Source organism: Sorex araneus, chromosome 3, assembly GCF_027595985.1.
Source record: "Sorex araneus isolate mSorAra2 chromosome 3, mSorAra2.pri, whole genome shotgun sequence".
Taxonomy (NCBI): domain Eukaryota; kingdom Metazoa; phylum Chordata; class Mammalia; order Eulipotyphla; family Soricidae; genus Sorex; species Sorex araneus.
In genome coordinates, this window is record NC_073304.1 from 47,082,412 (window position 1) to 47,370,769 (window position 288,358).

The window sequence follows — 288,358 nt, forward strand, 5'->3', positions numbered from 1 at the left end:
CTGGTTGAGGTTTATTTCAGCACTGTTCTCCCCAACTGTCCAGGGCAATTTTAATTTCTTCTGAATTATGTTTTTCAGAAAGTAATGTCGGTTGCCTTCATTTATTTATTTATTGGGGTGGGGGGCTAAAAGGTGCATCTATCTACCGAGTAGTGTTCAGAGGATCTGGGGGCCACTTCCAGTGATTCTCAGACAACCAGTTCAGTGATTCTGAGATGTGGCACTGGGATCTGAGGATGTGGCACTGCTTGGGCTTGCAGTGCAGAGGATCACGGGGCTACCTGAGCAGTGCTTAGAGACCTCCAGGACCACAATCAGTGATGCTAATCTAGTGCTAAGGCTCAACCCTGGATGGGGCACATGCTAGGCATATGCACTAATCTCTCTCCAGCTCCTCCACTTCTATATTTTACTAAGTGTGTTCCATCTGGATTTTTCTATCTCTATAATGTGGGCTCTCTGGGTCTGATGTTAAACTCTTGCCTAGAAATCTTTGTGCTGTCTTTTCTCCTGACTGCAATGTCTCTCACTTGTTCTTCACTCTTTTTAATTGCTTGAATCATATCCTCTCAGTAATTTTCTGAGAAAAATATTTAAAGATGTTTGATATTGTACAAATCTAAAGATATTTTAATGCTAATGTCATCCTTGGTGAATAACTTCACTGGCGATCTCAGTCTCAGAATTGTGACAATCTTGCTCCATTGTCTTGAGCTTCTAGTGAGTCTGCAGCACCCTTCTGATTCTCAATTCTTTGAAGAGCAGCAGGTTTTTGGTTTTTGTTTCTGAAAGCTTTTTTTTTAAGTTTTTTTTTAATCTCCTGAACTGGACAAGTGGTGCACCTGATCAAGTCAGATAGCCATTCTTCTGTCTGGCCTATTTTCTTTGGTTACTTTAATATTGTTTCCTCTCTTTTGTTCATATATATAAATGTATATATTCATATATATAAATACATTTGGATTTTGGGCCATACCTGACAATGTTCAGGGCTTACTCCTGGTTGTGCACACAGGAATTTTCCTGGTGGGGCTCAAAGGACCAAAGAAAGCACCCTTCTCTCTGTACTATCTCTCTGACCCCTGTTATCATGTATTCTTTATTAGTGCTCTTATTAGTCAGACTTGTTCTCTTTAATTTTTTAAGTTTAACTTTATACCACCTATTTTTATCTCTTAGTTTTTTATTCTACTATATAGGAGATTTTCTAAATATTTCTTTGAATGTTTTTGTTGAAAGTTTTTACTTTGGTGATCATACATGTCATTTCCTAGAACTCCTTGTTCTCTGCTCTTTTTTTTTTATAGAATCCTATTTTTATGTCTTTGATAATATTGTTTCTATCTTTTTGCTTGTTTGTTTTTTATTTTTGCTTGCTTCTTTCCTTTTAAGCATTCTATTCTACTCCATGTTGGAAGCTTCCCTTAACCATATGGTAAACCTTAATTTTTGATCATAATGTTAGAGAGGCATCAAAATATAAAAACAGTGGAATTCTGAGCATATGAATGAAAAGACCAGCTGTTTTGATGTCTTCAGTCCCATGGTTTATTCCTAAAACAGTTTATTCTCCAATTCCTTTTTAGTCTTAGAGAGAGTTAAGGGAGTCAGACAAAATGGGATAAGTGAAAAGCAGATGTATATATGATCTGCAGTTTGGAAGCTGAGAGGAACAATTGAGTTTCTGGAGTGAAGGGGAAAGTTTTTTTTTTTTTAATTTTTAAATGAATCACTGTGAGGTACTGTTACGGACTCACAAACTTTCATGTTTACGTTTCAGTCATACTATGATCAAGTACCCATCCCTCCACCAGTGCCCATTCTCCACTACCAATGATTCCAGTATCCCTCCCAGTGAAGGGGAAAGTTTTACACTTAAATTAATTCACCTTTTTTGTTTCAGAACTCTCTTCCCCCTCCTTTTGGAATTATGTGAGTCAAGGCTCCTGTTTCTTGATGAGATCATCCTGAACTTGAAGTGTTTTCTAGTCATTTCACATCACTCTTTTCATTTTTATCTACTGGTAGTTAACACCCCTACTTAGTCAATTTTCCCACATTCTTATCTTCTATTAATTTTCTCATGTCATTGCCAGTTGACCTGTCCTCTCACCTATCCAAAATTCCTTCTGGACCAAGGAGTCACTTTGTCTCTATAACCTATGTTTAAAACGTAATCATACACTGTCCTGTGACATCTCATATGGCCATTATCCTTTCAAGTTTGGTAATTAGTTAATTTCTTTCGTCATTTATTAATTCACTCAGAAGGCATTTTGTGAAATGTGCAATGCTAAGTCCTAGAGAGCCAAAGAAAGACATTCCAGGCAAAGTTGCTTACTTATCTGTGGAAAACCTATAAGTCGTCATAATATTTGTGGCTCCCTAGAAAACAGACACATTTGACCTATAGAACCAAAGAAGAAGAAACCAAATTTTATCATAAAATAGAGGTTAGGGAAGACGTTATGGAGGTAGTAGGGCCTAAACTTATATAGGAGTTATCTAGGTGAAATGAGAGTAATGAGAATGGGACAGGGGAACAAAACAATTTAAGAGTGGGAAACGGCGTGAACAGAGACAAAAGGGGGAAAGGGATACATGTGGGATATTTTTCAACCATTCACTTACAATAAGGCAGAGAAATGAAACCAAAGGAATCAGATAGTTGTGGGGATAGTGAATAATATACTGGGACACTTTCATTTATTTCTCTGATCAGGAACATTAAAGATTTAAAAACAGATAAGTGATGTGGCTAGATCTATATTTCTGAGAAACAAGGCTAGTGTAGTTCTATTTTTTGAGGGGTGCAAGCCTAGAGGTTCGGTGACCACATATAGGGCAATAAATAGTAAAATACAGTAAAGGCTGTACACATAGATTGTGGGTGGGGGGGTAAGTTGAAGATATGTATTAAGGAAAACTGTGGCAGGAGTTGTCTTACCAATAGGTATGGAAGAGAAACAGGGTGAAATTGAGGATGGCTTCCTGCTTTCCAGATATTTTGACATAGATGGTGGTGGACACAAATGTTTGTGAGAAAATCCAATTGGAAGCTCAAGGAAGAGCTCTGAATTTGAGTAATATATTTGGAAATTATTGATATAGAGAAGGTATTTAAAATTATGATGATTTGGGTTGCAGAGATAATACAGGGCTAAGGCACTTCCATGGTATGCAACTGACCGTAGTTTAATACCTGGTATATGTATGGTCCCCTGAACCCTGCCAAGAGTGACCTCTGAGCAGAGAGCCATGAGTAAACCCTGAGCACCACTGGGTGTGGCTCAAAAACCAAAGTAAAATAGAATAGTAAAGGTAATTAGAAAATTGGCCATGGACATGGTTGGTATTAAAAATTGAAGAGGTGTGACATTATGGTATGCTCCTAAAACTTACACAGTATGGCAAATTTAGGTTACCTTCAATTGAGCAGAAAGATTTTTTTTTTAATTAAAAAAAGTGAAAATGGATCTGAGTGATAGTATAGCAGGTAGGTGTTTTCCTTGCAAGAGACCGACCCAGGTTCTATCCCCAGCATCCCATACAGTCCTCTGGGCACCACCAGGAGTAATTCCTTAGCACAGAACCAGGAGTACTCCTGAGCATTGCTGTGACCCAAAAATTAAAAAAGTGAAAATATTGAAATTGGTTGTTTTTCCAGGGAGAAGATAACAAAAAAAGTACACTCAATCATTTAACAAAGAATGAACTTTTAAGACACATTCCACAGGTGATCTGGGGGAAAAAAAGAGCCAGTTAATTAATAGTAGAGACCTGTAAGGAGAATTCAACATGCTTGGTTTTTAAGAAATTGAATGGATAAAGCTTGAGAGATAATAAAAGAGGTAAGGTGCTTGTCCCCTTGCATTCGATTGACCCCACTTCCACCCCCTGCACTGCAAATGGTCTCCCAAGTCCTGCCCAGGTAACTTTTGAACACAGATCCAGTGCTCCCTGAGCACAGTCAGATATAATTTGGACCTTTCCCCACTTCCCTTCTCCCAAAAGAAGAAAATTAAAAGAGGAAGTAACCAATATTGTCAAAATGCAGCAGGTATTTTATGATTTACGGGGAAACGGTCATTGAATTTGGCAATAAGAACGTTAGGTACTGGGGCTGGAGCGATAGCACAGCGGGTAGGGCGTTTGTCTTGCACGCGGCCCACCCGGGTTCGATTCCCAGCATCCTATATGATCCTTTGAGCACCGTCAGGGGTAATTCCTGAGTGCAGAGCCAGGAGTAACCCTTGTGCATTGCCATGTGTGACCCAAAAAGCAAAAAAAAAACCAAAAACCAAAAAACAAAAAACCAAAAAAACCAAAACAAAAACATTAGGTAAAGCAATAATGAGTTAATTACTCAGTTTCCCTGGATCTCTCTGAGGTGTATTTGAGGCATATGTGTTATCATTAAAGTTTCTCATCTAGGATTTATTTTCTCATGTTAAAAATAGAGTGAGAAAAATAGGAATCTCAGGAAGGCAGAATTGGAAAGTGACTGCACAATTGGTTTAGACACAAATCAGGAACTAAGAAGTGAAGTCAGGGCCAGAGAAGTAGTACAGTGGGTAGGTAACTTGCCTTGCAAGCAGCTGACCCAGGTTCCATTCCTGGCACTAGATATGGCACTCTGAGTACCTCCGGAAGTAATTCCTGAGAAGAGAGACAAGAGTAATCCCTGAGTACCACCAAGTATGCCTCTCACCACAAAACCAAAAAAAAAAAAAACTCAATAAAAGTAAAGTCAGTTACTGTATACATCTTTCTTAGCAGCAGTTATGAGTACCTAGGTGGAGAACACAACATGACGAATGACCTGGCACCTGAGCTGCACAGGAGGAAGAGAGTGGCGTGGAACGCCTTCAAGAGCGTCGAAGAAGTGGTTAAGAGGACCAAGAGCCTCTGGCTCTGGGTACATCTTTTCGACTCCCCATTCTTCCTGCACTAATATACACCTCAGGAATCTTGGCCCTACGAAAACAGGATGGATGAGAACGCTATTCGGGTATCCCAAAGAGGAATCGAAAGAGCTATGCTTGGAATATCACACTTCACTCAAGTGAGAAAGAATCTGGAGTTCTGACCTCTGTCAACAATCGAGAATCAGGGACACTGTCTCGTTTGCCAAGGTGTCGAAAATCAGATTGGCTGGACACGTAGTGCGATTTGGAGATGACTGCTGGACTAGAGCTATTAGGACTGGTTTTCACGGGATGTCAAAAGATCATGTGGCCGCCCACCTACAAGATGGTCAGACTTCTTCGTCAAGACCCTGAATGAACGGTTTGAGGCTCTTCCTGTTCCTGGAGTGAGCAGACGCCGTTAGGCTACACTAGCATGCAACAGGGACAAATGGAGATGATACTGGCACCCACTTGAGCAAATCGATGAGCAACAGGATGACAAGTGATACAAGTGATCAGTTACTACAGTAAAAAAAGGTGAAGAAAGATCTTAGTAGGCATGATCACCAGCATCTTGAAAGAAAGGTATAGCAATACCCTATAAATATCCAGAAAAGTGGCTAAAACCAGATATTAGCACCGGATCTTTATGCTCTGTCTTGTATTATATTTCTTTACAATGTGTCTTAATATTCCTTTTCCTTGACCAAAGTTCTTTACTTTTTTTCCTCCAGGTTATTCAGTGCCAGAAAATGTTTAGGTATCCAGGAGCTTCTCACAGAAATCTCCATGCCCCATTTTGAGAAACTGACTTCAAGTGTTTCCTGCTTTGCTCATTAAAAAATTAATAATAGCTGTTATTTGCACAGTAATCAGAATTCCATAAAAAGTGCCTGAACATTAGATCTAAGTCTTGTTATTTTGAGACTCATTAGGATTAGAATAACAAGATTGTGACTTTGTTCAGCTTTAAAAACTTAATGTTGTTTAGCAAAGGTATAATGGATGGGGTGCTGAAATTCTAAAAAATCAGAGGTTGAACTATATGCCCTGTGGGTGCTCCTGAAATAATTATTGAATGACTACTCAGTACTTCATACGCACTAACATAGGTGCGCTAATTACCAGAGTAGGCAGAGTTAACAAAATAAATTCACGAAAGGAATAAATGGAAGAACTCTCAGTAAACATCAGTGATATTTACACATGTATAGCACTATATCATATACATTTTGGAATTCCTTAAATTTTAGCAATTCCACTTCTAGCATAATGCCAATAAAACCACAAACTTTTATCTTGGAAATGATATTTGTACTTCTTTGTTCATTGCAGCATTATTCACCATTGCCAAAGTATGAAAACTACCTAATGTCTGTTGACAGTAACTGGATAAAGGGTATGTGGTATACATATAAAATGTAATACTAGTCTGCTAAGAGAAAGAAAGGAATCCTGCCACTTGCTATAGCATGGGTGACTTTGAGGGCGTTATTTTGGAAAAATAAATCAGACAGATAAATATTGCATGGAATCACATAATAAATTAGTTAGAAAAATCTTGAATTCAGAGAAATTAACAGTATACAAGTGGCTGCCAGAGGTTAGGGTGTGGGAAGTAGATAGAAGAACTTGGTAAAGGGATATAAAGGTTTATTTACAGCATGAGTAATAAGATATAAACATGGTAGGCTGGAGAGCTAGTACAATGGGTAGGTTGTTTGCCTTGCACGCAGCCAACCTGGGTTCGATTTCTGGCATCTTATATGGTCCCCCAAGCACTGCCAGAAGTAAATCCTGAGTGAGACATGAGTAAACCCTGAACATCACTGTGTATGTCCTTCCCAAAACAAACAAACAAACAAAGATATAAACATGGTAATTGTTGATACCATTATATTACATAAATGCAATTTATTGAGTGAGTAGAACTTAGAATTATTTAAAAAAAAGAACTTAGAATTATCATTGAGGCAGAAAGTGTAAATATGTAAAAACATGGGTGTATTAATTAACATATTGAGGGGGATGCATTTTCAACGTATTGTATCATAAATCACCATGATAAGCTGCTCAAATACCTTACAATTTTGTGTTACCTCAATAAAATTGAAAAAAAAGACAAAAGAGTAACAAAATTACCATATAGAATAATTGTTTCTTATGATAAATTTGCTAGAAATTTATTCTGGACAAGACTTTAGGTCTTATGCAATGGAGTTTCATCCTTGGAACACTGAGTTTCTTAAGCTCTTCTCAGTTACAGGCTATTGCATCTGGGTGAAATCCAGAATGATGATTCATGTTCAGATTCCTTCCCTTTGCTTTATTCTTTTTAGTTTCTCCCTTTCTTCATCTTTCTATTCTTTTTTTTTTTCAGTAGTATATATTTTATTCTAGTGTTTGGCTTTGGGGCCACATCGAAGCAGTACTTCAGGGGGCTACTTCTGACTCTGTGCTCAGAGTTGCTCCCCTCTTCCTGAATGCAAATATGCTCCCAGCATACTGTGAGAGTTCCCTCGTTTTTGATGGCCTAATCTTTAGCTATCAGTAATGTAGCCATAAAAATATTTTCATTCATTGTACAAACATGCTGAAGAGAAGTTCCTTGGTATGATTTTTGGGATCCACAGGTAAGACAGAGATATGCTCCCTACTTAGGGAGTTTAAAGAGATTTTGTTTAATGGTAGAAATAAGAAGTATAAAATGCCATAATAGATTCTGTATTGTTTTATGGACTCTCTTCATGCGTAGACCTTTATACATCAGTGACAAGCATAGTGGGTAGGGCGATTGTCTTACACACGGCCGACCTGGGTCCGATTCCTCTGCCCCTCTCAGAGAGCCTGGCAAGCTACGGAAAGTATCCCGTCCCCATGGTAGAGCTTGGAAGCTACCCGTGGCATATTCGATATGCCAAAAACAGTAACAAGTCTTACAATGGAGACAGTACTGGTGCCCACTTGAGCAAATCGATGAGCAATGGGATGACAGTGACAGTGACAGTAACAGTTTATGTTGGGAGTCAAGCTCAGCTTGGCACGGAATTTTGTTACTGAACTGAAATTCACATAAAGACTGGAAGAGGATGAGGAGAAAACCAGGACCACCACCTAGAATAGGGGGCATGGGTCCATGCAAAGGTATAATGAAAACCCACTTGCCATGAGAAGAGAGAGATGGTATTAATATGTATGTGGACATTTTGTAGATATTATAAGCAAAACTTCTCAGGTTCCTGGGGATCTCAGATGGGTCAATAACTTATATATCAGTCCCCTTGGCAGTGATGGACAAGACATAGCCTATACATTAAAGGAAGAAATATGTTCATTTGAGTCTCCCCTTAAGATATTGTGTGTTTTCGATCTACATATGAATGTTCTACACCTGTTTTGTCTTAGCTAGATAATAGAAGTCACACCTATTAAGGGCCTACCATAACCAAAGCTATTTCTAGTGGCTTTAAAGATTAAATTATAAAGGGAGAAGGGGTATTTGCAAAATTAGATCTTAATTGTGCAAGATGCTGACAACTGTTCCAGTTCCAGCTTGAAGATTTCTCCATAAACAAACAAGGGGACAGGCTAGTCCCACCGTAGGAGTCAGACCAGGCTCTATGCGAACTTGCTCCTGTCTGGGGCCTCATCATCCCTCCTTTGGGTTCCCTCCACCTGCGCGGCCCAATACAAGCACCTACTTGCCCCCCTTTCACCAGGTCTGGCGGTAGATTTGTAAAACGCACACACTAGATTTCAATGCTCACAAGAAAAAAAAAACACTTTAAAATTAATTTTGAATATAGTTTAAAATAATTTGCCTATATTGAGCTAAATAAGATATTAAAACGAGCCCCCCTCCCCATTTCTCTTTCTTTCTTTCTTTCTTTCTTTCTTTCTTTCTTTCTTTCTTTCTTTCTTTCTTTCTTTCTTTCTTTCTTTCTTTCTTTCTTTCTTTCTTTCTTTCTTTCTTTCTTTCTTTCTTTCTTTCTTTCTTTCTTTCTTTCTTTTTCTCTTTTGCTGTGACTCTCAGAAGATCTACGTGACACGCAACCCTGGTCCAGATGATTTCAGCTTTAAGACTCGGCCAGGGGCACGGTGGACACGTAATTTCACAGGCCCTGATTTCCTTGCATTGCGATACCGAAGGATTGGCCCGCAAAGAGCGCGCTGGGGCGGAGCAGGCAGGAAGATACAAACCCACCCCTCCCGCTTTCGCCAGCGCCCCAGCGGCTGGGGAGGCCCCCGACTCCCTGCACCCGGGACTCGGCGGGTGGAGAGGAGTCTGCAGGCCTCGGGGCGTCCGGGCGCCGAGGGCGGGTGCGCGGCCGGGCGGAGCCGAGCGGGGAAAGGGCTGGTGCGTCAGTTTCACGCGCGGGGAAGGAAGCCGGCCCGAGGCCTCGGGGACAGCGGGCGCGGGCGCCCGGGCACGTCCGCAGGCTCGGCCGGGAGGTGGCAGCCGCTGAGAGGCGGGAGAGCCGAGGGCGGGCCTGGGAGGCGGCCCGGAGGTGGAGCCGTCGGGGGCCGGCCCGCGCGGGCTACATCTGCGGACGCACGGCCTGCGCCCTGCCGCTGGGGACTAGCCGGCGCTGGCTTAGCTACGGCCGGAGCGGCTATGGGCTGTGGCTGGGGCTTCCTGATCGGCCTTCTGGGCGCCGGGTGGCTGCTGGCCACCGGCCACAGCGGGCAGCAGCCCCCGGAGACGGCGGCGCAGAGGTGCTTCTGCCAGGTGAGAGGTGTGCGCGGGTTTGGTGCTCGGAGCCTTGGGCTGCGCGCTCAGCCCCGCGCGCCCGGACCGGGGAGAGGCTGGGGAAGAGCTGGGGCAGGACTGGGGGTGTGTCTTTGCAGCTTCCACTCGGCGCCTCGACTGAGCCCCCCACCCCCACCCCCGAGCTTCTGCTCGTTGTCCCGGCCGGCCGAGACCGCTGCTGCTGGTCTGTGTCGGGGTGGATGTCGGGGTGGCGGGTTTTCTCCGCTGCAGCCCCGACCTCGGTACGCCCGCCCGCGCTTCCGATCAGGCGTTGGCGAGAGGTGTGGGTGCATGCTGTTTCCCACCCCGTGGGTTTCTGCAGGGAGTGTGCTGGGTGCTCTCGTGCCGAAGGCTCCGTTCGCAGAGCCTGGGGCTTTTCAACTTGATCTGGGGCTGTGTAACCGTGGTAACCTGTGCCGGGTGCCTTAGCTTACACTTCTGGCCCCGGCTGAGCGAGCTTTAGGCTGGAGATGGACTTTTTTGTGGCTAATCCCAACTACCTGGTGTCTTTGGGGCCCTGATTACCTTGTAACTTCACGCCCTTATGGCCTTACTTTTCCTTGGATGTAATGAGATTCTCTTACCGTATGGTCCTTAGAGCTGATTGGAATTGGGAAGATGACCCTTCATCCCCCTCCCCCCCCCAAAAAAAAATAAAAGGAAAGAAAGAAGACAGAGAAAGTTTGAACACAAACTTGTAATCATTTCTTCTGTTAGAAGTGGGTTCCTAGAACAACCGCCCCCCCAGCAAGAATCTTCAGTATTGACTTTTTAATATCTTCCTCATAGTCACCTGTTGGCTTCTATTGATAAAAGATAACATTTTACACAAAGTTAAGGGGCGGGCATCGAATGATTTCTTTTAACTGAATGTATTTAAGGATCAGAAATAACGGTTTTCTTTGGGGGACCACACCCAGCTGTGCCAAGGGTTTACTCTGTACTCAGGGACCACTGCTGGTGGGCTCCTGAGACTAAATGTGTGCCAGGGACCGAACCCAGGTGGGCTGTAAATCTAGGCAAAGGCCCACCACCTGTCCTACCGCTCTGGCTCAGAAATAATGTTTTATTTATGTTTTATATATTCTATTTTAAAGAGAAAAGAGCATCTTAAGTAGGAGAAAAAGAGTTATCTCTTTCAGTGTTTGGAAACTCTAGGATTTCGCTGTTTTGCTGAGTGATTGGGTGTTGAGACGATTGTAATCGAAGATAGTATAGCACTGCACTGTAGCACTGGCCTCCCGTTGTTCATTGATTTGCTACAGCGGGCACCAGAAATGTCTCCATTCTGCTGTGCCGGCGCCATACTCTTGGTAGCTTGCGAGGCTCTCCAAGAGGACAGAGGAATCAAACCCCGGTCATCTGGGTGCAAGGCAAATGCCCTACCTGCTGTGCTATCGCTCCAGTCCACAGAAGATAGTATAAGAGAAGAGAAGTTTAAGGAAAATTACTGCTTTACAGTTGAGCCTCATGAAACTTCCTTATGTTTAGTCATCAGTCATCACTTAAACTGTGTCTAGATAGAAATATTTTCCTAATACAAAAAATCATTTAGATCCCCTTTACCTTTTATAGTAAGAAGGGACTATACTAATATTCTGAGTGAACCAAAAAAAAGAAAAAGATCAATTTAAGTGACTTTAAAGGTAATGTACTTAAAACAGAGACTGTCAATTCCAATATAATCAGTGACACATCAGTATTCTTTAGTTTTTGGAAGGTAGGGGGATAAGAGAGGAGAGGACACAGTGAAGAATAGACATGAAGAAGAAAATGGAGACAGACATTTGGGTATGCACACAAACAACACAAAAAAGAGAAAAGAAAAAATCAAAAAAAGGATAAGGGGAGACAAATTGTGCAAATTATTAATTCAGCAAACATTTTTCAGCATAGTTTACACTGATCTGAGTATTTGGAATACAGAAATAATTATGGCACAATCTTTTTAGTTTATTGAATAGTGAATATTCTGTGGGGGAGATGTGGTGATTCAAGGCATTGAGAGAAAAACTAGTTTGTAAATATTGCTAGAAATTAAGTCAAATTTTCATCTAAAGTTTGAAAGTGTGTGTTATCATTGCTTCTGGCTCTACTGCAGTATTCAATTGGTGCAAATTCTTATGAGTCTGTTTATAGTCATATTCCATCCCTTTCTATTGTGACCCTTTTACCACTTCTGCCTTGAGTTCCCACTTTATCACTCCTTACTCCTCACACTGTGACTGGTTTGCTATTGGGGCTCACTTTACAGAATATCTGAGACAGTGCTCTGATTTGGGCCAGAGTAGCATGTGGTTATTTGAACTTAAATTCAAAGAACTGAAAATTTAAATAGTCTTAAGTAAAATATTCAGAGTCCTGCAAATAGTCAGATTAAATTGAGAAAATATTTATTGTGACCTAGTGAGAACAAGTTTTGAGAGATCAAAAAAGAATGAAAAACATAATAATAATAATAATAACTGTTATTATTATTATTTGGCTTTTTTGGGTCATACCGGCGAGGCACAGGAGTTATACCTGGCTCATGCACTCAGGAATTATTTATTATTTTTATTTAAAAAAATTTAAGTTTAATTTCAATCGTCAACACTGCAAAGAACTGAACTGTGTACATAATTGAGGCTCAGAAAGTGGGAAATCTGAAATGGAAGCCCTGTGTTAAGAGAGGTATAAACTTTTAATCATATTGATTACAGGACACTTGAATATTTTTCTGGAATTGATTTTTCAGATGGGTTGAGAATTTCAAGTGAATCATTAGACTAAGTTACCATATGCCTGATAGATGTACTAAGAGCATTTTTACATGTGCTTAAACTTCATAACAGTGCTACGGTGTTGCTGAAAATACTACCAGGCCAATGAAATAGGAATAGTTCATATAATTCAAAATGGCTACTTAAAAAAAATGGGTTATTTGGGGGCTGGAGAGATAGTACAGTGGGTAGGGCACTTGCCTTGCGTGCATCCTAACTATGCTTGATCTCTAGCTCCTCATTTGGTGCCCCAAGTCCCCAGCGGGAGTGATCCTTGCATGCAGAGCCAGGAATAAACTCTGAGAACCACTGGGTATGGCCCCAAAGAAAAAGTAAAAACACTACCCCAAAGCCCCCAAACCAAAAAATGGATTATTTTTTAAAAATTTTGGAGTGCATTGCAGGTATACAATGTATACGTATATTTTAGCAGATCCACCTGTCTCATGTCTTGTTTGCATTGGTCAGAATGGCTGGTCCATGGAAGACATACTTGGTAACATATTGGGATGTGGGTGGGGATAAGCACAGGATTAAAATTTGGTCAGAAACCAAAATATAGGAACTTTGATGTTTGCACTTTATACACACCGTGTTTTTTCTTTTTTTCTTTTTGGATCACATCCAGCAATGCACAGGGGTTACTCCTGGCTCTGCACTCAGGAATTACTCCTGGCGGTGCTCAGGGGACCATATGGGATGCTGGGAATCGAACCTGGGTCCGCCACGTGCAAGGCAAACACCCTACCCACTGTGCTATTGCTCCAGCCCCAAACCACCATGTTTTTATAAAGTGTAAGGGGAAAATTGAAAAATATAAATAAGTAAATTAAATGGAATAAAAAAGAAACTTTGATATTTGAAATGTATCTGGTAACAGGGATGTTTCCATTAACCATTGAATGAACTGTTATATATGTTTGGTGGTAATCACAAAACACAATAAAATTAAATACAATAAGATTTCTTTGCTAAATGAGTTCACTCTGATAACCTTTTATTTTGGCAGGCTGGGGGCACTTTGAAAGCACCCAGGGGCTACTCCTGGCTCTGTGCTGGTTGGAGTTTTGGTGGTGCTCAGGGAATCATGCTTTTTCAGGGCTCAGACTAGACCTCCTGTATGCAAAGCTAGGTCGCAGCCTCTTGAGCACTCTCTCTCTCTGGGCCAGTAAAATGTGTTTTGTGCTTCAGTCAAATCTGAAGAATACATTTTTACAGTGCTTCGGAAAAATTAAAATCTATGGAAGGACTAGAATACAAGGCAATTATGGAGAATGTGGTTTTTTTGTTGTTGTTTTGTCTGTCACCACAGGCTAAAAAATACCTCTAATCAGAGAATAGTAAACAAGTAGGCCAGTATTATTTTCCTTTCTCTTGCATTCTGTATTTGGCCAAAACCAGTCAGAACCATGAGGAAGCACTAGAGCCTCCCTCCACTGCTGATTTTTTTGTAAATTAGTTCTATATTCTTTTGGGGCTGCAGATGTTTGGAAAATTTAAGTTGCAAACTTAAATCCCCTTCTCCTCCCCACTCCCTTTCACATCCCCCCTCCCCCAGCCATTTGGTGAAACATCTTGTGAATTGCTTTAGGGAGCAGTAAAAACCCTGTCCCTGAAAGGAAGCATTTATGGAATTATTAAGATCTTTAGGGAATTATTTTATATAAGCTTTATACTGGTATCTACTCTTTGACCTGGCAACTCTTGTTTCTGATTTGTATTCATTTAGGAAAGGTAATGTGAAGGGGTTAAAAAAAACAACAACCCAGCTACCAACTTGGGTCTCCCTCCAACGGATGAGGAGCTTGACAGGATCCCTCTGTTAGTCCTGACCCCAGGGCCAGCACAGTGACTGACCATTGTCTTATCTGCCTCCTCCTGGAGGGTGAGTAGGTGGCAATTGCTTTATTGCTTTAAAATAAAAGGCCTTCAAAGGCTTTCCAAACTCTAAAACAGGGGAGACATTTTAGCTGCTCCTTTCTTCTGTTAAGGGCACTGGGGCACCTTTCCAAGGCTGAAGATCCCCAGAGGCCTAGAGCCACAAGCTTCGAGACTTAATTTTTAATAATTTTTGTGTGTGTTTGGAGGGGGTGGGGAGTGAGGAGGTTTGAACACACTGGCTGTACTCAGGGTTACTCCTGTCTTTAGGTTCAGCGGTCACTCCCAGCTGTCCTGGGGGATTATATACGTTGCCTGACCCAGGCTTCCAATCTCAACAATCTTCCAATCCCTCTGTCTCTGTGTAATGTCTGTGTGTCTGAGAAAGGGAGTTTGAGGAGGATGGATCTGAAAAATTTCAATTGTTTCACTTAGGGATGCTGCATGAAATTATTTATTTCTCTTAAGCAGCAGAAAAGTTTATTGAAAAGTAGCAGAGAAATAAATGTGCCAGATGGGAAACTTCCCAGCAGAGCCTGGTGCAGCCTCGATCAGCCCCTGGCCTTTGAGTTTGTTTAGATCCTGGTATGTTTCCAAGATTGTGCCCTGGGTCTGTTAACTGCATTTTTCACTTAGTCCTTTTCTGAAACTCTATTCTGGTAACATGCCTGGTTTTCTAGTTTCTAGAATTGGGCCTGGCATCAGACCCACCAGAATTCCCGCCAGAGATCAGGTTCAACTTCCTGTTGGCAGGCTTAGGGCAATGGGCAGAGGGCTGGAATTTTTAAGTTTCTTCTTACTGCTCCTTTGCTGAGCTCTCTCCATCTCTAGAAACTCCTGCCACCTCTGCTCTGCCTTCTTGGCTGCCCTGCCACCTGGCATTGCAGTGGGTACTGCTCCCCCAAGTTCTTTCTCAGGCCAGAGGAAAACGATTTTCAAACCTATAGTTGTCCTGCTGTTCCTGTCTTTAAGGTCTTGAGGCAGTGAAGCCATCTGCTCTCGGGGGCTCTTGCCTCCTCAGTGTTATTTTATAGGGCTCTTAGAGGAGATAGAGCTGTAGGATGGAGAGCTGGAGGGATGCTTTTACCGTGTGGGAATGTGTTTACACTGCCACCGGTGCTCCTATGCTGGGGCACTGAGCACCCTAGGTGTGAAAATACCTAGTGGTAATTAGATGGTGGTTACTGTGACAGCTGAGTGGCAGTGGACAGAATTCATTCATTCCTCACCTACCTGCGTCCCAAATAATTCCCCAGCACATGCTTTCCAAAGTAGAATACTAAGCATTAAGAATACAAATTATTATTATTATTATTATTTTGCTTTTTGGGTCACACCTGGCGATGCAAAGGGATTACTCCTGGCTTTGCACTCAGGAATTACTCCTGGCAGTGCTCAGGGGACCATATGGGATGCTGGGAATTGAACCGGGGTCCGCCACGTGCAAGGCAAATGACCTACCCGCTGTGCTATCACTCCAGCCCCCAAGAATACAAATATTTTTAAACACTCATAGTTTGGCTCTAAACTTTTGGGGGGCCTGGGAGAGCCACACCTGGTGGTGCCTAGGGTTGACTCCTGACTGCCCTCAGGGATCATTCCTGGCACAACTCAGGGACCATATGTGGTGACAGGGCTCAAATGAGGGCCGGCCACTTGAAAGGTGAGTGCTTTGCCAGCTGTCCTAACTTTCTGGTCTAAGGCTCTACATTTTTAAAAACTCTGGTGGGCAGAGTGAACTAGGTCATTTCAGTGCAGTGAGGGGATCCTTACAGAGTTGGAGGTTCGTGGGAGTCTGTGGGAGAGACACACCCCACAATGGCGAGTGTTCCCAGCAGGCAGTGTTCCCAGGAGGCTGGGCGACATCTGAATTCCCAAGATTGGTTATTTTTGGATATTGTTATTTTGGGGGCCATAAAGCGGGTAGGTCATTTCCCTTGCACGCGGCCGACCCAGGTTCGATTCCTCCATCCCTCTCGGAGAGCCCGGCAAGCTACCGAGAGTATTCCGCACGCCAGAGCCTGGCAAGCTACCAGTGGCGTATTCAATATGCCAAAAACAGTAACAACAAGTCTCACAATGGAGACGTTACTGGTGCCCGCTCGAGCAAATCGATGAACAATGGGACGACAGTGCTACAGTGCTACCCTGCAATGCACAGGAATCACTCTGAAGGTGCTTAGAGAGCCACATGGGGTGTCCGGGGTTGAACCTGGGTCCACTGTGTGCAAGGCCCTACCTGCCATTTTATCTGTCCAGCCCCACAGATTTCTCAAGTTGGAAAGTGGAGCGCTTCACGGCCTTCCTCTCAAGTGTTTGTTTTACTATTGCTTTTTGGCATGTGTCCATTTGGCTTTCTTCATCTTTGTGCCTGCTAGTCTTTGTATAATTTGTACCCATCAGAAATTGCAGTACTGACTTTTTGGTTTATGTTTTGGGTCACATCCTGCTGTGCTCAAGGCATACTCTTGGCTGTGTGCTCAGGGGTCACTCCTGGCTGGGCTTTGGGGACCATGGGCAGGGCTAGGGATTGAATTGTTCAGCTGCATGCAAGGCAAATGTCCTACCTACTGTACTTCAATGCAGTAGCTGCTTTTTTCTATTTGTTTGGATGTTGGGGCCACATCTGGCAACGCATTACTTTGAGCTCTGCACTCAGGGATCATTCCTGACAGAACCTGGCTGGTGGGTGGGTGTGGGGAGGGGAGGGTAGGCTATGGTGTTCTTGGGATTGAACCCAGGTCAGCCATATGCAAGATTGGTGTCCTTCCTACTCACTGTACTATCTCTCCAGTCCAAAGCAGTAGCTGTGTTAGGAGCTGCCAGACCCTGCTCTTGTTGATCCCCTCTGCTCCTTCTGCTTTTGTTGTTATTCGTTTGCTTGCATACTTGGTTGTTGCACTTTGCAAAGACTGCACATATAGTTGAGGTGCTCCTTCATACGTGCTTATGGGGCTCCCCAGGGATTGCCTATCGGTTGTGGTGCTTGGACACACTTGGCTTTGGTGCATTAGAGGTTAAACCCTTGCTTTGGTGCTGGGGGAACCCTATCAAAAGTACCATTGGGGTTGAACACTGGGATTGAACACAGTGATGTGGGGGATGCCAGGGACTGAATTCATGGCCCCAGACCTGCAAGGCAGGCGGTTGGTTTGCCCTTGACACAGGTCCCTGGGACCCAGAGGCTCTGCTTTTCAGGCTCAAATAAAATAAGTATTTTTTAAAAATTAGATTATCGAGGCCTTAAGCCACAAGCACTTTTGTTTGTTGCTACCAAAATTAGGACTCTAAGATTCTTGTATACTCAGAATTTTTAGTAGGAAACAAGGACAAATTAGCATATGAAATGAAAATAGCTGTTACAGTGACAAAATATGTGGATCAGATTTCTAGAAACTGAATTAGTGAGTCTCAAACAACATTAGGCAAAGTGATGAAAAAAAAAAGACATAGCAGTTGAATAATGCTCTCCTTATCCAAAATGTTCCATTGTTTAGGTGAAAAATTTTCATTACTGCCTTATTTTATTCTAAGGTTAAAATGTATTATAATATTTTTACATATTCATATATTCCACAAGGAAAACATCTAAATTCAGAATTTTAAGTATAGTTTATAGTAATTTAGTATTATTTGATCTAACTGCTAACTATTCAGACCGATATTTGATAATATTTTCTATGGCATACCATATATCTGAAATATTTTTTCTAGTTACTTTTCCTGTGTCATGATATATTTGTTACTCAAAACAATGTATAATTTTGATAGATATTTGCTTAGCCCCAAGTAAACATCCCAGGACTTTAGCTTTAGCACTGGTGATATTGTCCTGTTATATGATCTCCACTGCATCCTAGTATCTGACAGTTTGATTTAGTGAACACAGTTAAGACGTTCATTTCAGGCATTGAAAGGTCAGGGTTGGCTTTGTGGTTAATTTGCTATCTGAGCACTATTAATGATAAGTAATTTCTAAGCACCATTTAAAAGCTACTAAGATTATTATCACCCTATTTTTAGGATTATTACATCTTTATAATGAATTATAATCTCTTTTACAAATGTATCACTTCTTTTTTTTATATATCAACTGAGCTTTGTCTCTGGCCTACATAGCCTGCAGGAAACTTAAAGGGAAGACAGCGACAACTAGAAGAATAGAGAGTCAGGAACCCCAGACATTTAAGTAGGCTTGGAAAGATGAGTGCAAGTGGGAACTGGAAACTCCCATGGAATCCAGATCGCAAATGTTCTCTATCTCCTGTCTCTTCTCCTTCAAAAATATTAACTCTCTGCTAACTGGCTTATTTGCTCCTCAGTTCACATGATAGAGTGAGGTTGGGGTTTTTATTTATTTATTTATTTATTTTTTATTACTAACTACAGGGACTAACAACTCTCCCTTGCTTTTTCAATTCCAGATTTCTGGAAGGAGGAAAATTGGGTTAGATATCCATTCCTGGTTAACTTGAAAGGCATGGTCACAGAATGGCTAAAGGGAACTCTGTGTGTGTGTGTGTGTGTGTGTGTGTGTGTGTGTGTGTGTGTGTGTGTGTGACAGAGAGAGAGAGAGAGAGAGAGAGAGAGAGAGAGAGAGAGAGAGAGAGAAGCTCAATGTATCCTACAAAAGGTATGCACTGTATTCCTTTAGATATGTATTAAAACTAATAGCATCATTAGATTTTCATACTCCAGCTAAGAACATTAGGGGGAGAAGGAAGAATAGGGCTGATTTAGTAGAGGAGTCTTTTATCATTATCATGTGGAGAAAAATAATTCTGTTGCACTAAGACATTTGAATTTAATATTTTATTTTCTTTCTGACAGGTTAGTGGTTACTTGGATGACTGTACCTGTGATGTTGAAACCATTGATAGATTTAATAACTACAGGCTCTTCCCAAGACTTCAAAAACTTCTTGAAAGTGACTACTTCAGATATTACAAGGTATTTTTATTTCTTCTTTTCCCCCTGCCACCCCAGTACCAAAGGCCTTTATTGGTTGCAATAAGATATACCAGTTAGGTCTGGATATGATTGTTCCAGTTTCTTGGCGGATTTCAAAGGCTATGTAGCTGCTCCCCAAAGCTATTTCTATTTTACTTTTTATAGGGACTTGTAAAGTTTAGGGTCTGGGGTGATAGTATAGCAGATAGGGAGCTTGCCTTGCACATGGTGCCACATATGGTATCCGGAGTCTACCAGATTAATCTCTGAGCACAGCCAGGAGTAAGCCCTGAGCACTGCTGGGTGTGGCTCAAAACACCAAAACCCAAAACACCAACCAAGCAAATAGGAAAACATAAAGTTTAAGTCAATATCTTAGGAGTTCAAAATTTATATTCAAAATTTGATTATTATTTAAATTTGATCAAATTTATATTAAGAAAATTCAGTTTACAAGAATGAACCATGTAGTTCTAAAACCACCCAGTGGGTAATTTTGTGTATTTATTGGGGTTTTGGACCCACACCTGATAGTGTTTGGGGATTATTCGTAGCTCTATGCTGGAAACTTTGAGCTTTAATAACAGAGTTTTGGGATTTTTTGTTTGTTTGTTTGATTTTGGTCTTTGCCCACCACTGCTCAGGGCTTACTCCTGGCTCTGTGCTTAGGCATCACACCTGGAAGGTGGGGGTACCATGTGTGGGTCCAAGGATCAAACCTGAGTGGGCCATCTGAAAAGCAAACACCTTAATTGCTATGCTATTGCTCAGGCCCCAAGTTTGTTTTATTTTATTTTATTTTATTTTTAATTATTTTAATTGAATCACCATGAGATACACAGTTACAAAACTTTTCTGATTGGGTTTTGGTCATACAATGTTCCAACACCCATCCCTTTACCAGTGTACATTTCCCACCACCAATGTCCCCAGTATCCCTCTCGCTACCTTTCCAACCCCCCCCAACACCCCCCCACCTGCTCTCTGAGAGGGACGGAGGAATTGAACCCGGGTTGGCTGTGTGTAAGGCAAACGCTCTACCTGCTGTGCTATCGCTCCAGTCCAGATTGATGCTAGTTAGATAAAATAATTAAATATATCAGTGGATCATGGTTTTATTCTCACTTCTATTATTTAGTAAGTCACTGATATTTTATCTAGGGATATCACCAAAGTTTAGGAAACTTGATCATAGGTATATGCTCACAATAGTTTAACTTTCTCCCTGTTAACTGTTGCTTGCTGGAATAATATGAGTTGAGCAGATGACCTGAGATAGGAGTACTGTGACTCCTAGTTGCTCGGGTGTGTTTCACAGCTATTGATGACTTTCTCACAAATTCACATATCAATTTACTTATACCAGTTACATATTTATAAAGTTACCAGCACTTGATGACTGGTAAGTGGAAGAAATAGAATGGATGCAACTGATGACATGTCAAGCTCATAGCATCATAATCAGTATTAGTCAGCTATAATATCAAGATTCACACTTTAATAACTTTCTCTTCTATTATTTTATAGGTTAACCTGAAAAGGCCATGTCCTTTTTGGAATGATATTAGTCAGTGTGGAAGAAGGGATTGTGCTGTCAAGCCTTGCCATTCGGTAAGAACTATGTGTGTGTGTGTGTGTGTGTGTGTATGTGTGTATATACATATATGTATATATGTATACACATATATATTAGTTATATATATACATATATAAAACTAATGGTGTTGGGGTCTGTCCTGACTTTTTACTTGGGAAATTACCCTCGTGGTGCTGGGAGTTGAACTCAGGACTCCTTTACTCATAGCATGCACTCCAGCCTGTTGAGCTATCAGCCTGGCCTCAGTTTTGGGGGGTTTCTATACTGTTTTGAACAGTGACTATGCACTGTAGCACTGTCATCCCATTGTTCATCGATTTGCTCAAGCGGGCACCAGTAATGTCTCTATTGTGAGACTTATTACTGTTTTTGGCATATCTAATACGCCACAAGTAGCTTGCCAGGCTCTGCCGTGTGGGCGGGATACTCTTGGTAGCTTGCCAGGCTCTCCAAGAGGGATGGCGGAATCGAACCTGGGCCGGCCACATGCAAGGCAAGCACCCTACCCGCTTTATTTATTTATTTATTTATTTATTAGCAAAAGGCAAAAGACCTATACGATCTGAAGAGAAACCAGAGTATAGCATCTTTATTTTTATTTATTTATTTACTTTTGCTTTTTTTGAGGGGTGGTCACACCTGGTGATGCACAGGGGTAATGCACTCAAGAATTACTCCTGGCGGTGCTCGGGGGACCATATGGGATGCTGGGAATCAAACCTGGGTCGGTCGCGTGCAAGGCAAACACCCTACCCGCTGTGCTTATCGCTCCAGCCCCAGCATCTTTATTTTTAAGAAAATTAATAAATTAATTATAGGTTATAGACTGATAGATGAGGCCCATTTTATAGTATCTAGGAGCAAATACCACCAATTTAAACACTTGGGAAGTTCTAAAAGAAAGGTGTATATTTGACCATTTGACCTGAACACCTAGATATGTGGAAAAAGAAGCCACTGTTTAAGGTTAGCAATTGGTATTGAGAAACTGAGATAAAATCTAGTTATTTCACCTTCTGCAGAACGGAAGCAGATTGCCTTTCATGGCATTCTCTTTTTTTCTTGAACTGGTTTTGTGATGGAGAGAAAGCTTTTCCTTGATAAGTCTGCATTACTTTTAAAAAGGAAAAATATAATATGTTTATCTACTACAAAAATGCTCTTAGTTTATAAACATTTATTAGTGTAGCAGAGAAGTACTATGGTTACACCTAAGATTTTACTATGATTACACCTAAGATTTACAAAGATAACTAGAAATGTCATGGAGAATGGAAGAAAGGGTGATGAAAAATAGATTGGCAATGGCAGGTGAATTAATGATTGAATGTAATTTGGTTCCACTCTTAGTACTTTTGGGGGCCAAAGAGAAAGTACAAAGGGTAAGGTGCTTGCCTTGCAGGTGGCCAACTTTGCTTCTATTTTTGGCACTGTGTATGGTCTCCCAAGTACTACCAGGTGTGATCCCTGAGCACAGAGACAGGAGTAAGCCCTGAGTACCACTGGTTGTGGCCCAACCCCAGCCCCCAACTGATAAGTACTTTTTTGTTTGTTTGTTTTTTGGGCCACACTTGGCGATACTCATGGCTTTCACTGAGGAATTATTCCTGGTGGTACTCAGGAGATGATGGAGATTAAATCTGAGTTGACTGCGAGCAAGGCAAGCACCCTAACCACTGTACTATTGCTCTGACCCATAAGTACATTTTGAAGGCCTACCATGTGCCATGATATGGACATATAAATGAATTTTATCTTGAAGAGCTTAAGGGAAAATTTTAGGACTCATTTCAATAGAAATGTGACAGCTTGAAAATAGATGTATGGAAGGTTATCCACAGGGGTGAAGAGGAAGAGAGAGCAAAGGAGGGCGATGTGGAGAAACTCTGAGTAAGACTGTGGGAATGAGCCCTTGTCATTCCTCTATGACAGTCCTGGATGCTGTTCTCATAGTTCATACAGAGGGCAGTCTGTCAGAACCCAGGAGGTGATGAAAGGCCATTTTAATTATTTGGAAATACAGCGTAACCGCCTTCATCGCTGGTATTTAAGCAATGCACTTCTGGTATCTTGACATCTCAGTATTATATACGGCAGTATGCATCGGCAGTATGCATCTTTAAAAGAGGACACCAAAAGCATTATTGCATCAAATAGAATAATAATTACTATACCTGAAATAATAATACTAGTTATTATAATTTTTTGCAGTGCCAGGGATTGAACCTTGGGTCTGACACATATGACACACATGTGCTGTACCTCTGCGCCACACCCCAACCCAACAATTCTTTTCTTTTTCTTTCTTTCTTCTTTCTTTCTTTCTTTCTTTCTTTCTTTCTTTCTTTCTTTCTTTCTTTCTTTCTTTCTTTCTTTCTTTCTTTCTTTCTTTCTTTCTTTCTTTCTTTCTCTTTTACTCCCTCCCTCCCTCTCTTTCTTTCTTCTTTTTCTCACTTTCCTTTTTCGTTCCCTCCCTCCCTCCTTCCTTCCTCCCTCCTCCTTTCCTCCCTCCCTCACTCCCTTCCTCCCTCACTCCCTTCCTCTCTCCCTTTCCTTCTTTCCTTCCTTCCTCCCTCCTCCTTTCCTCCCTCCCTCACTCCCTTCCTCCCTCACTCCTTTCCTCTCTCCCTTTCCTTCTTTCCTTTCTTCCTTCCTTCCTTCCTTCCTTCCTTCCTTCCTTCCTTCCTTCCTTCCTTCCTTCCTTCCTTCCTTCCTTCCTTCCCCCTTCCTTCCTTCCTTCCTTCCTTCCTTCCTTCCTTCCTTCCTTCCTTCCTTCCTTCCTTCCTTCCTTCCTTCCTTCCTTCCTTCCTTCCCCTTCCTTCCTTCCTTCCTTCCTTCCTTCCTTCCTTCCTTCCTTCCTTCCTTCCTTCCTTCCTTCCTTCCTTCCTTCCTTCCTTCCCTCCCTCCCTCCCTCCTTCCCTTCCCCTTCCCTTCCCTCCCCTCCCCTCCCCTCCCCTCCCCTCCCCTCCCCTCCCCTCCCCTTCCCTTCCCTTCTTTTTTTTGGAGGGTAGAGAGCACAGCCATCAATGCTCAGGGGTTACTTCTGGCTCTGTATTCAGGAATTATTTCTGGCAGTGCTCAGGGTACCATATGGGCTGCTGAGGATGAAACCTAGGTTGGTTGCATGCAGGGCAAGCCCCATACCTGTTTACTATCTCTCTGGCCCTAAATAATTCTTTCTTTTTTTCTTTTATTTTCTTATTTTCTTTTTTTCCTTTATTTCACACGTGTATTAGCTAAAATAGTTACCTCCTTACTTCAGATGGTTTGCCTCTGTTTTGTTAATATCTCTAAGACTGAAAAGGCAACCAAGAACAGTTTCCTTTGTGTCGGTACTTTTTTTTTTGTGTGTGTGTGTGTCGGTACTTTGATGTCACTTTTCAGCTCATTTTTATCCCTGGTTCAGGTTATATCCTGAAACCCAGAAGGACACAGAAAATATTAAGATCGAAATTCTCTTCCACATATTTGGCAATTTAAGATTCAATCCTTTGATTTTACATCTGATTCCTGAAAATATTTGAGTTAGGAAGATGGTTTGCACAGTAAGATTGGAATCTATAAGCTAAAAGGCCAATTATTCTTTTCACAATGATTGAAAATTTTCACTTTCAATTACGAGTTGGCCACTGTGAAAAAAAGAATAACAATATTGGTAGTTTAGGTGTAATAAATAAACATCCTGATGGGAAATCTCTTTGTAGATCAATGTGGCAAATTTATTAAAGATATTTCAAAGTCCTTCTGCTTTGACTTTATGATTCTGCTTGAAATTACAATGTCAGGGCTGAAGCGATAGCACAGTGGGTAGGGCATTTGCCTTGCATGTGGCCAACCAGGGTTCGATTCCCAGCATACTCTATGGTCCCCTGAGCACCGCCAGGACTAATTCCTGAGTGCAAAGCCAGGATTAACCCCTGTGCATTGCTGGGTGTGACCCAAAAAGCCAAAAAAAAAAAAAAGAAAAGAAAAGAAAGAAAGTGTAAAAGTTGGACACATGTTTTTATATATATTTTTTCTTTTTGGGTCATACCTAGAGGACATATGTCCCAAGATTACCCTAGCACAGTAGTAAATCTTGCAAATATGTCAGTTCTCTTGAAATTCATTGGTAAATTTTGCTTGATTTATTGTGTGATAAAATTAGAAACCATCTATTTGTTTGGCAAACAAAGAAAGGACATACACTCACCTAGTTCAAAGTTAGGAAGGGAATATAACAAAATGATTGCCTTTGTGTAGTTTCTTACTTTGGGGCAGAAGTGATCTATTTCATACATAGCATTGGAAGAAGACATTTCAGTTTACAGTACTCTCTGATACATCTTTTTTGTTTGGGGGGATGATGGGGGAACATCTGGCTCTGAGCTCAGGGAATCACTCCTGGTGAGGTTCAGGGGACCGTATGTGGTGATGGGTATTGAACCTGGGTTGTCCACATGCAAGGCAAACTCCCTACCCTCTGTACTATCTCAATGACCCCTTCTGTACATCATTATCTCAATGCATAGCATCAGTCAGAGGATAAGCAGATAGGACCTGTAGTTAGTAGGTATCCAGTATACAACTAAAAGCCAGGGCTCATGGATATGACTCAAGTAGTAGAGGACATGGCCTTGCATGAGTGAGGGCTTTGAATCAATCCCTGACACTTTATCACCTCCTCCACCACCTCCACACTCCCTGAGCACCACCGGGAGTGACTCCAATAATAATAAATAACAGATAAAAAAAAAACCCACAATATGTTGAAAGTAAACATACCAGTTCCATTTTCCCCTGAGAAGAACTAGGGCTTTTAAAAAAGTGATTGATTCCAGGACCAGAGCCAGAGTCAGGGGTAACCCCTGAGCACACCAGGTGTGGCCCCCAAATCAATCAGTCAGTCAATCAGTCAGTCCTGTCCTTTGAAAAAAAAGTGATTGATTCCTAGACTAGAGCAAGAAATATGCTGGGTGGTGAGCTTGGAGTCTCTTAACATAGCAGAAAATGAAAAGATGCTGCTAAAAAGGGTGCAAGGTGCAAATATCAAGTTAATTCTAAGTGGCCAAATGTGGGATAATTTGAGCATCAAAAGGAACAATGGCTATGTAACTAATTTTATGTTTGTATTCTGTAATATGTGATCAGCAATCTATAGGAGAATTTGAATTTACTTCTAATAATATAAAAGCTAATTATTCTGATTAAAATAACTTAATTTCTATAATTTTGATAAAAACCATAAATTTAAGATGTTTTCTCAAAAGACAGAATAAAGGGCAAATAAAATCATGTTTTTCTTTTTAAACTAGGATGAAGTACCAGATGGCATTAAATCTGCAAGCTACAAGGTATAAATATATACTTTTTCTTTCTTCCTCCCTTCCTTCCTCACTTCTTACCTTCCAATTAAACCCAGATTTCCATGCACGAAGGCATGTGTTTTACTGCTGATCGACATCCCAAGTCCTACATATACTAATGAATATGTCTAGTACTTCAACAGCGAAAACTCAAAAGACTCATTTCCCCTATCAGCTCCTATTTATTGGTCTGCTCCCCTTGACAGTGCACCCCTTGAGATTTATTTGTTTTCAAAGGCGTTTTCCCTTTGGTTTAGCCTTCTGTTATAGGAAGCATAAAAGTAGAAAACCAGCGCATAGACTCACCTGCTAGCTTGAACAGTGATTATTGTATGGCCACTCTTGTGTCACTAGTACTTCCCACATCACTCTCGTTATTTTTCCATCCAGTCTTAAGTCACTTTGTTTACAAATGCTTCATCTTCATCTCTAAGACCAAGAAGGTACTTAAGAAAATATGGTTGTCATCAGGGTTCAGATACCTGCAGTTGTTTCCTAAATGCCATCTTAGTCATGATTTTTTGTTTATAAACACTGTTAGAACATTTCTTACACATTGAATTAGTTTGCTCTGTCTCATAGCAATCTCTCTCTCTTGGTTTTGTTTTCGGGCCACACCTGGCTGTCCTCAGGGCTTTAATCTGTCTCTGTGCTTAGGACTTATTCCTGGCAGGGCTTAAGGGACCGTCTGGGTGTCAGGGATCAAACCTTAGTCAACTGCATGCAAGTGAAGCATTTCTAATCCACTGTAGTATCTCTCCAGCCCCTTATGCCTCTCTCTAGGTTCCTTTTTTATTTTATACTTTTCGATTTACAGAAAAAGTTTTGATGATAGTATGGAATTCTCATATGCTTCACATCCAATTTTATCTATAATTAACATCTTAACTATGGTAAATTCTTTCCAATTAATAACCCAGTATTGGTGCAATCACTAACCAAAGTGCATATTTTGTTAAGATCTCTGGAATTTTCAGATCCCTTCCATGAATTCCACATTACATTTAGTAATTGTATCTTCTCAGCTCCCATTTTGACAGTGACTCAGTGTTTCATATGGTGTTTTGGTTTTAATTTGTTTTGGCCACACCTGAAAGTGCTCAGGGCTTACTTCTGCTTCTGTACTCAGAGATCACTCCTGCTGGGTCTTCGGGAGCCCTATGTGGTGCTGGGGATGTCTGGATTGACTGTGTGTAACACCCTACCTGCTGTACTGTCACTCTTGTCTCTGATAAGATATTTTTGGGGAGTACTTGTGAGGTATTTACAAAGTTCCTTCCATGGGATTTGTCTGATGATTTTCTCATCAGGCTGGAATGGTGTGTTTTTGGAAAGAAGACCACGTTTTCCTTGTGGTCAAAAACAAGGAAGACCATGTTTTTGAAAAAGACAAGGTCATTTCCCCCACACCACATCAAGAGCATGTGTGACTGACATGACTCATTACTGCTGATGTTATATTGATCATCTGACAAAGGATGTTCTTACCGGGTTTGTCTGCTGTAGATTTACTATTTCTCCCCTTTTTAATACTTTATTCTCTGGAAGAAAGTAAGCACAGTGCATACCTCAGGGGTGCTTTTTCTCCTTAACAATAGTAATTGGAATTCTTTAGTATTGAGAGCTATATATTTTTCCTCCATTTCCCATTCTGCCACTTATTTATATTATGCATATTTCTTTTATACTTTAGATTATTATGCTACAGTACAACTGTAGTTTATTGCTCTGATCATTCTGTTCTGGTGAGCTTTTCTTAGCACTTCCTTCTTTTCTTATTTATTTATTTATTTTTAAATGATGTTCCCTGCAGTGTGGGGGTAGCCACAGCCTGTGGCAATTCTCCTCTCAGGGCGGGGAGCTTGCTCTGCCCTTCCCTGACAGCTCCCCTGAGCACTTCCTTTCTGAGACTCATTTGTATGTTGTATTCATAAATATCTTAGTAATTCATATATCCCTTCTCTAGTTTCTTTCTTTGCCTCATCTGTGTTAAATGGAATGAGTCATTATTCTGTAGAATTTCCCACATGTTGATTGCATCTTTGTTGTGTAACTTAACATATTGCTCTCTTTATTTTCTATAAACTGATGACTAGTTGAAAATTTATCAGAGGACCCGGAGAGAGAGCTCAGTGGGCTGATTGCGTGCTACATTTGCTGGAGGACTAGGTTCCATTCTTGGACTGCATAGTTCCACAAGCCCTTCCAGGTGTGGCCCCCAAATCATAAACAAGGTTTATCAGACTGAGATACTAAGCATTATTTTTGGCTTTAGTCAGGTGTAATCAATAAAATTGTGAGATATTTAAATTGTACTTCATGGTGATTTGATAATTATAATATTGAAAGTATTCATCCCAGCTAGTTAACACATTTGTCATCTCAGATAGATTATCTTTTTTTAAATCTCTTTTTTGGGGGCCATACCCAGCGATGCTCAGGGATTTTTAAAAAAAAATATTTAAATTGTATTGAATCATCGTGAGATCATTACAAGCTTTCATGTTTGGGTTACAATCTCACAGTGATCAAACACCCATCCCTCCACCAGTTCACATTCCCCACCACCAATATCCTGGGTATACCCCCACTTTCCCACCCTCCTCCTGCCTCCATGGCAGACAATATTCCCCATACTCTCTCTCTACTTTTGAGCATTATAGCTTGCAACACAGACCCTGAGAGGTCATCATGTTTGGTCCGTTATCTACTTTCGGCATGATGCTCAGGGATTACTCCTGGCTCTGTACTCAAGAATCACTCCTGGCAGTGCTTGGGGAGTGATTGGCATGCTGAAGATTGTTGGCCACATGCAAGGCAAGCGCCTCACCTGCTGTACTATCACTTAGGTCCCTATAATTATCGTGGCAACATTTAAGTCCTGCATTCCCACAGCAAATTTTAATTATGTAATATAGCTCTGTCAATTCCAGCTGCATTAGCTTCTCAGACCTTGTGGTCGTAAAGCTAAAAGTTTGTACCCTTTTACCAGTCTCCCTTTTTCCAATCCTTGCCCAGCCCCCTGGTTACCACTTTCTTTCTCTGCTTCTTTGAGTTGGACTTTTTTCAGTTCACTTATGAATGAGACCATGCTTTGTCCTTTCTCTCTCTGGTCTTTTCATTTCGTTGTGGGCCAGTCAGCATCAAGCCCCCATGATTTCTCCATTTTGGCACAGAGTGGGCTTCCTTATGCCTTGACAATTTTCTAGTAGACATTTTAGTAATGAGTTCTCAGAATTAGAATTCATTCTATTATTTTTCCTTTTTTTAAAAATTAGGTTTTGGGCTACCCTTGGTGGTGCTCAGGGCTAACTCCTGGCTCTCCTGGAGGGGTCAGGGGACCATATGGGGTTCTGGGGATTGAACCTGGGTCAGCTGCATAGAGGGCAAGCACCTTATTCTTGTACTATCTCTTTGGCCCAATTTATTTTTTGTTCAATTAACAGTATATGTTAATCTGTGTGGGATATAAAGAAACATAGTATGGATATAACAAATACCCAAAGGCAACAGAAACAGAAAACTGGTTTTCAGTGGAATCTTACCACTGGGGAGGAAAGGGGGCATTAAAGTGAAGTGTTGGGGGCCAGAGCGATGGTACAGTGGGTAGGACGTTTGCCTTGCACGCTGTGACCCGGGTTCGATCTCCAGGATCCCATATGATCCCCAAAGTACCTCCAGGAGTAATTCCTGAGTGCAGAACCAGGAGTAACCCCTGACCCCTGAGCATTGGTGGGTGTGGCCCAAAAAGCAAAAAGCAAAAAAAAGATATATATATATATATGTGTGTGTGTGTGTGTGTGTGTGTGTGTGTGTGTATAGTGAAGTGTGGGAGGGTAGATACTACGAAAATGGTGGGAGGAGGTGGTCACTCTGGGGGAGGGGGTGGTGTGGGAGCGTGTTATGCATGAAATCTTACCATTAATAGTATTGTCAAGGATCGCCTAAAATAAAATTGAAAAAGTGTATGTTTTTCAATAAAAACAAGGAGCAAAACTTTTTATTTACTTTTTGAGTTTTAGGAGGAATGTAAGGAAGACTTTTTTTTTAAAAAAAGTTTTGAAGCCATAGAGATGATTCTATGCTTAAAAAAACCTCAAATAACTGTTTAAAGGTTACATAAAATGCAATTAAGTTGTGTTCAAATTATTCCTTCTTTCATTTTAGTATTCTGAAGAAGCCAATAGTTTCATTGAAGAATGTGAACAAGCCGAAAGACTTGGAGCTGTGGATGAATCTCTGAGGTTTGATTATTTTTTTCTGTTTTAGTTGTGTTTTCCCAATAAAACATTAACTTAAAAAACAGTGTTTATTTTTTTTATTTGAAGTGAGGAGACACAAAAAGCTGTTCTTCAGTGGACCAAGCATGATGATTCTTCAGACAACTTCTGTGAAGCTGATGGTATAATTCTTTTTTTAATAGTATGCATTTGTTTAGCATTGCACCTCAAGGGGGAACATTCTTTTAAAATGGTTTTTTTTAAAAAAAAAACAACAAAAAACGAAAGAGTTTCTAATAGTTTGGTAATTCCCGAAAAAGTTAAGTGTAGAATTATCACATGACCTGGCAAAACATTGAAGCTATGAAAATAGGACATAGACATCAATATTCATAGCAGGTCTTCAAAATAACCAAAAGACAGGTGATTTCATTACTATTAGTATTTTTCATACTTATAATGAAATATTATTCAACTGTAAATAGAAATGATGCTCTAATAGATGCTACAATATGGATGAACTGTGAAAAATATTCTGCTAAATTAATCAAGCCACATATAAAAGGACAAATAGGATTGCACATATATAAAATATCAAGAACAGGTAGAGACAATGAATAGATTTGCTGTTACTAGGTTTTGGGGGAATTCAGGATGGGGAATTATTGCTTAAGGTTACAGTTTCTGTTTGGGATTTTAGGGGAAATTTGGAAACAGTGGCGATGATGGTATAACATTGTACATATAATTAATATCAATAGATTGTACATTTAAGAATGTACAATACTATGTAAATGGTAAATTTTATCTTACATATATTTTAGCACAGTAAACAAAATATATATAAAGAAAACTCAATTCTTGGAAAAAAATGGCCCCTTGAGTTTTGTGTTTCTGGACCACACCTGGTAGTTCTTAGGAGCTAACTTTCAGTTCTGTGCTTAGCAGACCGTGTAGTATAATTATCAAACTCCCTGCATGCAATATTGAGTGTTAGCCCACTGAGCTGTCTCCCTGGCCCCAAGGTTTATTTTCCTTATTTCCCCTTTTTGGCCACACCTGGTGGTGATCATGCATTACTCCCGGCCTGCACTGAGAAATTACTGTTGGTGGTGTTCAGGGGAACATATGAGATGCTGGGGATCAAATCTGGGCCAGCTTCCTGCAGGTCAAGCGCTCTACCTGCTGGACTACCTCTCTGGCCCTAAATTTCTTACATATAATTATGAATATATTTTTATGCAGGCATTTATGTAAATGCCTGTATAATAATAGTTAAAGAGTAGGGAGTGTAAAACCCTGCTTTTGTTACATTGGTATCGAATTGTTAAATATTTTTCATACTGATATTTCACATTCCTTTTGAAAAAGAGACTTTTGAGCCATTAGTTGTTCTGTGGCATTTAAAGCTAATCCAGAATGCCGATGCTATTAAAACCAGGAACCCTAGATAGAGCTCATTAGAACCAGTAATCAAAATGTACATATTCTTCTTATCTCCTTTTAACTTTTCTATAATGCTTATCTTTTCATTTTGTTTGACAGCGTTTGTAATTAATAGTGGAGAGATTGTATAGGGGTTAAGGCACTCACCTTGATGCTGCTGACCGTGGTTCAATCCCTGGCACCACATATGGTTCACCAAGCACCATCAGGTGACCTCTGAGCACAGAAAGAGCCAGGAGTAGCCCCTATGTGCCGCCAAATATGGGCCAACCCCCCACACCCCAAGTTACGTGGTCTATTAAGCTGTATCATCACACCATAGCTTTATGCTTATTGTTCCTAGCATTCTGCACATATAAACTTATTCACGTCTCGGGGTATCCACATTTTACAAATCATGTCCTCAAGGCATTGAGAATTCATGAACTTGCCCAGGGTTACACTTGAATAGTAGTGGGACTTGGGTTCTCTTTTTGTGTTTGAATTAGTTTTGGGCCACAGCTGGTGATACTTAGGATTTATTCCTGGCTCTCTGCTCTCGGCTCACTCTTTTACTCCTACTTGGGCTATGGGTACCATATGTGGTACCAGGGATCAAAATTGAGTCAGCTGTATGCAGGGCATGTGATACTGCTGTAGTATCTATTTTTCCCATGGGATCTGGATTCTGATTGACATACTCTGGGGTCCAGTACTCTTGCTTAAGAAGGAGAGTTAAATTGCTCAGCGAACTTGGGGTAGTTCAGTGGTAGAGTGCAATCTTTGCAGACATGAGGACTTGGGTTTGACCCCTGGCATAACAAACATCAAAACTGCTCTTCTCTCTTGGGCACTTAGGTTCTTTCACTTTCCCCTGTTTCATATGATATATGATGCTAGCACAAATGCCATCCTGTAGAACTTTTTGCATATTGAGGATGTGTATTTGGGTTTAATGATTCACATTTAGGAGGAAGTATTAGAGAATTGCGTGTGGTACTAATATTTATTTACCCCAGTCACCAATAAACTCTTGTGGAGAGATACATAGTATTTTCTTTGACAAGATAGCCTGTAAGAATTGAATCACAGTGTTTCTTTCTCTCAAAATTCATGTTGTTTTTGGGTCAAAGTCCTCAGGGGCTATTCCTGGCTTTGTACTCAGGAATCATTCCTGGTGGGGTTCAGGAGACCATATAGGATGCCAGGGATCATGGTCCCCCAGAGATGGAACACAGGCAGGCCATGGCCAAGGCAAGCAAGGCAAGTGCCTTAAGTGGGTACTATCTCTCCAGCCCCACAACTTTTTACTGTGTAACCATTTCTAACAGCAAGAAGCCTTTTAGCCATTGTGTGCATTGTTTGAGCTGGGGTCTGTTCTTCCTTCTTTTCTTTCCTTGAAAAGTTGTTTCTTAATCCAATTGTTACATATCAAGTTGAATCATTTGCGGTTCCTTAAGGTAACTGAAGGGCAGAGAATTTAACAAAACATTTTATCTTACAGACATACAGTCTCCTGATGCTGAATATGTTGATTTGCTCCTTAATCCTGAGCGATACACAGGTTACAAGGGACCAGATGCGTGGAAGATATGGAATGTCATCTATGAAGAAAATTGTTTTAAGTATGTTGGTTTAATTTAATTTACTTTTTAATTTAATTTACTTTTGGAAACTATATATGCTTTATAAACAAACACAATCACAGTGCTTTAAAAGTGTAAATCAGGGGTCAGTGAGAAAGAGTATAGGGCTTAAGGTGCTTATCTTGCATGAGCTGGCCTGGATTTGATTCCCGGGTACCGTTTATGGCCACAGGAGCCCTGCCGGAGCACAGAGCCTAGAGTAAGCCCTGGGGTCACACACACAGCCAAGTGTGACCACAAACCCCACCCCCAAAAAAGGTAAAGTATAAATCAGGACTGGGGAAATAGCTCAAGAGCATCCCAAGGTCACCCCACTGGCACCAGTGGTACTACTCCTAAGCTCCAGGCCAGGAGTGCCCCTGAGCACCACTTGGTGTGACCCCCAAACAACAACAACAACAGAAAATTAAGGACAAATGAAATTTACCATTGATATATTAGACTGGAGCAATAGCACAGTGGGTAGGGTGGTTGCCTTGCACGCAGCTGACCTGGGTTCAATTCCTCCGTCCCTCTCAGAGAGCCCGGCAAGCTACTAAGAGTATCCTGCTCACATGGTAGAGCCTGGCAAGCTACCCGTGACATATTGGATATGCCAAAAACAGTAACAACAAGTCTCACAATGGAGACATTACTGGTGCCCGCTCAAGCAACTCGATGAGCAACAGGATGACAGTGATACAGTGATACAGTGATACAGTGAAATTTATTAGTAAAATATAGAAATAAGTATGTGTACTAGGGTTTATATACATATAAATCCTAATTCTTTTTTGCCCTATTAACTATGACTAATTATTTTATCTTCTTTGAAGTAAACTTAAACTTCAGAGAATAATTGTAGTAACTAGCATTTTGGAACTCTCACTGTTACCCAGCTTTCTGGTAAGCATGCTGTACATTTTTTCCTTTCATCCCTGCAGAAACCTTGCATTTTAATCTTTACTGTTTCATGTATGGAGAAAGGGAAACTTAGGTTAATTGAGTCATCCATTTTAGAAAGTGATAAAGTTTCTTTGTTCTCTTAATCACTTAATCAGTGAAAGCAGTTAACTTGACCATTTGGTTCAAGTTTGGGGTTCAGTTTTACCCACTTTTATGCTGTTATGCTTCTGAGAAAGTTGCTATTATTTTTGGAAGAAGTGTGTGTGCATGTGTGTGTGTGTGTGTGTGTGTTTGTGCTTGTGTGTTTATCTTAGAGACTTGGGGAATTTGGGGAAGATTTATGGAATTTCCACATCTGCAGATAATACATTCCTTTTTAAAAATATAATTTCAACTTGGGTGATCAGCAGTTTTGTTTCTATAATCTAATATCAGACTTTGTCTTTTTTGATTTAAAAAAAGTTCAGTTTGGGAAGTGGAGATCTTTCGTTACCTACTCATTTCTAATACGTGTTTATTTATTTATTTATTTATTTTTTCTTTTTTGGTCACACCCAGCAATGCCCAGGGGTCATTCCTGGCTCTGCACTCAGGAATTACCCCTGGCAGTGCTGAGGGGACCATATGGGATGCTGGGAATCGAACCCGGGTCGGCTGCCTGCAAGGCAAATGCCCTGCCTGCTGTGCTATCACTCCAGCCCATCTAATATGTGTTTAATTTTATTTTTCTGGACACTTATTAGGACTGTTTAGTTTACTTACCTTTCTGGCTCTCTTTTGAGGTCTTTTTTCTCTCATTTCTTCTTGTGGTTTGGGCCCTCCAAGTGGCTTACTTATGGCTCTTTGCTCAGGGGGCACTCCTGACAGTCCTCAGGGAACCAAATGGGGTATCAGAGAGTGATCCCAGGTCAGTTGTGTGCAAGGGTATTACCTTATCTGCTGCATTCCCTCTCTGGCCCTAAAGGTTTCTTTCTTTTAAGCTTTAAATTACTTAATTAGGAATATTTTGAGGGGGTCACACCTGCCAATGTTTGGGGTTCCTTCTGAATCTGCACTCAGTAATTACTCTCAGCGGTGCTTGGAGGACCATATGGGATGACAGGGGTTGAATCCTGGCTGGCCATGTTTAAGGCAAATGTCCAACCCACTGTATTATCGCTCTGGCCCTACAGGTTTTTTTTTTTAAAGTGAACAATTTGTGACATTAATTTTAATTATTATATTATTCCTTTGTTCAGTTCTTTTTAAAAAAATTTATTGAATCACTGTAAGAAAAGGTTTCTTTTTAAGGTGAACTAAAGTAGACCTAATTGAAGCACTTATTAGCATTATAGCTAGTTTATATCATGACTTCCATAAAGTGTCTAAAATATAACTAATGTGGAAGGCACCAAATTGAAAATATTAAATATGGCTTATAATTCTTTTCTCAGAATTTAAGGTGTACAAAGTTTTAAAAGAATGGACTTTAAAACAATTTCTATCCTTTATTAATGACACTAATGGGTATTTATTTTGAGATTCAAAACTACTTTAGAGTATATTAAGATTTTTTCTTATTTAACTGTCTTATTTGAATCATAGCACATTTGATCGTCATGGGGCAAATTTATATACTTAAGTAGAGAATAACTTGCCCGTATTATTTTTCTCCCATTTTATTTTAACATTTGTCTTGGATATTGATATATTTTTCTTTAAATTAGTGAACTTTATGCCATAAGTACACACTTATATGGGCATCTAATATATATCAATATGTGTACACAAATTCATACATATACATATATATATATATATTTGTGATTCTGAGAGAGGAGCTTGATTGATAATTCTTCCTTTGCAGAAGTAATTAGGAAATGTCTTTCTGGAAGCGACCAAGGGGAAAGATCTGAAACTATTATTAAAAACAATTAACATACACCTTCTCTTTAAGCAATTAGAGAAAATGAAATATTTTATTATCTCCATAAAACATTATTTAGATATCATCATTAAGATACTCTCTGAGGTAATTACTTTCAATTAACAGTAACATGATTGCTAATATCTTTATTTTACACTTTTATTCTTTGTTTCTAGACCACAGACAATTAAAAGACCTTTAAATCCTTTGGCTTCCGGTCAAGGTAAGTTATTTATTTGCACTGTCACATCATTTGTCAGTCTGTAAACTTTGGTTAGAAGGAATCAAAGGGCAAATAAGGGTTGGCAGAAAAGTATTCAAGATCAAATATTCCTTGTTTCCTTAGGAATGATGCTTCACCCTTGCAGATGCATTGCGCTTAAAATATTTACAGTTAAGGAGTTTCTTTGTTTGTGTTTTTTGGGTAACATCCAGTAGTGCTCAGGGGTCATTCCTGGTTCTGTATTCAGGAATCATTATTGGTGGGGCTCTGGAAACCCTGTGGAGTGTCAGGGTTCAAGCACGGGTGGGCTGTGTTCAAGGCAAGTGCCCTGCTTCCTGTACAAGCTCCCTGGACCAATAAAGAGTATTTTTATAATAAAGTTCATGACATTAGATTATACTATGATAAGTATTTGATTATATATTTTTAGTCTCTGCATTTATTTTTTCTTTTTGGGTCACACCCAGCAATGCTCAGGGGTTACTCCTGGCTCTGCACTCAGGAATTACTCCTGGCAGTGCTTGGGGGACCATATGGGATGCCGGGGATCGAACCCGGGTCGGCCGCATGCAAGGCAAACGCCCTACCCGCTGTGCTATCGCTCCGGCCCCAGTCTCTGCATTTTTACTTAAGATTGCGTTCTTTTTCATCCTTTTATTTTCTAGTTTATTGGTTCCCATAGTGGGCAATACTGCCCCCTGGGGGAAGCTGAAATAATGGTGGGAGCAGCTGTAGCCTCTGGTGTAGTTGGGGGACACTTTTCATTTGCTTAAAGGAGGTAGAATAGGCTGTGAATAATTTTTAATTTTTCTTTTTTACTGTAAAGGGAAGTTTGGGAACTTTTGTCCTAGATAATGAATATCAAAATTTTTCCAATTTTTTTTTTTTTTTTGCTTTTTGGGTCACATCTGGTGATGCACAGGGGTTACTCCTGGGTCTGCACTCAGAAATTACCCCTGGTGGTGCTCAGGGGACCATATGGGATGCTGGGAATCGAACCCGGGTTGGCCTCGTGCAAGGCAAATGCCCTACCCGCTGTGCTATCGCTCCAGCCCTAAAATTGTACCAAATCTTTCCCCACACTTGCAACTACTGCACATATTGGGACTCTGATGTCAAGCTCTTTTTTTTTTCTCTTTTTGTTTCCATTAATATTTTTTATTTTCTACTTAAAGTCAAGGTCTGACCCTCTTTTTTTCCCCTGCTGTTTTCCCCATGGTTTCCCTAATTTGAAGTAATCTCTCTCTCCTCATAAAGTGATCTAATGTCATGAGGTTTTCCTACTCTTTTATCTCCTTGCACTGTGCAGAGCATGATTTTACCATTATAAATGTATATATTTTGGACATGTGAGCAGAGCTTTTTTGTCATCTCTCTTTTAAAAAAAATGTTTATTATATTAAGTTAATGTGTTCACTGTGGTGTTACCTTTTATGGTTCTTGGTGTCATAGTCACCTCACTTCACCACTGCCAGAGTGGCCAAGAGCCCCCACCCATGGCCCTGTGTCACATCTTGTATATATTGGTCACCTCTTAATGTAACCTGTAATAAATTAACTGGTTTGTTCTATAAGAAATCAGTGAAAACTAAACTTCTTAATTAATGATCTTAAGAGCAAATTATTCAAAGACTTCCTTGAACTCATTCCTTGAACAAATAATTATTTAGGTGAAAACTTAAAATCCACAAATCCTGCCCACACCCTAATAGGCAGATACTTTTTTTTGTTTCTTTGTTCATTTGGTTTTGGGGCCACACCGAGAGCTGTTCAGGGTCTACTCCTTGCAGCTCAGTACTTGGTGGCTACTCCCAGCAGTGCTCATGAGGTGCTGGGGATTGAACCTGGCCTCCTGCATGCCAAGTATACACTCCAGCCTGGTGAGCTAGCTCTCTGGCCCCTGCACTTTTTGTTTGTTTGTTCTGGGCTCATACTTGGAATAAGCTCACACCTGCCCAGTTTCCTCTCCTAGTGTGCTTGGGATCGTGCAGGGAGGAGTCTGGAGCGCTCACGTGTAAAATATGTGCTCCTGGCCTTGGAGACATCTTGCCAGCAACCCATGGTTTGTTAAAGAAATCATTTCAATTTCAGTGTATGATTGCAGACACTTTACTGTTTGTTTGTTTGTTTGTTTTGGGGCCACACCCGGTGATGCTCAGAGGTTACTCCTGACTCTGCACTCAAGAATTATTCCCGGCGAGGGGGACCACAGGGGATACTGGGGATTGAATCTGGGTCAACCATGTGCAAGCCAAGTGCCCTACCTGCTGTACTATCTCTCCAGCCCTGCAGAAACTTTCCTTAGGAAATATATATCATATATCCATGATCTCTGAATTTGTGCTTACTGGCAAAATCTTTGATGTGTTTTTAGGAAATGTGCAAGATTTTCCCTTTTAAAATTTATTTGAAGAACTGCTACTCTCATTTAGTCAATAAACACAAATTTTATTCTAGAAAGCAACAAGATTGCATCATTCTTTAAGTGTTTGGCAGATGAGTCGGAAGCAATTTAAAATCAAAGTGTCACAGGCTGGATCCGTAGTATAGCGGGCCAGGTGCTGGCTTTGCATGCAGCCAACTCTGGTTCGATCCCTGCCATTGTGGATGGTCCCCTGAGCACTATTAGGAGTGATTCCTGAGCACAGAGCTAGGAGTAAACCCTGAGCAGTGCCATCTATGGCCCCAAAAGCAAAGGGGGAAAGGGAACAGTGACAACTTCTTTTGGGGTGGAGAGATAACTCAAGAGACTGACTCAGAGCTTGCTTTGTGTATAGGAGACTCAGGTTCTGTCCTTGAACTCTGCAAGTTCCCTTAGCACAAGGTCCTGGGAGTGCTCCCCTTAGTTCCTCCCCTACCAAGCACAGAGTTGGAGATAGCTCCTGAGCACTGCTAGGTGTGCACCCTTTCCAAATAAAAACTAGAAATATCAATTTTAAACCAGGATTTGAGGATTATATAATCATATATAGTAACTCAGAATCATACATAGTAACTCAGTAGAAGCTGTTGATACTGTAAAATTCCTAGACAAGAGGTGACCTTCACTATAAACTCACGTTATGATCTTATAAATTAAAGAACTAATCCTGGGGCTGGAGCGATAGCACAGCGGGTAGGGCGTTTGCCTTGCACGCGGCCGACCCGGGTTCGAATCCCAGCATCCCATATGGTCCCCTGAGCACCGCCAGGGGTAATTCCTGAGTGAAGAGCCAGGAGTAACCCCTGTGCATCGCCGGGTGTGACCCAAAAACCAAAAAAAAAAAAAAAAAAATAAATAAAGAACTAATCCTCACTTACGTTAATAATAAATGGGAACCATTTAAATATCATTAGGATCTGGTTGAATGGTTTATGGCATATTCACATGGAATAAATTGTTATAAATGTGGTTAAAATTCACATACTGTATTACCGTATCAAACAGCACATGTTACATGCTTTTTCTAAAAGCATCATATCTAGGTTTGCTCTTCAAGACCGTGTTCTCCCTTGAACAAATATCTCTCTTGCTTGTCTTTCTGTCTTTTCACATATTTGCCTGTTTCTACTCTGGAGAAGCCTGTGTTCTGTCTCAAACACATACTTCTCTCTTTCTCTCACCTTATGTCTTTCTAAATAAGTTTCAGTAAAAACTATCTTGCTTCGCTAAAAAAACAAACAAGCAAACAAATAAAACATACTATCTAAGAATAGGAGAGCTAGCTCAAAGGACTGGAATGCTTACTCTGCATACAGAAGCCTTAGGGTTGATCCCTGACCTGGGTCCTCCTCTGAGCATTACAGGGAGTGTCCCTGAGCACTATGCCAGGAGTAGCACCCTACTCCCACCCCAACACTGCTAGGTCTGGCCCCAAAACTTAATATCTTACTATCTATAGTCTACTAAAGGAACATTTGCTATCATGTATGTGGTATTTATCTTTGGAAAAGAGGGAGTTGTAGATGATTCTTTTGTTTTTTACCTTTATTGGTTTGGGGCCATAGTTTGTGGTGCTCAGGCTACTCCCAGCTTTGTGTTTTGGGGTCCATGTAGTGCCAGGGCCTCCCATACTTCCAGGCACTCACCCTGTTGAGCTGTCGTTCCAGCACCCAGATTATATTTTAAATTTTATCTGTGTTTTCACTTTTAAAAAGCACATATTTGCAATCTGCAGCATGTTACTTTAATCTGGGTGTGGGAAACACTGGGTCCATAGCCCCTGAAGGTCCATGAAATCCTATGCTGTGGCCTTGGATTACATATCTGTCCCTGTGGTGGGACAGACATGTATACTTCTCGCCAGCCGCCTGCAGCCCATCTGCCTGAATTGTGTGGCCCAGGAATGATGTTATAGATACTCAAATAGATCTTGGCAGAAAAAAGGTTCCCCACCCCTGCTTAATCAAACAATGGCAACTCGAAATAGAAGTGGGCAAAATCAAGGTAGGAAAGCAAAACCAAGGTAGGAAAGCAAAATCAGCTTCATACTAATTGCCATATTGTTCATAATCTGACCTTAGCAAAATAGTCTGTAGAGTATTCCTTGTGGCAAAGTTTGTAACATCAGTCTGGAATTTTCCGAAACAATAGCACGAATCTTAAACAGAAATTGTTTTTTAGCTTTAAGATCAATAAATGTGGGGAAAAGTTCTCTTAACCAAACAGCACAAAGTCCTTAATGTATATTTGAGTGTTGCTGCAGATGACTGATGAAATGTTGCTGTCCTGTCAGCCCACATTTCATCAGGTGTGAGATGACAGTGCTCTCAGCTGTACTCAGGCGTATTTCCTGCTGTACTCCAGCACATTTCATGAGTGTGAACTTCTCCCTTTCAGATTTTGCTTTTGTGGGTAAACTGATGGGCTATCAGAGTAATCATTATTAAAAAGCCTTTTTTTTCTTTTATAGACATATAACATTTTGCAGGAGTTTATAACAATAAACATTTTTGTTTTGTTTTTCAGGGAAAAGCAAAGGTAAGTTTCCTTTCTTATCATTGACATGAATTTGCTCTGTATGCACTTGTTTATTATGGAGGACCTTTTTGTTTTGTTTCTTTTTTTTTTCACGCCCTGTCTAAGGCTCAGGAGCAGCTACTTTTTATTTCTTTCTTTAATATTTGGAGGTGAAAGTCTAGGTTAGGAGAAAAGGACTGTGCTAACTCTGGCAGCAGAAAATGCCTGCCTTCTCCTCTGAAAATTCACCTTTCACTGCTGCAAGGGAATGCAAAGCTCCCTCAGCCTGCTCAGAACAGGCTTGCACAAGTACTGGGCATGGTCAGAGTGTGTATCTTTTACTTTATTTCGTACTTTGACTTTGAGCCACATGCAGTGGTGTTGGGGTGTGGAGGAGGCTGGGGGAGGGACCAGAGGTAAATGTAGCACCCAAGAGTTGAACTGGGGTTTGCATCATGCAAAGCAACTGCCTTTTATTTATTATCTTTTTTGGGGTCACAGCCAGAAATGCTCATACTCAGGGGTTACTCCTGGCTCTGCACTCAGGAATTACTCCTGGCAGTGCTCAGGGGACCATACTGGATGTTGGGGATCAAGCACAGGTTAACTGCATGCAAGTCAAGTGTCCTACCTGCTTCACTATCGCTCTGGCCCCTGTTCCAGTTTTTCAATACTGTTCAAATATCCTTCTCTATTGATTGCTGATAGATTGTTAAGCTTGTGGTGACTCTCTTTACAGAGATATTTTTATTTATGAGCATATTTATTAAATATGCATGTGGTCAAACATGAAAGGGTTGTCCCTGATGTTTGTCATTGTAGTTGATAGCTGACTGGATCACAGGCAGGCCAAATTGAAAATAGCTACCTCAGGATGATAAAACCGAGCTAAACGTTTTATGGAAAATCTAGGTTCAAGCCACAGGACATCCCTGTTCTCCCCGGTACATGGTCTAATGGTAATTACTATTAACTGGTAATGGGATTGGCTAATACTACATTCAAGTACTTGTCTGGGCAGGCAATTTATAAACGTGATTTTATTTCTGACAATCCTAAGAGGTATTCTTGTCATCATTTTATAGACTATGAAAATGAGTATGAGAGGTTTGTATGACTTATTGGTAGCAGTGTTAGAACTGAAACCAAGACAGTTTGACAGTTTACTCGTGTAGTTATTGCCTCATACTGCTCCTTTGTTTGCATTTTGATACTTGTTATTATTATGTGGATATGTAGGATTTTATGGTAGAAAAATTATATTTATAGTTTCTTATTTTATTTTGGTGTTACTTTCCTGCCCTCTGTCTTTATAAGCTCAACTGCTCTAATAAAATGCCATCGTTTGGGTAGCTGAAACAAAGAACAATTATTTTCTCACAATTCTAGACCCTAGGAAGTTAAAGCTGTCAGCCAATTTGTTTTTTGGCAGGACCTTTTCTTTTTCTTTTTTTTTTGGTCTTAGAGAGAGCTGGTTTTCTTGCTCTATTTTCACAGAGAGAAAAAGCCAGATCTAGACTCAGATCATCCACTTAAAACACAAATCTTATCCCGAGGCCCCTTCACTCTGGTCTACTACTTTAACCTACTTTCCTCCCAAAGGCCCCACCTCAGAATCATCACAATGGAGTTTCACGCTTAAACTTTGGAATTTTAAGGGAGGCAAAAACACTTATCTTTATAAAACAGGCTAGAAATGGACTTAACTGGTTCTTAATTTTAAGTTTTTGATATGTAATGACTGGATTGCTTTTTGTCATTGGAAGGTTGTACTAATTTATGCCCCTTCCAGTCAAAGCTCCCATTCATTTTACCTGACCTAAATACCTGTCAGTATTAAATATTCTATTTTAAATTTTACTGTTAAAGTGATAATTGTCATCTTATAATTGGCATTTTTTACAGACTGAACAAATTTTATTTGTTATCATATGTGCTTTTTTATTTGTGAATTTTTTTGCCATTTTATAAGACACTAGCAAATTTCACTCAGCTTATGAGCTTCTTGTGTTATTAGGATACTATATCATTGTTATATCTGTGAATACATACATTTTGTGACCACATACAGTTTATAGTTTTTGTATTTGCTTTTGATTATAAAGTCTGTCTATAAGAATTTAAAGTTCTTATATAATTACTTATTTTATTTTGATTTTATATTTTTCATCATTGCAGTTAATAATTTTAGTCAAAATAATTACATGTGTTTGTATCTATAGTAAATGCATACACAAGCATAGTTATAATTATATTCTTTTTAATAGATTATTTCACATAAATATTTTCATGTCTTGTCTTCTTGTTTTAATGTTTTATATAATTTTACCATCACAGCTATTTGTATAATATGTAGGAATTTGTTTTTGGTGATGGTCAAGGTTTATTCCTGGCTCTGCACTCAGGGATCACTCCTGAAGGGCTTGGGGAACCATGTGGGGTGCTGGGGATTGAACCCATGTCAGTTATATTCAAAGCAAATGCTTTACTCACTGTACCATCACTCCAGCTCCTGATATATAATATCATACTAACTTAGGAAATACTGGACGTTTTGATCATTTCAGTTTTTTTTTTTCCCCCATTCCCAGTGCTCAGGAGCTATTCCTGGCGTTGTTCTCAGGGGACCAGGAGGTATTGGGGATCAGCCCAGGCATTCCACATGCAAACATGTGTTTAGATTTTTGAGCTATCCATCTTCTGATAATTTCATGTTTAAAGAATAATTATCAAAGTCATCTTTATACAAATATCCCAGTCCCATTTTCAGTTATTTTTTTAGAGCAGAATTGCAGGGTTCATATATAGTCAGTGATATTAGTAGCTCAAAAAAAAATCCAAGACTTGGATTTTATAATATTTACTTGAGTTCTTCTTTTGCAATACAGAATGCATAGAATACAAGTATATAAACAATGCAGTTCTAATACTGTTCTATAAATTGTGCTCACTTTTCTAATTTAAAAAACATACAGTGAGGCTTGAATTTTCATTACATGAATAGTTACTAAGGATATGTATTCTTCCATGTTGTCATTTACTATTTGAATTATGCTTTTTGACCTCATGTGAAACCCTTCATGTTGCTGAAAGTTATGAGGTGGGTACTTCCTATGGCAAGATTAACATCTCTCTAGGCTAAGTGGAAGGATGGGATTTAACTGAATTCATACAGAAAACTTCTCTCCTTCCTTTGGAGAAATTGAAAATAATTTTTCTGACTTGGTCTATAGGTGATCTTTAAATTTCTTCCTGGGAAGCCTGAGGTATAACATAGGGATTAATTGCCTGTGAGCAGGGTAGCCCCCTAGTACTGCTGGTCCATGGTATCAAGCCCCCCAAAACAAGAAGACAGATTACTGCTTGGTACAAATTTTCTATAATATTGTAAAACTTTTGAAAAACTTAAATTTTGGTATTTTTATAATCTTGTGACTTATTTTTCTTTGACTTTCAGAGAACACTTTTTACAGTTGGCTTGAAGGTAATTGGAAACTTAAATGATAATTTTTTTAATGTTTAAAGACATGAAATTTTATTTCTTTGTTTTACATGTGAAAATTCTATTTCCATATTATTTCTATTTAGGCCTCTGTGTAGAAAAAAGAGCATTCTACAGACTTATATCTGGGCTACATGCAAGTATTAATGTACATTTGAGTGCACGATATCTGCTTCAAGGTATGTGACATTCAGTTTTATTCAATTTTACCATATTATTCCCCAATGATATTATTAAAATAGCTTCTGTATGTACCTAAATGGAGAAAGATTGACTTGTTTGAATATTCAGTCATAAAAATCTGTTATTAAGTGATATTAGGAATATAGTAACTGTCGATGATATAAGGCATGGTTCAGTGTGTTCTGAGCTTGATTCTCCTTTAAGAAGCTGTTCATCATTTAACATATTACTCTGGAAATGTTCTTTTTGAGAATTAAAACAGCTTCTAGGAGCACAGTTGTCATTCAATTAGATATTACTGTATAAGAACATTTTTATTGGTGTGCCAGCATCAGGTCTGGGGCTTAATGGGTCAAGCATTGACTGCTGCTCATTATGCTCCAGGAATGTTGACAAATGTGACTAAAGATGGTTTTCATCTTTAACTTATTTCTTACCTCTTAGAAGCAAAATCACAGTAACTTTAATTTTGTGGGAAATGTAGACTGGTGGAGGGATGGGTTTTGGAACATTGTATGACTGCAACCCAACAATGAACAGCTTCATAACTGGACCTCATGGTGATTTGTGTAAACACAAAAAAGGGGCAGCGGCGTTTTATCTCTCTCCCGCTGCATGCCGCCTGCATTTGTAGTCTCACACCGCTTCCCTCACCCCGGGGAGGTGGATGGCGATGGGCAGGCGAAGGAAGGAACGAGGGCCAGGCTGGTTGGTCTCAGTTGCAGTTTATTCCATTCCCATCTCCATTCTCCTCTGATTCTCCTCCTGCTTCTTCCTCCCCCATGCTACTTCATTCTTCTCACTCTGGATCTGGATCTGGATCTGGAACCCCCCAGCCCACACTTACAGCATAGTTAAATCCCCAAGCATGAGAGGTTGGGGCTTACACCTAAGTGTGGTCATAATTCTTTCCCTCAGGGGATGCTGCTTCTAGGACAGATTCTCATACAGCAAGATGACCTGCCTAAGGGCGAAATACCATCTAGGGGTGCGTTTCTCCTTTCCTTAGTCCAACAAGCATACATTCATGATATTAATCATTTTGTATGGACACAGTAAGAGATACATTAAACTTACAGAATTACTCTCCTGGGGTCATCTCAATCTCAGACTACAGTGCTCAGGCTAGATTAGTCTTTCCTATCCCTAGCAGGGTCCTAGTCTCATCGTTATCTTTGGATCATAACAGCATTACAGTTAAGAATCCTGGCACTTTGGCCTGGCCCATATCGATGCCAGGGTTGCTCACAGCTTGCCCTGGGTCTTTTCAGTCCCTCATCGGGACCCTGCTTTTGGGGTGCTAGGAACTAAGGGCAACTGAGGCTTAAGTTGAGAGCAGATGCCCAGGAGTGAACAGTATTCAAAGTCAATTAAATCCCAAGTTGTAAAGCATAATACTGACTGTCTTCCTTTGTTCATACAAAAAGGACATTGCTTTAAACTAAATCATTAAAAAAACATAAGGAGAGGAGAAAGGTAATATTTCACTTACACATATAAAATCATAGATTTCTGAGGAATTTGACCTTACAAGTTAACAGAGTCTGATTAGGGAGAAAAGGTGATAGACTGGTTGGGGAAGAAAGCATAGAGAGGAGTTTACAGATAAACGCGGTGGAATGGAAGTGTCTCAGGAGCATTGTGATAAACCTAAGCTTCCTATGCCAAGGAGGACAGGACATACCAATGTTGTCTTAAAATGTTTAGAGCTACATTCCAATAAACACAGAGGAATGGAGGTGCTTCAGGAGCACTGTGAGGGGTATTACCAGATAAACCTAAACTCTTTGTGGCAAGGGAGAAAGGACAAACCAATGATATCCTACAGTGATTACAATAAAAAAGTACTTCAACTTAATAATTCTAGAGAGACTTTTTGGGCGAAGGTTGGTCTCTCAAGCAATGCTTGGGGTTCTGGGAGTCTCTTTCTTCAATTCTTGGTATTTGGTTGAACTTGATACTTGGTAGAGGGGGTACTGATGATGGTTCAGTGTTTGAGCCCTGAGATGCTGCGGATCAAACTCAGCTCCTCACCAATGCAGGCCATGCAGTCCATCCCTTTGAACTATTTGCCAACCTCGCAGATAGTTATTTTTAAAAATGCTGTATCTGTGGTGCTGGAGAGATAGCACAGTGGGCACGTGGTTGCCTTGCACGTGGTTGATCCAGGTTCAATTTGTGGCACTTCGTGTGTTCCCTTGAGCCCTGCCGTGAGTGATCCCTTAGCGCTGACCCAGAAGTAAACTCTGAGCACCATCGGATATGGCCCCTGAACCAAAAATATAATGAAGAGATAAACTTGTATATTTTGGTTTTGTGCATATATTAATATTGAGATAGTCAATCTTTAAATTAAACTTGATCTCAATAAAGCTTTAACTTTATTACCTTTTTTAAGAATGGGTTCTTGGGGGCTGGAGGATTAGTACAGTAGGTAGAGCATTTATCCTGCATGCTACTGACTTGGGTTCAATTCCCAGCACTCCATATGGTCCTGCTAGCAGTGATTCCTGAGTGCAGAGCCAAAAGTAAGCTCCAAGCACAGCCAACTATGGCCCCCAAACAAACAATTAACCAAAAAAAGAATGTGTTTTAGAAATAAAAAATTGATATAGAACTTTTTTGGCCTGAGAGAGATCACAGCAGGCTAAGCATGTGATTTTCATGTAGGATACCCAAATTCTATCCCCAGCATTCATGGTCTCTGAGCATTGCCAGGAGTGAGCTCTGACCACAGAGCTGGGAGTAGCCCCGAGACTGTCAAGAGTGACCCAAAAGCTAAAAGTAAATACACAAAAGGCTAAATTGTGAGAAAGTTTCATGGTAATTTATATATTTTAAAATATAAGTGACATTAATAACTCTAAAAATAATTCCATAAAGGAAAGCTGAAACTTAATCTTAAAATTAAAATTTTAATATTAAATTCTTCTTTCTTATCAGATACCTGGTTGGAACAAAAATGGGGACACAACATTACAGAATTTCAGCAAAGGTTTGATGGAATTTTGACCGAAGGAGAAGGTCCAAGAAGACTTAAGAACTTATATTTTCTCTACTTAATAGAATTACGAGCTTTATCTAAGGTGTTACCATTCTTTGAGCGCCCGGATTTTCAACTCTTCACTGGAAATAAAGTTCAGGATACTGAAAACAAAATATTACTTCTGGAACTACTTCACGAAATCAAGTAATTTAAACATTAGACCTATAATCTGTAGAAGAGTGATGAGAAGTGGTATCTACATATATATTTTTTCAAGTTAAAAAATTTATTTGGGGAGTAAAGGAAGTAAAAGAGATAAATACTTTCTCAAGAAAGCAAGGTATCTACAATTTTCAGGGCTGGAGAAAGACTTCAAGGGACCAATGCATTCTTTGCATCCAGGAGTCCTAGTTTTTGTTTTGTTTTATTTTTGGGTCACACCCAGTGATGCTCAGGGATTACTCCTGGTTCTGCATTCATACTCCTGACAGTGCTCTGGATAGAACCCAGGTCACACAGGTGCAAGGCAAGCACCTTACCTGCTGCACTCTATAGCCTCCGGCCCAGGCTTGAGAACTGGCACCAGATGGTCTCCACCAAGCATGACCCCGAGCCTGATGACCCTGAGCATGACCGTTTAAGAACCCAAGCTCCCCAGCTTCCAAATTCAAAAAGTTTTAGTATTCATTTAGAGAGTTGAGAGATAGTACGAGGGTAAGGCACTTGCCTTGCATGCAGCTGAACCTGGTTTGATACTGGACAGTTGACAGAACCTCAATACGATCAGGAGTAACAGCACAGCTGGGTGTGGCCGGACTTCCCTGCAGATATTCATCTAGAGAAAGGGGAATTATTCAAAACATATTAATTTTGCTCTTTCAGAATTAAATTTTGGTTTAGTTTTGACTTGGGCACCAAAAGGCACATATATTTCATTTTAAAGGTCATTTTTTTTGTTTTTATTTTTGGGCCACTCCTGGTTCTGAACTCAGGAATAGTTCCTGGTCATCCTCAGGAGGTCTCCTGGGATGCTGGGGATTGAATCCAGGTTGGCTGGGTGCAAAGCAAATCCTTATCTATTGTACTATCATTCTGGCCCCATAAAGGTCATTCTTGGGGCTGGAGAGATAGCACAGCGGGTAGGGCGTTTGCCTTACACGCGGCCGGCCCGGGTTCAAATCCCAGCATCCCATATGGTCCCCTGAGCACGGCCAGAGGTAATTCCTTAGTGCAGAGCCAGGAGTAACCCCTGTGCATCGCCAGGTGTGACCCAAAAAGCAAAAAAAAAAAAAAAAAAAAAAAAAATTAGTACTTTATACTGCATTGTTTTTATATTATTGAACATACTGGATTTGGAGGAAAACTTCTACTTTTAGCTTTAAGATTTGAGGATAAGAGCTTGTTTGAGGACATCAGAGTGTTGATTATATTGATTTTCTACTATCTTTATATTATTTATCACTGTCCAACAAAATGTTCTTTTAATATTTAAAAACAAGACTTTTGACATTTAAGATACATAAAAATGATTTTTTTCTTTTAAAATGCAGGTCATTTTCTTTGCATTTAAGATATATAAAAATGATTTTTTTCTTTTAAAATGCAGGTCATTTCCTTTGCATTTTGATGAAAATTCTTTTTTTGCTGGAGACAAAAAAGAAGCAAATAAACTAAAGGTAATTATTTTATTCACTAACTTAGACTTTAGATCTTTTCCTCAAAACAAAATAAAACAGATATGATGTTCAAAAGCAGATCCAACTTAGTTTTTGTACACTGCTCAGAATAGCAGCTTTTTGGGATTATGTGCATGGGAAACCAACAATAACAAGACTATATTACAGAACCTCAAAACGAAACAAAAGCAACTGAAATCTATGTGTCACCCTATAGGTGGTTTTCATGTTGAGGGTTTCATATAATAAATAAAGGTGACAAATAAAAGGGAAGGACTCGAGCACAAGTACTATATCAGTCGGTCTTTCGCTGAGGACAATTCTGAAAATGGTTTTGGTCAAAGGATGCTTTTTAGGGGAGAGGGTGCCAGGTTTTGTTGTTCATCTATTCACTGGAAATAAAAGGCATTTAGGAGGGGCTAGAACAATAGTACAGTGGGTAGGGCATTTGTCTTGCACGTGGTTGACCCGGGTTCAATTCCCAGCATCTCATTTGGTTCCCCAAGCACTGCCAGGAGTGATTCCTGAGTGCAGAGCCAGGAGTAACCCCTGAGCATCGCCAGGTGTGACCCAAAAAGAGATAGGAAAAAAAAAAAAGGCATTTAGGGACCCAGCATGCAGTCACAGCGAGAGCAGAAAACTGGATACCCTGTGCAACAGGGTTTGATCTTTGTCTTGTTCTCTTAATAGAGGTGGCATTGTGGGCAAAGCCAACTTTGTGGAACTTTGCCTCAGTATACTACAAACATCAAATATCAACTGGGTTTCTTAAGCCATAATGTGCAGAGCATGATCTTGTCATGAGGGAGAGACCTCTTGAAGGTATTTCTAGTATTTCTGAGGACTTAAGTGAAATGACACAAGTTTTCTGTTACAAATATCCAGGTAGATAAAGGCAGATTGCTCTCAGCAGCACTGGACTTCATCTGATTTTAACTGAATATTTGTTAGAATCTTTTTTCTGTTTCTTATTTGCTTCTTCCTAATCAGGAAATAACTTTATTTTATGTATCTTGCAAAATGGAATACTTTTTTTTAACAAAGCAATTTTATTGATTTGTCATTGTTTTGCCAGTCTATACAATTTGGTGAGTACAGCTTCACTCCTCCATATGAGTATAAGCCTACTGCAACCACCTTCAAGTTCCAATGTCACCACACTATCAAAATCACCTCCCTTTGCCCATTCCTCCCACTTCTTTCTCTTGGTAACCACCATGGGTCCACAGTGTCTGAAAGTTATTTTCAAATAAAATAATTTTTGCACTCAGTTTTTTGCAGTTAGATAATAGTTATTTTTGACCTGCTATGTACCTCCTACTCAAAGCATTCTTGCTAGAAATATATAACCCCAGTGCTTATATAACCTCCCAAACAGTTCAAACAGTTTTCAGGAGTGTGAAGTGAGGGGGAGGATGCTATAATAAGATTTTCCCCCCTACTATTTTCAATATTCTTATTTTTAATACACTTGCTGGTTTATTGAAGAGTGCTGTGGTATCCATCCTTTCTGTATTGTGCAGGTTAGCAGATTAGAATTATTTTTCGGAATGTTTTTACTTTTATCAAAACCCTGAAACACTGTGTGTGTGTGTGTGTGTGTGTGTGTGTGTGTGTGTGTGTGTGTGTGTGTGTGTGTGTGTGTGTGTGTGTGTGTGCGCGCAAGCCCTGGCCCCTGAAAAACTCAGCTTTAGTGTCCTCTGATGTTTAACAGATAATTTTTCTGAATCCTATTATAAGGAAAAGGTAAAATATACCTGGTTAATATCATATATACTTTAAAAATAATTTATGGTGTACATCATGGAATTAATGTCATATTTATTTTTATTTATTTTATTTGAGTCACTGTGACTTACAATACTGGTCATGACAGGGTTTTGTGCATCAACATTCCAGTACCACACTCACCCCAAAGTCCCTCTGCCCCCAAGATCCCACCATCGTTAGCTCAACTTTGTAGACAAACTCCCAAGTTCTGTTGCGTTTGGCCATTTTTTATTCCCTTGCTATGTTTCTTCATATCCCACATATGAGAGAGATCATTCTGTATCTGTTTCTCTCCTTCTTGTGTCACTTTTATATATTTATTTAAAAATCTCCTCTTGTTTCCTGGTTAGAAATAGTGAACTTGCATGAAAAAGAACTGATTAACATTCAGTTCAAAGTATAATAGAATCTCATTTGAAGGCTTATGTTTGAGAATAAGCGAGAATTGCTTTCAGCCAGATGGTTTCACCGAGTACACATCACAGCACCGACCAGGGCATTTGATTCTTCTAGCCACTCCCTGTCATTATCTATTTGTTTGTTTTTGGGCCATACCCTGGTGTGCTCAGAGCTTACCTGGCTCTGTGCTTAGGGATGGGGTGGGTGGGGACCATCTAGGGTGCTGGGAGTCAAACAGGGTTTGCCTTGTGCCAAGTCAGTACCTTATCCAATATACTCTCTTGTTTATATTTTTATATTATTTTAGGCACTGTGGCTTATATACTGTTAATGGTAGGTTTCTTGCATACATCATTCCAGCACGACATCCTCCATCAAAATGTCTTCTTCCCTCCACCACTGCCCCACTGTCATCTGTTCCCTTCCCCTGACTCCCCTCCTTGGTAAGCTTCCTACTGAGGACCAGTTCTCAGTTTCTGTTGCCTTTGGGTATTTGTTATTCCCCTACTATGTTTCTTTATACCCCATATGTGAGAGAGATTCTGTTTCTGTCCCTCTCCATGTGACTAACTTCACTCAGCATGATGGGCTCCAGATCCATCCATGTACTGGCAAATTGCATGATTTCATCTTTTCTTACATCTAAGTAGTATTCCACTTTATATATGTATCACAGTTTCTTTATCCAGCCATCTAATTTTGGACACTTGGGTTATTTCCAGATTTTTGCTATTCCCAGTAGTGCTGTAAAGAACATAGGAGTACAAATGTCTTTTCTGAATAGAGTTGTTGGGCATGGGAGGTAGATGCCAAGAAGTGAAATTGCTGGGGCTTCTGGACCCTCAATAGTGTTTTAAGAAGTGTCCATGTTGTTTTTCAAAATACCCACTAGCAGTGAATGAGGATCCTTTTTCCACCATACAGGCCAGCACTGGTTGTGTTAGTTCCTTGTGATGTGTGCTCCCTATCATTTTAAATGTTGACCTAAAAACTGTAGATACAAATAAGGATACTTGTAAGTGATTTAGTGTAAGTGATATACAGATTGTGAAATTTCTTATCTGACATAACTTTGAAATATATCTAGGTTATTGGACATTGTTATTTGCGGAAATTGTATTGGTTTTCTCTTGTTCTGATTTTGTCAGTTTCTAGTTTATAATTTGTAATTAAAGTTCTTTTTTTTTTTTTAAGTCACCCCCAGTGATGCACAGGGGTTACTCCTAGCTTTGCACTCAGGAATTACTCCTGGCAGTGCTCGGGGGACCATATGGGATGCTGGGAATCAAACCTGGGTCAACCATTTGCAAGGCAAATGCCCTACCCGCTGTGCTATCGCTCCAGCCTCGTAACTGAAGTTCTTATATATATGTCATATCAACATTTACTCAAGAGATACCCCTTTAAATTATTTGAATGAACAAATGCAGATACAAATAGTCACTGTCACTGTCATCCTGTTGTTCATCGATTTGTTTAAGCGGGCACCAGTAACATCTCTCTCATTGTGAGACTTATTGTTACTGGTTTTGGCATATCCAATATGCCACGGGTAGCTTGCCAAGTAAGAGCAAGCACAATGCTTTAGAACAGAGGCTTCAACTTTTGCATGTATGAGTATTGTAAAGGTCTCTCCCACAGTATTTTTATATTTAGTATCTATTGATTGTCAAAATGTAATTGCCAAAAAACCACTATGCAGTTAGTAATATTTTAAAGTTGTTTTAAAAAAGTTGTTTTGTTTTAAAAAAAAACTTAGTTTTTAAAGTTGTTTTGATCATGACTTTTATGTTGTGACTTGTGCAATCTATTCTGCTTTTAGAGAGGGGGGATGGGGGGAGAAAGAAGAGAGAGACAGAGAGAGAGAGAGAGAAGGTGGAGGAGAGAAAGAGATTGAGATTATATGACTTCCATATTATGGTCAGTTGAGATTCCTCACTAAGTCAGAAGGGATCACTTGGAAGATTAATGAATATTTCCATTGCTGTAAAAGAAGAATGTGTTTTTAGTTCCCTTCTCTTTCCTTTAAAGACATGCACTACTTTTGGGCAGGCTTAATGCTTGTTGCCCTATTATAAAAAAAAGTAAAATACCCTAGTGTTCATGTATGTATATATTAACATATATATATATACACACTTTTTTAAATGAAAAGGGAATAATAGCAATGTTAGAATAGTTCTAGAAGGTAGAATATAAAATTTGGGAGGAATATATAGAAAGCTTCCTTTGTACTTGTAATTTTTTTTCTTTAACTTGGAGTGTACACGGATGCTAACCATATTCTGTAAATATCTGTATGTTAACAATACAATTATTATAAAATAAAATCTGATTATTTTACTCAGTATCAGGGGAAAAATGGACTTTCTTTATTTTGATTTTTAGGCTACAGCAGGCATTGCTCAGGGCTTACTTTGGGTCTGTGCTTAGAGGATTACAGAACATATGTGGTGTCAGGGATTGAACCTGGGTTAGCTGCATGCAAGGCAAGCGGCCTACCCTCTGTACTATCGTACTGGGCCCTCAACTTAATTACTTTAAAATTTATTTGCAAAGAGTTTAGGTTTGAAATCAAGCAGTCTTAGGTTATACATTTGCTATTTACTGGCTATAAGAATTTGGGGAGGGTGGGAGCAATAGTACAGCAGGTACTTGCCTTGCATGTGGTCAACCCAAGTTCAATCCCTAGCTCCCCACATGGTCTCTTGAGCATGCCAGGAGTAAGCCTTGAGCACACTGAGGGTGGCCCCAAAACAAAAACAATGACAAAAAAGAATGTGGGGATGTTATTTAGTCATTCTGGACCTTGATTTTGTTGTTCTGTTTTTATTTATTTATTTATTTATTTATTTGGGTCACACCCTAGATGATGCTCAGGGCTTACTCCTGGTTGTCTGCTCAGGGATCATTCCTAGTTCTGTGCTCATGGATCCTCAGACATATGCAATTTCAGGAATTGAACTGGGATTCAAGATAAGCACCTTAATCCCTATATTATCTCGCCCATGGATCCTGTTTCTTAAATTCATTAGAGGTCTATTATAACATCTTTTGGATTTGTGGTGAAGAGGAAATAAAATTTGTATTAGATTCTAGTGTTTAGGAGGTGCTCAGTGAATGCTGGTTTTAATCCCACCCCTCCTTACTGACACCCTATATTACATTGCACAGTATTGGTATACAGAAGGCACTTTGAAAATATTAATATTTGACTATTGTATCTTAATAATTTTTTTGTTAAATTGTGTTCAGGAGGATTTTCGGCTGCATTTTAGAAATATTTCAAGAATCATGGATTGCGTTGGTTGTTTTAAATGTCGACTGTGGGGAAAGCTTCAGGTAAATATATCTTGTTAAGTCCTATTTTTAAATTCATTTTTCACAAATAATTTTCTAATATTTTTTCTTATTTTTATTGTAGACTCAGGGTTTGGGCACTGCTCTGAAGATCTTGTTTTCTGAGAAACTAATAGCAAATATGCCAGAAAGTGGGCCCAGTTATGAATTTCAACTCACCAGACAAGAAATAGTATCATTATTTAATGCATTTGGAAGGTTAGTTTGAATGTTCTAAAACTTTTTCTAAAACTTAATCAGTAAGTCTGATGCAACAGGCATGCTTTTAGATCAAACAGTGTAAGGAATAACCTTTTTAGTGAAATAGTCTACTGCAGAGGTCTATGATCTTGTGAAATATAAGTATTTAGCTGTCTAATTTGATGGTATTCTTTATTTTCATTTACTGACTTTTATGATAATTGACTGAATTTCGATAGCCATCCTATTAAATTTGTATTTTTTTCAAATTTAGAATTTTCTGTGCTTCCCAAATATTATTTTGAAGGTCCTTGAAAAATTAGGTTTATTATTTTTTTTGCTTTTTGGGTCACACCCAGCGATGCTCAGGGGTTACTCCTGGCTTTTGCACTCAGGAATTACTCCTGGCAGAGCTTGGGGGACCATATGGGATGCCGGGGATCGAACCCGGGTCGGCCACGTGCAAGGCAAACGCCCTAACCGCTATGCTATCACTCCGGCCCCTAGGTTTATTTTTTGTACATACTATTTGTTGTCATATGTATATAAGAGTTAATAATTCTTTCAAAAATGATTAATTTTCATCAAAGTGATCGGAGGATAAACTTTAGATTAGGTAACATTACAAAATTTAAATAGAGATTCATTTCTTTATACGCATTTTTGGGGCCAGAGAGATAGTATAGTGGGTAGGGCACTTGCCTTGCACGTGGCCAACCTGGGTTGTATCCCTCGCTTCCTATTTTTTCCTCTGAGCCCTGCTAGGAATAAGCTCTGAACACTGCTAGACATGGTCCAAAAGCCAAAAAAAAAAAAAAAAATTGCTTCTGACCAGTGAGGTGTAAAGAATGTAGAACTTTATAAAAATCAGTATAGTCTAAAGACTTCACTCGTTTACTTTTAAAGTTTGTGATTTAGTAGTTTATATTAGAACTAATTGAAATTTAAAGTCATTTTTCTATGAAAAAATAAAAATAATAAAATCATTTTTTCTAGTACTTTGAAGTTTACCAGTTTAATTTCACTGGGTACTCGGCTTCATTTTTTTTTTTTTTTTTTTTACGGTGGAGAGAAAAGCTAAAGAACACTGAATTAACAAATATTTTATTTAAAAATTAGTGAAACAACTTTGGTCATGTATTTTTACTTTTTGTTGTTCAAGAGCTTTTATTCTTTTTACATGTATTTAAATATGATATATTTATTAATTTTGGGGTTTTGAGGCCACACACAAGTGCTCCAGGCTACTCCTAGCTTTGAAAGCCCTGAGCATAGCCAGGTGTGGCCCCAAAACAAAACAAAACAAAAAAAAGTTAGGTTGCTGGGGGGAGAAGGTTCAAAGGGCTAAGCATGCACAGTGCATGCTGGAGGTCTGTGGTTGGTACTTGAGACCACATTGTCCACCAGCCACTTCCACCTGGTAGGACCTGAGATTTATACTGGGCATAGCTTCTGGCTACTAGGTGCACCCCAAAACAGCAATAGCATTCTGAGCAATATTATGTTAGTTTCACCATGTCAAATTAAGAACTAAAATACATAAGGACTAAAATAGATTAAACTGGGCATGCGCCTTTACATTTGTTGAAATAAATCACACATTTTTCTGTGTTCTAAAATTACAAGATGAATTAAATTGAGGAAAAATGTTTTTGGTTACAGAATTTCTACAAGTGTGAGAGAATTGGAAAACTTCAGGAACTTGTTGCAAAATATCCATTAAAGGACATCAGTTGAAATGTACGTATGTGCCTGTTTCTGGACACTGGAGGCCAAAGAGTGGAATTTCATTCAAAGGCATCACAGAAATGACAGTCTTAAGCCAAACATTTTATAAAGCTGCTTTTGTAAAGGAGAATTATATTGTTTTAAGTAAGCCATTTTTAATTGTGTTGTCATATATAATATTATTGTGAGTAAAAGTGATGCTTTGATAATGAACTATAAATTTTAAAGTTTAATATGGAATAAAATCAGGATTATCTAATTCCTATATGGGAAAACTAAGCAAATGATGTTTTACATCTCTCAAACTAGATTTTTGTGTTAGCTGTCATACAAATAAAATCATGACCAATGTGACAACCATTTAATGGAAAAATGCTAGGAGATAGCTTAATATTTTTCAAAGTTTTTTAGGTTACCAGACTTAGCAAATAAAAATACAAAATGCCCAGTGACACTTGAATTTTAGATAAATAACAAAAATTTTCTTAAATTTAAATGTTATAAATAATATTTGGGATAAACATACTAAAATTATTTCTTATTTAAAATTCAAATTTAGCTGGGAGGCTTTGTTTTAACTGGCAAAACTAAAATACATTGGTATAAAATAAATAAACTTTTAGAATTATATTGCTATTTTCATTGGGTTGTTTTGTTGTGTAGAAAGACACAAAGACAACTCAAAGGCATATGTGATTTCTTAATGTTATAAAAAGATGAATAGATTTATATACTTATTCTCATAAATAAGTCCCTAATTTGAATAAAATTTTGGGGAAATGTTTTATTTTTATATAATTTAAAATTTACAGAAAAGTTTTCAGGATAGCACAAAGAACACACTTTACCCAGATCTACTAATTGTTCATATAGTGTTATTGTTCATACTTTCTAGTTTTCCTTTGTCATTTGAAAGTCAATTATAGGCATTATACCCTTGAACCCTAAATTTTGCCATGTGTATAATAAGTGGTTTTAAATGAATTTTTTTCAGAAGAGATCTGGAACTATAATACTATGAACCTAGAATAAGGAATCATTTTGAGTTTCAATCTTAAGTTTTTCTCTTTTTTGAGCTTTGTTACCCCTTTCATACGTGATTTATAATTAAGGGCATGTATATTTTAGTTTTTGTACATAAAGTTTTTTTTTTCCTTCCTAAAACTAAACTGTAATCTTGGATGGTTCTCAGTAATAGAATAATGAAAATAATCCTCAGTGGTAAAAAATTTTTAAAGTGTTTCAGCATTTCTTTCACATGGTAATTGTAGGTGAAAAGAAACAAAGAAACTGTTTACCTCAAAATTGTGTGCTCTTTTTATGTCTAAGCAGGTATACCATATGAAATGCCTCATTATTGATAAAGCAGAGTTTATATAATGGATTAGCGATGTCATTTTACACTGCTGTATACTTTTTTTTCTGTGTTCCTAAGAACGTAGTGCCAAAAAGAATAGTGGGTAATAAGACATATTTGTTGAATGAATCTATGAATATGTATTCAGTGTACTTGAAAGAAATAGTTACAGAACCAAGATTAACAGTGTGTGTCCTATTTTCCTTTCAATTTTTCTGAGTAGGGGAGAAAAGGAAAAATAGTAACCTACTAATTAGGTAAAAATTACCAGAGACTCAAATAATTCTTGAGTGAGCATAAGATATAAAAGCTTTATTGAGGTCATTTGTAATATTCTGAAAATATTGTAGATGGTTTTAAGTGGTAATTTTGTCTACAACTCTCTAATGCCTTACCTTTTTTTTTTTTAAAAAAAAAATAGCCATTTAAAAGAATAATTTTTCTGTCTTCCACTTGGTCACCTTCCATATGCCCCTTAACTACAATCTATTTCCAGCATTCTTTCTTTGAAATAAAAATCCCCAATCAAAATCCACAGTTCAGTACATAAGCCCGTTTATTTGTTTCTTTTTAGGCCACACCCTGTGATGCTCAGGGGTTATTCCTGAGCACACTCAGAAATTACTCCTGACAGGGCTAGGGGGTTGGGGTACACATGGGATGCTTGGGATGGAACACAGGTCAGCCTTGTGCAAGGCAAGTGCCCTACCTGCTGTACTATTGCTCCAGCTCCCACAAACCCATTTTGTATTTGACTTTTTTGTTGTTTATTGATATGACTTCCTTTCCCCTATATTTGACAGTGTGTATGACCCCTTTAAAAAAATCTTTTCCCTCTGGTTCTTTGACTTTCCCCTGTGCTCTCTTTATCTGTGGGAAGGGCTCGTCCCCCTGTGATTCTTGATCAACCAGACTGGAGTTTCAATACTAGGGCCTGAAGATGACCATCAGGGTCACACTCAGTAGGGCTCAGGGGACCACCAGCGCTATACATGATGATACTTGTAGGACCCTGTACTGTTCATGTACTGCTAGGGATAGAACCAGGATCAGGTGTACAATAACCCCCGTACTTTCCCCACTCCCCCACAGCCTCCTTTTACTTTTGCTCTCTTAGTGACCATCACTTCTCACTCTTGGGTAACTCTAATTCAATGATTTCTAAGTCTTTATCACTACTGCATACTTACCAATTCATCTGCCTATGTATATCTTCCCTTTGTTGTCCCAAAGACGCCTGTGCATCTCATAAAATAGTCATTTTCCCCAAAGTCTACTACTATGCCTATGATCCTTAATTTAAGAACTATGGTCATGAATAAATTCTTCAGAATTACTATACCTTTCTATCTTCCTTCCTATTAATATCTTATCAATATATCAATATATTGATATCTTAATATCAATAAGATCTATTGATATTATTGATCAATAGATAATTGATCAATATAGATCTAAAGATTTGTCTATATGAATCCAATTCATTGTCATTGCTCTAAAAGTACCACATGAACTTATCTCCTTATACCTAGCTTGTTTTTCTCGGCTCCTGAATTGGCCTTCTGGAAATATAACAATGTTGTATCCTACTTAATGTCCTTCAGTACTTCATGAACCTTTAGGAGAAAGCAGAATCCCTTTGCTTGGTGTGCTAGGCCCTCTGAGGTGTATCTATTCTCACTTTCCACCTTGTTCTGATAAAACAGACATAGAGCTCTTTGGATGCACTGTGAGCAGGCCTCAACACATTGATGCATTGTATTTCTTTTGTCCCAAGTGCCCTAACCATCTTTCCCCACTGGAATATGTCTCTTGTGTCCTTGCAAGCCGGCATCAAACATCTTTTGTGTGAAATCTTCCTTGCTCCATTCAAGGAAGATCAGCTAACTTTCTTTTGTGTCACCACTGTAATTACAGCCTACCTCTATTGTGTCACTTATGTACTGTATTGGTTTTTTTCTTTTTTAAAGATTCCTTTATTAGAATGTGAGCTCCTTAAGGGCAGGAAAAGGAACGTTATCCATTTTTGCATCTTCATAGCACATTTTCTGGCATATGAGCACTTAATAAATTGCTTTTAAATGATAACTGTATTAATTATCATATAATAGGTCATAGTCCACTCCAAATATTCTTTACAGGAAGAGTAAGTAGATTCCAAGGATTTGTGGACTTGATGGTGGTGGTGGAGGTGCCAATAAAGTTCCTAAAATTATATTGAACATTTGGTGTGGCTTTGGTACATTATAAAAGGGGTCTTTGGTGGAAAAAAATGGTGAGAATCCTTTCAGGGCAAAAGGCAACAAAAATAGATGCTCAGTAAATAGGTTAGGTAAACTTATTCCTGTTTAAGATTCTATGGAGAAGTCAGAGGGTATTATAAGTTATTTCATACATGGATCTTCTTAGCTTAATATTGGTACTTTAAAATGTATATTAATTACACTTTTTAATAAAGTAAATTTCTCATATTAATATGTTGATGAGCAATGGGACAACAGTGATACAGTGATACAATGACAGTGATTAATATGTCACATGAGGGACATAATGTCCAGATAAAAGTAATTATAAGCTTACTAGAGGCAAACATTTGTAACTTTTAATTTTTTCTTAGTGGTAGTACTAGAGTTCTTATATGACAGAAACTCAATTAGTGCAGTCCATTAAGAGATATTAAGGAAACCAGATATCCAAATAAAAGCACAAACACTTTTATTTTTAACAGTAGTGTTTTGTTACAATTTAGGGAAACAACAAATAAATACATTCATTGGCCACAGCTATACTTTCAAAACCGGTTTGAAACTGGTTTTTGTAGCTGAGAAACACTTTTAAACAATAAAAAAGGCAGCTATGCATATAAAAGCCACTTTAGCTATAAATTACATCTTTCATAAAACTACAACCAGCTATAATGGATGGTAACTGTTTCAAAACTAATAGCCACCCCAATGATACAAGAAAACAAATACTGCTAACCACTGTAGAATTACACACTTAAGCAATGAAATTCACTTTAAATTAATGAACCAAAAATGAAGGTTTGACATGATCATCATGTGCTTCAGTGCAGGATGAAGAGGGAGCTGGTAGCCCTTTGATTTCATAAACAATTACTTCTTTCAAGGACCAAACTTAAAGTGCTCCTAGTGCTTTGGAATTTTTAAGCAAAATTTGGGCCAGAAGCTTACCTTTTTTTTTTTTTTTGTCTTTGGTGATGTTTTGTGGCAAATATGCATAATGAGACAAATGCAAGATTCTGGGTACCCTTGTCAGTGATGAGAATAAAATTACAAATCTCAAATTTGTAATAATCATTTAATGAAGATGAAATAGCAAGTTATTTTATCTGAACTATATTTTGAAAGTACTCTTTGCTTATATAGTCACACAGAAACATTATCTAGGGAAGCCTTGCCAGAAAATACATCACTTTGAACTCCAACAATTAACAAAGACAACACATCTTTTCAGATAATGCTAGATAATTAGGCAACATTATTAGGAAAATGAATATTCTGAAAAGAAATGTAATAACTGAAGTTGTAATAAAAATATCAGTTAAATACATTACATTTTTAATACTAAGATTAACTTCTGTACCATAAACTTTAATTTGGTTACAATATGAGAATTTATATAAAGTAGTATAAGTTTGTACTTCTGATTGAATTCAAAGTAATTTTGTACAGTAAAAAGTTTTTTGCTGTGTACATTTTCCAAAAGATCAATAACATTTAAAATTTCATTTATCACTTGGGAAGTCACCTACTGTTTGTACTTTTGTGAAGTTACTGTATCAATTTTTAAACAGTTGAAAGACTTTTGGAGTAAGAGTAGAAATAAAACAATTCTAATCAAAGTAGAAGACAAAAAGTAGATGACAGAAAGGACAGTTGTACTTTTTCCTGTCTTGAAGACACAGATGAGCAAATAACTGTACATGGTCAGTCATCTGTAAGCATTCTGTGGCGACATTCCATGTTGCCTGTTCCCTTGGCATATTGAGGTATTCAGCATCTACTTCTTTCCACATAGACACTGGTAGAAAGTGCATTTAAAAATTCTCTATTACCTTAGCCTGGCATAACTATTTTTTAGCTTGGGGATAGAACATTTAAGATAGTTTTAATGTAATTCTAAAAAGTATTCTAATATTAACCCCCCAGTTTTATACCTTTATACAAGATCATTTAGTCTAGTACTGAAATTAATATGTATTAAATTCAATTTGGCTTTAATAATAAACAAGATATAAAATGGTAAAACCAATGGGGGAATTAGGTTTTATAAAGTATTGCACTTGAGTTAACTGCAATAATGTATCATGATTAAATTTACCTGAGGACAATCCTGATTCAATGGGTAAGATCAGTTATCTTGTGAAAGCTAAATCAAATACTTCTGAAAATGCATTCATATTTTAACTTAGGATTGTACATTTTAGGTATTCTTAAATGCATCTGTAAACTTGTTTAGTCCCAAGAAGTTTCTACCAAAATCTCCCTATGCAAAAATCACTATTGCTTTCTTGAATAATCATGCTTAAACTACTACATATATCTGAATCATACAAAATAATCACGACCAATTCTATTCCAAGTAGCCATATCATTTTCATGGGTGTACTTTTAAAGAAATATCTGTGGTTAAATATCCAAAGAACACTGCTGGTAATCTTTGTAAAGGATCACTACTATGATTCATTTAAAATGATTGTTTAATTTTCATTGGTACTTTACAAACATGCTTAAAAAACTACCTTCAACAATGAACTGTTTTAGTAGACCTTTTTAAAAGAAAGATACACTTTTAGGCTTTAATTTTGTGCACGGTTCACACTATAAAATTTTCATTGGATAAGAATCCCACATAAAGCACACTATTAAACATACAGACTTTAATATATGTTTAGGGGGCCACCATCAGGATATCTGGAGGGAGGCTTCTCTCAATGATTCTTGGCCAACAGGCAGGTGATTCAATCTGAGGACCCATAGATGCAGTGCTGCTCTGGGCCTGTGGTGCTGGGGATTAACCTGGTCACCCTGGTGGTGCCTGGGGAGCCCTGACTTTCATTTAACAAGAAAACTGCCTCCTAATTTGGTGTATACTATAAATGTCCAATGTGAGCTCTGGAGTGTGACTCAGGGGCCTGCAGTGTACTCTTTCAAATCAAAGATAAAAGTGCAAATATGCATTGCATGTTCCAAAGTCAGGATGTTTGAAGGTCATCAAGTACCTTAAGATCTAACCCTGCTTTTCTTGTCAACTTTTCCATTTCACTTCATTTTATTATGAAGAGGTCAAAAAGTCACAGCTGTGTCCTCTGCTGAACAGGTTTCCAGGCTTTGTTTTCAGTAACAACAGAGAGGAATGTTTATGTAGATGGAATTTAAACACGTTGCATAAACACATCCATGAAAAACAATCAGAGAATCACAACTCAGTAATGTCAGTTTTGTGGTGTTACATATAAGCTATGGTGATTGTTCATATCTAAATTACTACAAGTAAAGAGCAAAGGAGCAGTATCTGTCATAGGTCCATTTAGGTGAGGAGAGACTGTATAACTGTTGCTGCCACATCCGGTGATGGTGCCATACCAGCCCAAACCTTGTGAATTTGTTAAACTACAACCAAAAATAAAAGAAAAATTGCTATCAAACTATGATCAGACTACAAGAAGTCACACTGACATTTTTCGTTTTTAATAATTTTCAAGATACAGTTAGTATCAGATACACTGAAACACAGTCCTTGTCAAGTGACAGGACTTTCTACTTTCTTTGTGTCTGTGAACAAATAATTGGAAGCATATGAAGACTTACTTTTAACTGAAAAATGAAGGTGGGATGTATACTGCTTTTTAGTTTTAAACTTTGTCAAAAAACCAGATTTTCATCTAATATCTTTGGCTCTATTGCATGCCAAAAAAGTGAGTAAATGCCACACATTTATAAGTGGCATTGAATTTGAAAATAATAGTAGTAATGTACTTATGTACTAGGTGCTGTTCCAAAACACTGCATGTACATATAATGCTCTATGTAAATATATGTATATACACACCCATTTAATTTTATTAAGTCCTATGAAACCAGTTCTATTATCATACTGCTTTTTCACAGGTAAAAAACAGTCTCAAAAACCGGATGCTAAATAACCTGTTTAGAGGAAGTTAGGATTACATAAAATGCTATAAGTTTGTCACTTTGCCTGATGCATGGCTAATAGTAAAAATTTGCAATGTTTGGAACAAAGAATATAGCATGCCCAATGACATCTCAGCAACTCAGGATTGTTAACAGGGTTTCTCTTATTTTGAATTGCATTAGAGATACGAAACACATAATTCCTATGATATTTTTCCTTCCTGGCTCACCAAACCCTATCCATCTGAACCAATAAGGGATCCTGAAATAAATGATACTACTTCATCACCAAAGATACTTCTCAAATAAAGGTAATATATGTGCTTAGACTCAGGTTGGAGTCGTTATTGGTGCCCACTTGAGCAAATCGATGAACAACGAGACAGTGCTACAGTACTAAGCTCCAATATTAAATATTTCTTATTGATGTATGTCACCAAGCTACACACTGCATATTTGGGTTAAACTTAAGATTTGTTGTTTTCAATATATTTCACTAGTAATTCTGTACCTTCCTTCTCTTGAACTTCCCAGTCTTGGCAAGTCATCATCACTATCATATCGTCTTGGATTGTCAAAAAAGTAAGCTCTGGAACTATAACTGTGACTATTTATCATGCCAGCTGGTGCCTGTGAACAAAGAATTGGAAGCATATAAAGACTTTTAACTGAAAGAGGCTGGGATGTATAATGCTTTTAGTCTTAAACTTTGTCAAAAATAAAAAATCAACATAAATGTTCCATTCTTTTTAAAAATGAGAAGAATATAGGGCTGGCGAGATAGTACAGTGAGTAAAGTGCTTGCCTTGCATGCAGCTGACCTGGGTTCACTCCCTGGCACCCCATATTTTCCTTCAAATCCTGCCAGGAATGATCCCTGAGTGCAGAGCCAGGAGTAAGCACTGAGCATGGCCGAGTATGCCTCCCCCCTGCCCAAGTAGGAAGAACAGGTATTAGGAATATTACAATATCATACCAAATTCTGATTTAATCTCTGTGCCCGAAAAAACAGTACTATCGACCATGCTGGTACATGTTCCCACAGAAAGAGAACCATTCCAAATACTATATACTCTTCTCCGCTTATGTCTTCTATATGAGCCTGTAAACAGAATATAGCAGAACAAGTTTTAAATTAGTTTTATGCGTAAGTTATCATCCTCCTCAATTAACTTGCTTCAGGTCGGGTAAGTTAGAACATACCAACTATAAATACATAAAATTCTGAATTAAATTTCCATATATTGTGGTTTATAATGCAATATGTTACTGGTGCCCACTCGAACAAATCGATGAGCAATGGGATGACAGTGATGATGACAGTGATGTATACTTTAAAGATTATAAAGTACTTTGGTACTCAGTAGAATATAGAAATCTGTTCTTTTCTTTTTTCTTCTTGGGCCACACCCGGTGATGCTCAAGGGTTACTCCTGGCTCTGCACTCAGGAATTACTCTTGGCAGTGCCTGAGGGACCATATGGGATGCTGGAGATTGAACCCAGGTCAGCCGCATGCAAGGCACTCTATTTGATGTACTATCACTCCAGTCCCAAAATGTCTCTTTTAACACATCAATTTATGGAAAAATTGTGGGGGAGGCTTCAAGCAGTGTTCAGGAAACCTGGGGGCTGCTTCTGGCAACTCTCAGTGAACTAAGCTTGCAGTTCAATGCTAGGGTCTGAAGATGCAGTGCTACTTGGCCCTGTACTGCTGGGGATTAAATGCACCACCACTGTGCTGCTTGGGGGCCTCCAGGGCTGCATCCAGCAATGCTCAGGGGACAGGTACTGTCAGTAACTGAGCCAGCTTTTGCTGCTGCATCTACCTTAACCCTTGTACTACCACTTTACCCCATATTAAGTATTTTTATTATATGGATAATGTTGAGTGATGTCATTTTTAGATTTCATAGGGAATTCAAGACATTTCTGGTGAAAGATTTAGTATTTTCAGCTCTGCTGTTATTTAAAAATATGTCTTGTGGTCTAAACTTGATGTTAAATTTCTTTCCCTTTCTAATTTTTTTTAAAAATTTTTTTGCTTTTGGGCCACACCCAGCAGTGCTCAGGGCTTACTTCTGGGCTCTGCACTCAAGGATCATTTCTGGCGGTGTACAGGGAACGATTGGTGGTGCTGAGATTGAAACCCAGTCAGTCGACTGCAAGGCAAGTGCCCTACCAGATGTTGCAAGAGGGAAATGGATAAGGAACGAAGGCAAGGTGTCACATGGTGAAAAATCTTCCTCTTTACAAAAGTAACTAAAATGGTTATAAAATGGGATGCCAGGAAATCTTAAATTCAAGACGAAGATAAATGAAGATATAACAGAGTTATGTTAAACTATACTTCCTGAAAGTGAATGGAAGTATATATTCATCTCCTTACATCAATTATGGATAAGTCGCTGGGTTTTTTGTTGTTAGGTTTTATTTTTTTTTGAGTGCTTTACAAATCTTTATCGATTTGTAAATCTTTACAAATCTTTACAAATCTATCAATGATGTGTTGTGTGCAAATATTTTCTCCCATTCAGCAGGGAGAAAATATTTTTGTCTTTTTATTAGAGCTTAAGTCATCTGTTGATAGGTATGGTATTGGAATTATGAGAATGAGAAATAACTGTTAATAGGATTGTAAACCACAGAATCACAATAATTTTTTTGTTAAAGTTGACGAAAAATGATGGGAAGTTAAATATGCCCAGCTAGAATGTTAGTAAATAAAATAACAAATGTATGAACACTCAAGAACTATGAATGCTTTCCTGTCATCAAAACTGATGTGGGCTGGGGAAAAATAATTCTGGGAGTAACTTTATAAACACTGATGGGAAGACCCTATCTCCAAAACAGATTGGCCATGTCATATTTTCATGATAGTTGTCACGGAAAATCTAAAATTAAACAAAATAATTAGGTCATGTAATTGACTAGTCATATTCAGTAGATAATAAATAGGCAATCAATTTACCTACAGTTATTTAAGCACCATCATTTAAGATGTTTAGTACAATATGTTTACATGTTATAGAAAGAAAAGCAAATACTCCTTTGTGAGTGCTCCCAAAGAATGGTTTTAGGACTTACCTGTGGTAATTTCTGGGTATGTGACTCAGAGGTAAAGAGTATGCTTTGTACAATGGAATCCCTGGGTTCAATCCCTGATACTGTCCCCCTCATCCCCCGTCCACTCAAAAGTCACATACAAACGAGCACTATTTTGTTGTTAGCAGTGCTTGGGGTGCAAAGGATCAAACCCAGGGATTCATACATATAAGATCTGTGTTCTACTAATTGAGTCACATTCTCAGCCCTCTGAGTACAATTACTGGTAGCTAGAGATGCCATATAATTGCTTACAAGTCAAAAACTTAAAATGATTTCTTAGTTATCATCACTATCATATTAGCATATTGGCAATGTGTGGCATGTACTTACCTTATCTGAAAGATTATCCCAACCATAATTAAATGGACTTTCTAATGTATTCTGAGATATGGTGATAACCACCAAATTATAACATGCTCTTGAAGAATAGAGAAGAATGACTACAGAGCCTACGACGACTGTCTGGCACAGAGACATACCCTAGAAGAAAAAAGCGTCAACATCATGATATACTGAAGTTGTTTTTTTTTTAACGAGCAATTCATCCACACACCTCTTGTAACACACTCCTCAAAAATAATAATTTCAACACCTATTGAAATTAACTGCCAATTATCTAGGATGGGGATATGACTCAGAGGTATGGGATATGCCTCTCATGTATGAAACCTGGGTTCCAACCCCAGCATGACAAAGGAAATTAATAAACTAATGATTAGCTTGTTTTACAATTTCTCATTCCAGAACCACTGATGTTTAAACTATCCAGTTAATAAAAGTAAGATTCCTGACAACTTGCCTACAGGTAGTTAGCAGAAAATCTCATTACGCTGAAGTTGCCTTGCTCCCCTAAGCAATATGTGAATAAAAAAATTGAAAAAAAGAACTGAGTTTTGTTATCAGAGAGGTAGTTTCATTAGAGTGAGAAGTGAATGATAATTAAAAGTTTTAGTCCATTTGATACACTTAATCTCTTTTTTAGAAGTTTTTTTTATTGAATTACTGTGATATAGATCCTTACAAAGCAGTTCATGATTAGGTTTCAGTCATATAGTGTTCTATTACCCATTCCCTCCACCAGGATACACTTAATTTCTAGTAAGATACAAAATTAGAAGAGAAAAAGTCTATGCTATTTGCTTCATTCTATTTGATTCTATTAGAATTTATGTCGCCATATGTTGATGACCAACAATATAAGGTCCCAAACACACTTTCATACACTTAATGATAAAATCAAAGCTTTCACTATTTCCCCCCATATAGAAAGTCTTCAGAAGTTAGGAACTCTCTTTTTGAAAAACATTTATTCAGGGGCCAGAGAGAGAGTGCATCAGGTAGGGCATTTGCCTTGAATGTGGCCGACCCAGGTTGAATTCCTAATATCCCTTCTGGTGCCCTGAGCATCGCCAGGAGTAACTCTTGAGCACAGAGCCAGGAGTAACCCCTAAATATTTCTGGGTGTGGTCCCCACACAAAAATTATTGAATCATCATGAGATACAAAGTTACAAAGTTGTGATGACTGAGTTTCAGTCTTCCAATATCCAAGTACCCATCCCTTCACTACTGTCCACTTCCCTCCACCAGTGTTGCCCAGTTTCCCTCCCAACCCCCAGCCTTCCTTCAGAACTTAGTAACTCTTAACCAAGGCATACGTTGTAAGAGAGTGGTGGTGCTTGCTGGTATTCCTAACCAGAGATTTGTATTTCACCACTAGTGGTTTTATTTGTAATATCTTAAGTTATTAAAATATTTGCTCTGAAAAATTACACCATTACGAAGAGATAATTTTAGTAAAACTTCCAATATGTTGTCTTGGGAGTTTGTGTTTCAGTGTCACAATGATTGAGGAGTAATGGAGGCTTATAGTATACAAGGTCTGGAATGTACAATATCTTGCAAATCATTGAAGTTCATGTAGGACGTTACTTTTGTCCTCTGACCTTTAATTACTTTCCAATATTCTCTTGGACACTCATTATGATAAAAAGTCTCTATAATGGTCTTAGCCAGCATCTGTTTTACATATAAACAAAATAAGTCTTTGATAGACTAAGTAGATATGAAATATTTCCATAAACATATACATATAATAAATCAATCAATGGAAGTTTGTACTTTGTTTTGTTAAAAACTGCATTATAAATTGTAAAAAAAATAAATCAGGGGCTGGAGAGATAGTACAGTGGATAAGGTGCTTGTCTTGTATATGGCCAACCTTGGTTTAATACCTCGGCCAACGCAAGGTTTAATACCTGGGCCAATTAAAGCATATGGTACCCCCAGGAGTGATCTCTGAACCTCCTGAGCACAGAACGAGGAGTAAGAACCTAAATAAATGGATCCAAAACAGAGAATTCCACTCAGGAGCCATCTTAAAGAATGCTGCTGTATCCCTCCCCTTGGCCCCCATCAGAGACATATAGATATGTCTGGGTATGTAGACATACCCCTCTTTATAGAAATCTCACAATTGGGGCTAGATTGAAAAGTAAAGGGTAAGGTGCTTGCTTTGCACGTAGCTGACCCGGATTCGATCTCTGGCACCCTATAGCCCTCATTCTCCAAGCCCCACCAGGAGTGATACCTAAGTGGAGAGCCAAGAGTAATTCCTGAGCAGCACTGGGTATGCCCCCATCCCCCGGCAAAAAAAAATCCCATACATTATAGGTAGAGCTAATTGTCATATTTGTTACCTCACATCACATTGTTACTTATAAATCATTACCACCTGTGCATGTATAACAGTAACTAGAGTTCAAAATTTGTGTACAGGTATTTGTTTTTAATTGAGGTAACATGAGTTTATAACTGCTTCTGCAGGCATGTTTAGAATGCAAATATGCTGAAATTGAACTTATAAATGAGTTTTGACAAGTGAGTACACCTATGTGATCCTACCATTCAAAAGCAGAATATTACCATCACACCAGTTAGCTGCATCTCTTCCAAATCCCAGGACGCAAATACTCTTGTGTTGTTTTTACCACAATTTAGTTCTGCTTATCCTAGAACTTCATATAAATAAAATAACTGAATATGAATTCTTGTATTTTCTTTGTGCCTCATACTAGTTTTGAAATTAATTCACACCAAGCTATTGGATATAAAAGAATGCAGATCTTTGTGTTGCTGAGATGGGTAATTAGGATGATTAACTCATCCTGATTTGCTCAAGGATTTCCTGGTTTAAGCACTAAAAATCCACATTCTGGAAAAATCAATCATAGGAACATCAGAACAATGAATCACATTAATTTCCCCACCATATGATTATAAAAGGTTACTTAAATGACAGTTCTGTCAATCCATCTTTTTTCTGCTTATAGACAATTTCTTTTTTTAAAAAAAAAATTTATTGAATCACTGTGAGATAGTTACAAGCTTTCATGTTTGGGTTACAATCACACAATGATCAAACACCCATCCCTCCATGAGTGCACATTCCCCACCACCAATATCCCCAGTATAACCCCCCTTTCCCACCCTCCCCCTGCCTCCATGGCAGACAATATTCTCCATACTCTCTACTTTTGGGCATTATAGCTTGCAACACAGACACTGAGAGGTCAACATGTTTGGTCCATTATCTACTTTCGGCATGCATCTCCCATCCTGATTGATTCCTCCAGCCATCATTTTCTTAGTGATCCCTTCTCTATTCCATTTGCCTTCTCCCCTCTGCTCATGAAGCAGGCTTCCAGCTATGGGGCAATCCTCCTGGCCCTTGTATCTACCGTTCTTGGGTGTCAGCCTCATGTGATGTTATTCTATACTCCACAAATGAGTGTAATCCTTCTATGTCCCTCTCTTTCTGACTCATTTCACTTAGCATGATACTTTCCATGTCTATCCATTTATAAGCAAATTTCATGACTTCACTTCTCCGAACAGCTGCATAGTATTCCATTGTGTAGATGTACCGAAGTTTCTTTCACCTGTTATCTGTTTTAGGGCACTCGGTTGTTTCCAGATTTTGGCTATTGTGAACACTGCTGCAATGAACATATAGGTACAGATGTCATTTCTACTGTGCTTTTTTGCATCCTTGGGATATATACCCAGAAGTGGTATTGTGGGGTCATATGGAAGTTCAATTTCTAGTTTTTGAAGGACTGTCCATCCATACTGTTTTTCCAGAAAGGCTGGACCAGTTGGCATTCCCATCAATAGTGAATATAGACAATTTCTATGCACATTTGTAAACCAATCTTTTTTTCTGGACATATATTTTCACTTATTTTTGGTAATGACTTAATGTAACTCCTGGGCCATGTTGTAGGTCATCAGTTGAGCTGTATTAAAATCTGCCAGACCTTTTCCCAAATGATTGTACAATCTTACATTTTCTAACAAAATGTGAGAGTTCCACTTGCTCTATCTCCAAGAGAGTCTTTTAAATATTTTCCACATTGATGGATATGTCGTGATATATATCACTGATCACTGTCATCCCGTTGCTCATCAATTTGCTCAAGCAGGCACCAGTAACGTCTCCATTATGAGACTTGTTACTGTTTTTGGCATATCAAATACACCACGGGTAGCTTGCCAGGCTCCACCGTGTGGGCGGGATACTCTCGGTAGCTTGCCGGGCTCTCTAAGAGGGGCAGAGGAATTGAACCCGGGTTGGCTGCATGCAATGCAAATTCCCTACCCGCTGTGCATACCCTCCAGCCCAATATATAACCTCCAGTGATATATAATTTTTCAGAAATTAATGCTTCCCCAATGATTAGTGCTATTATTCTTATTGATCATGATATCTTCTGTGTAAAGTCTATTAAAATATGTTGATCACTTCTCAATTGTGCTGTCTTTTTTAAAGTGAGTTTTAGGAGATTTCAATATATACTGGAAAACTAGTCCCTGTCATGTATATATACTGTAAATGTTTTCAAGTTTATTATCTGCCTTTATACTTTCCTAGTCTTTTATCTTTGTGGTGAAAATTTATCATTTTTAAGTTTACTGATTTATTTTCGCACGGCAGAGCCTTGCAAGCTACCTGTGATGTATTTGATATGCCCAAAACAGTAACAACAATGTGCTCTTCGTGTTCCTGGAGCGAGCAGATACCATTGGGCTACACTAGCACACGACAAGGACAAATGAAGACATTACTGGCACCCGCTCAAGCAAATCGATGAACAACAGGATGACAGTGATATAGTATATAGTGATATAGTACAGTGATACAGTATACAACAACAGGATGACAATGATTTATAATTTAGTAGTGCTGGGAATCAAACTCTGCAGCTCACATATATACACGAGATATGCACTTTAACTCTGAGCCACAACCTAAGCATGCAATTATTATTTTCATTAGTTTCCTAATATCCTAAGAAATCTCCCTGTACTCAAATTGTAAAGTTTCCCTTCTGTTTCCTTTATAAGCTTCAAACTTTTTTCACTTATACTTAAATATATGATCTATTTTGAATTATGTATGTGGTATAGCATGAGTTAGAATTAGAGGTTCATTTTATTCCATATGGTTGTTCAGTTGTTTCAACACCACTAATCAAAATATTTTCCTTTTCCTATCGAACTGGTTTAACAGTTTTGTCAAAATCAAAAGACCACATAAGTGTAGATTGATTTGTAGCCTCTCTGTTGTGTTTCATTGATCTGTTTCTCTAGTTTATGTCAGCAACACTAGCTTAATTATTACAGCTTTATACTAAGTCTCAACATGAATGGGCTTATAGCACCCTTCTTTTTAAGGATAACTTTCTGCATCAGTCAATAAAACAACTAATAGTCATATGCAGGTATTTTCCTTTAAACTAAAAGATCAGTTTCTGTCATATCAGTCACCTTTCATGCTTAGCAGTCTCATACAGCTAGGTACCATGCTGAATAATAAAGAAAGTTCATTATCACAGAAAGTTCTATCAGAAAGCATTAGTTTTTAAATGTTTTAGGTCTTTTGCTTTTCTTTAAAAATTTTACACTCTACTTGTTAATTTATAATTTCTTAAATCTCAGAAAACTGATTATAATTGAGTAACATTAATTATAATGAGTCTATGGATCATTGTGAATCTACAATCACTGTAATCATATATTATGAATCATACAGACAGTGGGGGGAGATTTATCACTATAACAATACTGTATCTTCCAATCCATAAACAATAATTCTCATTGAAATCTTTAATTTCTTTTAATAATATATTTCAGTTTTCAGTATAGACATACTGCTTGTTTTTAAGAAAATTTATTCCTTGGCATGTTTTTGGTCCATAACTTGGAGCACTCAGGGGTCTCTCCTGGTAGTGCTTGGGGACTCACGTGGTGCCAGGGATTAAGCCTGGGGCTTCTGCATATGAAGCATGCATTCAAGTCCTGAGAGCTCTCTCCTCAGCCAATGGAGTTGCAATTTGAACCTTATTTTCTAATTGATTGCTTCTGATACAAATTTATATTTGAAAATATAGTTTTTGTGTTTAGATCCTATAAACCTAAAACTTGCTTAACTCAGTTTTTCAATTCTAATAAGATATTTAATAGGTTCCTTAAGATGTTCTATACAAACCATATTATGTGCAATTAAAGATAATTTTACTTCTTAATTTCCAATTTTAGTCTTTTGGTTCTTTTTATTTTTGGAATACTGAACAGATATGGTGACCGAGGATATCACTGATATGTGTCCAATCTTCAGAGCAGAACATTTGATTCTTGTATGATAATATCTAAGTTTTTAAAAGTTAACTTTTATCAAACTCAACAACATACTTTCTATTCTCTATAAACTTAGAGGTAGGTTGTTGCTTTTATTGTTTGTTTTTTGGGCCACATTCAACAGTGCTCAGAGGTTACTCCTGACTCTGCACTAAGGAATCACTCCTGGCGCGCTCAGGGGACTGAATAGGATCGTGGGGACTGAACTGGGTCAGCTGTGAGACAGCACCCTACCCGCTGTACTATTACCTTGGTCTCTCAGATGATTTTTATGTATGTACTAAAATAGTTATTTTTCTCTTTTGTTCTTGTAATATCTTGAACTATATGAATTTTCAAATGTTAAACCAGTATTGCACTCCTGGAATAAATTGTTCTTGATCATGATGCATTACCCTTGTTTAGTTTTTTAATTTTTGTTCACACCCAGGGGCTACTCCCAGCTCTGTGCTTGGGCACTGCTGACAGCAGTGCTCAGGTGATTATGTGATGTCTGATACTGAACTGGGGCTCCTTCATGCAAAGCATGTGCTCAGCTCATTGAGGTATCTTTCCAATTCTTTTATGCTCTTTATTTCTAAGAAATACTAGTGTGTGTTTTTATTTGTTTTGTAATCTTTGTCAAGTTTTAGTATCACAGTAATTTATGCTGATAAAAAGGAAAATTCCTTCCTCTCTTTTCTAAAAGATCTTAATTGTTAGGATTATTTCTACTTTCAATATCTCACAAAATTAACCAGTAAAACTATATGGACCTAGAGTTTTATTTTTAAGGAAAATTTATGATAACAACTTCAATTTTTAAAATATGTACAGGAATACTTGTCATTTGTATTTTGTTGGTTTTGAGCCACACCAGGAGTAACCGGGGTTACTCCTGGCTCTGCGCTCAGGAATTACTCTTGTCAATGCTCGGGGACCATATGGAATGTTGGGGATCATTTCTGGGTTGGCGTGTGCAAGGCAAATACCTTACCTGCTGTACTATCACTCTGGCCCTGAAGTTTATCTTTTATCTTTGATCACTTTTGTCGTATTTGTTATGAAATTTGTGAAATAGATCTATAAAGAATTGTTTATAGCTTTCTATTTTGTTGTATAATATCTTTATGATATTCTCATCGATTTTACTAGTAATTGGCATTTACTCTATACATCTTTCTATATATAAAATTTGTTGATATATGAAAAGAGTTAACTTTTGGCTTTAATTTTAAAGTATTAATACACGTCCTATAATTCACTGAAGTCTAATTTTGATGAGCTTTTCCATGCTTAGCTGAAAGGAATATGAAAGTTATTACAGATAATTAGTTCAGGATTGTTAAAAGTTCTCTTACAAGGCAAGTGCTGTACTTGCTGTACTACTGCTTAGGCCAGGAATTGAGATTTTACATGCAGGTGTAGCAAACATTTCCAGAGCAAAAATTAAAAAAAATATATTTTCTCAAACTATAAATGAAAGCTTTTCAAGATTCTTCAGGCCAAATTACTATACTGCATTGCTCATAAAGTACACACAATAGCCGACAGGCTAGTAAAGTCTGTCTGGGTAACTGCTTAATGTCTACTGTGGAAAGTTTGTAAAGAAATCATGATATTTTTATTTTTTAAAAATACAGAAAAGTCACCAAATAAAAATTTAACTGAGGGGGTTAAAGGGATAATGCAAGTGGGGAGGGCACTTACACTGTACAAAGCTGACCTGGGTTTGATCCCTGGCACCCCATGATGGCTCCAGCCTAGCTAGGAGTGATTCCTGAATGTAGAGCCAAGATTAAGACCTGAGCACAGCAAAATGTGCCCCCAAACCAAAATAAATTAAAAATTAATAAAATAATTGAAGGGTCAGAGATAGTACAGCAGGTAAGGTGCTTGCTGTGCACAGGGCTGACTCAGGTTCGATCCTTGGCACCATATATGGTCCCCTGAGCACAGCCAGAAGTGATCCCTGAGTACAGAACCATGAGTAAGCCCAGAGCACTGCCAGGAAAAAACCCAAAATAACACAAAAATTTACTTAAAACATAAAGACCAATTTAATAGCTTGTATAGATCCATATTTATAAATTACAGCTAAATTTAGTGGTACAGTTAATTTTACTTGTATTTATCAGATGTCAGTACCAACTAGTTATTCAATAATATACTCTTGTCTGGTGCTGAGCAGCTTCTACAGAGAGCAAGTAGGGCACTTGCCTTGCATGAGACAGACCCAGGTTCAATCTCCAGCACCAGATATGGGTTCCTTAGTATCACCAGGAATGATTCCTGAGTGCAAAATCAGGAGTATGCACTGAGTATTGCTGTGTATGGCCCCAAAATAAATACAGAAGAAAAAAAGGAAAGAAAAGAAGAAAAGAAAGTAAATTACTCACTTCTAAAAAATATAGAAAAGTCACGAATTAAAAATTTAACGGAGGGGGCCAAATTTAACTGAATCCCCCTCCCCCAATGAATGAAATGAAGCTGTCACTTGAAACACACCTGAATATATTGTCAATGCCCAGGAAAAAAACAAAACAAAATAGTACTAAAAATATTCAGTGTTAAAAACTCTTGTTTACTCTGAGTCAACTTTATCCATATTTTAACCAATACTGCAAAGGTAATGGTGTGTAAAACTGCTAGTTCTTAAAATAAATGAAAGCACTGTTATCAAATTTTGTATAATATCCTTTATCACTATACATGCCCAGTTAAAACAGAATGCCAGCCAATTCATTTTGTTTTTGGGCTACACCCAACTGGACTCAGGAATCGCTCCTGGCAGGTTTGGGGGACCTTAGGGGATGCCAGGGATCTAGCTCAGGTCAGCCATGTGCAAGGCAAGCACCCTACCCTCTGTACTATCATTTCAGGCCCACTTCATTTTGATAGTGGGATTTTAGACTACATTTGGTGGTTGCCGTAGAGAGGTTTGTACACATACACATGCAGAAGTGTGAAGTTATCTTCCTGAGATACTATAATATTGAAAGTCAGTGGCCATTCAGTAACATTTTACTTAAGCATATCATTTAAAAAGCTGTGAAAAATATATTAATTATTGACCTTGGACTACCATTTTGTTTTTAAAATTCTATTTATCTTGATTGGACTAGAATTTTAATGTACTGTGTGGGAAAAAAAGTTTGTAAAGAAATCATGATATTTCTATTTTCTAAAAATACAGAAAAGTCACCAATTAAAAATTTAAATTAAAAAAAAAACTTAAAACAATTCCACTATATACTGAAGTACAGAGATTGTTTTGAGGAAAGCACTGATGTCACTGATCTGTAAGCTCAACTAGTCATCTTTCTTTAGAAATATGGAACACCATATTTAACTTGATAAACAACTATGGTAGACAAACAATAGACATTCACTTTTGGCCATTAGGCATAATTCCCAACCCCACCCTCCAATAAATGAAATTAAGCTGTCACTTAAAACACACTTGACTATACTGTCAATGATGAAAAATCAACTTTTAAGAGAAAATTAGAATTTTTAAAAACATGTAAGCATTTGTATATATTTGTATTCACTGATAGACTGGCAGTTTCCCCCAAGGAGACTTTCTGATAAGACTGACTGTGATGTCAGCAAATATGATTTTGGATATTATCTAATAAAAAGTTTTATACTTTTTAAGATCTGTGACCACTATTTTCCAAATAATGCATATTACAAAAATCATTCAAAAGAACAATAACAGACTAAAAAGTTCAGATGTTTAGTACAAGAAGTTCACTAATATGGCTTTAGATTTCACAAGGCAACTAACCTTTAAGAAACCTCCACTTCAGAGTTTTGGTGTAGTATTAAGGAAGAATATCCACAATTATCTGAAAAGGCTATTAAAATTCTCCTTCCATTTTCCAACTACATATATGTGTGAGGATGCATTTTCTTCATACACTTCAACCTAAACAACATATCACAACAGATTGAATGCAAAAGCAGACATGAATATCCAGCTATCTTCTGCTAAGACATTAATGAGATTTGCAAAATGTAAAAATGTAGCTTTTCTAAATTATTTTGGAAACTATTTTCTGTAAGGCGCACTTATTTATGGTAACGTATAGTGGATTTATCATTTATATTTTAAATGAATATGCATTTTTGAATTTATTTTTATTTCTGATATGCTATGTATGGTTAGATATAATCTACATTAATTAAAACTCTTTGGAGTCCCTAATAATCTTAGGAGTTTAATAAGTTCTTGGGACCAAAGTTTTGAGAACCTCTACTCTACTGATTGTAGTATATATCTTTAGATTTTTAAAAGAGCTAATAGTTAATATCATACAACTTAATAAAAATTTAAGAATGTTGCTACTATATGGGTTCATTTACCTGTTCTTTTTATTATAGTGCTATAAAATATATAGAGTTATATATTAAATTTATGTAAGTCTCACATTGTGTTAGTTTTTGCTTTGTATAATAATTTATTTTATAGAAATTAAGAAATTATATTTACCACATAATTACTATATCTTGTATTCTTCATTCCTTCTTGAGTTGAAATTCAAACTGATTTTGCTTTCAGTCTGTAGAATTTTCTTAGCATTTCTTACAGTGCAGGTCTGCAGGTAATGAACCCCTCTTCAATTTTCTTTTATCTGAAAAAGTTTTTCTTTGTTGTTTATTTCTCTGGGTGTTCTCTAGGTAAATTTTACTATATATAGGTACAATAATTGACTTTTTTTAGCATTTAAAACATTGTTTCCATATCTTCTGGGTCCTATTATTTCTAATGAGGAGTGATTATTTGAATCAATGTTCCCTAACATACGTGCCACTTTCAAGATTTTTTCTTTATGCTTTGTGATAAACCTAGGTTTTATTTATTTATATCTATTTTAACAACACTGGAAAATTTAAATCATTCTTCAAATGCTTTTCCAACATCAATTTCTCTATTTTGGGTGGGTGATTCTATTTATAATTCAGTCTAGAGACTCTTCATTTATAATCCTTATAATTTTTCAGCCTTATATTCTCAGTTCTTTAATATCATAAATTTCTATTTAAGTTAATCTATTTTACTTTTAGTCACTTAGGCCCAACTAGTGACTTTTTAATTTTTATTACAAAACTTATTTATATTAATTTAAAAATTTTTCATTGGCTTTTGTTTCACACCTGGCTGTGCTCAGGGTTTACTCCTCGCTTTGTGCCTAGGGATCACTTGTGGCTGTAGAATTAAATTTTAAGTTTTTGTGTCTCTTGAGTTTTTCTTTTTATTTATTCAGATATAATTTATTTTATATTTGAGCATACTATGAAATGTTTTCTAATAAAACTAGTATATCCAATATCAAGTTATCCTAAAGAAACTGTCTCTCTTGATTCTCTTCTGAATTTTTTGTTCTGTTTTTGAATGTTTTTCCTGTTTCTTCCTTTATCTAGTAACTTTGTGATGTGTGTTGGACACTGTCAATGATTAGGTATGTATTCTATTATATTCTTCTGAAAAAGCATTGTTTTTTTTCTCTTTTTTAAAATATAGCAAATGACTCAAAATCCAAACTGTCTTCCATGTCTAAATAGTAGTTGGAATTTCAGTTATCTATATTCCTGCTGCTTGGAGTGTGTCCTGCACATGTTAGTTCATATATCAGAGAAAAATCTGGCAGAATTTATTAGGACTTCTCTCTGGCTCTCTTCTTCCTGAGATTTCTCACTTTTTATGAATTCTGACTTCTTGTTCTTCAAGCAGAAAAAAACAGCTGGTCTATCTTCAAATTTTGACCGACTCATGGATGGGAACTTCTCTCAGGCTAGAAGCTGTAAAAAACAGGAAACTTACTCAGTGTCATTCCTCTCTTCTAAGTGGTTGCTCTTCAGTGCCTTCTGTGATTTTCCTATTTGGTCCAGAATTTATCATTGCTATCTTTGGAAAGCTGATCCAATAGAAGCTACTCCATCAGAAACCGAACACTGTTCATCATTTTTTGAAGTGTCTCACAATGTGATTTCTATTTTGAAATGAAATGCCAAGCTAAGCATTAAAATAATAAACATCAGTCTCAATTAGTAAATTAAAAATTTATTTGGATAATTACAAGGCCTAAAGAGTTTAAAAATGTTTTTATGTTGTCTAAGGCACAGTGAAATCAGATCTAGGGCTGGGGCAGTAGCGCAAAGAGCTGGGGGTGTGCTCAGGGTCCTGTAATAGATCCCAAGCAACACAAGGCCTCCCTAGCAGTGCAGGTGATCTTGGTGGCCTCCCAGCACTGCTTGGGAGCCTTCCCCCCATATAAACCTCAAAACAATTAGATCAAAGTCTCTTTTGATTCTACCAATATTATGGATTGGTAGTAAAAAGGGCTTTTACTGAGTAAAGTTTTTGTCATGCAGAAAAACAGAAATGCTGGTTAATACAACAGAAGAGTCTATAACTACAGGATTAAAAAAAGACAACTAACTACCTGAGTGGTTGGAGAGAGAGAGGAGAGTGAGTAGGGCACTTGACTTGCATGTGGCTGACCTGGGTTTGATTCCTGACAGACCACATAGTTCCAAGTCCTACCAAGACTGATCCTTGAGTGCACAGTCAAGAGTAACCCCTGAGCACTGCCAGATGTGGCTCTCCAAAAAAACGAGAATCAAAACACAAAACTACTTGAGCTTAGAAGTAGATAAGAAATATAAACACTGGGTTGTAAGAAGGGACTTTAAAAAATAGTACAAGTATGTATGTGGTGGGCCAGTTAAGCGAAAGAATAGAAAATAAGATGTGAGGTAAATAAAGTATCAAAGGCAGAAGCATTTGAGCTCAGTATAGATAAAGAAAATCCCTGTAAAACAAGTGAAATTATAACAGAAATATTGGAAAGGTAGAAATCACATTTATTGCAGAGGAAGATGCAGACTTTATTTCTACATTATCATTCTCCCTACATTTTGGCCAAGTCATACGTCAGGGTAGTTGAAGAGATACTAATAGTATTTTAGACTGTTTTATTAATTGTGAACTTGTATGGTCTTTAGTCCTTAGGATGAAATGAGCGCATGAGTTAAATGCAGTTTAGTTAAACGCTACTGCTCAAGATGCTGATGTTCTCTCATAATACAATATAACACTTAATATGCATCAAGGGTTTTATGAACATGGGGCAGGAAGATACACACACAGAAGGTAAAACTGTTAAGAATTGGGGCAGGGGACACACTGAGAAAGAGATGAGAAGGGGGAGAGTGGGAGAAAGGGTGCGTGGAAAGGAGAATGTATTATTTGTGAATGACTAGTTGGTCTTGAGATAAACTGACCTTTTCTCCCCTCTCCCCATGATAAGCTGATCTTAAGTATCACACACTGATTACCTTTGCACTCCTATTTAGACATATAAACATATATCCAGTTATACTACTTCTGTGAATTTATCCCAAGAATACATAGCACTACTTTTAGAGGACATTTGCACACCTTGGATCACTGGTGTGCTACTTATAGCAGCCACAACATGAAAACACAAAGTTCTCATTAATCTGTTTATCCACTCATACATCACACATAAAGGATATAATATATACACACAATGGAACACTACTCAGCTGTGTGTGTATGTATGTGTGTGTATGTGTGTGTGTGTGTATGTGTGAAATCCTGCACTTTGGACAACATGGATGGTCCTTGAGGGAATTAAGCTAAATTAGACAAGACAATCAAAAAAATGAGGATTATGTGATTTCACTCATGTGGAATAAAATCAGAAAAATAAAGATTCTGACAACACATAGTGATTGCCAGAACAGAAGGAGTAAAGGGAGGGTTTAAATCATGTGAAAGGAGTAAAATGTATGGTGGTGAGAACAATGCATATACGTAGGTATAAAAGTATATACTAGAAAACTTATACAATGTTATAAACTAATATGAATACTCAAATATTATATATATACATCTGTAACCAAAGATGTAAGCCTAAATTCTTAGCTTTATTTCTACTCTCCCTTTGAGTGGTCTTTCATAAAGAGATTGCCAAGTTGCCATTGCAGGGACTAAGCATCTGCAATCAATTTAAATCTTTTTAAGCTTTTATTTTGTCCAATAAAAATGACATGTCTTCTATAGTTTTATAAATATTACTTTTCTCTGAAATCAGAAGGAGTATCAAAAAAAGTAATTTTATCAGAATTTTAATATTAAGAACTCTACTTTTCATAATAAATTCAGGTTTACCACAGAAATCATGCATGTGAAAGAAAAGCAAACAAGAATAAAAAGTTCTCCTGGGAGAAAAAGACCAATACTACCAACCACATCAATTAAATAAAAACAACTGGTTATCCCGGAGTTTATTAAAAAGCCAAAATTCTTAATATTTTATATAAGCTAGTAACACATAAAATGTTATCAACAAAGCATTGTTTATCATGCCTGTGCAAATAAAGATTTCTAAAATATATCTCAGTTAAAAAGCCCATTATGTATTTCTATAATATTTTATATTCTTTCCAATAATATAAATTTCCAAGAAAGACCAGAAATGGTACATGAAATAAAATTCATCAGAGATTTCAACCCTTAGCACAATCTGAGTAGAATATGCATAAATATGGTAAAATTATGTCAAGTCAAATGAAATGATATGAGAAATTCTATGGTTTTATAATATTTATTCTATTGTCAGATTAATTAAATTCTTTTAGAGAAATTTATATGGGTCTCTTGCCAACAATTTCAGGTATTCAAAACTTATTAGATTTTCACTGCCTACCACATACGAGGACCTTTATATTCACTTTACTAAGCATTTTATGCATTTTCATTTATTCCTTATAACAATTTTATATGGTAGGGACTATTCTTTATTACTATGAGTGCCATCAATCCATGTTACAGATCAAGAAGAGCAAAGTTTAGAGATGCTATTATTTATTCAGTGTTACATAGTACCAAAGAAGGAGATGAGATTCACATCCATATATCTTTGATTCTAGGCTTCCAGTTTTCACTTTGATATACTTGTCTCTCTAAGATGTTTCCAACATAATGAAAAAATCAAAATCCCTGAAAAGGGGCTGGATCAATAGCAAGTGGGTAGGACATTTGCCTTGCATGCGACCCACTTAGGTTTGATTCCCAGTATCCCAAATGGTCCCTGAGCACTGCCAGGAGTAATTCCCAATGCAGAGCCAAAGTAACCCCTGTGCATTGCTGGGTGTGACCCAAAAAGCAGGAAAAAAAAGACTGAAAAAACTTATAAACATATCCCAAAGTATATCCAGGGTACAGACTGGATAGATACATAATGCAATCCTGGTACAAATGTTGCAATCATCTACACTGGATAGAGGATAAAACAGGATAGTAGGGAAATGGACAGACTATACATTCTTCAGGTTATCTTTCTGGTGACTAAGATTTTTCTCTTCCAGTTTTATTTAAAAAACAACAACTATATGATGTCATCCTGTTTGTTGTACATTAAATCTCTAGTATTTAGTTACCTTCCTAAATTTTTGAATTTAACAATCCAGAGTTTATTTTTGAAGACAAGAACCTGAAGTACATAAGTACTGTGATGTTTCGTAGGCCATTTTGTACATGGATAATCAAACTGAGAGTAAAGTTGATAACTTCTTATGAAAGTTAGGGAACCTGGGCAGAAGTATGAATTTTGGACTTTCCACCAAAGTGCTGAACGAGGATCTATAGATAGAAATAGTATCTGATTCATATTGATGTGTAAATATGCAAAATTTGAGATATGGCTGAAATCCAAGAAGTAAATATTCTTGTTTTTGTTCAGTAAGAATGTTGCCACAATATAATAAGATTATGGAAAGCTGCCAAGGCAAAATTTGAGAAAACATATTGCTCTAAATTCCTTTACTAGTTTATATAATAATAAGCTAAATGTAAGATAAAATAACATGAAACATAAAGTAAGAAACATATATGTAAAACACACAGAAAAGAGAAGAAATAACCTATTCCAATTGTCAATATTTAAAAAACAAAGTTTGTATTTGGAAAAGGAGAACAAAATTACATCACTGTTGTAGTTAATGAAAAAAAAACTGATTAAAAAGAAAAAAGTTAACATTAAAGATACTGAAGTGCTTTATAAACTGAGACTAGGTTAGACAATTATAGCTATATTACTAGTATTCTAAATTCACTCTTAAATTAAAAAAAGTAAACCAAAACTGATTATGAAAATTATATATAATAGACTAGCAGTCTTTTTGAAATCCACCTAATAACCTGCCATTAAGCCCATAGTTAAAATTTGGCATATGCAGTCTTAAAAAGAGTTATTAACAGCATGAGAAATTTATTTATTACTAAAAGGTGGAAAGTGGGATATAGAATTTGTCAACAGTGAGGTTCAAATACAGTAGAGTCAGTGAGAGATAAATAAGACAGGAAAATAAAACCAACCCAAGAAAATTTATCAACCTTCTGCAAAACAGAAAAATTTTCTTAGATTTTCTAATGATAAGCTGTAATATAAGCTATATAATATGGTGAGAAAATAATACTAGGCTTACAAACTTATTTATGGTTTAAAAACGAAGTGGTTTGAGTGACAGAGTTCTGATATAAATCAGAAGACTCTGATGACTCTATATGAATCTACAGTGTAATTATTTCATTGTATTATATAGTGTTAACTTTTCAGTTTAGGAAATAAGTATGTTTATACTCTGGAGCTTAACAAGGAAACCAAACATTTCCTTTCAAGTTTATGTCAAACAAACATTTTAATAATATAATAACAAAAATACAAAATAGTTTAAAAACTTAACCTTAAAAATTCAAGATAAGTTTTAAAAGGTGTAATAATAAGAATGAATTTATGGGATATAGTCAATTTCAGGATGAACATTTGTATTTCCTTTTGAATAATCCATATTTTAAATTTATTTTTCTTTCTGTCTGTATGTGCGTATGTGCGTGTGTGTGTGTGTGTGTGCGTGTGTGTGTGGGTGTGGGTGTGTGGGTGTGTGTCTAAGTGGGGATTGAACCCAAAGCTTCATGCACTCAAGGCATAAACTTTACTATGGAGCAACATCTCTGTCTCTAAATATATGCTTTTTCTCTTGTGCAATTTCTTCTTTCATTAAGGCATATACAAAAATAAATGCTAAGTAAGATTTCTATTGCATTTTCTAAAAATATCAACTTGGTTAATCCTTTGGCAAGCAGTTGCAAGAAGACTGATTTCTAACATTTTGACCCTAACGACATTTTGATATGAAAAAACACTTATTATTTATTATATTTATAGAATAAACAGGAGAACAAACTCATAGCAATATGATTGTTCCTGAAAAGGATATTACACTAAACCTCAATATTTTTTTCTTTTTGGGTCACACACGGCAATTCACAGGGGTTACTCCTGGTTCATGTACACAGGAATTACTCCTGGCAGTGCTCGGGGGACCATATGGGATGCTGGGAATCGAACCTGGGTTGGCCATGTGCTAGGCAAATGCCCTACTCGCTGTGCTATAACTCCAGTCTCTAAACCTCAATTCTTTTTTTGTTTTTTTTTTAATTAATTAATTTTTTTAAATTAGTGAGTCACCGTGAGGGTACAGTTACAAATTTACCCATCTTCGTGCTTGTGTTTCCCTCATACAATGTTCGAGAACCCATCCCTCCACTAGTGTCCATTCTCGACCACCAACGAACCCAGTATCCCTCCCACCCTCCAATCCCATTCCCCCCCCACCCCGCCTCTGTGGCAGGGTATTTCATTTTGTTCTCTCTCTCCTTTTGGGTGTTGTGGTTTGCGATAGGGGTACTGAGTGGCCATCGTGTTCAGTCTCTAGTCTACTTTCAGCATGCATCTCCCTTCCCGTGTGGGATTTCCAACCACATTTTACTTGGTGTTCCCTTCTCTATCCGGGCTGCCTTTCTTTCCCCCAGCATGTGAGGCCAGCTTCCAAGCCATGGAGCAAACCTCCTTGTATTATATACTACTATTCTTGGGTGTTAGTCTCCTACTCTATTATTTTATATTCCACAGATCTAAACCTCAATTCTTAACTAAATATACAGAAGACATATGAGTGACTGTTCTTATAAAAAGTAACTAATTTAATATATGCAACACAGAGGCCAAGTATATGAGATAAATATCTAGATTCTGCTCTAAAAATCAAGAAATATTTTCACTTATAGAGCACTGTATAGGATATCCCTAACAAGGAAATATATATGCATATTAATTAAATTTAAATTTAAATGTTAACAGTATACATCAATGAAAATAACCATTAAATAAAATACTAATGAAGCAGATAAAATGAGATTTCCTTATAAAGGTGTTTTATTCTTTTGGAGGATAATATCTAGTAAGAATATACTAGTGAATGGGACTGGAGCAATAGCACATCGGGAAGGGCATTTGCCTTGCATGCAGCCGACCTGGGTTCGATTCCCAGCATCCCATCATGGTCCCCTGAGCAATGCCAGGGGTGATTCCTGAGTGTAGAGCCAGGAGTAACCCCTATGCATCACCGGGTGTGACCCCCCCCAAAAAAAAGAAAAAAAAGAATATATTAGTGAAAAATTCATTAATATGCATAACAACAAATATTCAGATGTAAATTACTACTACTAAAAATGTACATCTAAAAGGCTAATTATAAAAGGCAATGTATCGGCAAATAGAGTCAATTCATGGTCATTAAGTGGTTTTTTTCTAGCAGAGGCATCTGGTTATATCTGAGTTTGAATGCTGATTTAATTTTGTGATTGTGGGCATGTTTACTGGTTTAATTTGCTACGGACACAACCTAATTGTGAAAACTCATTTGGTTACTAGGGTAAACCTATGTAAGCAAAGATGTATGGAATATATTCAACAAATAATCATTGATTACTTATCAATAATTATGTCAAGTACTATTTTAGACCAAGAGGGATAGACAAGAAAGATTAATAAACTGCTTTTAAAATTTATGCGCTGAAAGGGAACAAAAAATAAATATACAAATATAAAGAGGAAGCATCCTGTGTGCTAATCAGAATGTCTTCCATAAAAAGGTAAGACATAATTGAGATCAATTATGAAGGATGTTATTTTCAAGAATATGTAGAAAGGATAGAAGAATAAGGAGAAAACAGACCAAAGTCTGAGTTTTGAAGAAAAGCACTGAGGGGTAATAAGATACAGTGCTGTTTGTATGTAGAGGAGACAAATTCTCATCATACATTTGTTGACAGAATAAAGGATATGGTCACTACTATATATTAGATAAAAGTAAAAGGACGTAAGAGGTTGGTGATTTTACAAGGAAAACACAAAAGCAATAAAATGTACTCCTTGAAAAACTTACTTAGGAATTTTTATGTTTATTTAAGAATTTAATTAAAGAGATCAAGAACTATATAGTAGTAAAACAACACAAATAATCTATCATTTCATATTTATTTACCTCTAGAGGCTTTTTTTTCTTGGGGAATTCTGAATCTATGCAGGTTTTAAATTTAAGACTTTTTAAAAAATAGTAATACTATGAATATGTATATTTTGATGTTGTTTATAATGAATAAGCAATGAATATTTTCATTGTTTCATATAGAAAATGTTTGAAATAATTCTGGAGGAGTTATATGAATTTTTCTTTAAAAATTTTTTAAAATTTATTTTGTTTATTTTTTGCTTTTTGGATCACACCCAACGATGCTCAGGGGTTACTCTTGGCTCTACACTCAGGAATTACTCCCGGCGGTCCATGGGGGACCATATGGAATGCCAGGGATCGAAACCAGGTCGGTTGTGTACAAGGCAAACATAGCCCTATATGAATTTTTCTTATCAGACTGGCAACTTTACTATACTCAGAGTTCTCTATTTCAAAGTGAAACAAACTTAAAAAGTTGTAAAGTATCAAGAAAAGATGCCTTTAAATTCAGTCATTTCTAATTATACTTTATATTAGATGAGCAAGATGTATGAATATTGTGGCAATTTTATTACACTTGTGAGGATGCTGTTGTTTCACCAAGTATCTATTTACCACAGAAGTGACAATATTTTTTGTAAAAAATAGGGGCCACTTCTATCAGTGTTTGGTAGATTGGGATGTGTCTGGGAGGGCCATGATGGCTACTGGGTGGTGCTCTGATGAGTATTATTATTAACACTTGAACTAAAGTTAGAATTGGCTAAAATATTTAAATTTGGGGAACTAACATTTTATAATAAAAGAAAAAAATGTCAAAGTATGATTAATAGATTTGAAAGCCTTCATTGCTCCCTACATGTATTTATTCTGTATTTTACTGTTTAAAATGTGAAGTTAAAATAAATTTAAAGGATGCAATTACTATCCTAAATTTATAGTGTCTATTTATTAGGACTATATTAAGGAAACAATCCAGAAGACTAAAAATATTTCAAATAGCTTTTTAGGGCTTTATCTTGCTTATTTCCTTCATTTATTCTCTTATAATTTATACATGTCAGTAAATTGAGAATGAATCCAAGACAGAGCAGCTCAAGGGAATAAGCCCACACCACAATATCCACACACTTCTACTCCCCTTCTCCTATGCTGTATACACACTCTGATGATCTGCTCAACCACAGTGCTTAAATCACTGTCAATCAAGAACACCAGATATTTCCACGGTTTCTACCAATGAGATACCATTTGGTTCCTGCTTACTGAAGCGAAGTATAATGAAAGAGAAAAATAAGGCATTTATAAATTTAATTACATGACTTTAAAATATCACAATGACTTTATATTGTGGTATAAGGCAACATCTTCTAAACCCCTTATTCAAATGTCATTTTATCAAATGAATGGCCAAATGAATGTAGGTCAAATCTTATATAATGACAAAATTGCTACCCCTCTCAGATGAAATCTGAAGTTGTGTGCCTTTATATTATTAAACTATTGGATATGTTATGTAAATTCCAGTCCATTTCATTTAATCAGCCTCCAATTCAGAAGCTATAAAGTCAAAGAAAATACAATATGCTTAGTATAACTTATTTAAAGAAAATCATTTAGTATAGCCAGGATTTGAACACTTTTCAAATTTCTAGTAATTAATTCATGGTCAGAAACATATGCAATATTCAGAATACTTTCAAAAATACAAACTTCTAACTAAAATATAGTCCAAATGATAAAGAATTGAACTTAGATTTTCAAGTGTAAATTTAAGAAATAAACCTACCTTTGATTCGAGGTAGACATTTGCTGATGACATTTTTGTTATTTTGCATATGTAACTAACTAGAGAGATGGCACAAAGAATAAATAGGCTATCATTAATTAATGCACGAACAAACACAGTCCATTTCAACTGGTTTTCTGGGACATCTCCATGGACTAGCATTGCACAAGTCAAGTTCACCACTAAAAAGAGGAGGCTGGCCAATATAAAGCCCAAATGCAGAAGAATTCTGAAAGAAAAAATGAGTTTATTAGATATTTATAAAATAAAGAATTAAATTTAATTCTGAACTAATGTTACTTTAGGGAAAATAATGCTTTCTAAAGTATTTTAAATTTCATTAAATGGAAACTTGGTATTTATGCTATTATGAAATTAATATCTTAACCACTTTTTTTTTTTTTGGTTTTTGGGTCACACCCGGCAATGCACAGGGGTTACTCCTGGCTCTGCACTCAGGAGTTACCCCTGGTGGTGCTCAGGGGACCATATGGGATGCTGGGAATCGAACCCGGGTCGGCCGCGTGCAAGGCAGACACCCTACCCGCTGTGCTATTGCTCCAGCCCCATTTTAACCACTTTTAAAAGATATTCTACTTTAAAGCATTAATTAAAAAATAATCTCATGAGGACCATGACTCAGTTACTTTTACTTGGAAAAGCATATGACTCTTAAGGTGTTTGTGTTGTGTGTGTGTGTGTGTGTGTGTGTGTGTGTGTTTGTGAAGGTTTGAGCCACAGCTAGTACTGTTTAGGGACTGATTCTGGTCTTGCTTGGGAGGCCAGTTAGTACTCTTGCATGTAAAACATGAACTTGTTCATTTCAGCGATCTATATCACCCAGTACTACTTTAGCATTATATATGTAATACAAAAGTTTTCATTTCTATAATTGAAGCATACTTTCATTGACATTTTCAGTCTAAGAGTTATTGCATTTCAAATATTTACTAGAAAATTATGGTGCTGAAGAGATAGTATAGAGCATAAGGTTCTTGCATGTGGTCACTTAAGGGTCAATATTCAGCACCTGGTATGGTTCCTGAGCACTACCAGGAGGGATTTTTGAATACAGTGCCAGAAGGAAGCCCTGAGCATCACTGGGTTTGGCCCCCAAACAAACAAACAAAAATATTAGAAAATTAACATATCTGAATAATAGTTGATTGCTAATACTAATTTTAAGAAGTAGTGAAAACAAGTTTGAACAGTGTTAAATATTAAGAACTTCTGCAATCAACAGCAAACTGACTTTCAAGTCTGACTAAAGAAGAACACAGGGACAATATCTGTAGAGTTTCAGGTACTCATCGACAGTTTATCTTCTCATAAAATTGCATATTTACTATATATATGTATATATAGAACAACTCCAAAAATTCTACTTCCATCTAAGCAAAACTATTTCACCTTATAAAAACTATTCTATATCAAATAGCTATCTCTATCAAATAGGTGTAATGGGATCCATTTAAAAGCAAAATGCATTTATACTCTAAATTTATAGAATCCAGGGTATTCACTTGATATCCTCTTCCATTTGGAGTCACTTTTAATAGGGGAAACATAAAATACTGTCTGCCTTTAAAAATAATTTGCGGGGCTGGAGCGATAGCACAGCAGGTAGGGCATTTGCCTTGCACGCGGCCGACCCCGGTTCGATTCCCAGCATCCCATATAGTCCCCTGAGCACCGCCAGGGGTGATTCCTGAGTGCAGAGCCAGGAGTAACCCTTGTGCATCGCCAGGTGTGACCCAAAAAGCAAAAAAAAATATATATAAAAATAAAAATTAAAAAAATAAAAATAATTTGCACGGGCAAACTGTAGGCAATGGGCAAAAAAATGTATAAAAGAAAACTGTGTTTAAGTATAAACATTTCAGTTGAAAAAGTTGAATTTTAGTAGTCTCAGATTAATAAAAAGAGTTACATAGTTTGAAACCCAAATGGACCTTGAAATTGTTTCTATATCTGAGTGGATTATAATAGGCTAGGAAACCAAAGCATAGAAAGGTTTAAATGAGCTCTTGGTGAATTAGAGAGATAATTGATCTGAAAACCAAATCTCATGATTCTCCAGCTTAGCAATTTCATTTGGCAGGTCAGTCAGTACTTAAACATTGTTTATTTCATAAGCTAATAATATATTCTTGGAACATAATATAAATTTAGCATTTGTAGACTCTATGAAGTCACATCTGGAGGGGCACAGGGGAGGAAAAATAGAGAGGTACTAAAGAGCAAATGTGGATTATTCAATTCACTTTCTTTGGAACTAATCTAACTTTTTGATTTTCTGTAATCTTTGAAGAAACACTCTAATACTATATTCTTCTACCTTGAGAAGACTATTGTAAAAAAATTGAGACTTGCTATTTATAACACTTACCTGTGCTTGTCAAGCTCAGTGGCACATCTGACTTTACATATAACCTATAAAGAGAATAAAAATGATTTGAAACCATGTAATATAACATTTTAAAATTTGTTCTCACTTTGTATTTCAGTAGTAGAATGATAAATAGCCAGCAAAAAAGTTTAAATATTAATCTTATTACCATAAGGCAAAAACCAGATAGGTTTCCAAAGCTTAATAGATAAGTTTCTTTGTTGTAGTCATAAATTTAAATTACTACCTTCTAAACTTTTAACACAATTAATTCTGTTAAAGTTAAGCAGGTAAGAAGAATTTGAAATATGGTAGATTCTGAGAGCAAAGTTAGAATTACAAAGTCTTCTACATAAATAATATGAAGATTTAAAATATTTTTTGGTAAATATTTCAAAACACTGAATTTAATCTGGCATCAATGTACAAACTACTATAGAGGAATTACAGACTAGAAGTAGAGAGCATAATCATAAGATTCATACACACACTACATTAAGAAATTGGGTACACTTGAGTCACTGCTAGAGGGAAACTGATAATGAGGTGAGTTTGGAGTTGGAATATGGCATGCCTGAATCTCTATTATTAACACTATTTCAAATAACAGTGCCTAAATAAAAACTGGGGGTAAAAATGAATAGGGTGTACAAAAGTCCATGGCTTTCCTATATACAAATAATGAAAGAGAAGAAAGGGACATTAAAAATACAATCCCGTTCACAATAGTACCTCAGAAAATCAAGTACTTTGGAATCAACCTAACCTATACAAGGAAAATTACAAAACACTACTTCAAAAAATAAAAGAGGACACTAGGAAATGGAGACACATCCCCTGCTCATGAATAGGGAGAAGTAACATGATCAAAATGGCAATAATGCCCAAAGCACTATACAAATTTAATGCAGTCCCTATCAGGATACCCTTGACATTTTTCAAAAAAATAGACAAAACACTCCTGAAATTCATATGGAACAATAATCCCCACGAATAGCTAAAGCAGTCCTTGGGAAAAAGAAGATGGGTGGCATCACCTTCCCCAACTTCAAACTCTACTACAAAGCAGTAGTAATTAAAACAGCATGGTATTGGGCTAGAAACAGACCTGTAGACCAATGGAACAGAATTGAATATACTGTCACAGACCCCAAATATATGGCCACTTAATCTTTGACAAAGGAGCAAGAAATGTGAAGTGGAACAAGAAAGCCTCTTCAACAAGTGGTGCTGGGAAAACTGGATAGCTACCTGCAAAAAAATGAACTCTGACCTCTGTCTAATTCCAGGCACAAAAGTCAGATCAAAGTGTATTAAAGACTTCAATATCAGACATGAATCTATAAGGTACATAGAGGAAAATGTAGGTAGAACTCTCTGTAACATTGAAGCTAAAAGTATCTTTAAAGATGAAACGGCACTGACCATGCAAGTGAAAGCAAATATAAACAAATGGGACTACATCAAACTAAGAAGCTTCTGCGCTTCAAAAGAAACCCTGACCAAAATACAGAAAGAGCCAGAGCCCGCAGAATGGGAAAGTATATTTACCCAATACCCACCTGATAAGGGATTAATATCTATGATATACAAGACACTAGTAGAATTGTATAAGAAAAAAACTCTAACCCCATCAAAAAATGGGGAGAAGAAATGAACAGAAGTTTCCTCAAAAAAGAAATACAAATGGCCAAAAAGCACAAGAAAAAATGCTCCATATTGCTAGTCATCAGGGAGATGCAAATCAAAACAACAATGAGATATCATCTCACACCACAGAGACTGGCACACATTCAAAAGAACAAAAGCAACCAGTGCTGGCGTGGATGTGGGGAAAAAGGGACGCTCCTTCACTGTTGGGGGGAATGTCGACTGGTCCAGCCTTTCTGGAAAACAATATGGACAGTCCTTCATAAACTAGAAATTGAGCTTCCATATGACCCCGTAATACCACTTCTGGGAATATAGCCTGAGGATGCGAAAAAGCACAGTAGAAATGACATCTGTACCTATATGTTCATTGCAGCACTGTTCACAATAGCCAAAATCTGGAAACAACCTGAGTGCCCTAGAACAGATGACTGGTGAAAGAAACTTTGGCTACATAATGGAATACTATGCAGCTGTTAGGAGAGATGAAGTCATGAAATTTGCTTATAAATGGATAGACCTGGAGAATATCATGCTAAGTGAAATGAGTCACAAACAGAGGGACAGACATAGAAGGACTGCACTCACTTGTGGAATATAGAATAACATCACATGAAGCTGACACCCAAGGAAGGTAGATATAAGGGCCAGGGGGATTGCCCCACAGCTGGAAGCCTGCTTCATGAGCAGCGGGGAGAAGGCATATGGAATAGAGAAGGGATCACTAAGAAAATGATGGCTGGAAGAATCAGTCGGGATAGGAGATGCATGCTAAAAGTAAGGTAATGGACCAAACATGATGACCCCTCAGTGTCTGTGTTGCAAGTCATGATGCCCAAAAGTAGAGAGAGAGTATGGGGAATATTGTCTGCCATGGAGGCAGGGGGAGGGTGGGAAAGGGGATATTGGTGGTGGGGAATGTTCGTTGGTGGAGGGATGGGTGTTTGATCATTGTGAGATTGTAACCCAAACATGAAAGCTTGTAACTATCTCACAGTGAATCAATAAAATAAAAAAAAAGGGTGCAAACTTCAGGGGCTTGGAAATGAGTAAAAAAATCAGAAAGAAATAATTTAAGTACTTGATAATTTGCTCATTTCATTCAAACATTCACTAAGAAAACACTTTAAAAGTTTCCATAGATTCATTCATAGATTCATAAACTGTTTTTACTTTCAAGTAATTCAGTGCATGGAAGAAAGAGATAAACCATCTGCTTTTTTAATAATGTGAAAGATAATTGCTCATTTGAGTTTTTTATTCTCATCTCTGTGAACATAGTCATTTTTAAATTGTAATAAAACACATACAGTAAAATTTACTATGCAACCATTTTAATGTATTGTTCAGTTTTATTAAGTACCTTAGCACTGCTGTGCAACCATCACTGTAGGATTACATAGCCTCAGGTAGTTTAGGTTTACTGGGTTACTCCCGTTACAGTGCTCCCATTCCTCTTTGTTTATTTGTAGCTTCTTTATTAGTGTTCTGTTGACTTGTGAATATTGTTTTTCTCTTCTTCTTGAGTCCTTTGCATAGTTTATTCAGAGCGTCCTTTTTGTATGGACACAGGAAGACTTAGCAAATGCTATGCTTTTGTAACCTGGAAGTCATTTGACTCTACATGATATTTTCCTCCTGGGCATCTGTTCTCTGACCTAAGCCTCAGCTGCCCTTACTTCCTAGCACCCCCAAAAGCAGGATCCCGATGAGGGACGAGATGAGTTGTGTGCTACCCTTGCATTGAGATGGGCCTGGCCAAAGTGCCTAATGCTTAACTATAAGTTAAGAGCTTGATCATGGACAAATGTTGTCATGATCCAAACAGTGATAACTAGATTTGGACCCTGCTAGGGTTAGGAGTGATTAATCTGGCCTGAGTGCTGTAGTCTGAGCCTGTTTAAGATGTTGCCAGGAGAGCTGCCTTGCAAGCCTCAATTTATCTCTTGCTAAATCCATACAAAAATAACTAGTATTAAGATGTTAATGAGTGTTTGGACTAAGGAAAGAAAAAAAAAACCTTAAGAATCAGGAAGGGCTTTGGAATGCCCTGCCCTCAGGAAGGGCTTTCTTATGTTGATTTTGCTACCTGGCTGGGTGTAGCCTAGAGGGCAAGGTGGGAGAGACAAGTAGGAGAGAGGAGAGAAGAGAGAGGCTGGAGTTGGGAGTGTGGGAGATGAGAAAGATGGAAGATTGAATAAACGGAACTAATCAGCAACCAGCTTGGTCCTCGTTCTTCCTTCGCCTATCCTTGGCCAACGGCTGTCCCGATCCAGTCCATACACAGAGGTTCCAGAGCACCGAACGCGGGCGGTGAGACACAGCTGCCCGGAGAGCCTGCGAGTGCACATGCCCCTCAGCAAGCCTTAGTTTTTTACACATCACCATCCTTTTCCTCCCCAACTTTACATCTTCCCAAACTGGAGTTCTAACCCACTGAACAAAAAGTCCCAGTTTTTCCCTCCTCCAGTTCCTGGTAATCACCATACTACTTTCTCTCTTAAATATGACTATTCGATCTACCTCACATTTGGGCAGTCATACCATATGTGAGCACATTTTTGACAAGCTTATTTTGCTTAACATGTCTACAAGGTTCAACTATATTGTGGTATGGATCAGAATTTCTTTTAAGTTACTAGTTTGCCTGCTGTAATAAGAATCACGTAAAATTGGTACCAGAGCATTAGTACAGGGCTATGGAGCTTGCCTTGCATGCATCTAACATGAGTTTGATTCCCAGTATCACATATTACTCTGAGCACCCGAGTTACTCTGGTGTCATGAATTACTTCAAGCACTGCCAGGCTTAAGTACTGAGTGCAGAGCGAGGAGTTACCCTTGAGCATCTCCAGGTGTGGCCCCCAGACAAACAAACAAAAAAGAAACATGCAAAGCTATTTGGAGTCTATATAAATATAGGGCTTTTTGGAGGGGAGTACACTAAACTGTGCTCAGGGCTTATTCCTGGCTGTGTGCTCAGGGATTACTCCTGGTAGAGTCTTAGGGCTCAAATGTAGTTCCAGGAATTAAACCTGAATCAAATGACTTGCCCCTGTACTATCTCTCCAGCCCTGATTTTTAAATTAAAAATTTTAATTACGTGGGGCTGGAGCGACAGCACAGCGGGTAGGGCATTTGCCTTGCACGCGGCCTACCCGGGTTCGATTCCCAGCATCCCATATGGTCCCTGAGCACCGCCAGGGGTAATTCCTGAGTGCAGAGCCAGGAGTAACCCCTGTGCATCGCCAGGTGTGACCCAAAAAGCAAAAAAAAAAAAAATTATTTACATATCTCGCTGGAGTGATAGCACAGCGGTTGGGCTTTCGCCTTTCACACGGCCGACCTGAGTTCGATTCCTCTGCCCCTCTCGGAGAGCCCAGCAAGCTACCTAGAGTATCGAGCCCTCCCGGCAGAGTCTGGCAAGATACCCGTGCATACTGGATATGCCAAAAATACTAACAATAGGTCTCTCAATGAGAGACGTTACTGGTACCCACTCGAACAAATCGATGAGCAACGATGAGCAACGGGATGACAGTGACAGAGTGATTTATGTATCAGTTTACAATCGTATTAAAGTTGTTATTTTATAGGTGTAGAGCTACTATGCCAATGTGAATGTCACTACTGTTTTCTCTTCAAACATTCCATCTATTATAGCAACTATAAATTCTTGCCTAAATAATTATTATGGAGCAATTTCTTTTTAATATGTAAACTTGATCACACTATTCCAGGAAAAAATCCCTACTCCTTTGATACATAAAAAAATTTTTTTAATCCTCCAGGCCCATCTTCCCATAATTCCAGTTTTATCTTTAATCTTAAAGTCTGGTCATTATGAATTATTAACAACTTTTCAAATCAGGGGCTCAATTTCACCATCTCCCTGTCTTTATATATTTATTTTTTCTTAAACATGTTATCATGTTCGTATAGGAAATTTCAATACATCCTTTAAAACTTTATTCAAGTGTCTGTTTTTTTTTATATTATTAAGTGTCTTGAAAAGAGCAAAATGCCTGTATCTTTGTATCATACTATGAGATATTTAGTTATATATGCATTTTCCTCTTGAAAGAAACCACAACTTACTCAGATTTATAGCTCCAGTGCTTAGCATAATGGGTGGTTAATAGTAGGACTTCAAAAAAGGGTTTGAACACATAAACAATGAAGTGAGGTTAAAGTAAGTTGGTGTCAGATGGGTGAGTAAAAAGTAATACACCACAAACTGAAGCTAGAGGGACATGCAGTTGTCCGATTATGAAGACTTGTGTAAACATGCTGGAGAGTTAGGTTTTAACTGTCACACAGTCCATATTGTGATTTTATGTTTGAATGACTTCTTAGATGACAGTATGAAAAATGTAATAGAATAGCACAAAGAATTCTAGTTAGAAATCTTTTGAATTTGAACAAGTCCACTAAAGTATGCTTGAATCTCAAAAACTGACAGAATAAGGGCTTCACTGACAAAGGATTTTAAAGTCAGGGGGTGAAACTGATTCTTAGTTTAAAAAATTTAAAAAAAATTAATTAAAGAGTCATGATCTACGGAGTTATTGACAGATGAGTTTTAAGAATACAATACTCCAGGGGCCGGAGCAATAGCACAGCGGGTAGGGCGTTTGCCTTGCACGCGGCCGACCCAGGTTCGATCCCCGGCATCCCATATGGTCCCCCAAGCACTGCCAGGAGTAATTCCTGAGTGCAAAGCCAGGAGTAACCCCTGAGCATCGCTGGGTGTGACCCAAAAAGCAAAAAAAAAAAAAAAAAAAAAAAAGAATACAATACTCCAATACCAATCCCACCACCAGTGTCAACTTCCCTCCTTCAGTATTCCCATACTTCCTCTTTCTCCTTCCCCATCGGCCACCTTGGTAAGCATATTTCTAAGTTCAGTGGTTGTAGTTTAGGTAACATGTTTTCAGTTTTGTTGAGCCCGTGCTTTGGATATATAGCTGCATCAGTCTCCTACATCATTAGTATACCTGAGGCCCTGACAGCTTTCATCCATTACTTCCATTTCTCATTTTCTTCCTCACCCCCTCAAAGGCAATTAAAAAAAAGAGCAGGAGCACTAATTCTTGTAGAAAGATTGCCACTGTGTCGGGGAGGAGAGTAGGTCTTGGAAGGGACCACTACGACACTACGACATGGATAGAGGAAAGCGGTCACTCTGGATGAGGACTGGGTGCTGAAAGGAGGTAAAGTAGTATGCATGATACCTTATCAATAACAGTATTGTAAACCACAGTGCCTAAAAGGAAAAAGGAAAAAGGAAACAGTGCCTGGCATGGAAGCCGGTTGTGGGGTAGGAGGAAAACTTGGGAACTTTGGTGAAATAAAGTTTCATTGGTGAAGGGATCAATGTTGGAACACTGTATTACTGAAACTCAATCATGAATGGTTTTGCAATTTATGATCTTTCAATTTAAAATTTTAAGATATTTTATGGGTTGGAGCGATAGCCCAGCGGGTAGGGCATTTGCCTTGCAAGCAGCTGACCCGGGTTTGATTCCTCCACCCCTCTCGTAGAGCCCAGCAAGCTACCAAGAGTATCTTGCCCACACAGCAGAGCCTGGCAAGCTTCCCGTGGCCCATTCAATATGCCCAAAACAGTAACAAGTCTCACAATGGAGGCGTTACTGGTGCCCGCCCAAGAAAATCGATGAGCAACGAGATGACAGTGATACAGTGAAGATCTTTTATAGTCCCTAACTTAACACTATGGTATCAAGGGAAAAATATAGAAAAAAAAGAAACAAAACAGATGAGCATATAGGTGGAGGAGAGTGGACCAGACAGATATTTTGACGTAGAGAATGGATAAGAGAATTTGGCAGTGGATTAAATTTCTTTTTTCTTAATATAGTAAGGCTCCTTGGAGATGACTGCTGGACTAGAACCATTACCAACTGGATTCCACGGGATGTCAAAAGAACGCCTGGCTGCCCACCTACGAGATGGTCAGACTTCTTTGTCAAGACCCTGAATGAATGGTTTGATGCTCTTCATGTTTCTGGAGCGAGCAGACACCACTGGGCTATACTAGCACTCGATAGGGATGAATGGCGACGTTACTGGCCCCTGCTAGTATAAATCGACAAGCAACAGGATGACAAGTGATACAAGTGATAATATAGTAGAGCTAAGGTCATATTATGGGAAAGAATGTTATATTTTGTACTTGTAATATGAAAAACATTTTTTTGGGGTTGGGGGGAGTTGGTTGTGCCACACCCAGCTATGCTAAGTGTGTTATATATAAGTGTGTTATGTATAATCCTGGTGGTGTATAGGGGACCATACACATAGTGGTGCTGGGTATTGAACTAGGGTTGGTTGTGTGCAAGGCAAGTACCTTACCCCATGTACTATATTCTCTGGATCTGTAATACGTAAAATTAAATAGAAGGGTTTCAAAAATATATCCTGAGAACCAGAGTGGTAGAGTTTAGTTAGGCAATGAAGGCAGTCAGCAAATGTTCCTGATCTAAAAAACATAAACAGACAAAAACGAGATTCCCAAAGTTCAAATAACTTGGTTTCATTTTTTTTATTGAACAATTTACAACCATGACACATGGAGGTGTTGTAAAGAAAGAAAAAGTGAGTAAATCATATTGACACAAGGAAACTTTGAAGGGTGAGAAATCTACTAAACTGATAATAGATTCTTTTGGGGGGGTCACATATGGTGATGTTTAGGGATTACTCTTGGCTCTGTGCTCAAGAATTACTCCTGGCATTGCTCAGGGGACCATATGGGATGCTGGAGATTGAACCTGGGTCAGACACATGCAAAGCGAATACCCTACACACTGTACTATCACTCTGGCTCCTAATTTGATCATAGGTTCTAAGAGCAAACGACATCAGAAGAATGCTAACAGAGTGCAAAAAGTAGGGAAAAAGAGAGCAAAAGTCAAGATGAGGATGGAAAAAAAAGAGGCTGAATCCAAGATGGAAAGGAGAAAAAAAAAGAGGCACTGGCAAGAAAGAATAGCTCCATTTGTAAGAATTGATCTGAGGGATGGCTTTGCTTGTTTGGTGGTACAAACAGAAATTGCATGTTAGAGAAAGCTATTGACTGAACTGAGAAACACTGATGTGTTGTCAATATAGGCTCTGAGAAAGATCTGTATTTTAGGACACCAGGCTAGAAGAACATGCTGATTCATTCAAGAGTGCAAAAGTTTTTATTAGGGCCAATAATGACCCAATCAGGTTGAATACGTTTCAGAGTGATGATGCTCAAACATCACTACGTTGTACTGGGAAACATTAAGTAAGTCTGATTATAGTTTCCACAGATTGATATCTCTCTCCATTTTATTTTCTTTTTGGGTCATATCTGGCGATACTCAGGAGTAACTCCTGGCTCTAAACTCAGGAATTATTCCTGGCAGTGCTCAGGTGACCATAAGGGATACCGGGGATCGAACCCGGGTTGGCTGTGTGCAAGACAAATGCCCTACCTGCTGTGCTATTGCTCCAGTACCAACCGCTCTCAATTTTTAAGACTTGAGGTATCATGTGGAATATGCCAGATTTCACTAAAGGTATTAAAAAGGTACAAATGAAGATGAGAATGGGAATAGAGTGGGAACATATAATGGATGAGATTATAGGGCATAGAATGGGACAAATTAAGTGTGAGAGGTAGCTGAGCTACATAACTTAGTAACATAAAAATATAAAATATGAATACATAGAGGATGATAATCATCAACCCAGATTATCAGAATGTTAACAACATATAATATAAACATAATCAGGCACTTTAATCACAATTATATTATAATGCAGTTTTAAACAATTATCTGATATGAGTAGATTCCAAGGTATTTGTTTTATTTATTTATTTATTTATTTTGTGTGTACAGTGTAATACTGTAGTGGAACCCGGGGACCTCACACATGTTAAGATAAATACTCTACCACTGAGTCACATCTCCAGTCTAATTTTATTTTATGGAGTACAACGAACATGATTCTTAGTACAAAAACTTAGTAACATAAAAATATAAAATATGAATACATAGAGGTTAATAATTACCAAATAGTTTTCACCATATTACTACCTTTATTTAACAAACTATCAACTACTAATTTAGAAAATTACTGGTTTAATTTTTTAATTTAATTTGGTTTAATTTAAAATATTAATTTTAAATTTTAAATATTAAAGTAATGTTACCAGCATAATCTTATTTTACAACATTTAACTTATCTATAAATAAGTTAAAATAACTATCCTACTAAAACATGCAGACTTTTGGACATTCTTCTTGTTTCTTCATCACCCCTGGTGAGACTTGCCTCCAGCTGACGTCACTGGGCCTACCCTGAAATGGGAGGCAGAGCCCCTCCATTCCGGCTGGCTCCCAGCCACCTCCACACCAGACCTGTGTGATACTAAGGACCTGCACCACAGCTCCTGAAAACATGCAGCTACTTACACGGCCCCCACAACAGATCAACTCAACAAGCTACATGTTGCTCAGTTATACTTCCTATCATTGAGTGATGAAGACAGGCAGAGAAGAAAGAGAACTGCCTCCAGCCTAATCACAAAGCATTTTTCAGGGAATATAAATATAAAATTTCACCCCCAGCACAACAAGAACATTAGAAAACCAATAGGAGAAAACATGTAGAAGCCCATCAAGTTCAATGAGCAAAAATAATATCACTGGAGACACAAAAATATCATCCAGCTTGATAAGTATTCAGACAATGACTTTATTTTTTTTTTTATTTATTTTTTTTTTTTAAAATTTTATTGAATCACCATGTGGAGGGTTACATAGTTCTCAGGATTATGTCGGTTATACAGTTCTCAAACACCCTTCACTTCACCAGTGCCCATCTTCCATCACCAACCCCCCCAGTATACCTGCCGCCCCCTCCCACCTCCCCAGTCCCAACCCTTGCACATGATATGTTTCACTTCGTTTACGCCTTATTTCGATTACATTCCATGTTTCAACACACAACTCACTACCGTTGTTGGGGTTTCCCCCCAAAAAGAAAAGCAGTCCTATTGCCAAGGAGGCATTTGATAGTTCTCCATTGCTAAGAATATAGAGATATTAAGTCCCGCTGTTTGTTACATAGTTTTTCTTTTTCCCCCTTGCCCCGCGCCACCGAGTTCACGCCTGTTTTAGTAATCGCCACGCTGCCTGACAAGGGAAAAAAAAAACCGAAAAGGATGGTTATTTCCCGTCATCAGCAGGCGTGGGGCTCTGGCTTAGTTGATAGACTTGTAGAGTATCTGCAAGCAGTCAGACAATGACTTTAGTGACACCATGCTGTGGATGTTTAACAAACTAAAGAAACAATGACACAGGTAGTCAGTAAAGCACAAGAAAATATAAGAGTAGAAATAAAAAAAACTACTATAATCGGAAATGAAGAGCATGGTAGGTGATATTAAAAAAAAAAAAACTCGAAAGAAGCTCTGAATAGCAGAATAACAGCAGCTAATTAAAAAAAAATAAGGAGCTCCAAGATGAGATGAAGGAAACCATTAGAAAATGCAGAGGTAGAAATAGTCTGAAAAAAAAATGAACTATACATCAGTGAACTAAGGGATGAGTTTAAGAGAAACAACAAACAAAATTAGAGTCCCTGCAGAACAAGAAGACAAATGCGATGTAGAAACAATAGTTAAAGAAATCATTGATAAGAATTTCCCAGAGTTATAAAGAAACTATGGGGCATATGCAATGGAATACTGTGCAGCTGTTAGGAAAAATAAAGTCATGAAATTTGCTTATAAATGGATGGACATGGAGAGTGACTGAATTTCAGTGCTGACTGAAATGAGTCAGAAGGAGAGGGACAGATATAGAATGACTGCACTCATTTGTGGGATATAAAAAAAATAGTATGAGACTAACATCCAAGGCCAGGTAAAATAGAGGCCAGAAGGACTTGTCAATGGTTAACAGCTGCTACAAGTATTGGGGTATGGGTGGGCAAAGGGCAGTTAAGATAGAGAAGGGATAAGTATGACAATAATATTTAAAAATGATCACTCTAGACAAGAACTGAGTGTTAAAATTAGGTAAAGGTTAAATGATAACCTTTCAGTATTTGTATTGCAAACCATAAAGCCCAAAAGGAGAGAGAAAGAGAGAAACAGAGAGAGAGAGCACCTTCCATGGAGACAAGTGTATGTGAAAGATAACAGGACACTGGTGCTAGGTAGGAAATGTACACTGGTGAAGAGATGAGTATTGAAACATATAAGTGAAACCCAATCATAAAAAACCTTGTAATTGTGTATCTCACTGTTATTCAATAAAAAAATAAAAAAATTCCCAATATTGAGGAATATAGGCACTAAGATCCAAGAAATCTGAAGGGTCTCAGTGAAATAGACCCACTAGGAAGATTCTGAGACACATTATACTCAACGTGTCTCAAAGTGACAAAATCAAATGATAGAGAATGTTGAAAGCAACAAGAACAAAACAAAAAGAAACTTACATACAAGGGAAAGCCCAGAATATGTATAGCAGATTTATCAAATGAAACTTTATGAGCCAGCAGAGAATGGAGGGATATATTACAAAAACTCAACAAAATGAACACCTCACTAAGAATACTCTACCCAGCTAGATTATCATTCAGACTTGAAAGAAAGATACAGGGATTCAAAAAGAGAGGACAGTATAGGGAATTCATAGTCTTGAAACCAGTTTTGCATGAAACATTAAAAGGCTTTTATATGTCTGCCAAGGGGGCAGGCTTGCAGCATTAGTAGAGGAAAGGGGACACTGGTGATAGTACAGGTTCTGGAATATTGTATGCCTGAAACAAGTCATTATGAGTAGTTTTGTAATCACAGTGGCTTAATAAAATCAAAGAAAAAATGCAGACTTTCATATTTTTTCTTCTCAGTTTCTCAAATAAATGGAAGATGACAGTATATCAAATATTATTTATTTATGGATATTATCATAAGCTTAATAACACCTAGGTATCCCAAAATTTGAGAAAGAGTTACACTGGATCAGTAATTTATTGTCAATGCATGGAACATGATGTTATCTGGAGACAGATACTTAAGTACTAATAAAATGAACACCTTTCTGTAGAATTTCTGTCAAGCAGATTTTCTTCGATTGATTTGAAATAGTCATTAGAGAACATATTTCTATAAGGTTTGGAATTCATGCAAAATTTAATTCTGGTGAACATAATCTCTTTTCCATGATGAGTGGACAAGCATATATATACATACACATATATATTCATCTATGTAGATTATTTTCATAGACATTATCACCTACAGTTTTCATCTTAATTTCAAATTCCTATAGATAGAAGTGTACTATTCCCAAGCTTACCATCACTACTGCCTGCATATAAAAATAAGGCTTAGGGCTGGAGTGTCAGTATATATAGAGGGTGAGGTGTTTGCCATGCACAAGGCCAACCCCTGAGCATCCTCTGAGCTAGAAGAGACAGGAATAAGCCCTGACTGAGCACCACCAGGTGTGGCCCAAGAACCAAAAAAAAAAAAAAAAAAAGAAAGAAAGAAAGGCTTATAAATCAATGCTACTTCAATTAAAAAAAATCATAATTCAATTATAAAAACCAAAACTTTTGCCTATGTTAACTACAATCTGAATAGTCAGAATACCCCGACTTTCTCAGATATCCTCTTTGAATGTTTATCAAGTATTTCATAAATACTGAATAATAAATATTTCATAAATAAAATAATAAGTATTTCATAAAGCCTGGCTGTCTTCACCGGGGCCCGTTGGAGCGGGGTGGGTTGAGTTTCCCTCCCCTCCCTGAGCAGAGCTCTGGCAGTCGAAGACCAGCCACAGCCATGCTCAAGACCCCTCTCCACTTGTTCAAATGAGCCTCATGTATGAAGGAACCAGCAGAGGAACCCAGGTGTGCGGGACCCAGGGCTGGGATCTCCAAGCCTGCTCAGATCAGGACTGGGCCTCCTCCACCCAGATCCCCCATTTCCCAGTAGGTTGGTAGCCCACCACCATGCTGTGTAATCTTATCAATGGCCAACATCCAGAGACTATAAAACCAAACTCCTGTAAGTACATGGGTGTGACATCTTATAGCCTAGTTCTCCTCGGAGAACCTGTTAAGCTACTGAAAGTTTCCTGCTTACACGGGAGAGCCTGGTGAGCTCCCCATGGTGTATTCATATGCCAAAACCAGTTACAATGATGGTTCTCATTCCCTGACCCTGAAAGAGCTTCTAATGCGGCATTGTTGGGAAGGATGAGTAAAAAGAGGCTGCTAAAATCTCAGGGATAGGACAAATGGAGATGTTACTGGGCCCGCTCAAGCAAACCGATGATCAAAAGGATGACAGTGACAGTGATACAGTGATTTAATAAGCTAAAAACTAGTAGCTATTCTTTCTAGAATACATAGAAGACAGCATCTTTTTTTCTCTCTCTTCTAAGATACTAATGTCATTTTTTTCTCCTTAAGTTTATTTTCTGTTTAATTTTCTTTCAACTTGTTTAGAATGATTTTGTGCAATTAAACAGGTATATTTTGATTTACAATAAAATAAAATTCCAGGTTAATACTGAATATGCATGTCTAATTTCTTCACTTGAAACTTCACTGAAACAATAATAAAAGGGTTTAAAAAGAAGACATAAAACTGTGAGTTTGAATATCATAAGAAAGGATACAATAACAAAATTGTAGTAAGCAGGCAATCTATGCATGTATGCAGGGAAGAGTTTTACAAGATATGTCTTATACTGCTTGTCCTTAGTTTGCTCATAAGGTTCCTGACTGGAATTTGTAGAACTTGGACTTTGTGAGGTTCTTTATCTTTATCATCAATATAGTTATTTCTCAAGGTAATTTTTGAGCTTGTTTTGGGCCACACCTGGAAATGCTCAGGGTTATTCCTGGCTTTGCACTCAAAAATCACTCTAGTGGTACTTGATAGACCGTATGGAATGCTGGGGATTGAACCTGTGTTGGCTGCTTGCAAAGCAAATGCCCTACCTGCTGTATGCCTTTCTTCTATAGTAGTTTTATCTTAGGGTAATTCCAAATTGCAAAAGCTTACAAAATTTTCTTCTTACTGAGGAAATATTTCAGTGAAATATTTCACTGAAACTCTTCAGTGCCAGCCTTGAGAACATCATGCGACGACTGGAATGGGAAGGAATGGAAGTGAAGAGAGATGGTCGGCAATCACACCATCTCTGCTTTGCTGATGACATCGTTCTAATAACACCAAACATTAGCCAAGTGGCACAAATGCTGGTCGACTTCAACTGAGAGTGTGGAAAGGCCAGACTGCAGCTGAATTTCAGCAAAGCAATGTTCATGAAAAACAAACTAGTCCCTGACGTTCCATTTGTTCTCAACGGAACGAACATCTCTGAATGCAGCAGCTATGTGTACCTGGGTTGAGAACTCAACGTGAAGAATGACTTGGCGTCAGAACTGCGCTGGAGGAAGAGAGCAGCAGGGAAGGTCTCCAAGAGTGTTGAAGAAGTGGTTAACAGGACAAAGAACCTCTGGCTCTGGGCATATCTTTTTGACTCCACCATTCTTCCTGCACTAACATATGCCTCAGAGACCTGGGCCCTATGAAAACAGGATGAGAACACTATTCGGGTATCCCAAAGAGGAATGAAAAGAGCTATGCATGGAGTGTCACATTTCACTCAAGTGAGAGAAGGAATTTGGAGTTCTGACCTCAGTCGCAAGTCAAGAATCAGGGATGCTGTCTCATTTGCCAAGGCGTTGAAAATCAGATGGGCCGAACATGTAATGCAATCAGAGATGACCGCTGAACTAGAGCTATTATCGACTGGATTCCATGGGACGTCAAAAGACCACGTGGATGCCCACCAATGAGATGGTCAAACTTCTTCGTCAAAACCTTGAATGAACCATTTGAGGCGCTTCCTGTTCCTGGAGTGAACAGATATCATTGGGCTACACTAGCATGTGACAGGGACAAATGGAGATGTTACCGGCACCCGCTCGAGCAAATCGAAGATCAATGGGATGACAAGTGATACAAGTGAGGGAATATTTAATTCCTGAAAAATTTAGTGACTTATAGTTGAAGACAATACTTTTAGCTTTATAAAGGGTAAAGGTACCTGATTGTCAACAAAACAACACAAAACAAAGGTATTAGAGCCTGTGATACAGCACATGTTTTTCATATATGAGCACCTGGGGTCAAGTTCTAGCATATTTGCATGTTCATGCACACACACAAACACACACAAACCCAGAGGTATAAAACTGTATACCTGAAATTTTGTAGAATCAGAAGCAAGGTAAATCAGTATAATTTGTTTTGCATGAAAAATGAAAATGAAGACATATAATTTCTTCGAGGTCATTATATTTTACTAAACAGAGAATTTGATTTCTGGATATATTTTTTGGGGGCCTGTTCTGTAAGTCTTGGACAACTAATCACTAGTTGCCACGACATACAGTTGATATTATTATCAATAAAATAGTACTTATCACCTTAAAAATTAGGGAACTAGGGACTGGAGATAGTACAGCAGACAAGACACTTGCCTTGCATGTGACTGAACCAGTTCAAACCCTAGATTTGCATAGAACAGGATTCCCTGAGCCCTATCAGTGAGAGTGATTGCTGAGCACAGAGGAGTAAGCCTCTAGCAATACCAATAATAGCCTAAAACCAAAAAAGAAAAACAAACTAAAAAAAGTGACTATGGGGCTAGAGAGATAGTCCAGTATGTTGAACACATGCTTTGTATGTGGGGGCCTGGGTTTGACCACCAGTACCACATGCAGCACTTCCAGGAGTAACCCTTGAATACAGCAGAGGAAGTAGACTCTGAGCACTGACAGGTGTAGGCCCACAAACAAATCATTAGGGAATTACTGAACTAGATAACATCAAAAGATCTAAATACATAAATATATCAAATAAATCTAGGTTGTCCATAAGTCTTGAATAGGAAATGAGGATACCTGGATTTTTTTGGGGGGGGGCTTTTTGGGCCATACCTGGTGATGCACAGGGGTTACTCCTAGCTCTGCACTCAGGAATTACCCCTGGTGGTGCTCAGGGGACCATATGGGATGCTGGGTATTGAACCCGGGTCAGCCATGTGCGAGGCAAATGCCCTACCCGTTGTGCTACTGCTCCTGCCCCTGATACCTGAATTTTTATCCTATTCAATTTCCTGTGTTCCAGACAATCCACTTAATCTCAAAGCTCAATCTTGTTATTTGTATAATTAAGTTATTAGATCTCTAATGTTTCTCTTATTTCAGTAGAGACCAGGGAAATCTGCCAAATGTCCTCTCTAGCAGCCTTAATGACAATCTCATTATCTGAGCAACATAACAAGAGCCACAAAATATTGCCAGCCACAGTAACTTAAATGGTGACCAAGATTTCTATTAGGTTCTCAGTTATTTAGGCATGCAGTGATCTCATGACTGACCTGAGTTACACAGTCTCTTCAAAGACATGACTCAAGGCTTCTATCATAAATTAGTCTATACTGTTAGTATAGGCTACTTGCTGTGATTCAAGTTCCTTGGTAAAGAGATAATTTTATCAGGCAGGCTAGTCCAAGAATTAGATGTTGCCATCCAAGATACAAGCAAAGGGAAAATCTTCGGACCACGCAGGATACAGAGTTTTGGCTTGCTGAATTAATCCTTTCCTATATACCTTGTTTTAGTCCTCAGGGGTCTTCTTGAGGAAGAATGTTTGATAATTATTTTTTGAAACTGTTTATGTATAAAATATGGTTATTCTACTGTCATACATGATAAGTATGTATGACAGTAATAGGCAGTCATAGATTGTTGGTGTTTTTCCCCCCTGAGGATTTTTAAAGGTGTTGATCTACTTCCAGAATTGTTATTAAAGTTTGAAAGCCTTCTGGTTTTCTGATCCTTTGTTGTTCTAGAACATACTGGTTCCAGCCCTTTGAAATAATTATTTTACCTAATCTCCACAACTCTAGAAATAGGCTGATATGCTCTGATTTACAAATGGGAGATACTGTGATAAGTCCTTTGCTCTAGGTAAGTTAGCACGGATTTCAAGTTATCCAATACCCAAACCCACTATCCAAGTGTTTTTACTACATCAAGCCTCTCAGTGAATGGTTCAACTTTATCCTTAGACTTCAGTTTACAAATAAAGATGTCCTTCACCATGACTAAAATTATTCTGTTAATTCATTTCAAGAAAAATGCTTATGTACAATGCCCCTGAGCAGGTACTGATGTCACTTTTTCTACTTCAGGCAAAAGGATTATCTGAAGTTCCAAGTATGTATATGCTTTCTTTGCTATCAGTTCTGCTGCTATATGCCCTTGTAAGTCAAATCCCTTCCAGAATAGGTTTTTTAAAGATGCCAGATAGATACTCAACAGCCTCAACCCTTATATTTAACTTTCTCTTTCACAAAAACCCTTGGAAAGTAAAAGAAAGAAAATGAAATTTTCAATGAAAGGAACTAAAATGAAGTTCTGTGGAAATAAAAGTTCCTATCTTCTCTAGAGTCGATGGTATCATGTCAAACTAGCACAAGTGATTGATTGGATCAGCAACTGAATAAAATCTTATAGAGTGGTTGAGGAAACAGCACAAAATTTTAAGAAAATATCATTACAGAGTTTTAAATCCTGGGATGCTAAACTTGAGAAAAATCTAAAGAATTTGATCAGAAGCAAATGAATGGTTAACTGTAACTAATTTTTTTTAAAAGATCAGAATATATAGATTAAAAATATTCAGCTATAACTAATTTTCACTGTATTACTGTCATCCCGTTGCTCATTGATTTGCTCGAGCGGGCACCAGTAACATTTCCATTGTGAGATTTGTTATTTTTTTTTGGCATATCTAATACATCACAGGGAGCTTGCCAGGCTCTGCCTGTGTGGGTGAGATACACTTGGTAGCTTGCCAGACTCTCCGAGAGGGGCAGAGGAATGAACCCAGGTCAGCCGCATGCAAGGCAAATGCCCTATCCGCTGTGAGAACTAATTTTAATAATAAGTATTTATTCTAAATGTTTACCCTATTTATTTAAACATTTATGGTTATTTATATCCTAAATTAAGTTTCGATTAGTTTTAAAATTATATATGTAACTTTTAAAAATTGGCATCCATATCTCAGTGACAGAATTCAGATATTATATCTCAGAGGCATACAATAAAAATGTTTTTAAAGAAAAAAATCTCAACTCCATAATTATTAGTGTCAGGCTATTAGAACTAATGGTGTCTTTGGATATCAGTGATATTAACCACTCTACAAATTTGAACTGAGCCAGGAAAGTATTGTTTTGTTAAATCAATTAGTCTTATAGGACAGAATTTGAACTAGAAGTTGGATTCCTATATTTCCAATTCAGATATAGTCATCAAACTTTATTACCTTAAACAGATGATTTAAAACTGTTAAGAGGATTACACTTAAGTCTTAAAGAGTTGGACTTTATTTAAAGCAAATTAAATAAATTGCATTTTTCTAAGTCAGAGATTTGGATTTTATTTATGGAGATAAAGACAACTCCTCTAAACTCTTTGACTTTACTACTGATTTGCTCAGCCATCTGAATTATTTAGCACTAATAACACCATGTAATTATTATGAGTGTAGAAGAAGATGTAAAGTTCCCTTCAAAATAAATGCTGACATAAAACAATATATGATATAGTAGAGGATGGGAGATACTGATAGTATATCATGTGATATTTGGTACTTTTATATACGTCAATTATAAAGATAACATATTGATTTGTTTTACTTCTTTGAGATAATATAGGAGGAGCAGCACAGAGAGAAAACAGAAATTAGTAGCTCGTGAATTTTGTTTAACCCTAAAACAGTTTGAATAAATTAGTCTATATAATTTAAAAAAAATAACGCTTTAATACCCTGTCATTATTATGAAAGTGGAATATATATCAAAGTCTAAGTTTCTAATTTCTCTTAAAAAAGTCAGATGACTTGGCCATGTCACCTCCCAGTTAAAACTAAATATGTCTGTGGGCTGGAGTGATAGCACAGTGGTAGGGCATTTGCCTTGCATGCGGCCGACCTGGGTTTGATTCCCACCATCCCATATGGTCCCCTGAGCACCACCATCCCTCCACATTAAAAGGAGTAACTCCTGAGTGCAGAGCCAGGAGTAACACCTGTGCATCGCTGGATGTGACCCAAAAAGCAAAAAAGCAAAAAAAAAAAAAAAAACAAAAAAAACCAAACCAAACCAAAACCAAAACCAAAACCAAAACAAACAAACAAAAAAACTAAATATGTCTGTCCTCTATAGTCATGCATTCTCTGGTTTATCATAGTCATCTCTTACCTATGTAATCTTAAATAGTAGCAGTCAGGCACTCTAGACTTTAGTTGGGACTTCTCTTTTTAGGCAAACACTTTATTTTACGGTTATTTTTGGCTCACATCTAGTGGTGGTCGGGGGTTACTCCTTGTTCTGCACTTAGAAATCACTTCTGGCAGGCTCAGGGGAACCATATAGGATGTGGGGAATCAAATTCAGGTTGGCTGAGTGCAAGGCAAGTACCTTACCCTTTGTACTATCACCCCAGTTCCTACAAGCATCCATTTTTTGGAGGGAAGGGATAAATGGTGGGAAAAAAGAAAGGAAAATGTACAGAAATTTTCACTGTGAAATTACATCATCAGAGATTCTACTATCCTAGTGTACTTGGGATGTACTGAATAAGATTTCTAATGAATGGTTATAAATACCTAAGACATGCCAGGTTGCAAACCATAAAGCTCAAAAGGAGAGAGAGAGAGAGAGAGACAGAGAGAGAGAGAGAGAGAGACAGAGAGACAGAGACAGAGACAGAGTGCCTGCCATAGTGGCAGGCAGTGGGATGGGGAGGGGAGAGGGGGGAAGGAAACTGGAATCACTGATAGTGGGAAAAGTACACTGATGAAGGATGGATGTTAGAACATTATATGACTGAAATCCAATCATAAACAACTTGTAAATATGTGTATCAATGTGATTCAATTAAAAATAAATAAAAATTAAAAACGGACAGGCAAAAATAGTCATAAAAAAACCTTCCAATAACCCAAAACTGGAAATGGGGACAGTTAGTTTGGGACTGAGTTGGTATTCTTGGGAATCTGCAGGCACTCCCTTCCCTCCAGGTTTCAGTGCTTTTGAATTAATCAATTAATTCACCAGCAGCAATTGCTGCCTGAATATAGTGAGCTCTGATTGCCAATGACTGAGCTTCTCAGGACAGAAGGTTTAAGTCACACCACCAGGGGAGAAACCAAGGCCTCCAAAAAAAGTTGTTGATGAGGTGGGTTTAGGGTGGAGAGTGAAATAGGAAGAACACAGTGTGAACTTGAAACCAAGAACTTCCTCTTCTAGAGAAAAAGAGAGAGAAGAAAAAACCCTGCTATAGAGTAGGAAGGAGCAGGAATGGGGTGGGAGGGAAACTGGGGAAATTCATGATGGGAAATGTACACTGGTGAAGGGATGGGTGTTGGAACATTTTATGATTGAAATCCAAACATGAACAACTTTGTAACTGTGTATCTCACTGTGATTCAATTTTAAAAATTTAAAAATTAATTAAAAATTAATACATGCCAGGTATTAAGTATCAGGACACAGTAAGACTAAAGTTGATCCCAATTTATAAGCCTTACAGTTCAGAAAGCCAACACAAAGAAATCACACAAACATAAAATTGCAAATGAACAAATGTTATAAAGAGAAGGAACATAAAGTTTTATGAAATTATAATTTTAGAACTTAATCTAGGGTAGATAGTTGAGTGAAGCCTTCTCTGAATAACTGTTGCCCTGGAGCTGATCGTTAACTAAGCAAAAAAAGAAAGAATATGCTAAACAGAGGGGAGAATATATGGAAGCTCTGTGGCAGAAGGAAATGGTAAGTACATAGGACTAAGAAAATGAAAAGTGTGACTGCATGGTGATTAACAAGGAGGAGCATAGAGTGGGACAAAGCTAGAACCATGAAGTGCCTTGCAGTATATACAAAAGTGTTTAGTTTAATTTTTAAATTTTTGGGCCATACCCAGGATGCTCACGGTTAACTCATGATTCTATTATGCTCAGGGAATCACTCCTGGTAGTGCTCGGGGAACCACATACTATATCGGAAATTGAATCTGGGTCAGCTAAGTGCAAGGCAAATGCTGTATCATTTGTATCACCTCTTTTTCCCCCCAAATCCAAATATTTCTTTTTATTTTATGAGTAAAGAGCCAATGGACAAATCTGGGCAGTAGAATTTTTATTTTTTTGTTCTAAAAGGATAACTCAGGCTAGCCAAAATTGCACTGTGAAAAATGAATGGACTTAATACTTAACAGATGTTTGGAGGTTATGGAGTGAATGTGAGATATGACGAAGAGGGAAGCAACAATGACACACAGGTTTCTAGATTATATAAATGAATAGTAAAACCATGTACTAAAATGAACTGGTATTAATATTGATTAAGAGAATCAGTTTTGGGGCTGGGGGATATGAAAGGGTAGGAATGATTATTAGTCTGAGACATACTGAATCTGAGGACTCCATATGTCCTTGAAGAGCTGTTGAATAGGTAAAGAAAATCAGAGCTCAGGGGAGTAGCTTGTGTTAGAATCACAGATTTGTGCAGGCAAAAGTTATCTACTCTGAAGTGATATGCATGAATGTGAATGTGACCACGGGAAAGACAAGGGGTTTAGTCTTTCTTGAGTTACCCAAGTAATGTTACCATGTTGCACATAACTGAAAAGTGCTAGGTTACCTCTGACAGCAAGTGGCAGAGGAGCTTGAAAGTGGAACTAGTAAGGTAGTAAAAGCACAAAACAGGATAGTGTGCTAGTCAATGTACTAGCCAGTTAAAGTGTTAAAAAGGTTAAGACTTGGAATCAATTGGTGCTGAGAGATAATAATTTGGGTGAGGACTGAAAAAAAAAGCCTAATGAACTTATGACATCTGAGGTTACAGCAGGATATAAAGTCATAGGAATCTTAGGTGCTTTTATTTTAGCTATTTCCTCAGTGACAGTGAAAGGCAGATTATAGTAGCTAGAGAAGTGAGAAGATGGTGAACATGCACATGAACACCCCTGTACAAGATTGATTAGAATGCTATGTGTTACATTCTGGCTTGTTGAGGTTCTCCTATAGTAAATAATCTTTTTATTAATTTCTATGTTAATCTCTAGTTTTTTTCCGTTGGATTTATCCTATTTTTCTAACAAATTATATGTTTAGCTTGTTATATTTTCTAATGTAAACATTTATGCTTTTATATTTACTTTTGCAGCCTAAATGCCTTATTCAAATTCTGATGTATATTTTTATTACTATATTTTAAGCATTTTTAAAATTCACTTCCTACTTTAGCCATATATTGTTTAAAACTTTTTATAAATACTTAAAAAATTTTAAATTAGAGCACCATGATTTACAAAGTTATTCATAAATGGAATTTAGATATACAATGCTTCCGCACAAATCCGACCCCCCAGTCTTTTCACCAGAGTTCTCAGGTTCCATTCACCCCATCCCTCCACATTAAAAAAAAGAAAAAAACAAGGAATCACCTTGAACTTCAAAATTACAAAGTTATTTATGACTGAGTTTCAGTCATACAATACTCAACACAATCTATTCACCAGTGGCCACTTCCCTATACCACTGTACCCAATTTCCCTCCCTCTATGTAGGCACTTTATACCTACTTTCAGCTTTCTCCTCCAGAGTGATCAGCTGCCTCCACCAATATCATATTGTACCCTTTCCAGGCCTATCCCCTGCACTTTCCCTGCCTCTCCCCTCCCCTTATGGCAAGCTTCCACTGAAAACTAGTTCTCTTGCTCATTATTTCTATTAACAGGGGCATTTGTTGTTCCCACACTAGTTTCCTGATTTTCTGCATATGAAAGAGATCATTCTGTGTCTGTACCTCTCCACTAACTTCACTCAGCATGATACTTTCCAGATCCATACAATTTGCAGCAAAATTGCATAACTTCTTTTCTTTCTTAAAGGACAGGAACATTTTAAAGTTCGGGTTGCAGAAGTTTGGATTCTTGTTTTCAATGTTTTGGTTTGTATATTTAGTTGTACCACTCCTTTACACCAATGATTTACTCAGATCCCCTTGATCCCTGCTCTCTGTTGCTTCTTGTCTTTTTCTCTTAAACAAGTTTCCACAGATTTTTTTTTTTGTTTTGATACTGAATGAAAACAATGACTGGCAGCTCAGATAGAGAAGGGAACACCAAGTAAAATGTGGTTGAAGACCACGCACAGGAAGGGTGATGTGTGCTGAAAGTAGACTAGAGACTGAACACAATGGCCACTCAACACCCCTATTGTAAACCACAACACCCAATTGGAGAGAGAGAACAAAAGGGAATACCCTGCCACAGAGGCAGGGTAGGGTGGGGGGAGATGGGACTGGGGGGAGGGATACGGGTTTATTGGTGGTGGAGAATGGGCACTGGTGAAGGGATGGACTCTTGAAGGGAAGGGAAACATGAGCATGAAAATGTGTAAATCTGTAACTGTACCCTCATGGTGATTCACTAATTAAAAATAAATAAAAAAATTAAAAAAAAAAAGAAAAGAAAATCCTACAAATAACAAGTCTGTAAATCATGGTGCCCAACATTTAAAATACTAAAAAACACAAAAATGATGGTTAAAAAAAATAAAAATACAAATACATAGCATTAAAAAAAAAGAAAATAATGACCTGAGTGAGAAAAGTCTATAAAATCTAAATTCTTTGAAATTTCACGTTAATAACTAGTAATCAACACTATATGCCAAGTACCATTCTAGAGGCTTTTTATGAATTTATGAAAATAATTTAGTCCCATGATTATTCATGAAATAGGTAGTTCTCTTCTTTTATTGAGAGGGCTATTCTCAGCAGGGCTCAGGCCATATGATACTCAGGATCAAACCAAAGGTCTTGCACATAAAAGGCATGCGCTCTACCACTTTAACCACATCTGTAGTCCCTATTCTCATGTCTGTAAATAGGGAAATAGGCATAGAGGTTAATCAGTTTATTCAGGTAATTTTATCAAGTCAAAGAGTTTATGATAGAGTTAGTGATTACATTTCCCCCATTGTTTTAATGTTTTACTCTTGAAGAAAATTGCTATCAACTCTGTACTGTTTTGTACTTGATCAAGTTCTTTGACATATATTATAATGCATTCATTTTGGGTGCACAGCATGAACCACGTAGGTAACCTGTGAAACCACTCTATCAAAAATTTTCAAACCTACTAAATTTCATCCTGTTCCTTTGTTGTACATTCTTCCTTCTTTTCTGCTTCTTAGGCTGATTTTTTTAGATTCATCCATGTTGTGTCTATCAATAGCTCCTTTCTCTTTTTAAATCAATGAATAGCATCCTTTTGTAGGATATACCTTAAACTATTTCACCATTTTTCCATTTGTTTTTGGGCCATAACCAGTGATGCTTAGGGTTTACTCTTGACTCTACATTCAGGGATCACTCTTGGCAGAGCTCAGGGGACCATATGGGGTGCTGGAGATTGAACCTGGGTTGGCTGTGTGCAAGGCAATAGCCTTTTCAGTTTGGGGATAGTATGAATAAAGCTAGTATAAATATTCATGTGCGAGTTTTCACAGCGACATATGCTTTATTTCTCTTGCTATCTAGGAATATAAATGTTTATGTAAAGGTTTTACTTTTTTTTGGAAACTGACAGATTATTTTCCAAAGTGGTTGACAACTTTACATATTAATAATATCAGTGTATATGCTGCAATTAATCCACATGTTTTTGTAAATACTTGGTAAGATCACTCTTTTAAAGTTTTGTCTTCCTAGTCAGTTTTTACTGGTTTATCTTTACTGTTGTAACTTTTATTTTGTAACTACTTTTATTTGCTTCTTGACCATGTATACATCTTTTGTGAAGTATCTGTTCATTTACTTTGTCCACATTGATTATGGACTTTCTTGTTAATGAGTTGCAAGAGTTCTTTTATAAAATACAATTATGCCCTGCAAACTTGTTCAATAATCACTTACTAGCTATAGACGTGTTTGGAAATGAGGATTTTCTCTCTAAACAATCATATATTCTTTTTTTTTTTTTTTGGTTTTTGGGTCACACCTGGTGATGCACAGGGGTTACTCCTGGCTCTGAACTCAGGAATTACTCCTGGCAGTGCTCAGGGGACCATATAGGATGCTGGGATTTGAACCCGGGTCTGCCGCATGCAAGGCAAATGCCCTACCCGCTTTGCTATTGCTCCAGCCCCAACAATCATATATTCTATATATGAAAATTAAACATCTTTCTTACTTTTGTTTAAAACTCTCCCCTTTATCTTACTGCAATTGCTAAAGGACTCTACTACGAAGGTAAGAAGTGTGGATCTATTTTTGTCCTAGGGAGTAATCTTTCAATCTTCCATGTTTAAGTATAATATCAGACTGTTTCTTGTATATGCCCCTTACTATGCTAAGGAATCTATCTTTTCTAGATTGTTAAATATTTATGTTTTTAAAAAAATGAATGGTGAAGAGATGCCTCTAGACCCTGTACCAGGCTGAGTCTCATATCTGGGGCACTCCGGAGTGGGGTGGGTGAGCCCACTACCTGCCCAAACAGAGCCCCAGCAACTGAAAACTCCACACTCCAATTGCCATCATGCTCATGGCCAGGCTCTACAGGCTAGGACGAGCCTCATCAGGAATGGATCTGTTGAGAAACTCAGGTATGGAGGTTTTGTGATGAAATCTTTAGGCTCTAATGGAGTCAGGGGTCAGGGATGGGCTACCTCACCCACTCCCCTGTTCTTCCAGGAACCTGGCAATCACAGCTATGAACTGCCTCTGAATTGCCATATAAGCTCATTAACCAGACATGATCCAGAGACTCATAAATAAATCTCACAATAGATCAAAAAGTTACAGAGATGCTTCTGTACCCCTCAAATTTAACTCCATTCTGTATCACCCCATTCAAAGTTTTTGAATTTTTGCAGTGACACCTCAAACTCTATTATCACTGATAAACCAGGAGTAGTACACAATATTAGATGGGATGTAAAGTAGAAGGCAACCATCTAGATTAACAAAATATAAACATGCAAGGCTTAACCTGTAACAACATGTTAATAATCTCTTATACAAGGGCTTAATGACTCCAGGGTGAGATACAATAATCTTTACACACTTTCCTCTAAGGAAATGTTTTTTGATCATTTTTAGCGAATTATTCATAACAAGCATTATAAAATTATTTAGGACATGCTCTTGGGGCAGGCTTGGGTGGTGATTAGGAAAACTGGAAATAATGGTGGTGGGACGGTGTAATGGTAGTGGGATTGGTGCTGGAATATTGAATATAACAAATAAAATCATCAAAAACAACTTTAAAAAATAAAGCAATGGTGTTGAATTTTGTTGAAACTTTACTGTATTTATTAATGAATTAACTTTTTTATACATTGAAAATATGGTCTATTACACTGATTTTTGAGTTAAACTGATGTTCCATTCTTCGAATACAATACATTCTCAAAATATACTATATTCTTAAATTTTATTTTTATATTTTATTTATGAAAGAACCTTGATTCCATGGTCATGAGAGATATTTGAAATCATTTCTCACAAATCTTTTTTTTGATTTTAATATTGTCCTCACAATAGTTTTATCAATTAGACATTACCATTCATTTTTGAAAATGGGCCTTAGACACATGGATGTTTAAGAACTTTCCTAAGTCCACACTACTGATTTAGTGTTGAGATAATTTTTAATCACTGTCTCATTACATATAATTGGTTAAACATTGTCTTCATGATCTAAGAGGTGGTCAATAGCTAAAAACAATCCAATTGTTAATAAAAATAATGTGTCTTACTGGAAATAGTATTCAATAAATGGTCATTCTTGGTACTTCTTTACTAGTTTTGTCTTTTTCATCAATGGTATAATTTTTTCAATGATGTATGTTGCAAATTCCCATGGAATAAGTTTATTAGTTTCTCCTTGGTGTTAATATTTTTTTTTTGCTTTTATGTTAGTGTAACATGATTTAAAAATTTTTAAATGCATTTACTCTCTTCTTTTAGTCCTGGTATTAGGAGTGACTCTTGTGAATAACATATAACTGGATTTGTTTTTTTATGGCATATTGAACATTTTCTTTGCGTTAGAATGTAAAATTCAGGACACCCTTGATCCCAAAATATAGGAAGGAGGGACTAAGTAGGGAGGCAGGGAGAAAAGACAGAGGAGAAGCAACAGGGGCATATTGTCATGTCCATCAGTGTTGTTAAGGAATGATAGAGCTAAATATTCAGACCACAGAGTCAGTAACACTGAAATCATGAGACCAAAACTTTAAAAACAAACTTAAAAAGGTATCTGTGGAGATGGCAGGGTGAGGGAATGAGGGTGGGTTGGAATGGGGGGTGGGAGAGGGAGCCTGTGAACATCGGTGGAGGGAAGATGAAACTGGTGGTGGGTAATGAAACAATTACGTCTAGAATCTAACTGTAAAACTTTGCAAATCATGGTGCTTTAATAAAATAAAACTTGGGGAAAATATTAAATAAAAAAGATCCTATGCAGTTTAGCCAGAACAACATTCTAGTTCTTTCTAGTTAAATACTTACAAATATAGGGAATGCTGGATCATATAGCAGTACTTATTTTTCAGGAACTCCTGTTTTCAATAGTAGCTACACTATTCTTTAATTTTCATTTTTGGGTCACATCTGGTGGTGCTCAGGGCTTATTCCTATCTTTGCACTCAGGGATCACTTCTGGTGGTATTTGGGGGACCAGGGATGCTGGGGATAAAACTTAGGTTGGTTGCTGCACCTCTCCTGCCCCAACTATGCTATTTTAGATTCCTACCAAAAATACGCAGGGTTCCTTTTTTTCTACATCTTTTCTTACTACCACTGTCTTGTCATTACATGTTTATAATAGCTATAATGATATGTGACAGATATCTCATTGTGGTTTTGATTTGCACTTACTTGATAATTACCAACATACGGCATTCATCCCACCTCCCAGGTGCTTGACCACTTATGTTTTGTATGTAGAAATATCTGTTTGAGATTTTTGTCTTATTTAATTGGATTATTAGGTTTATTAGGGTATTAGGTTTTTTTGTCCAATTTAATTGAATTAGGTTTATTAGGTTATTTTTATAGTATTATAGAATTTTTTAAAAAAACCTTTGAGATTAACCCCTTAATAAGTATATGATTAGCAGTACTTTCTCCCATTCAGTAAGATGCCCTTTTACTCGTGATTGATTCTTTCGTTGTGTGGGTGTTTTTCTTTGATACAACATCATCTGTTTATATTTTTTTGCTTCTGTTTTTGTTGTTCATGACATTGCCAAGATCAATGCCATCATTTTTCCCCACTAGATTTTCTTCTAGTTTACATAACTTAGAAAACAAGTCCTTTTTTTTTTTTTTATTTCTTTTTGGGTCACACCTGGCGATGCACAGGGGTTACTCCTGGCTTTGCACTCAGGAATTACTCCTGGTGGTGCTCAGCGGACCATATGGGATGCTGGGAATCAAACCCGGGTCGACCACATGCAAGGCAAACTACCCTATCCGCTGTACTATCGCTCCAGCCCCAGAAAACAAGTCTTAATAATTTAAGACTAAATTTAAGATGACTAAAGCAAATATCTGTTCTGTGCACAACTGAATTAGAGATGAACAGAAATAAAATGGGGAAACTCACAAATAAGTGAGAGTCCACACTTGAAAAATTTATTACATCAAAGCAGCAATCAAAAGGGAAATCAGAAAATAGCCAAGACATGACAATTATGTTAGCTTTAGCCTCACATATGCAATTTGTATTACATTCTGGTAATTTCCTTCTGTCCTGTTTGAGTTGTCATGATAGGATGTTAATTTACTCAAATCTTATTTACATGTGTTGAGATGATTATATGAACTTTGTCTTTTATTATTGTGGTATGTTATATAACTAAGTTGTGGTAAATGATTCTTTTAACATGTAGCTTAATTCTGTCTCCTACTATTGCGGTGCTTTATATCTATGATTGTCAAGAATCTTGGCCTATAGTTTTCTTTTCATGTGGTGCCTTTGTCGGAATGTAGTATCAGTATTATGTTGATTCACAGGACAGGTTTGCAAGCATTTCTTCGTTTTCAACTTTTTATAAGATTTTGAGAAGGACTGGTGTTAATTCTTTATATTCTGGTAAAGGCTGGTATGTATGTGTGTGTGGATATTCAAGTGTCAGAATACATGGCTAGCATGTTCAAGATCCAAGTTGGTCCTTGGCACTACATGGCTCTTACCTCAAGGATCCCATTGAGTGTAATTCCAATCACACACACACACACACACACACACACACAAACATTTTTGTAGACTTTTAAAGGAAAGCTGTATGGGTCTGGGCTTTACTTTGTTGGAAGGGTTTTGATTACTGATTCATTCTCTATACAAGTTAGAGGTCTGTTCATTTTCTACATCTTTAAATCTAAGCTGTATGCTTGTAGGAATTCACTCATTTCTTCTAGGTTATCTAAGTTTTTGGTGTATATTGTTCATAGTCAATTGTTCATTTGTGGTGGGCAGGGGATTCTCTAGTGGTGTTTGTTGGACCAAGAGGACATTTCTAGTGATACTAGGCCTCACAGGTGCTCTGGTCTGAACATGTAGAGATACTTGGGTCTGGTGGTATTCAGGGGGTCATGCAATGCTCATAATCAAACTCAGGGCCTTATGCATGCAAAGAGTGCTCTCAATCCCTTTGAACTGCACTACCCAATGTAAAATTCTTCTTACTGTGGCATCTGATATAATGTTGCTTCCATTTATTTTATTTTTCTTCTTAGTCAAGAGTTGGCGGAATTCATCTTTGCTCCCCCTCCAAAACATCCCAAAAACCTTAGCTTCATTTCATCAACTCTTAAAGTTTTCCTATCATTTTCTATTTTATTTTTTTAATGTATGGTAGCACTGTCATCCCATTGTTCATCAATTTGCTCAAGCGGGCACCAGTAACATCTCCATTGTGAAACTTATTGTTACTGTTCTGGGCATATCGAATATGCCACGGGGAGCTTTCCAGGCTCTGCTGTGTGGGTGGGATACTCTTGGTAGCTTGCTGGGCTCTCCGAGAGGGATAGAGGAATCTAACTTGGGTCGGCCATGTGCAAGGCAAACACCCTACCCGCTGTGCTATTGCTCCAGTGCATTTTTTAAGTGCACCTACATTTATTTTATTCTTTTAAATATTCTGTATTTTAAATGTTTATAATCTTCCCTTTCCTTTTCCTCCTTCACTTCTTGTTGATACAGTGATGGGTGGAGGTTGCACAGGTTGCACACACCTGGTTATAGTATTTGCCAGGTTCATACCTCAAATTGCAGTGCTTGCACACTGGGTCATGGTGCTCACCAACATTTGCACTCCTTTAGTTGGAGTGTTTGCATATATATTCTCCAGGGATTTAATTCTTAGTTAAGGTACATAAATAATGGTTGTTGTGCTCTGAGGCAGTGGTATCATGCTTATTGGGAGTCACTTCTCTTTTTGTGGTGTTTACAAAAACCTGGCTGCAGTACAGTAAGCAAGCTCCTTGTAGTGGCTGGGATTATAGACAGTAGAGCTATTAAGAATGCACTTGGTGCATATAGGACACCAGAGATTTGAACTCCTGATGATATGCTGCCAAGGCTGCCAGTTTTAAGCTACTGTGCTATTCCTCCAGGCCCTGTTTATTTTTGCTCTGATCTTCAATGGCTTTCTCTGCTAATTTTGGTTTCAGTTTTTTTCTCTTTCTAACTCCTTGAGGTGTAAATCAGGTTGTTCGTCTTAAGTTTATTTTCATTAGTTATAGCACCTCTGCAACACCTTGCATTGTTCGGAGGCCACTAGGGTAGCCACTTTGGGGGACAGTTTGTGCCAGGGAACATATCCATGGTGTGCATGTGTTCTATCACCTTAATCCACATTCTCAGTCCTCTAAAATCTTTTTTATAAGGGTCATATTTATCACTAAGAACTTTCCTTAGTACTATGACAGTTTCCTATTTCCCCAAAATTTTATGCTGTATTTCTTTAATCTCAAGGAATATTTTAAGTTCCGGGGCTGGAGCAATAGCACAGCAGGTAGGGTGTTTGCCTTGCACGCGGCCAACCCGGGTTCAAACCCCAGCATCCCATGTGGTTCCCTGAGCATCGCTAGCGTAATTCCTGAGTGCAGAGCCAGGACTAGCCCCTGTGCATCGCCGGGTGTGACCCAAAAAGCAAAAAAAAAAAACAAAAAACAAAAACAAAAAACAAACCCCCACACAAAAACAAGAAATATTTTAATTTACTTTTAGATTTCTTCTTAATCCAATGATTGTTCAAGAGTGTTAATTTCCACATAGTTGCAAATTTTTCATTTAACTTACATTTATTTCCAAGTTATTCCACCATGGTCAGAAAAGATACTAGGTATGCTTTTAAGCTTCTTAAATTTGCTAATCTAATTTCAAAGGTTGAGCTCAAGTTCCTTGAAATTTTATCTGCCAGGATTCTGAATATAAAATATAAATATTTCTCAACAGGATGATCTGCATTTTCCTCCGGGTGCTTTAGGTTACTACCAAGTCAAATGATTTAAAATAGTTATTTTTAGGGTTTCGGTTCCCCTTCAAAATGATAGAAGGCTTTAAAACTTATTTGAGAATAAGTTTGTTATGTATTCCCAGGTAATGCTTTTCTTTCTACATTTTGTAACTTCCTTATTCAAGCACATGATATAGATAAGGCACAAGTCCTATCATCAAACACAAATAACCTGTTTAGTTTCCTCCACCTCATCCACTGAAAACGTATATTTGGAGAATTCTTATACTAGCTGGAGAGAGTTAGAATTTCTGATTAGACCTCGACATAGGTAATGCCTCCAATGTGTGCCTTAGACACCTAGCACATGAAATTAAAAGCCAGATTTTAGGCTAGTAGAACACAAATAATAATTATCCCTGATCCAAGACAACTATCAGTGTCTTTTATCATTCTGCATTATCTTTTTCAAGTGCCTTTGTCCAGCAAAGACAAAAGAACGTAATGAGGTGGCTATTCTCAGAGAGCTTTTCATAGCTTCAAAACTACATCAAATCAACTTTTTTCTTAAAAATACCTTTTTACTGACACTGGGACTGGAGTGATAGCTCAGCGGGTAGTGTTTGCCTTGCATGCGGCTGACCCAGGTTTGATTCTTCCATCCCTCTCAGAGAGCCCGGCAAGCTACAAAGAGTATCCCGCCCACACGGCAGAGTCTGGCAAGCTCCCCGTGGCATATTCGATATGCCAAAAACAGTAACAACAAGTCTCACAATGGAGATGTTACTGGTGTCCACTCGAGCAGATTGATGAACAAGGGGATGACAGTGCTACTGACATTGACTCTACTCTCCTCACTGGATAAACTGGTAATGGACACTGTACATAAAGTCCTTTTGAATATACTTCCTAATTGTAAAAAATATTCTTACTAACATTTCACTACTATTTTGTGTACCTATAAAACATGATTATGTTCTTCAACCACATGCTCACTACCCTTCTCATAAACATGCATAGCTTTCACTGGAAATACTCCTAAATGTGGATAGACTATTATGTTAACCTAACTTTACATTAAACCAAGTTCCTTCTCCCCCCTTTTGAAGCTTGTTCTAAAGCCTATGTTCGCTAGATTCATTCCACACTTTATAAGTTGATTTCTATTTCTTTTATTTTTTAATATTCTGGTATTTGGGACACACCCAGATGTGCTCAGGGGTTACACCTGGTAGTGCTCATAAGACATTATGTAATGCTGGCGAGCAGCTGGAGTGGCCTCATTTAAGGTAAGCATCTTACCTCTGTACTATCTTTCTCGTCATAAAGTCCCTTCTCTTCAGTTCTTTCCTCTGTAAATTTTGGATTTTAACAATCTTGTAAAGGACAATGACAGCAACCAAAGATAGGAGAACAATAATGTTCAATTTAATTTTCTTAGCTATTTTTTTTCCTTAGCTATTTTGAATTATGTTTAAGTCACTATATTTTGTCTCAATAATGTACCTTGTACTTTTATTATAAAATTACATGCAAATAGATCAATATGAGCCTCAAACATAAACTCATTGATTTTGTCATGCATCATAATATTCCAAAGATAGTATACTATCAATTCTCATTTTAAGTCCTTCCATTGCTTCAAATGGTACAGAATATTTTATCTGATGATTTGTTTTAAAGATTGAGTCTCTCTATGACAGAAATATAGGTGTGTGAACCTCGCTGATAAAGTACATATTTCAAATGAACTAGGGCGGCAAAAGTATAGTTGGCATATTTAGTGTATAAGTTTTCCCTTTTCTCCAAACTATCTGCATTTAAGAGCTCAGGTATAAGAAAAGTACTTCAGAAAGGGCTATTTCCTCTTATATCAAATTTATTCAAGTAAAGCCAAGAAGAGTGGTTTAAGAAATTTTAACTTACTGAAAACCTAACAAAAGTTTTAGAAGAGCACATATTTGAAATGTGTTCAAAGTAGTAATAATTCTTTTACTAACTTCATTTTTATACTGCTCCAAGGATCTTTCTAGCTTAGTCATTAAAGTCAAGATGTGTTAAATTCATGAAATATTTTTAAGAAGTCAGACAAAAAGTAGGACTGGTATTTGATATGGAAATACCAGAAAAGTTAGTACTTTATTTAAACCACAAAGGCAGAGTGATTTAGTAGCTATACAGTACAAGAATCTAGAGATGTGACTCAGTGGTAGAGTATATATCTTGCATGTTTGAGGTAAGTGGTTTTTATACCCAGCATAAGCAGGGGAGGGGAAGCTCAACTATTCAGAAAAATACAGGGCTTAGGGGTTTAAAAAAATTAAAAATGAAAAAAAACCAAATATTAAGTTTTATATCTGTCACCACACAACTTTCTCTACCACCTTGTTGTAATATTAAAAACTTAAGTTCACAGATCCATCAGTGGAAAGTTTACTTCTTATTACTTGAATAATATATAAAAACCAAAATTCAGTACTTAGTTTTTTAAGAAGAGGTTTTTATTTCACAATGGAGACATTACTAGTGCCCGCTCGAGTAAATCGATGAGTACGAGATGACAGTGGTCATTTATTCTTAATTCTTCTTCTTCTTCTTATTTACTTTTTTGGGTCACACCAGGTGATGCTCAGGGGTTACTCCTGGCTCTGCACTCGAATTACTCTTGGCAGTGCTTGGGGGACCATATGGGATGCCAGGGATCGAACCCAGGTTGGCCGCATGCAAGGATAACACCCTATCCAGTGTACTTCAGCTTAGGCCCTCACTTTTAAATGTAGATGTATTTAGATTTTCTCTAATGAATAGGAAAACAAATTCATGATCAAAATTTTTAATTTTCTTTTTTTGGGTCACACCCTGCAGTACTCAGGGGTTATTCCTGGCTCTGCACTCAGGGATCACTGCTGGTGGGGCTCAGGGGTACCAAATGGAATGTTGTGGATCAAACCTCAGTCCACAGCAAGCCAAGAAACTGCTCTACAACCATTGTGCTATTGGTCTGGCTCCCCATCTTTAAATAGGTTGAAAATATGTTCTTTTAAATAGTTATGTGCTTTAAAATGGCTAGATTATAGACAAATAATCTAAACCCTTTTTGAGAAGACACTGTGAAAGGAAAGAGCTTTAGACACAACTTTGTTTTCTAGGTTACTTGAGTTTTATTGTTTGTTAAAAAAACACTATTACATAAACAAGAGGTTAATTATTTTTTTTTTTCTGTAGGACTATACTGAGATACTATTAAAACAATCTTAAGTGACATAACTTTATTGTCCTTTGAAAACCAATTTCCACTGGCCTGGCAAGGTACCCGTGGCATATTCGACATGTCAAAAATAGTAACAGCAAGTCTCACAATGAGACATTACTGGTGCCCGCTTGAGCAAATCAATGAACAACGAGACATCAGTGCTACAGAGCTTCTTTTGGGGGGTCACAGGTGATACTCAGGGCTTACTCCTGGCTCTGCACTCAGGGATCACGCCTGGCAGTGATGCTGGGCATCAAACCCAGGTCAGCTGCATGCAAGTCAATGCAATGCAGTACCCTATAACTGTACTATGTCTCTGGTCCCAATAAGAGATTCATTTAAAAGGAAGACTTTACATATTGAAATTTTTATGTACTAGCTTGAAATATAACCATAAACAAAAAATTCCAATTTAGAATTTTATGCTGTTGGGGCATGATTTTTTGAATTGAGCTTAAATATAATAGCCAACCCCCACCCATTCCATGATAAGGTCTAGTTTCTGTATTTAGCTCAAAAAGAAGAGAGAAACTGATTGGAAGAGGCACAGGGTGATTTTCTGGGCACTGTAAATGCTCTATGTGTTAATCTGGGTTGTAGTAACTTGTAATGCACAAGGAAAATTTCACTGAGCTGTACAGTGAAGACCTGTAGCACTTGATAGTATATTGTATATCTTTAGAATAAAAGTTAAAGGGTGTTTGGCCACTTTAAGAAATTTCCACCAACTACTTTATAGTGGCTCATTAAAACAATCCTGTGGTCAAATGTAGAGAGGAAAAAAATACTAATATTTATAGCATACAGACTTCATGACATTCTGACAATATTGGGGTTGATATATCTGAACTATATTTGAAGTCAGATATTCAGCAATGATAAGGAAGAAATGATGTCAAGAAGAATGCAAATTAGCAGTTTACTTATAAAGGCCAGAATATTAAGACAGCTTAGACAAAAAGAGAGAAGATGAGAATACAATCAAATAAGTGCATGACTACAGCATGATTATTTATGTTTGTCCATGCTTTTTTTGCTGCCGCTGCTTACTGTTTAGCTATTTGTTATTATATTGCTTGGGCTGCCTCAGGATGGAGAAAGAAAAGAAAGTTAGATTAATGTTGTTACTGATTTTCAACTGTTGTTTTCCAGTGTGCTTTTAAAAAGCTTAAGTTATAACTGTGATTTTCAGTTTGTACATTGTACTTCCTATTTAAAGGAGAGAACTACTGATTTATGTTGGAAATATACACTGACTATAATTCAAATGTTTTTCACCTTTGCTCAGAACTATGTTAATTCTTATCACCTCCAAAAGCTTTTGAGAGGATTAGTTGCACACACCAATATTGTTCTATATTAAGTCAGTATTAAGCATATGATGTCACCTTGTTTCCTCTGCTGCTCAAGCTTTTTTTTTTCCCCGGGGGGCGGGGCGGGGAGACCATTTTTTTGGGCAAGCTTCAAAATTCTGTCGCTTACCTACCACTAGCAGCCACACATGATTGACAACCTCACACTTCCAAACCTGTTTGAAATGGGTCAAATACCTAAGCGCTGCAGAACAATGCGACCCAACCAGCAATTCCTCATCAAGAGAAAGGGGGTGTGATTAGGTTCCAGTTCTAAAGCAAGTTACTGAAAAAAAAAAAACCACCAGAAAACCCCCAAAACAAAACAAAAAAAACCCCCACAAAACCCACCCAACCCCCCCCCCCAAAAAAACCAAACCCCAAATGAAACATAAAACAAAACCAAATCCCCCCAAACAAATAACCCATCCCAAACAGTTTAGGGGGGGGTGTTTCTGTTTTGGGCATTACGTTAAGCGCGTCCTTGCTCGCCCCCTGCCTACCCCCCGCCCCCAACACTAGGCTGGAAAGGGGTAGCCTGAATGGCCAGGGCAAACCTTCAGGGCTTTCTGGAGCTCTTTCTATGCCCCCCCACCCCACTCCCCACCCCCGCGTTGATATTGGACCTGGATGCCTGCGGGGGAACTCTCGGACGTAATGTGCGCCAGACTGAGCGGGCAGCGGGAGAGGAGATGCAGGAGGGAATATCAGCTTCTAATAAAAGAAACGCAGCAACAATAGCGGAGGAGCAGCTCTGCCTGGTGACGTAATGGCTGGCCGCGCGCCAGCCTCCGCCGAGCTGCTGCTACCTCAGCACCCGACCTCTCTGCACAGCCGGGCTCCGGCCCGAGCCGCCGCGGCCACCGCTTCTCGCCCGGCCGGTGCGTCGCCTCAGGGGGCCAGAACCTCCGAAGACAGGGGTGTCCGGCCGCGCTGAAGTTGTCCAAACACCCCCACTCATTCATTCGCCCTCGCCAACCCCCTCAAGAAACCTGGTCCATCCGCGGCTTTTAACTTTCGGGCGAAAACCGCGGCGCCCACTCCGCCCGTGCCTCAGTTTCCCCAGGCTGAGTTCGGCTCCGTCTCGCACCGTCCATCCTCCGCACCCCCACCCGCTACAGACACACACACACACACACACCTCCGCTTCACCCCATCCCGCCTCCCCCCGCCCCCCAGGCCCCCGGCCGGGGCTCCGCAGGAGTTGGTAGCGGCGGCCGCCCCGCACGCCTGTCCTCCCGCCTTACCTCGGCCAGGTAGAGGTTGAGGAGACAGAGCGTGGAGAACTGGAGACAGGAGGGGAAGCAGTAGAGCAGCCAGTGGGGGAAGAAGTGCAGGTGAGCGGGCGGCCGGAGCAGGGGCAGCGAGCCGCTGAGCGAGAAGGCGGCGGAGAAGAGGGTGGTCCTGAGCGCTGCCCACAGGAGACAGAGGAAGAGGCAGAGGCTCTGGTAACTCAGCCGCCGCTCGCGGTACAGGAGCAGCCGCCACAGCTGCAGGTAGGCAAAGGCGAAGAGCGCGGCGTAGAGCAGGGCGTGCAGGACGCTCAGAGCCAACTGCACCGAGCCGGGCATCGCGGCGCCCGAGGCTGCCGCCGCCGCCGCCGCCGCGCCGTCCCCGCCGGGCGTCGAGGGCTCCCGGCCGGCCACGGGGGCCGCGGGGGCGGCCGCCGGACCCGGCACGGACACCCTCATGAGGGGGGCTGAGGGCTGGCGGGGTGGGGGGGAGAGGGGGAAGGAGCGCGGGAAGAAAGACGCCGGATTCGGAGCCGCCGTCGAGGGGTGGGGGAGAAGGCTTTTCCCCTTACCCCCCACCCACCCCAGTCTCCAACCCCAGGAAGTGCCGTGACAGGACCCGGAGCCCCGCGCCGAGCAGTCAAGGCTCCCAGGATCCCGCCTCCTTTCCCCTCCTCCCCTCCTGCCCCCCCCCCCTCCGGGGGGTCTCGGCTCCTCCTGCTGCGGCTCGACTCCGTAAGCTGCAAAAAACAACTCTCCGCTGGAGACAATCAGCTGAGAAACCCGAGCATTTGAGGCGCTCGCTCCGCACCGTGGGCTCGCGCCGATTGGTCCAGCCGGGCACGCCCCCCGCGCGCCGCACTCGGAAGACCACGGGTCGCGGGAGCCGTCGCTCTAGAGCCTCGACCTCTGATAGGACGTTCGCTTTCTCCGCTTTCTCCCGCCTCTTCACTCCCCACCCACGCTGCCGATTGGCTCGGCAACTGCACAGCCCGCTCGCGCCGGCGGGAGGACTCGTTTGTCGCCTGTCACCAGGGGCGGCTCTGGCTCCGCCTTCTGCACTTCTCATTGGTTGGAGAATCCTACGTAAGGAACACGAGGAGTGGGAGGAGCCCCGCGGGCTTTTTTTTTTTTCCCCCCCCTGCGTAAGAGTCAGACTCCTCGGAGCTGGAGGTGGTCTCTAATGCCGAAGGAGGGGGCGCTACTCGCTAGCCGGTGGGCGTAGCTGTACGCGGCGGCCTGGCCTAGACGAGCGTGTCTCCGCCTTCTGTTTCTGTTTCTAGTGGCGGGGACTGTCGGTCGCGCGCCAGGGAATGCCCACAGGTCTCGGGCAGGTAGGTGGCAGCAGCGCGGGACCTTAATTAAGACAAGGGCTGTGGTTTCTGTCTGCAGAGGTTGAGGCTTCAGACTGGTCCCACCCCGCCAGAGCCGAACCTCCAAATTCTGGACTTTGTTGCTTAAGTAGGGCCCTCTCCTGCATCCGTTCGAGGGGCGTTTGGCTCACTGTTTTTTTTTTTTTTTTTTGTCTAGCGTGAGCAGCGAAGTAGGGATGGATGAGGCGAAGGGTGAAGTGATAAAAATCCTCCCGGGGGAAGGTTCTTTAGAGCTGAGCGATGTTCGGAGGGGAGGAGCTGTCTTTAGGGCCAAGGTGGGTCCGTGAACCTTCGAATTTGGGAAGAAACTCCGAGCATGAATTTAAGCTTTAAAAAGGCAGATTCAGTCTTGTAAGTCTTTGATGGATGGAGAAAGAAAAGGCAGAGGAGTCTGGGCTGAAACTGCACGTGTCAGTTCAAACCTTCTTCCTGTGTGTGCTAGTTGATGGCTCAGAGAGGTGCACCACAAATACTGTAGTGAGGAACTGCCAAGGCATATTGCACTGACCCAGAACATTTGTCGATGTGATTGATGACGGCCCCGGGATATTTATTTGGTGATAAAACAAAGTAGTACACAAATTGAAGTAAACTAGTGAACGATACTGCTACATTTGCTGGTGCAGCCGAGAGCCAGACTTTTCTAACCCCCCCAAATCCTAATGTTTCTGCCCAAGAAGAGTGTTGCTACCTTGGTAGCAAAGTCAAAGTCATCCACAGGAAATGACAATATCCGTTTTGTACTTCAGCGTTAGGGGCTAAAAGTTCAGGTACTAGATGTTGGCATATTTTGGATTTCTTGTAGGGTGGCGAAAAACTGTGATAGGTGTTAAGGCAGTGTTCTCTTCCATGGTGATCCCTTATCAGAACACCTTGTGCAATGCTCTATACAGTCGATTGTAACAGCTGTAAAAACTAATCCGTCTCATTCAACAGTTACATTCTAAAGGAGGAGTGCATGTTTAGTAGAATTTAAGAACCTTGCTTTCAGAACTGGAGAGTTGACCTATGGAACTGAGCTGGGTGGGAGGCATTGGGGATAAGAGGGGTCTTGGGATATTGGTGGAGGACAGTGGCACTTCTGGTGGTAGGTGTAGTATTGGAATGTGTATGCATGAAACCGCAGTTGAGTATTATAAATGATGGTACCTCAAGTGGAAAAATTTTAATGCTGACTTATGGATTCTTAGACTAAGGACTCACAAAGCACTAGAGTGCTTGACAGTACTGAGTTAACTACTTTTATAAGCTTAAATGCATGGAATTAAGCATGACCTCTGATTGAATTTAACCAAAATCTTGGGGCAATTCTTTTTCCCTGGCCTGTCTATTTTTGTGTATCCTTAACCAAGAAAGTACAAGTTTCAGGTCAAGAATAGATTTTGACCATGAGGGTTTTTGGTTTTATTTTTTTGTCATTTTCTCCCACATTCTCTATTCAAATTGATAGAAAACCATAGTTAGATAGTAAACCATAGTTAGGCCCATACTATTTTTTTTTTCATTTTTTTCTTAGGTTTTTGTTGTTTGTTTTGGGGCCATACTTGCCTGTGCTTAGGGATTATTCCTGTCTCTGCAGTCAGGGATCACTCCTGGTAGGGCTCAGAGGATCATATGGGGTGTTAGGGATCCAACCTGGGTGAACAGTGTATAAGGCAAGTTCCCTAGTTTTGTTTGTTTGCTCAAGTTCCCTAGTCTTGTTTGTTTTAAATTCTAGTGTTAGAGCAAATACTGATAGCCTCTTCTCCCGTGCCCCCTCCCTTTTTTTTTTTTGTGATGAGGGTGTGGTAAGTCTGGAGAACGAAAAAAGAGGGTTTGATTCTAACTGCTTTAAAGAGACTGAGAGATACTGCATTTCTAATATCTTAAGAGATTATCTCTCATGGGAAGGTACTGGGGGTGCTTGTTCTCCACTAGAGTATTTTACTAAACTAATATTTGGCAGAATTTTTTTTTGAATAGGAACTTTGTAACAAGTTGTTCCCCGTTTGTTGCAAAATAGGAAATGTTTCATTTCCAAAATACTGATGCCCACAGGTTTTGGGATTTGCATAAGGGAAAAAATAGGGATTAACATATTTTTAAATTAACATACACTTAAAAATAGGGATTAACATTTAAAACATAGGGATTAACATTATTTTTATTGTAAAGGAAATGTAGGCTTGAAAAGGAGACATCAAGCAAGTATGTTGCAGACCAACTTGTTACATTTCTTTTGTTTTTTTGCACCTTATCTAGTGGTACTCAGGGGACCATGTGGATTGAGCCAGGATCTGTATACAAGGCAAGCACCTATACTTCTATACTCTTTCTTCTGCTTTTGTTGTTAGATTTCTAAAAATTGAAATATGTCCAAGTGCACAATGATCGAATGTTGTTGTTCTAGCACCTACTTTCTATGTTTTTTTAATAATTTTTTTTATAGACTTACAAACTTCCTTTTTCTTTTTCTTTTCTTTTCTATTTTTTTTCTACTTTTTGGGTCACACCAGGCGATGCTCAGGGATTACTCCTGGTTTTGCAGTCAGGAATCACTACTGGTGGTGCTCAGGGAACCATGTGGGAAGCTGGGAATGGAACGCGGGTTGGCCATGTGCAAGGACTACCCACAGTGCTATCGCTGCAGCCCCAGACTTACAAACTTTCATGATTATGTTTCAGTCATACATTTCTACTATATTTTTTTCATCTCTGGGATATACTCCCAGAAGTGGTATTGCTGGGTCAAATGGGAGCTCAATTTCTAATTTTTTGAGAAACGTTCATACTGTTTTTCAAAAAGGCTGAACCAGTCGGCATTCCCACCAGCAGTGAGAGTCCCTTTTTTCCCACATCCATGCCAACACTGGTTACTTTTGTTCTTTTGGATGTGGGCCAGTCTCTGTAGCACCTACTTTCTTAAACTGTTGGTTGTGACCCTACATAAGGTTGCATATCTTTTTCCTTTTTCTTTTGAGTTTACTTATTTTTTAGAAAAATTTTTATTAGTGAATCACAGTGAGGTACAGTTACAGACTTACAACTTTTCGTGCTTGTGTTTCAGTCATACAATGCTCGAGTACCCATCCTTCCATCAGTGCACATCCTCTACCACCAATGATCCCAGTATCCCTCTCACCCCTCCACCCCATCCCCCCCGACCCAACCTGACCTCTGTGGCAGGGCATTCCCTTTTGTTCTGTCTCCCCTTTTGGGTGTTGTGGTTTGCAACAGAGGTATTGAGCAGCCACCTTGTTTGATCTGTAGTCTGCATTCAGCGTGCATCTCCCTTCCCAAGCGGGTCTTTTAACCACACTTTACTTGGTGTTCCCTTCTCTATCTGAGCTGCTTTTCCTCCAGCATGTAACGCCAGCTTCCAAGCTGTGGAACCAACCTCCTGGTACTAATCTCTACTATTCTACTAATCCTATTCTATTACTTTATATTCCATAGAGGAGTGCAATCTTTCTATGTCTGTCTCTCTCTTTTTGACTCATTTCATTTAGCATGATACTTTCCATATTGATCCACTTATATGCAAGGGTCATGACTTCATCTTTTCTAACAGCTGTATAGTATTCCACTGTGTAGATGTACCAAAGTTTCTTTAACCACTCATCTGTTCTCGGCATTTGGGTTTTTTCCAGATTCTGACTATTGTAAACAGTGCTGCAATGAACGTTCGAGTGCAGATGTCATTTCGACTATATTTTTTTGCCTCTCCGGGATATATTCCCAGGAGTGGTATTGCTGGGTCAAATGGGAGCTCAATTTCTAATTTTTTAGAAGCCTCCATACTGTTTTCTAAAAGGGCTGAACCAGTTGGCATCCCCACCAGCACTGTAGGAGAGTCCCTTTCTCCCCACATCCACACCAACAGCAGTTTCTTTTGTTCTTTTTGATGTGTGCCAGTCTCTGTTGTGTGATGTGATATCTCGTAGTTGTTTTGATCTGCATCTTTCTGATGATTAGTGGTGAAGAGCATTTTTTCCCTTTTTTTAAAAAAAAATTAGATCACTGTGAGATAGTTACAAGCTTTCATGTTTGGGTTACAATCACACAATGATCAAACACCCATCCCTCCACCAGTGCATATTCCCCACCACCAATATCCCCGGTATATACCCCCCTTTCCTTTTCCTACCCTCCCCCTGCCTTCATGGCAGACAATATTCCTCATACTCTTTCTCTACTTTTGGGCATTATGGCTTGCAACATAGACATTGAGAGGTCATCATGTTTGATCCATTATCTACTTTTGGCACTCACCTCTCATCCCGATTGATTTCTCCAGCCATCATTTTCTGAGTGATACCTTCTCTATTCCATCTGCCTTCTCCCCTCCACTCCAGAAGCAGGCTTCCAGCTATGGGGCAATCCTCCTGGCCCTTGTATCTACTGTCCTTGGGTGTCAGCCTCATGTGATGTTATTCTGTACTCCACAAATGAGTACAATCCCTCTATGTCTGTCCCTCTCTGTCTATCCATTTATAAGCAAATTTCATGACTTCAGCTCTCCGAACAGCTGTGTAGTATTCCATTGTATAGATGTACCAAAGTTTCTTTCACCAGTTATCTGTTCTAGGGCACTTGGGTTGTTTCCAGATTTTGGCTATTGTGAGCAGTGCTGCAATGAATATATAGGTACAGATGTCATTTCTACTGTGCTTTTTTGCATCCTTGGGATATTTATCCAGAAGTGGTATTGTGGGGTCATATGGAAGCTCAATTTCTAGTTTATGAAGGACTGTCCATATTGTTTTCCAGAATGGCTGGACCAGTCAGCATTCCCACCAACACTGAAAGAGCATCTCTTTTTTCCCACATCCACACCAGCACTGGTTGTTTTTGTTCTTTTGAATGTGTGCCAGTCTCTGTGGTGTGAGATGATATCTCATTGTTGTTTTGATTTGCATCTCCCTGATGACTAGTGATGTGGAGCATTTTTTCATGTGCCTTTTGGCCATTTGTATTTCTTTTTTGAGGAAACTTCTGTTCATTTCTTCTCCCCATTTTTTGACGGGGTTGGAGTTTTTTTCCTTATACAATTCTATTAGTGTCTTGTACATCCTGGATATTAATCCTTTATCAGATGGCTATTGGATAAATATTCTTTCCCATTCTATGGGCTCTTTCTGTATTTTGGTCACTGTTTCTTTTGAAGTGCAAAAGCTTCTTACTTTGATGTAGTCCCATTTGTTTATGTTTGCTTCCACTTGCATGGTCAGTGCTGTTTCATCCTTAAAGATGTGAAGAGCATTTTTTCATGTGCCTTTTGGCCATTCATATTTCTTCCTTGAGAAAGTGTCTGTTCATTTCATCGACCCATATTTTGATGGGGTTGGATGTTTTCTTCTTGCTGATCCAACCAGTGCCTTGTATATCCTTGATATGAACCCCTTATCAGATGGGTAGTGTGTGAATATTCTTTCCCATTCTGTAGATTGTCTTTGTATTTTGGTCACTGTTTCTTTTGCGGTACAAAAGCTTCTTAGTTAAATATAGTCCCATTTGTTTATCTCTGTTTCCACTTGGTTGATCAGTTCTGTGTCATCTTTGAAGATACCTTTAGCCTCAATATTGTGGAGGGTTTTGCTGACCTTGTCTTCAATGTACCTTATGGATTCTGGTCTGATGTTGAAGTCTTTAATCCATTTTTATCTGACTTTTGTGAATGGTGTTAGGTCAAGGTCTAAGCCCATTTTATTGCATATGGTTGTCCAGAGGGTTGTATAACGTTTAAAAAATATTTTAAAAATAAATTATGACTTGTTTGTAAATATTTTGTGTATCTTTTTTATTTACTTGAATACCCATGGTCACAATAATTTCTTAAGCTGAAAGGGGTCATAGTAAAGCTTCAGAAACCTGGATCCAGAGCAATAGTATAGTGGGCTGGGCATTTACCTTGCTTAGACTGACCTGGGTTCAATCCCCAGCACCCTGAATGGTCTTCTGACTTCTTCAGGAGTGATCCCTGAGCACAGAACCAGGAGTAAGCCCTGGGCACTGTCAGGTGTGGCCCCAAAACAAAACAAAACACCCAAAAGAACAACCACTCCCCTCCAAACAGAGCTTCAGGAACCATATACTATACAATAATATTCAGAAAACAGTTCTGCTTTTAAATTTTTGAAAGGGGGCTAGAAAGATAGTACAAGGGATAGCACTACATGGTCACCAGAGACCTCCAGGAACCACCAGGTGTGGCCCTGGACCTTCCTGAGCACTAGGACCTGTGTGTTACTGGCCTATAGTCTTTGCGTCCTTGCATTGAACTCCTACCCTGGTTGGCCAAGAATTCTCAGGAATGGCCCCTGACTTTCTGAGCACCATTTGGGAGCCACCCCAGGCAAAACATGAAAAATAAATGTTTGAAAGATCAGTGTTAGAGTAATTTCCTCTCTTAGATCAGGGCTTCACAGGGAGTCTTTTAATTTTTATTGGAATTATGTGGTTTACAGTACTATTAATAATGGTTTTTCATACACATAATTTCAACACCACATCCATCACCAGTATGCCCATCTCCCTTCCCCAAGAACCCCAATACCCATCCCTCTCAATTGTGTGTATCAGTTCTCTCAGTATGTTGTCTTTGGACCATTCTTGCTACTTTACTGTGTGTCTGACATTCTTCCACAGAAATTCTTAAACTTTTCCACTCATGACATGATCTCTATTGGCCTTTGTAACCTCGGGTATATAGAACTGGAATACAGATCAAACATTTGCATACAATAAATCATAAATTTATTTAAAAAGAAGATTTAAAAGTTATGTGGTCTCATGTGGAGTGGAGACCTGTAGTTTAAGAAGGCTAGGCTCTAGAGGATCCCAATTCCAAAATGGGATTGCTCTAATTGAAAAGGGCTACCAGCTGCTCCCTTTGCCTAGGGAACAGAGAAAGACAAACCCCCCTTTACACTCGTGGCCCTGGCTGTGGGATCACTATTTTCTTTGGAATCCTTCTCTTTGCTTCCTGGGGACTTTTGCAGCATCTTGGTGCTGAACAAAATCAAACTTTTGTTACCCTTATTTTGCTACCATAGACACGTTTGCTGAGTTGAGCCCTTTTGGTACCATAGTCCTGCTTGTCATCTGTTTCTATTTGTTGTTTGTTAAAAGTTAAGTTGAGGTGAAAATTACATTGTACAGAACAACTCTGCTTAGTGCTGAAAGAAACGTTATACTGATAATTTAGGGCACCTTTCAGGCCCAAAAGGTAAGTTTGCAGAGTTGGGAATTCTGTGTGTAGTATTGTCACACGTTTTTACTGGCACCTGTTATGGTAAAAGTCAATTTCATTATAAAGAATTAAGGTATTGCCCTTGTGAATCTTCTACAATAAAATTCTGTCAATTCCCTGTAAATTCTCTGAAATACACTGTCTTAATGTCCAGAATATGTACTTTTTGTACAAGGTACTCCTGGCTGTTACAAATATCAATAGAATTAGACCAAGTTATAATATTATTACAATCCAAGACATCAGAGGTTTAAAAAATTAATTTATGATTACTCTGGGTAATCTGGGAGCTTTGCCATTTTCTCTGAGACTTGTTTGGGCAGAGAGGGCTTCACCCTGATTATAATCATCATAGCAGGAAGAGGAAGTGCATCTTCATTCATGATACATATGTGTTGATTCTTTAAAACTTTCAGAAGTTGGGGCTAGAACAATAGCACAGCGGATATGGTGTTTGCCTTGCATGCAGCCAACCTGGGTTTAATTCCTGGCATTCCATATTGTCCCCCGAGCACCACCAGAGTGTTTCTAACTGCAAAGCCAGGAGTGACCCCTGAGCACCACTGGGTATGACCCCCCCCCAAAAAAAATCTGAATGTACTAAGGAAAAAATTTAAAAAAAAAGAAGAAAAGCTTCCAGGAAGTTATAATGTGTTACTTTGCACTTTCATTTGCACAAGTAGTCATGGTCATTGTAATTCATGAAAATGGGGAATTATAGAATGTTATAATTGTCACATGTACAGGGAACATGAAATACCTGGACAGTCCAGCCTTCTTGTCAACAGATTCTTTTTTGTAAATGTGTAGGACAGTACCGCAATTCTCCCCCCCCCCCCCACCAATCCATCCAGTCACTGTGAAGCTCACGGTCCCTGTTCTCTTAATAATGATCAGTAGCCAAAATTCCTATCAGTCCACACATGATAAATGATATATTTCCATGTCTTTTGAATATGTAGGGGAGTGTCAGGACACATAACTGTTAGATGTTCTCATTTGGATAGTGGGAGGAGAGAAAACATACAAAACTCTGGATTAGCAATTCTTTTTGGTTTTATGTTTTGGCCATACCCGCAATGCTCAGGGTTTTTCCCTAGGGCTATAAATAAATTCATAGCCACACAGTCATGGGTACATGTTCATTATAAATTCATCAGGCACATGCCACCTCCCAATTGTCACAGTGAGCTTCAATAAATATTTTACCACTTTTTAACATGGATCACGAGTGTAATGCCAGTCAGTCACTGATAAAAACTTTTCTTAATTATACATGGAACATTTTTTTTGTGCTCAGCTTCTGAGCCAGTATTTGGGTTCTTATGAGAGAAATATATCATTCTAATTGGTGTACTATTGGAGACATGGTGTTTCATTTGTTTTATTTTTGCCAGCGGTTGCTCCCAAGTACTGCTCAGGTCTAGTGACTAATCCTGGTATTACTTAACCAACTGAACAAGATGGTCAGTGATTGGGCCTGGCAATGTGATGCTCTTGAACCCAAGAGTAGTGGGGTGTCTCTAGGGTCACACTTAGCTAGAATGTGGGGGTTGGGGGGAAACATGAAGTAGGGTATTTAACTTGGGGCATTGTGCATGCAACACATGCTCTCCTGTGCCATCCCCCATGTCCAAGGTAGCTTAGTTCTTTTCCTGCCAGAGTCTCATTGATTAACTACAGATTCTCTTGTATTGTGCTCCTTGTGGTATCCATGCTGATGCATAATCACTAGTTAAGTGTTTTAGTGGTTGTGACAGAAGAAAAAAGGCTTGACATAACACACTTTGACTTTCAAAATTGTTGCCTTGGCTAAGAGATGTTTATATCAGGTAAGGTTCTTGCCTTGCCAACCCAGATTTGATTCCTAGCACTCATACGGTCCCTTCTGAGCCCACTAAGAATGATCTTTGAGCACCTCTGTGGGTGGCTCCAAAATAAATTAAAAACTACTGCCTGAGAAAGGTATCCACAGTTGCTCCTTTTTAATTACTGAGAATAAGTCACATGGTGGCATAACTAACTTCACCAGAAGTAGCACAGAAGTCAAGGATAATCCTCCCAGAGAACTGCAGCTATTCACATATATTAAGGGACAACAAAGTAACAAGATCTCATTTCTCTCTAAACACATATCACCCTATTTTGATACTTAGATTTTTTTATAATAAATTTATTTATTTTTAATTAATGAATCACCATGAGGGTACAGTTACGGATTTATACACATTTGTGCTTATGTTTCCCTCATACAAAGTTCGAGAACCCATCCCTTCACCAGTGCCCATACTCCACCACCAGTAAACCCAGCATCCCTCCCATCCTCCCCAATCCCATCTCCCCCCACCCCACCCTGTCACTGTGGCAGGGCATTCCCTTCTGTTCTCTCCCTCTAATTAGCTGTTGTGGTTTGCAATAAAGGTGTTGAGTGGCCACTGTGCTCAGTCTCTAGCCCTCATTCAGCCGCAACTCTTTTCTCCCACATGGCCTTCGACTACATTATAGTTGGTGATCCCTTCTCTGAGTTGCCCTTTCACGAGAATGTGAGGCCAGCCTCCAAGCCATGGAGTCAACCTCCTGGTAGTTGTTTCTACAATTCTTGGGTGTTAGTCTCCAACTCTGTTATTCTATATGCCATAGATGAGTGCAATCTTTCTATGTCTGTCTCTCTCTTTCTGACTCATTTCACTTAGCATGAAACTTTTCATGCCGATCCACTTAAATAAAAAAATTGTGACCTCCTTTTTTCTAACAGCTGCATAGTATTCCATTGTATAGATGTACCAAAGTTTCCTCAACCAGTCATCCGTTCTAGGGCATTCGTGTTTTTTCCAGATTCTGGCTATTGTAAACAGTGCTGCGATGAACATACATGTGCAGATGCCATTTCGATTATACTTTTTTGCCTCTCTGGGATATATTCCCAGCAGTGGTATTGCTGGGTCAAATGGGAGTTCAATTTCTAATTTTTTGAGAATCGTCCATATTGTTTTCCAGAAGGGCTGAACCAGTCGGCATTCCCACCAGCAGTGTAGAAGGGTCCCTTTCTCCCCACATCCTCTCCAACAGCGGTTGCTTTTGTTCTTTTGGATGTGCGCTAGTCTCTGTGGTGTGAGGTGGTATCTTGTGGTTGTTTTGATCTGCATCTCTCTGATGATTAGTGATGTTGAGCACTTTTTCATGTGCCTTTTGGCCATTCGTATTTCTTCCTTGGTAAAGTTTCTGTTCCTTTCTTCGCCCCATTTTTTGATGGGGTTGGATGTTTTCTTCTTGTAGAGTTCAACCAGTGCTTTATATACCATTGATATCAACCCCTTATCTGATGGGTATTGTGTAAATATCCTTTCCCATTCTGTGGATAGTCTTTGGATTCTGGTCACTGTATCTTTTTCGGTGCAGAAGCTTTTTAGTTTAATGTAGTCCCATTTGTTGATCTCTGTTTTTACTAGATTGCTTAGTTCTGTGTCACCTTTGAAGATACCTTTATCTTCAATATCGTGGAGGGTTTTGCCGACCTTGTCTTCAATGTACCTTATGATTTGTGGTCTAATGTTGAGGTCTTTAATCCATTTTGATCTGACTTTTGTGCATGGTGTCAGGTCAAGGTCTACACCCATTTTTTTTGCATGTGGTTGTCCAGTTGTGCCAGCACCATTTGTTAAAGAGGCTTTCCTTGCTCCACTTCACATCTCTTGCTCCCTTATCAAAGATTAGATGATCATACATTTGGGGTTGTGTGTAAGGGTATTCCACCCTGTTCCATTGGTCTACGGCTCTGCCTTTGTTCCAGTACCATGCTGTTTTAATTGTTACTGCTTTGTAGTAAAGTTTGAGGTTGGGGAGGGTGATGCCTCCCATCGTCTTTTTCCCAAGAATTGTTTTAGCTATCCTTGGACGTTTGTTGTTCCATATGAATTTTAAGATTGCTTGATCCATTTCTTTGAAGAATGTCATGGGTATACTTATAGGGATCGCGTTGAATCTGTATAATGCTTTGGGGAGTATTGCCATTTTGACAACATTGATTCTCCCTATCCACGAGCAGGGTATATGTTTCCATTTCCTCATGTCCTCTTTGATTTCATGGAGTAGAGTTTTGTAGTTTTCTTTGTAGAGGTCTTTTACTTCCTTGGTTAAGCTGATTCCGAGGTACTTGATTTTCTGGGCACGATTGTGAATGGGATTGCTTTTTTCATGTCCCTTTCCTCTGCCTCATTGTTTGCATATATGAAGGCCATGGATTTTTGGGTATTGATTTTATAGCCTGCAACTTTACTGTATAAGTCTATTGTTTCTAAGAGTTTCTTAGTAGAGGTTTTAGGCTTCTCTAGATATAGTATCATATCATCTGCAAATAGTGAGAGTTTGATTTCTTCCTTTCCTATCTGGATGCCCTTAATCTCTTTTTCTTGTCTAATAGCTATCGCAAGTACTTCCAGTACTATATTGAAGAGGAGTGGTGAGAGTGGGCATCCTTGTCTTGTGCCTGATCTCAGAGGAAAGGCCCTTAGTTTTTCCCCGTTGAGGGTAGTGCTTGCCGTAGGCTTGTGACAGATGGCTTCGACTATCTTGAGGAAAGTTCCTCCAAACCCCATTTTGGCGAGGGTTTTCATCATGAAAGGATGTTGGATCTTGTCAAATGCTTTCTCTGCATCTGTTGATATGATCATATGGTTTTTATCTTTGCTTTTATTGATATGGTGGATTATGTTGATTGATTTCCGAATGTTAAACCATCCTTGCATCCCTGGGATGAATCCCACTTGGTCGTGATGTATGATCTTTTTGATGAGTTGTTGGATCCTATTTGCTAATATTTTGTTGAGGATCTTCGCATCGGTGTTCATCAGGGATATTGGTCTGTAATTTTCTTTCTTAGTGGTGTCTTTGTTTGCTTTTGGTATTAGGGAGATGTGTGCTTCATAGAAACTGTTTGGGAGAGTTCCTGTTTTTTTAATTTCCTGGAAAAGTTTGAGGAAAACAGGCAGCAGGTCTTCTTTAAATGTTTGGAAGAGGGGCTGGAGCCATAGCACAGCGGGGAGGGCGTTTGTCTTGCACGCGGCCGACCCGGGTTCGATTCCCAGCATCCCATATGGTCCCCTGAGCACGGCCAGGGGTGGTTCCTGAGTGCAGAGCCAGGAGTAACCCCTGTGCATTGCCAGGTGTGACCCAAAAATAAAGCAAAAAAAAAAAGATCTTAAATGTTTGGAAGAATTGCCAGTGAAACCATCTGGGCCTGGGCTTTTGTTTTTGGGGAGGTTTTTGATCACAGTTTCAATTTCCTTAACATTGATGGGTCTATTCAGGTATTCCAACTCTTCTTTGTTCAGTCTTGGGAGATTGTAGGAATCGAGGAATCCATCCATTTCTTTTAGGTTCTCCTGTTTTGTGGCATATAGACTTTCGAAGTAGTCTCTAATGATCTTTTGAATCTCACTGGTTTCTGTTATGATGACCCCCTTTTCATTTCTGATTCGATTTATTAGGGTTCTTTCTCTTTCTTTCTTTGTGAGTCTTGCTAGCGGTTTATCAATCTTGTTTATTTTCTCGAAGAACCAGCTCTTTGTTTCATTGATCTTTCGGATTGTCTTTTTGGTTTCCATGTCATTAATTTCTGCTCTAATTTTTATTATTTCTTTCCTTCGATCTGGTTTGGGTTCCTTTTTCTGGTCCTTTTCTAAGATCTTGAGTCGTGAAGTCAGGCTGTCTATGTGGGCCTTTTCTTCCTTCCTGAGGAATGCTTGGAGAGCTATAAATTTTCCCCGTAACACGGCTTTAGCTGCGTCCCATAGGTTTTGGCAGCTCGTGTCTTCATTCTCATTTGTTTCTAAGTATTTTTTGATTTCTTCCTTGATTTCCTTCCTGAAGTTTAGCCGGATAAAGTATTCTTGGTGAGGCATTCATTTCATTGAGTCTTTTCACTATGTCCCACCATTGTCTTCGGGCTCGGAGGGTTTCCTCTGACAGGTCTGCTGTAAATCTGAGGGGTGCTCCTTTGTATGTGATTTCCTTCTTTGACCTTGCTGCTTGCAGAATTGTGTCTCTATCTATAGCATCCGTCATTCTGACTATGATATGCCTTGGAGTCTTTTTATTCGGGTCTCTTTTTGCTGGTACTCTTCGGACTCCTTGTATCTGGATGCCTGCCTTCTCCAGCTCTGGGAATTTCTTAGCAATGATGTCTTTGACTGTGTTTTTTTCATTGGGGTTACTTCCCTGTGGTTCTGGTACTCCAATGATTCTTATGTTGTTTCTCTTGAAGTCATCCCCCAGGGCTCTGATTCGCTCTATAGCCATTTTGAGGTCTTTGGCCATGATTTGTTGTTGTCTATAAGCTTTCTGCAGCTCATCTTCCAGGTCGCTGATTCTGTCTTCAGCTGTAGTCATTCTACTGTTGAGGGCATCTAGTGAGATTTTTAATTCGTCTACCGATTCCTTTATTTGTGAGACTTCCGTTCGTAGGTTTGAGATTTCTGTTCTCATTTCTTCCTGTATTTTGTTGGTGGACCGTTCCAGTGCTTCATTCATCTCCTCCCTTAGTTTATTGTATGTCTGTTCCATGGTTGCTTGGAGTAGGTCGACTCTCCTACAGATCTCCTCTCTGAATTGTTTATCTGAGAGGTCGTAGATGTGAGTAGCCCCCATTGATGTTTCTGGAATTTTTTCTTCTCCCTCTCTTGGTGGAGGGGATTTTCGCTGCTTCCTCATATTGTTACGGAAGTATAGAGTTGGAACTTTGTAGTTATTTATTCCTTTTTCTTCTTGTGGAAAGAAGGGTTTCTGATCGTGCTAAACTTCCCTTATTAACTGACAGCTTTCATAGTGTCAGACAAAGCTAATGGCTATTTTGCGTGTTTGAGATTGCAAAAGTGAATTTTCAAAGAAATACAAGTACCGATTGAGCTGAGGTAACAAAGAATAACTGCAGCCGCTGTGAGAGGAGGCCACGCCCACTTTTAGACCACGCCCACTAAGATATGGGACCCGCTCCCAGTGTCTTCCTGCGAGGGCGGCCGCAGTTAGGGGGCCAGGTCAGGAGACGGGGCGCGGAGGACACGGGGTGGGGCCGCTGCAGGGTCTCGGGGAGTCCAGGTGGCGGGAAGCGGGGCTCTGGAGGGCGTGGCCGAGGGTCTGGGACAGTACCTGCGAGGGCGGGCCGCAGTTAGGGGGCCAGGTCAGGAGATGGGGCGCGGAGGACAGGGGGTGGGGCCGCTGCAGGGTCTCGGGGAGTCCAGGCGGCGGGAAGCGATACTTAGATTTTTGAAGTATTGACCATTTTCAGTTCTGTTCAATTTCTACTTATCAAAGAAAGGAAATTAAGTACCTTCTGTATCTTTGGGTTTTGCTTCTTTCTCAGAGCTATTGTTTTTCCCTCTCCTAACCATCAGCATATTTCTTCTCTATAATTTAAAGGTTTTTTTATGAAGAGAACACTTTTCATTACAAATGAATTTTATTCTCTGTGCATGTGAAAAGTACACTCTATGAATATATAAGAATATCTTCATGAGAGTTTTAATGGTTTTGTAGATGTATTTCAGATGTCTGATTCCTTTGGTAATACTATTATATGGCAACTTGATTATTATAAATCCATTCTACATAGATAAACTCTCCAATTTAAACTTGTTTTGGAGCCTAGGGACATTAGTGGAATGGGCTTTTTATGCTAGAATCAAACCTTTATGCTATGTTTGATTCCTGCTCCACTCCTCAGGGTCCCCTGAGCACCACTGGGAGTGACTTCAGCATTGGACCAAAAATTGCTGCCAAGCACTGCCAGGTGTGACCAGAAACCAAACAAAAATGTCTTGGTTAATGTTTGAGAATTAGTATTAGAACCTTTAAAAATGACAGCTTACCAGACCAGTATTAACATTTTCCAGATATCTTTTGCTATCCTTAGTTATCAAAAATCAGTAATATTATCAAGTCAATGTCATTATATTGTTCTACTCTCAAATTTTTCTCTTATTTATTTTCTTTTGGCTTCTGCTGCAGCCTTTGATGCTCAAGGTTTACTTCTTTTTCTGTGCACAGGGATCACTCCTGTTGGTGCTCAAGGGGACCATAAATTGAAATTGGGGATCAAACCCCTATGACCTTGTGTATGGTAAGTGCCTTATCCACTCTGCTACCTCTCTGACCTCTCCCCAATTTTTAATTAAAGGAAACACTAAAATTTTAGAAAAATTAAATATACTATATAAGTAATGTCTTATATTATTCTTTTTTTCAGATTTTGATTTTTTAATTTAAGAAATTCATTCAGCAAAACTCCATCGAACTTATGCCAAATATTGTCATAGGGAAAAGATCACAGCTGTGAACATAGAAAACAAAATCTCTTGTCCATATTTACCTATAGCTAATGATGTCTTCTGGTTTCAATGTTTTTGGAATTGGCATCTCTTTTGTTGTGATATGTATTTTGCATAAGTTACCAGTAGACTCACTACCAGAACTGAGTCCCAAGGATTTTTTCAGTACATTACAACAGGGAAAAGCCTCCTTAGCTTATTTTTGTCAAGCTGGTAAGTATTTTTTGTATTCTAATATGATTTTCATGATGTTTCTATTGATGTTTAATCAATATGCTCTTTGGAATCTTCTTGTTAGGAAGATTCTTGTTAATAATATGTGCTGTAAAGCTACCACTGTACTATTCGGCATCTGCTATTTGACTCACTATGTGAAGTTGATTAAATCATTTAGACTTTTTGCCACCCAGAAGGAGGAAATTGTACTTTCTTTTTAAATTGTCATGATTATTAAAAGATCTTGCTACCATGCATAGTCCATAGTAATTACTATATTAGAATTAGTTGTTACTGTAATAACACATAATTTTATCTAGTTATTTTTGATACACTGATATTTGTAGCATGTGAATATTTTAGAGTATTATTAAATTTAAGTATTATCAGATAACAGCTTAGCTTAATAATCTGCTTTAGTGTATATTAAATATATTGAATTTTAGTTTAATAATCTTCTTTAGTGGCACATTAAATGAATATTGAATACAACTAATAGTTATGATGATCTCATTCAAGTTTTTGTTTTGTTTTATTTTGTTTTTTGTTTTTGGACCTCACTCAAAAATGTTCAGAGGTTACTCCTGGCTCTGCACTTGGGGGTCACTCTCGGCAGTGGTTAGAAGACCATATGGAATGCTGGAGTTGAACCCGAGTTCCCTGCCTGCTATACTGTCACTCTGCCCTTCATCCAAGTCTTTGTGCCTTAAAATGCTCTTCTTAGAATTAGTAATGGAATGAGTCCACATAACTGTTAGCTCTGTTGTGGTATTTTAAGATAGTTTTGAAAGGCTTTTTATATTTAAAGTTTATTAGTGTGTAGCATTAAATTTGGAAAAAATGATACCAATAATTACCTTGTTCTGGTGTAGGAATGTTTTTAAGATTACTTACAAGCTTAAGATATGTCATGATTAAAACAGAAATAAGAATAATGAGGCAGTAGAAAATAAAGGCACAACATGTGTTTAGTTACTTGATTATTTGTTCTTACATTCTAATTGGGAAAACTAATATCTTCTTTACTTTGCAGCTGTGGGATTTAATGTTAAAAAATTTATCTTTCCAAAGGGAAAAGTCATAAAACATTAATAGAATACTTCTTATTATTAGATTCTCCAGGTACCTCTCTATTTCTTGAAGAACTAAATGAGGCTGTTATACCTCTCCAAGACTATGGCATTTCAGTTTCAAAGGTAGATATTTATGCTAATATATTTCTAGTGACTAATACTTTACAACTGTATAGTTAAGACTGTATAAAAATGCACTGTTACACAACTTTTTCCAATGCAAATGGTAAATTTCATTTTTCTTGTTTCGTAAAAATAAACAGAACCTAGGAAGATAGTTCCAAATTATTGTATAAGTTCATACAGAGAAAAGAAATCTAGTTGTAACTCATTAACTTAGAAAATAATTGTATTTTGCAAGCTTAACTCTGCATAGGCTTTTGATGTCATTTAAAAAAAACTCTCTTTATTATGTTATTTTTTTGTTGTTGTTGGGGTGGGGGAAGAGCACTCCCAAATAGCGTTAAGAGGGTCTGGGAGCTAGATAAGTCTTGGCCAATTGAGCCTGCTGTTCAATGTAAGGGTTCAAGGATGCAGTGTTATTTGGGCCCTGAGGTACTAAATATACCTGGGCCACTCTGGTGGTGCTTACGGGTCTATAGGGATGTACCTGGTGCTACTCTGGAGATCATGTGGTGCCAGAGATTGAACTGGAGTTGGCTGTATGCAAGGCATGTGCCTTAACCTCTGTCCTGTATTTCCAGACCCTGTATTCATTTATTTTTTTTTAACAGAAATACTAGTTCACACGCTATGATTTTTTTTCAGTTTTTATTTGGCACTGTAATTTACAATACTGTTACTGATAGTGTTTTCATATGTTTTAAAGTATAATTTCATTGTGTTCAAAACGTATGTTCTCACACCCTAGCTATCACCAAAGTACCACTGTCCCGCTACCAGCCCATTAGTCTACTGTTTCCACTTATTCTTTCTCCTTGTCTGGTAACCACTCCTCTGAATCATGCATTTGGTTTTATTTGTTTTAATCTGTTCCTGTGATTTTATTTTCTATGTCCCATATATGATTGAGATAAATGACATTTGTCTTTCTCCTTCTGACTTTGTTCACTTAGCATGACCTTCTACAATTCCACTTAAGGTGTCATAAAGGAAATTTCATTTTTTTTCCTCACAGTGGAGTAGTATAGTATTTCTTTTTGTCTATGTACCAGATTAAAATTATACATTTGTTGGGTACTTGATTATTTTTTGTATTTTTTTCATTGAGGTATTATGATTTGCAATAGTTTAGTTATTATTTTTCCATATCTTGACTATTGTAAATAGCACTGCAGTGAACATATTGCACAGATATCTTTTTTTTAATTATTTATTTTTAATTAGTGAATCAACATGAGGGTTGCACAGATATCTTTTTGAATCAGTTTTCTTTTTTTTTTATAATTTATTGGTTTTTTAATTAGTGAGTCACAGTGAGGGTACAGTTACAGATTCACACATTTTCATGCTTGTTTTACTCTCATGCAATGTTCGAGAGCCCATCCCTCCACCAGTGTCCATTCTCCACCATTTATGAACCCAGTATCCCTCCCACCCCCCTATCCCATCCCCCCCACCCCACTCCGCCTCTGTGGCAGAGCATTCCAATTTGTTCTCTCTTTCTCCTTTTGGGTGTTGTGGTTTGCAATAGGGGTATTGAGTGGCCATCATGTACAGTCTCTAGTCTATTTTCAGCATGCATCTCCCTCCCCGCTCAGGATTTCCAATCACATTTTACTTGGTGTTCCCTTCTCTATCTGGGATGACTTTCCCCCAGCGTGTGAGGCTAGCTTCCAAGCCATGGAGCCAACCTCCTGGTATTATAAACTACTATTCTTGGGTATTAGTCTCCTACTCTGCCATTTTATTTTTTGAATCAGTTTTCTGTGTTCCTGGGCTAGATACCTAGGAATACAATTACTGGATCATATTCAATTTTTAATTTTTCTTCAGAAATATCCTTACTGTTCTGCACAGGGACTGAACCAGTTTACCTTTATATCAATAGCTAATGAGGGTTCCTTTCCCCTGTCCCCCCTCCCCCCACATTTCCACTTGTACCTGTTGTTTCCTTTCTGGGACATGGGGGTCACACCCAGTGGTGCTCAGGGCTTACTCTTGGCTCTGCACTCAGAGATCATTCCTGGTAGGGCCTTGAGGGCCATACAGTTGCCAGGGATTGAACCCATTTCAGCCATGTGCAAGGTAAATGCCCTGCCCATCATTCCTACTCCAGGACCTATTTTTTTTCTGACCATTTTTGGAATACACCATTTTCAGTGATGCATGCCAAAAGGTGATATGTCATTTTTTTTGTGTATTTCTCTGATAATCATTGATTTTAGTTATTCTTTTTGGGGAGAAGTTTCTTTACTACCTTTTCCCTCATTTTTGGATAGGTTTCACAAATTTAATAATTATTGGAACCTATTATAATAAGAGAAATAAAATGCCACAGAGGTTTAAAGGAAAGAAAATATATTGCTCATCAAGGTGGAAGGTCATATGTAGTATTTGGGAATGACCACAAAAAGGAATATTTTTGTGATAATCGTCAACATTTAAAATATCAGAAGGCAGATGTGAGCAAAAACCAAAATCACAAATAAACGTATTAAATTACATCTGAGTTAAAGGATCCAGTAAAGACAAAGACTTTCAATTTGGGTAGCAAGACCCTCTGATGTGCCAGAAATAAGTCTTTCAAAATAAGATTTTAGAAATATTCAGAGTACACAAAGATACTTGTAGTGGTGCAAATGATAGCCAAAACAAAGTGGGTTTAGCTTTGGTGTATCAAGTATATTTTAAAACTACAGCAGCAATAACAAAAAACCTTTAGGATCATCTGTGATTGTTTTTCTATAAGCCCATCTGTCAGCAAGTCCTTTAGGTTCTACCATCAACACTTTCCAACTCTACAACTTCCTGTACCTTCCCTTTTACTTCCCTTGTCCAAACAGTATCACTTCTCATCTAAAAAACCACAATAGCCTTCAATGATTGGTCTTTCTCCTTTCTCTCATCTCACTGAGCACTTCTCCCCATGAAAGCCAGTGTGTTGGATCACATTGCTGCCCTCTCAGAAAGACTTCCTGGTGTAGTTAGGATAAAATGGAAGTTCCCTACTCCTCTGGATATTGATTTCTGTCTTACCTCATTTTCTGTTCATCTCCCTGCCTTGATAGTTCCAGACATGTGTTGGTAATTTTCCTGTTGTCTGAGCCTGCTACCTGTTATTTCTCAAGATCGTTGCATATGTTTCCCCATGTGCTTAAAACATATCCTTTCTACACATTTAAGAATTTGTATGTTTTGTTTCATTACTTCAATTTTTGGAGCAAATGTCACCTCCTCAGAGAAGTTTTTGTGATTACTTTTCTAACATGTTCTGTCACATACTAGAGCCTTACTATTATTTTTAGATACTTAACTTCACAATGTACATTTATTATTGTATTAGATTTATTCATTTAAAAAATTGCTTCAACTTTTAGATTTAAGTTTTAAAGGTAAATATTTACAGCAGAACTGTATATATTCACAGCAAAACTATTCCTCCTGGCTGGAGCAGTAACTAACATATGTTAGATGTTCAAATTTATATTGAATGGATGAATGGATAAGGCTGGTGTGATAATGCCAGTTTCATTATGCTCTGACTTAAAATAAATTTTTTAAAAAGTTACATTCACTAAAATTCACTACTTTTGGTTATGATTATACTTTGACTTTTATTTCTCATTTTTTATTTGACATTTTTTCTGAGTATCATTTCTCCTTTTTCAGTATTTTAAAGTCAAATGTAGCTTCCCTAATTATCAATCTGCTTCCTCAAATTCTATTAAAATTAATTTGAACAACAGTGAAAAAGTTTGTCTTTAAAAACTTACAAAATGACCTAAAATTAAATACTCTTTTTCCAGCTACTTATTTCACCCAAAATTAACTGTTCTTCCAAAACTAACTACACTTCTTGCAGCCTTAAGTTTTGTTACATTGGTAACCCATTTGCCCCATCTAGAAATCTCATTTAAAAAATTTTTGTCCTTTTGTGTCTATCACAGGCTACATATTCATGTTCAGTCTTCTTCCTACTTTTACATAAAGTAGGAAGCCATTTTTTTTCTTCATTAATTCAGGTCTCAGCAGTTCTTTACCTATCCTGTTTTGCCACTCTTTTAACCCTTATCTTTTTGCTTTCTTGGTTACCACTGATATATGTATATATATATGTGTGTATATATATATATACATATATATATATATACACACAAAAACCTGAAACTTAATCTTTTAAAGGTTAATTGTGCCAAAGAAGAAACATCAAGATATTGTGGAAAAGAAAACGATTTGATGAAAGCATATTTATTCAGGTAAACTATTTTTTTTTGAGAATGAGAGCCATACAACTGTTCCTATAGAATATTCAGTTGCATAAAATATCACCAGACCAGAGTAAATTTATGCATGGGGTCATATGAAACTTAGCATAAAGTCCTAAGAGTATTTGTTACTTGAATTTTTGCTTTTGTATCAAAAAATGAGAACAGCACCTCCTTGCAGTATTGCTTTGATTGTTTGTGAACATCTTACACAAACTTCTATTATAAACTTCTGGTAAGTAAGCACCTAAAATTTTTTGCTAAGATATATCAGGCAACTAAAACTAAGACCACTGCTATTTCTCTCATACTTATATTGTTCACAGGGAGGGCAAGGGAGGAATAGAGGGCAAGGCAGAAGGGGAGGGTCCTGGGCCTTGATTTTTCAAGGTCAACACATTTGTAAGTGTGTTTTTAATAAATATTGAGTTTGTATTGTGGCCAGTACTCTTGATTGTTGCATGAGATAATAGTTAAGTGGATTAGTCATAAGTAAAGTGAATTCCAAGGAAATAGTTCTGTTACACTTTACATTTCTTTTACAGGGGTAACATATTACTCAGAGAATTTCCAACAGATACCTTGTTTGATGTGAATGCAATAATTGCCCATGTTCTCTTGTAAGTATAGAGGGTACCCATTTTCTTATTTACTTGTTATCTATTTTATCTTGGGCAAATATAATCTATAAAATGAATAGGGCTTTAGCATATTGGCAGGGATTAATTGTATATAACTTGTTGGCTTATCTTCCTTAAAGAGGGTTTGAATTTTCTTGAATTACGAAGGATACAGAAACATATAAACTATTGTAGTAGGGGATGACAAAACAGAACCATATTGTTACTTTTTCTCTGATTCTACATGTGGAGTAAAAACTTTACCAGGTAAGAAGTCCTGGCTTTTTGGGCCACAACCAGTGATGCTCAGGGACTATTGTTGACCCTGTACACCTCTGGCAATTCTCAGCGGATCATGTGTGGTGCAGGGAATTTGAACCAGGATCAGTGGGAATCTCTGTACTATCTCTCTAGCCCCTCTCACTGAGAATTTTAAAGTGTTTAACATTCTTATTGAGATTTCCTGTCCTCTGCCCTCTTCCCTCCACCAGCTATAGCTTTGGTTTGCTCAGTGTAAAAATTATGAAAATAATTCCAGCACAAACCTGAGTAGAGAGGGAGGATTAATCTAAATTTGACTTCTTGTCATCAAATCTCAGGTCTATAATTTAAAGCTACCTGAGCTGTTTCTGTCATGTACTCCTGAAGTCTAGTAGTATCTTTGGAGGCCTGTATAGAACTACAACTATTTAAAGTCATGAATTGATGTGAAATTTTACAACTTAATGTCATGGTTGAATGCCCCCTAAGATCTTGGCTGATGTTGACTATCTTTGTGTTTTACTTAACTCTCTTCTTCCTTCTTATCTGTCCGTTTATTCCCACAAAAATTGGGTGAAAGTTAAATTACTGGCTGTGTAATCTCCTGGTGGCTAGGGAGATCCCCCTTGGCTCTTCCTCTCCATGCCTGCATTCGGTGGAGTCGGGCCATTTCCCCACTTGGATGGCTGATGCCATGGGCGGACGAAGGAGGAAACGAGGGCCAAGCAAGTTGATGACCAGTTGCCATTTATTCCATTCCCCCCACGTGACTTTTCCAGTCTCTCTAAGCTCTGCATTCTAGTCTCACTCTGTTCCTCATTGCCGTCTCCTCCAGTCCCCCATGCTCGTCTTTTCATGCTCCATCTCACAGCCACCTTGCAGCCATGTCTCTCATCTCTCCACGCGCCTGCTTCTGCATTCTTCTCCTACATTCTTCTCCCTCTGTCCCACTTGCTAGTCTCCCCATGCTTAATCTTACTGCCCTGGTCTCTCCCTAGTCTCTCTCCATCTCCCCGCAGTGAGGGTAGACACCACACCTGTCCAGTAGCACAATCAACATATTAAAAGCCCTTCCTGATCACTGATCAGGCTCAAGGGAGGGAAATACCACCTAGGGGTGTTTCTCCTGTCCTTAGTCCAATAACTTAATTAACATATTAATTAACATCTTAACTCTACTTAATATTAGAGTTGTACAAATTATACAAATTATTTTGTATGGACACAGTAAGAGATACATTGAGCTTGTAGAGTGGCTCTCCTGGGGACATCTCGCTATAGATCTCCGACTGTAGTGTTCAGGCCAGATTAATCTTTCCTAACCCTAGCAGGGTCCTAATCTAGATGTTATTTTTTGGATCATGACAGATTTGTCCATGACCATGCTCTTAACTTATAGTTAAGTATTATGGCACTTTGGCCAGGCCCATTTTGATGCTAGGGTAGCTCACTGCTTGCCCTGTGTCCATCCAATCCCTCGTTGGGACCCTGCTTTTGGGGTTCTAGGAAGTAAGGGCAACTGAAGCTTAAGTCGAGAGAACAGATGCCAAGAAGTGAATATCATTTGGAGTCAATTAACTCCCAAGTTACAAAAGCATAGCATTAACTGTCTTCTGTGTCTATACAAAAAGGACATTGCTCTGAATTAACTATGCAAAAGACTTAAGGAGAAAAGAAAAGCAATATTTACAAGTTAACAGAGTGCAAAGAGATTACAAATAAACACAGGGGAATGGGAGCACTGTGATGGGAATAACCCAATAAACCTAAGCTACCTGTGGCAAGGCAGAAAGGACAAACCAATGTTACCCTATTACTGGCAATTTAAAATTTGGAGGAAAAAATTATGCTTATCACTTGGTTAATTGATGCTTTTAAATGTTTCACTATAAATAGTATGTTAACCCAGGTCGTTAGGAATCTCTATAAACCTTAGGCCTGTAGGCTAAGAACCCAATTTTGGGATGAGAAATGGCTTAGATATCTGGAGGGTGGGTTCCCACAAAAAATCTTAGAATATCAACCCCAAATAATAGGTCTGGTATTTGTTTTCAGAAACCTTGTTTCTGTGGCTATTACAGTGCACAGCTGATGACGGTCTTCGACTCAGAAATGAGATTCAAGAAACAGAGAAAGAATATTCTTTGAAGGATTGGAAAGGGACCCCCACTACCTCCAATTTTGGGTGGCAAGGCCATGTAGGACAACTGATGACAAGTGGTTTTGAAATAGTTGGGCCTCAGATATGAAAGGGTATCAGTACTGGGGACCCTATTCTCTGAGCTGGCTGGGCTGTATGACTTGTTTCACTTTAGTGCTACTGTGAGGATGCATTCTTCCTAGTGTTCCACTAAAGTTGATTTATAGAACATTATATAGTATTCCTTGGACAAATTATTCATTTATGTTCCTGCTGTCTGAGGAAACTTGTTAGGTGCAGGGGATATAAAAAAAGAATAGAATGGGGCTTCTGTTGTCCAGGAATTTAGCATTTTTGTTGAGGATTCTTTATGAACAAATATATAGTAAGTAAAATAGAAATTTGTTTGCATAAGGCATTAAGGATTTATAGATTGGGAGTAGTTACTTGTATATAGACTAAGAGTGGCTATTGGTTTCTGAAGGCTTTTTGACAGAAGTAGCACATGGAGTTTGCTTAGTGAAAAAAGAGAATATAGGGAATGTATTGGAAGAATGTTAACAAAGGCATAGTGATCAGAAGAGTTGGGAGATGGGGACCAGAGCAATAGTACAATGGGTATAGTGTTTGCCTTGCATGTGGATGACCTGGCTTAGACCCTTGTTATCCCATAGCATACCCAGAGCCCACCAGGAGTGGTCCCTACGTACAGAGCTAGGAATAAGCCCTGAGAACTGCTGGGTTTGGTTTAAGAACAAAAAAAGAAAAAAGACTTGGAGAGACTGACCAATCTATACTAGAGAATGAAATGTGAAACAGGCGATGATAGCAGAGTATACTGGTTCTATGAGAGTATGCCACACAAAGCATCTCCACTTTGACTCAATTATTTTCTACTCCTAAAATTTCTTCATTTTCTTTCCCTTTGTCCATGGATTCATAATCGGCAGGTGACTTTTGGTTGGGGCTCCTTGGAATAAGATGATTCCTAGCGTCAATGCTGGATCCACTCCAGTGGGAGGACAAGGGTGAAGTAATGGAACCCTTATCACATGGTGAAATCAGCTTCTCTTTTGGCTTCTTGCTTATAGTGTCAGAGTATGTGAACGAAAGTTTGGCTATTTTAGCTTGGCTCACCATGTGTGAACCCCCTCCACACCTGACTGCTCAATAGAGAGCTATAGGCAGGAAGTATTGATCACATTAGTCCTCCAGAGCTCTTCCTAGTGATCATGAAATGGGTTTGTGGGAATATAAGCACCTGTAGAAACCACTGTATGACTTTTACAATCTAGGACTAAATTAAAAAGAGGGATTTCTCTTTTAATGCTCAGTAGGTAAAAGTAGCAGGACTTTAACACTGTTTATTTGTTAATAGTCTGCAAAACTTCATGCTTGAGTTTATCTATGATCCTTTCTTTATCTTCTTTTTAAACTTTTTTATTGAATCACTGTGAGATAGACCATTGTAAAGCTGTTTATGATTGAATTTCTGTCATACAGTATGCCAACACCCATCCCTCTACCACTGTACATTTCCCAACAGCAGTGTCCCTGAGTCCCCCCTCTCTTCCTCCCCCCTTCTTTTTCTTACTTTCCATCTCATTAGACCCATGTCAAATCTGATCCTCTTCTGAACTGGGCTAGGAAGAGAAATATACAGATGAGTCTACTTTAACAAGTCTATCAAATTTCAGTCTCAAATAAAAACCTGTAGCAGTTTGAGCTCTAAGATACATAAATCTTTAGGGAGCATGCTAAGACAACCCCCACCGATACTTTACGGGAAGAATAAACTCAGGAGAAAAATAATTGTCAAAGAAGTAGAATTTCACCAAGGGTGATGTCCTCACTATTGTTCAAAAAGTGTGATAACTGACTCTTAGAAGACATTATTTTATAGACGTTTTCAGTAGTGATATTCAGACAATTGAAAAATCTGACTCAATAGTGTGCCATGTGATAGCTCTGTCTTACAAATTAGCATGAAGGCAAAAACTAAATTTTTTTTTTTTTTTTTTTGCTTTTTGGGTCACACCTGGCGATGCACAGGGGTTACTCCTGGCTCTGCACTCAGGAATTTCTCCTGGCCGTGCTCAGGGGACCATATGGGATGCTGGGATTTGAACCCGGGTCGGCCGCGTGCAAGGCAAATGCCCTACCCGCTGTGCTATCGCTCCAGCCCCCAATTTTTTTTTTTTTTTAATTTTTTTTAATTGAATCACCATGTAGAAAGTTACAAAGCTTTCAGGTTTGTCTCAGTTATACAATGCTCGAACACCCATCCTTTCACCAGTGCACATATTCCACCACCAAGAATCACAGTATGCCTCCCCCCACCCCCCCAGCCCCCGCATCCCCCCACCCCGCCTGTGTAACTGATAAATTTCACTTTACTTTCACTTTAAAAAACTAAAATTTCTTATGTCATATGGGCAAAACATTTTTCTCTTGCACTCTTGCAGTTGCATACTATTCATAGAAATAGGTCTGCATTGTTGCTTAATATCTTTGCTCATTTCTTAAAATTGTGCTTTGAATTTTATTATTTAATTTTTTGTTAAGGCATTGTGCTTTACAAAGTTATTCATAGTGGAGTTTTAGGCAGACAGTGTTCCAAAACCAATCCCATGACTAATGTCAGCTTTTGTCCACTCTTATCTCCAGTTTCCCTCCCACCTACTGTCTTGTCTCCTTGACAGGCAGATTTTAAAATTTGGTTATTGTAGTTTGTACCTCGGGCTTTCAGTTTCATTGGTTCTGTGGTTGAGATATGTAGACATACCCCACTGATGTGCCCAAGGCCCCTGCCCCATTACCTCTTGTCCTTCTCTTCTTTCTTTCAGTTTCTCTTCTACTCTGCCATTCTCATTTCTATAATCTGGGGACCAGGGTTAATAATCTGAATTTTATTATTATTTATTTAAAGTAGTACTCTTGATATTAATAAAAAAACAAATTGTACATCCTCCCAAGCTTGTCATTTGTCTTTGAATATCTTTCTTTAATCTTTAAACAATTATCTGATCAAATTTACCTTTTCTTTTTGGATTTCTGGAACTTAAGCTGTACCAAGGTCTCTCTTATGCCCTTGTCACAGAGAAATAAATACTTCCTCTTTTAATGGTGATACTTGGCTATTCAGTATTGCTCTGACAGTTTGAGGCTCAGCCCAGCAGTGGTTATGGGTCACCAGGGCCACATCTGGAAGTCATTTGGTGCCAGGCATTCAACTCTATTGTATAGTGGGCTGGAGCAATAGTACAGCAGGTAGGGCACTTGCGTTGCATGCGGTCAACCCAGATTTGATCCCCAGTACCACACATGGAACCCAGAACCAGCCAGGAGTGATTCCAGGGCACAGAGCCAGGAATAACACCTGAGCACTGCCAGGTGTGAACCGAAAAAACATATATATATATATATATATATAATGTATATATAGAGAGAGAATCATGCAAGATATTTTAATAGGTCTAAAAAAGTCATCTGTACCTATTCTGATACTTCTACAGTTCATCGTTGTCATTGCCTCTTCATCGTTGTCATCCTCCTCCTCCTCCTCCCCCCCTCCTCCTCCTTCTCCTCCTCCTCTTCCTTCTCCTTTTCCTCCTCCTCTTCTTCCCTTCCCCCCACCCCACAATTTCCAGGAACCTCAAAACAAAAAGAAGCTAAACAAAAATTGAGTTACTTCAAAGACCTTGGAGAGATTCCTCAATGGGATGTAGTACTTGTTTTGCATTCAGGATGCTGCTGTTTGCTCCTGGGTTCCTTAGGCATGCTCCCCTGAGCATTGGCACGAGAGACTCCTGACATGGGCCAGGAGTAACCTCTTTGAGCAAATGCTGAGTGTGGCACCAAAACAAAAAAAGTGAAACATATATATATATATATATATTATATACACACACGCATATATATACATATATATATACACACATATATATATTTTTTTCTTCTCATTTGGGTAAAAGTTCAGGGTATTGATTTATGGATGATTATGGTAGGACTGTGTATCTTTTTGTGTGCTTTTGTTTTTGTGGGGGTGTCAGGGATGGAACCTGGGTTGACCATGTACAAAGCAAACCCCTTACCTACTGGACTATCACTTCCACTCTTGTATTTATCTTTTAAGGAATTTCCAGTCTCTTTTTAGAGTTGCTATTCTATGTTGATTTTCCTTTACAAAGAATGGGTTTCTGTTGTTTCATGTTCTTGCCAACATTTAGTATTGTCAATAAAAAAGTCAACCATTATAGTTGATATGAATAATATTTATTGTTTTGATTTGTAATTACATAGTGAGAAATGATGTTGGGCATTTATTTCATATGATTATTTGACATCTGTATAATTTTTTGTGGGTTTTTAATGACTTACCCATATTTTAATTGGATTGTGCTATGTTTTGTTGAGTTTTAAGAGTTTAAAGAGTTCTTTTGTGTATTTTGGATGTAAATCTTTTATTAATTATGTTTTGCAAATAATTTACCCAGTTTGTGGCTCAATTTTTTAAATTTTAAAGAGTGTCTTTGGCAGAGAAGTAGTTTTTAATAATAAATATGTCCAATTTGGACTAGGAAAGAAGAATGAATATAGCATAGTATTATGTATCTGAGAAAGGGGATATTCTAAAACTCTCAGGTGGATATTGCCCTTCTTTTTATATACTTGCAGAAGCACCAGGCTTCTGAATCAGAAATCAGACTATAATCATGATTGATTACAGCAATAATGGTGGCCAGGGCAACACATTAGTAGTAGTTCTCTATAGCTGGTTCTCCATAGGGCATGATGGAGCTTATATGCTTACAGTTGCTTACAGTTGTACTTACATCAATATTTGGAAGAATGTTCAGAATGAGTCTGTAAGCTGTTGTAGGAGCTGGGGCATATGTTTCTGGAGATAGCATGCATATTTCTTTCTCTGTGATGTAAAACATCTTCACCTGGAGCAGAAAAGGATGAACATAGCTCCTAAAATATAAGCATTTGACTCTAGGAAAGATAACAAAGGCTTTATTATACTTTGAATGGGAATGCTAGGGATGGGTGAAATAGTGGCTGAATTGAAATGCAAAGTATCCAGAACTGTTGAGTAAAGAGTCTGCCTACAACTCTTTCTCCTTCTCTTAGCTTTATGATGGGACATTTAATCTTTTTTTCTTTTTGGGTTACACCTGGAGATGCACAGGGGTTAATCCTGGCTTTGCACTCAGGAATTACTCCTGGCGGTGTTCAGGGGACCATATAGGATGCTAGGAATCGAACCCAGGTTGGCCACATGCAAGGCAAATGCCCTCCCCATTTTGCTGTCGCTCCAGCCCCTGGGACATTTAATCTTACAAATCACTGTCACGGTCACTGTCATCCCGTTGCTCATCGATTTGCTCGAGTGGGCACCAGTAACTTCTCCATTGTGAGACTTGTTACTGTTTTTGGCATATTGAATATGCCATGGGTAGCTTGCCAGGAACTGCCGTGTGGGCGAGATACTCTTGGTAGTTTGCTGGGCTCTCCGAGAGGGGCGGAGGAATCGAACCCGGGTCAACTGCATGCAAGGCAAACACCCTACCCGCTGCGCCAGCCCAAACATTCTTACAAATCAAAATGATCTTATTTTAAAAGACTCTTGAATATTTATGCTATAAATAAGTATAAATTCATATTTAAATATCTCTTTATTAGGAGATAATCCTCTCTGGATTTCTCGGTGTTCCTACAAGTCCCAGTTTCTGCAAGATAAAAATTGGTATAACACAAAGCTGGGGGATATTTTCTCTTTACATTCTAAGCAGATGTCCTTTTCACTGGAATCACTCTTTAGTTGACCAATTTATAAAATAAGTAAATGTGAGAATAGTGGAGGCTACTCAATCTTCACATGGAGATCCTCAGGTGGCCATGTGGGGCTAGAATTGAACGCTGGGGCCTTTTGCATGCCAGGGAAAGAGGAAGCCTCAGTTTCCCCTTGCCAGTGGCTGCATTCCACTTAGCTGTTTCCATTTCACATTTTAAAAATTCTGCAAATTCCTGGGTTCTTTCTGAGAATGAGAAGTTAACAATTTCCTATGATCATAGATTCTGTCCCAAACCTTAGGCTCACAGGAAAATAGGAGATAATGAGTAATACTTAGGCTAATAGGTATTGCTAGTAGGTATTGCTGCTAGTCAAATAGATAACCTAAAAGGCCCTAAGCTAGTTAGATTGATCTGTGAAATTCTTGCATATTCTGTAATATTCTCATCACTTGACAAGTAACAAAGAGCCAGTTTTCCTCTAGAAAAATCCCACAAAGAGAGTCATATTTAACTTAGTCCTATGTTAAATTCCTCCCCATCCGAGGAGTTTCTTCTGCTTTCCAATAAACCTTTCTTCTTATAACTCCGTGTCTGAGCATCTTTATGACTCAGTACTTTTACTTTTGAAAATATTGAAGAACCTGAGAACTGTGGATCAACACAAAGACCCTCTGTCACCATTCCTGCACCATTAGGCATATGCTCCAGCACTATGAGCTATCTCTCTGGACAAGATAAATAATATTTAAATGAAAAATGAGAACTGGAGAGATTGCTCAGTTAGATAAGTGCATGAAAAGCATACTTTGCATATGGGAGCCAGGGTTTGATTCCCCAGCATTGTATGGTCCCCAAGCACTGCTGACAGTGATCTTTGAACATAAAGTCAGGAGTAGCCTCCAAGACTGCTGGTGTGGCCAAAAATACCTTTTCAACTCTCTACCAAAAAAACTATTTATTTTTATTGGCATTTGTTAAAGTGAATCACTATGAGATACAGTTACAAAGCTTTCATGATTGAGTTTTAGTTATAAAATGATCGATCACCCACCCCTCCACCAGTGTACATTTCCCACCACCAAAGTCCCCAGTATTCCTCCACCCCAACCCCTCCCACCTCACCCACCCTATCCCCTGCCTTTTATGGCAGGCACTTTCCTTTTTCACTCTCTTTACATTATGGTTTGCAATACAGATACTGAGAGGCCAAAAAAAAAAAACTTCTTTTTAAAAGAATTTGAGGACTTGAAATGTGAGTCAAATGGTAGAGCACAAGCCTTGCATATTTTTTTAAGCCTTGCATATTTGCTTTGATCCCTAGTACCCTCCCTCCCTCCCTCCCTCCCTCCCTCCCTCCCTCCCTCCCTCCCTCCCTCCCTCCCTTCCCTCCCTCCCTCCCTCCCTCCCTCCCTCCCTCCCTCCCTCCTTTCCTTCCTTCCTTCCTTCCTTCCTTCCTTCCTTCCTTCCTTCCTTCCTTCCTTCCTTCCTTCCTTCCTTCCTTCCTTCCTTCTTTCCTTCCTTCCTGCACTCAGCGCTTATTCTTGATTCTGTGATTAGGAATCACTCCTAATGGTGCTTGGGGGACTATATGCAAGGCAAATGTCTTACATTCTGTACTATCTCTTTGGCCCTGTATTTTTCTTAATGTCTCAAGATATCGCTCACTCTTTTATCTGTATCATATTTATTCCTACACAGAATTAATAGGGGGCTTCCTGTTTGAGGGTAACATATATGTTTAGTGGGGAGATTACAATGAAAAATTACTTGTCTCGGGGTTTGAATTCCTCATAGGACAGGTCTGTTAATTGGAAGTAACAACTGTCCTCCCACACTCTGCCCTTAGCTGCAGAACCCTCTTTCATCTCATGCACTGTGCAGGATGTGTTAGACGCTCACTAAATATTGGATTGGTAGATGAATGAATTTGGAAACATCTCTTTTTGATTGTTAAAAATGAGAGGAGGAGAAATTCTCATAATGGTATAATCCTGAAAGATTGAAGGAAGGAATGACAGAAAGAATAAAACTAATGTTTGTGAACTTTGTTATGATTCTACTTGCAAGTCATATTTTGGCAGTGGCTTTTGTATACTATTTTAACTGCTAACTTACAGAATGATTAAAGGCATGAGCCTCTGTACCTATAGTGCAATTAATTTAGATAAAAGTAATCTCCCCCCCATTCCCCCCCCATACTCCCTCCAAATCTTCTCCTCTCCTCCCCCCTTTTATTGTCTAAGTAATCAGGCTTTGGTGGAATAAATGGAGATGCTTTCTTTTTATTGGATTTTTAAATAATTTGAGTTATCAAAGGAACATTAAAAAAAAGTGCTCTTTTCCCCTAAACAAGGAAGAAGAATAAAGTCTGAGTAATCTGCTATGCTAAAAGCAGGTCAAGTACATGCTTTGGTTCCTTTTTTCCCTGACATCCTCTCAGTTCTTGGCCATATTTCTTATTTACCTAATGGCCGTCACAGGAGAATCTCAGGAAAAGCATGCCAAGGAGAATGAAGAACTTTCTAGGGCTGGAAGAGTGCCCAGGCTAGAGCAGCCCCAGGCTGATCATACTTCACAATTCCAGCAAGAAATTTTCAAGAAACCAAAAGAAGAGAGGGAGGGAGGGAGGGAGGGAGGGAGGGAGGGAGGGAGAGAGAAGGAAGGAGAGAGGGGGGGAGAGAGAGAGTGAGGGAGGTGCTTGTCATAGAGGCAGACTGGGGGGTATAAATGGGGGTGGGTGGGAGGGAAACTGGGGACATTGGTGCTGGGAAATGTACACTGGTGGAAGAATGGGTGTCGGACTGAAACCTAATCATAAACAGCTTTGTACAGCTTTGTAATGGACTATCTCATGGTGATTCAATGAATAAAATAAATAAAAAGATTAAAATTAAAAAGAAGTCTCAAGAAAGGCTTTCTTCTTAACCTATTTCTGTGAGTATGTCCATTTTTAGGAGTAGAGTAAAAACCCTGGGCCTGTGTAATGGGTTCTGGAGAGCCCTAGGTGTCCTTATAGTCTAGAAATTAATAAAAACTAATGTCAGAAAGCCTCTGGGAAGGATGATAAGAGACACTACATTATGAGTATCATTACTTTTGATTATTGCTACCTCATGGAGAATGTCTACTTAAGTTTGGAGCATTAGGCAAGAAAACATCTCTAAGCCTCATGACTTTATCTGAAAAACAGAAGTAAGTATAGTACCTACTTAGATGGTTGCCATGAAAATTAGACATGACAGTGCATTTCTGGGCATTCTTAGATATAAGCTCCAGAATCTGGGTCTGATTAGATTTAGCAGAAAAGGATTTGGAGTGGAAAAACCTCAGGGCTGCTAGGAGGGCTAGAGATCTGGGCTCACTGCTCTGAACTGGAGTGAAAATCCTGACATGGAACTAATCGGGATTAGCTGCTGCATTACTGCTGAAAGTGGATGGTGCATGGATGCTCAGGGATGGCCATGAGGTCTTTGTGGTCTTTGATGCTGACTATGACTGCTACTGCTTCTTGAACTAATTCTATACTGTCCCTGATTGTTGACATTACTGGCTTGTGGACCAGAACGTTAGATAAGTGATTCTGGGTCACGTGGCCATGCCCTGTAACTGGGAGCCTAGAATAGCAAATTCCTTTTAATGAGATTTGACAGCTGTCCACTACAGAGATTTAGAAAACTGGGAATACCTTAAGCCAAAGAGAGGAATTCAGAGCTGGGTAGACCCTAAATGTAAATTGACTTTAATTATAAAGGGTCTATTTTAAGACTCAAGTTAAGAGTTCCCAAAATTTTGACTTTTATTAGTTTATCACTGTATCACTGTGTCACTGTCATACTGTGGTATCGATTTGCTCAAGTGGGGCCAGTAACGTCTCCATTTGTCCTAACCCTGAGATTTCAGCAGCCTCTCTTTACTCGTCCTTCTCAACGGTATCACATTGGAGGCTTTTTCAGGGTCAGGGGAATGAGACCCATCATTGATACTGTTTTTGGCATATCGGAAACACCATAGGGAGCTTGCCAGGCTCTGCCATGCAGGCAGGATACTCTTGGCAGCTTGCCGATTTCTCCAAGAAGGAGAACTAGACCATACGCGCTTCCATGAGCTTGGTTTTATAGTCTCTGGATCTTGGCCATTGATGGGATTACATGGTGGCTGGGGGCATTTTGTGGGTGTGCCTGCCTAGCTACTGGAAAATGGAGGATCTGGGTGGAGGAGTTCCAGTCCCAATCAGAGCAGGCTTAGGGATCTCAGCCCCGGGTCCCGCACACCTGGGTTCCTCTGCTGGTTCCTTCATGCATGAGGCTTGTCTGCATATTAGTTTATATGTGCCTATATTTGAGAGGAAAAATATTAGCGCAACTTATGCTCTCATTTGATTTTTTAGTTTGACTTGGTTTGGGAGCCATACCCAGTAATGCCCAAGGGCCCCTTCTGGCAGTGCATGGAGTAACATATGATTGAACCTGGGGATTGAATCCAGGGCTCAAGCATGTAAAGCAAAAGCTTCTTCTCCAATCTTTCTTCTTTTTCTTTTCTTTTATTTTTGTTGTTCTCCAGTCTTTGTATTATATTAGAATCTTGGAATATCGTTTGATTTTTTTTTTTTTTGCTTTTTGAGTCACACCCTGCGATGCACAGGGGTTACTTCTGGCTCAGGCACTCAGGAATCACTCCTGGCGGTGCTTGAGGAACATATGGGATGCTGGGAATCGAACTCGGGTCGGCCGTGTGCAGGGCAAATGCCCTACCCGCTGCACTATTGCTCCAGCCCCTCTGATTTTTGAAACAGATAAATACAGCTGCTGGAACAATGAAGGTGAACGAATGGATGTGATCTTTAAGTGTAAATCTTGACTAATTTGTTGGAGATAGCTGAGCAAACCTTTGTTTATCTTAAAGTATATAAATTTGAACAGCTTTCAAAATTACTTAAAATTTAGTCTAAATATATGTACACACACCAATATACATACATACATATTAAAAATAATGATGAGTTTTAGAATTTATATAGGAGTAGAAATTTTTATAAAAGGAAGTTTTAGTGAGGGGTAAAGAATATGATTAGCCTAACTTACAAATGAAAGAATGATTTGGAAAAACTAGAACAAGTAGAAATATCACTGACCTGAAAATGAAAAGGCTTGTTTTTGGTTCTATTTCTGCCATTTGATTCAGGAAATGTCTTTTGGAATAAGCTCTTTGGTGGTTTTTGAACTGGGGTTGCTCCCAAGTGGTGGTCTGGAGGTCTGAGGGCCCCACCAGCTATTCATGTCCAACTGTTGGCAGTTTAGTCAGTGCAAGGGCTGGAGGATGTGATGCTCCTCAGGCCCTTCAGTGCTGGGGATGCCTGGGATACTGTGGCAGTCCTGGGCCTCCAGAGTTGCACCACATGATGTTGTGCTGGGAATGGAACCCAGGTTGGTCGCATGTTAGGCATGCACTCTAACTGCTATACTGTATCCTGGGCCCTGATCTTTACTGTTCACACTTGCATTTCTTCAATAAAAAGTGAGAATAAATAATTTCTGCCATACTTTTTTCTCCCATAAATTCAACAAATGCTTATTTATTATTTAAAATGCACTAAGTTTTATTCTGAGTTATTTGGGTGTAGTGATAAAATACATGTTACTTACCTGCTTCAGGAAATTATTTGATGAGAGAAGTAGGGACAAACAAGTAAATACATGTGCAATTATAAATTGGTGATGAAGCCTCAAGTAATTATGGAATAGGAAAATGCTAGAGACTTACTTCTATGGAATAACAGTGAAGGAGTCTCTGAGATTATGTTATTTAAACTAAAGCCAAAAGTATGAGGGGAAAGAAAGAAATATCTTTTTTTTTTTTTTAATTGAATCACCATGAGAAAAGTTACAAAGCTTTCAGGTTTAAGTCTTAGTCATACAGTGATCAAACACCCATCCCTTCACCAGTGCACATGTTCTACCACCGAGAACCCCAGTATACCTCGCATCCAACCAACCCCCTCCTATGTGGCTGATGATTTTTACTTTATCTCTCTTTTCTTTGACTACATTCAATATTTCAACAGAAAACTCACTATTATTATTTGGAATTTCCCCCCCAACAATCAAACCTGCCAAAAAGGCATCATTTGATAATTTGTTTTTCATTGCTGAGAATGAAGAGCATATGAGGTCATGCAGCCGCAACAGCAGCCATGTGGTTTTGGATTTCTGGTATTTTAGTAATTAAGTCCAGAGAAATTTCTGCCAGAAGTTGCGTCACTGCAAGCTCGTACCTCTGGTTAGTGATTCTATAAGATGGTGGTCGCCATCCTACCGCCACCGAAAGGAAAGGCCAAGAGAGAAAAACTTTTCCCTTCCCAGGATGGAATGGGGCCGAAGCTTAGTTCACTGTCTAGAGAGAGGTGTTTCTGCAAGAAGCCACTGGGTTCTGAAAGTAGTTAGTAGGTCTCCGGAATCATGGTCTTTTAGGAGCGGAGGAGCTGTTTGTGTGTGGTCGCTCCAAGAAATATCTTTCAACAAAGAAAATTCTGTGGACAAAGGCCATGAAGTATACCTAAGGTTAGTAGACCTGAGGAATGGGGGAGCAGCAGCAGGTTGGAGGTGAGGTAGGGTCTAAGTCAGGAAGAGACTGTAGGCCGTGGGAAGCAACTTGTGGGTTAGATGTTGGGCTAACCATATGTGTGCATGACTAGGAGATCTAAAAGGGATATTGGCTGCACTAGGAGCTAGCATACATAGTTTATACATATTGAGATGGTTGTGATGGAGAATGAGCTCTATTTCTCCTAGGTATCCCTGCTTTGCGTTCTCAGAGCAGAGTAATGGCTGTAAGAGTGACTAATTCAGTATTAAAATGCTAAAGTTTTTACTACTGAAAATTTGTTGAAAAGAATTAATTTTTAATTGATCCTCAACTTAGCAAATATATATTAAAATACTAAGTACATATCCGATTTTTTTCTACTAATCATATCTTTGTTTTTTTTTTTAGTGCTCTTCTTTTTAATGAAGTTAAATATATTGCCACACTGGATGACCTTCAGAATATAGAAAATGTTTTGAAAGGGAAAGCAAACATTGCATTTTCATATGTAAGAGCAATTGGGACACCAGGTATCTTTATTTTAATGTTTTCTGTGTCTGTGAGCTTACGTATATTGAAGGATATATAATGTTCTTTATTTTGGCTGCAATTTTGGTATTTAAAAAAACTAGAAAGCAATTGCTATTATGCTTTCTTCCTTTAAATGGGCAGCATAGAATATAGATTGAGCAAAAATGAATGGAGCCAGACTGTCTAGGCTAGATTCCCTGGCTCCCCAATTACCTATAGTATCACCTTGTCCAACTTTCCCTTAAGTCTGTAGTCGTTAAGATGGTGAAAAATAATAGCACCTACTTTTTAGTGTTACTGTGAATACTAAATGATTTCAAATAATTTAAATGGTGCTGGGGTTGGAGAATAGTACAGTGGGTAGGGCACATGCCTTGCACACAGTTGACCTGGGTTCAAATCCTGGCACTCTGTATGGTCGCCTGCTCTTGCCAATTGTGATCCCTGAGAACAGTTAGGAGGTGGAGCCCAAAACCAGAAAAAATTGTTTATGGTTCCTAGTTAATTTGATATTTTTATGTCCTTACAGTTTTATGCTGCCTGGTATAGATATTATAGGTAAATATTGACTCACTAGCTCTTATTTTTTATTTGCTATTTATATTTTTTAATTTTTTGAAATACAATTTGATAGTATCATTTCAGGTATTAGTATGGACTTTTGTTGTAAAGAAATATGTAAAAATAGTATGAACAACAAGATTTTGGAGATAACTCAGTGGTTAGGTATACATACTTTCCATGTGCAGGGTTTCCAGTTTGATCCCTGGCACTGCATTGCTCAAGCATTTAGCTAGCTCAGTTGGCTAGATAGCACCTGCAATGACCCCCAGATTTTCCAAGCACTGCTTTGGAGGCCCCCAAACAAAGAAATAACTAAAAAGAAAACATGGGCAGAGCCTGGCAAGCTACCCATGGCATATTCGAAATGCAAAAAACAGTAACAGTAGGTCTCATTCCCCTGACCCTGAAAGAGCCTCTAATTGTTGGGAAAGATGAGTAAGGAGAGGCAGCTAAAATCTCAGGGCTGGGAGGAATAGAGACATTACTGGTGCCCGCTCGAGTAAATTGATGAGCAATGGGATGACAGTGACAGTGACAGCTATACTTTCAGGACTTTACTTTGTTAGAGGTTATAAATTGGCCATGTTAATATAAAATGTTGCTAGAGATATTTAAATAATTCTTTGTACTCTATGAAATAAAAGCATATATTGGAATTAACATTTTTTTGCAGGGGGGTACACCCATCAGGGTGTTCTGTGCTCAGAAGTCACTCCTGAAGGTTTTTGGGGAGTTATGTGGTGCCAGGGATCAAACCTGAGCCTCCCACATACAAAGCATGTGCTTGGTCCATTGGGCTATCTCTCTAACCCTTTGGAAATACTGGTTTGTTATAAACATGAAACTTGATGGCATGTTATTAAACTTAATTCACTATAATGTCACTCTGTGTTCAGTCTGTCTCTGTTTACTCTTCATGTCCTTGGGTAATTGTATTTTGTTTAGAGTTTGTGATTATTACCAATGGTATATGTAGAGGGCTCACATTGCCATAGTGGAATTGGAACTCTCTGTTATTTAATTTAATTTAATTTATTTATTTATTTATTTTTCTTTTTGGGTCACACCCAGCGATGCTCAGGGGTTACTCCTGGCTTTGCACTCAGGAATTGCTCCTGGCAGTGCTTGGGGGACCATATGGATTGCCGGGGATCGAACCTAGGTCGGTCGCGTGCAAGGCAAACGCCCTACCCGCTGTGCTATCGCTCCGGCCCCAGAACTCTCTGTTATTTTAAAGTTTCATTCCAACTTCTGTATTTGAAATATACTGGAAGGAGCAATTAAAGTGGAATAAGGAGACAGTGCAATAATGCATCCAAGGGATTATGTGGGTGGCTTGGATTAGGATGTGGGTGTTAATAATATATGAAATACCTCTGAGCACAGCAGGGCAGAACATGGCCCAAAGTAAACAAACAGACAAAGAACAAACACAAACAAAACCCAAGGCATTGAAAAGTATAATAAACTTTAGTTTTAGCAGTATTTTGTGGTTTTCTTTTTGGGACACACTGGGTGATACTTGGAGCTACTCCTGACTGGTGCTCAGAGTTCATATCTAGAAGTGTTCAGGGGACCATGCAGTATTGGGAATCAAACCTGGGGCTTCAGCCGCAGTACTTTGGATGTAGAGCCAGCCAACTGGTGAAGAGTGAGGAGAAATTCCAGAATTGACTGTGGAATTTTTGTCTTGAGCTACTTTAGAGATGATAACTTGTTTATAACTAAGAAGGTAAAGATGGGAGACAGACTGGAGAGAATGCTCTGGAATTGAAGTTGGGTTTAAAAGAAAGAAAGGATCTGAGTGGGGTAAAGAACAGTGAAAATCGGAAGAACAGTACTTCCTGAGACTTAGCAATACTTTCTAGACAGTGATTAGAATACATGAGATGGTAACAGGAGATGAAATTTTGGAGGGGTTTACAGTCATTGGTTAAGAAGTTAAGAGTTTATTGTATGGTTCAAATAGATGAGTCCAGATCCCTCCTGAATCCAGACCTCTCTGTCTTGTATGATGTCACCTGTCTATTCCTGCATTGCTGTTTTGCATACAACATCACCTGTCCCCTGTAGTCTACTTGTCTTCAGTGTATGATGACCAGGGTTTTGTCCGTATGATGTATGATGCTCTCTGGAGAGAGAGAGAGAGAGAGAGAGAGAGAGAGAGAGAGAGAGAGAGAGAGAGAGAGAGAGAGAGAGAGAGAGAGAGAGAGAGAGAGAGGATTCTTTTATCTGCTGCCATCTCCTACGAGAGAGAGAGGATTCTTTTATCTGCTGCCATCTCCCACCCCGAGCTATCCCATTATTTATTTTGATTGACTCCCTGTTCAGCAGATGACATTTAAAGTGAGTAAATTTACCTATGTTCCACCTTTCAAGTCCCACTGTGTCAGTTTGCATAGTGGAGAAAATTCTATAACTGTCCTTCTATCAAGACCTTGTGAGGAATGTGCCTGGTAAGACCAGAATTCATACAGAATCTGCAAAAGCTCTTACATGGTATAGACATTAAAGTCCTACCAGCCTTGCTAAGGCAACAGCCAAGCTGCACCTAAGACCCATTTGGTCTGTGTGGCCTGGGAACTGGTCCTGGCCACATGAGTTCACAGGGAGCATGGTTCTCAGATTGAGGTGAGGTTATGCTCTTCTCAGGAAAAGGACATCCCTCACCTATGATTCCTAGGGTCCTTATCTGACCTTACAGAAAAGAATATCAGGAAAATAGTGAGGTAAAATCATTTTATTCAAGAAATATGGAAGAGAGGAGATACATATAAAAGATAGGAAAAAAATGATGCACTTGATTTGGAATGTGCAGGTGGCTTCAAACTAGAGTATGAAGGACTTTTTCAAACTAAAAGGAGAGAGTTTTAAGTGACCCCAGAATGGATCGCATAGGGGTTGCTTTTTCAAAGCTGGTTTTATAGTTTTTTTTCCCGAACTTCCTGTGCAGATTAGAGTTCTGTTATTGTCATTGTTGTTGGTCATTGTCAAGGGAAAATGACTTGTGATCTTCACTCAGAGTCTTATCAAGATCTTTGTTCCTGATGAATTATCTTGTGATGGGTTTTCTGATGGGTTCTGGGTTCTGACTTAAGCTATGAGCTGGCACCCCCAGTCTTGGAGCTGAGGAACTGAGTGGAACTTCAAAACATTTCTGGAGCTTTATGGCTTCCAGAAATTCATTGTCTAGGGACCTTTTAGTTGAATACCTACTTCAGTAAGAAGGTGAAAGGGCAAGTGAAATATAAAGAGGCAATATTCAAAGAAAGATTTAAGAGAATTTCCTATCACCAAGGTATTTGAGGTATTTAAATGGTAGGTCCCATTGAGTCTGAGGATAACAGATAAATGTAGAGCCATAATAAAGTACATAATTTTGAAATTTCAGAATGTCAGATATACCTCTTCAAAAATTTTCAGGCAAAAACAGGGTAGTTTTCAGCTAGAGTGTCAAGAATCAGAACAGTATTCTACTTCAGAATTACAGCAATGGAAATTGAGCATAGCTTTTAAAATTCTCAGGGGAACCAACCTGAACCTAGAATTCTGTAGACAGTTATAGTTATGAAAGTAGAATAAAGACACTTTCAGAATTGCCAGGTTCTAAAATGATGTATGCCATATATCTTCTCAAAAGAAGCTGCTAGAGAATTGGAACAAGAGAGCAAATCAGTTAAGAAGATGTGGGCAGAAACACCCAACACAAGAGAGAACATAAGAGATTCCCCAGAATGATGGAGTTCCCAGAACCATAGCTGTGCAGGTCAACTAAGAGTTCATAATGGAGCAAATCAGAAGGCTTTGCAGAAATGTCGGTCAATAGTGTATCTCCTATATTTGAGGTATTAAAAGGATTGAGAAAGAAATTAGAAATCTAAATAAAAGCAAGGCAAGGTAATTATAATTGTAGTAAAAAAGAGACATGTGTTCATTTTGCGTATGTATTTAATTTGTAAATATTGTTGTTTACTGTGCCATAACGATGTAAATACTATTTACATTGTTCAATGTAAATAAGAGAAACAAGAGAGTTAAGCAGAAAGGTATATGTTTGTAAAGTAGGGTTTTGGAAAGAGAAAATGTATTATCTTATTAATAGATACTTTAATTATCTTTCATGGTGGGGATTTCCTAGACAATACTAAAACTTAGAAAACATAATAGGAAGTTTTTTAATGTCATAGAGAATTGGGGGTATCAAAAGAAATACTGAAGAGGTTGAATGTATTTTCTTTGTACTGGAAATTGAGACAAGAATAGAGAGACTTCTTTTTCTTAAGTCACTGTCATCCTGTTGCTCATCTATTTGTTCGAGCAGGCACCAGTAACGTCTCTCATTGAGAGACTTATTGTTACTACTGTTTTTGGCATATCCAATATGCATGGGTAATTTGCTAGGCTCTGCCGCGCGGGCTCGATACTCTCGGTAGCTTGCCGGCTCTCCAAGAGGGGCGGAGGAATCGAACACGGGTCGGCCTCGTGAAAGGTGAAAGCCTAACTGCTGTATAGAATTATGTCCTTAAACTATATAAAAATGAATTCACTTAAAAATAATATATAGACATATACATATGTAAAATATGACATATTACCATGCATGTGTACTCATTTTATTTCTTGCCTCTATTACGAGATTATCACAATTTTTAAATATCAGGTTTAATTCATTTTTTATTTGCCCTTCAGAACTTAACTGCCTACATTTTCTCAACTGGGGTACCAATAAAAAGACTTTTCTTTAAGCATAATAAATAGGGCTTAAAAGATATAGGGTAATGTTTATAACAGAAGTTTATATGCAGCCATACAAATTAATGTCTTGTTTCAATTCCTTTAATTTTTCCTTTAGAGCACAGAGCAGTTATGGAAGCTGCTTTTGTTTATGGGACCACATACCAATTTATCTTAACCACAGAAATTGCTCTTTTGGAAAGTATTGGGTATGTATGAGATGCATATGTTAGTAATTTTAAGTTCACATATTTCATTTTATTCAACGTTTTTATCATATTGTCATAGTGTGCAGTTACCTGAGAGAAAATGCAAGTGGTGTGAATATAGAAATGAAAGTGGATATATCCTTCATTATAATTTGTTTGTAGATCACTGTCATCCCATTGCTCATCGATTTGTTCGAGTGGGCACCAGTAACGTCTCTTATTAAGAGACTTATTGTTACTGTTTTTGGCATATCCAATATGCACGGGTAGCATGCCAGGCTCTGCCGCTCAGGCTTGATACTTTCAGTAGCTTGCTGGGCTCTCCGAGTGGGGCGGAGGAATTGAACTCAGGTTGGCCACGTGAAAGGCGAACACCCAACCCCTGTACTATAGCTCCAGCCCCATAATTTGTTTAACTAGCCTAAATTTATGAATGCAGAAGGGATATTAGGGCCTGAGCAATAGTACAGTGGGTAGGCTATTTGCTTTGCACGCAGCCGACACAGGTTCTATCCCTAGCATTTCAGATGGTTTCCCTAGCACTGCCAGAAGTGATCCCTGAATGCAGAGCATTAAGTAAGTCCTGAGCACTGCTGAGCATGGCCTCCCAAACAAAAAACAAACAAAAAGAAAGAATGATAAACTAAGGTGAAAGAGGAAGATAAGTTTTGATCCCTGGGTGGACAAATTAATGTGTTTTAGAAATATATGTCATACAGTTATAGGACTGGAGCGATAGCACAGCAGGTAGGGCGTTTGCCTTGCACGCGGCTGACCCAGGTTCAATTCCTCCATCCCTCTTGGAGAGGCACGCAAGCTACCAAGAGTATCCTGCCCGAACAGCAGAGCCTGGCAAGCTACCTGTGGCATATTCAGTATGCCAAAAATAGTAACAAGTCTGACAATGGAGACATTACTGGTGCCTGCTTGAGCAAATCAATGAACAATGGGACGATAGTGCTACAGTGCAGTGCTACAGTTATATGTGATAAAATAATAGTTTTTATAGCTAAGTTCCAGAACTTTTTTCTGATTGTACTGTTACTTTGTCATAATAATCTTAAGTACATTTAAGTACAAGCTTTTTTTTTGTCAATTTTTGTGGGTTTTTTTTGGGAGGTGGGGTCAGGTCCATTGGTGCTTCTCAAGTCAACAGGGCTCAAGAATGTGCTGCTCAGACCTTGCGGTGCTGGGATACTTGGATCACCTCTAGTGATGCCTTGGGGACTATGTGGTTAGTGCACTAACCTCTTGTATTCCCATCCCCTTAAGCTGTAAACAGAAAAACTTACATGTTTATTTTTCTTGTCTAGTTTCTAGTGTATGGTTTTAATGAAGTGTTTCTTTGAGACTTCAAAATGTATAGTTACCCTGTTTTTCATATACTTTTGAGTAGATTATATATTAGAGATGTTTGAATTCTCATATGTTTATGGATAACATGATTTTGAGGAAGTGTGACAGGGAAGAGCTGTGAATTCAAAATTCAGTAGTTCTGTGACACTACTTCCGAATGAGGTTATTAGCTGTTACTTTGGATTGTCTTACAATGCACAAGTGGTGAATACATTTTTCTTTTACTTCTTATTCTTTAATTCAGCAATTATTTATTTAATGCCTTCTATATTCTAGATATTATTCTAATTGTTGCAGCTATGACACTGGATCAAACTAGTGCATTAATCATCATATCATGTTGTACCTGAGTATGTTTGAAATTCCATGTAAGATATGAAGGCTATATCTGAAGGAATAGATAGCATAGCATAGGGTCACCAGTACTCTTTGCCATCTCTACATGTTCTATTATTAAACGACCTGCATTCTGGCCAAAATGGAGTGTTATTTCTACACCAAACATTCCACAGTCAATTATATCAGAGTTGGCCACCAGACTGACCTGGAATCAAACAATTCATTGGCTTTCCTGTGTAAAGGAGGTTTTCTTCTCTCAGGAATTTAAAATTGGGTATGAAAAATAATTATATAGTAGTGTGCCTCTCTTCCTTATAGCAATATTATTCCCATGTAGAAGGGAAACTAGAATTTCCATACAGTGAGATGGGTACTGAAAATGCTTTTGGCAAAGCACTTTTGGTCTCTGAATTTTTGCCATTCAGATCTCTAATTTTTTTTCTGAACAAGTTATTTAAATTTTTCTTGTGTACTATAAGATACTTTTCCAAACTTTCAGTGAATTCCTATGTTTTTAGTTTCTGCTACCTAAAACTAAATACTGATGAAACAACTTCCCAGCATCATTGTATTACTTAAGTTGAGATGCTATAATGTCCAGCTTCAGCTAGACTCCCTGGTTCTCAGTACTTTTCTCTCATCATGTGTGACTGTTTTGGGTTAAAATTCTCTCAAAAAGTTACATACTCCATTTATTGACTATATTGTTGTATTGTTGCTTTTCTATGAAATAACCATTTGTCCTATCAGAATAGGGAGGTCATTCTCATTCTTTCTTTTACTGTCTGTAATTTTTGTGATTCTTTTTCTTTTTCCTTCTTTCTCTTCCCCTCTGAGGCAGAATGAAATATTTCTATTTTACTTGTAGTACTTTTAATAATATACTATTTATAAGCTACATATTCATTGGTTGATAAAATATATATCCTTAAGTCTAAGTCTCTTAAGGATTTGAGTTATTTTTTCATCTTAATATCTTATATTTACTATAGTGCCAATATACAATAGTCATTAGGTACATTTTTGATCATTTACTTAGTCATTGACACTATTAGAAATTATTTTTTAAGGAAGTTCAGTTAGAGAAGGGATCACCAAGTAAATGGTGCTAGAAGGATCTTCTTGGTATGGGAGACTCACCCTGAAAGCAGACTATAGACCGAACATGATGGCCACTTAATACCTCTATTGCAAACCACAACACCCAAAAGGAGAGAGAAAGCAAAAGGGAATGCCCTCCTGCAGAGGTGGGGTGGGGGGAGGGATGCTGGGACCATTTGTGGTGGAAAATGGGCACTGGTGGAGGGATGGATACCTGACCATTGCGTGACTGAAATGCAAGCACAGTCTGTAACTGTACCTCACAGTGATTCACTAATAAAAAAAAATTAAAAAAAGAAAGAAATTACTTTTTAATTCAATATGAAATCATAGTCCCGTGCAACCCTGTTTTAAAATTTATCAAGAATTAAGGGGCTGGAGCGATAGCACAGCGGGTAGGGCATTTGCCTTGCACGCGGCCGACCCGGGTTCGATTCCCAGTATCCCATATGGTCCCCTGAGCACCGCCAGGGGTGATTCCTGAGTGCAGAGCCAGGAGTAGCCCCTGTGCATCGCCGGGTGTGACCCAAAAAGCAAAAAAAAAAAAAAAAGAATTAAAATAAAATTTAAAAAATTTCAGTATTTTACCAAACTCTACAAATGCCATATGGAGTTGTTTGAATTGTTGTTTCAATTTTGGCAAACCCTACTCACCCACTACAAGTTTATCTTTGAATTCTTATATTGGAGGCAATGCCAGAATTCAAATTATAAACTGTGTGTGGTGACTTTTGTAATATATCAGATACAAACTCACAGACTCCCACAACATGCCACATGGTTTTTATTTTAAGGTATATTTTGGATGAAGTTTATTCAAAACGGATTTGTGTTTAAATTAAACCTAGAAAATTTGTGTTAGAAAGCTTTATTTAGCATATCTCCAGCAACTATTTGATGGTAATAGTATTGTACTCAAAGTCATAGCCTTTGATTTAAAACACTGTATGAACTTGCCTGTAGCCTACTGTAGAAGCTATCATATGAGAGAACTCAAGAAAAATTGCTTATGCAATTAATGAAGTTTGAAAAAATATTAATGGTTAATTTTATTTAATATTATCCTCTTTTTTGCCTAAATTATTTTTTAGTTTGATGTTATATATTCTTTTAGGCTTTTACTGAAGTATTAATTTAAAAGTATGAGACCTAAGGCAAAGAGATTTGATGTTATGTCTTTCTAGATAATAGAAGAACTACAAACTGATCTTCAAGGAATCTGTCCCTATTTTTTTACTTTGCAGCACTGAAGATATAGAACATGCACATCTCTACTTTTTCCATTGTAAACCTGTCTTGGACTTGACACAGCAATGTAGAAGAACACTAATGGAGCAGTCATTGACTACATTGAACATTCATCGATTTATTAAGATAATGGAAGCACCTCTGTTGGTATGTCTAATTTTATTTTACTTTTCAATTTTGGTTTAGATAGAGTGATTTATAATACCATTGATAATAAAGCTTTAGGCATACAGTGTTCCAACTCCAACCTCAACACCAGGGTCAGTATTCCTCCACCAATGTCCAAGGTCCCCTTCTGTGTATAACTTTATTGTATTACATGATATATAAATTAATTAAATTCTAATTCATAAATATACATTTAATATCTTTCTACTTTGTACATGTTTAATTTAGAGGAATTTAGGCATAGTTCTTTATTTTATTTTTGTGTAGTATATTTTCTTTTTTCTTTCTTTCTTTTTATTGACTCACAGTGGGGCTGGAACAATAGTGTAGTGGGTAGGGGGTTTGCATTGCATACGGCCGACCCGAGTTGGAGTCCTCTGCCCCTCTCGGAGAGCCCGGCAAGCTACTCAGAGTATCTCGCCCGCACGGAAGAGCCTGGCAAGCTACCCGTGGCATATTTCATATGCCAAAAACAGTAACAACAAATCTCACAATGGAGACTTACTGGTGCCCGCTAGAGCAAATCGATGAGCAACAGGATGACAGTGACAGTGACTCACAGTGAGATATAGTTATAAAGCTTTCATAATTCATACAATGTTCCAACACCCATTTCTCCACCAGTGTACATTTCCCACCACCAATATCCCCTGTATCCCTCCTAGTACCTGCCCCAGAAGGTCATCTACTACTACTATTACTCATCATCTACTACTACTACTACTGCTACTGCTACTGCTACTGCTACTGCTACTGCTACTACTACTACTACTACTACTCATCAACTACTGCTACTGCTACTGCTACTGCTACTGCTACTACTACTACTACTACTACTTCTGCTGCTGCTGCTGCTGCACCTCCTCCTTCTCCCCCTCCTCCTCCTTATCTTCCTTCTTCTTGTCCTTCGCCTCTTCCTCCTCCTCCTCCTCTTCCTCCTCCTCTTCCCTCCTCCTCCCTCGACTCTTCGCTCCTCCTTCCTCCTCCTTCTCCTCTCTCTTCTTCTTCCTCTTTTTTTCCTCTTCTTCTTCTTCCTCTTCTTTCTTCTTCCCCTTCCCCTTCTTCCCCTTCTTCCTTCTCCCCTCTCTCTCCCTCTCTCTTACCTTTAAGGCATTATGGTTTGAGTACATATACTGAGAGGCCATTGTGTTTAGTCCTTTGCCCACTTTCAACACACATGTATCCAGAGCTTCTAGCCATATTTATCATAACAGTCCTTTCTCTATATCAACTGCTTTCTCCCCCCAGCCCTTGAGGCAGGCTTTCAACAGGGGAAAATTTGTCCTGACCCTTGTTTCAACTGTACTTGGATGTCTCATAATATGATTTTTTTATATCCCACAAACAAGTGCAATCATTCAATGTCTCTCCTTCTGACTCACTTCACTCAGCATCATACTCTCCATTTCCATCCATTTATAAGAAAATTTAATAACTTCATTTTTTCTAATGGTGTATAATATTACACTGTGTAGATGTACCATAGTTTCTTTAATCCATTATCTTTTTTAGGGAACTCAGGTTGTTTCCAGATTCTGGCTACTATAAACCATGCTGCAATGAACATACAAGTGCAGATGTCATTTCTGCTGTGTGTTTTTGCACTCTGGGGTATATTCCCAGAGATTGTATTACTGGGTCATATAGAATCTGAATTTCTAGTTTTTTGAGGACTGTTCATATTGTTTTCCAAAATGACTGGACCAGTCAGCATTCCCACCAAAAATGAAAGAGACTCTCTTGCTCCACATCAAAGGCATAGTTCGTCATTAAAGTTAATGAGGTAGGAGCTGGAGCGATAGCACAGCAGGTAGGGCATTTGCCTTGCCTGCAGCCAACACGGGTCGATTCTCAGCATCTTATATGGTCCCCTGAGCACCCCAGGAGTAATTCCTGAGTACAGAGCCAGGAGTAACCCCGTGCATCACCGGGTGTGACCCAAAAAGCAAAAAAATGAAAATAAAAAAAGTTAAAGTAGACGATATGATATTCTAGTTCCTTGAAATCCAAATAATGTGTTGTATAAGTGGAAATATTCTGTGGTAGTTATTACAATGGACTGTGACCACTCTAAGATCACAAAGACTATATCAATGTTAAGAAAAGACCTTTTTCAGGAGTGTTTTGATCACTTTGTAAGTGTTAGTAAAAATTGGAACATCGATGACATTCCTGGTCTCCTACTTGGGTTAGTGTTAAACTGGAAGAATTTTTAAAGAGACCAGTAAGTTTTAGTGATCAGCAGATTTCTTTCTCTGAGACTTTGAAGGACTGTTCTTTGTGTCTATAAAACCTGGGCCTTCCTCAAGAGGTGCATATGTACAAGAAAAATGACAATAATGCAATAAAGTGGAAAGAAAAAATTTTTTGGTAAATCCACTTAATCCCATCACTCAGAAATGAACTGTTAGATGACAATCGCACAGCTCTGTCTGCATCTATGTAGTTAAATACAGATAGAGGGATAAATAGTTAATGGGAGTGTGTTGCATGTGCTGCTTTGTAATAAGAAGTATTATACTTAGTAATACATTTAGTCCCCCGCAGCCCCTCCACCTCCTCCACACACTTCCTGTCCAGCCTTACTCAAAGGTTCCAGTGCCCTTCCTGGGTGACACTCCATGGTCCTGCCTGCAGTGCTTGAGCGTGGTTGCATGCAGTGCTGGAATTGAAGTTGGACCTTTACATATGATATATTTATTTGATAATTGTTAGAATTTTGGGTTTTAGTTGTTGTTGTTGCTTTTTAAATTTTTTTTGGTTTTGTTTAGGTTTGGGGGCCTTACTCAGGAGTGCTCAGAGATCACTCCTGCCTGGGTTTTGGGGGACCATATGAGGAGTCAAGGATTGAATCCAAGTTATCTGTGTATAAGGCAGAAACTGTACTGCTGTACTTTATTGTTTCCTATAGAGGCCATAGTCCCTGTTGTTTTCAAGTCCCTGTTATTGTTGTTGTCATTGTTGTTGTTATATGCTCCTGTTGTTTTTATAGGGACCTTTCCTGATGGTGCTAAGGGGCACGTAGTATGAGGGTCACATTAAGAGCCTAGAGCATGCCAGGCATGTGCTCTAACACTTGACCTATTTCCTCAACCCTCTTAATTGTATTTAAAATTAACAGAAAAAAAAGAAACAAATATGAAACTAGAATGATTTACAGAATTTTGGATGAATTTTCTTCATTTTTAAAGAAGTTTTAGGAAACGTGAAAATGATTATTAGTTATATTTATGATCATATGTGAGACAAAATAATGAACTTTCAAAATAGAGGATGGGGAGGTCTTAAATTATTACTTAAATTTAATGACTTCTTATAAGATTTGTCTACAAGACTTAGTTGTAGTTTACTTCAAAACAGAGGATCTTACTTTTTCCCTCATAGACACATTGATGACCCATCTCCTCTCACATCACTGATAACCAATTCTCCTTTATTATTTTGACATCAATCTCTCTCAAATATCTGGGGTTCTATTATGGTTGGGATTTATATAGTTAGTAAAATACTGTGCAATGAGAAGGTTACAAGGTTTAGGATGGGAGATAACTTTGTGTGTTTATCTGATTTATAAACATAAAAAAATAGAAATTGGGATTCAGATATTTTTGTAAATTGTTTTTTGGTATCTGATTATTATGTGTTTTTGTCTTTGTAGAAGTTTACTTGAACAGTAGATTATTGTAGAAATAATAAACAACCATGTCATAGTCATGACAATGGGCATGCTGTTTTAATCACAACAAACAAAATAATAGAAATTTTAAATGGGATTCAATCTAAATAGATGAAGTCAGATTCTGGCAGGCATCCAGTTATTCTTCAGTTATTCTTAAGGTTCCCAACAACAACAAGAAAAACAACCAACAACAACAACAACAACAAAAATCCAGACGGGGAAATGTTTCAATTATTGTCCTGTTGGCTAATGTCAAGAACATTTTTGAATCTTCATAATTTTCTCTAATGGGAACAGTTTGTTCTTATTGCTAGAAAAAAGCTTTTATCAGAATACCAAGAAGAATCTTCAAATGCATATCTCATAAAATGTTTAAAAATAGATATGTTGATATGTACTATGTAATATATTTACCAAAACTTTTATTAATTTTTTATAAGTACATCTGAGATGTCTATCTCAGACCCGGGATACTTGAGTTAATTTCAGTCTATTTTTTATTTCGGTAATTAGAAAGCTTCTCTTAGAGTTTATTTATTTAACTCCTGTTGTTCCTGATGATTCATGTGGCATTTTATAATATTATATAGCAAGATGCTGTTTTTTTACATTATTATCTCATATTCTTTTTTAAAGTTGAAGAAACAGGGCAAGTGATAGTACAGTGAGTAGGGCATTTGCCTTGCACACAGCTGACCTGGGTTTGATCCCTGGCACCCTATATGGTCCTTTGAGTACCGCCAGGAATAATCCCTGGCTATAGAGCCAGAAATAATACCTGAGCATTGTTAAGGTATTTTTAAAAAAAATTTTTATTGAATCATCATGTGAAAAGTTACAAAGCTTTCAGGCTTAAGTCTCAGTCATACAGTGATCGAACACCCATCCCTTTCACCAGTGTACATGTTCCATCACCAAGAATCCCAGTATACCTCCCCCCTCTCCACCCCCCCGCCTGTGTGGCTGATGATTTTCACTTTACTTTCTCTTTACTTTAATTGTATTCAATGTTTCAACAGGAAACTCAATGTTATTATTTGGAATTTTCCCCCAACAATCAGACCTGTGGAAAAGGCATCATTTGATAATTTGTTTTCCATTGCTGAGAATGAAGAGCATATGAGGTCGCACAGCCTCGGTTTTGGATTTCTGGTATTTTAGTAACTACGTCCAGAAAAAATTTGCCAGAAATTGCATCATTGCAAGCTTGTACCTTTGTTTAATGGGCCTTATAAGATGGCGGTCGCCATGCCGCCGCCAGGGAAAGAAAAAGCCGAGAGAGAAAAACCTTTCCCCTCCTGTGGCAGCATGAGGCCATAGCTTAGTTGATAGTCTAGAGGCATTTCTGCAAGAAGCTGATGGTGCGGAAAGTAGTGGGCCTCCAGGATCATGGGCGTTCAGCAATGGAGAGGCCACACAGGTGTGGCCACTTTGGTCACATCTGGATGGAGATCCCATTGTTAAGGTATTGCCTCAAAAACAAATTGTAGAAAATGTACAAAATTTTCTACAATAGTGTGGAAAATTTTACAATTTGTAGAAAAATTGTAAAAAATATGCATTTCCATCTTAATAATCCACTTTCCCATACAGTTTTGTAAATTGTGTATAAATTGTTATGCAACAGTTTACCTAGAACTTTCCATCCTACTTGACTACAGTTTTTGCATTGAAAAATAAATCCCTATTCCTCTCCTCCAGCCTTTCTTGTGAATTGTATTCTTTTTCTTTCACGTGTATGATTACCTTAGCAACCTCTACATGCTTGGAGTTATGTAGCATTTGATTCTTATAACGGACTTATTTCACTTAGCATAATGTCCTAATGGTTCTTTCACATCTTGAATAATGCTGAAGTGAATATGGGCAGATATCTCCTTTAAACATTATTTTCCTGATAGTCTTTGAGGAAAGACTGTCAACAACAACATAATCACAACACAATAATAGTTGGAGATTTCATCACTGCTATATCATCACTTGATAGATCAAGTGGCTTAAAACTCAGCAAAGAAATACTGGACTTGAAGGAAGAAATGGAAGAAAAAGGCATATCTATTACGGCTTTTAATACCCCAAAATAGAATACACATTTTTCTCCAATGCACATGGGCATTCTCCATGATAGTAGGTGTTGTAGTTTGCAATAGAGGTATTGAGTGGCCATCATGTTTGGCCTATAGTCTACTTTCAGCTAGCGTCTTTCAACCCGAATGGGTCCTCTTAACATCCTCTATTTGGTGTTCCCTTCTCTATCTGAGCTGCCTTCTCCCCTAGCATGTGAGGTCAGTTTCCAAGCTGTGGGGCAGGCCTCCTAATCCTTATCTCTACAACTCTTGGGTATTAGTCTCCCACTATGTTATTTTATATTCCACAGATGAGTGCAATCTTTCTATGTCTGTCCCTCTCTTTCTGACTCATTTCACTTAACATGATACTTTCCATGTAGATCCACTTATATACAAATTTCATGACTTCATCTTTTCTAACAGCTGCATAGTATTCCATTGTGTAGATGTACCAAAGTTTCTTTAACCAGTCGTCTGTTTTTGGGCACTCTGTTTTTTCCAGATTTTGGCTATTGTAAACAGTGCTGCAATGAATAGAGAAATGTAGATGTCATTTCTACTATACCTTTTTGCCTCTCCAGGATATATTCCCAGGAGTGGTATTGCTGGGTCAAATGGGAGCTCAATTTCTAATTTTTTAGAAGCCTCCATACTGTTTTCCAAAAGGGCTGAACCAGTTGGCATTCCCACCAGCAGTGAAGGAGAGTCCCTTTCTCCCCACATCCACGCCAACAGCGGTTACTTTTGTTCTTTCGGATGTAGGCCAGTAGAGAGTATTTAACAAGATTAAATACCTGTTTATGATAAAAAATTTTTTTTTTTAATGGGAGTTGAAGGAACTTTCCTCAACATTGTCAAAACCATTTACCACAAGCCAATAGCAAACATTATACTCAATGGGGAAAGACTAAAATCCTTCCCCTTAAGATCAGGCACAAGACAAGGTTACCCACTCTTACCACTTTTATTCATTTTAGTATTGGAAGTACTTGCCATAGAAATTAGGTAAGAAAAAGATATCAAGGGCACCCAGATAGGAAAGGGAGAAGTGAAGCATTCACTATTTGCAGATGACATGATACTATATTTAGAAAACCCTACGACTCTACAAAAAAAGCTCCTAGAAATAATTTGTACAGTAAAGTGGTATCACTGTATCACTGTCATCTCGTTGCTCATCAATTTGCTCGAGCGGACACCAGTAATGTCTCCACTGTGAGACTTTCTGTTACTGTTTTTGGCATATTGAATACGCCACGGGTAGCTTGCCAGGCTCTGCCATGCTGGCAGGATACTCTCGGTAGCTTTTCAGGCTCTCTGAGAGGGATGGAAGAATTGAACTTGGGTGGGCCATGTGCAAGGCAAATGCCCTATCCCCTGTGCTATCACTCCAGTCCGCAGTAAAGTGGTAGGCTACAAAATTAACACTCAAAAGACCACAGCTTTCCTATGTGCTAATAATGATAATGATATAGAAAAGAAAGATTTAAAGCAAAATCTCATTCATGATTGTGTCTCTGAAAATCAAATACCTAGAAATTGTCTTAACTAAAGAGGTAAGAGACCTATACAAAGAAAACTATAAACAAGTTGTTCAGGAAATAAAAGGTTACAAGAAAGTATAAACACATTCCTGATCATGGATTGAAAAGATTAACATTGTCAAAATGACATTACTCCCAAAGCATTGTACAAACTCAGTGCAGTCCCTTTATGGATACCCATGCTGCTTTTCAAAACACTTACGAAATTTAAATGAAATATTAAACTCCCCAGAATATCCAAAGTAATCCTCAGGAAAAATAAGCTGGGAGGTATCACTTTCCCCAAAATGATACAGTACTATGAAAGTGGTAGTAATTAAAACAGCATGGTACTGAAATAAGGACAGATACTCAGAGCAGTGGGATAGAATAGAAAACCCAGAAATAGACTCTCAGGTATATGATCAGCTAATCTTTGATAAATGAGCAAAATATATGAAATGAAACTAGGAAAATCTATTCAACAAATGGTGTTGGGAATACTGGTCTGTTGCATGCAAATAAATGAATTTATACCTCTTTCTAATGCCATGCACAAATGTCATATCAAAATTAATTAAAGATGCAGATATCATACCTGAATCCATAGGTACATAGAGGAAAATATAGACAGAACTCTTTATGACATTGAAGCTAGAGGTATCTTTTAGGATGTAATGCCACTGACCAAGAAAATAGAAGCAGAGATAAACAGATGGGACTATATTTAACTAAAAAGCTTCTGCACCACACAGGAAATGATGACCTGAATACAAAGACAGCCACAGTCTGGAAAAACTTATTTGCCTGTCTGTCAAAGGGTTAATATCCAAGCTATATCAAACACTGGTAAACCTTTATAAGAAAGAGACACCCAACCCTATCAAAAATGGGGAGAAGAGATGAGAAGGAACTTTTTCAAAGAAGATGTACAAATGGTTAAAAAGCATATGAAAAATGCTCTATGTCACTAATAATCATGGAAATGCAAATCAAAACAATGAGATATAGCCTTGCACCACAGAGACTGGCACTCATCAAAAAGAATTGCATCTACCAGTGTTGGCAAGGATGTGGGGGGAAAAGGGACCGTCATTCACTGCTGGTGGGATTATACACTGTTCCACTTTTTTCTGGAATACAGTACGGACTTTCTTCCCAAAAAATCTAGGAATTGAATTTCCATATGACCCAGCAATTCTACTCTGAAAATATACCCCAAGGGCCCCAAAATACAAATCAGAAAAGAAACCTGCATTGAAGGTATGTAGTTCATTGCAGCACTATTATACAATAGAAAAATATGGAAACAACCCAAATTACCCATGAACAGATGACTGGATAAAGAAACTATATGACATATACAAATGGACTACCATGTAGCTGTTAGAAAAGACAGTCATACAATTTGCTGCAGCAGGATGGATCTGGAAAGTATTATGTTGAGTGAAATCAGCTAGAGGGAGAGGAACACACTCAGAATGATCTCTCTCATATGTAGGATATAAAGGAACCTCTTAGGGGAATATCAAATGCCCAATGTCAGTGGAAACAAAGAGCAGGAGAACTGGTCTTCAGTAAGAAGGTTACTTCAGGGATGGGGCGGCTAAGTTAGAGAAGAGAACACTAGAACAAAAGGGAAGGGGAAATGTACCTGCCACAGAAGGCTGGGGGTGGGGGTGGGAGGGAAACTAAGGACATTTGGTGGAGTATAGAGGGCACTGGTGGAGCAACTGGTGTTGGAAATATGCCTGAAACAGTCGATATCTTTGTAACTTTGTAAGTCATGGTGATGCAATTAAAAAAATTCCTGTTTTCAGGGCTGGGAAGATGATGCTCTGCATATGAGAACTCCAGGTTCAATTTCTGGACCACATGGTTTCCCAAGTGCTGTTTTTAGTCACCCCTCCCCGTCTACAGCACAAGGCAGAAAGTAGCCCCCAAACACCGAGCTAGATGTGGTTATATAGTTATGCAGAGCTACTTCCCTGCCCACCGGATTATTTTCTAAAATTTCTTTTCCTGGACACTCATTGTTAGAATATAGATGCACAATTGCTTCCCAAGTGTTTAACTTGTATCTATAACTTTGCTAAATTAATTCACTATTTCTAACATTTGTACAGAATGTTAAGGGTTTTATGCATACCAGACTGTGTCATCTCTGAATAATGGTAATCTTTGCTTCCTCCGTTCCAGTTTGGATGCTTTTATTTTCTTTAGTTTCTCTTTAAGAATTTTCTGGAAAGAAAGTCAAATGTGGTCATTTTTTGCCTTGTTTTTTATTTTAACACAAAAACTTTCAGTTTTCTTCTATTGTTGGGCCTTTCATATGTGACCTTTACCATACTGGGTAATTTCCGTCTCTTAGTAGTCACATGAATGAACCATTGAAAAATGGAAACTTCCAGTCTGCTATTGCAGTCATAATATATGTCCTTTGGAGCAGAGAGGAGCTTGCAGAAATGTAAACAGAATGAATTATTCTTGTTATTTTAATCCATCAGGTTTTGCGGTGCTTTCTTATAGTGACAGATGATTGGAACATATCCTCCAACTGATCTCATCTGTTTCTGTGACACTGGTTCTCAAACCTGAAATTTTCAGGTCATACGTTGCTTTGGAGTTCTGTCCTATATATGTAACCACTAATTAGATGTATCTCTTCTTAAGCTCAACATGTCAAACATTAAAGCATGTCCTTCTCTACCATCTGTTCTTTTTTCATAATTTTGGTTCATTTACTGTCTGATTATTTATGACATAAACCTGGGAAATTATGTCAATTTTCCTACATTGACTTTTCATCTTCAGTATCTCTTGAATTCTCTATTCTAACAGCCAGTGTTTTAATTCATATTTATTGATTTCTGTTTATCTCCCATACACACTGTCTTAGTACTAGTAACTTATCTGGTGTCAGTTCCTCTATTTTCACCCCCTGAAGTCACTCTCGCTATTGCTGGCAGAGTGATATAGTAAAAGCACATATATTATCATGTTAAAATGATCCTTACAATTCCTAAATTGCTTCACTTTATTTATAGATAAAGCCCTACTTCGTAGGAGATGCATAGTTTTTAATGATTTGGCCCCTTGCCAGATCTCTAACCTTACTGCCTATTGCTCCTTAGCTCTAAATATAGAAAGAAAAAGCCGGTCTTTTCTACTCTTTAAACTTCTCTACCCATTCAGCTTTCAACATGGTTTAGTTCTATGTGCTTTTAGGGCTGAACTCCCCATCTTCTTGCTGGCTGTTGGCTGATGTGGCTCTCAGCATCTACAGATTGTTCTCTGGGTTCTAGTCAGATGAACCCCTCAGAAAATTGTAGCTTTTACCTTCAAAGGTAGCAAGAAACTCTCATTCCAGTATGCCAATAATACAGTCTTTTATAACAGAACCTAATTAAAGGAATGATGGTTAGGAGTTCCACCCATACACAGAGGATTTGGATTCTGCCAGATTTGTACACTAGGAATCTTGGGAGCCATCTTAGAGTTCTTCTGATAACCATACATGAATTTAGTAGTCTCTCTGAGAAAGTGTCTGTCATAGAGGCAGGCAGGGGGTGGAGGGTGGGGAGTAATAAGAGGGAACCTAGGGACACTGGTGCTGGAAAATGTACACTGGTGGAGGGATGGGTGTTGGAATACTGTATGACTGAAATCTAATCATGAACAGCTTTGTAAGGGTCTATCTCACAGTGATTCATTAAAAAAGTAAACAGCAACAACAAAACTAACAACAACTGGTATTTTTAAACTTAAAAAGAAAGAAATCCCTGGTAATTGGGATGTTCATGTAATGCATCTTCTATGAATTCACTTTTTTAATTATATTGGTTACTCAGGGGGCTTTCTCATTCTGGAAGCACATGACCTGCATGTAGAAAGCTTTGTTAGTGATGATCTATCCCATTCTGTTTTCTCCCTATTATAGGACATCTGTCATTTGGATGCTAGATCTCTGGAACTAGTCCTTCAGCTATTATTGCCCTTTCTTTCTAGAGCTGATTGTAAATGCTGAACATATTAATAAGACAGGGTGGTTGGACCTGGGTTACTTTTCATTGAACATTGATATTAGTATTTTTAAAATTTGTTCCTTGGGTTACACAGAAAAAAAAATATTTGGCTGGAGCAATAGCAATAGCGGGTAGGATGTTTGCCTTGAATGCAGCCAACCCGGGTTCAGTTCCCAGCATCCCATATGGTCCCCCGAGCACTGCCAGGAGTAATTCCTGAGTGCAGAGCCAGGAGTAACCCCTGTGCATAGCCAGGTGTGACCCAAAAAGAAAAAAATCTTTGACTCTACTGCTGGATAACAGGAGTCTGGCTGCTGGTATTCTGTGAATGGGGTTGGGAGGGGGTCCTCTCAGCACGTCATTTGGTGGTCTCCCTGGTTTGGATCTGTACTCTTGGCTTTCCTAAAGTTCTCCCAGATTTATTCTGTTTTGAGAGAGGGACAATTGTATACTATCATGCCATTGAGGAGTAACCAAGGAAGAGTATCTGTTTTTCAAAGTCTTCTACCTATTCCTCCTTGTTTTAGAGCCTTCTTGTCCTTTATCCTATATTTCTTTCTCAGTTCCAGAAATAGCAGGCACTGACAGTTCTTTTGAATGATAGGATTCTGCAGATATGATTTTTTTTCTAGATTTTCCTGTGATGGCTTTGTTTACTCTCCTAAGTCATTTATTTTTCTGGTCTCCCACTTGTAAAATTTTGGTGACATTTTCTTTCTTCACTTAAGTATGTTTATCTCTTTTAGAAAATCCTACTATTATAGCTCTCTAAACATATCTGGAGAAAACAAAGTTAGGTGTGTATATGTGTGTACATGTGTTTCTCTGTGTGTCTATATAAACACATGTATATATACACTTAATTTTTTAAATTCCCTCCACATCACCCTTCCTGTTTTTGTTGTTGTTGTGATTACAGGGATTGTAAACATATCTGAGTGTGGTGCTTGCTCATTTTCAGCAGTGGTTCTTGCCAGGGTCACACATCAGGTTGTGCTTGCACACTTGGCTCTGGTGCTCGTTTTGTATTCCTTTAGTTGTCATGCTTGCACACATACTCACAAGGGGTTGCTCTGCTTGTTGCGACCCACAAGTTATGGTTGGGACTTTTGCCAGGATTAACACATAGCTTTGTAGTGCTGACCCATATGCTTGCCATTGGTGGCATCTCATGGCCATGAAGATTGTACATATTTTCATTTGTGGTGTATGCCTTGAATTGCACTCAATTTTTTTTGTGATTATTGCATGTGTGTGCATGCACACACATGGCTGTAGTACAGTGAGAGATTACTTATAGCACCAGGGACTACAGATTTTGCCAGTGTCATTTTTTTGCACATGTGGGACACCAGGGATTTGAATTCATGACTATATACTTGCATAGCAAGTTTATACTCTGAAAGCCACTGTGCTATTTCTTCCCATCCTCCAGAGGTATATATTTTAACTGATATCTTAACTCATATAATCCTTTTTATTTATTCTATAACATATTACTTATTAAATGTTAAATTTGGGGGAGGAGTAAGGTGTTCAGGGCTTAGGACTAAATGCTAAGGGTTTATGTTACACTAGATACTTCAGTGATTAATCCAAGCTCTACTACGCTCAGGGATCAGTTCTGGCGGTGCAAAGATGATTATATGCCAGGTTTTGGGTTGTCCACATTCAAGAAAAATATCTACCCGCTATCCTGTCTCTTAGCCCCTTAGATCCAGGTTGGCCATATGCAAGGAAAACACCTGACTATAGTATATATTCAGTCCCAATATTAATTTTTTTTTTTTGCTTTTTTGGGTCACACCTGGCGATGCACTGGAGTTACTCCTGGCTCTGCACTCAGGAATTACCCCTGGCAGTGCTCAGGGGACCATATTGGATGCTGGCATTCGAACCCAAGTTGGCCACATGCAAGGCAAATGCCCTACCTGCTGTGCTATCACTCCAGCCCCAAATATTAAATTTTTTTAAAGAAAGGAATTTATTGCTTAGTTATCTGTTCTGGTTAGCTAGAAGTTTCTATTTCTTATAAGCACTTCTATTTACTAATTTTTAAAATTTTCTTTATAATGTGCTTATTTCTTTTCCTAATTTTCTTTCTTCTTTTTTATTTGTTTGTTTTGGGATCACACTAGACTTTACTCCTAGCTCTTTGCTCAGGGATCATTTCTGGTGGAGCTCATGGGACCAAATGTGGTGCCAGGGTTCAAATTCAGGTCAGCTGTGTGCAAGTACCCTACCCATATACTCTCTTCACCCCCAAAATACTTATTTCTTATAGTTGCAGTTTTATGTTTATAAAATCTGTTAGTTTTATAATATGTAAGGGATATAGGTACACAAGGAACTTTAAATGTGGGAGATTACAAGACTATTTGTCTTATTTTTATTTATTTTATTTATTTTTTAATTGAGTCACCGTGAGAACAGTTACAAGGCTTTTAGGATCGAGTCTCAGTCATACTACGCTCAAACACCCATCTCTTCACCAGTGCACATGTTCCACCACCAATAACCCCAGCATACCCGCCTCACACTTCCCCTCTGCCTGTTTGGCAGATGGTTTTCACTTTATTCTTTCCTTTTATTACATTCAATTTTCAACAGGAAACTCACTATCATTATTTGGAGTTTTCCCCCCAACAGTCAGACCTGTTGGAATGGCATCATTAGATTGTATGTTTTCTATTGTTGGTAACAAAGAGCATAAGATGTTGCACCGTCGTGAAAGCGGCCGCCCAGATTTGGAATTCTGGTCTTAAGTCCAGAGGTATTTCTGCCAGCAGCCGCTGCATTCCAAGATTGGTTTCTGTGGCGCTGGGATCATGGCTGTTCAGGAACGGAGGAGCTGTACATGGGTGACTGCTCGGGGGTCTCATTTGGGCAGGAGGCAAAGCTGCCTCCCCCATCGCAAGGTTACCCATGCATCCCGTCCCATTACTGCAAACTCCTACCTCTCTGTCCAATTGTTTCTGAATGGTGGTGGTCACCATGCTGTCCAGAGGGGAAAAGGCCAAGGGACAGAAACCCTTCCCCTCTCGGGGCTGCATGGGGCCATATCTTAGTTCAGAGTCCAGGAGTATAACTGCCAGCAGCCACTGCATTCTGAAATTGGTTTCTGTGCCTCTGGGATAATGGACGCTGAGGGGTGGCGGAGCCATTCCTGAGCATATATTTTGTATATCAGGAAAGGTTTGGAGGTGTCCCAGTCCCGCACACTGGAGCCGTGTTAGTAGAAGCTCAGTGTCGCTGGGGCTCCATCTGGAGAAGGCGTGCTGGCTGTACCTTCTCCATCTGGTACCTCAGTGTTGTGGGCCCGGTCTGGGGTCCGGAGCAATCTCCAGCTGGCGGTGCCTGCTGGAGCAGCCCGAATTCCTCACTCAAGACTGTTTGTCTTAATGTTAGCTCTATTTCACAGTCTAGGTTTTTTTGACCTATGAACTAATAAGATATACAAAGGTTTTAATTTAGAATGTTGGAACATTATTACACAATGAAGACATTTTATTTTTGTTTTGTTTTCAATGAAGACTGAAGTTGCTGAAGATCCTGAACAGGTTTCAACTGTCCATCTCCAGTTAGGATTACCTTTGGTGTTTATTGTTAGTCAACAAGCTACAATTGAAGCTGATAGAAGAACTGCAGAATGGATTGCTTGGCGTCTTCTGGGAAAAGCAGGGATTCTGCTATTGTTAAGGTATCTTAAACGCTGTGTTCACTATTTAAAAAATTTAAGTCATTTAGCAAAGCAATAATATTTTTCTTACTTTTAAATCTGATAATATATTAACTTTTTAGTTAACTAAAATATTTAATAGTTTCTAATACACCTAGAACTAATTACTGGGTTAGAGTCTATACTTTAGTATTTTGATTAAAGTTTAGCCCTTTAAGCTTTGCTAATTGAAGCTGTCTATTATGTTGGAGACTGGAAATCTGATTTGAATTTATATGCCAAAATTTTCAGACCCACCAAGTCTTAATATTTTTTGGGGGGCCACATATGGTGATACTCTGGGGTGACTCCTGGTTTTGCACTCAGGAATTACCCCTGGTGGTGCTCAGGGGACCATATGGGATACTGGGGACTGAACCTGGGTTGGCCACATGCAAGACAAATGCCTACCCACTGTACTATTATTGCTCTGATCATAAACATTTTTTAATGCAAGAATTTATAACCTTATTTTAGATTGACATCCTGGATTTCTTAATACTGTCTAGATTATCAACATAAAGTGTTTATTTACTTTTAATAAGGGACTCTTTGGAAGTGGACATTCCTCAGCAAGCTAATGTGATCTTCAAAAGAGCAGAAGAGGTTAGTTTTGTGCATTGGTTTACAATGTATGCCTATTTAAAGAAAATTTAATACACACTGTCTAAATATACTTTCTATATTCAGTGAATTGTAAATATTCAAAAATAATTTTTGTTACTGTTTCATATCATTTCTTTAATTTGCTGCTCTGTGTGTGTCTGTCTGTGTGTAAACATACATTCATGCTTCTTTAAAAAATTAGGATCATATTGTGTGGCTTTAGTTTTACCTAAAATTATATTTAGTTACTTGTTATTATGCTATGATGCCTATATTTGCATATCACTGATTCTGTTTTCCTTACTTTTTCTTAAATCAATGAATATTTTGTTGAGTTCTTGCCACAAACACACTGTACTAACTTCAGTGAACTCGGAATGAAATAAGTAGAGGTTTTCAAGAATGGGATTGGAAACACAAAATTCCTTTCCATTGAAGTTCAGATTTTAGTGTCTGCTATGCATAACAGACACTAGGAATTACAGGAGAATGAAAGAAAAACAAAATTTTGTGAAAGTGAAACAATTTAAAGAAAAATATTAAGTGTACATAGGAAATAATTAAGTGAAAATAGTTTTCTCTGGGAAAAAATGAGGTAAATATATACATAGTGACTATTTTAAACTAAAATGATCTTTTTTTTAATTAATTTATTTTTTTTTAATTAGTGAGTTACCATGAGAGTATAGTTACAAATTTACCCATCTTCGTGCTTGTGTTTCCCTCATACAATGTTCAAGAACCCATCCTTCCACCAGTGTCCATTCTCCACTACCAATGAACCCAGTATCCCTCCCACCCTCCAATCCCATCCCCATCCACCCACCCCACTCTGCCTCTGTGGCAGGGCATTCCATTTTGTTCTTTCTCTCCTTTTTTGGGTTTTGTGGCTTGCGATAGGGGTATTGAGTGGCCATCGTGTTCAGTCTCTAGTCTACTTTCTGCACACATCTCCCTTCCCGCGAGGGATCTCCAACCACATTTTACTTGGTGTTCCCTTCTCTATCTGGGCTGCCTTTCCCTGCAGCATGTGAGGCCAGCTTCCAAGCCATGGAGCCAACCTCCTTGTATAAAATGATCTCTTTAAATAGAGATCAGAGCTTACAGTATGATTTTTGTACCAGCCAGAGTCAGTTCACCAATTCCTTTTTCTAGCAAAATTTCTGGAAGGATATTTGTTAAAGTAAATTTGTGTGTGTGGGGGGGGGGTGGGACGGGGGGGGGGGCGGTAAGTAACTCCTAATTGGTGCTCAGAAGGCCTCAGGATTCCTTCTATGTTTTTCTTGGCTAATCAGTTCAATGCAGGAGGCCCATGGTGCAGAGCTACTCAGGTCCTGCAATGTTGAGGATTGTACGTGCAAGGCATGTACCCTAACCCCTGTGCTACCTTTCTTAAAATTCCCAAAGATAGGAATTTTAAGGGTTCTTATATATTTTCATAACTCCCTCCAGATAGGCTTTCTTATTTTTCATTTATCTTTGCTAATACTGGACTGGAGCGATAACACAGCAGGTAGGGCATTTGCCTTGCATGCAGCTGACCCGGGTTCGATTCCTCCGTCCCTCTCAGAGAGCCCAGCAAGCTACCGAGAGTATCTCGCCTGCACGGCAGAGAGCCTGGCAAGCTACCCGTGGCATATTCAATATGCCAAAAATAGTAAAAAGTCTCACAATGGAGACGTTACTGGTGCCCACTTGAGCAAATCTATGAAGAATGGGACAACAGTGCTACCTAAATTAGTACAATGTATTTGTAACAGAAGTAAATGAGATTTTAATGCTCTGTTTGATGCTATCATTGTCAGTAGTAGATAGCACATATTGTCCTCTATACTTGATATTTTAAATTGCTGAAATGGTGGTTTGCAAGACTGTATTTTGGGGGTAAATTTCATGCCACTTTATTTTAAAACAACACACCCATCACCAAAGTACTGATACCCATCCACCACAGTCCTCAGTGTTATGTTCTGCCCTCTGTGATCTTCCACTTTGATCTCAGTAGGTTTTGGATACTTTTCATGGTAACTGTGAAGTTAAGTTAAAAAAAATTTTAATTAGGAGCCAGAAAAAAGTAAGCAGATTAGGCACTTGCCTTTCATGCAGGCCGACCTGGGTTCAATACCTGACATCCAATATGGTCCCCTGAGCATTGGCCAGGAGTGATTCCTGAGTGCAGAGTGAAGAGTAACCCCTCAGCATTGCCAGCTGTGGCCCCCTCCAAATAAACTCAAAATGTATTTTAATTAGACTATTAAAGTATAGATGACAAATTTTATTTTAGTTGAACAACTAAAATCTATTAAAATGATTTTTTATATTTAGTAATTTTCTTTTTTAATTCTAGGGAGTACCTGTAGAATTTTTGGTGTTACGTGATATTGATTCAGTAATATCCCATGTGGAAAGTAATATGCATTTTGAGGAAATCAAAGAAGAAGACGATGATGACATGGAAGATCCAGATATAGGTAATTTGTTTTGTTATGCTGATCCTCCCCATTCCTGTCTAGCACCCATAAAGTCAGTTGAATTTTAGTAAATTAAATAATTCTTCTTCAAGATTCTGAAGAAACATGAAGAAATTTATTTCAGATCACATTTTATCAAGTTGATTAGGTGAAAAGATATAAGGATGACATATTTGTTTTGTATAACATTTCTTGGGTTTTATTATTTGTTCTTGTTTTTATTTGGAGTCCACACCCAGCTGTGCTCAGGGCTTACTCCTGTCTCTCAGGGATCACACTGATGGGCTCAGGGGACAAATTTTAGTATATGTGCTGCTGAAGTAAGAATGGCTTGGGACTATATAGAGTGCTGGAGATCAAACTCAGGTTGGCAGTGTGTAAGGCAAGCGCCCTACTAGCTCTACTATCACTCTGCCAATATTCCTTTCATTTTACATGTCAGGCTAGATTTCCCGATGTGTGCTTTGTTCCTCCAGATCAATTATTTTAGCCCTGCTGTTCTACTTCATGTTGAAAATGATTGTAAAGCTATAAAATTCTGAGATCTATAGTGAGATGTCCACAGGAAAACCACCCTACAAGCTCAATGTATCTCTTACAGTGTCCATAAAAAACAACTAATATTAAGAAGTAGAATTAAGATGTTAATTAAGTTATTGGACTAAGGAGAGGAGAAACACTCCTGGGTGGTATTTCCCTCTCTTGAGCCTGATGGAAGATCAGGAAGGGCTTTTGATATGTTGATTGTGCTACTAGATGGGGTGTGGTGTCTACTCCCAATGCCAGGAGTCAGAGAGAAACTAGAGACAGGACAGCAAGATGGAGTGCAGAGAGATTTGCAAAGGGGACAGAGGGAGAAGAATGTAGGGAAAGAATGCAGGAGCAGATGCGTGGAGAGATGAGAGAGGTCAGGCTGTGAGATGGAGAGGGGAGAGATGATCGGGAGAGACAGGAGGAGACGGGAGTGAGGGGCAGTGTGACGCTATGGTGGAGGGAAGCATTTAACCAGGAGGAGGTGGTATTGAAAGATGGTAAAGTGTTATGTATGAAACCCTATCAGCAAGAGTACTGTTAACCACAGTGTAAAAACTTATTAAAAAATGCCTCTTGTAGAAGCAAACTGGTGAGTGGGGGCAAATAAGGGTGGGGGAAAGTTGATTGAGGGAAGTGGATACTGGTGAAGGAATATGTGTTGAAGCATTGTATGCCTGAAACCCAACGATGAATAACTTTATAATTTCACATGACAAAATAAAAATAAGTAAATCAGTGTAATTTATACTTTATGGGAACATTGAGACTCAGATGATTTGATTGACTAGTCAAAGAGGATTGCTGAAATGGTAATAAAATAGAGAACTAGTATTTTTACTTTATAGTTCTGGAAATCATATAGAAAATAATGCCCTAAACACTGTATCTAGCTCACATCTTTTTAATATGCTAATTTTTATAGTCTCAGATGCATTTCAAAATTATGGAATCCTCTTTAAAATTATGATTAATGTATTACTAATTATACAACTTTAGCAATTGTTAATTGCAAATGTTTAGTCAAAGTTCACATTTCCATAAAAGAACACCAGGCTTTTTTATGCCATTCTGCTTTTCTATGTATTGTTCCTCTTGCTCCGTGTGCTTCATTGCCTTCCTTCATACACACCTGATACTATATTTTTCTTTAAATATGTAGCAAGTGTAAACTATTCTGAGAAACTTTTTGTTTTGGCGCCACACTTGACTGTGCTCAGGGCGTACTCCTGACTTTGCACTCAGGGATCACTCTTGCTAGGGCTCAGAGACCATATAGGGTGCCAGGGATCAAACCTGGGTCAGCCTCATGCAAAGCAAACACCATACCCGCTGTACTCTTTCTCCAGAACCCTTCCCCTTCCTCTTCCCCTTCCTTTCTCTTCTCTTCCCTCACTTTTAGTAGGCTGACTGTGACGTTCAGTTCAAACATAACAACAAAGGCTCTATTCATTGTAGTCACAACCCTGGGTGGCTGTCCTTTGGTGTTAAAATTCAGTTTCCAGAAGTTTCATAGTATGTTTAAAGCAAAATGCACTACATGCAATTGTTGCCTATTTGGTTTTACCCATCTTGGATTTCTTTATTTTAAAGGGACATATTTGCCATCATTGTATTTTTTAAAATTGAATCACTGTGAAATACTCTATTGCAAAGCTGTTCATGATTAGGTTTCAGTCATACAGTGTTCCAACACCTGTCCCTTCACCAGTGTACATTTCCCATCACCAATATCCCCAGTTTCCTTCCCACACTTTCTCACCCCATCCCCTATAGCCTGCCTCTATGGCAGGCACTTCTCTCTGTCTCTCTCTCTCTCTACTTCTCTCTCTCTCTCTTTCTCTCCCTCTTTCTCTCTCTCTCTCTTTGGGCATTATGATTTGCAATATAGGTACTAAAAGTTTCAGCACTCAGTTGTCTCCAGACCCCTTTATGAGGAAGCTTTATCTGTCTCTCTTAAGTTAGATGCCCCTTCTGTGTTTTTCAATATAAGTATTCTTGTTATAATATCTTATTTATATTTTACATTTCTTAATAAATTGATAAAGTATTTGTTTATTCATTGACAAATTTATTGTCTGACTTTTTTTTTTGTTGAAACTATATGTGGCTAGGACTGTAGTTGTTTTGTTCATGACTTTTCCTAGGCTTGATTACAATACTTGCATGTGGTTGAATCTACATAAACGCTGTCAGATTGTATGATAGACATATTTCAATTAAAATGAATATTAGAAACAAAACAGTAACACTATTTCTAGACAAGTTTAAATAATTATTTTTGTAGTTGACTAAAATTTTACAATTGTGGATCAGGAAACATTTAGGAATCATTTTAAGTCATACAATAGGGAAGTTTTTAAAAAATAATTTAAAATAAGGGAATGTGAATCAAAAGTTTTTATTAAGGGGGACTAGGAAAGTGGCTCAGTTAGTGGTCAAGCGCATGCTTTGTATGTGTGAAGCCCTGGGTTTTATTTCCTGAACCAAACACAAGTTTTTCTCAACTATTAAATTTTTATTTGCTAGCCTGGGATAAAATTTTAAATATATTCAGTTGACATTTATATTTACATTGATTCCTTTTCAAACATTTTAGATGTTCAAGATGATGAAGTGGAAGAAACTGTTTATAAAGATAGGAAGAACCAGTTACCTTTGGAACTTTTGGTGGAATTAACTGAAGAGACGTTTAACACAACAGTAATGACTTCAGACAGCATAGTACTTTTTTATGCTGGCTGTGAGTATTAATCTTAAGAGAAAGCTATATTCACTTTAGAACACTTGAAGTACATACCCTTTATTTCTGCATTCTGTATATTTCATGTTTATAAAGGGTATCACTTTCATATGGCCCAAGTAGGTTGCATATATTGGAAAGAATAACTTACGATTCTGGGGTTGTAAAAATGATTGTGTATCATACTTACAAGTTGAATATTAAATTAAGTGCTTAGCTTAGTAATTTTAAGATATATTTTGGTCAAGCTAAGTATTTCAACATAGTAATAGTTTTTAAAGATATATGTATAGAAAATGCATCCTATCGGCAAGTAATAGCTCTTCACCTATTCCTTACAGAGTAATGAAGAAAATTAGTTGTATTGGAACCCTAGTAAATGTTTGGGGAGTATTAAGTGTTATATACTAGAATATTTCTTATTAAGGAATAAATTTTGGAATCCTCACAAATACTCATTTTTATTATTCATAATAATAAATGCTCTGGAAAATGCATGTTATAAAATTTATTGAATTATTTTATCTTCATGTAGGGCAAGCAGTATCCATGGCATTTCTGCAATCCTATGTTGATGTGGCAATTAAATTGAAAGGTATAGTATTGGAGTATGCATGATTATTTTCATGATTTTGAACTGTAACTATTTATAAAATTTGCCATGTTAGAGATGTAGATACCTCATAACATTTTAGGTTTTATTTTTTTATATCTTAAGTTTAAATTTAATGAACCATGAGTTTCAAAATGTTCAGAATTTTTTGCTTTGGTTGTCTCTGTGGAGCTGTCTTTAGTACAATATAGAGAGCAGGGTATATAAGTATGTGTAACTATAGACTTTAGTAACTTCTTTGACTTTGAAATAGTTATTCAGCATAATAGACATTAAATAAAAATTTGACAGCTATGACTTAATTTCACAAACTCATAAAAGATCCAAGATCCCAGTATTCTTGAAATTATAAGCAACCCCCCTGGACTAGGGTATTTTATTTTATTTTCTTTTATTTTGCTTTTAGGGTCACACCCAGCGATGCTTAGTAGTTACTCCTGGATCTGTACTCAGGAATTACTCCTGGCAGTGTTTGGGGGACCATTGGGGATGCTGGGGATTGAACCCAGGTTGGCTGCATGCAAGGCAAACGCCCTACCCACTGTATTATCACTCCAATCTTGATTTTCTTATTTCATTAGTATTTTCTTTGTGATTTTTTTTTTTGTTACTAATTAGATAAATGGACTAAGTTTTTGAAGTTTAGGGGAGTTTAACATAAAAAACATAGTATAGTGAACTACAGTGTTTTCTGTTGGTGTTGGCACATATGCTATAATTAGTGAATTTAGAAAATAGTGTAGTAGTTAGGGATTTAGTCCTATAATCTTAACATAGTGCCTTCTTGGGAAAAGATCACTTTTCATCTCCTAGTATAAGATGATGAAGGATATTTTAACTTCAGTCACAAGGTGGCAGCAATTGTCAAGTTTTTATATATACATGGTCTCTGGTACTAAAATAATGTTTTTCTCTCTTCCTTTTAAATTTGTACCCTCTTTGAAAATATTGCTTTAATAAAGAATATGGAGTGAATTACTACAGGTATATTATAATGCTAGACTATCACAATTGAAACATGATTAAATATTGAATATACTTTATAGGAAATAAAATAAAAATATTTAACTGATAGCTTCAATGTAAGTTAAATCTGTATGGCCTTATACATAAAATGACTATTATTTTTTTTCTATTTTTCCCCAGAAAAGCCATTTGTTTATTCATTCATTCATTCATTTTTTTAATGAATCACCATGAGATACAGTTACAGATTTACAAACTTTTGTGATTATGTTTCAGTCATACAATGATCGAGTACCCATCCCTCTACCAATTTTTTTCAGATTTAATGATATACAAAATTTTCAAGAAAACTTGGGTCCATAAAGAAAGAAATACAAACATTTGTTTGCTTGCTTTGGAGCTTTACCTGGTGGTGTGCCACATGCAAAGCCAATGCCCTATCCACTGTATTATTGTCCAGCCCTAAGAATATTAATATTTTTTGGGGGGGTCACACCCAGCAATGCACAGGGGTTACTCCTGGCTCATGCACTCAGCAGTTACTCCTGGCGGTTCTTGGAGGGTCATAGGGGATGTTGGGAATCGAGCCTGGGTCGGCCGCGTGCAAGGCAAATGCCCTATTCGCTGTGCTATCGCTTCAGCCCCCAAGAATATTAATATTTTTAGCAACAGAAAACTTGTTGAGGATACTAATTGAAGGGAAAGAAGTTAAACTGTAACAGCATTATATTCCAAACTTAGTTGGTAGTATAAAATATGTACTCTAATATGAAGAAGCATCTCTGGATACTTACTGATTAAATGATTAGTAAAAATGATAAGATAATTTTATAGAGAAGTCACTTAGGAATCTGATTTTAGAAGAAATAGTTATCTTTGTTTTTATGCTCATATAATATTTAGGTATTAGCATACTTCAGAATAAAAATTGAAAATATGTTCATGGAGAATTACCAGGGTACATTTCACACATTTTTATTGAATAAAAACTGTGGAACAGATATTGTATTAGGTAGCATATCACTGTCATCCCATTGCTCATCGATTTGCTCGAGCGGGCACCAGTAACATCTCCATTGTGAGACTTGTTGTTACTGTTTTTGTCATATCGAATATGCCACAGGTCGCTTGCCAGGCTCTGCCTTGCAGGGGAGATACTCTTGGTAGCTTGCTGGGCTCTCCAAGAGGGTTGGAGGAATTGAACCTGGGTTGCCTGAGTGCTAGGCAAACGCCTTACCCGCTCTGCTATTGCTCCAGCCCAGGTAGCATATAGATAGTGGTAAATATGAAAGACTAGACTCAGCTGTATTATGAAACAGAATTGCAAACATTTAATCTACAGTGATACCATTATTGAATATGAGATACAATCTAGAATCATTTAAAGAGTAAATTGTTTAGCATTAAACATTTTAGTGATAAAATATTATGTTTTAAAATTTAATCATATACTGGTGGGATAGATCCTAAATCTATAGTCAAACTTATTTCTCTGACTTAATATGTTAAAGTTTCATTTTGTTAGAAGTTATTCCTTTCGTCTACTAACTGAGCTGTGTGATGCTTATTTTATTTGGTTTTAAATCTCTTTCTAATAGTTCATCTTTTGGGGAACTGTACATGTATTTTTTTTTTGTACATGTATTATTATACAGCAAGCAGACATTTCTCTTTTGGCTTTTGCTCTTGTGTTGTTTTTTTTTTCTGGTTGAAAATAGCTATAATATTTAAACAACATTGGGCACTTGAGGCTCTAAAAGTTTCATGGGTGTTATTTATTCGTATGTATTTAAGGTGTTTTCTATGCAGTGAATGCCCTAGGTGCTGAAAAATCAATGGTGAATAAAACAGTCTTTACTCAATAAACTCTTCCGATAGAAAATATTATTCAGACAACTGCACATGTGAGTGCATAATGCCACGATGAAATAAAGAATGGCACATGGATTGTTAAGCACATAGGAACCTGTGAAACCATGAAATATATCGAAGAAAACAGCCTATACTGTCTATGACATTGGCTTCAGTGATGTCTTTGGGTACTTAACTTCAGTAGCTTAGGAAACAAAAGCAAAAATAAACAAATGTAACTACACCAAATGAAAAATTCTGTACACCAGAAGAAACTATCATTAAAATGAAAAGACTTCTTAATGAACTAGATATTTGCTTTATATAAAGTATATGTACACACATATATGTATATAAAGCTTTATATACTTTTTTCTTGTTCAAAGTCATTGTCTTTGACCAAAGCTGCCTTTGGAAGTTTCTTAATCTCTCCCTCTCCCTCCTCCCATCTCCTCTCTCTTACCGTCCCCTTCTCTGTCATTTTGTCTCTCTTGGTACCTCTGTATGTGTGGGTGTGTGTATGTGCACGTATGTGTGTATTACTGAGTGCAAATGCATGTGTACCTGTGTAGGTGTGTGCATATGTGCATATGTGTGGTTGTGTGTACATGCGCATTGACATATATATACATATGCTCACATACGCATATACATATGTATACATACATATATACCCATATATAGGTATATATATATATATGGACTAAAGTGATAGCACAGTGGGTAGGGCGTTTGCCTTGCATGCGACAAACCCAGGTTCGATTCCTCTGTCCCTCTCGGAGAGCCTGTCAAGAGACTGAGAATATTCTGCCCACAAGGAAGAGCCTGGCAAACTACCCATGGTATATTTGATATGCCAAAAACAGTAACAACAAGTCTCACAATGGAGACATTACTGGTGCCCGCTCGAGCAAATCAATGAACAACGGGATGACAGTGCTAGAGTGCTATATATATATATATGTATATGTATATGTATATGTATATATATGCAAAGAAATATTCCAACTCAACAGCAAATCAACTAAAATGTGCAGAAGAACTGAATAGACAACCTCAATAGAAGACATAGAGATGATAAATATGCACAGGAGAAAGTGTTCATCACCATTTATTATTAGGGAAATGTAAAATCAAACCCAATGAGTTATCACTTAGTATTTGTGAAAATAATGACATTCTATATTTAAAATTCTAGAACAAGTATTGGTGAGAAAAAGCGGAAGAAAAAAACCCTCATACATTGCTGATAGGAACATGAACTGGTGTGTCCTCTATGAAAAAAAAATATGAGTTTCCTCAAATTATTAAAAATAGATCTACTGTATGATCACACAGTTCCACTCTGAGATATATGTTCAAAAATCTAAAAACACTAGTCTAAAAAGATTTGCACACTTGTATTCATTGCAGCACTATTAGCGCTAACCAAGATATGGAAACAATATAAATGGCCAACAAGGGATTATTGGATAAAGATGTGGTATATAGGCATATGGAATAATGCTAAGCTGTAAAACTAAGGATGAAACATTGCCATATGAGATGCAACGGGGGGAGGGGGATGATGCTAAGCTAAGCTAAGTGGGTCAGAGACAAATACTGGATGATTTCACTCGTATGGATTCTAGACTGAGGTTAATAGAGTCCAGCGATTGAGGTAACAAAAGGTGGAGGGAGACCAGTGGACATGATGAAGATTTATTGACCTAGGGTAATAAGTGTGGTGTGATAACATATATTTGTAAAGGTATGAGCCTGTACTCAAAAAATGTATTGTATACCACCAGTGTTACTATAGTACGGAAAAATGTTAGGCATCTGATGTGAGTCAGAGGGATTCCTTGAAAAAAATGGGAAAGAGATATTACACATTTTTCAACAACAAATGTTTTTTGTTTGATCAAATATTGGGGTTTTTTTTGTTATTTTTGTAATCAGAGATTTTTTTTGGAGTTTCCCCCCCAAAGTCAGACCTGTTGAAAAGGAACCATTTTATAATGTTTTGCATTGCTGACAAATAAGAGATATGAGGTCTTGGATTTCTGTATTTTAGTAACTAAATCCAGGGAAATTTCTGCCAGAAATTGCATCACTGCAAGCTTTTACTTCCCTTTTGTGGTGCTCATAAAATGGAAAAGCTGAGAGAGAAAAACCCTTCCCCTCCTGGTGCATTATGGGGCAGTGAAATTTCTGCAAGAAGCTGCTGTTGCTCAAAGTAGTTTAGCTGGCCTCTGAGATCATGCTCGTGTAGCTGGGGAAAGGCTGCACACGTGTGGCCGCTGTGCTTAAATCTCGGCGGAGTGCAGGGCTGGGACCACCCCCATCCCAGGATCTCTTGTGCGTCCCGTTGCTGCAAGCTCATACCTCCTTTTTGTGTTCATAAAATGGTGGTCGCTGTGCTGTGCCTGGAAAGGAAGAGCCGAGAGGTTGCACCTTCCCCTCCTGGTGCAGCATGGGGCAGTGGCTCAGTTCACAGTCTAGAGATATTTCTGCAAGAAGCTGCTGTTGCCCAGAGTAGTTTAGCTGGCCTCTACAATCATGCTCGTGCAGCCGCGGAAAGCTTGATCAAAAATTTTTTGTACAGTTTTTTACTTACTAGTTCAGATACTTAAGCATTACCTATAATAAAATATTTTCCAACATAAAGACTAAATTCCCCTTCTTAGGATCAGACATATTTTTGGGAGGGAGGTTTTGGCCATATTCTGCAGTGCTCAGGGCTTACTTCTCAGTAAACCTTTGTACTCAGGTTTATGCCAAGTGGTGCTTAGGGGACTCTGTGGAGTGCTGGGGATAAAACCTATGCTGGGGCATAAGGCAAGTGTTCTACTTGCTGCACTATCTCTCCAGCCTCTAAACACACTGTCATATACCTACTCATGCATTCTCCTTCAAATTTCTTGATTTTCCTCACTCATCACTTGTATCACTTGTCGTCCCATTGCTCATCAGTTTGCTCGAGCAGACGCCAATGGCATCTACATTTTTCCCTGTTGTGTGCTAGTGTAGCCCAATGGCATCTGTTCGTTCCAGAAACACGAAGAGCATCAAACCATTGGTTCATACTAAATTCTCCTCATACTCCTCACTCATACTAAATTTTATCGAAACTCATCTCCACATACTCCTCACTCATACTAAATTTTATATATAGGATTTATGTAATTCATGTAAAATTTTAAATGCATTAGCATAGAATTATTTATACTATTTTAAAATTTGTATATTTGTAGAGAATATACAAATTTAAAAAATTATCAACTTACTGATTTACTATTCTGTGGGATTTCATGAGTTTAGTTTTGTCAATGTGTAGGTGTCACCACCTACACAATAAAACTGAAAAATAAAAGGATCTCTCATATGTGGAATAAAAAAAATGACATAGTAAAGTTACCAAAGCTGTCAAAGTCATTAATACTGGAGATTCTGTCTATAGAACTGAGCTTCATGAGAGGTGGGTTTGGGAGTGGTTCTTTGGAAACTAGTGGAAGGTACCAGGCTTTCTGGTGATGGTGTGGTATTGGAATGATGTATGTGTGAAAAGCATAATAGTATTATATAAATCCTAGTACATCAATAAAAATGGCCAAAATTAAAAATGTAGATAGTAAAATTGAAGGAGACTTAGAAGTGAGGAGGCATTTAGATGATACTTTGTTTTCTAAGTTGTATAAGAGTAAAAATGTTTACTCATATGCTGAAAGGAAACCATATTTGCTTTTAAGTCTTAATGTTTCTTTTTTTTTCTCTTTGGGTTACACCCAGTGATGCACAGAGGTTACTCCTGGCTAATGCACTCAGGAATCACTCCTGGCAGTGCTCAGGGGACCATATGAGATGCTGGGAATTGAACTCAGGTGGACTGAGTGCAAGGCAAATGCCCTACCCGCTGTGCTATCGTTCCAGCCGCATCTTAATGTTTTATTTGAGGAAATAGAGAACACAGTAAGGATACTGCTTGGGCTCTGCAGTGCCTGGGATTACCCAGGTCACACCTGACAGTGCTGTGGGCCTCCAGGACTATACCTTGAGAACTCCACTTGGTGATGCTTGGGAGACCGTGGGGTGCTAAGAGTCAAACCTGGATTTAAGCGATCTTCCTGGCCCTTATCTCTATTATCCTTGGGTGTTAGTCTCCTATTCTGTTAACTTTATATTCCACAAATGAGTGCAGTCATTCTATGTCTCTCTCTCTGACTCATGTCATTTAGCATGATATTCTCCATGTTGATCCACTTATATGCAAATTTCATAATTTCATCCTTTCTAACGGCTGCATAGTATTCCACTGTATACATGTGCCAGTTTCTTTAACCAGTCATCTGTTCTTGGGCACTCAAGTTTTTTCCAGATTCTGGCTATTGTAAATAGTGCTTCAGTAAACATTCGAGTGCAGGTGTCATTTATACTGTATTTTTTCTTTTTTTGCATCTCCGGGGTATATTACCAGAAAATTGTATTGCTGTTTCAAATGGGAGCTCAATTTCTAGTTTTTTGAGAAACATTCATATTGTTTTCCAAAAAAGGCTGAACCAGGAGGATTGCTTCACGGCTTGGAAGCCTGCCTGGGGGAAAAGGCAGCTGGGATAGAGAAGGGACTATTAAGTGAGTGATGCTTGGAGGGCTCGTTTGGGGTGGGAGATACATGCTGAAAGTAGACTATAGACCAAACATGATGGCCTCTTACTACCTGTATTGCAAACCATAACACCCAAAAGGAGAGAGTAAAAGGGAATGTGCCTGCCACAGAGGCAGGGGAAGGGGGAGGAGAGAGATGTGGGGGGTGGCAGGAGGGATACTGGGAACATTGGTGGTGGAGAATGGGCACCGGTGACGAGATGGGTACGTGATCATTGTATCACTGAAACATAATCAGGAAAGTTTGTAAGTCTGTAACTGTATCTCAGTGATTCATTAAAAACAACAACAACAAAAAACACCTGGCATAACAACATTGTGCCATCTACTAGCCCTAGATTAGGAACTTTAAAGAAAGAGCTTTAAATTTACATCAAATTTAGGATTCATTACGTGTTGATGGTCACTGAGATTAGGAATCCAAAAAAGGAAGCTTAAACTGAGCCTTAAAGAGGCTCTACTTGCAGAAGAAACTGAAAAAGGATTAAAAGAACTAGTTAGTGAGATGGGAGAAAAGCCTACAGGAAAAGAAGGTGCAGAAATCAAGGGTTGAGAGTTGGAGTGTTTCAGATGAATGGGAAATGAAATATTTTGATGGTTCTCAACAATAGTTTTCTATGCTAACATAAAATGTGCATTTTCTTTTTAGGCACATCTGCCATGTTGCTTACTAGAGTAAACTGTGCAGATTGGTCTAATGTATGTATTAAGCAAAACGTTACTGAATTTCCTGCTGTAAAGATATACAAGGAAGGGGAGAACCCAGTTTCTTATGCTGGTATGCTAGGAACTGAAGCCCTTCTAAAGTTTATCCACCTGTAAGTATTCAGCTTTATCATAAGGTTATAGAATGTATCACTGTATCACTGTGTCACTATCATTCCGTTGCTCATCGACTTACTCGAGTGGGCACCAGTAATGTATCTATTCCTCCCCACCCTGAGATTTTAGCAACCTCTCCTTACTTGTCTTTCCAAACAATTGGAGGCTCTTTCAGGGTCAGGGGAATGAGACCTATTGTTACTGTTTTTGGCATATTGAACGTGCCACGGGTAGCTTGTCAGGCTCTGCCCGTGCAGGCGGGATACTCTTGGTAGCTTGCCGTACTCTCCAAGAGGTATGTATGTATATGTGTGTATATTTATATATATGTATACACACACACACACATATACACACACACATAAGAGGCTCGCCTGCACCATCTATATATATATATGCGTGTGGCTTGGTTGTGCGTTCTGGAGAGTGGCCTGGAGCGTGGTTGTAGTTGGGTAGTGGAGGTTGGCTGCTGGGCCTGGGTCCCTTGGGGCGGGGAGGGTTCTCACCCACCCCGTTCTGGGGCACCCCGAGTGAAAACAGCGCGGTATGGAGTCCCTATAGAATGTATAGGCTTGTAAAACAATTATCACAAGTTGATCTTTATTGATCTATTTTCTGGTAATTCTCTTTGCCATTTTGTTGTAATAAGCAATATAAAGTAAATTTGTGCCTGCTAAGGGGCAGACTTGGTGGAGGGGGGTGGGAAACTGGGGACATTGGTAGGCAATGGAGTCACACTGGTGGTGGGATTGTTGTTGGAATATTGTGTACGTGAAGGAACTGTATTATGTATGAACAACTTTGTAAATAATGGTATTTAAATTTAAAAAATTTTATACAATTTTTATATTTTCATTGGCACATTTAGGGATGATAGGGGTGATACTATAATTGAGGTCACAGGATAAACCTTGATAAAGATAGTTTATTTTATCCATCCTTTTTGGGGAGATAGAAAATTTGTTTAATAAGAGTAATTTTTTTGTTTATAATAGTGTTAATTGCTTCTCAATTAGATTCTTACCCTATGTTTGCTAAACATAGGATTCCAGTAGTTTTTTTTTTGTTTTTTTATTATTTGAAAAATATCTTTAAAAGTTAATTTTGAGTATAGTCATATATTTATCCAGGAACAGGATTTCGTGTCCAGTGAAGATTACCTCTGTTCAAGAAGCAGAAGAATATTTAAGTGGGATGTTATATGAAGACCTTATCTCCTATTCTAGTGTATCAGTACTAGGACTATTTAGTCCTACCATGACAACAGGTGAGTAGAATTTTAACCTTTGAATTATATACTATACAGTTTGGTTTACTTGTTTTTTAAAAAATAATTTAACATATATCTGTGTATGTAGACTGACAAACCGTTAGCTAGACTCAGTAAGAAGAGAAAGAAACAAATAAATAGGACAGAGACACAAGACAGAAATTACAACTGGTACCTCAGAAATTAAAATATATATGTTTATATATATTAAGAGGTAATTGTGAACAACTTTCATGCCCCAAGCTCATAAACCTAAAAGAAATGTATGAATTCTTAGAATGAAAGAACTCTGAAGAGTGAACCAAGAGGAAACAGAAAACCCGAATAGACCAATCTCAAGTAACAAATTGAAACAGTAATAAAATAAAATCCCCAAGAATCTGGAGGTTACTTCTAAAAAACAGTATAAATCCAGAAATGAAGACAAGCAGATTTTACTGCTTTTTTTTTTTTTTGAAAAAAAAAATGTTGTTAATTACTGTTGTTTGTTGGTGGTTGCTACTTCAGTGTGGGGTATGGGGACCACACTGATGTGCTCAGATGCCAGGAACATCATCCCAGGGTCTTCATGGGGTCATATGAAATCAGAGATCAAATCAAGAGCCTCACACAAGGAAGTACTCAAGACCACTTGAGTCATATCCCTAGTCCCCAAGAGTCATTTTTCTGAAAGCTATTTAAATGCAACCATCAAAAGAAGAGGCTGCTATATTTAATCTTTTAAATGTTATTAATTTGCTTTTATCAGAAGAGTCTATTACCCAGTCCCTATAAAAATGTAGGAAGATGATTCTTACATTAAAACACCAAAATCAGTATTGTTTGGAGTATCCTTAATGTATTATTATGTTCCAGTTTCACCTTGATTTAGCACTCTAATCACATGCTGAACAAACATAAAGTGAACAGATGTTCTGTCATCCTCACAGAGATCCGAAGCTCCCACCCAGAGACATTAGCCAGCTCCCTCCACACAAGCCCCACCAGCACCCATTTTTTTCTAGGATAGAGGTTAGACTTTTCTTTCTTCCTGATCTGTTCTTGAATAGCTATTAACTTCCTCCTTGGTACTGCTTTCACTCTTTCCCATAGATTCTGGCAGTTGGTGTCTTCTTTCTCATTTGTTTTGAGGAATCCTTTGATTTCTTCTTTTTCTCATTCACCTAATTATTTATAGCATGTTGTTTAGTTACTAGATATTTAATCTTTATTGCCACTTTGTTTTTATAATTGATTTCTGCTTTTGTGATCTGAAAGACCCTTCGTATGATTTCTATTTTTGTGTTTTTGTGAATGTTTGAATTGTGTCTCAGCATGTGATTTGTCCTGGAGAGTGTGTACAATGGAAAGTATACTTAGTATTTTGAAGATAGAGGTACCTGAATGTCTGTTAGACCAGTTCTTCAGTTCCTTATTTAGGGCTCTTGCTTCTTCATTGATATTTTCCCTGGTTGATCTGTCCAGTGGTGAAAGTGGTATATTTAACTCTTCTACCACTGTGGTGTTGCCATTGATGTATTTCTTCAGGTTGCGTAGATGTTGCTATGTAAACTTCACTGCTACTTCATTTGGTGCATGTGTGTTGATGAAAATTAAGTCCTTGAGAACTGTTGATCCTTTAACCAGTATTTAATTCTTTCCCTGTCTTTATATTATCTACTTTAGTTTGAATGCTATTGGTCTAAAACTTCTATGGATGTCCCTGTATTTTTTTGGTCTTCCATTAGCCTGTATAATAGTCTTCCAGCCATTGACTTCAAGCTTGTGTTTATCATAGGAGATTAAGTGTTAATCATGGCAGTTTTTATCATGGGAGTATTTATCATGAGAATTGTATCATAGGAGTTTAAGTTACTTTCTGCTTTCTGGGGAGTGTTTTCCTAAATGACGTGACATTTTTTTTTTTTTTTTGCTTTACAACTTCCACTGAATAAATTGATATTGCTAGTTTTTAGTCAAAGAATGGCGGTGAATAATACTTTAGGACACTTACAAAAGAAATATTTTTTAATTAAATTTCTGCTTTTTATCTGTATATCCCTAACTTTGAAAAGATATCTTATTGAATTATGGGGGTGTCTCACTTGTGAGAACATTTTCTAAATTAATTCAAGACTTTTATTGCTATTTTAGATATCTAAGGACTGGAGTGATAGCACAGTGGGTAGGGTGTTTGCCTTGCAGGCAGCCCATCCGGATTCTATTCCTCTGTCCCTCTCGGAGAGCCTGGCAAGCTACCGAGAATATCCTGCCCACACGGTAGAGCCTGGCAAGCTACCCATGGTGTATTCAATATGCCAAAAACAGAAACAACAAGTCTCACAATGGAGACATTACTGGTGCCCACTGGAGCAAATCGATGAACAATGGGATGATGGTGCTAAAGTGCTCTGTATATATATATATGTATATATACATATATATATATGTATTTCACACTTACATATATATATATGTAAGTACTTAGTGTAGATAGGGTAGTATGGTAGTAGCGTATATATCCAGGTCAGTGTCTTGCTGTTTTTATTTAACATCACACTGCTGCATTTTGCCATGCTATTCATGTTCTTCAAAGTATCATGGCTGTATGACTCATTTGATAAATGAGTATGTCAAAATTCAACTGTTTACCATAAACTAATAATAATGTTTTAAAAGATTGTGGTAAGAACATTTTAAACTAGGTTTTTTTTTAATTTATTTTTATTTTTTTATTTTTATTTTTTTTTTATTAGTTTATTTTTAATTAGAGAGTCATCGTGAGGGTACAGTTACAGATCCATACATCTTTGTGCTCATGCTTCCCCCATACAAAGTTCAATAACCCATCCCTTCACCAGTGCCCATTCTCCACCACCCGTAAACCCAACATCCCTCCCCCCCTCCCCAGACCCGTTTCCCCCACCCCACCCTGCCACTGTGGCAGGGAATTCCCTTTTGTTCTCTCTCTCTGATTAGGTGTTGTGGTTTGCAATAGAGGTGTTGAGTGGCCATTGTGTTCAGTCTCTAGTCTGTATTCCACCCGCCTCACCCTTCCCCCACATGTCCTCCAACCACATTTTACTTGGTGGTCCCTTCCCTGAGTTACCCAGAATGAGAGACCAGCCTCCAAGCCATGGAAATATTCTCCTGGTACTTATTTCTACTATTCTTGGGCGTTAGTCTTATAGTCTATTATTCTATATTCCACAGATGAGTGCAATCTTTCTATGTCTGTCTCTCTCTTTCTGACTCATTTCACTTAGCATGATACTTTCCATGTTGATCCACTTATATGCAAACGTCATGACCTCATTTTTTCTAACAGCTGCATAGTATTCCATTGTATAGATGTACCAGAGTTTCTTCAACCAGTCATCTGTTCTAGGGCACTCGGGTTTTTTCCAGATTCTGGCTATTGTAAACAGTGCTGCGGTGAACATATAAGTGCATATGTCACTTCGACTATACTTTTTGGCTTTTCTGGGATATATTCCCAGCAGTGGTATTGCTGGGTCAAATGGGAGCTCAACCTCTAGTTTTTTGAGAATCGTCCATACTGTTTTCCAAAAGGGCTGAACTAGCCGGCATTCCCACCAGCAGTGTAGAAGGGTCCCTTTCTCCCCACATCCTCTCCAACAGCGGTTGCTTTTGTTCTTTTGGATGTGTGCTAGTCTCTGTGGTGTGAGGTGGTATCTCATGGTTGTTTTGATCTGCATCTCTCTGACGACTAGTGATGTAGAGCACTTTTTCATGTGCCTTTTGGCCATTCGTATCTCTTCCTTGGTAAAGTTAAACTAGGTTTTATGTGCATTTTTTGATATTTATAATAGTATTTTGACTGCTTATAATAGTATTAATTTCTATTTAATTAGATGTTTACCCTAGGAATTTAGTATTTGCTAGACATAGGATTCCAGTAATTTCTTATGTATTAAAATTTTTTTATTGAATTGCCATGAGATAACCTATTACAAAACTGTACATAATTGGGTTTCAGTCATAGAGTGTTCCAACACCCATCCCCCCACAGTGTACATTTCTCAGCACCAATGTGCCCAATTTCTCTCCCACCTCCCCCAACACCTCCCATACTGCCAGCCTGCCTCTATGACAGACAATTTTCTTCTTCACTCACACACTCTCTCTGTCTGTTGGTCTATCTGTCTGTCTGTCTTTCTGTCTGTCTCTCTCTCTCCCCCTCCTTCCTCCTTCTCTATCCCCCACTCTCTCTCTCTCTCTCTGGGCATTGTGGTTTGCAATTCTTATGTGTTTTTTTTTAATCTAAAAAAATCTTTAAAAAAGTTTTTGAGTATAGTCATATATTTATCCAGGAACAGGATTTTATGTCCACTGAAGATTATCTCTGTTTAAGAAGCAGAAGAATATTTAAGTAGGGTGTTTAAGGGTAAAGATTACAAATAAGATAGCTTTGTATTTTGTTAACTGCATATTATATGCATTATTCATAATTTAATATTTTTTGGACCACACCTAGTAGTGTTCAGCAGCTTACTTTGGTCTTTTGTTCACAGGTGTTTTCTGCCAGTTCTTTTTACTGAAAGTTACTATTTTTTTCCTTTATAATTAATAAGTATACTGTGAGAGATCAGACTGGAGTGATAGCACAGCAGGTAGGGCGTTTGCCTTGCACTTGGGCAACCTGAGTTCTATTTCTCTGTCCCTCTCGGAGAGCCCGGCAAGCCAAGCTACCGAGAGTATCCTGCCTGCATGACAGAGCCTGGCAAGCTCCCCATTGTGTATTCAATATGCCAAAAACAGTAGCAGCAAGTCTCACAATGGAGGCGTTACTAGTGCCTGCTTGAGCAGATCTATGAACAACGGGATGATAGTGCTACAAAACTGTGAGAAATCATGTAAAACTTTGTGAAAGTTCTGTTTTTTCAATCAACTTTTACACTCCAGTTTTAGAATTCATTGCCCGCAAAATACCAAGTTTAGATGGAGTTTTATAATCCCTCCATTTATTTGCTGGCACACTACTGTAAGAATTTTTCCCTTCACATTTGTCTATTGTAATGGATGTCTGAAATCTTGTTTAATGAATAAATGATAATCAGTTACTATCATTAGTTTGTTTATATTGTTCCAAGTAAGACTGTGCACACCCTTTCAGTCTGTTTCTGTTCTTTTGACTTTCTATTTGTTGAATGTGCCCTTTGGTTTAAGATTTTCTCAGCCCCATTCTGAAATCAGTCATTTATCCAAGGAGTTCAGGTCCCATTTTGTTAAATATTGTATATAGAAATGAAGACCTAAGGACTGGAAGAAAATCTAGTTACTTAAGTGTTACTACCTCCCAACTGTTTTGTTAATTGAACCTAAAAAAAATCAAAAAGATAAATGTATGTATAACGTTAGTAAAATGTGAGAGTAGAAAAAAAGAAGTACTGCTAAATTTATGTATTTCTTATGAACTTAATCATTAATGATCTTGTAACTTTGTAATTCACCATAATTCAATTAAAATATATTTATGGTTCATATGTAGTTTTAGGACTGAATATTTCTTTGTATTTAATGTTGGAATATGTACTGAATAAATAAAGTTCTAGCAAAAAGAATGATATACCTGATTTTAAATACTCAGAGGAGAGTCCACATTCCATTCTAGCAGAAATATCTGTGCACTCAGGGTCTGCAATTTTAGACTATCCAACAAAGACAGGGTGCATCAACAAATGGATTCATGAAGAGCCTTTCAGGAAATCCGGTGTTGAGTAAAAGGCTTTCGCATGTAAAAATTATATGGAAATATAAATGTAATTTTCTAAGGTTACTTATCAGCATAGAATAGAAGATGAGACAGGACAGATTCCATGATATCATTGCTTCAGACAGAACTCATCAGTCATTGACTAGAATGCAGCCCTGCTTTCCCTTAGAAATGAAAGTACGGGTACTCAGTGCTTTTTAGTTTGTGAGTTTTCTTATGAATCTTTTCTACTTTGATGTAGCATAGTCTCAAGAAGTTGTTTTCATGGATTATGAGTTTCTCATTAGAATTTGTAATTATAAATGAGCTCTTAGTACTGCCTATTGTCTGACTATACCACTCCAGTTTCTTAGTTTTTCTAGCTTTTCTCGGATTTGTATAAAGTATACTTCCATAGAAAATAATCTTATGGTTCATCAGTGTTGAAGTGTTGATACTTATATGATTAACACATTGCTGTTTGCTAAGATAAAGATCTTTGGGGGTTCCCCAGGCCTTGTTACTAGGGCCTTTATGACTTACTTCTTCCATCATCATTTTAAATTTTCTGTTTGAACCCTGTGAGCCTTTCATGCACTAGACTGAACTGTTCCTTAACCTTCACTTGACAATAATACATTATATAAATGCATCTCTGCTCTTCTCTTAGGTTTTTTCATCTTACCGATTCAGATTCACTTCTTGGTTATAAGGTAGTCATCAACTTGAGGCACAATATGCTTATTTATGAAATTATAGTAAAGTTAACAGAAAAAGTTTTAATTTTATGTAGTGTATAAAATGAGAAAAGACTGAGGCATAAATTGGTCAAAGTTTAAAACTTAACAAAAATACATTATAGGAAAATATAGGAAATAAAAAAGAAGATACAAATCCTCATGTGTGGAGAACCTTAACTAATAGGTACTGTGTTTTGCACATAGGAGGTTTTAAATTCTGGGATTATATGTGTATCATTTCTCCTCCTTCTGTTTCTTGACTGCATACATGATGGCTGTCTTCATCTGATTCACCTTAAAGCAAATAAAAAAGTAACAAATATTTACTTAGTAATTTCATATGATTAGAGTGCTATAAATATTATAAATTGCATTTATAATGTAGTTGTTTAGGGATTTATAGTTTTATTACATCAATTTATATTTCTTCATAATCAGCTGGCATAAAAAGACATTTATTTCAGAACTACTAAGTCATATAAGGCTGTACATAAATATTTATCTTTGTAATTAACTAATAATAAAGTTCTTTCATTTGTAAATCATTCATCAGTAAGAATCACCTGTAGTTTAAATTTAAGCCAAAATTTTAAATGTTTCTGATTTTTCTGTGTGTAAATTTATAGCAAAAGAAGATTTCATTGAAGCAGGGAACTACCTAAAAGGATGTGTTATCACTGGAATTTATTCTAAAGAAGATGTTTTGATACTGTAAGTTTATTGTTTTTATAATTTGAGGGAGAATGGAGTTTGCAAAATAATAAATTGCTTGTCTTTACATAGTTAATGAATGAATATTATAAGATAGCAGAAGAATTTTAATCCATTTCTAGGGAAGTACCACCAAGCTATTTAGAAAACTTTGGGGTGGACAAAAGAGAACTTAAGCTACATTTAGAAGATCTCAAAGGTTATTCCTGGCTAGAATCTTCTTGTTTATTACCCGTGACATATTCAATATGCCAAACAGTATCAACAATGTACTCTTCATGTTCCTGGAGCGAGCAAACACATTGGGCTACACAAGCACATGACAGGGACGAATGGAGACGTTACTGGTGCCTGCTCGAGCAATCGATGAGCAACAGGATGACAGTGATTTTTTTATAAAACGTTATTCCATGAAATATACAATTACAAAGCTGTTCATGATCAGGTTTCAGTCATACAGTGTTCCAACACCCATCCCTTCATCAGTGTACATTTCCTACCACCAGTGTCCCCAGTTTCCCTTTTCTCACCACTGCCCCCCCTAGCCTGTCTCTATGGCAGGCACTTTTATTTATTCTTGCTCTCTGTCTCTCTCTCTGTGTCTTTCTCTCTCTCTCCCCCTCTCCTCCTCTTTTTGGGCATTATGGTTTACAATACAGATAGAGATACTGAGATACATGAAAAGTTATCATATTTTTACACCGTTCTTATCCAGAATGATCATTTCCAACTATCTTTGCCATAGTGGTCCTTTCTCTATCCCAACTGCCTACTTCCCCAGCACTTGAGGCAGGCTTCTAACCATGGATAAGTCCTCCTGGCCTTTGATTCTACTGTCCTTGGGTATTATTCTCATACTATGTTTTTTTATATCCTACAAATAAGTGCAGTCATTCTATGTCTGTCCCTCTCCTGACACAGTTCACTCAGCATCATACCCTCCATATTCATCTGCTTATAAGCAAATTTGATGACTTCATTTTTTCTAACAGCTGTGTAGTGTTCCATTGTGTAGATGTACCATTAGTTTCTTTAACCATCTGTTCTTGGGCACTCAGGTTGCTTCCAGATTCTGGCTATTGTGAATTGTGCTACGATAAATACAGCAGTGAAGATAGGCCATTTCTCCTGTGTGCTTTTGGCCCCAGGGTTATATTTCCAGAAGAGATACTGCTGGGTCATATGGAAGCCCAATTTCTAGTTTTTTGAGGGATGCCCATATTGTTTTCCAAAAAGTCTGGACCAGTCAGTATCCCCACCAACAATGAAGGAGAGTCTCTTTCTCCCCTCGTTCATGAGGAATTTTAGATGATTCTGAGCAATTGCAAGCAGACTTAATAGTGCTTTATTATTATTATTAGTCATTTATATTGATTTACTTGTAGATTTGAAGTTCTTGTAGATTTCGAGAGTCTATAGTTGCTGCAGAATAGAAGCTGAATTGAAAAATTTGGCGATTGTCAATAATATACATGATGACCTACAATAATCATTTCCACATGCAAGTGGAGTTGAGCCCCATGGTCTTTCTTTTTTTTTTGCCTTCTGACTTAAATTTTCCTAATTTTGGTTGTGATCTTAATCTTTCATTTATAATACTGGTGGCATAGGCTCCTGATGATCAAGCTCCTATTCCATTTATGAAATCAGTGCCTTTTGAAAAATCAAAAAACAAATTTTTTTGAAATACCTTTTCATTTGACATACAGTCATCCACTATCTTATTTTCTGCCATTAGTTGTGCATTTAACTATCGTTCAAAGAGTTTAAACAGTAGTTGTTCAAGTGTGTTTTGATTAAAAACAGCTGGCCAACTACTGTGGTCTTCCAAGTGATTTAAAGACTGTGCTCTCCACATAGTACTAAAATATGTAAAAATATGTCTGTACTTTGTTCTTGCATGAATCAAGTTTTTACATGATTCTGTAAGTCATGCAAATGTGTCTGTCTCATTTGTAATTTCTTACAAAGCTTATTTTTCAATTTAATTGGTTCATTTTTTTCTTTTCTTTTTGGATCACACTCGGCGATGCACAGGAGTTACTCCTGGCTCATGCACTCGGGAATTACTCCTGGTGGTGCTCAGAGGACCATATTGGATGCTGGGAATTGAACCCGGGTCAGCCACTTGCAAGGCAAAAGCCCTACCCATTGTGCTATTGCTCCAGCCCCACTTGGTTAATTTTTAAAAGGTTTATTTAGCAAAATCTAGTGGTGGGAGAGAGATTTGGGCTGGTTTAGCAGAGAGGGTACGGACTAGAATTCTTACATTAACATTTCTCACTCTTGATTTCTCATCTGTAAGATAGGGATGATGGTAACAACTTAATAGGGTTTTCATGAGGTTTAATGAAAACTACCTAGTATGCTGGCTAGTAGGTTTATATTAGATGTTCATCTCCTATTTGCTGAAAGTAGACAAAGGATCACACATGATGGCCTCTGTATCTGTATTGCAATCATAATGCCCTAAAGTATAGAGAGAGTAAGAAGGAAAGTGCCTGCCATAGAGACAGGGGGTGGGGTGAGGGTGGGGGTGGTGGGAGGAGTACTGGGGATATTGGTGATGGGAAAGGTACACTGGTGGAGGAATGGGTGTTCAATCATTGTATGATTAAAACTCAATCATGAAAGCTTTGTAACTATCTCATGGTGATTCAATTAAAAAGTAGAAAAAAATTTTAATTTTTTTTAAAAATTAAAAAATTACACCCCCCCAAAAACAAAAGTCCATCTCCTTGGAGCTGGAGGTACAGCACAGCCAGTGAAGCACTTGCCTTGCATCCAGCTGACCTGGGTTTGATCACTGCCATCCATATAGTCTTCTGAGACCCACCAGGAGTGATCCAGAGAATAGAGCCAGGAGCAATCCATGAGCACAGCTGGGTATGCAGCCCCCATGTCTCAAAAAAAAAACCCAAAAAGTTCATCTCCTTACTTAGCATTATGGGGAGCAATCCAAAATGCTAGAAAACTATTTGGGTGCTTTTAGTCCTATTTAAATAATTTTGATGAGTAAGTTGTCTAGAAAACAATTTGGCTCCATTATAATGATGATGATGATGATGATGATGATGATGGTGATGGTGGTAGTGGGCCTCCTAATTGGTGGTCAGGGGCCCTGAGGCTACTTCTGGCTATTCCTAGCCAACAGGGCCATGGCTCAATGGTAGGGCCCAGGAATATAGTGCTACTCAGGCTCTGTGGCACTATAGGTTACCTGGGCCACCCCAGTTGTGCTCAGGGACCTTCAGAACTGCACCAAGTGATGACTCCAGGGGCACTGTGGTGGCAGGAATTGAACTTGGGTCAGCTATATGAAAGTCATGTCTTTTAACCCCTGTAACCCTGTACAATCGCTCTATTTCCTGGCTTGATTATTGTCTCTTACCTTCTTTTAGTCAATTTTACTGTCTCCTTAACTTCTGCTCACATAAAATGTTGTGTTTTTTTTTTGTTGTTGTTTCTGTTTTTTTTATTCTTAATAGTAGGGCTTCTCATTTGTGACCCATTGTCATCTCTTAGTTTAATTGTTCATGTTTTGATAACTTGCTGGTTGGGAACTTCAATAATTTATTTCTGCATAGGTCAAAGAAATATGCTGCCATTCTTCCAGCTCTGCTGCTTGCCAGACACCAAGAAGGCAAAACAGAGACCATTCCATTGGCTAATACAAATGCGCAAGACATAGTAAAAATAATAACAAATGCATTATTGGAGATATTTGTGAGTATATTATAATCACTGTATCACTGTATCACTGTCATCCCACTGTTCCTCGATTTGCTTGAGCAGGCACCAGTAACATCTTCATTTGTCCTTGTCACATGCTAGTATAGCCCAATGGCATCTGCTCGCTCCAGGAACACTAAGCATGTTGTTGTTACTGTTTTTTGCATATCCAATACTTGATGGGTAGCTTGCCAGACTCTCTGTTCTGAGTATATTATAATAAGGATATTTATTTGAAATAGAATCTTGATTGGAGAAAAAAGTATGTCTTATTACATGATGTTCCAGCTTTTTTTTTTCTTTTTTTTTCTTTTGCTTTTTGGGTCACACCCAGCGATGCACAGGGGTTACTCCTGCCTCTGCACTCAGGAATTACTCCTGGCGGTGCTCAGGGGACAATATGGGATGCTGGGATTTGAACCCAGGTTGGCCGCGTGCAAGGCAAACACCCTACCCGCTGTTCTATTACTCCAGCCCCACGATGTTCCAGCTTTTGTTGGTAAAGGGCATAAATGATGTTTTATAAACTGGAGAGTCAACGGGTCTTACTTTATTTTACAGTTATATTGCTCATTCATTATGGGTAGTTTTTTTAGTTCTCTGCCAGATAATTTACATGCCTTTGGATTACTTTAATTACTAATATGGCTTATGAGCAATTGAAGTATAAACCAGGCTGAGACTTGGCATATAGCATATGGGCTTAGAAGAGTCAGATGCCTTGTTAAACTTGTTGTTCAAGTCCTTGCTTGAGGAAATGCACTAGAGGTGACATAGGGACAGTGGTGTAGGGTTTTGGGCACTTTGAGAGTCATGGCATGGAGTAACTATACATCACTAACATAAATATTAACGCTATTTTATCCATGATTCCTAAGCTATATTTAAAAATTATAAATTTACAATTTTAAAAATCTCTTCTTAGTGTCTGTATGTTAACTTCTCAGTGCTTCTGCATATATAAAATATAGGTGTAATAATATCTTCTGCAGCAGGTTAGTATCATGCATGATTAAGTGAAGTGTGTATGTAGGATCTTGTATACGGTGTCTAGTCCTTGCTAAACAGTTGACAGATGTTAGTATTCTTACTTGAACACTTTAATAAAAAGTACTGTAAGAAACCCTTTCCAATGCTTACATTTGACAAGCATAGATTTTTTTTTTTTTTGCTTTTTGGGTCACACCCAGCGATGCACAGGGGTTACTCCTGACTCTGCACTCAGGAATTACTCCTGGAGGTGCTCAGGGGACCATATGGGATGCTGGGATTCAAACCCAGATCGGCTGCATGCAAGGCAAACGCCCTATCTGCTGTGCTATCACTCCAGCCCCGACAAGCATAAATTTAAGGGCACCACAGATGTCACCTGCATTTGTATTAATTATATTAAAAGTAGCTCAAATAAATTTGTTGATTAACATCTCCAAAGTGACATAGGGAGCACTATTAATAGCTCTAACTACTGAATTAATATCTTCTTATATTTCTTGACATTGTAACCTATTTATATTATACTTTAGACTCAAAAAAAGCACCTATGATTGTTTTTTTAATTGAATCACCATGACATATAGTTATAAAACTTTCATGTTTGAGTTTTGGTCATTTAGTGATCAAACACCCATATATTCACCAGTCCACATTTTCCACCATCAAAATCCCCAGTGTCTCCCACTGTCCTAGCCCTTCCCCTGCCTTTGTGGCAGACAATTTCCATAGTACTCTCTCTCTCTATTTTAATACCAGTCCCACCATTATTAATTTGTATTTTCCTGCCACCACTCAAACCTTCCAGAAAGGCAATACTAGACAATTTGTTATGTATTGCTTGTTATGAATAGCATAAGATGTTGCGTAGCTGCAAGAGCAGCCACATGCTTTTGGAATTCTAAAATTTTAGATAGGATCTGGAGAGATATCTGCAATGAGCTGCTTGGTTCCGAGATTCTTTTGTGTGTCTCTGGATCGTGGCCTCTGATGAGTTAAAATATTAACCAGAAGCAGCTTGTGGGCGTCATCTCTAGGTCCCATCAGGGCAGAAGGATGAGAGGGACAGGCCCATCACCTATTCTGTGAGACCTGGCATTTGCCGGTAATGCTCCTGCGTACCTGGGCTTCTCATTGGGTTCTAGAAGATGGCGGCTACCAAGATTCCTAGGGGGCAGGCAGAGGGACAGCACCCGCTCCTATCTTCAGTAGTAGCCTGGTGAAATCAATCTGGTGCAAAGTCTGGAGGCATCTCTACAGTGAGCATTGCGGTTCTAAAGTTCTTTCGTGTGTCTTACAACTATAATCTTTCATTTGTATCACTAGTTATCCCGTTGCTCACGGATTTGCTCGAGCAGGCACCAGTAACGTCTCCATTCATCCCTGTCGCATGTTAGTGTAGCCCAATGGCGTCTGCTCACTCCAGGAACACGAAGAGCCTCAAACTGCTCATTCAGGGTCTTGACAAAGAATTCTGACCATCTCATAGGTGGGTGGCCAGGCGTTCTTTTGATGTCCTGTGGAATCCAGTTGGTAACAGCTCTAGTCCAGAGGTTGTCTTCAAATCGCATTACATGTCCGGCCCATCTGATTTTTGATGCCTTCGCAAACAAGCAGCATCCTTGATCCTCAATCATTGATGGTGGTTGGAACTCCATATTCCGTTTCTCACTTGAGTGAAATGTGATACTCCAAGCATAGTTCTTTTGATTCCTCTTTGAGAGACCCAGATAGTGTCCTCATCCTGTTTTCGTAGGGCCCAGGTCTCTGAGGCATATGTTGGTGCAGGAAGAATGGTGGAGTCGAAAGATGTGTCCAGAGCCAGAGGTTATTCATCCTCTTAACAAGTTCTTCGATGCTTTTGAAGGCATTCCACACTGCTCTATTCCTCCTGTGCAGTTCTGTTGCCAAATCGTTCATCTTGTTGAGTTCTCGGCCCAGGTACACATAGCTGCTACATTCGGAGATGTTTGTTCCACTGAGAGTAAATGGGACATCAGGAACTAGTTCATTTTTCATGAACATTGTCTTTGTGATATTTAGCTGTAGTCCAACCTTTCCATACTCACGGTCAAAGTCAGCCAGCATTCGTGCCGCTTGGCTAATGTTTGGTGTTATTAGAATGATGTCCTCAGCGAAGCGGAGGTGGTGCCAACCATCTATCTTCACTCCCATTCCTTCCCATCCTAGTCATCACATGATGTTCTCGAGGGTGGCTGAAGAGTTTCGGTTAAAATGGTGTCGCCCTGCCAAACCCCTCTCTTTCCGTCAATGATCACTTCTTTGTAGAATGGTGAGATCCTGTTGGAGAATCCATAATATAGCTCTAGGAGGATCCTGATGTTTTGAGTTTGGACGCCCTGTTTGGCTAGGGCTTCAATGACCGCTTCAGTCTCAACAGAATCAAAGACCTTCTTTAAATCAATGAACATTAGGCTGAGCGGGATCTTGTAATCTCGCAAAACCTCAATGAGCTTGGTCCTCGTGTGGATATGGTCGATTGTGCTGAATCCTTTTCAGAACCCAGCTTGCTCGCATGGTTGTCCTTTGTCTAGTGTTCTGCCTGTTCTATTCGGGATGACTCGAGTGAACAACTTGTTCACTCGAGGATTTGCAATGGACAACAGGCAGATTAGGCTATAATTGTCGTGGATGTCTCCCTTCTTGTACAACAGAATGGTCCTGCTGGTTTTCCACTGGGACGGAACCTTACATTCGGACAGGTAGTGTGTGAAGAGCTGAACGAGTGTATTGACGAGTACTGGCAGCAGATTCTTCAGGTATTTGGGTCTGACCTTGTCTGGACAGGGTGCTGTGCGCTTCTTTACTGATAAAATGACATGTTGGATTTTGGAAGGGAGAGCGCTGGGAACAACATATCCATCCTGCAGAATTTGGTATGTGGCAGGTAGATGTGGCTATCAAAGAGATCCAAGTAGAAGTTGTGGATAGTCTTCTCCATTGCTTTTCTGGAAGATGTGATAGATTCAAGTTCATGTTGATGAGAACACTGACACCACCGACACCTCTACTGTCGCATGTTCCGAGGAACAGTTCTTCTCCAGTGTTGAAAACAGTGTGATGTGATCAATGCCTTCTTGTCTCGGTCAGTCCAATGACGTCGTGCATTACATGTCCGGCACTTGCACTGTCAGGTCCTCAATGGATGCTTCTGATGCCAGCGTATGTGCATTGAAAGTAAAGACAGTCATTTTAGTCCTTCGTTTTGGCAACCTAGTTTGGCCCTGATATTTTATCAGCCTCTCCTTGCTTGTCCTTCCCAATGCTGCCGTACTGCGGGCTCTTCCAGGGTCAGAGGAATGAGGCCCATTATTATTACTGTATTTGGCATATCAAATACGCCACGGGTAGCTTGCCAGGCTCTGCCGTGTGGGCGGGATGCCGTCAGTAGCTTGCCGGGCTCTCTGAGAGGGACAGAGGCTTTTAGTGCTCTAATTGCCCTTATAGGTGCTCCCAGTCTATCGAATGCAAGCTTTTGGTCGACTGGCATGTTGTAACAATATGCACACTAATAAACATGCACCTGGATGCGTCTCTGGACAGCACCTGTTGGTTCACTCTTCGCCGGTTGGCACCGTTGCCACCCCCCACCACTATGAGGTGGTAAACCATTGAGGGTTCACTCGCTCCTATCTTCAGTAGCCTGGTGAAATTCTGGTGCAAAGTCTGGAGGCGTCTCTGCAGTGAGCTTCTCGATTCTGAGATTTTTTTGTGTGTCTTATAACCATAATCTTTATTAGGTCTTTTTTTTTTTTTACCTTGACCCTGTTCTCTCTCCCTAAATATTAAGATTATAGTTTGTGGTGAGTAAAATCATTTATAATTTAAGTAGTTTTCAAGGAGTGGTTTGGAGATTATTTTCTGTATTACACATCATCATTTCTTCCCTGCCCCTGACACACATTTTTTGGTTCTTTAATTTTTTTAACAGCCAGAAATCACTGTGGAAAATCTTCCTGCTTATTTAAGTCTACAGAAACCATTACTCATTTTATTCAGTGATGGCAATATAAACCCTCAATATACAGAGGTGATATTGAAACTGGTAAAAAGCAAACACTTAGAGTCATTTGTTCCCTGCTGGTTGAATATGTAAGTATATCTTGATTTTTTTATATGTTAAAGGTAATTAAAGTATTAATATTACCTTGTCATTTAGAAATAAAATCCTAGGGGCTGGAGTGATAGTGTAGCAGGTAGGGCGTTTGTTTTGCACACGGTTGACCTGGGTTCGATTCCCAGCATCCTATATGGTCCCTGACCACCACCAGGAGTAATTCCTGAGTGCAGAGCCAGGAGTAACCCCTGTGCATCGCTGGGTGTGACCCAAAAAGAAAAAAAAAGAAAGAAAGAAAATCCTAAATCTACCTTTGGAATCAGTACTATGGAACCAACAGGTATTTTATTTTTATCATATTTAAGTAACTGAAATCCTTCAGGTGGTCTAAGATGACCATATTCTAGAGTTAGTTCTAAGATGTTGCTCTAAAAATGTTTAATTTTATTCTGTGATTTAAAAATATAGAATTAAATTCTGTGATTTAAAATATAGAATTAAATTTTCTCATAAAATTAGAATTTTTCTGCCATAAGATAGGTATTTTTTGAGACCTATCTCATGGCAAATAAAGATAGGTCTTTATTGAGGTATGATTGACAAGAAGTATTTTAAATTGTATACAAAATTTATTTACTTATTTTTATGTTATTAAAGAATTCCCTTTATTCTATCAAGCTAATTAGCACATCCATTCAGAGCATATATAACATTAAATATACATATATATGAGAAAGTAAGTACATTGAAGTTGCATTCTCAGCAGATTTCACTTACATAAAATAGAATTATCAACTGTAGTCTCCCTGCATATGCATAGTTAACAATACATTAAATATCAGGTTCCTAAATTTATTTGGCCTACTACCCCATTTGCAGAGAAAAATGACTCTACACCTTGCTGGAAATGTATTCTCTCTAAGAAAACAAACAGAAAGCATCCCCAGATGTATCTGAAACTACAATTACCTACCCCTGGATGAATATAATACCATATAGGTATCTTAGGATAAAATAATACTTTTTATGTGGAATATGTTATCTTAGGAAAACTGTTTTCTTTGTAAATAAATGCATTTTTTCCAGTTCTTTTAATTTGAAATAGTCCCTTCCAGAGACCTTTCCCTAAGGAAAGATACTATTTAATTTTGAAAAGTATTTATTATAAATAACTTATTTCTAAGTTTGTAGCATTATTTTTTTGAGCTAAATGTAATCAGATATTCAGTTAAACTCTAGAAGGGATAAAAACTGTGGAAGAAATCTATTTCTGATGTCAAGTCTAAGCTTGGCAAGCTTTTGAACTATGCCTTTAAAAAAATTAAAACTTTTTTTTTTTGCTTTTTGGGTCACACCTGGCAATGCACAGGGGTTACTCCTGGCTCTGCACTCAGGAATTACTCCTGGGGACCATATGGGATACTGGGAATCGAACTCGGGTTGGCGGCTGCAAGGCAAACGCCCTACCCACTGTGCTATCGCTCCAGCCCCCCCAAAAGAAATTAAAACTTTTTAAAATTAGTTGCCTGATGTGAGAAACATTGTACTGCATATTAAAAATAAATTTATGGATTTAAGAATCTAATTGTGGCAGGACCAGAGAAGGTAGTAAAGTAGACAGGGCGTGGATCCTGGCTTGATCTCTGGCATCTTGTAGGATCCCCCAAGAATTGCCTGTCATTGTCCTTGAACACAGAGCCAGAGGTTCACCTTGAGCAACTGCTAGGTGTTGCCCTCAAATGAAACAAAACAAAAATATTATTGCTGGGCAGGAAAGATAGTTTGAAGAGCAGGGATACATATTTTGTATGCACTTGCCCTGAGTTTCATCCCTATCACCTAATGGGCGCCTGATCACTGAGCCAGAAATAGCTCCCAAACAAACAAAATTGTAATTGCTAATTTCTAATACCATAGTAACATAGGACTTTTGATGGCAGGAAGGTTTGAGTCACACCAGACAGTGCTCAGGGTCTACCCTTGTCTCTGCAGTCAGGGATCACTCCTGGTGGTGCTAAAGGGAACATAGGCCATCCTGGGGATTGAACCCAGGTCAACTGCAATCAACAAGGCAAGTGCTTTAACTCCACTACTGTCCCTCTAGTTTTAGGGCTGGAGCAATAGCACAGCGGGTAGAGTGTTTGCCTTGCACGAAGCTGACCCAGGTTCGATTCCTCTACCCCCGAACGGCAGAGTCTGGCAAGCTACCCGTGGTGTATTCGATATGTCAAAAACGGTAACAATAAGTCTCACAATGGAGACGTTACTGGTGCAAATTGATGAGTAATGGTATGACTGATTAGCATAAGACATTTTTATAAGATAAACTGGTGCGATACAATTATATTTATTGTTATGTAAGATGTTTTCATACTTTTTAGTGATATTGATGAATGTGTTTCATTGTTCTATTTTTATAGGAAGAAGACTCAGGTGGGGAGAACAGTCTTGCAGGAGTATTTTGTCACCTTGCCTCCCCTTCCTCTTCTTCTTGTTGTGGATTTGCATTCGAGTGGCCAAGTATTTGCCTTCCCTTCTGATCAAGCTATCACTGAACAAAATATTTTAATATGGCTTCAGAAATTAGAAGCAGGACTAGAAAATCATATAAGTAAGTTTCCTGCTTTATTTAATCCACACTGAACTACATTTTTTCATGGATTTATAAAATTGAATTGTTGCTAATAATGTTACTGTGATTGGAATTATAAATATTACAAATATTACTATGTGATGACATTGTCCAGGGAACATCCTGCTATATAGCGGTATTATTACAGAAACTAAGTATCATTTTGTTAAATTTTATTGACTTTAGTAATAATGATTAACATTTACTGACTGCTTACTGGGTGTCTAGCACAATACTAAGTGACTTTCATGAATTATTTCTCACCAGATAATATGTACTATTAAATGGAAAAGTTAAATAATTATTTCAAAATAATCTCATTAATTGGTAAATAACCTAGATATCTCTTACAGAAGATTCATAATTTTATTTCTCTCTCTTTTTCTTCTCTTAGAGTTTACTTACTTTTCTTCTCTCTTCTCTTCTCTCTTCCTCTCCCCTCCTCCACTCCTCCCTTCCCCTCTCATCTATTCCCCTCCTCTTCCCTCCAGTCCCCTCTTCTCTTCTGCTCTGCTCCCCTCTCCTCTCTTCTTTTCTTCGGTTGTTGTTTTTGAACCACACCTTGAAGTGCTCAGAGCTTATTCCTGACTCCGTGCTCAGGGGAGACCATATGTGGTGCTGAGTATCAAATCCTGTTGGCCAATTGCAAGAAAAGCTCCCTACCTTCTATCCCATCTCCCCAGCTCAGATCCAGAATTTTTAATAGAAAATAGTATTTGGTTCCAAATTTATGATGTTAGCTCATGACATGGCATAGTCTTTATTTCTCTGAAGCATTTGTATATATGATAAATTTGTATATATGTATATTGTAAATTTGTATATATGATATGACTTTATTTATATTTGATGATTAGCCATATAGATAGAGTGTGACAAATCCAGGCCCATTGCTGTAACTTAAATAAATTAACATGTAATAATGTAGATAATTTTTATCAAGAAAATGGTGTAAATTTGTTGTAGTGAAAAATCTAAAGTACCAGTCAGGGATTATTTTGTTAACAACAAAAAACTGATTTTGTTACTGAATACCAGATAAATTAGAATATTTTGACACTTTCCATGACAAAAATAAGGGAGTGAGAGTTTTGGTATGCAAACTCTAATTTGATGTTATAGTAACTAACTGTCAGCCAGCATGCTGCATATTAACCTATCATCATATGTATTTGAATAAATTTTGATATTTGAGTTTATTAGTTGTCAGTCATTGCAGCACACCTGTTATGAGGGAATCTGCTTCAGGTTAGAGTGTCTTAACTTAATTATAGCTTAACTTAAATATAGAAACAATTCACATACCATAAAATTTATTCTTTTTCCCCTACTACTTGTTTCTTTACCATATGAGTTAGACCATTCAGTATCTAATTCTATCCATATTATTACAAAATGTAAGGCTTCACCTTTTGTCATAGCTGAGAAGTGTGCCACTGTATACCATAATTTCTTTATACACTCATCTGTTACTGGGCACTTGGGTTGTTCTTGGATCTGGGCTGTTGTAAACTGTGTTGTAATGAACAAAGGAGTCCATTTATCTTTCTGAGTTTCTGTTTTTGTGTTATTTGGATAGATGACTGGGAGTAGAATTGCTAAGTCATATGGTAATTCTATTTTTTATTATTTCTTTAAGTCTTCATATTATTTTCCACAGAAGCGGAACCAGTCTATAATTGCACATCAATGAATAAGGGTTCTTTTTATCTATATTCCCACTAGCACCTGCTGGTTTAAGCCTTTTTTGATGTAGCCAGTTTCACTGGACTGAGGTGATACCTCATTAGTATTTTGATTTACATTTCCCAGATAATCTGTGATGATGAGTGTCTTTCATGTGCCTATTGGTCATTTGTATACCTTCTTTGAAGAAGTATCTATTGAGCCTCTTCTCCCCATTTTTATATGAGTGAGTTCCTTGTTTTTTTTGGGTTATTTTTAGTTGTTGAGTTTTGTGAGTACCTTACACATCTTAGAAAATTTACTCTTTAGAGGGAACTTTGATATACTCACAAAGCTGTGCAACCATTACCCTGGTAAAATTCCAGAATACCTTCATTGCCCCAAGAAGAGAGCCCATACATATTAGAGTCATTTCCTACTCTTCCCTCCCTATCTCCTGATAACTACTAATTTGCTTTCTTTTCTTATGAATTTGCCTATCATCGATGCTTTTGTATATAAATGAAATCATAAAATGTAACCTTTGTTTCTGGCTTCTTTTAGTTAGCATTAGATTTTTTAAGAGTTATGTGTTATAGCATTAATCAGTACTTTCTTTTTATGCATGAATAAGAACCCATTGTAAATGTATACCACTTTTAATTTATTCATTCATAAATCAGTGGGCTCATTTTTGGCTGTTATTAATATACAATGTTTTCTGAACATTCATAGATTTTTGTGTGTGTGTATATGTCGTATGCTGGTACCATGCTGTCTTACAGACTGAAGCTTTGTACTGGTTTTAAAAAGGGAAATATGATTTGTCCACTTTTTTTTTATTTCTTTATTTTTAGTTTTTGCTTTTTTTTTGTCTTCCTGAAGATGTCTTTGAAAATTCTTAGGCATCTTTCACTCATTTTTTCCCATTTATTTTATTTTCAAATGATTTCTAGAGCCCTGTCTGAGTTTTTTAATTCTTTCAAAAATTTGTTTTATTTTGTTTTGGAGCTACACCTGGCAATGCTTACTCCTGGCTCTGTAGTCAGGCATCACTCTTGGCAGGGCTTGAGGGACCATATGGGGTGCCAGGGATCGAACCTGGGTTGGCCGCATGCAACACCCTACCTGTTGTATTATTGTTCCAGCCCCTGGGTTTTATTTTTATGAAGGTAAGGGGTACTCATGGTGGTGCTTGAGCAGCCACGTGGTGCAGGGGATCAGCCGCAAGCCTCACACATGCAAGGTGGTGTGCCTAAGTACTGTGCAGCAGCCTTGATCCCAGGTTTCTTTAAAAATCTCAATTTTCTGATATAATTTGTTAGTTTTAATATTTTATAAGAAATATGAAGGATTAGTAGGTTAAATTGACTCTTTTGTTGTTAAATGTTTGTTAAATATGGAAGAATGGCTCTCTGTGGCTACCACACTTCATGCAGCTACTCCTGGAAAGGCCTAAATCTATGAGGTGGAGGCAGGGGTGTCTGCATCATCTTGGTCCCACCAATCTGAATTTCTGTGAAACTGGCCTCTGACCATTCTTATTTGAGAGGTACAATTGGCTTTGGTCAAGTTCTCTGACTTTCCTAGGCCTTCATGTTCTCATGAAATGTGGATTAATGATTGTACTTATCTCTTGGTGTTGTAGAGATGAATAATGCCTTGTATAAAGTCTTGATAAGTGTAGGGGCTAGAGTGATAGTACAGTGGTTAGGGCCTTTGCCTTGCATGCAACTGACCTGGGTTCAATCATAGGCATCCCCTATGGACCCCCAAGCACCACCAAAAGTGAGCACAGAGCTGGGAGTAACCCCTGAGCACTGCCAAGTGTAGCCTCCAAATCAGTCAACAAAGTCTTTATAAGTTAGCTATTATTATCATTTCTAATATTGATATCAGTGCTAATTACTAAGGTGGTAATACCTTTACTACCCAAACATGATTAGAGTATGGTTTTATTTGCAATTAAAAACAGTAATTCCTATGTAGATTTCCCTTAGTAAATGGCGGCATTGCTCTTTACTACAAAGAAGATACAGGCATTGCAAGACCACAAAGCTGCAGTCTTCAAGACACTATGGTACCCAGCATAGACACACACAAAAAAAACATGTCTATGAATTTTCAGAAACATTGTTAATAGTAGCCAACTATTAGTAAATAGCAGCATCCGACTGTCCAGCTTCAGGTGTTCTGCAATCTTCTCAGCTACTAGGCTCCAGTGATTTCCTTCAAAAATGGAATTTTATACTTTAAATTGGATTTATCTTTTAAAATTTTTTTAATTGAGTCACAGTGACATACACAGTTATAAGATTGTTCATGATTGAGTTTCGGTTATATAATGTTCCAACACCCATCCCTTCACCAGTGCACATTTCCCACCACCAATGTCTGCAGTTTCCCTCCTGCTCTTTCTCTCCACCCTCTTGCCTGTCTCTGTGGCAGCACATTACTTCTCTCTCTCTCTCTCTCTCTCTCTCTCTCTCTCTCTCATCCTCTCTCTCATCCTCTCTCACCCTCTCTCTCCTTTTGGGCATTGTGGTTTGCTATACAGATACTGAGAAATTATCTTCTTTGGTTCTTTACCTAGTTCCAGCACGCAGTTTTTATCCAGAGTCATCATCCCCAATGATCTTTGTCATAATTGTCTCTTTTCTATCCCAACTGCCTTGTGCCCCAGCACTTGAAGCCGACTGATTAAAGAAACTATGGTACATCTATGCAAGGCCTTTGTTTTTCTGTTCACACTTATAATGCTCATAAATGTAATCTAAAATGAAACTGGTTAGTAGTTTCTTCGTGACAATTACAGTTGTCAGTTACAGTTGTCATCCCGTTGCTCATCGATTTGTTCGTGTGGGCACCAGTAACATCTCTCATTGAGAGACTTTATTGTTACTGTTTTTGGCATATCCAATACGCACGGGTAGCTTGCCAGGCTCTGCTGCGCGGGCTCCATACTCTCGGTAGCTTGCCGGGCTCTCCAAGAGGGGCAGAGGAATCGAACACAGGTTGGCCACATGAAAGGTGAATGCCCAACTACTGTGCTATCGCTCCAGCCCTGTGACAATTAAAAATGTAATTCTTCCTACATAAGTAGTAGATAAAGCTTTTGGACCTACAAATATACAAATATATTTTTCAAAATAAAACATTTTCTAGTTTTTTTTAATGTGATAAATTTATATATCTTTATCTTTCCCTCTTGGTTGTTTCTTCCTTCCAGCTATTTTACCTGCTCAGGAATGGAAACCTCCACTTCCCGCCTATGATTTTCTAAGTATGATGGATGCTGCAGCATCATTTCAACAGTCAGCTAGGAAAGTTTCCGAGCCTATTAAAGAATCAGATATGCTGGAGAACAACAAAGAACAACATGAAGATAGATCATCGATCAGAAAAGAACCAATTGAAACACTGAGAATAAAGCGTTGGAACAGAAGCAGTTGGTTTAAAGAAGGAAAATCATTTAGGCATGATGATAAAGAATTGTGATCCTCAAAGCTTGTTTCATAGGACTATTAGAAAGACTTAAGACCTTATTTCACTAGAAATAAGGCAAAATTGGGCTGGAGTGATAGCACAATGGGTACTGCGTTTGCCTTGCACGCGACCGACCTGGGTTCGATTCCCAGCATTCCATATGGTCCCCCGAGCACCGCCAGGAGTAACCCCTGTGTATCGCCAGGCGTGACCCAAAAAATAAAAATACATAAGGCAAAATTATTTCAAGTTTCTAGACCTGTGCTATCCAACAAAAAAATTTAGAATTTTCTGGTAACCTCATTAAAAAGTAAAGGTGAACTGGGCCAGGGATTTGGCTCAAAAGGGGATGACCCTGAGATCAGTCCTCAACACCTCTGCTGTAGTTCTGAGTACCAAAGCATCAGGCCTGAATCTCTGTGCCAGAGGCCTGGCCTCTGGAGCCCTGCACTGATGGCTATGCCCCCTATAGAGAAAAAGAAAAATGAGCAGGTAAAATTAATGTTAATGTATTTCACCCAATAAAGTATTTCCAAAATAATTAAGTTAACATAGAAATGGAGATACATTCATTGTTTTTATAATAAGTCAAAATTTCAGTGCATATTATGTCCTCATTGTAACATATCACTTTGGATTAGCCATGTTTCACGTATTCCTAAAATTATGCAGACAGTTCAGGTCTAGCAAAAACTGGTATAGTAGTGATGGCTGAGAAACATTCTGAACAAAAATATGAATGTAACTCCAATTTAATTTGAGTTAACTTCATAGTGGAATTATACAGTTGGAGATTGTCTTCTTCCCCTCCACCCAACATCTATCATGACTAGAGATATTAGTGACATTTTAGTGTGTAGAATGCAGGGATACTATCAACCTATAGTGCATTTAACAGTCCCTACATGTATATTTATTCTGCAGCAGAGAATAATTTTGCCCAAATGCCAGTTGTGCAAAAATGGAATCAACCTGTGGCAGAGTAGACTCCCGAATTTCCTGGTCTTACTCATCCTGAAGATACCTGGGATGTGAAAGAAAATTTCAGTTGGTATTATCAGGATGACTGGAGCGATAGCACAGCGGGTAGGGTGTTTGCGTTGCACATGGCCAACCTGGGTTCAATTCCTCCTTCCCTCTCAGAGAGCCTGGAAAGCTACCGAGAGGATCCCGCCTGCACAGCAGAGCCTGGCAAGCTACCCATGGCATACTAGATATGCCCAAAACAGTAACAACAAGTCTCACAATGGAGATGTTACTGGTGCCCACTTGAACAAATTGATGAACAGCAGGATGACAGTGCTACAGTGACAGTGCTATTATCAGGATACAATATATTTTAAAAAATTTTTTATTTGTGAATCACCATGAGGTACACTTACAAACTAATGAACTTTTGTGTTTGCATTTCAGTCATACAATTATTGTTTACCCATCCCTCCACTAGTTCCCATTCTCATCCACCAATGTTCCCAATATCCCCCACCACCCCACCCCACTTCTGCGGCAGGGCATTCCCTTTTGTCTTTTCATAGAAATTAATTTTTATAATTTTTACAAAAAGTAACAAGATTACTTTGAAAAAGACTCAGTAAAATGTATATATATATATGAGTTATGAGTTATATATAACTCATAATAGGATATAATAGAATATGGTGTATTCTATTATATATTAGATGATTAATATAATATATAATTCTCAAATAAATGAAAACATATACAAATGACAATATCTTAAAACTTTTTTACAGTTTATATTGCCAACTTTCAGACTGAACAGGAATGAAACATTCTGTCATTCTCATCACAAAAGTGCTCTCTCATCTGAATCGTGTGAAATGATCCTTATAACAAGTTGATTTTTCTTTTTAGGATCGTAGGGTCTTATCGGCCTGATGAGAGAGCAAGATTAATTTAAAAATTAGTTTTTTGTTTCAAAAGCTCTCACTTGCCTGATTGATCTGTCTATAGCAGTTGTTTGTCTGATTTCACTCTGCATTTTTTGAGACATTTGTTGAATCTTAATTGGTGTTCCACTATATTTCTTCTTGTGTTATCTATGTGGTATATTTCTGTCTTTAAATTTAAATAAAGGAGTATAATATACTTTGCTGTTATATTTGATAATTTCAGAATTCCTTGAGTTTTATCCTGTTGCATGTGCCTTATTATTTTTATTCTAACTTGTTTTTTTAAATTTTTTTCTTTTATTAATTAAGAAAGATAGTATTTGCTGAAGGAAATTTGCTTAGAAAGATGTGGAGGAGGAGAAGGAAAAGGAATATATGTTCAACAATGAGCAGAACTTGACAAGCAAGCAAAGAAATAAAGAGAAAAGCAAGTGAGATAATGTGTTCCAGGAAGAACATGGGCTTGAGAAGGCAAACTTTGTTTTATTCTAACTCAGGCAATGTGAATATTAACTCTAAATATAATTTGCTGTAATAAGACACAACACCTTAACCATTCACTAATCACACCTGAATGTATAAATATGGAGTTGATCAGTCATTGTGCCAGAGCCAACAATTTTTAAGTCATTAATGCACTTTCTTTCAATTTTAAACATAATGCCTGTACTTCAGCTTTCTTCAATGCTTCTTTTGATCTCTGTCATACCCTTTATTGGACTACTTGCTTGGTTAGCTGACTCTTTGGTTGCAAGGAACAGAATTTCAACTTTGATTAAGTTGGAAAAATACGAAGTAACTCAGAGTTACCATAAACATTGAAACAGAGGAACTGGAGAGCTAATATAGTGGGTAGGGGACTTGCCTTAACAGCCAACCCAGGTTCGATCCTTGGCACTCCATATGGTCCCACAGTCCTCACCAACAGTCATCCCTGAGTGGAGAGACAGAAGCCCTGGCATAGTGAGGTGTGGCCCCAAAACATTAAAAAAAAAACACTGAAATAGACTGGAGAGATAGCTCAATGGACTGAGCACATACTTTCCATGCAACAGACTTGGTTCAATCCCTGGCACCACATGAATCCCCAAGCAAGATTGATCCTTGAACACTGAGCCAGGAGTATCCCTCAAGCACTGCCCAGTGTGGCTCGGATCCAAACCATAAATAAAGTATATTTTGAACTGATAGGAACCAAGACTTTTTTGTGGGGATCTATGTGGTATGAAGCTCAGTGATAAATCTGTTCCAATATCCTCATGACTGACTGTGGGAGGCCTGGGAAAGTTAGGGCAGTGCAGAGACACTTCACAGCACTAATAGGAGCAAAGGAGGGAAATCTAGTAAGTTTAGATACTGTTCACCTTCAGAGAATGAATGTGGCGTGGAAAAAACTACAGAAAATCTATTAAACCTTAGGACATCAATTTTTTGTCTCTTCTTTGAATCCTTTTCAGGTCTTTCTGCTACATCTACCTGCCCATTTTGGGGAGCTCTCCCCATCTTGTAGTTTTCCTGTGCCCCTATGATCCTCTGACACTTGGTAATCACTGAATATGGACACTTTTCATAACATACTATTCTTTATGTATCAGATGTTTTTGGTTTTGGGACACACTCAGTGATGGCCAGGACATACTCCTGGCTCTGCACTGCAAAATTACTCCTCACAGTGCTTGGAGGACCAGATGAGATGCCGGGAATCAAACCCAGGTTAGCTGCTTGCAAGGCAATCCCCTACCTGCTGTACTATATCTCTGGCACTGAGTCAAATTCTATATACCTACAATGGAATACTATGCAGCTTCAAGGAGTGACAAAATCACACAGTTCACTGCAGCTTACATGGAACTGAAGGGTATCAGGTTAAGTGAAGTAAATCAGAAGGATACAGATTGAATAATCTCACTTGTCTATGACATGTTGAGTAACAGGATATAGGAATGCTAGGTATCAAAGGGGAGACAGACTACCCTTGACTCTAGATTATAAAAATGAGAAAGATAGGGAAGAAAATTAATTGGACAGGGAAGCAAGAAGAGGCAAATGGGAGGTAACAGGCAGGGGGAAAGGGCCTTGGGCACATTGGTGGTAAGAGGTGGAGAGGTGGGTTTCTATATCTAAACCACAGAGACTACACTGTAAGCAGGAGCCCAAATTACAAGGCTCAGAGTTAAAAATGTGCCTGTCCAGGAGGCAGCTGTGGGGTGGGAGGGAACCTGGGGAGGGAGGGAGGGAGGGAGGGAGGGAGGGAGGGAGGGAGGGAGGGAGGGAGGAAGGAAGGAAGGAAGGAAGGAAGGAAGGAAGGAAGGAAGGAAGGAAGGAAGGAAGGAAGGAAGGGAGGGAGGGAGGGAGGGAGGGAGGGAGGGATAAAGAAGGAAAGAAAGGAAAGAGAAGAAAGAAAGAAAGAAAGAAAGAAAGAAAGAAAGAAAGAAAGAAAGAAAGAAAGAAAGAAAGAAAGAAAGAAAGAAAGAAAGAAAGAAAGAAAGAAAGAAAGAAGAAAAGAAAGAAAGAATGAAAAAAAGAAAAGAAAGAAAGAAAGAAAGAAAGAAAGAAAGAAAGAAAGAAAGAAAGAAAGAAAGAAAGAAAAAAAGAAAGAAAGAAAGAAAGAAAGGAAGGAAGGAGAAAGGGAGGGAGGGGGAAATAGAAATAGAAGAAAAATAACAAAACCAAAAAAAGGCAAAAAAAGGGTAAATCCTGAGGAACCCAAGCATTTTTGATAGATGTCAGAGAATAATAAGGAGATATTTTAGGGAGTATATCATAATTTTAATGTGTCTAAGCATAAAAGGAGCATATCCCAAAAAGTGAGTATTCACTTACATTGGTTAGGACTGAAAAAGCAAAACTTTTCTGTCCTCAAATACCTTCAGTGATAGAGGCTGAGGAAGAGAAGCCAGATTGGGCAGAATTGAGATGTGAATTGGAAAGAGTAGAAGAGCTATTGGAGTGGGCAACTTTCCAGACATTTTTGCTATACAGGTAAGCAGAGAAGTGAAGCTGTGGCTGATGGGACCAGGAACCAGTGTAATTGTTTTAAGCATTTTAGTTAGTTACATGGGTTATATGGAGGATAGACAAGAAAAGAAAGGAGCCATAGAATTTGCTATAAGAAACAAACTAGACATCTCTTGTGTCTAAAGAAAAACAGAGGGACCATAAGACTTACAAAGGGGCCTTAAAACTCTAACCCAGCTAGCCTTGTGGTTACCAACTTCCTGATAGAACTTTGGGAAACCAGTCAAAGCCAATTGGTGGCAGCTGCTTGGCAACTAGAATCTGACATTATTTCATTTTCCCCCTAATTAAGCCCCCAATGCATATTAACTTACATGCATAATTAGATATAGCCATGCAAACTGTGTGTGAGCAAACACATAGTCTTTACACACATGCACTACTTTGACACCTTTCCAATCATGCTCACACCAAACCTCTTGTATCTGTTCTTCCCTTTAGTTATATCCCTCCTATATGAAAGCACATAAGGCTCAACCTTTCACAACATGTTACTAATCTCTTATAGAAGGGCTAGATGGCTCCTGGGTGAAATATAGCAATCTTCACACATTTTCTCTTAAGAAACCTTTTGTGGATCATTTTAGCGGGTTATTCATAGCTAGTATACAAAATAAATTATTTTGGTTCTGCTTTGGGGACAAGGTTTGGGGTTTGGGATGAAAATATGTTGGTGGGAAGGTGTAATAGTGGCGGGATTGGTGTTCGAATATTAAATGTAATCAAATATTGTGAATAACTTTATAAAAATTTTTAAAAATTTTAAAAAAAGAAGCCCTCACCTCCAAACTGAAACTCTGTCCATTGAAAGTGCCTACACACCGGGCCAGGGGCTACACTATCCTTTAATATATCTCTCTACTCTTACCTACACTGTCTTGTCCTTGAATTTATTTTTTCTAGGCAAAGACAAAGAACCCAGACCTGCACCCCTCTGTCCCCATGACAATTGGTAGGGTAAGAGATAACTGGAACATGGAAGAGGTGACCAAAAGAGAGAAATACTTCAAAAGTTCAGGCAGTGGACTGCTCTTAACACAAGGGGAAGAACTCGGTTGCAGAAGTAGCAAAGCAGGAAAAGGTTTGCATAGCTGATGAGGGGGAAAGAAAGATTCTCATCTTTGTTGTCAGTGGAGTATAAATCAGGGTCATAAGCTAAAAAAATGAGAGGAAGGAAGTTGGAGGAGAAAAGAGAATTGTATGAAAATGTCACTCGAGAGTGGGAAACTAGGGCAGCAGGGTTGGTTTGATGGGCAGTATGAAGAGGTTTGTGACTGAATCTGAGGTTGTATCTTGAACTTAACCTAAGTCTAATCTGCTGTCTTGTGAGGTGATTTTCCTCTCCCCCTCCCCTCAGATGTTCTACTATCTGGGTACTTACTGCTAGAGAGAAGGCAGATGCTTGCATTCTAGCTTTGTTAAGCATTGTTAAACAAGCATGATGAGGAAAGAGTGACAGAAAGAATGATGGAGAATTCAGGATGAGTGACTAAATGATGGGTCATGGAGTCTAAGTTGGACAAAGAGAACAATGCACACTGGAAGAGTTTAAATAGAAAGTGAGAAATTGAGGACCCAGAATTAGCTCAGTGGTAGTGTCCGCCTTGAAGGCATGAGGCCATGAGTTCAATGCCTGGCTCTGCTTTACATGCAAGTACAGTCTCAGTGATGCTGCCTTTGTGAGCTTATCAAGTAGGCAATCCCTGGTAAGTAAAAGCTCCCAATTAGGAACAACCTTGAGACACCATGCTGGGAGTAGCACCTGAAGACCACCTAGTATGGTCCCCAAACAAAAACAAACAAAAAGATATTGCAGGAAGACAGTAAAAAATACATAGAATTAAAAAAAAAAAGGTCCAAAAAAGTCCTAGGAGATGGAATGAGAAAGTATCTTATGTGTAATAGGAATTCTAAGGGGAGAGAAAAAGGAAACATGTGGGGGCAGAGATGACAAATGAGGAAACAATTGTTGAGAATTATTCAGAATATAAAGGATGTCAATTCACAAATTCAAGAAACTAAGTTCCTGAGATTTCCCTAGTACTTGGTGGCTCAGAAGATCTAGAACCCAGGTAAAACCAATATTAATGGAGGCACCATTGCCTTGGGCCACCCATTGGGAGGATCTGGCTTGGGAATCATGGCACACCTGGACCATTAGTTAAGGCACCAACACCCGGAGTACACAGTGGGATCAGCCTGCATGGGAGGCAGCCAGGGCATCATCATCAAGAGCACGATCTGAGGAGCACGAGCTTCTCATTGAGGGGTAAGAAAAAGCAATACAAATATATATTTTTTAATTCCTAGGGTATCCACTGAAAGAGAGAAACGTTTCTGACTTGCTCATTAATGGTTTATGGATAAACAAAATAAGGGTATAGACAATATCAACTGATAACAAATCTGTGGGCTGGAGTACAGAACACGAGATTACGGGGATGTTAGTAGAGGGAATGGTGAGATGGATGGAAGTGACACAGGGCCACCTATGTGAGGGTTTGGGGCACTTTGGTGGTGATACAGTGACTGTGTAAACAGAACACACACACACGCACATACAAAAACTGTTGTAACCAAGTAACCTAAACTATATTAAAATATCACAAAACTGCTATGCTAAAAAATAGCTATGTGAAAGCATGAGAGAAGATGAGCAGCCCAGAGGGCATGTATTTCCTGTGGGCATCGAAGATTCTATTCTGGCTCTGCATGGTCCTCAGAGCAGTGCCAGGAGCAACCCCCAAGTGCAGAGCTGGCAGTAACCCCTGAGCACCACTGTATGTAAACTCAAAACCAAGAAAATAAATACACATAAAGGTTTAAAGTAAAAGGAGATAAAATAGATACACCCAACTTCTTAATAACTGAAAGCTAGTTCATATAACTAATGCCAAATGAGACCTGCATTAAGGCAAAAAAGGATATTCAATCACTTTCTAAAGGTCACCAACTAAAACAGTTTCAAAGCATAGGAAGCAAAAATTAATGGTTTAGAAATTCTTATCATATTAAATTTTAAATTACCTCTCATAGTTAACATTCAGCAGGAAAGAAAAGGGAGGTTACTAAAAATTTTAATGTCATCAATAAACTTGATGTGGTCTCCTCAACTCCTGAATATATACTTTGCTTTGAAACATATGCAAAATATTAATATAAATTATCATATACTGACCATAAACAATTTTTGAAGAATTAAAATCACAAATTCTGAGACCACATGCAATCTAGAAATAAATGGGGGGCTGGAGTGATAGCACAGTGGGTAGGGCGTTTGCCTTGCACGCTGTCAACCCGGGTTCAATTCCCAGCATCCCATATGGTTCCCTGAGAAGTAATTCCTGAGTGCATGAGCCAGGAGTAACCCCTGTGCTTCACCAGGTGTGACCCAAAAAGCAAAAAAAAAAAAAAAAAAAAAGAAATGGATTCACAGATTTGTAAAATTAAACAGTTGCATATGACTAGACTAGAAATAAGAAGCTGGGAGTCAGGTTGTTTATCAGTGACAAAACATGGAATTAAACCCAACTGTGACTCCCATTCATTTGGCGGAGATATTTCTACATAAAGTCTTCTCTGTTTGCGGGAAGAAATCCTCCCAAGCAGTGTTTGGGAGTCTTAGGGGTCATTTCCTGTCATCTTCAACCAAGAGTTCAATGCTTGGGCCTGGTGGTATGATAGGAGGGGGAGAGGGGGAGGGTGCCAGGTTTGATCTTTGATTTCAGGGATCAAATTGAGGATTTCATCATGCAAAACATGCATTCTAATCCTTTGAGCTATATCCTTGGTCCATAAAAATCTTTTTTTCCATAATATTTCTTTATGTCTTGAAAATTAAATATATATAATATACATGAAAGTAACAGTAAAATGATTTATTACTAGATCACTGAAAAAGTTTAGAAAACTAATTTCTCTCATTTAGAATTGAGTGTGTGTGTGTGTGTGTGTGTGTGTGTGTGTGTGTGTGTGTGTGTTTGGACATACTTAAAGTGCTTAGTGGCTTCTCCTGGCTCTACCCTCATGGTTCACTCCCAAGGGTGTGTGCTTAGGGGAATCACATGGTGTTGGGGATGGAATTCAGCCTTCTGCATTAAAAACATGTATTCAGCACTTTGAGCTATGTCTTTAGCTCTGATAAATGTGTTTTTGTTTGCTTATTTGTTTGTGATGCCAAGGATTTTAATACGGGGCTTCACACATACCAGACATGTGCTTTATTGCTAAGCAACATCCCTGACCCTTGATCAAAGTTCTAACACCTTATGATGATTCTGGTTGTGATTTTATAGTCTCATAAAATAAGCCTATTTTTCCCTTTTAATACTATATATATAAATGGAGGCAAATCCAAGATTTAGTTTCACTAATCCAGGGTGAAGTCCTTTTAAAGATAGGCCTGAAGAGCTATTTTTTAAAAAGCCAGATGCAGAATCTGGAATCTGGAGAAATATTGCAGACAGCCCTCCTAACTTACAGTAGGCGAGATTTTACGTTATCCTTTTAATAAAAAGTACACTCATTTCCTTTGACATTGCATGCAGCCTGGATTTGTATCTCATCTTGATATTTTATATCATAATAAGGCTTATTTTCAAAACAATTAATTTTTCTCACATTAAAACATATTTCCTTGTTAGAGGTAAAACATGACCAAGAACCCCATTCTTTGTGTCATTAAACTCCTTCTGGATGTCTGGTTATTGTAGAAGAGTTACTAATGTGTTTATATCTCCTTCCCAGAGTTTCTAGGTTGGGAGGATGCTAAGGGACCAGCCCTAGATGGTCTTGCCAAGAGCATACATAAGTTAACCTTTATGCCTCCCTTCCCCCCAAAAAAGGTGCATTTTTATTGTTCCAAAGATACTTATACTTTCAGAGGTGGGGGGAGAAGAAGGAGGAAGGAAACTATTGAAAAACAATGTTCTTAAAAATAGTCAAATCAAAGTGTCAGTCATAGCACACTCATGTTTGGTAAAGAGGATTAAGAATAGCTACAGTTTGGGAAATACCTGGGCTCCTCGTGCATAGTGGCAGAGAATGGACTTTGAGTTGAACAGAACAATCTTTTGTTCTGTTCTCGCAATTGGCTAGCTGTGATATTTAATAGTTATTTAAAATCTTGACATCTAAGTTATTTTATTGGTGAAAAGAAAACTGCACATCACAAGGAGTTAATATTTAAATGAACAATACATAAATAAGCATTTGATAATTTCATCTTAGAGGTGGGTTCACTTATTAGAAATTTTTTCCTGTTAGGTAAGTATACATACTTGTAACAAAAATTCAAAGAACATACCAAGAAAAAAAAAGAGAGAGAGAGAAAGAGAAAGAAAGAAAGAAAGAAAGAAAGAAAGAAAGAAAGAAAGAAAGAAAGAAAGAAAGAAAGAAAGAAAGAAAGAAAGAAAGAAAGAAAGAAGAAAGAAAGAAAGGAAGGAAGGAAGGAAGGAAGGAAGGAAGGAAGGAAGAGAGAAAGAGAGAAATAAAAGAAACCACCAGCCTTGCTTTCTTCTACTCTGATCATAGAATCAGATAAGGATTTAAAAAAAATCACTATAAACAGTTTGGTTTGTATTTGACCTTTTAAATAGTTTGCTTCTGATTCTTAGAATTTTAGATCTCTATGTCAGGATGCATTTTTCATTTGATTCTTCGCTCCTATTTAAGGCATTATTTTCCTTTTACTTTCTAATGCCAAAATTGTATATAGTAAGTGTCCATAATTAAGTCAGAGGAGAAGGATTATAAAAGGATTTGTTTCATCTTATTATTAATGTGGCCAGGTTTTTTTCATGCTGGTGTTTTTTCTATGAAACTGAATTTGAAAAAATTAACTTATATTTATAATATCCTTTATTGGGCTGAAATGTCTGAGACCTCAGTGTTGGAGAACACCATTCTGTATTTGAGTGGTGAGAACCCCATTGACTACTCAGGGTTGCCGTGTACCTAGGTATTTCTTGTGGTTAATTGTATATAAAGAAGATGACTGTGGGTTGATGACTGACTGTCTTATCTCTTTTTTGGTTTTCAGTGCAGCAGTGCTCAGGGCTTACTTTGGTTCTGTGCTCAAGGTCACTCATGGTGGGGGTCAGGGGAACATAAGGGGGATTGAACATCAGGGGATTGAACCAGGGTCAGCTGCATGTAAGGCAAGCACCTTAACTCCTGTATTATATCTTCAGCCCAGAGTGGTTTTATTTAAGAATTATTTAACTGCATAAAACATTCTGAATAACTTTGAAACACAATGTTAGTGATATTTAAATATCAAGCAGTCTGTACACATAAGAGCTTCATGATAGATAGCATCAGTGCCCAAGTTCTGTCTTTTTACTTTTTACTTACTGTCATTCATAATGCAACAGCTTGTTTCTTTTTGGTGGCAAGATAAATACTGAAGTTCTAGCCTTAGGTCTGCAATTCAAGGCAGGAATACAGAGGGAGGATAGTTACAGATCCATCTTTCTCTGATTTGTTGGAAAAACAAAGACTTAATTGAAAGTCTATGAGAGATTTCTTTTTATATATCCTGCTTAGGCCAGAACGGACCCGGTTAACACTCCAACCTTCAGAAGAGTTTGTAAATGGTGTTTGATTTTTCTAACCTTTACATTAGGAAATGACCAGGGAAATGACCATTCCACAGTCTATAGGACAAGAGGGAAAGTGGACCAAAACAGGATATAAAGAGCGTTTGCCTTGCACGCAGCTGACCTGGGTTCGATTTCTCCCCACTCGGAAAGCCAGGCAAGTAATCGAGAGTATTTGGCCCACACGGCAGAGCCTGGCAAGCTGCCCGTGGTGTATTCGATATGCCAAAAACAGTAACAAGAAGAAATGTCACAGAGGAGACATTACTGGTGTCCGCTCGAGCATATCGATGAGCAACGGGATGGCAGTGATGGCAGTTCTTTTTGTTGGTGCTGGTATGATCCACATGTTGGTCATTGAAAAACTCCATAACATAGCAGTGGAGATGATCCCAGGTGTGCTACTGAGAAGGCGCATCCCAAAAGAAATTGTTGATTTCTCTGATTCATAGTCATGGTTCATAGAGTGAATATGCCCGAGGCTGGGTTGAGGCAGTTCTTGCATCTACCCAGAGTCTCTTTTGCTACCATACCTGGGTTCAGCCAAAAGTTTTACTGTCTTTCAACCCTCAGATTTATTTGGGGGAATCTTATCCTCTCCTGAACATTGTTTAGGGCCACTGACCCACCCAGGAAGGTCTACCTAGTCTAGGGATCCCATGAAAATAACTTCTCTTCTTAGTACATTGAAGGGTGTGGTTTCCATTTACCCTTTCTATCTGTAGACAATCTTGGCTCATAGTTGCTAACATATACAGTGATTCAAGTTTTCCAAGGATAGTGAAATTAGCTAAGTTGATTTCCTGGATTGCCTACTTTTTTTTAATTGAATCACTGTAAGAAATAAAGTTACAAAGCTTTTTATGGTTGGGTTTCAGTCGTACAATGTTCCAACACCCTCCCTCCACCAGTGTACATTGCCTAGTTGCTTCTTAGAGAGGTAGACTTCACCTTTTCTCACGTAAAAACAAACAGAACACTGACTAAACAGGAAATAGAAAACATCCAGTAGTTTGTTTCTGTTGTTTTGCTTTGCTTTTGTTCGTGTTCTGGGATTACTCCTGGCTCTGAGCTCAGGGATCACTTCTGGTGGGGCTCAGGGTACCATGTGTGGTGACATGGGGCAAAGAACCTGGGGTTGGCTGAGTGCAAGGCAAGCACCCGAACATCCATACTGTCTCTCCAGCCCCCACCAGTAGTTTTTATATTTGTAAGGGGGCATAATTGATTACTTGAGTTCTCATATAATGTGTTTTTAGATCACATCATTTGTTTATTTTCATTCAGTTCTTTAGCCAACAAATAACTGTAGCTTCTGAGCTGCTGTTTGGGATATAAAATCAAATCAGGAATGTTCCTGAAGGTCCTTAGTATCTAGAATGTGGGAGAAATGCAGAAATTACTGTTGTGTTATGAATGCTAGGTCAGAGGTATGACAATTATGGGACTATTATGGTAGAAAATCCCAGAAGAGCAGTAAATAAATCAGACTAAGGCCAGAAAACTTTTCCAGAGGGCCCAATGCTTGTGCTAAATGTTGAAGTATTAGTGGACATTCATAAAGGAGTTACAGGGACAGGAAAGAGTATGGATGATGATAGACCACTCATGACATTGTTTCTGATCATTCCTACATGTATCAGGTCCTTAAACAACCTGGAACAGGAGCAAAAATTCTGTGAAGTGAAGGGTATTTGGAGAAATGAAGTCTTACAGGCCAGAGAGGAACAGAAGTCAAATGCTATGAAGTGTTACTGAACAAATGAGCTTGAACTCTGAATTGTAGGTTATGAATTCAGGTAGAAGAATTCTGGTAATTTTCCCCTGCAACTGAAAAAATAAGCTCTAAATATTTATTTCTTTCTTTCTTTCTTTCTTTCTTTCTTTCTTTCTTTCTTTCTTTCTTTCTTTCTTTCTTTCTTTCTTTCTTTCTTTCTTTCTTTCTTTCTTTCTTTCTTTCTTTCTTTCTTTCTTTCTTTCTTTCTTTCTTTCTTTCTTTCTTTCTCCTTTGCTTTTTGGGTCACAACTAGCAATGCACAGGGGTTACTCCTGGCTCTGCACTCAGGAATTACTCCTGGCAGTGCTGAGGGGACCATATGGGATGCTGGGAATCAAGCCCGGGTCGACCGCGTGCAAGGCAAATGCTCTACCCGCTGTGCTATTGCCCCAGCCCCTGAATAACAGCTTTAACAATCTTCTAAGTTTGCTGCATAAGATTTCAGGCTACATTATATTATAATAACTGTATGTTATTTAATTTTGATTTTCTGTGAGTGATGGCTACACAATATACAGTTTATTCTACTTGATTTCCACAAAATGTTTATAATACCTTGATTGCATTTTAATTGTATTGCTTTGCTTATTTATAACGTAGTTTCCCTTACAGTGCCTTGTTTAACTTTCCTGATAGAGAAATTGGTAAAATGGTATATTAAAAGCTAGAATGCAGTTCAGAGATTCCAGCAAATTTATGTTGAACATCAGTCTTCAATGACACTCTCCAAGAAAGCTTTTAATAAAACAAATCCATATGCTTTACTTCCTAGCTCAACCCCCAAGTTTGTGGGTTTTTTTTTTTTTTTGCTTTTTGGGTCACACCCAGCAATGCTCAGGGGTTACTCCTGGCTCTGCACTCAGGAATTACTCCTGGCGGTGCTTGGGGGACCATATGGGATGCCGGGGATTGAACCCAGGTCGGCCGCATGCAAGGCAAATGCCCTGCCCGCTGTGCTATCGCTCCGGCCCTAAAGTTTGTGTTTTAGCAGTAAAAAATCTGCCTCAATGTTCCTGACAGTGACCAAACCTGGGAAGCTCAGGAAAAGGGACTGTTCTGGGCCTTCTTGAAGAGAAAGAAGAGAACCAGAACTCAACCCAGAGTGCTACTCTCAAGTCAAGGTGCTTCCTGTAGATCATAAACCAGGTGAAGCTGTGGATGAGACATAAGGATTGAGGAAGAATATAAATGGGTGTGTTATGAAGGCTAAAGGTAAGGTTTAAAAAATTTTCCCCTAAAATTTCTTTTGGGTACAGTGACAGTCAATGGTCAGAATTTTCAAATGACCAAAGAAAACAGATTATGTTTCTGTTGACTTGTGTGGATTTTGTATTTTGGGCCATTCCTAGATGTGCCCAGGGATTACTCCTAGCTCTGTGCTCAGGGGCCATTCTTGATGGTACTCAGGAGACCATATGCTGTGCTGGAGTTCAAACTGGTATTGGCGGCATGCAAGGAAAGCTCCTTCCTTAATCTCTGTTCTATCTCTCCAGTCTCAGGTCATGTTATTAGTACAGATATTAATATAGTCTACTTGTTTCCACATATTAAAAACAGGAAATACAGGAAAACAGGAAATCATAGAATTTCTCTTTGAATCTTTTCAGGATCTGAAGTGGGAAAACAATCCACGATAAATCAGAAAGTCAAAGGCACATATTTGAAAACTACTTACCATTAAGCTGAAGTAAATCCCAGATAAATATGAAAGTGATAGAATGTTATTTTAGAGGATGAGTTCTAAACAAGATCTAAGAAGAATCTGAGTGATAGCTATTTCCATTTATTGTACTGTGAAAAATGAAACTAAGACTGAACAAGTGATAAAGAGTTAGCTAAAAGGCTTGGCTAATATATGGAAGAGAAGGCTTTGAGCCTGAGAATTCAAGTCTGATATTAAACTATGACTATAATAAAAAATACAGAAGAGAGGAAAAACAAGTTTTAATGAACTTTTTTTTAAATATAGGAGTATAAGTCTCTCAATGAGAGACGTTACCGGTGCCCGCTCAAACAAATCGATGAGCAATGGGATGACAGTGACAGTGACAGTGACAGGAATACTGCTATTTATTCAGCCATTAATTAAGCTGATTGAATTGGGCATGAACTCCACATTACTTTTTTTTTTTTAACTGGATCACCGTGAGATAGTTACAAAGCTTTCATGTTTGAGATTCAGCTGTACGATGATTGAAAACCTAACCCTCTACCAATGTACACTCTCCACCACCAGTGTCCCCAGTACATTCCCCCTCCATCCCAGTCCTCACCCTGCCTCCATGCAGGCAATTTTCCCAATACTCTCTCTACTTTGGGTCATTATGTTTTGCTCAAAATTTCCCATCACCATTCAAGCCTGCCTGCCAGGAGCAGATGCAAAATCATTTATTGTTCATTGCTTATCCTGAATATCACGGGTGCCACAAAGCATGCTTTTGGAATCCTAGATTGTAAGTGGTTCCAGAGACATTTTTGTAGGGCACTAATCCATTTTGGGATTCAATTGGGCGTCTCTGGACCAGGGCTGTTGGTGCGCTAAGATGGCGTCCAGAGGCACATTTGTTGGGGTGACAGCCAGGCTGAAGAGCAGGCGGGGAGCCGGGGAGGGACAGCCCACCACCTCTGCCGCCATGCAGCATGAAGATCTAGTCCTGGAACCCGCATACCTGGGCCTTGCTCTTGGTCTCAGGGATTCCATCTGAAGTAGGGGAAATGAACCAATTTAAAACAACAAACCAGAGGCTGTTAAAAAAGGTAATTCAATTTTAAAAAGTTTTTTTTTAATTTAAAAAAGAAACTCCTTGCAAGTAGTTTTTTTTTTAAAGTTGACTTACATAATGCAAATTATAACTCATTCTGGGATGTTGATGATAAATAACACTGTTCTACCATGTTTTTGTTTATGAGGAAAACCACTGAGCTGTGGTCAAGACACTTTCTTCTCAGACACTTGAAACGGGTGATTTCCAATGGATAATCAGAGCAGTGAAAAAATTCAGCCTGAGGCAGGATAATTACCCTTAGAGGAGAATGTCTTGGTCTGGGAGTTATGGTGGTAGAAAATACATTTTATATTTCCTTGTGCTACCTAACACTTTTCAGCTGCTTATTGAAGCCTTGTGTTTTAGAAATTTCATCCTAAAAAGCAGACTGCAATACTTCTGCATTCAAGTGTTTGTAGCTCGAGAATTTGTATGACATCTTATTGTGTACTTTGTAAAATATATGCCATTCAGGTCATGGAAGAATTGTAAAAGTTTATTTTGACCCCTTTAATCATTGGTGATTTATTTAATGCTTTTGTTATTTTTCCTTCCAGTGATTTTTCAACACTGTCATAAATACATTCCACTCATCAAGACACAATTCTTCACATAAGTTTGTAACTGTACATCACAGTGATTCTCTAATAATTTTTTTTAAAAGACACAATTCTTCAGGTTTCTTCATAAACCGTCTTATTTCCATTTCTTTTTCCTAAGGAACTTTTTAAATGATACCTTTTCTTGGTTCTTTTATATATATATATATATATATATATATATATATATATATATATATATATATATATTTTGCTTTGCTCAGGGGCCGCATGCAAGGCAAAGGCCCTACCCGCTGTGCTATCACTCCAGCCCCAATTGCTTCTTATATCTTAACATAAATCTCAGTCTGGCTTCAAGAGCACATTGAAGACAACTAGTATGTGATACTTTTTTTAGAATGAGTGTCAAATTCACCTCCAATTTCTTTCTGAAGAATTTCTGACTGAGCTCTGAATATCTGATCCCAAAGCTTTCTGATTTGGTTTAGATGAATTCAGAGGCAGTGTCAGCTTTTCCTGGTCCTTGGGAATGGTGCTGGGGTTGAGGGCAGGCCAGGCCAGCTCCCCCAAGTCCAAAGACTAGGGGAAGGGATGCTGGGCTCTAGGTAAACCAGGAATCTTCTCTTGTCTTTGGTTTAGTAGTTTAAAGTTCAGATTCTGAATGCAAAGAGACACTCCACAGTATTTAAGAGTATTGATAAGTCATCAGAACAATACCTTGAGTAGCAACAAAGGACCAGAGGCCTATCCTATTCTCCAATATGAGAATTGATTCACAAAACTGGGTCTGTGTGTGTGTGTGTGTGTGTGTGTGTGTGTGTGTGTGTGTGTGTGTGGTGAGAGCTGGGGGCAGGGAGGTGAGTACACTGGTTTGTGATGTTGGAATTTAGTACATGTGAAACCAACATTAACAGTATTGTAAATAACAGAACCTCAAACAATAAAAACAAATTAAAAGTTTAAATGATAAAAACAGTATCTTGAACCCAAGGCCATGTTCTAGCTACACATCTACATGTGGGCTACAGATTGGTCTTGGGGACTGTTGCATAATAAGTGCATAATGAGCCCTTGAAATTATTATGGAGCCCTCCATTCAATAACTATTGTTTCTTTATTGGGATTTCTTTACATGCAGGCATCAGGGAGTGTATATGTGCACATATGCATTTTTTTTTTTTATTGAATCACCATGTGGAAAGTTACAAAGCTTTCAGGCTTAAGTCTCAGTTACATAATGCTCAAATACCCATACCTCCACCAGTGCATATATTCCACCACCAAGAACCACGGTAAACCTCCCCCTCCCCGCCCCCCCACCACCCAGCCCCCCACCCCACCTGTGTAGCTGATAAATTTTACTTCACTTTCTCTTTATTTTGATTACATGCAAACAAAAAAACTCACTATTATCGTTTGGAGATTTCCCACCCCAGAGTCGGACCTGCTGGAAGGGAAGCATTTGATAATTTGTTTTCCATTGCTGAGAATGAAGAGATATGAGGTCGTGTGGCCACAGTAGCGGCCGCGAGGTTACATATGAATTTTTATGGGAGTTACACTCATAGTTTCCTTTATATTGTCAAAGATTTCATAATCCCCCAAAAGCAGAAAGTAACTATACAAAAAACTTACAAGATAACTATATTCAAAAGCTATATATTTTATATTTCAAATATTGTAAACATCATTCATATACTAGGGTTCTATAGAAAAACAGGGCCAATATGTATGTACATTTGTAAGAATATTTATAAATTTGTTTAAAGAATGAACTCCCATGGATAAAGAGCTGACAAGTCCCTTGATCTTAAGTATTCAGGCTAGAGAACAAGGAAGGCTGGTAGTTCCATTCAGTACTAATCCACAGACCTCAGAACTGTGAGGCTGATGGTATGCCGCCCTATTTGAGTTCGAACCTCCCTAGAAGTTTGAGAGTGGTTGATATTGGAGCACTGGAGATGACTGTCTTTGCTCCAGCAGAGTGTGTCCCTCCTTCCTCCTCTGTAGTATGGGCCCTGGGTCCCTTGCATAATGCTCACTCACTTTGGGGGAGAGCCATCTGCTTCACTCAGTTACCAGATGTTAGTCTTTCTTGGGAATACCCTCACATACACTGCCCAGAAGTGTTTTATCAGCATGTGGGCATCACATAGCTCATTCAAGCTGATACATAAAGTCAACCATCTTGGAGCCACAGAGATAGAACAGAGATAGCATATGGACCCATGTCTCTCACCAAGAGTGATCCCTGAGCACAGAGCCAGAAATTAGCTCTGAGCACAACTGAGAATGGCCCCACCCTCATCCCACTCACTATTTATTAGTCTGAAACAAACTTATCATGACTTTCTCCTAAGTCTTTCGAAACCCAGATGCCAGTCAATAAGTCAAAGAAACTTTATTGACATGAATGGGTCAGCTTCTGAGCAGAGAAAGTACAATTCCACTTTATTTTATGAGAATAATATGTTCCAGTCCTAACCCTAACTCTGTAGACTTGGCAGAAGTCAAAAGTTGAATATTTTATGTTTAATTCCTCTCAGGGGACAGACAAAGTTGTTTACTAGAGAAAGTGGCCAAGACATATGCTAATAACATAAACACAGTTGGTAATTTATTCATTCCTCCTCCAGTTTAAAATCTTATTCTTCAAGATGTTTTTAAGTGCTTTCTAATTTTGTGTTCAAAGTGAAACTTTGATATTTTAAGTTCAGTCTTTTCATGTTAACTCAGTTTAATTTGCATCTATTTGCATTAATCATGCTACATTGTACGTGATAAACTGAAAATTCATCCCTTCTAATTATTAAGTTGGTCACACTTTAGTTCAATCTAATATTTTGGTAAGATACCATTTACAAAAAATTTGCATAATTGATAATGCCATTAGCACAATTATTACAATTACTGTAATTACAGGGCAAGAGATAGCACAGTGGGTAAACTGCTTATCTTAAACACAGCCAACCTTGGTTCAATCTCAGGCACCCTGGGCACCACCAGGAGTAATCCTGAAACCAAAGTCAGGAGTAAACCTGGAGCCAGTCTGCTGGGTATGGACCAACAAAACAAAACAAAACAAAACCCTGTAATTATTGTAATAGTTCAATTAGTCAATAAAGAGAAATATTTCTCTTCCATTTTCTAGTGGGCTGGAGCGATAGCACAGCGGTTGGGCGTTCGCCTTTCACGGGATCGACCCAAGTTCGACTCCTCCGCCCCTCTAGGAGAGCCTGGCAAGCTACCGAGAGTATCAAGCCCGCGCGGCAGAGCCTGGCAAGCTACCCGTGGCGTATTCAATATGCCAAAAACAGTAACAAGTCTCACAATGGAGATGTTACTGGTGCTCTTTCAAGTAAATCGATGAACAATGGGACGACAGTGCTACAGTGCTAAATACTTCAGCAATTGTCTATATTATGCTGATTTTTACATCCTGTAGGAGAATGGCAACTAAGAACACTCAACTAGAATGAGAGATTGAACCAAATAAATGATCAGGTAAAAGGAGATTTGAAACTATTTAGTTCCATTAGGTTTTTATAGCGTGTGTGCATGTAATTGTATTTAACTTTCTTTAGGATTCAGCATTCTGTGAGTAATCTTAACATTTGAAGGTAGCTTGAGGTACAGCAAGGTGGGCTATTCATTTTGATTCTTGACTCATAGTTTCAGTTCCTAACTGGAGAGAGGAGAGTATGAATTTCTATTGTTTGTTAATTTAAAAATTATTCATTTCCTTTTCCTGACCTTTTGAATTTCATTGTTGTTGTGGCAATTGGGTGTAGCCCACTTGGTTGCAATGCTTCTACATACTGAGTTGCACATACTTTGTCGTGATACTGAAGGTTCCAAATAGTAGATTTCTGAGTCACAGTAAATGGATAGTTGACTGTGTCATGGAGCAAATTCACAGTCTCATACTGGCAAGGCAGGCACTCTGCACTGAGCCATCCCAGGGTCCACGATGGAAGGTTTACTAGGTGCTGGCCACAATATGTGTGTATAATATATTCCAGGAGAAATAATAAAACTTAAGTGGAATAAGTCCTCCCTTTTTTTCATTTGAGAAATTTAAATTTTAAGGTTGTTTTGACCCAGCTAATAAAGTTTATGTGATAAGCAGTTAATCAAAAGTTTCACATTTCATTTCAGATTACAGGTAACATTAACTCTCTTGATTGTCTCAAGTGTAGGGTTTTACTGCAAACAGAAATGAAAATAGAATCAGGGAAATCAGTCTCGTAGAAACCAAGCAACAAAAACAGAACCAGAAGTCATATAAATATAGCCACAGTTGTATTATCTGAGTTATTTTTTCGCAAAGGGAAATCAGACTTGTTCTATTAGCCACCTTCTGCTTTGTTGGGTATAGCACTTTGGGCAAGATTAGTTCATTGTCAGTTGTCAGTATGACATCTCTGCTTCAACAGATGTGGCTAATACTGATGAGGGTGGTACCATTACAGTAATTCATGTGGTCCAGCTTGGTATGAATATAGAAGGGCCACCTGAAGTTTAGTCTGTGAAGTTACCACGCTTACACTTACAACAACAACAAAAAAGCAAAACAAAAAAAACTCCAAACTCATTGTGTGATTCGATATATGAACAATCTGTATGGGTTATCACTCAACCACTTCTTTCTGATGTACTTTTAGGGCTAAATTCCCTTTGGGAAGAAACATGAGCTCAGCTTTCAGAAAGCACAAGTTTCATATTCTTCACTAATATCCCTGGTAACAGCAACCAGTTGCTGAGAAATAGGCCAGAGTTACACATGAAATTCCAATCTGCTGTTGTATCAACAACCTCAAATGTTATATTTAATAAAACATTTTTAGTTTATGGCAGACTTTTGGTGACTAATTTCTTCTCTGTTGTTTTTGAGCTGGGCCAAGTTTGCAAAAACTAAGATTGCTATTTTCTTGCCTTTCCTCATAAACTTTCTAAGTATAGATAGCTTTACTTACACCATTTATTCCAAAAATTCATCCTTTGACCACATTGATATTTTTTTTGTCTCTGGCTCCTCAACAGCTTAGAAACTTATGACTACAGTTGTGCTTAGGAAGTTAAATGCATGCTATTTCAGCTACCTGTGATGGTTAATTTCTTTATCAAACTGGCAAGTTTGTTGGCTATACATGTCTAGATATTAGATGAAGGTATGTTTATATGAGCTACATCTTTGAATCAGTGGACACTGTACAAAGCAGATTATCTTCCACAATGAGAGTGATCCTCACACCACCAATTGAAAACCTAAGGGCAAAAACAGTAGAAAGAAGTTTCCCTGGAGAAAGAAGAACGTTCTACCACCTTCCTGTTTTTGGATGCAGCACTGCAGCTTCAGCACCTCCTGGAATCTTCAGCCTGTTTTTCTGTCATGTAAATTCCAGACTTTCTAGCCACCAGGCTCACAGAAACCAGTTATTTTTTGGGGAAATAAGAGTGGGGCGAGGAAGGTGCCAGCCATACTTGGTGGTGCCAGAGACCACTCCTGGCTGTGCTCAGGGGACAATAGGCAGTGCTGGGGGTTGAAGTCAGGTCAGCTGCCTACAAGGCAGGTACCTTATCTCCTGTACTCTCTCTCTGGGTCAGAAACCAGTTTTTTAAATCTATTGTTTTCCTTTTATCTCTGTATGTGCTTGCATATATACTCCTCCACACTCCCCAAACTTCTATACGCTTTATTTTTAGTAAAGTGACATGATTCAGACCTACTTAATTAAATCAATTGCTCTAAAACAATGCCCCATGGAAATGTCTTAGTTGCTAAAGGAGCTGCTCTGTTCTTCTCTTGCTGAGCTTCCACCAATGAATGACTTGATTTTTAAATTTTATTTATTGGAAGATAGTATAAAGACTGTCAAAAAGCATTCCATTGCCAAAACTGAGGCTAGAGGATTATGCTTAGGGTTGACCAGAAAGTTTACAAATATATAATATTTTCATAAATTTTTTATAAACTTCAAAATATAGCTTTTCACTGCTAAAAAGCTCAAAGTGTGCAACCAGATCTACTTTCTATAACTTATATGTAGTATCTTATCATAGTATATCATCTCTATGATAAGAATTATTGAGGGCATATTTCTTCCCATATCCCTTCATTCCATCCAGCTCTCTAGTTTCATTAATACATAGACTATAATGACTTTGCTTCCGAAATGCAAGTCCAGTTTCTTGAATGGCCTTTCATTAGCATAATAATTTCTAAGATCATGAGAGGCAGGGAAATATACATCTGATAATCATATTTCTTATGTGTTTCTACAGGATTAGTAAAATCAAACCCAAAAAAGCAAGAAGAAGAAACACGATTAGAAACTGTGTGGATTATTCTTTCAGCTCTTTACTCAGAAATTTGGGAAGGAAGGAAACCTAGACTGAGGCCCCAGAATTCTAAAACACTGGTGGCAGGTCTGAGGAGAATATCTGAGTTTTTGTGAACTGATGAATGGAGAGCATTGTGGTAGCAGAGCTCAATAGTGGGCCTAAGGGTGTTTTATCCCTAGCTAGCAGGTAGTATCCTAGCAGGTAGTGTGAGAATTCTCTTCCAGGGCCTGGAGGAACAGTTGCAATTTATGCCAAGCAAGCATTAATGTCATGAGTTTAATACCTGGTATCACTATATGTGCCGAGCACAGTCATGGCAGCTGTGCTATCTGTGATTCCTCAGCACCACAAGTGATTCCTAATAGCATCCAGGCATGTGCCAGCACCACAACAAAGGGGTATAAATTCTGAACCCATGACTGAAAAATGTGAAAACCCTGGAATCAGGAATGCAACCTCTGGCTAGTCCATATCTAGCCCGACAGCGAACTTTCCCCCCTGATCAGCATCACAGCTAAAGGGTGTGACTCTGGTGAACATGTAAGCGGACCTTAATCCTTAGTGAGCACCATGGCTGTGATGAGCCTCCCAAAGGAGCCTCCTGGTGAACACAACTAAGTGCACAAGCATAGCAGCCGGGCGTGGGTGTGGTCATTGCAACATCCACAACAATGAAGGAAAGATAGGAGGTGCAGAACTGTTAAAAAAACAAAACAAAAACAAAAACTGATTTCATTTACTAGCACTGTTTTGTTCTGAATTAATCTGACAAGATGCATCTTGTAACGGAAACGGCCTTTCGGAAATAGCTGGTTAGCTGACGTCCCTTGCTAACAAATATTCTCTCATTCAGGAAACCATAAAGTTTCAAGATTTCTCTGAGTTCGGTCATCGCACTGGCTTTAGTAGACATGGGGATTTTGTGGGCAAGTAGGAACCAGGGCAGAGACTTCAATAAGCAAGTCTGACCATGTCACTCTTAGTGATCTTCAGAATTTCCTTCTCAGTATGGGATGAAGTCTAGATCAGCGTTATTTGAACTGCTGAAGTGTCTGTCAGAATCACCTGGGGAAACACTGCTGCATTTCTAATTTAGGATATCCAGAATAAGACCTAAGAATTTACATACTCTGTCAGTGCTGGTCCATGGATGACCTGGAGAATCACTTATCTAACTACTTTGCATCACATAGATTGGTCTTTTTAAAATGCATAGTTCATGCTAACCTTGTTAGTCTTTTACCTGTCTGCCCTGTACTTTGATTCATAACCTAATAGTTGCCATTCTGTTGCCTTTTGCCACGCCTATGTTCGTGTTCATTCCCTGCTGGGAATCCTCCCTACCTGCCATTCCACTTATTTACTGAGCTAATTAATTTGTTTGTGAATCACAAAACAAGGAATCACTCCTAGCAGACTTGGAGGACCATATGGAGTGCTGAGGATTGAACCAAGCCATCCGCATGCAAGGCAAGTACCCAACCTGCTGTACTATCTCGCTGGGCTAACTGAGCTATTTCTTATTTATTGATTAGTTTCATCACCCCAGTAGTCTCCTTTGTCATTTAGTCTTCTCTGTCTTCTATATACTTCTGCACTTCTTCATTGGTCTCACGCTACTACATTAGAATGATCTATTTATGTGTGCCTGTTCTAGACCATCATATTTTTGGAAACAGGAAGTGCATTTTACTCTTTGTATGAATGATGCATATACACACTGGGAGTGCTGGAGAAGTCCAGAGAAGGAGTAGAGGGAACAAGAGGGGTATAGGGAAATGTGGGGCTTCATGTGGGCTATCTCTCTGAACTGCAGAGAGCCTCAGCCTCTGACCAGAGTAAAGCTTTGGGTGGTGGGGGTGTCATCATCTCACTGATTTTTAAAACTGTTATCTGGATCTTGAAACCAATCTACAGAATTCAGGTGCAAATTTAGTTCTAGTCAAGGTTACACAGATAGACAGTTCTCTAGGCAACTGAGCTGTGACTGCTTTCCAAAGCAAGCAGGCCTGCAGGAGAGAAGCTATCTTATTTGCATTGCAATGCCTCGCATGTGTCACCTTTCACTTCCTCTCAGTTGAATCAGGTGTACTCAGGAGAATTTAGAGAAATTGTGGTAGTTCAAAATGGAAAGCCATTCTGATTCTTGCCTTGTTGGCAGCTCACGAGGACCATCAGCCACATTGTGAATGGGGTTCACAAATTTGAAGCGTTGGTTAGTGTTTAAACTTTTCGATTTCTCCATTTCTATGATCTGTTCTCTAGTATTCATTTCTATCCGTGTCCCCATTTAAGCTGAAACCTTTTCATCTGGAGAGAGCATAAAGATCACTCAGTCTAACCCTCTCATTTTACTAATGCAAAATATACTGTGACTGATATGACAAGTCACAGTCTGAGCAGAGTACTGGAACCTCTGTTCTTATCTACTACACTGATCCTGAAGATTTGTTTTAAAAGTTTCCATTTTATGTCTTTAAGTTCTGTTATTACTGAGATGGAGCAATCAGCAAAACAAACTCAGTCCCTTAGTCCATTTAATAGAGAGAAGGGATAAATGTAGGCGATGGAGTGCATAGGAGGGTTCGGTTGTTGCAGTAAAGAATATGATTGTAATTTAGAGAGCACAGGGCTCACGGTGCTTGTCTTGCATGGGGCACACCCTGGTTTGATTCCCAGTACTCCCTGCCTGACCAGCACTGCCAGGAACTATCTCTGAGCACAGAACTGGACCGGTCCCTTCTCCATCTTGCCAAAGTGGTTTGAATATTGCAGAAGGGTAGCCTGATGAGCCAGGGCTGTTCAGAGTCCATTTTCCTGGCTCCAGTGCTACCCTGCTCTCTATACTTCTCTGGGCCTTGGCTTTCTCCTTTTTCGATGTTAGAGATGTGAGACCAGTGACAATGACCTTGCCTGGAGATCCCCTCTGTGTTGGGCCTCAATGACTTTCCCCGCCTGTTTTTCCCAGTTTAAAGTTTTTCCCAAACTCTTCTCTTTCCAGTTTAGTTCATTTCCAGTTTTCATGAGACTGAAGGAACTATGGCAGGAGCTCCTGATTGGTAGTCAGAGGTATTTCTGAGAGTACCCCGTACCCCACATCCCCTGGGGGGACTCTCAGCTTCCTCTTTCCTCTGGGTGGGGACAGCCCGAGTGCTGGTGTATTAATAACTGTGTTTACTCAGGACTTTAACATTTACAAAGGCATTAATATAATCAGTCACTACTAAGATGGGGTTAAGGGATTAGGTCCAACTTTAAAACCTTTTGTTTTAACAACTCCATCTTACCTAGATCTTCAAAAGACATTCTTAGGTAGAATTTGGAGTTAACTGATATCTACTAAATGAACCAAAAAGTTCTGTTTGAATTAAAAAAGAACATAGAACATAGCTCCTTTATTATTGAGTTATATTTGGCTTACAATGCTGTGGAATTGCAGGGGTAAAGCTTCTGTTTAGAGGTTTTAAGTTTCTGAATATCTTTAAGTTCTACCCTCCCACCAACCAAATACCAGTACCTTCTTCCTCTTCCTCTCACCCACCTTTTCCTTTTCGTGTCTGTAAGCACCATAATTGTCATTGCTTGAAACCCCTTCTTCCCAGGCACTCCATTACCCAGCACAGACTTACCAAATACTTCCTGTGGAAAACAAAAAAAAAGAAAAGAAAAGGAAAATAAAAAAAGAATATGATCACAGATAACTGTTGCTGAGAGTTACAGAGTGGACCATGCTGAGAGCATTACATGCACTGTTTTGTTTGATTCTCAGAATCGTCCCATGAACAGGTTTGTTGCTATTCTCAGTTTGCAGCTTGGAAACAGGTTTTAGACCAAAATTTGCACAATTCTGCATGGTTAGAACCCAAATTTAAACACAAGTTTCAAAGTTCATGCTCTTCACTGCTTTGAAAATGTAGTGAAATCAGACAGACAAACTCCATTTTCGTCTGGAGCAAAAATGCCTGAAGCAGAACAATTGTTATAAAGGTAAATTGTGAGAGAAGGTGCCCCTGAGCACCTCCTGCCTTGCCTCCTGCCCATGAAAATATGTGTGCTGTAAGGAGCTGGTGTCTATATAATTTAATTTATTTTCTAAATTTGTAAATTAAATCTAGAAACTACAGTTAATCCAATCCAGCTTTACCAGATGAACAAAACCTACCTTCTCCAAGAACCCTGACAAATGGCTCGTAGTCCTGGTAGGAGAGCAAGTAGCCTGGTATAGACGCTCACCTAGAGTCAGTAAGATGTTTACTGTTTTTTTTTTTTTTTTACTCATCCAGAGCCCAATTCACTCTCCTCTTTCCCAGTGACAGGCCAGGCCTGTTCTTTGGGGCAGAAGGAGCAAATCGGATGTGCTGGCTGAGAGAAATGGAAGGCCACGATGTGCTCAGTCTTCAAACCTCTTCCTGTCTAAGTGCTGTCCAGATACCCTAACATTTGGTCCATTCCACAGTATAAGTTAATTCTTTCTCTTTTCTTCTCTTGAGAAGAATGCATTATACTATTGCATCAGTGCTGAGTGAGGTGGGTATTATTACTGCCTGAGTTTGGGGTCTCAGGTCTTTTTCTTTTTCCTTTTGGCTTTTTGGGTCACAACTGGGGATACTCAGGGGTTACTCCTGGCTCTGTTAAGGGGACCATATGGGATGCCAGGGATGCAACCCGTGTCAGCTGCATACAAGGCAAACAAGCCCTTCCCAGAATCGCTCTGGCCCCTATTTTCTTATCTTGATTTGAAGACACTGATCAGTTAAGTGTCTGGAAAAGTTGGAGTGGATTTTAAATGCACGTACTCCGCCCGATGGATTCAGATCTCCCTACCCCTCTCTGTGAGTGCATGTGTCTCTGAAGTGGTTTGCAGGAGTTTTGGTGAAAATTGAGAAATTATTGATAATTGTCCTGATATTAAGTATCCATAAAAAAAAGATTCACTGTTCTACAGATCTTGAGACTGGTAACTTGGCTGGTAACTTGATGGGATTAATTTTTTTTTCCATCCATTTTTTTTAATTTATTTATTTTTAATTAGAGAATCACCGTGAGGGTACAGTTACAGATTTATACACTTTTGTGCTTATACTTCCCTCATACAAAGTTTGGGAACCCATCCCTTCACCAGTGCCCATTCTCTACCACCCGTAAACCCAGTGTCCCTCCCACCCTCCCCAATCCCATCTCCCCCCCACCCCACCCTGCCACTGTGGCAAGGCATTCCCTTCTGTTTTCTCTCTCTAATTAGCTGTTGTGGTTTGCAATAAAGGTGTTGAGTGGCCGCTGTGCTCAGTCTCTAGCCCTCATTCAGCCCGCAACTCCCTTCCCCCACATGGCCTTCGACTACAATGTAGTTGGTGATCGCTTCTCTGAGTTGACCTTTCCCCGGAACGTGAGGCCAGCCTCGAAGCCATGGAGTCAACCTCCTGGTACTTATTTCTACAGTTCTTGGGTGTTAGTCTCCCACTCTGTTATTCTATATACCATAGATGAGTGCAATCTTTCTATGTCTGTCTCTCTCTTTCTGACTCATTTCACTCAGCATGAAACTTTTCATGCCCATCCACTTAACTACAAAATTCTTGACCTCCTTTTTTCTAACAGCTGCATAGTATTCCATTGTATAGATGTACCAAAGTTTCCTCAACCAGTCATCCATTCTGGGGCATTCGGGTTTTTGCCAGATTCTGGCTATTGTAAACAGTGCTGCGATGAACATACATGTGCAGATGTTGTTTCGATTGTACTTTTTTGCCTCTCTGGGATGTATTCCCAGCAGTGGTATTGCTGGGTCAAATGGGAATTCAATATCTAATTTTTTGAGAGTCGTCCAAATTGTTTTCCAGAAGGGCTGAACCAGTCGGCATTCCCACCAGCAGTGAAGAAGGGTCCCTTTCTCCCCACATCCTCTCCAACAGCGGTTGCTTTTGTTCTTTTGGATGTGTGCTAGTCTCTGTGGTGTGAGGTGGTATCTCATGGTTGTTTTGATCTGCATCTCTCTGATGATTAGTGATGTAGAGCACTTTTTCATGTGCCTTTTGGCCATTCGTATTTCTTCCTTGGTAAAGTTTCTGTTCAATTCTTTGCCCCATTTTTTGATGGGGTTGGATGTTTTCTTCTTGTAGAGCTCAACCAGTGCTTTATATACCATTGATATCAACCCCTTATCTGATGGGTATTGTGTAAATATCCTTTCCCATTCTGTGGATAGTCTTTGTATTCTGGTCACTGTATCTCTTGCAGTGCAGAAGCTTTTTAGTTTAATGTAGTCCCATTTGTTTATCTCTGTTTTTACTAGATTGCTTAGTTCCGTGTCACCTTTGAAGATACCTTTATCTTCAATATCGTGGAGGGTTTCGCCGACCTTGTCTTCAATGTACCTTATGGTTTGTGGTCTAATGTTGAGGTCTTTAATCCATTTTGATCTGACTTTTGTGCATGGTGTCAGGTCAAGGTCTAAACCCATTTTTTTGCATGTGGTTGTCCAGTTGTGCCAGCACCATTTGTTAAAGAGGCTTTCCTTGCTCCACTTCACATCTCTTGCTCCCTTATCAAAGATTAGATGGTCATACATTTGGGGTTGTGTGTAGGGATATTCCACCCTGTTCCATTGGTCTACGGCTCTGCCTTTGTTCCAGTACCATGCTGTTTTAATTGTTACTGCTTTGTAGTAAAGTTTGAGGTTGGGGATGGTGATGCCTCCCATCATCTTTTTCCCAAGAATTGTTTTAGCTATCCTTGGACGTTTGTTATTCCATATGAATTTTAGGATTGCTTGATCCATTTCTTTGAAGAATGTCATGGGTATATTTATAGGGATCGCATTGAATCTGTATAATGCTTTAGGGAGTATTGCCATTTTGACAACATTGATTCTCCCTATCCACAAGCAGGGTATATGTTTCCATTTCCTCATGTCCTCTTTGATTTCATGGAGTAGCGTTATGTAGTTTTCTTTGTAAAGGTCTTTTACTTCCTTGGTTAAGCTGATTCCGAGGTACCTGATTTTCTGGGGCACGATTGTGAATGGGATTGCTTTTTTCATGTCCCTTTCCTCTGCCTCATTGTTTGTATATATGAAGGCCATGGATTTTTGGGTATTGATTTTGTAGCCTGCCACTTTACTGTATAAGTCTATTGTTTCTAAGAGTTTCTTAGTAGAGGTTTTAGGCTTCTCTAGATATAGTATCATGTCGTCTGCAAATAGTGAGAGTTTGATTTCTTCCCTTCCTATCTGGATGCCCTTAATCTCTTTTTCTTGTCTAATAGCTATCGCAAGTACTTCCAGTACTATATTGAAGAGGAGTGGTGAGAGTGGGCATCCTTGTCTTGTGCCTGATCTCAGAGGAAAGGGATGGGATTAATTTTTTTAAGTTTTATTTTATTTATTGTTTGGCTTCTTAGGTCACACCCAGCGATGCTCAGGGGTTACTCCTGGCTCTACACTCAGGAGTTACTCCTAGTGGTGCTTGGGGGACCATATGAGATGCCGGGGATCAAAACCTGTGTAAGGCAAAAGCCCCACTTGATGTGATTTAAACATGTCTAATTCACTTGCTTCTGTTTCACTGTCTTTAGTTTTATATGTTGCTCCTTTCACATCTTCTTCACCCACCTAATTAATTAGGAAATGAGGCAAAATAGGATGTTAAAATCAAATGTGATAGAGGGCTGCTCTGGAGAACTATGGGTTAGAAGTGGCATGACCTGATGGAAGGAAGAGGGGAGCAGGCGTTAGATTCGAGGTCATCACAGAGGACCTTGCCAACTAACCTGCTTACCTGTTTTCTGCTTCTGGTTGTGAATCAGTGGATTTTGGGAGCCTCCAGCTGTTGCTAAGGAGTCTTGGGGACCCAACTGGTCAGCCAGTGGCGGTGTGCCGGTGCGCAGCCTGGGTGCAGCTCTGCCCCAGCCGCGCGGTGCTGCGGATACCCCGGGCCATACTCAGGCTCCTCCATGGCCCACTCCCGGGCTGGGGGGTCCCAGCTGGGTCCACACCAGGCTTGCAGCCTCACTGCCCGCTCTCTTGCCCTTCTTTCAACTTTTTAATTCTCACTTAGGAAATAACAATCGAAGTGTCCCAGAGTGTTAGATATAAGGGATGGGTCAAGGGTTGGTTTATTTATTTATTTATTTTTATATTTTCACATTTTGCCTGACAGAAGAGCTAAGTGCGTAGGGCATTTGCCTTGCACGCGGCTGACCCAGGTTCCATTCCTCTGCCACTTTTGGAGAGCCGGGTAAGCTACCAAGAAAATCCCTCCCGCAGGGCAGAGCCTGGCCAGCTCCCATGGGTTATTTGATATGTCAAAACCAGTAACAAGTCTCACAATGGAGACCTTACTGGTGCCCACTTGAGCAAATCGATGAACAATGGGATGACAGTGATACAGAGTTCGGGGTATTATACTCCCTGTTAATAATTAACAGAGTATCTCGCCCACATGGCAGAACCTGGCAAGCTACCCGTGGCATATTGGATATGCCAAAATCAGTAGCAAGTCTCACAATGGAGTTGTTACTGGTGCCCGCTTGAACAAATCGATGAACAACAGGACAATGGTGCTATTAATAACTAAAGCTGCGTGAGCTGAAAAGACTATACTTGGATTCTTGTAAGTTAATGATCTACTCAGATAAACTAACAAAGAATTGCTTTGAAACTCAGAATTTCCTATCCTGAGGCCAGAGGCCAGACTTCGTTATTTGTCTAAATTACTATATATTTTTTTCTGAACAATTTTATAGCCTATCAAGATCACTTTAAACCTCATTTCCTAGTATATAATATCATTTTTTAAAAATGATTAATAAAAAAATCAAGTGGAGAGAAACGAACTAAAAAAGTGATGGCTCCAGTAATCAATAATTATTTCAATGTATTATTCAGTCAGCAATACCTCTGTCTCAATTGTACGTTAGTGTTCATCATTTTACCCATTAGAAATACTAGGAGAATTGTGAAGTGTTGAGGAACAATTTTCCCCTTATGTGCCCGGACACATTGAGCACCAGGTCTGGGCAGATGTGGGGCGAAGGATGACGGGCATGTGGAGGAACACCCTCTGTGAGCAGCTGATGGCTGTTCACTTTATTAACAAACACACACAAATTTTATAGAGGGTCTCGGCTTACAAGAAGGTCCAAACACATGAAATTGGTCTATCCCCTCTCCTTCTCTACTTTTCCCTTGTCCAATCCTAATCAAGGCTAGTTGCTGAAGTAAGAATGGCCTACTAAGCATACATGACAGTTTTTATGTCTTGGGCGCATGCACCCAGGAGATTGTATGAGGCTCAAGGCTGAACACCTGGTACTGGCTTGCCAACACCTGATAACCCTGTTCTTGCCAACTCTGCCCAGATAACTCCTCTTGCAAGGCTTCGCTTCTGGGCTACTTTGCAAGGTCAGGTCTTATCTGCTCCAGTGCCCCCCACCATGCTCTACAGTAAAATATTTGAAAAAGTTGAATTACATATTTAAAATTGTCCATCCATTCATTTAAAAATAGTGTTAAAATACAATTACAAGTGATGCTTTTTAAAAAACAATCAAGCGTTCAGTTTTCAGAACTATAGTGACTTCTTGGTGCATGCTGACTTTTAGGGAATCATTGATTTCTAAATTCTCTTAAGTAGAATGGGTGTTATTTCACCACTAGACCGGCACTTGCGCTAGTCAAGTCAAGTAGGAGAGGAGATGTTTGAAAAAGTGAAAATGAAATCTACAGACCACTAGATATAACACATAGGCCTAGTTTTCTGCGTGGAAACTGACATTTTCCATCGAGGCTCTTTGCCAGTTCGAGTAAGATGACCCTTAAGCTGACACTTTCAACACACCAGCCCATGAGTGTCTTCCAAGAACATAGGATAACAGTGTGTGTGTGCACTAAGCAGTGTCAGCAACACATGGTTCTAAATTGCATCACTTTCAAACAAAACAACGTTGTGGCACTCTGAATCCACATGTCCAAGCTTGAGTCAGGAGTCACCCATTTAGAACTGCAAGTGCTGATCCTGAAGAGAGAGTAGCAAGGTTCTTATTAGAAGGTAAATAGAAGTGAATAGGCAAGGCTGCAGACACCATGCAATATTCATTTATATACAGATGTTCAACAGATAGTGCAAACTTTCTAGCCCCAGTGCAACTCTCATTTACCCTCTCCTAAACTTATTCAGTTAGAAAACTGTCATCAAAGCAGTTGATAAAGTAATAATCTTTGGAGCAATCCCTGATTTTAAAAAATCTTTCATTAACAAGTTTTCTTGTTCTAACTTTTTTGTTGTTGTTTTGGGGCTACACCTGGTGGTACTCAGAACTTACTCCTGGCTCTGCACTCAGGAGTCACTCCTGGTATACTTTGGGGACCATATGGGGTACCAGGGGTCAAACCCAGGTCCATTGCATGCAAGGCAAGCACCCTACCTGCTGTGACTGTCTCGATTCTAACTTTTACATATACCTTCTTTCAGACTCCTTTATCACCTGTATCTTTTTTTCAATTAAATCACCATGAAATAGTTAAAAAAATGCTCATGTTAGTTTCAGTCACACAATGTTCCAGCACCCATCCTTTCACCAGTGTACATTTCCCACCATCACTGTCCCGTTTCTCTCTCATGCTTCTCCACCCCGACCTAGTAGCCATCCTCTATGACAAACACTTTTCTTGTCTCTCCTCTCTCTCTCTCTTTTTATCTCTCTCTCTCACACACACAATCTCTCATTTTCCTTTTAGGCATTGTGGTTTGTAATACAGTTACTAAAAGGGTATCATGCATATCACTTTACGTCCATTCAACACTTGGTTTTTGTCCAGAGTGATAATTTTCAACTACCATTATTATAGTAGTCTCTTCTCTATTCTAACTGCACTCCCCCTCACCCTTGATGGCAAATTTCCTACCATGGGCCAGTCTTCCTGGTCTTGTTTCTGTTGTCTTTTGGTATTATTAACATACTAGGTTTTTTGTTTTGTTTTGTTTGTATCCCTTAAATAAGTGCAATCATTCTATATTTGTCCCTCTCCCTCTGACTGATTTCACTCAGTATGATACTCTCCCTCTCCATCCATGTATAAGCACATTTCATGACTTCATTTTCCCTAACAACTTCATAGTGTTCATTGTGTAGATGTATCATGGTTTCTTTATTCACTCATCTGTTTTCCGGACACTTGGGCTGTTTCTAGATTCTGGCTATTGTGAATAGTTTTACCAGTTTCTTAAAAAAAAAATCTCTCACTTGCATTATGCAATTTCCTTCTACTTAGTCTCTGAACTGCTACTGCACTTGGGACCCCCTTGTCTGTTATCTATGTGAGTTATTTTTATTTTTCATTATTCTTAATTATTAAAGTGGCATTACATTATTAAAATATATTTATCACAGGTCTGGCCAAAAACTTATAGTGCTGAATGAGAGGTCAAAGTTTAAAAATGAAACTTAAAATAGGAGAAAATATTTGTGGCATTAGATTAAAAAATAATTCTCTGGGACCAGGGAGAATGTTTACTTAAATGGTAGTTCATGTGCTAAACCCTGAATTTGGTTCCTGACACTATACGGCCCCAGAACACCACCAGTATAGTGCACCACTGGGGATGGGCCTTATAAAAATAATTTTCAGCATACAAAAAGCATAAATCTTTATGGTATATTAATAAATATTGATTAATTTAACTTTAAAATGTAAAGTTTCCTATTTTTGAAATATGAAAAAATGAAAATCAGATTTTGGCATCCAGAGTGGCTTCTTACAACAATGCACTGGGACTGTGAGCTGGACTACAATTCCACGCTGCCCGGGAATGGATTTTTCCTCCCCACCCTGTTTTTCTGTATGGAAAATGGCGGTGGCAGCAATATCCATGTGGTGAGAGCCACCTTCTAAGACTCCTAACCCAGAGGTATACGGTTTTTGCAGTTTGGGGCTCATAGGCAATCATGGGAAGTGGGTGTTACCGGCACGCCCTCGGCCCAGATAAATCCGGAACTGCTGAGCGCAAAACGGACGCTCTGCTCCTAAAGACTTTGATTCCAGAGATCTTCTAACACATTTTGGCATCCAGAGAGCCTTCTTAGGGCAATGCACTGGGACTGTGAGCTGGGCTATGCAATTTCTGGCAGAATTTTCCCTGGACTTTATACAGAAATCCAAAACCGTGTGGACGCGGCTAACATCTCTTAATTGTCAGCAATGTGAAACGGTTCCTTTTTAGCAGGTCTGACTTTGGGGGGAAACTCCAAACAATAACAGTGAGTTTTTTGTTGAAATATTGAAGGTACTTAAAGTAGCAGCCATTTCTCCAGACTGTGAACTAAACTATAACCCCACGCCAGCCGAAAAGAGAAAATATCCCTCTTTCCCGGTTGTTTCCCATTTTCAGGGAGAAATGCGGCATGGTGTCCACCATACTATGAGGCACGGGAAGGGGGATGAGAAAAAAAAAGGAAAAGGAAAAAAAAAAGAATTATGTACTTGGAGCAGTGGGACTACATATCTCTTCATTCTAAGCAATGGAAAACTAATTATCAAATGCTTCCTTGGTAGTAGGGCTGTCTTTCTTGGGGGGAAACTCCAACAACAATAGTGAGTTTTATATTGAAATATGGAATGTAATCAAGGTAAAGAGAAAATGAAGTGGAATTCATCAGTTATGCAGTTGGGGGTGGGGGGGCGGGGGCAGGAGGTATACTGGGGTTTTTGGTGGTGGAATATGGGCACTGGTGAAGGGATGAGTGTTTGAATATTGTATAACTGAGGCATAAACCTGAGAACTTTGTAACTTTTCACATGGTGATTCAATAAAAAAAAGAAAAAATGAAAATCAAAGTCAGACTGGGAAATATATTTGGAAAAGATGTATATCAAATAAAGATTCCATATTCTAATCTATCTAATAGACCACAAAAAACTTGTATAACCCAGTAATAAAGAGATAAATAATCCATTAACCAAAAGGGTAAAAATCTCAGTAAATTCTTCCAGATAGAAGATATGTATGTTAAATAGACATATAAAAATATATTCAACATCATCAATTATTATCTAAATGTAAATTCAAGTCACAGGAAGTTCCACTACACAATTAGCAAATGGTTAAAGTGAAAAATAAAAATTCACAGCATCAAGGACAAACGAAGATATAGAATAATTGGAACATTCATGCACTGGAGGCGGAATTACATAATGGAACAGATGTGCATGAAAACAACTTGGCATTTCTTATAAAATAAAACAAAAACCATGCTATATCACTTAGCAATCCTACATCTAGATATTTCCCTAAGAGTAAGGAAAACATATGCTCAATGTAAATGTTTATTGTAGGCTTAATCATAATAGTCCAAAGCTTGAAACAACCTAACTGTCAACTGGATAAACAATTGCAGCACATCCATAAAGGAGCAACTCTCAGGAGTGAAAAATAAACTAACTACAAGAAATGTAATAGCAGGGAAATATCTCCAGTACATTATGGTAAGTGAAAGAAACCAGGCACAATGTCTGCTTCCATTTATATGACATTCTGGAAAGGCAACATTAAACAAACAGAAATCAGATCAGTGGTGAACAGTCTGAGAGAAAGGGCTGGGATGATCTACAAAAAGGCACAAGGGACTTTTAGGGGAGAGATGAACAGATTCTGTATCTCAATGATTGTTTTAGTTGCATACTCAAAACATAAATTCATCAAATTAGTACATTTTAAAAATGATATATTTTCTGAAGTACAAATTATATCTCAATATACATTAGTCTTCAAAAACAAAAAGCCACCTTTCAGAAACTTGCTGTTATCCTTAGAATAAATCCTGCTCTTTTGTTGGTTTATAAAGCTTTATTCATCTGCACTACCTAAATCTGCATGCACTCACCTTCATTCTTTGCACACGTTTCAGTGGCCTGTGTCCTCAAGCTTTCCAAACTCTGGACATTTGTGCTGTTTCTTGTCCAAGCAACCTCTCCTAAGATTTTTTAAACTGTTTACTGTTTAGCTCCATCAAAATCCTTGTTTGTCCTGCTGCTCCAAAGAACATCTCCTCTAGTTATTCTACATAAAGTATCAGTCTTCTATTTGTTGTATCCCACAGTTTTACCTTTCTTCATATTTTGGAAATCATTACCCAGCATTATATAGTACCATCTTTTTTGTTTAACTTTTCACACTATGTTTTTCAGTAGTTGAGAAGTTAAGAATCCATATTTGAGATGTTAAGAATCACCTCTGTTTTTCCTGCTCTTCTTGTTTTTAGTGTTTAGAAGTGTCCTACTCCACAGAATTGGATTTAATGTATGAGTTGAAAAATAATCAAAAAGTAGGAAGTTGTCTAGACACCTCAAATGCTATCAGTCATACAATGTTGTCTATCTATCCACCTACAGTCTCCTCACACCCCAGCCCCCGTCCGCCTCCAGCACCATCTATCTCTGTGACAGGTTCCTTTTTTTAAGGTCTGTGGCTTACAATCCTGTTACTGATAGGGAATCATACCTATCATATCATCTTATTGTTCCTTTTCCTGCTTTTCCTGTCCTATCCCTAACCTTCCTTCAGTGGCCAGCTTCCTTCTGGGGATCAGTTTTCCTGTTCTTTGCTTCTATTGCCTGTGAGCATTTGTTATTGCCCTATGTTTCTTTATATTCCAAATATGAAAGATATATTCTATGTTTATCCCTTTCCCTTTAACTTCACTCAGCGTGATACTCTCCAGATCCATCCACATAGCAGCAAATTGCATGACTTCATCTTTTCTCACTGCCCAGTAGTATTCCATAGTATATATGTGTCATAGTTTCTTTATCCAGTCATCTGTTCCTGAGAACTCGGGTTGTTTCCAGACTTTGACTATTGTGAATTAGTGCTGTAATGAACGTTGGAGTGTTGATATCTTTTTTGAATTGTGTTTTTGAAACCTTGATGTATATTACCAGCCCCAGCACAAAGAACCTGTGGATCCCTCAGGAGAGAAGAAAGTTATTCAGAAGCAAAGGCCTGTGATCAGGACAGGAAAGGAGACCACCCAAAACTCAAAGCTCTTTCTCTGTGACTACACATTGACAACTCTATTTATATGAAAAACTCCAGACCAAGACCATTTGTAGAATATCCACATAAAATTCCATCCCAAAAGTTATTCAAGCTCTTTTTCTTCTGCAGAAGCCCATTATCTTTTTCTCCTTTTGGATAAAATTTCTTTACTATTTGTTTCCTAAAGTTTTTTCTGCAAAGGTAGAAGAATTTGGGGAACTTGGGTGGAATTCAAAACTGACTTTCCTGCATGGTGACTGCCACCTTTCAGAGCCAATTGGACAGAGAGGTAGGAGATTGCAGTGATGGGGTGCACGGGAAATATCACAATGGCGGGGGGGAAGGACTAGCCCTGCTCTCTGCCTAGATGAGACCCCGAGCGGCTGCCCAAGAATGGCTCCTCCGGTCCTGAATGGCCATGATCCCAGAGGCACACAAACCAATCTCAGAATGCAGCAACTGCTGGCAGAAATACCTCTGGACTTAATTACTAAAATACCAGAATTCCAAAACCACGTGGTCACTGTCACCGCCGTGCGACATCATATGTTTTTCATTATCAGCAATAGAAAACAAATTATCTAATGATGCCTTTTCAGCAGGTCTAATTTTTGAGGGAAAATTCCAAATAATAATAGTGGGTTTTCTGTCGAAAATTGAATGTAATCAAAGTAAAGAGAGTAAAGTGAGGTGGAACATGTGCACTGGTGAAGGGATGGGTGTTTGATCATTATATGACTGAGACTTAAACCTGAAAGCTTTGTAACTGTTCACACGGTGATTCTATAAAAAAAAGAAAGAAAGCATGTTTGATAGTATAGAGCCAGCAAAATAAATTATGACAAAATTGTTGTAAAACTAAAAAAACAAACAAACAAACTGACTTTCCTTTTTTTCTTCCAATCTCATCTCCCTCTGCCTCCTTCCAGTTTCACCCACTCCCATATTTCTCCTCCTATCCCTCTCCCCATGCCCACTCTTACAGCCTTAGTCATATCCCCAAATCATGAAGGGTGGGGGTAGCAATTACACATAGGTGGGATTTACGATTAACAGATGTAAAGTCCTTCCCACAGGGGAAGCTTCTTCTAGGACAAATTCTCATCCAGCAAGATGACCTGCCTACAGGTGAAATATCTTTTAGGGGTATGTTTCTCCTTTCCTTAGTCCAACAACCATTTAAACATACGTTTTAATTCTACTTTTAATATTAGTCATTTTGTGTGGACACAGAGATGCATTGAGCTTATAGGGTGGCTCTCCTGGGGACATCTCACTATAGATCTCAGACTATAGTGCTCAGGCCAAATTAGTCCTTTCTAATCCCAGCAGGGTCCTTGTCCAGTTGTTTCTCTTTGGATCATGACAGAATTTGTCCATGACCGTGCTCTTAACTTATAGTTAAGTACTATGGCACTTGGCCTGTCCCATTTCGATGCCAGGATAGGTCACAGCTTGCTCTGGGTCCATTCAGTCCCTTCGTCAGGACCCTGCCATTGGGTGCTAGGAACTAAGGGAAACTGAGGCTTCAGCCGAGTGAATATGACAGATGCCCAGGAGTAAATGTTATTCGAAGTAAATTAACCCCCAAGTTACAAAAGCATAGCACCAACTGTCTTCCTGTGTCTATAAAAAATGGAAATTACTCTAAAGTAAACTATGCAAAGGACATATGGGAAAGTGAAAGCAGTATTTCACTCACGAATGCAAAATTCAGAGTCCTTAGAAGATCTGACCTTACAAGTCACAGTCTGATTTTGGGACCTAGGGAATTGACAGATAGGGGAAGAGAGTACAGAGGAGAGGTTAAAGATAAACACTGTGATGGCTGTAACCCAATTAACCTAAACACCTTGCAGCAGAGGAGAAAGGTCAAACCAATGTTATCCTATGTCTCCCCTTTTCTGTTTAAAAATGGACTTTCCTTTTCCTGTTAAGAACAATCCCTTGCTGCTGCTTGAGGTGATGGTTTCCAGGAAACTGATGACTCAGATTGTGGGAACCAGTTTCCAATGCCATGTATACCAAGGGGAATTCAGACACAGCTTGGAGGCTGCCTTGTGGCACTGGTGGGACCCTTGCAATGATGCACAATCTGTGGTGGGGAAGGCATCTCTATGGAGGTAGTACCTCCCTGGTTCCCATGGCCTCACAGATACCAGGTCATATAATCATTATAAAGTCCCTTGTATAACTCACCTGTCATAGCATTTAATTAAAAGTAAGGCCATATCAGGGAAAGCAACTAACTTTTAAACTCCAGAAAGGGCCACTTAAAAATAGAAAACTCCTAGCAAAAGTTACAGTGATATTTGTGCCAACAATATTAGTAAGTTTATGATAAATCCTTTACAACAAATAACAATTTGCAACAATACTTGTGAACAAAGGCCTTTTCCCATCTTCAGTATATAAACAATTATTCATGTAACTTACGAGAGACTAAATGATCATAACAGCTGATGTTTAATGAACATTTGCTTTGTCCTTGCTCATGCCAAGCACTCTATTTGTATGATCTCATCTTATCCTCCCATGACCCGTGAAGCCTTATGTGGGCATCTACAATCTTCTCCTAATAGCAGAGAAATCAAGTCTTCTCAAAGATCATATAGCTTGAAAAAAGTGTAGCAGTCAGTGAAGAGTATTTGGAGTCATAATTAATACCATCCCTCTTCTTTTTATTTTACATTTTAATTATAGTTTAGGTAATATGATTACAATAGTGTTAATGATTTTGATATTATTGTATAAAGTTACTGCATCCTACCACCACCAAAGTGCCCAAGACCCTCCACCACTGTCCTAACTTATGTCTCCTCTGACCCCATCTTTATTCCCTCTCCTCTCAACCCTCTCTATTTATTAATCAGTTTTGTAATTCAAGGTTTATCATTGTTCAAAACCCTTGTTTTGAGTCTCTGTATTCCAATGTGAGTGAGATCATCCAGTATTTGTCTTCCACCCTCAAAAGGTCTCTTGAGGGCATATGTATGTATGTTCAATTAATAATGCCCTGTAAAATATCCATCCTGCTATACTGTTTGATCCTTTACATATTCTGCCTGATCTTTCTGAACCTATTATAGCCTATGTAAAGCCAGGAACTATGATTAATTTATCTTGCTACTTTCAAAACACCTGAGCTAGAGACAGTGTAGGCTAAGGTCAACCCCAGTTCAATATCTGGCACCACATGGTTCCCTGGGCACCTCTAGGTGCAGCCCTGAAAACCACACATACTGCTGGGATGGCCCCAGAGACCCGCAGCAGCACAGAGCATGAATCCTTAAGTCTTCACATTTAACTGCTTGACTGTGGGGCTGAGAATTGCCAGGAGGGACCCCCAGGCCTCATGAACAGAACTTGGTAGACAATATATACCACAAAATACTTGTATGCCTCCAAATATGAATTGTACTGTCTTGGACATTTTGCTATTATTCCTCAAATTTGTAGATTCTATAACTTTGATACCTTCTTTTGTGGAAATGGCTATATACTGCTTTACTGGAGGATAGAAGAAGAATAAAGATGTTTCTGATAATTAGAAGGAATAGACTTTTCTGAATAATTATTTAAATATAACTCTTTGAGGTTAACTATATCAATGTGTCAATTGCTTGCCATTTTACTACATCATAATTATCACGCTGACTATTATTATATTTTGGACTCTCTCAGTGGTGCTCAATAGACTCTGGAGTGGGGTAGCACCAGTGATTCTCTACCAACTGGGTGGGTGGTTCAATACAAGGCCATGAAGTTTCAATGCTGCTCAGGCTCTGCAGTGCTGGGGCAAGTCTTTGGGGGACCACATGGTGTTAGAAACTGACCCCATGTTGAATACATGTTAGGTATGTGCCCTAACTGTGGTAGTCTCCTGGCCCTAGTATATTTTATTATTTGTTGCTAATCTCCAAATAACCAGTCGAGAACCATTAGTCATTTGCTATATAAAATCTGGATCATTCAATTCTATTTTTACTTTGCATTGGGAATTTTCTATGAAAATTTGCATTGGGAATTTTCTAAGAAGCCCATAAGCTTCTTCTCTTTAGAATTATCACTTTGGAAAAATTTATAGTATTGTGTGTTGTGGTCTGGTCAGTTCAAAATATATTTTTTTCCTCTGGGTCTGTACCATGTGGTTTTATCACAAGTATAAAGTAGAAGGTCAGAAATCAGTACAAGAGGTCTTAGATTTTAAAAAAAGATACATGATGAGTAAGCAAAGCAAAGTCTTAGATAATCCCCATTGAATAGAAACCTTAAAATATATAGTTAGTAGCATTGTCAACTGAGGATGCTAAAAGGGGGCGGGGGTCCTGGGTTAAAGCCATCTTGACACTAGCAGTGGCATGATGTAGCAGGTGTAGTTGTGGAGGTGAACAGGCAGTGCAGTGCCCGTGATTGAAAACAGAGTTTAAATCTTATTTAGGTATAGTGTAAAATCATTGACAGATGAAAAAGGAGGAAGGTACAAAGTGCAAGAAGGACACTTTCATGAGGTAAGAGATAGCATGATCGACAGAAGAGCCTGGATAGAAGTAGGAGCTTCTGTAATTTTGGGGGAAGCTACTGTCATTGTTTAAAGACTATGAAAATCTCTGGGAGTCAATGAGATCACTAGGAAAAGTGAGAACTATCTAGAAGAAATTTCTGACAAATACCCCATGTAGAAATTTGCTAAAGTTTAAGAAATTTGTCAAATGACCAGAGAGGTGAGGGTGTTTCCAAGAAAGAACTATATTAGGTGATCAATATAGTTTGAATGTAGTTTGGATAAGTCACAATTTTCCTATACATCTTATCTTTTACTTATCCTTAAAAGAAAAATATTTAAAAAATTAGAACAGAGGGCTAGAGTGATAGCACAATGGGTGGGGCGTTTTCCTTGCACTCGGCCGACCCAGGTTCGAATCCTAGCATCCCATATGGTCCCCTGAGCACCGCCAGGGGTGATTTCTGAGTGCATGAGCCAGGAGTGACCCCTGTGCATCGCTGGGTGTGATCCAAAAAGCAAAATAAAATAAAATAAAATAAATAAAAAATTAGAACAGGGTAGGGGCTTGAGTGGTGATACACAGCAGGTAGAGCTTTTGTCTTGTGTGTGGCCCACCTGGGATTGATATTGGGCACCACATATGGTCCTCCCAAGCCCTCTAGGAGTGATCCCTGAACATCCCTGGTGTGACCCAAAAACAAACAAAAAATTAGAACAGTGTATTACTGTGGGAACAAGTTAGCATAAACTTAGTGGATTAAAGCACCAAAATATACATTTATAGGGGCTGGAGTGATAGCACAGTGGGTAGGGCATTTGCCTTGCATGCGGCCGACCCGGGTTCAATTCCCAGCATCCCATATGGTCCCTCGAGCACCGCCAGGAGTAATTCCTGAGTGCAAAGCCAGGAGTAACCCCTGTGCATCGCCAGGTGTGACCCAAAAACAAAACAAAACAAAACAAAATATACATTTATAGAGATTCAAATTTTGAAATAGACTTTTTTTTTCTTTTACATGGTTAACATCAATCTCTTGGCATGCCTGTGTTTCATCTGCAGGTGTCCGGGGAAGAATCTGGTTCTGTGATATTTTTCAGTTCTAAAACTGCTGCATTCCTTGATGTGTAGCTCCCTTCCATTTGAAAAACAATGGCATGTTGAGATTTGACAACACTCTTGCCTTATTTCCATAACCACATTTTCTTCCTTCCTCACCCACTCTACTTTGAAAGGCCCTGGCAATTATATAGAATTCATCAGGGTAATCCAGGATCCCTTTCCTCTCAGTTGATTAGCCAGCCAAATTCTATCTGCAACTTAATTCCCTACTGCAGAGAAAACATGCCATATTCACAAATTCCAGGAAATAGGAAATCGGCATCTTTGGGAGGTTGGGAGTTTTATTCCAGTAACTACAATGATAATATCCCATTGGATCGTTACAAGGCTAAAGTGAATCACACAATACACTTGCCTGGTTTACAGTAAGTACTCAATAAATATTGGCTATTGTTGTTACTCTAATTTCTATCTCAACCATTATGTAGTAAGTTCTTTCTACAATATTCTTTATACAATATCCCTATACATATTCCTCTTTTTAGCACATGTTACAGATTTCATGAAATATTTGCTGAGTGAATAAGGGGCACTAAGATTCTCAAGAACATTTAGTAATAAATGAATACAAGTTATATATCCCTCAGATAGATAGAAGCTCTGTTCTAACCTCATTTGATCCTATGAAAAGCATTGGCATTGTGCCAAACACCTTCTCTCTCTCTCTCTCTCTCTCTCTTTTTCCTTCTCTTTTTGACTTCTCTACTTTAGCTGAAGGGCTAAAGGTAGTTTTATGGTACTTACTGAATTATTTATACCTAGTGACTTTTCTCTTTTAGTTGTGGTTCCTTTTGGTACTTTATTCTTTTCCTAAACACAACTTTACCTATGTACTAGATATAAGGCACCCCTAAATAAAGTAGAGTTTGATGACCTTAAAGAGTTGCCAGATTCTCAGCATCCTTCCTCAGTCAAGTTTCCTCCTTGATTTACTTATTAACTTTTAACTTTCTCTTCCCCCAACAAGTGGCTCAGACCATTGTGACTTTTGCTATCATAAATTTCATCTCCATGTATTAGTCATACTCCTTCACTGAAAAACTCTAGTGACAGTGTCCAAATATGCTTGACATTTGCCTTCATTGTTTTTGTTCTTCCTTGTTTCCTCTACCTAGAATATTTGTGTCCCCACACATAAAGAAACAAAAAAATAACTAGGTTTAGAAGTTGTATCACTTCAACTTCATTTGCAAAATAACTTGCATGTTTGAGTTGAAAAAATTTTTCTTTATTTTATTTAGAAGGGTTTTGTCATTTACTTAATAAAAAGAAGTTTGAATAGGGATACCTAATTTTACAAAGTTAATTTGTTAAGTTTTAACATGTTCAGGTTTAACATATGGAACATGATTTAGACCAAATTCTCAGCCTACAAAATTTTCACATTCTGTAAGTCTCAGTTATAAACTCCTTGATCTTAAATCCACAAACTATTTAGCAGACTAGCTTCTTGGGCTAGGAATATGGCTTAGGGGTAAAGTGTGTGCTTTGCTTGTAGGATATCTGGGTTCAATACCTGGCACAACACACACACACACACACACACACACACACACACACACACACACACCCCCTCTTGATTTCTCTCTATTGTACAAAATTATCATAGTGCCTGGAGGGCCTTGGCTGGTCCTGAAAGATTCAGGACATTATTCCTAGTTACCTGGCTCTTTTAATTTTTATCCTGTCTTTAGGAGATTGGCATGTAGAAGTTCAAAGTGTCTTTGATTCCACAAATACCTATTTGTAATATTTAAGGGAGAAAATATTCCTCCAGGATTGTAGGCATCTGGGAGCTGTCAGAATGAACATGGGTACTTAAAGGTTTTGTTCAACTCTCATCAAAAACGGAAGTGGTTTGAGAGTCTTTCTTTGCTTCAGGAAAACCACAAATTGCAAATGCACGTCCTGTGATAGTATTGACAGCAGAGGTTAGGATAAAGAAATTCTGGGGGCTCAAAAAGAAGCAAAACACTGCATATTCCATGTGAACTGCACTGGTCTGACTCAAAAGTTTCAACATGAGTAACTCAGGCCAGGGAGCCAAAGCATTAGTACAGTGGGTAGGGTGTTTGCCTTGCAAGTGACTAACCAGAGTTCTATCCTCAGCATCCCATATTGTCTCTTGAGCACCTCAAAGAGTAATTCTTCAGTACAGAGCCAGGAATAACCCCTGAGCAACTCCAGATATGGCTCCAAAATAAAACGAAACAAGAAAACGAGCAAAGAAAAAGAGTAAGCCAGACTTTGAGGCCTAGTATTGTTTTTGGTTTTTTTTTTTCTTTTTTTTTTGGTCACAACCAGCAATACTCAAGGATTACTCCTGGCTCTGCACTCAGGAATTACTCCTGGCGGTGCTTGGGAGACCATATGGGATACTGGGAATTGAACTCGGGTCGGCCTCGTGCAAGGCAAATGCCCTACCTGCAGTACTATCACTCCGTCCCCAAGACCTAGTCTTTGAGGTCTCCATTTACCTATCTGACTTTACGACTTCCCCAGTCATGCCAGCAGTTACATAACTCTTTTCATCATTCTCTAATCATATACACAGAAACTATAGTCTCTGTGGTAAAGCTAATATGTAGCTTTATCGTACTATAATTTCTTGCTTACTAGTGAGAGTAGAAATTTTTCCACCTGACATTTACTACTCTACAAGTTCTTTGTGTGTGTGTGTGTGTGTGTGTGTGTGTGTGTGATGCTGGGGAATCAAACCCAAGACCCTACACATTAAATGCACATGCTTAATCACCACTCCAATCCTAAAATGCAATGTAATTTACTTTTTATTTTATTTTATTGGAGATAGTTACAAGCTTTCATGTTTGGCTTACAATCTAACAATGATCAAATACCCATCCCTCCACCAGTGCACATTCCCCACCACCACTATCCCCAGTATAACCCCCCTTCCTCACTCTTCCCCTGCCTACATGGCAGGCAATATTACCCATACTCTCTCTACTTTTGGGCATTATGGCTTGCAACACAGACACTGAGAAGTCATCATATTTGTTCTATTATCTACTTTTAGCAAAATGCAATGTAATTTATTGACACGGGGTGGGGGTGGACTACATCCAGCAGTAACTGAATACTTGGGGTCTCTTCCACTAGTGCTCAGAGAACTTTGCAGTGCCAGGAATCAGACCTGAGCCTCCTACAAACAGAGCATACACCTTTGAGCACTCTCTCTGACCTTAGAATGTGCTTTTGAAGGGAGAAATAGTAATATCCCACTTCTCAGCTCATGGGATAGGTAATACTAATATTTTCTATCTACCAAACATTGTACAAAAGGCACTTTACAAACACAAACTCACTTTAATATCAAAGCCTAATAGTTTTATTGATAACTGAATCCACGTGACAGAGAAGTGTGGCCAGGAACTTGGCCCCCTCTCCCTGCTTCTGCCAGCTTTGTAAATTGAGCCGTACAAAGGACAAAACTGACTAATAACCCTTAGAGCCAGACTGCTCCTTAGAGTGACAGTGTGTATTCTGATGAGATCATTATGTTTAATATTTTTCTAAAAAGGACCAAACAAAGCTTTGGGCTTTTCTGCATCATGTCGTTTGCTGAATTACAAGTTCGTAAGGAAAATATTATGTGACTTCTATAACTTAGCTAAGTTTTCCATCAGAATGCACTCAGTTAATGAATAACGGATGTGGGCTATACTAAAAACAATTGGGCAGCACCTGGAAAGCCTTCACAATGGGGAAAATTGGCCTGCAGTGAGTCTTTGCCTTGGCCACACATGAAAACCACCAGCAGAGCTTTTGATAAAGCCAGGTCCCTGGGCTCTGCCCTATCCCAGTAACATGTGTTCTAGAGGAAGAGAGTTGGGTGCTGGAGAGATAGCTCAGCCATCTGAGCACATGCTTTGCATGCAGGAAGCCTGGATTTGATACCTGTACCATCTAGTCCTCTGGTATTATGTGGTCCCCAGAGAACTGCCAGGAGTGCTCTACCCCTCATTCCCTGCAAACACAATAGAATTAAAAGAAATAAATTGTATTCCAGTATGTTCCATATGAAAATGGACATGAGTGGGCAAGTGTTGGTAGTTTCTGAAAGTGTGCCCTCTGTCCCCCAGGTGGTAGCAATGGCCAAGAAAAAGCTGTATGTTTATAATTATTCTTCATAGAGATCCCCAAACCTAAAGCCGTTGAACAATATTGGTTTTCTCTATCCTAAATTTTATTTCAAAGAGCTAAAGAACAGAGACATGAGATTCTCTATCTGAACACATCTATGGTATTCTGAAACACACTGAATTTTATTTTTATATTTAGGCACTATGATTTATAATGCTATTAATAATAGAGATTCAAGTCTTCAATATCCAACTCCACACACACCACACACCCCACACCAGTGTTAATATCCCTTCATCAATATCCCAAGGTCCGTACTAACCTCCTCCCTCCTCCTTAGCAACCTCATTGTTTTCACTTAATTTTTATTGCTTGGTTCGTAAGTATATAACAGTGTCGGGTTTTGATGAATACTATTATCCCACCTTTACACCACCAAAGTGTCCAAGGTCCCTGACAAATGCCTTTTTGTTACCATTGTTTTTTTTCTTCTTTTTTCCCAGCCCCCCTCACCACCCACTCCTTGGTATTCTTATTTCTATAATCCTTTCACTTTCTGATGTACTTGACTTAACATGATACCCTCCAATCCTATCCAAGTTGCACTAAACTTCGTGATTCTATCAGTTCTTGTGGCTGCATCTCCCATTGTGTATATATACCACAATTTCTTTATCACTCATCTGTCTCTGCACATTTGACTTATCTCCATATTCTGGCCATTGTACTAAGTGCTGCAGTCAACATAGGTATGCATATATCTTTTTCAATTAACATTTCAGGATGATGTCAAGAAATGTAATCACTGGATCACATGGAAGCTCTATTCTTACATTTTTTTGAGGAAATGCATATTGTTGCTATAGTGGTTGAAACAGTATTCCTTCCAGCTTTTAGTAAGGGTTACTTTTTTAAAAAAATATTTTAATGAATTCTTTTTTTAAAAAAAACACAGCTCATCAAAACTGAGAACTTTTAGACCCGAATTTTCTTCAGAGCCTTATTGCTCAGTGTGGGATGAGAGTATGCAGCATTGCCTCCCCTGGCTGGTTAGAAAGCAGAATGCCAGGCATTCATTTGGGTATGTTCTCTTAGACAAGGCATTAAGTATAGGATGCATTGACTTGGAGAACATCTCATTCACCCCTCATTTCACTAGTGTGGGAAGAGGAAAAACAGTATGAGAAAGCATGTGAACTCCTACCCAGAGACAAGACTCTGATGCTGGGAGCAGAGAAACACATTTACTGATTCTTAGGCTTGGAAATCTTCCACTACATTCTGCTGAAATTCCATAAAAATAAATGATTGTGTATTTCCTTCCCCAAGAGCCAAGAGAAGTCGATTACATTCCCTCTATATCAAAGATAAAGTGTATGAGGTAGAATATGGGTTTTTAATAGCTCATATTTGAAAAAAGGAAAAAGGCTTCTATGATAAATTATATACATTAAAAGTAGAATTGAACTCTAAATCTGATTTTACCTTGGCCTCAAATAGAAAACTCTAGCATAAGTACTGTGAAATATTTTTCTAAGAAAGAAGAAAAAAATGTTTTCATAGAGACGGAACACAATGGCCACTCAACACCTTTATTGCAAACCACAACACCTAATCAGAGAGAGAGAACAAAAGGGAATACCCTGCCATAGTGGCAGGGTGGGGTGGGGGGAGCCGGGACTGGGGAGGGGGGGAAGGATGTTGGGTTTACTGGTGGTGGAGAATGGGCACTGGTGAAGGGATGGGTTATCGAACTTTGTATGGGGGAAACATGAGCACAAAGATGTATGGATCTGTAACTTTACCCTCACGATGACTCTCTAATTAAAAATAAACTAATAAAAAAAAGTAAATAAAAAATGTTTTCAGAATGAAGCCATAAAATAGAAGTATTTTCTTTGAACTGGAGTAGATTAAAATAAATTTTATGTAATAAAAGTTGGGTTTCATGCCAACTCAAGTTTCCATTTAGACTTTGCTCAAAGTTGTGTGTTACTGTGAATTTTTTTTAACCAGGCTATAGATTTTTTGATGTGAGGAGATGTACTTGGTTATGACTCTTTATAAGTGAAATGATGCTACTCAGTAGCACTCAATTCTGCCAGTTGTAGGAAAATGAACTGCTGCTCAAACAGACTGTCTCAATCAAACCATTTATTTGGATTAAATTCTGAGGCAGAATTCAGGATTTGTTCCCTTGTGTAGAGGAGAAGAGGAGAGCAGAGGTGCTTCTGGCACTGGCGCAGGAGCCCTGTTCCACACATTGTCATTGTCTAGCTGAATGGTACCACCTTCTGCTTCAATATCTGCTGCCTATGTGTGCATCTTTGCTGTCCTTGGGGCCATGCTTCCTGCAGCTTCTTTTTCTTCACTGTCCTTTATACTCTGAGACATTCTTTTGGGTGCCCCTTCCTGACAGGCCCGCAAGAAGAGGAGTGCAAAGTCGACTTACAGCCGCCACTGTGGCTGAACATGAATCTCCCTCTAGAAATCTCTTCGGTCTTTCCATTTAAGGAATGCCTCTTTATGGTGGGAATTGCTTTTATGGAATGTTATAAAAGAAGTACTAGTTCTAAAATGTAATTTCTACCAAGACATAGTGTCTAATGTAATTTTCACTTTAACCTCTTTCAAAGTAGAATTTTATGCCAATCAACCTGGAATTTCCTAGTGGACATCAGTGGAGAAATCTGTGTGATGAGAACTCAGCACCACCCCTGACTCCCTAGAAGGGTGGCGGTCCTGAAAGAACCTACCCTGCATTTGCTTGTGATTGTCCCATCCTCTTTGATTATAAAAACCGTTCATTTTATATAGCTCTTCAAAGCACCTTCTTCTCAATAGATGGAATATTGCCAGATTCAAGCTGTAAAGGTAGGTGGGGGTGGGGGTGGGGGTGGAAGAGGCGTGGTGGTAAGGAAACTGGAGACATTGGTGGTGGGAAATGTATACTAGTGAAGGGATGGGTGTTGAAACATTGTATGACTGAAACCCAATCACGAATAGCTTTGGGCTGGTCTATTTCATAGTGATTCTTTTTTTTTTAAAGCCAGTTACCTACTTAAATTCACAAGATAAGTTGTGTTTCTTTTTTTGATTGCTTTGGGGCCATACCCTATGTTATATCTCTCTAGATTTGTGTTCAGGGATCACTCTTGTTGGGGCTCTGGGGTCCATGTGTGGTGCCAGGGGCTGAACCAGGATCAACTGTGTATAAGGCAAGTAGCCTGCCCACTATTCTATGTCTCCAGCCAGAATTGTTTCCTTAAGAATGTCATTATGCGTTTCCTTTGTTCCATGTTTCATGGGAAATTTTATGTTCTAATTTTGGTTGGGCTATGGCTCTTGACAGTTAAACGATAATTTATTTATTTATTTATTTATTTATTTATTTATTTATTTATTTATTTGCTTTTTGGGTCACACCCAGAGATGCTCAGGGGTCACTCGTGGCTCTGCACTTAGGAATTACCCCTGGCCGTGCTCAGGGGACCATATGGGATGCTGGGAATCGAACCTGGGTCGGCCTCGTGCAAGGCAAACGCCCTACCTGCTGTGCTATCTCCAGCCCCAAGATAATCTATTTTTTAAAAATCATAAAAACTTCATTCATCCCTCAATGACAAAAATCTTATAGTTGAATGAGGCTTGCTATTTTTAAAAGCTTCGGATTGACCAGAATCTTACTCTTTCCAGGTTGGTCATTCCTACCTGAATGCAGTGTACAAGAAAACACACATCACTGCTCAGGTGGTGGAGAAGACAGGAACAAAACCTATAACACGTACCTATGTATTTGCTTTTACTCTTGGGCTCTAGAGGAGACTCCATTGCCTTTCCTGTCCAGGCTCCACAGACTGCCAGTCCCCGTAAACACAGACAAAGTTTATGCTCCCCACGGTGAAGTCCACAGTGTGGCCACTCAGCTGCCTTTCTAACATCTTTTTAAGTTAGTTTGTTTTCAGGGCCACAGTCAATAGTGCTCAGGACTTGCTCCTACTCTGCACTCAAGGATCATTCCTGGTGGATTTGGGGGACCATAAGGGGTGCTGGGGATCCAACCTGAGTTGGCTGCTTACAAGACAAATGCCCTACCTACTGTTCTACCTTTTGGGCCTTACTAATGTCTCTAAGTCTCTCTGCCTCTGAGGCTCTTGCCCCTTTCTGATGAGAACCCTTGTGATTATGTGGGACCATAGATCATCCAGAGTTATCTTCTAGCCAGAGTCTTTGTTTAATCCCATCTGCAGAGTCCCTGTTTGGGTGTACCAGGCCACCTGTTCACAGTCCTGGGATTCAGGTGTGGAGCCCTGCGTGGTCTCGGGCTTTACTCAATACTGGGTGTTATTCAAGGGGGAGGCCAAACTCCAGCTACAAATGGCTGGGAAAAGGACCCGAGATAACAGAGTTGTACTTTTCTTCTTTTATGTAATCCGGGAGCTACACTTTGACTTTGTCTCAGAGGAGTCAAAAAGCAGAAGTTGTTGGCAAGATGTTTTCCTTTCTGACTGTGCTCTGAGTGCTTTAAGAAGTCTATGCGGGTGTGCAGGAGAGAAAGGTGAAAGGGGTGTGGGTGGGGCTTCCTTTACTGTGAGGGTTGTTGGGTGTTTCTGGGAGTGGTGAAAGGAGCACTTGTTTCTGGGAAGTTGTGAGACACCTTTGAAAGTATTGCGCGACTCTAGGCTTCACCAGGATTACGGTTCCTTCAGGCATTGTGAACAATCAGAGCTGCTGAATCTGAGATCTAGTGGGGGTTCATTGGAACCTCCTGGGGTCCTGGTTCTGCAGAAAGGGCCATGAATGACCCAGAAAAAAATCTACCCTGTTGTGGTAGCCTAGGTGCCTTAGGATCAAAAATTAATTGGTTTGAGGAAAATAAGGACACACACAATTTCTCAACCAACTGTCTTTTAATAATAAATACGAAATGAAATATGATTCTTGCCATGATCAAAAAAGCAGAAAAGGAAGTTAATTTTCTTCATTCCTGCCAACTCTCATTACATTTAAATAAAGAAAATCTCAGTATAATGCCCTGGAATAGAAGGGAAGTACAGAACCTAGAGGGGCATCTAATTCTAACTCAGGAAAGTCATTTTGGAGCAAATGATATGTAAGCTGTTAAAAAAGAAAAATGAAACAACAGGTACCAAATTGAACCATCCACACCAAGCCCCACCAAGACTAAATACCCAACCTAATATACCTTCAGTCCTTTCCCTAAAGTGGAATTCTAAACTAATCAACCTGGAATTTCTGAGTCAGAACTAGTGAACATAGTAATCTCCATAAAAAATCTTCCCCTCCCTTCCCTGAGGAAAGGTAGCCTTGTCTGAATAAAGTCTTCTTTATTTCATCCTTAATTTTACTTAAATATTTAACTGATTTATTCTTGGTTTGCAATATTACAAAATTTTAATGTAAACAAATTGTGATATATATGTATACATATACATATATATATTCAATGGAATACTATCCCATTATGTGAAAGATAAGGTTGATCTGTTTGGGACAAAAAAGGATAGAATCTATGGTGATTTAAAAAAATTAAATAAATAAGGGAGTGAAAGACAATTATCAGGTGACTTCTTATGTGAAATAGGAAAAACAAAAACATATGTTGACCAAAAGCAAAGCTAACTTTGAGATTGAGTGAGGGGTTAACTGGTGGTTACCCAGGGGCTGGGGTGGGTGGGTGTGCTTTGGGGGAGTGGATAGAGAAGGGGTAGGGGAGTGAGGAGAGGGGCTTTTCAGGTGGTAAGAGTGTGTCATGAAAGACATATAGAGAGGTGTGGAGCTTAACCTTCGAATCTTTTCTTTATGCGGATGAAACTGGCATCTTAGGCAGGTCACTGGAAGTAGGAGGAGGCTTGTGGTCCTAGTCCACAGTGAAAGCTTTGAGAGAAAGGCCAAGGTCAAAGCTTGAGCCCCAGAATTGCTTTGAGAGGCTGCTCTTCCTCCACCAGTCCCTAACCCCCAAGGCAATGGTATTTACAGGTGGGAGTGCTTTGGGAGGTGCTTTGGCCATGAGGGTGAATCCACGTGAATGGAGAAAATGCCCTTAAAAGTAGAATCCTGGAGAGGCCCTTCAACTCTCCACCATGTGTAAGGCATGACTGGAAGATGACCGTCTCTGAGCCAGGAAGTGGGCTCCCCAACACCACTACACTGTTTCATACTTAGTTTTTCTTTTCTCTACTTAACCGTGCTCTTGATATTCCCAGCCTGCCAAAGTATGAGACATTTCTTCCATGTTTAAGCCACAGTCTGTGGAGAGCCTCCATGGAATCGTGCTTCGTGAACACCTGTTTCTTGTTGGTTGCACTGTGCTTCGTGAACAACACCTGATGGGGAATCAGGATGTCTTGTCACGCTCACAAGTTATGGCTAGTTTATCAGCTGCAGACACTTGAGGGCAAACAGGCAGGGAGAAGTATATAAGGGGGGAAGTCACCTAGCTAGTCAGTTCTCCCTCATGCGTCCCCCTTTCCTCCTTCCTCCTCGTCCCTGTTCCTGATTTCTTCTCTAACACATGAGAAAGTTCCTGAATAAATCGCAGCCAAAAGGATCTCCGAGTTGCGTGTTTCTTCGCTGGTCGAAGCGGCGCGCGACAACAGTCCACACCCTCTTTGCCCCATCTATGGTATTTTGTTTTAGTGGTCAAAATGGACCCCAAAATAAGACATTTTCCCTCCCTTTCCCTTAGTTATTGTTTTTGCAATGGCAGGCACACACACACACACACACACACACACACCTGATTGTGCTGCTCACACAATAGGCTTTGATGCTTTGTGGGAGTCACATATTTGGTTGTGGTACTTGCTGGGATGCACTTGACATGTGAAACCTACA

At 38.6% G+C, this 288,358-nt stretch overlaps 3 protein-coding genes across 4 annotated transcripts; 2 read left to right on the forward strand and 1 right to left on the reverse strand.

Annotated features, from left to right (window-relative positions):
• Positions 1-9,116: 9,116 nt before the first annotated feature.
• Positions 9,117-60,799, forward strand: ERO1A (endoplasmic reticulum oxidoreductase 1 alpha). Of its 2 annotated transcripts, XM_004601741.3 has the most exons (16): positions 9,117-9,639; positions 19,131-19,250; positions 20,778-20,861; positions 26,142-26,180; positions 30,360-30,436; positions 30,521-30,594; positions 33,342-33,462; positions 36,451-36,497; positions 41,446-41,457; positions 44,894-44,920; positions 45,025-45,117; positions 48,065-48,311; positions 49,714-49,783; positions 55,208-55,294; positions 55,377-55,510; positions 57,155-60,799. In XM_004601741.3, the coding sequence occupies exons 1-16, from the start codon at positions 9,526-9,528 to the stop codon at positions 57,213-57,215; spliced, it is 1,407 nt and encodes a 468-aa protein (XP_004601798.1). In that variant the 5' UTR covers positions 9,117-9,525; the 3' UTR covers positions 57,216-60,799. The 2 variants fall into 2 exon arrangements, with proteins under 2 accessions (XP_004601798.1, XP_054988581.1); XM_055132606.1 differs by lacking the exons at positions 26,142-26,180; positions 41,446-41,457.
• Positions 60,800-61,269: 470 nt separating this feature from the next.
• Positions 61,270-131,025, reverse strand: GPR137C (G protein-coupled receptor 137C). Its single transcript, XM_004602011.2, has 7 exons — positions 130,259-131,025; positions 92,096-92,139; positions 89,707-89,935; positions 68,176-68,325; positions 65,712-65,837; positions 65,247-65,365; positions 61,270-64,213 (listed from the first exon to the last, which is right to left on the reverse strand). Exons 1-7 carry the CDS (start codon positions 130,700-130,702, stop codon positions 64,036-64,038), a joined length of 1,290 nt encoding a protein of 429 aa, XP_004602068.2. The 5' UTR covers positions 130,703-131,025; the 3' UTR covers positions 61,270-64,035.
• Positions 131,026-131,429: 404 nt separating this feature from the next.
• On the forward strand, positions 131,430-235,869 carry TXNDC16 (thioredoxin domain containing 16). Its single transcript, XM_055131465.1, has 21 exons — positions 131,430-131,577; positions 146,888-146,960; positions 147,087-147,381; positions 148,498-148,580; positions 152,763-152,836; positions 153,391-153,465; positions 168,659-168,780; positions 174,198-174,288; positions 178,329-178,479; positions 193,330-193,496; positions 194,060-194,120; positions 196,468-196,591; positions 199,722-199,865; positions 200,401-200,460; positions 208,589-208,757; positions 209,892-210,028; positions 217,093-217,177; positions 220,765-220,903; positions 225,852-226,012; positions 228,398-228,588; positions 233,504-235,869. Exons 3-21 carry the CDS (start codon positions 147,219-147,221, stop codon positions 233,770-233,772), a joined length of 2,466 nt encoding a protein of 821 aa, XP_054987440.1. The 5' UTR covers positions 131,430-131,577; positions 146,888-146,960; positions 147,087-147,218; the 3' UTR covers positions 233,773-235,869.
• Positions 235,870-288,358: the final 52,489 nt, after the last annotated feature.

Bases quoted from the DNA above. Each gene is read 5' to 3' on its own strand.
- ERO1A (XM_004601741.3), top strand. From the start codon at position 9,526: ATGGGCTGTGGCTGGGGCTTCCTGATCGGCCTTCTGGGCGCCGGGTGG. The intron at 19,251-20,777 runs GTATTTTTATTT...ATTATTTTATAG, and splicing joins ACTACTTCAGATATTACAAG to GTTAACCTGAAAAGGCCATG. The intron at 26,181-30,359 runs GTATAAATATAT...CTTTCATTTTAG, and splicing joins TTAAATCTGCAAGCTACAAG to TATTCTGAAGAAGCCAATAG.
- GPR137C (XM_004602011.2), bottom strand. From the start codon at position 130,702: ATGAGGGTGTCCGTGCCGGGTCCGGCGGCCGCCCCCGCGGCCCCCGTG. The intron at 65,366-65,711 runs GTATGATATTGT...CTTTGTTCACAG, and splicing joins AGAGATTAAATCAGAATTTG to GCACCAGCTGGCATGATAAA. The intron at 64,214-65,246 runs GTACAGAATTAC...TTTTGGTTGTAG, and splicing joins GGAAGTTCAAGAGAAGGAAG to TTTAACAAATTCACAAGGTT.
- TXNDC16 (XM_055131465.1), top strand. From the start codon at position 147,219: ATGATGTCTTCTGGTTTCAATGTTTTTGGAATTGGCATCTCTTTTGTT. The intron at 148,581-152,762 runs GTAGATATTTAT...AATCTTTTAAAG, and splicing joins ATGGCATTTCAGTTTCAAAG to GTTAATTGTGCCAAAGAAGA. The intron at 178,480-193,329 runs GTATGTCTAATT...TTTTCAATGAAG, and splicing joins TAATGGAAGCACCTCTGTTG to ACTGAAGTTGCTGAAGATCC.